General features: G+C 44.7%; 3 protein-coding genes and 1 pseudogene across 12 annotated transcripts; all 4 read left to right on the top strand.

The window, feature by feature from the left end:
• The first annotated feature begins 19,119 nt into the window (after window positions 1–19,119).
• Window positions 19,120–59,117, top strand: LOC121291953 (zinc-binding protein A33-like). Of its 3 annotated transcripts, XM_041213638.1 has the most exons (7): window positions 19,120–19,542; window positions 20,769–20,864; window positions 21,501–21,734; window positions 22,702–22,724; window positions 22,818–22,933; window positions 37,626–37,685; window positions 58,066–59,112. In XM_041213638.1, exons 1-7 carry the CDS (start codon window positions 19,132–19,134, stop codon window positions 58,641–58,643), a joined length of 1,518 nt encoding a protein of 505 aa, XP_041069572.1. In that variant the 5' UTR covers window positions 19,120–19,131; the 3' UTR covers window positions 58,644–59,112. The 3 variants fall into 3 exon arrangements, with proteins under 3 accessions (XP_041069572.1, XP_041069574.1, XP_041069573.1); XM_041213640.1 differs by lacking the exon at window positions 21,501–21,734 and having other exon boundaries at window positions 58,066–59,117; XM_041213639.1 differs by lacking the exon at window positions 37,626–37,685 and having other exon boundaries at window positions 58,066–59,109.
• Window positions 59,118–72,797: 13,680 nt separating this feature from the next.
• On the top strand, window positions 72,798–202,741 carry LOC121291814 (zinc-binding protein A33-like). Of its 8 annotated transcripts, none has more exons than XM_041213403.1 (10): window positions 72,798–72,912; window positions 93,268–93,353; window positions 112,831–113,178; window positions 124,163–124,444; window positions 130,163–130,282; window positions 131,680–131,712; window positions 135,500–135,526; window positions 137,628–137,654; window positions 140,290–140,510; window positions 201,998–202,138. In XM_041213403.1, exons 2-10 carry the CDS (start codon window positions 93,296–93,298, stop codon window positions 202,004–202,006), a joined length of 1,125 nt encoding a protein of 374 aa, XP_041069337.1. In that variant the 5' UTR covers window positions 72,798–72,912; window positions 93,268–93,295; the 3' UTR covers window positions 202,007–202,138. The 8 variants fall into 8 exon arrangements, with proteins under 8 accessions (XP_041069337.1, XP_041069334.1, XP_041069339.1 ...); XM_041213400.1 differs by lacking the exon at window positions 201,998–202,138 and adding an exon at window positions 141,663–141,731; XM_041213405.1 differs by lacking the exons at window positions 140,290–140,510; window positions 201,998–202,138 and adding an exon at window positions 177,761–178,989.
• A 17,883-nt stretch (window positions 202,742–220,624) lies between these two features.
• On the top strand, window positions 220,625–234,312 carry LOC121291471 (zinc-binding protein A33-like). Its single transcript, XM_041212698.1, has 6 exons — window positions 220,625–221,194; window positions 221,285–221,380; window positions 221,473–221,706; window positions 223,011–223,033; window positions 223,128–223,243; window positions 233,569–234,312. Exons 1-6 carry the CDS (start codon window positions 220,784–220,786, stop codon window positions 234,135–234,137), a joined length of 1,449 nt encoding a protein of 482 aa, XP_041068632.1. The 5' UTR covers window positions 220,625–220,783; the 3' UTR covers window positions 234,138–234,312.
• Window positions 234,313–252,994: 18,682 nt separating this feature from the next.
• Window positions 252,995–262,037, top strand: LOC121291472 (annotated as a pseudogene).
• The last annotated feature ends 5,052 nt before the right edge of the window (window positions 262,038–267,089 follow it).

Genomic DNA, 267,089 nt, shown 5'->3' with positions numbered 1-267,089 from the left:
ATATTGAAGGGTGACAATTCTGCATTTCCATGGCGTTTGGGAATTTACATTTTTCCCTCTTCAACCCCCTCACTTCAAGCTGACCCTTCCCCAGAGTTCATGCTGAGACTCTTTCCACACTCCATCTCAGTTTAATACTGATACACTCCTTCCTCACCTAAAAGACCAATCCGAGGGACCGCCCCTTTCCCTCTCTGCTTCTCTGCCACTCATTTCCCCACTTTCCCTTCATTTCATTTATGAATATCTCCAGAATATCACACATCTCCAACCCCACCTAGCTCACACCCAGTGCCTTACCCCTGCCGCTATCATCCCCACACTTGATAACTCCAACACCTTCCTAATTGAGCTGCCATGTTCCACCTTCAGACTGACAGGATCACACTGGCAGGCAGAGCAGAGATGCTCAAAGCTGTTCCCTGATCATTATCTCTGCTCAATGTTCCTAAAATAGGATAAAAGTATTGTTGGACAGTTTTCTAATATTCTTCAGGGAATTGTGCATCCAGCAACAGCTTCATCCAAGCCCTTTCTCATTGCTCCCACTGTCACATGTATTTAAAATCAAGTTAATATTGTGTTCTGAAAATGAGAACATTCCTCAGATATTCAACACCTCATATAAGTTGCGACAAATAAAGATGTGATTGCACTAGTGAGGGTTGCAGAGGAGATTTACCAGGATGTTGCCTGGGCTGGAGAGTTTTAGTTACGAGGAGTGATTGGATAGATTGGGGTTATTTTCCTTGGAGCAGAAGAGACTGAGGGGGCACATGATTGAGGTGTATAAAATTATGAGGGGCATAGGGTAGACAGGAAGGAACTTTTCCCCATGGTGGAGGGATCAATAACCAGGGGGCATAGATTTAAAGGAAGGGGCAGGAGGTTTAGAGGGGATGTGAGGAAGAATTTTTTCACCCAGAGGCTGGGGGAATCTGGAACTCACTGCCTGAAAGAGTGGCAGAGGCAGAAAACTTCATAACATTGAAGAAGTATTGGGATGTGCACTTGCGATGCCATGGCATACAAGACTATGGGTTTAGTGCTGGAAAATGGGATTAGAATAGTTAGGTACTTGTTTGACGGGCACAGACTCAATGGGCCGAAGGCCTTTTTCTGTCCTGTAGAATTATATGACGCTATGATGAAATACACAAATTAGGTCAAAGCAAAATACTGTGGATTCTGGAAATCTGAAACAAAAACAGAAAATGCTGGGAAAATTCAGCAGGTCTGAGCATCTGTGGAGGGAGAAGCAGAGTTAACGTTTCGAGTCCGTATGACCCTTCTTCAGAGCGCAAATTAGCTTTACACAAATTAGCTACTTCAAGGATATGGGGTGTTCGGAAATCTTGGTTCTAAAGAGCAGAAATCAGACGTTTACTGCAATGCTGGTGTAGAACACACGGATGATCCGCTAACGCCTGTTTTGTGACCGCTGATGTAAGTGAAAATTCCTCCCAGAGTGTTTAACTTTCCCTTGCAGTTCATTGCAGTGCCAATTGCAGCCAGAAGATGGTGATGTTGAGCTGTACAAAGATCAGTCAAGTTTTACAGCGCAGTATCGCCACCTGCTGCTGGATACCTGGGACTGGCGGCAATACCCAAAACAGAAAATGCTGCAACACTCGGCTGATCAGACAATTCAGGCAGGACCGTTCTTCACAACTGAAAGAGAATTGGATCAAAAAAATAGGAGGGGAAATAAACATGAGCCTGGATTTCCCACTTCCATGTTCCTGTCACACACCGAGTCCCTATTGGGAAATTCCACTCTGCCGGTCTGTACAATGTTCAAAAAGCCCAGGTTGGGAGTGTGAAATTTCCCAGTTTGGGATCTTGATGTGTGTCAGGAGAGACAGATTCAAAAAGCTGGGCCTGTATTCCGAGTACAGAGAGGAGATTCACATTTCCAGCATCCGCAGTATTTTGCTTTTAACAGAGAGGATACGAACTCCCTCATAGTTAAATAACTGGGGAGATTGTTGGATAGTTAGAATGAGGATGAAAGGAAAATTAGACGGTGCAACACCACCACCGCCTGGCCCAGAACGGTATTGCAGGAATAAAATCAGATTGTTAAAAACCGTGCAGCGGCCCCACCCAGTGGCTACTGGTGATACTGCAACATCAAGTTTCCCTGTTCTATTCACCAGCAAATTAAAATAATAATAAAACCAGCCAGTGCCGGAACAATGCCCAGCAGATCCAGTCTGTGGGGAGAGAAACAGAGTTGGCGTTTCTTCTTCAGATGATTTCCAGCATCCGCAGTATTTTGCTTTCATTACAACAGATCAAATTGTTAGATTGTATAAATAGAGTTTAATGGTGCAACAACACTACTTGTCAGCAAAACAATAAACCTAAACCCGCAAACTGTCTACGAATTTATTTCTAACCGACTAATTTTTCAGAATATTTATGTTACGTAGTAAGAACAGGAGGTGGCCATTCAGGCCCTAGAAGTTATTTCCATGCTCAATGAGATCACTCAGCTTCATTTACTGCCTGAAAGACGATATCAGGACTTCAGTCACTGCTGTCTGATGATAGCTCTCCAGGGTTCCTGTGTATCGATGTTGAAGACAGCTGAATAAAAACACTTTTTTAACATCTGAATCCTATTTTGCATGGAGCAACATCGCCGCCTGCAGGCTGCGACCGGGACTCCACAGATTTATTTCCCCTGCATTACCCAATATAATCACCTGGTGGGGGTAGAGCGCCGTCATTTTTTTGTTTTTTGCGAGCCGATTCTGTTGACTGGTTTACGAGCTTTAAATAACTTTAAATAGTTACTGTTTGTGCCAGTGAATGGCTCCATTTGTCTGTGTAGATATTAGAGATGGGCAACAAATATTGGCTTTGCCACTGACACCCACCTGTTCTGAACTGCCACCATGTTCTGAGATTGGGTTTATGTGCCTTGGATACCAGGCGTGGGACTTGGTTCTTTGACAGGCTGCAGACATACTTTAGTATCTGTTTAACAATTGTTTATTAGTACTACTTCTAAACAGATTACAGAGTAGGCATGTAGCTCTTAGTCATGACTCCAATCTCTATTTTGAGGGTAACTCATGACTGACTGATGTAAGTGGTGCGAACATACAAAGGAACAAGGAGCAGGAGGAGGCCATTCAGCCCCTCGAGCCTGCTTCACCATTTAATAAGATCATGGCTGAGCAGATAGTAACCTGAAATCTGCTTCCCAACTACCCCCGATAACTTATCACCCTTTGCCTACCAAGAATCTATCCACCTCTACCTTAAAAATATTCAACGACTCTGCATCCATCACTTTTTCAGGAAGAGAGTTCCAAAAGAGTCATGACCCTCTGAGTGAAAACAATTTGCCTCATCTCTGTTTCAAATGGGAAACCCCTTATTTTTAAACAGTGAGCCAATTTCTAGCCACAAGAGGAAACATCCTTTCCACATTCATCCTATCAAGACCACTCAGGAACTTATATGTTTCAATCAAGTCCCCTCTTACTCATCTAAACTCCTACAAGCCTAGCCTGTCTAACCTTTTCTCATAAGACAACCTGCCCATTCCAGGTATTAATGTAGTAAAACCTTCCCTGAACTGCTTCCAACACATTTACATCCTTCCTTAAATAAGGTGACCAATACTGTACACAGTAAACCAGATGTGGTCTCCCTTGTGCCCTGTAAAGATGAAGCATTACTTCCCTACTTTTGTATTCAATTCCCCTCACAATAATTGATAACATTCCATTAGCTTTCCTGATTACTTGCTGTACTTACAGACTAGCCTTCTGTGATTCAGGCACTAGGACAATCAGATCTCTTTGCGACTCAGAGCTCTGCAATCTCTCACCATTTAGATAATGAATGGTGAGAGATTTAAACCCGGGTCCCCAGAGCATTACCCTGGGTCTCTGCATTATAAATCCAGCAACAAGACCACAACGCCATTGCCTCCCCACTAAGGACAGCTTCTGCCTCAGCTTCAGTGTGGGCAGTCTGAGCTCATGTTTTTAATAGTGTTTTGGTTTGCTGAGCTACAACTAAGGAAGACCTAGTTATTACCTCCTTAGGATCTTCCAGACACCCAAAAAAGTCACAGATAACCAGACCGTCGGCTCATCTGTCTGCAGTGTCACTTCAATCTCCACTGACAGAGCTTGTCTGGCCATAGACCGCATCACCACACAGTCAGGCAAAATGACAGGCACTTTCTCCTGTACCTGTTCTGCCTCCTTTACCTCAGTGGGCTTCTCTGAGACCACTGGGGATGCAGTCACTTTTGATCCCGCCAGGTCATTGCCGAGGAGCAGGTCAAGCCTGTTCACAGGCAGACTGGAGACGCCTCCCATGGTCACTGGTCCTGACACAAGGTCGCAATCCAGATGTACCCGGTATAAGGGGGGAAGGGGATGTTGTTGTTAGAGGTCAGTCAACTCAGTGAGAACAGCTGTGTGTGTGTCTGTGTGTGTGTGTGTGTGTGTGTGTGTGTCTGTCTGTCTGTGTGCGTGCGCGTCTGTCTCTATGTGTGTGTGTGTGTGTCTCTGTCTGCATGCGTCTGTCTACGTGCATCTGTCTGCGTGTGCACGCCAGTCTGTCTCTATGTGTGTGTGTGTGTGTGTGTGTGTCTGTGTGTGTGTCTGTATGTGTCTGTGTGTCTGTCTGTCTGTGTGTGCACACGTGTCTTTCTCTATGTGTCTGTGTCTGTCTGTCTGTCTGTGTGTGTGTCCCAATGCTTCACATCGTGTTTTTATTATTTCTCTCAGATTTAGTAGTTAATAAATTTGCTCTTTCTTGGACTCAAGAAAACCTTGTTTGATTGGTTCCTTATTGCTCAGGGCTTAAATAGTTAAATACATTCTGATTTGGAAAACCTTTGTTGTAATCAACTGAGGGGGTTGGATAGAGGGAAGCCAGTCCACTCCCTCTCACCTGGCTGGAACAAAATTGGGGGCTCATCCAGGAATTTGTTCCCACAGACTGAGGAAAGAATTGGAGTAGCGAAAGTAAACTGTTCCTTCAAAAGCAATTTTAAAACTGAAAAATGTTTTCTTGGGTCTGTCATACTAAAGTGTTAAAATGTCCACATTCAATGTCAATGCTTTCACAGAACAGAATGAAATAACTGGAGAAAAGTCAAGTGCAATGTCCTTGGAAGAATTAAAAGGTGTAATTAGGCACTTAGAGCTGGAGTTCTGCCCAAAAGCTAGAAAAAAAAGGAAATTTTGAAATGGGTGGCAAAACATTTAGAAATGGAAATTGAAGAGACTGAAACAGAAAAATTAGCAGCAGAGAAATTAAGATTGGAACAGTCGAAATTGGAACTGGACTTTCAGGAAAGGGAAAAATAGAGAGGGGGCAGGGATGGAAGGAGGAGAGATAATGCCAGGAAAGAGAAAAGGAAAGGGAGTTTAAATTAATCCAGCTTGGCTGAGAAGAAAGGATTCCATTGTGCCCAGTGAAGACCTGCCTGATAAGGGAACCACGACAAGCTCATAATTAGGAGCTGAGGTTTTCAAGTTTGCCCATTTAATCCCTAGAATTGATGAAGAACAGGTGGAAGCCTTCTCTATCTCTTTCAAAACGTTAACACGGTAGTTAAAGTGGCCAGCCCAACACTGGTCCCTGCTGTTACAGAGTAAGCTGACAGGAAAAGCCCACAAGATTTACTCCCTCGTGCCTAAGGAAAGTGCAACAAGCTGGAAGGCAGCAAAAAAGGGCTATTTTAAGTGTGTACCAGTTAGTGCTAGAGGAATACCATCAGAAAATCCATACCCTCAGGTAACGGTCTGATTAGATGTACCTGGAATTTGAATGGCTTTAGCAGCTTTTGGCTGGTGGGTACAGGAACTTAAAACTGAGGCCACCTATGAAAACCTTCATGAAATAATTCCCCTTGAGGAGTTCAAACCGTCTATGCCCTTCCTGATAAGAACTCACATAGAGAAACAGAGAGTAACAGGGGCCGGACAGGTAGCAACCCTAGCTGATGAGTATGAGCTTGTCCACAAATCCTCATTCCAAAGTAAACCCTTCCCTCATCACTCACAACCATCTGAGAAGGATAGGAGGTGGGAGAGTGATAGGAAATTTTGCGTCAAAGATGGACAGAAGAGCTGACCTCCCGAGGTGAGTTGAGAGTGACTGCCCTTGACATCAACGCCACATTTGACCGAGTGCGACAGCAAGGAGCCCTAGCAAAACTAGAATCAATGGGAATGAGGGGGAAAGCTCTCTGCCAGTTGGAGACATACCAAGTACAAAGGAAGATAGTTGTGGTTGTTGGAGGTCAGTCATTTCAGCTCCAGAACATCATTGCAGGAGTTCTCCAGGGTAGCATCCTAGGTCCCATCATCTTCAGCTGCTTCATCAATGACCTTCCTTTCATCATAAGGTCAAAGGTGGGTATGTTCATTGATGATTGCACAATTTTCAGCACCAATCTCAACTCCTCAGATACTGAAGAGGTCCATGCCCAAATGCAGCAAGACCTGGACAATATCCAAGCACGATCTGATCAGTGGCAAGTAACATTCGCACCACACAAGTGCCAGGCAATGACCATCTCCAACAAGAGAGAATCTTTTCATTGCCCCTTGACATTCAATGGCATTACCATCACTGAATCTCCCACTGTCAACATCCTGGAGGTTACCATTGACCAGAAACTGAACTGGACAAACAATATACACACTGTGGCTACAAGAGCAGGTCAGGGGCTAGGAATCCTGCAGTAACTCAACTCTTGACTCCTCAAAGCCTGTCTACAAATCAGGAGTGTGGTGGAATACTCTCCACTTCCACATGAGTGCAACTCCAACAGCACTCAAGAAGCTGGACACCATCCAGGGCTTAGCAGCTTGCTTGATTGGCACCCCATTCACAAACACTTACTCCATTCAGCACTGATGCACAGTAACAGCAGTGTATGCCCTCTAGAAGATGCACTGCAGGAGCTCACCAAGGCTTCTCAAACAGCACTTTCCAAACCGATGACACTTCCCATCTAGAAGGACAGGGTCAGCAGATAGATGGGAACACCGTCAACTGGAAGTTGCTCTCCAAGCCACTTACCATCCTGACTTGGAAATATATCACCATTGCCCATCCTTTGATTTTCCTTGAGAAGAAGATTTTAAAATGTTGCTGGGATTTGGGTTGGCTAATTTCTTGGTTGTGGTCACATGTAGAAACTGTTGCAATTATTACAAGATCTCAGTTCGGTGGTAGGTGTCTGGTAGAGTTGGACTCTCAAACCAGCCAACACACTTATTCCATAAAGAGCGAGGGAGGGATAGAGAGAGAAGCCCTCAGCCTGTTTTCTCTATCGAAGACTTTCTTGACATTGCCTTTGTCAATTGTAATCTCTCTCTATTGTTTGGGCAGCCTTGGCTTGATATTCTTCACCCATTGTGTATTTCCAGCTGGTTTTATGTGAGTCTGTTTGTGACAGCCATTGTTTCAATATCCAGTACTTTGCATTTTTAATATCTCTTCCTCAGACAGTTATGAGTTTCGATGGGTGTCTAGATTATAGGGAGTGTCTCTCTGTTCACACTTCCCTGAGGGTGATGTGTTTGTTTCTCAACTTCACTTTGTAATGTGGTTTTTCATTTTTAAGCAATTTGCCCTGTCTCTGTTCAAATTGCCAAAATTCCTGTCAGTTGAAAGATGAAAAATCATATTTTCAAAAATACAATACCTCAGTGTAGTTGATCATTTACTCATCTATGACGAGAGATTTCATGAGTTCTAAGACTCTACATACTGCAACATTTGTACCAAGGATATTTGGGCATCACAAAATGTTGAGCCAGAGCAAAACATTTTGTTTGGTGACCAGATTTCTGATGGTCATTGGAGGAGACGATGTCAAGCCATATAACTTGTGCTATTCATCTTCAGGAGACAAGAGAACCATTGATGTCATCTTCCTTTCTATTACAACCATGGGAATATTTTGGGATAAACGTTTTTGAACAGAAGGAAGATGCCTTTGATCATAGTACACTACTACTCCAGGTGGATAGAAGTCAGGCAACTGCAGGGCCACACGCCATTAGCAGTAATTACATCATTGAAGGGGATATTTGAACACATGGAATCCCAGACATTGCAATCTCAGACAATGGACCGCAGTTCACCAATGAATACTTTAAAGAGTTGATGGCATCATATGGATTTGCCCATACTACCAGCTCATTGAGATACCCTCAGGCCTACGGTGAAGCTGAAAGAGTGCATACAGTGAAAGCATTGCTGAAGAAGAATGACAACATCCAACTTGCACTTCTGAGCTATCGTTCAACTATCGTTCAATGGTCTAGCACCATGTGAACTCCTCATGAGAAGAAGACTGAGAACACAACTTCCCAACCTCACACACTCACATACTCGAGCCATGAGTACAAGCTGATGACAAAATGAGAGAGAAAGAAGACGAATAGCATTCCAGCCAGATGTGGAACTGTGACAAGCTCCACAAAGCACACAATCTGTCAGTTTGGATCCGAGACCAAGTTCACTATGACAAGTGGTTGAACAAACATCACATTCACAGTCTAACCCCATCCAAACAGACAACAGTCAGTGATCAGGAAGAGAAATGCACTGGTTGCCATACAGAAGAAGCCTCCTGCTCTGTGGAAGCAGTTATTTACCCAATCGAACAGGCCAGAGATGCTGCATTCATCCACCAATCCAGATGTCAACCTGGCTGGTGAACCTGAGCCATCTACCAATTTCCCACACACCCAGCAAGACTCAAACCCCCAATCCCCTCCAAAGGAGAAGAGGACCCCTTCCAGTAGACTTATGAAGCCATCACAGTGGTTCTCATCAAAAAGGAATGGGGAAAAGCGGACGACCTAAGAGAGCGAAAGAAGGTTAAGGACTGCAACACACCAGGGTTAAAGTCATGGTTTGCTTGATCTTCACAATATAGAAATGGGAATCAGTGACTTGGTGGGAGATGTCATATATGAGGTTAATTCTAACTGTGTAATATGCTAATGAGAGACAGTGTACATCATTGCAGGAAGTGATGCAGTGTCACATGATCTCTCTCATACAACCTTGTGGTAAGATGTGGCCCACCATTAGATGTGTTCCAATAAAGTTAGTGTTTTCCTTATCTCAGCAGACTCTGGGACTATTCTTTATTAGCCTAACAATGCCAAGAATATTATAAAACGGACTGGAAGACCATCAGTTATCCAACTTCCCTTTCCTCCATCCAAAATCTATATGGAGAGCAGCAGGACCAGACAGGGAGAATTTGACACAAGCTAAAGGACTTCTGCAGGAACATGAGAAGAGTGCCTCCTGCTGCTCTGAATTTTCCCAATTTTCACAATAACCACTAATTGGGTGGCAATCTCATTTTTCCTTTTCACTGATACACCAATTAGCCACAGCATAGTCAAATCCCTTCATTCACATTCTGGTCTATGTTAACAGTTTGTTGAACTGTGACACACTCTGCATTCGACCCAGATCTCAATACAGTCAGCATTTGGAGGGATGAAGTGTGTAACAAGTAGATCCCTTAACTGAAAATGGGAAATGGCTGCACTTGGTTACCACACTGTGGGTTATGTACACACTCAATGGATTAGCTAGAATATTCAGCACAAAAACAGGCCATTTGGCCCAACCAATGGTGCCGATGTTTATGCTCCGCTTGGTCCTCTTCCTATCTTCCCTCATCTAAATCTATCATTGTAACTCTCAATTCCGTTCTCCCTCATGTGCTTGTTTAGCTTCCCCTTAAATACATCTTTACTATTTGCTTCAACCATTCCCTGTGAGTCCCACATTCTCACCATCTCTGGGTAAAGAGATTTCTTCTGAATCTTGTATTGGATTTCTTGGTGACTATTTTATATTGCTGCCCTTGAGTTTAGCTTTTCCCAACAAGTGGAAACATTGGGCTGATTTTTTTTCTGAAGGGAGTCACGTTCCGCTGCTGGAGCCTAAAGCTGGAGATGACCTCATTGTGACAGAGAGTGGGACACTGGAGCAAGATTTTACCGGGGGCGGCCAATTAAGAGGCTGCAGTCAGGGCTACTGGACAATTGAGGATTGTAGGCCGCCTCCTGAGCTGCCAGCCCAAACACAAGGTTAGCAGCTCAGCAGCTTCACCAGCACCACCGCTAATGATGGATCCTAACTTTACAGTAGCTGCTGGAGCTCGTCTGCTGGACATCAGGAACTGCCTATCTTTAAGGCAGTTGGGGAAGTCACCTCGATTAGTTTTATAGAACATAAAGGGAAAAATGTTTAATTGCAGAATTGGGCTTATAATTTAAGCATGATGCCTCAGGACGGGCCAGCACTACCTTCTTTATGTTGTCCACCTCCAGCCTTGAGCACAGCAGCACATTTGGCCAATCTCTGAAGCCAATGGAGAGGCAGTGATGGGGAGGAGGAGGAGTAGATGAGGAGCGGGAGGGGCAGTGATGGCGAGGGGGAAGGGGTGGTGATAGGGAGAGGGAGGGGGCAGTGATGGGAAGGGAGAGGCCTGTGATGGGGCGAGGGAAGGGACAGTGATGGGTAGGGGGGGCGGCAGTGTGAAGTGGAGAGGGAGGGTCAGTGATGGGGAGAGGGAGGGGCAGTGATGGGGAGGGGGAGGGAGCAGTCATGGGGTCGGGGCTGTCAGTGATAGTAAGATTGTGCCATTCAGGTTGATGACAAGTGAAGTTGTTCCACTCTGTGCCCTGGAGTTGATGAAACATTGCTGCACTTCTCAACTGCACAATGAGATATTTCTATTGAACATCACTGGGTCAGCAGCTTATAGAGCTGGTTTTGCTCAGGTCAACACTGGCTGTGTTCAAGACAGCCCCATTTTACAAAGCGGCCTCAGTCAGGTATCATGTCTCCCCCATTTTCAAACTTTAAAGACTCTAACATCTGTTTTAGTGATGGATCCAGGACACCTCTTTTACTATATTCACCAATATGACAGGCGGCACACTTCAGGTGTGTAATGACCACACATTCTATACCTGTCCAAGCACACAGCACCAACCTAGTGTTTGTCCCACTTCTTTCCAAATCTTTCTATTACTCTCCTTCTGTATCAACAATTGGTGAACGTTTGTTGCTGAACACAATGCAGTAGATTTTACTCTTTATCCTGGATATTTCCTAATGCTGGATGGGAAAGACTAAAATCTGTCCAGTTTTGGATATGATGACAGAAATGGCATGATTCACAACATCATATTGTTTACAGGGTTTCTGCATCAGAACAATTTCGTTCATGGTGATCATTAACACAATTTACATTAGCTTGCACAGTGTTTCACCAGGGGGTTTGTACACGTTAGCAAGTTCAGTCTGGAGCCTAGCACAATGGGATACCGATCCCCCTGGACTCTGACCCCACTCAAAGTGACCCCTGCCTGTCTTTCTGAGTTTCCTGACCATTATCCAACCATCCCCATTCCCATCCCTTCTCCCTCCCCTCACTCTGAGTAAAACTCCAGCCCACTGTGTCTCTCATTGGGATTGAGGTTGATTCATTATCAGACAAACCAATCAGATTTTCCTTCTCCCTCCTATTTCTATCAGATATATTTAAGAATCAGTAGTAATTTCTGCTGTCTGATTTTCAAATCTCTCCCACATGGAATTTTACAGCAGTGAAACAGGCCAGGAGCTTATGTTCCACACGAGACTCTTCCTTCCCACTCTACATCACCTCATCCCATCAACATATCCCTCTATTCCTTTCTCCCTCATGGACTTATCCTGATTCCCCTTCAATGCGTCAATACTATTCACTTCAACCTCTCCCTGTGACAGTGAGTTCCACATTCTAACCTTTCTCTGGGTAAAGAAGTTATTCTAAATTTCCTACTGAATTCCTTAGTGACCATCTTATGATTGAGAGACGAATGTTGATGCCCCCCCCCCCCCGCCCCCACCACGTGCTTCAACCCTATTTAACCTTTTCATACCTTTATAAAAGCAAAATACTGTGGATGCTGGAAATCTGAAAAAAAAACAATGGAAAATGCTGGAAAACCTCAACGGGTCTGACAGCGTCTGTGGAGAGTGAAAAACAAAGTTAATGTTTCAACTCCGTATGACCCTCCTTCAGAGAGCCCTCTACCCCTCTGCAGAAGGATCATATGGACTCGAAACATTAACTTTGTTTTTCTCTCTCCTCAGATGCTGTCAGACCTGCTGAGCTTTTCCTTTCACACCTTTCCCAGGTCATATCTCAGCCAGTCTATTCATTCTCCTGGGAGCTGTAACCTATTCATTCTGGTAATTATTGTGTTTTTTTTGCAATTCACCAGTTCTCCTCTCCTTTTTGTGAAACCATCTTTCTATCTGTGCGTCCACAGCAATGAGAATTGGCAATTATCAGCAGTTTATAACAAAGTGAGTGTAATTTCTGCTTTCTGGATGTAGACAGTCGGTCTCTGTCAACTCAGATTTATGGTTTGTTTATTTTATTTATTTCTGCAACACTTTGCGGAATTCAGCCAGAGATTAATCTACCTCCTTCTCCTCCCCCATCCCAACACATTACCTTTCCTTCCCAGTGGAACCTTTCCTTTTCCACAATGCAGCATTCTCCACTTACCCTAGACCAATGTCTTTTCCCCATGCAGGTTAGTGGTTTGACAATGGGCCATCACATTGAGTAGCTGCTGCTGTTATTCCTCCGCAGACCTGTTCATGTTTCCATTCACTCGACCGAGTTTCTTAAAATTTAGATTCTCTCCCCTCTCTTGTGGTTCTCTTTTCCTTCCTGTAATAGTTCCCCTAATCACTTCTTGTATTTTTTTAACTCTACTCTTTCCCTTATCTCCCTCCCTCTGGCTTCTGTATCTTTCCCCCCTCCCCTTATCGGTCACACTGATTGGTGATGTGGGATATCAGGTCTGACATTGTGTCTCTTCGCCATGTCACAGCCTCTTGACATCGGTTCCTGGTGTATTTCTAAAGGTCTGGGTCTCAGTCTACCAACATGGAGACCCACAGGGGGCTGAGGGCCACAGGATTCCTTGGATCAGGTCAGGATTGAAGCAGGAAGCCAGGGGGCTGGAAAAGGGGAAAATCAAGCAGAATGTGGACCCGGGTCCCACTCACCTCTCACCAGGTTGGACAGTCAGAGTGATCCCAGGAGGGTAAAACCCCAGATGGGAGCAGATTCCAATAACCCAACCTGGAGTCATTTAAGTACTCCGGAATTCCTGGGAATTCCTTCGAGCGGGATTTTCTTAAAGAAAAGGGTTTGAATAAAACACAGTGAGCAACTGTGTGATTTTAACTTTCCCCCAGCTCCAGCCTCTCTGACTCTGCATCCGAACAGAGAGAATCCCCGGCTCATCCTGTCTGAGGACCCGACCAGTCTGCTTCTCCCACTGCAATGTAGGAATTGCACAGCCCCCTGTGTCCTGGAATCAGAGGGATTCACATCAGGGAGACATTACTGGGAGCTGGAGGTGGGGGACAGGAGTCGTTGGACTCTGGGAGTGATCCGAGTGTCTGCCGAGAGGGAAGACAGAATCGAGCCGAGATCTGAGGTGGGATATCATGGATGTGTCGCTAAATCCTCTTGAACCTGTAAGAACCTCCCCAACAAACCCCGCCCACCGCGGCCCGCCCCGCCCCCGCGCCTCCGCACCTCCCCCCCCGCCCCCCCCCCGCCCCCAACCCGCCTCACTTCGAGTGGGAAACCCCAGAAGATCGGGTCGTCCCTGGACTATGAGGGTGGACAGGTGTCATTTTACAACATGGACAACATGTCCCCTCTCCACACTTTCACTGAGAGAATCTTTCCCATCTTCACTTCACCACCAGATGAAGAACCACTGACAATGTTACTAACAGATCCATCCCATAATTTCACACCCTCTCCCTGCCTCCTGTCAGCTGTAAACTGCCGGTTGTCGCTCTCAGTTACAGGTCGTGCAGAAAGTCCTATATCTTGTATAACCCAGCGACAATGTCTTGTTGGTTATGTTGCTTTGGCTGATCAGTGCGGAGGAACAAACTGGTGGCAAATATTCCAGAGACTTCTGTAAAATTAAATCAAACCTCAATAAGCTCGAGAATCATCGGGGAGCAGAGACAGCTGAGAATTAAAACACGGACAATGTTCCCTCAGTACTGCACTGAAGTTGTGATCTGGAATGCACTGTCTGAAAGACTGATGGAAGCAGATTCAATAATAACATTCAAAGGTGATTGTGTCAATAGAGGAAGGGAAGAATTGCAGATTTACATGAAAAAATACAGGGAAACGGGATTAATGAGATTGCTCTTTCAAAGGTACAATGGGCCGAATGGTCGAGGTCCCAGCGTTGGTTATTTCTCGAAAGAGAGAGGGAAAGGAAGTGATCGGTGGGAAATCTCATGTGTGATAAGACGAATGGGCGGTTTCCGGGAGCAGTATGGAGCCCAGAGGAATGGACGGGCGGGTCGGGAATGTCCTCGGGACGGAACACGGTAGAAATCTGTTTCTCTATTCCTCTCTCCGTCTCTATATCGGAAAAAGCTTGTGTCATGTCTGGACGGTTTACTGTGAGAATGGTGTTTCTGAAGAGATGCACAAGGTTAGTTGATGATATTCTGTCAAATTTATGTGCAGATTGCATGAATATTCTTTTCAGGAGGGGATTAGGTGGGATATGGAATTCCCCTCGCACCTCTGAGAACTGGCTAATTTCAGAAACATATTTTCTGGTTATAAGGCGATAAGAATCCGAAGAATAGGATTAGTTTTAGTTACTGTAGTACAGCCAGCTCACATAATGGACTCCTCGATTGTTCTAAAGTTTCACATGGGTCTGTGGAGTGGGAGTAGAGTCAATACGATCCACAGCACCAACCTTCTGGTAACAATACATTACTGGGAAAAGCTGGTGAGGTGAATGGCGGAATTCACACTGGGCAGTCATGGTGTCGTGCACTGATGCTGGATCTATGGTACATTGTGGAGATCCTGTCTGATCACTGATCTAGAATTCATTGATGCTGACACTGGATCCTCTTTCAGTTTGTGACTTCAATTGAACGGCGAAGTGAAGGACACTGGGTCTCATGCATAACTCATGTCACCTTAACCCCGAACCCTCGCCCTCCCCGGGGAAGAAATATACAATCTGGGGGAAAATTGTTATAGTCTGTAGAGTTTGATTAAAACCTTGAGGTTGAATTTCAATGGGTGGATTCTCTGGACTGTCCACTGTATTTACTGGGAACCTGCAGCACCTCTCGGAGAAATAGTGTAAACGGCATCACAGGATTTCTATAGAAACACTGGGTGAAGAAATTTCTCCTCATCTCAGTCCTAAATGGTCTACCCTATATCCTCAAACTGTGACCCCTATTTCTGGACTCCTTCATTATCGGGAACATCCTGCATCTACCCATCTAGTCCTGTTAGAATTTTATAGGTTTCTATGAGATCCCCCCTGGTTCTTCTGAACTCCAGCCAATTTAATCCTCCTCAATCTCTCCTCATACATCAGTCCCGCCATCCCAGGAATCGGCCTGATGGACCTTCACTACAGCCCCTCTTTAGCAAGAACATCCTTCCTCAGATAAGGAGACCAAAACTGCACACAATATTCCAGGTGTGGTCTCACCAAGGCCCTGTATAATGCAGCAAGACATGCCTGCTCCTGTATTTGAATCCCGTCGCTATGAAGGCCAACATACCATTTGCTTCCTTTACCACCTGCTAAACCTGCATGCTTACCTTCAGTGACTGGTGTATGAGGACCCCAGGTTTCGTTGAATATTCCCCTCTCTCAATTTATAGCCATGCAGATAATTTGCCTTCCTGTTTTTGCTATCAAAGTGGATAACCTCACATTTATCCACATTATACTGCATCTGCCGTGCATTTGCCCACTCACTCAGCTTGTCCAAATCACACTGAAGCAGCTCTGCATCCTCCTCACAGCTCATCCTCCCACCCATTTTGTATCATCCGCAGATTTGGAGATATTACATTTAGTTCCCTCATCTAAATCATTAATATATATTGTGAATGGCTGGGGCCCCAGCACTGATCCCCGTAGTACCACTAGTCACTGCCTGCCATTCAGAAAAAGGCCTATTTATTCCTACTCTTTGTTTCCTGTCTACCAACCAGTTTTGTATCCATCTCAATACACTACCCACAATCCCATGCACTTTAATTTTACATGTTAAACTCTGATGTGGGACTTTGTTGAAAGCCTTCTGAAAGTCCAAGTAAACCACATCCATTGGTTCCCCTCATCAACTCTACTGGTTACATCCTCGAAAAATTCCAGTAGATTTGTCAAACATGGTTTCCCTTTTGTAAATCCATGCTGACTCTGTCCGATTCTGCCACTGTTTTCCAAGTGCTCAGCTATTAACTCTTTTATAATGTACTCTAGAATTTTCCCAACGACCAATGTCATGCTGACTGGTCTATAATTCCCTGTTTTCTCTCTACCTCCCTTTTTATATAGTGGGGTTACACTAGCTACCTTCCAATCTGTAAGAACTGTTCCAGAGTCTATAGAATCTCAGAAGATGACCACCAATGAATCCAATATTTCTTTGGCCATGTCCTTAAATACTCTGGGATGTAGATTATCAGGCCCTGGAGATTTATCAGCCTTAAATCCCATCAATTTCCCCAATACCATTTCCCTGCTGATATTGATTTCTTTCAGTTCCTCCCTCTCACTAAACCCTGGGTTCTCCAACATTTCTGGTATGTCATTTGTGTCCTCCTTTGTGAAGACAGAACCAAAGTATGTATTTAGTTGGTCAGCCGTTTCTTTGTTCTCCGTTATAAATTCCTCTGATGCTGACTGTAAGGGATCTACATTTGTCTTCACCAATCTTTTTCTCTTCACATGCCTATAGAGACTTTTACAGTCAGATTTTATGTTCCGCGCAAGCTTACTCTCGCACTCTATTTTCCCCTTCTTAATCAATCCCTTCATCCTCCTCTGCTGAGTTCTAAACTGCTCCCTGTTGTTTTTTTTAACCAATTTGTATGCCCCTTCCTTGGATCTAATACCATCTCTAATTTTCTGTGTAATGCATGGTTTGCCCACCTTTCCTGTTTTACTTTTTGCGCCAGACAGGAATGAACCCATGCGCTCTTTGAATGTTTACCATTGCCTATCCACCATCATCTCTTTAAGTAAGGTTTCCCAATCCATCATAGCCAACTCGCACCTCATACCATCATAGTTTGGTTTATTGAAATTCGGGACCCTAGTCTCAGAATCAACAATGTCATTCTCCATCTTAATGAAGAATTCTATCATATTATGGTTGCTCATCTGCAAGGGGCCTCGCAGAACTAGTTTGCCAATTATTCCTTTCTCATTACACAATACCCAGTCTAGCATGGCCTTTTCTCTAGTTGGTTCCACAATGTATTGGTCCAGAAAAACCCACATATGCTCCAGGAATTCCCCCTCTATGGTATTGTTACTAATTTGCCCAATTTATATGCAGATGAAAGTCACCTTTAAGTACAGATGTTCCTTTATTGTATGCATCTCTAATTTCCTGTTTAATGCCATTCTCAACATCACCACTACAGTTTGGGGGTCTATATGCAAACCCCACTAACATTATTTTCCCCTTAATGTTTCTCAGTTCTACCCATACAGATTCCACATCGTCGGAGCTAATATCTTTTCTCACTATTGCGTTAATTTCCTCTTCAGCCAGCAATGCAGCTCCACTGAGTTTTCCTTTTTGTCTGTCCTTCCCAAATACTGAATACCCCTGGATGTTCAGCTCCCATTGATGGTCACCCTGCAGCCATGTCTCCATAATCCTGAGTATATCACACATGTTTACATTTATTTGCCTGGTTAAGTCATCCACTTTATTGTGAATTCTCCTCGCGTAAAGACATCCACTCTAGCAAATATTCCCCCGAGGACACCAGCCCCAGTCCTGTCCAGATTGTATTGGGCCCACCTCCCCCAGAACCAGTGCCAATGTCCTAGGGATCTGAAACCCTCCCCCTCACACCATCTCTTCAGCCAAGTATTCATCTGATATATCCTGCTATTTCTACTCTGACTAGTATATGGCACTGGCAGTAATTCTGAGATCACTACCTTTGAAGTCCTACTTTTCAGTTTACTTCCTAACTCCCTATATTCTGCTTTTATGACCTCATGACATTTTTTAACGTATGTTGTTTGTACCAATGTATACCATGACCACTGGCTGTTCACCCTCCCCCTTCAGAACGTCCTGTAGCCGCTCTGAGACATCCTTGAACCTTGCACCAGGGAGGCAACCATCCTGGAGCAGTTTCCACTGCTCATCCACCGAAATTACAGCCAATTCTGGGCACCGCACTTTGGGAAGAATATCAAGGCCGAAGTGATGGTGCAAGGGGAGAGTTACCAGAGTGGGACCAAGGATGAGGGACTTCAGTTAAATGGAGTGACCAGCAAAGTGACGATTGAGAGAATCATCGTGGATTAAAAGAGGCAGGTCAGGAGGAGCTGGACAATATGTTTCAGTTTGTAACAAAAACCTGGAAAAACTCAGCAAGTCTGACAGCATCTGCAAAGAGGAATACACTTAACATTTCGAATCCGTATGGCTCTTCATCAGAACTGAGGGAATACAAGAAATGAGGTTAAATATAAGCTGGTTGAGGAGGGGTGGGACAGGTAGAGCTGGGTAGAGGACCAATGATAGGTAGAGGCAAAGGAGAGATTGCCAAAGATGCCATAGGCAAAAGGACAAAGGGGTGTTAACGGTGGTGCAAACACCAGGAGAGAAATGGAAAGCAATGAAGGTGATCAAGGCAAAAGAGACAGGCGGAAATCCTGTCAGAGAGAAGTGCAATACTTCTTCAAGGTAGGCATTCCTTGAAGAGAAGTGGCAGTCAATTAAACACTAAGATAAAAGCAAAATACTGCGGAAACTGGAAATCTGAAACAAAAACAAAAATACCTGGAAAAACTCAGCTATTTTTCTTTTTGTTTCAGGCTTCCAGCATCCGCAGTGTTTTGCTTTTATCTTAATAGTTCCTGTGTATTGCAGTGAAAGTCCTGAGGGAATTACCGAAATGAATGTGTTCAGCAGCAGCGCAGGAACATTGAAACTGAAAGTGGTTTGAATCAGGAAGTGCTGAGTGTGAACATGGCTTCCAGACAGCAGGAGGAGAGTTTGGCCGAGGAGGCAATTTGTCCCATTTGTCTTGATTTCTTCACCGAACCGGTTCTACTGGAGTGTGGACACAACTTCTGCCGCTCCTGTATCACCCAGTGTTGGGAAGAGAAGGAGACAAACTCCTGTCCGGAATGTAGAGAAGATTTTCCAGAAAGAAACATCAGGATAAATCGGGCCTTAGCGAATTTGGCTGAGAAAGCTCGAAAAATGAAGGTGAACCTGAGAGCGAAGGAAAGTAAACTTCACTGTGAGGAACATGAGGAAGAACTGAAGCTGTTTTGTGAAACTGACAAGGAATTGATCTGTCTGATTTGTAGAGATTCGCGGGAACACAGAGAGCACCGCTTCATGCCGATTAAAGAAGCTGTTGGAATGTACAAGGTAAGAGGGAACAGAAATGAGATAAATAAATAGATTCTTGAAAGGGAAAAACAACAGAGGTAACGGGCGTCGCTGTTTTAGGATTTTATAAAGTTATTACACAATGTTTTATTACAGATGCAAACTTTAAAATCTAGGTGTTTTTTGCGGGAGCCAATGTAGGTCAGCGAGAACCGGGGTGATGGGTGAATGGGGCGTAGTATAAGAAGATGGGCAGCAGGGTTTTGGATGGCCTCAAGTTTCTGGGGGGTAGAATGTGGGAGAGCAGCCAGGAACGCTTGGAACATTCTGGAGGTAACAAAGGCATGAATGAACTTTTGTTCAAAATTCAAACCAGGTCGACTGTGATTGGTCAAGGCTTTGCCCTGGGGAGTGAACCAGGGAATGGCTGTTCCCCAAGCTTTTGTTTAGTTGTAAAAGGTGCAGCATGTGGGCAGGCTCCTTCTGCCTGCTAAGGACAGGGCCTGTGTGTGAATATTTGTGGCTTCTAGCATGCATAAGTGAGCCACACTGAAAGACCGACTGATAATCTTCAATTGATGTTCAGTGTTATTCTTCGCACAATCAGGATTGGACAACACTTGCTAAATGTTGTGTTCTCAATACCCATTTGCTGGGACTAAAGAATACGGGTTGCACGCATGATTCAGGATGGCCGAGTTGGTACAGAAGAAAGAACAGATCAGCAACCCAATATTAGATGAAGCACATACTGTTTATTTACACAAGAGAGACAGCTGTTACACTCGTGTGCTTCTAACACAAAAGCTAACTCAAGACGACTAACTACAGAGGTAGCCCGAGCTACACGGCTATTGGATGACAAGATCATGTGATCATCCTGTATAACATTCTTCTTAAAGGTATATTAGACGTCAAATCATCACACTAAACAATCAGAAATTCGCATCTGGACAGTTAACTGTTCCATGCTGAATTCCCCATGGCAACACCTCCACCAATCAGAGTCCACTTTCCAAACAATCAGCACTATCTTCCCAGCAGTATAAATTGTTGTCCCCTTAATGTCGGCAATTTCTTGCGAATTGTCCTGATGAGGGCAAGATGAAAACATTTGATAACATTTTTCAACCAAACTGCTGAATGTGAAGCAATAGGTACCCCACAATAAGAGCCTTCAGATTTTTAATTTTAACTGTATGATATTTAATTTTTGGGTGTTTATTTTTGAAAAATGTACAAATTAATTGTTGTTCTTTCACCAGGAGGAACTGCAAAACTTACTGAAGCTGATCCTGGACAAGAAGAAGGAATGTGATGCTGTAAAAAGTGATAATGAGAAAACATTAACCCACATTCAGGTAATTCTGATTTTATTTTGTTTGACATTCTGGACAGAATTATAGATGTCCAGAATTGTACTGTGCAGAATTCTGGTCTCCATATTATAAAAAGGATAAAGAGGCAGTGGAGAAGGCACAAAACTATAATTACAAAGATGATACCAGAACTGAGAGGTTATACCTTTAGGGAAAGATTCAACCAGCTGGAAAAGAGAATCTGTGAGGTGAACTGAGAGAGTCCTTTAAAATTATGAAAGTTTTTGATTGTGTAGATGTTAAGAAGATGTTTCTGTTTGACAGGGAGTCCAGTACTTGGGGTTTTAAGTACAAGATAATCGCCAATAAACCAAATAGAGAAATTAGCAACTTGATCCACAGTTAGAGCTCCCTCTTCTAAATAAATTAACATTTGATCATCTATCATCTATTATATCTAATGTATAATCAAGTAACTAGATTTCAGAGCATTAGAGAATAACTTTCTCTGTTTAAAATAAATCATACATACATCTCAATAAATTATCTGGATGTGGATCAACTAGATTGGGAATGTTTTTTCTGGATAATATTCTGATATGAACAGAACTGCTCAGGCTGAATAACGTTTTTAAAATCCTCATGTGATTTTTTCAACCTCACTGATAATTTCCAAAGGACCAAAGTGTAAAGACAGAGAAACAGATTACAGCCGAATTTGAAAAACTGCACCAGTTTCTCCATGAGGAAGAGAGAATTGTGTTGGAAGATCTGAACCTGGAGAAAAAGAAAAAGAGTCAGGAGATGAAGGAGAGGATTGAGAAGATAACAGAGGAAATCTCATCGCTTTCAGTCACTGTTCAGGATATTGAACAAGAGCTGAGTGAACAGGACAACATCAAGTTTTTATCGGTGCCTGTTTATTTATTTCTCTCTCCTTCACCTCTTTTCTTTAAGACTGTCGTGAAGAATGAACAGGTTGTGTCATCAATATCTAGAATATAAAATTCACTGAGCAAAATAATACCAATCATCTGTGACATTTGGTTTCCTCTGTCTCACACCCAAGGTCACTAATGGCTGCCTTTAACTTGGAAATTACTACAACTGGAGCTTGTTTATATTCTGTATGGTTCAGGTTTTTAGGTTACACAGAGTGGCCTGAAGCGCTATCTGTAGTATAACTGCAGACAAAGATTCAAATACAAGTTTAATGAGCCCCAAGGCTGAATGTAAAATAACATTGCAGATTTACCCATCTTTCTGGGATAGTCCGTGATTTCTATTGGACAACACTGGTACTGATTCACAGAAACATTTGTCTCCAGGAAACATACAAATTATTAAACAAAATCATTAAAGTAATTCTCTTTAAACAATTAATTATTGCTGAAAAGAGAAAATAATCTTTTCATCTGAAATTTTTTCACAAGTAACGTCTCTTTTCCTCAATATTCAAGTTCTGTTCTACCAAGCAACTGTTTTTTTTATTCCTTCATGGGAAGTGGGCATTGCTGGCGAGGCCAGCATTTGTTGCCCATCCCTATTTGCCCTTGAAGAGCTGGTGGTGAGCTGCTTTCTTGAACAGCTGCAGTCCCTGTGGTGTGTGTATACCCACAGTGCTATTAAATTAATTCCAATAATTGGACATCCATCGGGTTTTACAATTGGATTATATCTCTGTGAGTTGTGTTGTGCAGTAAGATCCAGTCATTTGTAATATTGCAGAGTAACTCACAGTCCAGTGAGGACAGGGAGAGGCAGTCCAATAACTTGCTATATTTATAATGTACTTTTCTGTGGAATCCGGTTTGTTTCTTTACTTTTGTGATAAAATGCTCTCCAAACACAAACATAAATAATTGTTCTTGTTCCACAGAAAATTCAAGATCTACAGAAAAGGTAAAATTCACACCCTTGATTTGATTTTTATTTGTAACATATTTCTCCCTCACCCTGGAATGATCCAACACTGACCTTTATCTCCTGTTTCAGAGTGAAGGGAACTCTCCCAGAGCCACAGAAGGTTTATCCTTTAATAAATATGGGGAAGTACATTGGGCCACTGCAGTACAGAGTGTGGAAAAAGATGCTTACTGTGATTAATACAGGTGGGTGTGAGCTTCCTGACACCAGCTATTAAACAGCTCTCTCTGTTATTAGTAGAAGGGACCAGACTCTTTATAATAAATATCTCATTGTATTTGTAACGGATTAGATTTTACTTCAGTCAGTTTTCTGTTAAAATATATAATTATCTGATCTGTTTCCATTTGAAACTTTTTTGCTGAACACTTAGCCTGGCCCAGAATTCCCAATGGAGGTATTTTCAGGACAGATCTGGGATCTGCTGAAATTCCATCTGTCCTGTTCCCGACGCTGTACCAAATCCAGGAGTCTTGGGGATTTCCATATTGTCTGTCGGTGCCAATTCTATTTCCCACTCGATCAGTAGACTGGTCAGAAATGTAAGGGACAGGAGGGAGCTACATTTGAAAACTGAAAAATGCTGCTGCTTTTACTGGAGGCTGGTTTTCTGAAAGCCCACGATCAATCAGTGATCGATTACATTTGGGTATCAAAGCTTTCAAATGTTCAATGTCCCCCATGTCTTCAGTAATACTGGACATAAAATAAACATATTAAATGATAGGGGGAGTGAGTGGGCCAGTGAAATTTGTTTGTCTGGATTGTCCTATGATTTCCCTCTCACTGTGGGTACTAAATGGAGTTAAATAGGCAGGAACTGTGACTGCCTTAACTCTGTTGGTTTATAGTTCCCCTCAACAAAGTGTCTTTTCCCTAATGTCCACACAGAGTCTACTCCACCACAGTGTGGGTGGTCAGCCCGCCCACACAATTTTTTAATTATTATTCGTTCATGGGACGTGGGCATTGCTGGCTGGGCCAGCGTTTGTTGCCCTTGTTCAGAGAGTGTTTTAAGAGTCAACCACATTGCTGTGGGTCTGGAGTCACATATAGGCCAGACCAGCTAAAATGTCCTTCCCTGTAGGACATTAGTGAACCAGATGGGCTTTCATAACAATCAACAACATCATTAGACTTTTTTTAATTCTACATTTTTTTATTGAGCTCAAATTCCACCATCTGTTGTGGTGGGTTTGGAACCCAGGTCACCAGAACTTTACACTGGGTCTCTGGATTTCCAGTCCAGTGACAATACCACTATTCCACCCCCAATTTAATCCTCAATCTCAACCCAGAAGTATATGGGGGATCCCCACTCATCAGGATTGATGATCAAGAAGATGACACTTAGATTTCTCAGTGCCTCACCTCCGAGGAAGGTGCAGCCTCTCCCCCAGTGGATTTTAGGGAGATTTGTGCACTGAAAGCTGGACTTTCACCTGCACAATATTGGCTGAACTTTACGGACCACTCATGGACGGACAAACAGGCAAGTGAACCTGTAAATTAGGGTGCCATGTCCTTGGTGACATACCCGCCACTGGTTCACCCATTCCCACAGAAACATAGAAACTAGGAGCAGGAGTAGGCCATTCGGCCCTTCGAGTCTGCTTCAGCATTTATTATGATCATGGCTGATCATCCAACTCAATAGCCTCCTCCTGCTTTCTCCCCATACCCTTTGATTCCTTTCGTCCCTAGAGCTTTATCTAACTCCTTCTTGAAAGCATATAATGTTTTGGTCTCAACTACTTACCGTGGTAACGAATTCTACAGGCTCACCACTCTCTAGGTGAAGAAATTTCTCCTCATCTCAGTCCTAAATAGTCTACCCCATATTCTCAGACTGTGACCCCTGGTTCTGGACTCCCCCACCATTGGGAGCATCCTTCCTGCATCTACCCTGTTTAGTCCTGTTAGAATTTTATAGGTTTCTATGAGATCTCCCCTCATTCTTCTGAACTCCAGCGAATATAATCCTAATCAACTCAATCTCTCCTCATATGTCAGTCCCGCCATCCCAGGAATCAGTCAGGTAAACCTTCGCTGCACTCCATCTAGAGCAAGTATATCCTTCCTCAGATAAGGAGACCAAAACTGCACACAATATTTCAGGTGTGGTCTCACCAAGGCCCTGTACAATTGCAGCAAGACATCCCTGCTCCTGTACTCAAATCCTCTGGCTATGAAGACCAACATACCATTTGCCTTATTTACTGCCTGCTGCATCTGCATGCTTACCTTCAGCGACTGGTGTACAAGGACACCCAGGTCTCGTTGCACATTCGGTTCTCTCAATTTATAGCCATTCACATAATCATCTGTCTTCCTGTTTTTGCTACCAAAATGGATAACCTCACATTTATCCACATTATACTGCATCTACCATGCATTTGCCCAATCACTCAGCTTGTCCAAATCACACTGAAGCATCTCTGCATCCTCCTCACAGCTCACCCTCCCACCCAGCTTTGTGTCATCCGCAAATTTGGAGATATTACATTTAATTCTCTCCTCTAAATCATTAATACATATTGTGAATAACTGGAGTCCCAACACTGATCCCTGCGGTACCTCACTAGTCACTGCCTGCCATTTGGAAAAAGACCCGTTTATTCCTACTCTTTGTTTCCTGTCTGCCAACCAGTTTTCTATCCATCTCAATACACTACTCCCGAATCCCATGTGCTTTAATTTTACATACCAATCTATGTGGAACTTTGTGGAAAGCCTTCTGAAAATCTAAATAAACCACATCCCCTGGCTCCCCCTCATCAACTCTACTAGTTACATCCTCGAATAATTCTAGTAGATTTGTCAAGCATGAGTTCCCTTTCATAAATCTGTCTGATTCTGCCACTGTTTTCCACATTCCAGCTATTAAATCTTTTGCAATGGACTCTAGAATTTTTGCCGCTACCAACGTCAGGCTGACTGCTCTATAATTCCCTGTTTTCTCTCTGCCTCCCTTTTTAAATAGTGGGGTTACATTAGCTACCCTCCAACCTGTAGTAACTGTTCCAGAGTCTATAGAATCTCGGAAGATGACCAGCAATGCATCCAATATTTCTAGGGCTACTTCCTTAAGTACTCTGGGATGTTGATTATCAGGCCCCGCCGATTTATCGGCCTTCAATCCCATCAATTTGCCCAACACCATTTCCTTACTAATACTGATTTCTTTCAGTTCCTCCCTCTCACTAAACCCTGTGTTCCCCAACATTTCTGGTATGTTATTTGTGTTCTTCTTTGTGAAGATAGAACCAAAGTATGTATTTAACTGGTCAGCCATTTCTTTGTTCCCATTGTAAATTCCCCTGTTTCTGACTGCAAAGGACCTACATTTGTCTTCACCAATCTTTTTCTCTTCACATACCTATAGAAACTTTTACAGTCAGTTTTTATGTTCCCTGCAAGCTTACTCTTGTACTCTATTTTCCCCTTCTTAATCAATCCGTTGGTCCTCCTTTGCTGAATTCTAAAGTGCTCCCAATCCTCAGGTCTGTTGTTTTTTTCTGGCCAATTTGTATGCCTCTTCCTTGCATCTAATACTATCTCTAATTTCCCTTGTAAGCCATGGTTTGGCCACCTTTCCTGTTTTACTTTTGCGCCAGACAGGAAGAAACAGTTGTTGCAGTTCACCCATGCGCTCTTTGAATGTTTGCCATTACCTATCCACCGTCATCCCTTTAAGTAACATTTCCCAATCCATCATAGCCAACTCACGCCTCATACCATCATAGTTTCCTTTATTAAGATTCAGGACCCTAGTCTCAGAATCAACTATGTCATTCTCCATCTTAATAAAGAATTCTGTCATCTAATGGTCGCTCAACCCCAAGGGGCTTCACACAACTAGATTGCCAATTATTCCTTTCTGATTACACAATACCCAGTTTCACCCCACCTCATAATTTCAAGGCTAGCAGGGGAGGTGTCAGGTGGTCACCTGACTTTGGCTGAATTGAGGCTGGTTGACTCAGCAGCAGTGTGATTGCCCCTGAAATTTATATGAGGGTGTGTGGATCCCACCCTCAGCATAAAATCCAGCCCTATTACTGTTTGTGGCAGTCACATTACTGCTGTCCTGAATTTCTCTGCACCTGGATCCTTCCAGGCAACAGGGAAGCAGTGGCATTGTCATTGGACTAGTATACCAGAGGCCCAGGGTAATGCTCCAGGGGCCTGGGTCCAAATCCTACCAAAGCAGATGGTGAAATTTGAATTCAATTAAAATCTGGAATTATAAGTCTAATGTTGACCATGAAACCATTGTCGATTGTTGTAAAAACCCATCTGGTTTACGAATGTCCATTACGGAAAGAAATCTGTCGTCCTCACCTGTCCTGCCCTACATGTGACTCCAGACCCACAGCAATCTGGTTGCCACTTACAATGTCCTCTGAAATAGTCTAGCAAGCCACTCAGTTGTATCAAATCATTAAAAACAAGTCAATAAGGAATGAAACTGGATGGACTACCTGGCATTGACCTAGGCACCGGAAACGACAAAGGCAAACTCAGCCCTGTCAACCCTACAAAGTCCTCCTTTCTAAAAATTGCCAACTTTTGGTGAGCTGTCTCACGGACTAGTCAAGCAACAGCCTGACATAGTCATACTGACGGAATCATAGCCTACAGCCAATGTCCCAGACAGCACCATCACCATCCCTGGATATGTCCCCTCCCACCAGCAGCAGAGGTGGTGGCACAGTGGTATACAGTCAGGAGGGAGTTGCCCTGGGAGTCCTCAACATTGACTATGGATCCCATGAAATCTCATGGAACTATGTCAAATATGGGCAAGGAAACCTCCTGCTGATGCCACTTACCATGCCCCTGTCAGCTGATGAATCAGTACTGCTCTATGTTAAACATCACTTGGAGGAAGCTCTGAGCATGACAAAGGCTCAGAACGCACTCGGGGTGGGGGACTTCAATGTCCATCACCAAGACTGTATTGGGAGCACCACCACTGACCGAGCTGGCCGAGTCCTAAAGGACGTAGCTGATAGATTGGGTCTGCGGCAGGTGGTGAGGGAACCAACAAGAGGGAAAAACATGCTTGACTTTATCCTCACCAACATGCTTGCTGCAGATGCATCTGTCCATGACAGTAATGGTAGCAGTGACCACTACACAGTCATTGTGGAGGCAAAGGCCCTCCTTCACTTTGGGGATAGCCTCCATCATGATGTGTGGTGTTTCAAACAGATCTAGCAACTCAAGACTGGGAAACCATGAGGCACATGATCAGCAGCAGAATTGTACTCAACCACAATTTGTAACCTCATGGTTCAGCATATCCCCCTCTCTCCAATTACCACCAAGTCATGGGATCAACTCTGGTTCAATGAAGAGTGCAGGAGGGCATGTCAGGAGCAGCACCCGGCATACCTAAAAATGGGGTGCCAACCTGCTGAAGCTACAACACAGGACTACTTGCATACCAAACAGCATAAGCAGCTAGTGATAGACAGAGCTAAGCGATTCCACAACTAATGGATCAGATCTAAGCTCTGCAGTCCTGCAACATCCGGCTGTGAATGATGGTGGACAATTAAACAACCCACTGGAGGAGGAGGCTCCACAAAATTTGCATCCTCAATGATGGGGGACCCCAGCACATCAGTGAAAAAGATAAGGCTGTAGCATTTGCAACAATCTTCAGCCAGAAGTGTCATGTGGATGATCCATCTCAGCCTTCTCTGGAGGAACCCAACATCACAGATGCCAGTCTTCAGCCAATTTGGTTCACTCCACGTGATATCAAGAAATGGCTGAAGACACTGGACAGTGCAAAGGCTATGGGCCCTGACAATATTCTGGCAATAATACTGACTGGTGCTTCAGAACTTGCTGCCCGCCTTGCTAAGCTGTTCAAGTACAGCTAAGACACTGGCATCTGCCCGGCAATATGGAAAATTACCCAGGTATGTCCTGCACATAAAAAGCAGGACAAATCCAATCCGCCCAATCACCACCCCATTAGTCTACTCTTGATCATCAGTAAAGTAATAGAAGGGGGTATCAACAGTGCTATCACTCAGGACTTGCTTAGCAATAACCTGCTCACTGATGCTCAGCTTGCGTTCCGCCATGTTCACTCAGCTCTTGACCTCATTTCAGCCTTGGTTCAAACATGGACAAAAGAGCTGAACTCCCGAGGTGAGGTGAGAGTGACTGCCCTTGACACCAAGGCAGCATTTCACTGAGAGTGGCATCAAGGAGCCCTGGTAGAACTGGAGTCACTGGGAATCAGGAGGAAAGCTCTACACTGGTTTGAGTCATACCTAGCACAAAGGAAGATGGTCGTGGTTGTTGGAGGTCACTCATTTCTGCTCCAGGACATCACTGCAGGAGTTCCTCAGAGCAGTGTCCTAGGTCCAACCATCTTCCACTGCTTCATTAATGACCTCCCGTCTGTCATAACATCAGAAGTGGGGATGTTCACTAATCATTGCATAATGTTCATCTTCTTAGGCTGTCCCCGGGGTCGAGGATGAATTGTTTCCTCACTAAAAATGAGTTCTCAGGTGACTGAAGAGTCCAATGTGTGATCTACAGTCTCTGTCACAGGTGGGGCAGAAGGTGGCAGGGGGAAGGGTGGGTGGGGTGGTAGGGGTACAGTGGGTGGGGTGCCCGGGTTGCTGCGCACTCCTTTTGCTGTCAATGTTGGGCTTCAGATAGCCCTTCGCGATGAAGTTCAACGTGTTCAGCACCTTCCTGGATGCTTACCCTCCACCTCAGGCAGTCTTGATCTGGGGACTCACAGATGCTGGTGGAGTGTTGCATTTTTTCAAAGAGCCTTTGAAGGTTTCCTTGAAGCATTTCCTCTGCCCTCCTGGGGTTCACTTACCCTATTGAAGCTCCCAGTTGAGCGCTTGTTTCGGGAGTCAAGTATCAGCCATGCGGACGATGTGGCCCATATAGCGGAGCCTCGACAAGGTGGACATCGAAAGGATGGTTCCTCTTGAGAATGAATCCAGAACTAGGGGGCACTGTTTTAAAATTAGGTGTTGCTCTTTTAGGACAGAGATGAGAAGAAATTTTTTTCTCTCTGAAGGTTGTAGGAATTTGGAACTCTGCCTCAGAAGGTGGTGGAGGCGGGGTCACTGAATATTTTGAAGGCAGAGGTAGAGAGATTCTTGTTAGGCAAGGGAACCAGAGGTTCTCGGGGGGTAGACGGGAATGTGGAATTTGAAGCACAAGCAGATCAGCCATGATCGTATTGAATGGCGGAGCAGCCTCAAGGGGCTGAATGGTCTACTCCTGTTCCCATTTCTTATGCTGTTATGTCTGTCATGATCCTACTCCCTATGTTGTGCCCCTTCTTCCGCTCTGCTTGTCGTGGCCACCTGTCACTCTCTCTAACTCCCTCTCTCTCTCTGCTTGTCACTCTCTGTCTCTCTCTGTCTCTCACTGCCATTCACGTGCTCTCTCTGCCTGGCAAATTCTCTCTCTCCGTCATTCTCTCTGTTTTTCTCACCCTCTCCCTCTCACTGCCTATGATGCCCCCTCTTTCTCTCTCTCTCCCTCTCTGTGCACGTCACACACGCTCTCACTCTATCAGTCACGATCTCACCTCTCTCTGCCTGTCAATTTGCCTCTCTCTCTCACTCACTGTAAGTTGTGCTCACTGCGCTTTGTTTGAATGTCACCTTCCCCTCTTTCAAAGAAGTATAACTATTTACAATACATGCTCATGTTTAGTCCCCATTACACAAGTGCATAGAACTGATGAATCTGTGAGTCTCTAAAGCGTAAAGATAATCTGCTGGTACTCCCAGATCTTGCAATGGTAACTTCGTCTGGAGATTTCTTTAATTGCTCACAGTGATCTGTGGGATTGTCATTCTTGGATATTGTTCCTGGTTGTATTTGGGATCTTGTCCTGGATGCAATAGGACTGTACGGTGGTCGAAGAGCTGGAATGGATCTGATTTGTCTCCGGTTATGTTTCACCGTTGCACCTTTGTGTGTAATGACTTCACAGGACCTTGATTCCGAATAAATCCTTGTCACCTCAGCTGGTTGCTTGTGGGATCTTGGACGCAAAGTCATTGCCCCAACTGTAAATTTCCCAATTCTGTACCTGAATTTTTATTGTGCACATTAGTCACCTTATCTTGTAGTTTTAAAATTTGCTCTCTAGTTTCTGAGGAACTCGAGTGGGTAAGAGTTGGTAAGTTGGTATGCACTGGTCTGCCAAGCATGTGCCCTGCCGGTGATGGAATAGTTGCATTTAAGGTGTTGTTCTGAGATGTAACATTGCAATGTGTAGATTTTGCTTGGTCTGTCTACATTTGAGAATTAAGGATTTCACTGCATGAATCATTTGTTCAGCTAGGCTGTTCGATCTAGAGTAATGAGGAGAAGAAGTAGTGTGATTGATATTCCATTTCTCATACATATCTCAAAATGGTTTACCAATAAATTATAGACTGTTATCCATAATGATCTCTCTAGGCACACCAAATAAACTGAAAATAGCCCTTAAGAGAGCACATGGCAGTTATGCTTAACATATTGTGCAATTGTCGAATAATTGGGTATTTGTAAAGTAGTCGACAATGACGATGAAGAACGTGCCATGGACATGAAAGAGGTACAATCTGACTTTGGGCCAAGGATGCGTAGGAACTTTATGTGGAATCAATGGTGCTTTATGTTGATTGGCATGTGCTCTTGACATGCCTTGTACTTCTTGATGATGACTTCAATGTCATTGTTCATACCCGGCCAATAGACTGACCCTCTTACGAGTCTTCTCGTCTGATCTATGCCCATGTGTGAGTGATGAAGTTGTTGAAGAGTATCAAAATCGTCAGAGAGCCGCTGCTCAGGAATCTGCACCTCCACCATTTTCAGTGGCTGCCGGGGTGACCAGGACAGGGGATGTGTCGGGTGGTGGAGGAGTGGGCTGGATGCTTCTGCAGGATTTGGCACATAGTGAATCGGTAGGTATCTGGCTCGCAGCCAATGCCATTCAAGACCTTAGGACGGTCATGCCCAGCCCTGATGTCATTTTGGGTCTCGGGATGGTGCAGGTGTGCAGTGACCTTCCTTCAGAGCGTACCCCTGTTTGGACGGAATTCCACATTCGCCCCAAATCCCAAACCCTCAATGGAGCTGGAGCCCTGCAACCTGAGTCACCTCGCGGAAATGCCCTCTGTGTCCTTTAGCATGGTGCGAAGGGGGTTCCAGTATGGGCTGCTGCTGCACACCCTTCACTCCCTTTCCCTCAGCCACCGCCCGGACACGCCCTGGCATAACTTGTTGCCCTTCAGTGGCGGAAGTCCGCAGTAGGGAGGTTCTCTACATGGAAATCCTACTCCTTTCCATCAGGGACCAGGGGTGGATGGTGTTGCAGGCAGCAGTCCCATACAACCGTAGCATGTGTCGGTTCACAGACTCCCAAGATGTCTGTGTCTTGTGCCTTTTGGAGTCCGTGGACCACAATTATATAGGTTGTTGTAGGCTGCACCCGCTTTTTAGTTACTTGAAGAACATTTTGCTTCTGTTTTGCTTGAACTTCAGTCCCAAGCTCCTGATCTGCGGGCACCCAATGAGGAGGGAGATGGGGAGGGAGGAGGATCTCCTCGTGAACCTGCTCCTGGACCCGGCCAAGTTGGCCATTATCAGGCCCAGGCAGTGGATGATCAAGGGGGTCATCAGGCCCGACTGTCTCCCCGTCTTCTGTGCCTATGCTTGCGGCTGGGATTCCCTGGAGACGGAGCACGCAGTCCCTGCCGGCACCGTCGAGGCCTTCCGTTCTCGGTGGGCACTGGGTTGTTTCATTCATCCCTTTGATCACATTTTGGTTTAATGTTTGTAAGTTTGCTTCAAATTTTGTCTTTTGTTTTTGCAGTTTCCCTTTTAAGGGGCTGCCTTTTCATTTGTCCCTTGGTTTGTTAATTTAGTTTATGCATACATCCAGAAATTGCCCAGCTTTTAATGCTGTATTCAATTTATGTGGCACTAGAGGACATTGGAAGTGGGGGTGCTGAAAGCAAAGGCCAAAAGAAGTGGTTCAATGTCATGAGAAACCACAACCAGAGGCCGGACAGATACAGCATTCCAACAAACCAAGGATGTGCACTAAACAGCATCAAGAGAAGATCCACGACATGTCTGGCCGAGCTACACGGTCAGGTGAGAATGACCAGACCACCAACAGTGAAAGTGAACTGACAATCAGCCTGGTGAACATCAAAGAATATATTGGCACAGTGATGCCAACAGAAACCTTTGCCAACATCCAGATTAATATGCCCATAGCTGAAGGGGCACAATAACCCATGTGCAAAACTGGATACCAGTACAAGTGTAAACATCATTCCATTTCACACACTGAAATGTAGGTACCTACAGAAATGGCAAGTGATGTTTCAACCAACCAACGCCAAACTCACTGCGTACAATGACTGGGAGATTCCATCCCTGGGATCTATTACACTCAAATGTCACTTCAACAACTCACTCTGATTACCCCAGATATTTTACATTTTGGACACCACGGGTCCAGTGATTGCAGGCCAACCGGTGGGCAAGGACCTGTCCTTGGTCACCATCCATAGTAACATCAAGACAAAGATGAGGAAGACAGAGCCCAAGGAGAACCGTTGAAAACCCAGTGCTTACGTTGGGAGAATATCACCAAACTCTGCAGTGCACATCATCGGCCAGCAGGCTGAGCGGCACAATGTGAGCTGAATTTATTTTTCTATTATTCATTCATGGATATCTTCTCAAATGAAATAAAGAATGCTTCAACATCTCTTTCCTCAAACTTTGGAAGAACTTGTACAAATTTGAACATCTCCCCACTGGGTTTTAAATTAAATGTTTTTCCATCATCAGAACTTTCCTCAGAATATGAGGTCTCTTTTTTAACTTCCAGCCTTTGCAGTTGGTTTGCCCGTTCTCTTTCCTTCTCACTTTCCCTTGCCTCTCTTTCTTTATCCTTCTCTCTGGCCTGGAATTCCAGTTCTAGCTTCCTTTCTTTCTCTTGTCTTTCTGCTTTCCCACTTTGAAATGCCCTTTCCTTTTCTGCTGCCTCTCCCTCAATTTTTCTAGTTCCTTTGTTCAAGTTCAAACCTCTTCATTTCCAACTGAAGTCTCACTACCTCCAGCTGTGACTCACTAGTGCCAGGTATCACTTCCAACTTCAAATGTTGTGTTATACCTTCAATTATATCTGCTTTATTAATCCCTGCAGGTAACCCCAATTGTAATGTATCCACCAATTCCAGTAACTTAACTTTAGTTACCTTTTGTAAGCAGGCCAAAGTTATTATTTTAACTCCCAAACTAGTCTGAGCAACTGCTAAAGTCGCACTACAGTCTCACCACTACAAAAAGCCTCACCCCAACTTCTCAATTCAAATTGCTTCTCCAACTCGTAACCTTAAGATTCACCAACTCCAAACAAATCAAGGTATTTCAAACCTATCCCACAAAGAGCCCCCAAGAATGTTATGACACTGCCGACGGTAAATGCTGAGCTGTTCAAATCCCAGAGGGGAACTTGAAACAACTGTCACAATTAATTTTCAATTTGTATAAATTTTGAGATGCCTGCCTTGAATTCAGTAGGAATAAGACCACCAAATCTAATAGGTTTTTTTTTTACAAATGTAGAGTGAACACATATTAATAGTGAAATGATTTTTAATACATACATAGATCGACAAATTACTACTATGATAACTTCAAATCCCCTACTCAATCTAACTCCCAGTTATACTTTCCTCAATGCAACAGAAAGACACATAGATTTTAAAAGACCCAGGCAAAGAATCATGATACCCCGAACAAGTAGCATTTGGAGCGCATTCTCTTTACTTTAGTCCCTGAAGACAGCAGCTTGAGGCGTAGCTGCTGAAGGCTTTTTCACATCCTTATGAAATTTTAAAAATGCCTTCCCTTACAAAACAGTATTTTCTTCTTTATACATATCTTCCTCTTTGAATGCAAACACCCATTGTTTCACTCTGTCTTTGGACTTTATCTCCCCAATAATAAAATCCTGTCATAGCAGTAAGATTTTCCAGTAATCTTCAGCAAAAATAAACACACTGTTTCTAAACTTCACCTAACGATGTGACACATTTCACCCCTCCTTTGAAAACAATCTAATCTGGTTTATTTCAAAATGCAAAGGTTCCGCTGATACCTATCTTTCTAAACTTCCCCATGGTTATCCAACTAACATTTCAAAGCTGACCTCCCTTCTGAGGTCAAAGCACCCAGGATAATTCAATTAAGTTTCATACATACACTGACACATATAGGCACACAGACACATCCCACTATTAGTCTATTTTACAATAAAATCCAAGAACATTATAAGAATTATTACATCTTCTTAACAGTTATTCGCTACAGGATTCCTAGCCTCTGACCTGCTCTTGTAGCCACTGTATTTATATGGCAAGTCCAATTCAGTTTCTGAATCCTAGGATGTTAGACGTGGGGGATTCAGTGATAGTAATGACATTGAATGTCAAGGATCACTGGTTTGATTCCCTCCTGTTTGAGATGGTCATTGCCTGACACTTGTGTGGTGTGAATGTTACTTGCCACTTGTCAGCCCAAGCCTGTATGTTGTCCAGGTCTTACTGCATTTGAACATGAACTGCTTCAGTATCTGAGGAGTCGCGAATGGTGCTGAACATTGTGAAATCATGTATACCTATTCCAACCGTGCACACTTCATCATACTGCAGAACCAATACAGAGTTACTATTCAGTGAACAAGCAGACAAATCTCCCCAGTCATCACTCGTGAGTACTCCCAAGAGATGTGACGTATTACACAAAAAACAAGGGAATGGGCACTACACAAAGGAAAACCAATTTTAGTGGATTTCTGCAATGTTTGTGCACAGAGGCTTTTAAATATGTTGATAGTATCTTATTGAAACTTATATAATCCTGAAGATCTTATTGAAACATATAAGTTTCTTAGGGTACTTGATAGGATGGATACCAGCAGGATATTTCCTCCTGTCGGGGAGACAAGAACTAGGGTACAAGGTTTAAAAATAAGAGGTCTCCCATTGAAAACTGAGACAAGGGGATTTTATTTCTCTCTCAGATGGTCATTAGTCTGTATTCTCCTCACTAGAGAGCAGTGGAGGCTGGGTCATTGAACTTACTCAATGCTGAGTTTGATAAATTTTTGACACACAAGTGAGTCTCGAGTTATGGGGCTGCAGACAGGAAAGTAGTGTTGAGGCCACAATCGGTTCAGCTATGATGTTATCAAATGGGAAAGCAGGCTCGAGGAGCTGTATGGCGTACTCCTGCTCCTTGATCCTGTGTTCCTAAGTCAACTCAATCCAAATTATGGCCCTTCTATAGCCTTATACCTAGTGTACACTATGTACAGAATTAATGAGCCATATGGTAACAATGACTTGTGTGGAAGTGCTATAAAAACACCCATTCACAAATTGTCTTTTGAAAAAAGCACTGTTGTTCCTACAACCCTGTAAAAGTGTCAGACAGACCATTAAAGTATCAAATACAGCAGCTTCAACACCCCTTAATGTTGTGAAAATAAACACTGAGACATCAACAAAGCTGATCACAGACAGAAAATGTAATATAACTACTGAAAGATGTCAATCAAGCAAAGGCAAGGCTTTTCTCCAGGTGTCAAAACAGAACCTCACTGAGATAATCCTTTAATGAGTCTGGACTCTCAGCCACTTCGGCTGTAAAAACAGTGATACGTTTTCAAAAGATGATTTGTGAATATGTTTTTATTTCTGAGCAGTTCCATGAGTGCCATTGTTACTTTCTGGCTCACTGGGTCTATACATCATGTACACTGGGTTAATGGGCATGGAAGGGCCATGAGTTCACATGGAGTCTATAAGGAGTGATGGGATGGATGGAGGGAATGGGTTGGCACTGGGTTGGAATGGAGGGGGGTAATGGTAGGTACATGAAAAGGACATGTGGGGCATAAGTAAGACCTTTTGACCTTAGCTTTCAAAAGGCTCCTAAATCCGTACTATGAGTCACAACTCCTCTGTGGGGCCATGATCCATGAGTCAAGGAGAAGCTGGCCCGACTCGGCAAAAATTGGGGAGGGCTATGATTCACCTGACCCCACAATGGAGCTGGCAAGGTCGAGAGTGCAGAGTGTGGGCTTTCTCGTCACAACTTTATCCTGTGTCAGCAAAATTTGCGGTGTGGGGGGTGCGGTGGGGGGGCGTGAGGTGGGGATTGAGGGTGCTGCGGTGGGGGGTTGGTGGGGATGGGGGGCGTGCAGTGGGGGTGGGCGTTGGGGTTGGGTGAGGAGGGTGGGGGAGGGGGGGCTGTGGTGGGGGGCTGGTGGGGGTGGGGATGACCTGAATTGGGGGCGGAATCCCTGAATCAGATCCCACGTGCCATTTTTAAATGGAGTTGTTACGATTGTGTGAAAATCCATGCCAACATTTCAGGTCAATCACCTTTTATCAGAACTGGGAAAGTTTAATGTTATTATTGTGATACCCAGAATTTGAAATAATCAGACTTGTAGTCACAGATACGAGAGATTTTCATCAAGTTTATTCTTCCAGATCTCCATGTGCTGTGGAATAATACATTGTGCTTTTCGGTACATTGACCAGAGTGTAATAGTGAGTAATGGGGCATTCTAGATATACATGTATACATGCACATCACAACCCTTTTTGAATAATATAAAAATATAACAACCCTCTTTCTTTAAACTATAATGCCTCTACTTATCAATATAACTGTTCCAACCATTAACTTTTTTATATTCTGTCTAAACTAAGGACAATTAACTATCAAATTTTGTAATTAAATTGACACCTTAAGAGTCTTTTATAGCTTATTTTCTTTTCTCAGAAACATCATTGACGGTATCGCTAAGGTGGTGGGATGTTGTGCCTCCATCTCGTGACTTTGGTAGTTATCGTTCTCAGTGATGAGTTGGTGATGTTGTGTGTGCTGCTCTTGATGTTTTCGGAGTTGTGCTTAATGTTGCTGCTGTTGTGTCACTTGCTGGTGATGTTGTTGATGTTGCGCTGCTTGTTGGTGATGTTGTCTCACTGCTTAGTGATGTTGCTGTTATTGAAGACCTTTTCTGCTTTTCCAGCCTAGATGTAGGTCGATTATGGAACCTTTCCCTCTTCATCTGATTACTGGTTTCAGTCTCGGTGATGTAAGACTTTGGAGTCTCAGCTTCACCAACAACTTTTGCTGGTTACAGGTTTTCAGCTTTGTATCCTGTACATGTACAGATTATCCTCTCAGTAACTCAGGCAAGGATTTAGCATCCTGTTGGAAGTGTTGACCTCCTCCTACCTCTTCATCAGTGAATTGTTGTCTACTTCCTCCTGGTCATTTGCTTGGTAAAGTTCCCTTGAATTTTCTGCCATTGAATAGCTCTGCGGTGTAGGTCAGAGTGACAATAAGATAAGGTTTGGGTCCTCCTCTGTCTCTTGGCATTTCATGAGGGTTCTCTTGACCGCCTGGACGTGTCCTTCTGTAAACCCATGTTCCCCTTAGGTAATGTGGTGATGAGGTGAATTGGGTTCACTTATGACAGATTATTCTTTCAGGAATCCCTTGCTTAGTAAACAGAAGCCATACTGCTGAGGTGGTTGTTGTTGCTGTCAAATCTTTCCCCTTTCAGAGAAAAGCAACTTTGAATAATAGCCTGGTACCATGAGGCACCATTAGGAACATAGGAGCAGGAGTAGGCCATTCGGCCCCTTGAGCCTGCTCTGCCATTTAACACGATCATGGCTGATCTTTTGCCTCAAGGCCATCTCCCGGCACTATCCCCATATCCCCTAATGTTATTGGTTTCTAGAAATCTATCAACCTCTGCTTTGAACAGAATGATTGAGCCTCCACAGCCTTCTGGGATAGAGAATTCATTCTTGATTGTGTGTGAATAAATTAACCCCCCCTCAACATGCCATGGTCTGAATGGTATTTCAGTCATTCTGCTGTGCATTTCTATACCTCTGGCATTCACTGCATGTAGAACCTTTCTTTTGATGTCTTTGTAGATGTATATCTAGTACACAGCTGAACTGCTTCTGAGCTTACACTTCACCATTCCCATGGGGCCTTCCTCTATCTTTCTGCATCGTTTTGGATACGATGATTCTGGATCTGGCCTCCAGAACACTATCTTCTCGTGAGATGTTATCTCTAATAGTCTAATACTGCTGTATTGCTGACTGAGATTGCTGAACCCATTAGGCCATCCGCTGGATTGCTAGCTGAGAGAGCATACATAACAATTCATCTTTGTTGGGTTCATCTCTAAGTGATGGGTTTTTACACCTCAAAATTTTATTTCATGTTTCGCATGTAGTGACAAATGAATTAATGCATCTCCAAGCACCATTTCACTTGCTGGCTTGTATATCAAAGTGAAATGATTACTCTGAATCATCAAGAGTAACCTCTGCAGCCTTGCCGCTGCTGTACACAAATTTTTCTTGCAGATCTGCTCAAGTGAACAATGATCATTCTCCACAATGAACTTTCTCCCAGAAAGCTGTGGATTGAACTTCTCAATCAATACATGACTGCCAAAAGCATATCTGGTCCCAGCCCTGTTAATGCAAATGCTATCACTTTTCCCTCTTGTACCCGGGATGCTCCCAGTCCTTATGCATCTACTTGCAGAGTGACAGGTTGTCGTATGACAGACTTGTCTCCTTGAATCACATTACTTCTTTGAGCTTGTTGAAGCTCCTCTCATGTGACTCTTGTCACGGGTGCTCAGCATCTTCTCTAGTCAGGTTTGCTGTGTGTTTTGTGTGTGAGGTATGAAAGAGCTCAAGACCTGAATCAAGCCAAGGAAACATCTCAACTCTTTGTTGTTCCATCTCAGAGATGGCTGTGACTTTCTCAGGACACGGTTTGACTTTAAGATAAAAGCAAATACTCCGGAAGCTGGAAATCTGAAACAAAAACAAAAATTGCTGGAAAAACTCAGCAGGTCTAACAGCATCTGTGGAGAGGAAGACAGAGTTAACGTTTCGAGTCCGCATGATTCTTCTTCTGAACGAAAGAGAAGTAGAAATGTGGTGAAATATACACTGTTTAAGGGGGTTAAACTGGATAGAAGGCCAGTGATGGATGGAGGCAAAGGAAAGATTGCAAAAGATGTCATAAACAAAAGGCTGAAGGGATGTTGATGGTGGTGGTAATGGCTGAAGGAGGTGCTAATGGTGTCATAAAGGGTAGAAAGCAGGATGAGCCAGTGACAGATGGCCCTAGTGGAGGTAGGGGGAGGGGACAGTGTGGGAGAAAAGATCAAAATAGCTTAAAAGGTGGGGATAAAACAATGAATGGAAATAAATTTAAAAACTAATAATGGAAATTGGTGAGAAAAAAATTAATATTTATGTTTTAATTTTAATATACTTTTTCTCACCTATATTTCTCATATTTCTCACCTACATTTCTCATATCCTGGCTCACTTCAAGGCCAAAAGGCAGGAATTTGTACTGTCTAAAACATGTGCTGAATGTTGTCAACAGTGAAGATTTTTTGTCAAGCTTTAAGTCCAGTAGCCATTTCTGGCAACAAACCTGGTGAAAACCTTTGCCCCTGTTGGTGCTGGTGTGATCTCTTCCAGTGTTGGAATGGGGGCAGTGATCTCTCTTAATTGCTTGATTACGATCTTTGGGATCCAGGCAAATTCGTAGACATTCATTTGGCTTCTCTCTCACATTGATGAAACTCACCCAATCTGTAGGCTCTGGGACTCTGACAATCACTTTCTTTTCTTCCATTTCCTGGAGTTCGTTCTCAATGTTTCCTTTTAATTCTATCGGTAATTTATGTGATTGGTGAATCATCAGTTTCTTCTCTGGATCAATGGCAATGTGATAAATCATTGACTCTATACTTAAGATCGGGTTAGACGGATTTTTGGTTTCTCAGTGAATTAAGGGAAATGGGGAACAGGCAAGAAAATGGAGTTGAAGCCCCAAGATCAGCCATGATCATAGTAATGGTGGAGCAGGCTCGACAGGCCATATGGTCTACTCCTGCTCCTATTTCTTGTGTTTTTGTACTCAAAACCCTCAAAGCATCCAACCGTCTCAACAAAATACTCTGGATACATTAGGAGCAGATCTTTCTTGCATCTGGTTGGAGGACATTTTCCAGTGGATGTACTACCTTCAACCCTCAGTGCCGCCTCCATCATCTCATGGTTTACTGAGTAAGCTGCAACTCTTCACATCTGCTCAACCCAGGAAAGCAGGGCCACCTGTTTCAGCAACACAGAACACGCAGTTAACAGCTTTCCCTTTGTGTGTCCCTCTGATTTGGGACATTCTGAGCTGTCGAATCTCAGTTCCACCAGATGCTGTTAGTTTGACATTGCTGAATTTCAGGGCATCTTTCTTTAGGTAACCATTTTCTTTCAAGTTTTCAGGAAAGATCTTCTGATATAGTCTGAGCAGGATGATGTTACTCTGTGCTTGAGTGTTAAGCTTCAGCTAATGATTTATGTTTACTTCATGTCAATTTACACTCTTGTTTAAACTTATCAAATGCTTCCACAACATCATCGGCCTCCCATTTCATCCTGAGTTAGAGCTGTGTATTCATGGTTGTGGCAGCAATCATTTCGTTTTCATGCAGTTCACTCAGTTTTTTTTCTCTTTCTATACTAATTTGAGTTGATTTTTCTCAAACTAATTCAGCATTTATATGGTTTGGGTTTTACTCACAAACAGCTGCTGCCACCATGTTATGATTTATGGTTCCCAGAAGTCCAAAGTAATTAGAATTTTAGATACAAATATCGGAGCTGAGATGCTGTGCATTTCTCCAGATCTCTCCATGAGCTGTGGAATGATACATTATTACTTTGGTACACTAACCATCATGCAATAGTCAGTGATGTGGCATTCTGGATATACATGTCTACCTACATGTCAAAAATATAGCTCCTAAATCATTTTCGAATATATATAACAACCATGTAGTCTATAACATGGAATAAGGGGAAGAATTTCCAATATCTCCTTTATTTATCCTTCCTCTCCCTTAAACTAATTTTCAATTTCTGATGTTTACCACTTAGCCTCATTTGGAAAAATATTCAGTAAGACATGTCTTTAATTTGATGTCTACCAAAAGCAATAGTAGTTGCCTTTTAAAGAAAAGTTCCTCTAATACAATTTCAGCAATGTTTTTAAAAGATCAAATTGAATTTCTGCCAGACACCTTCAAAGCTTCAAGGCTGAAGCTTAACTCATAAATAAACTCTCTGGTCCCGTTGCCTTTCCATTCAAAACAGAAAATGTTTCCTATTCACAGAGATAAAAACAAAAAAACTGCGGATGCTGGAAATCCAAAAAAAAAACAGAATTACCTGGAAAAACTCAGCAGGTCTGGCAGCATTGACGGAGAAGAAAAGAGTTGACGTTTCGAGTCCTCATGATCCTTCAACAGAACTAGGTGAATCCAAGGAGAGGGGTGAAACATGAGCTGGTTTAAGGTGGTGGGGGGGAGAGAAGTGGAGGCGGGGGGTGTGGTTGTAGGGACAAGCAAGCAGTGATAGGAGCAGATAATCAAAAGATGTCACAGACAAAAGAACAAAAGAACACAGAGGTGTTGAAGTTGGTGATATTATCTAAACGAATGTGCTAATTAAGAATGGATGGTAGGGCACTCAAGGTATAGCTCTAGTGGGGGTGGGGGGGCATAAAAGATTCAAAAATAATGGAAAGAGGAGGGAAAAGAAAAATCTATATAAATTATTGGAAAAAAAAAGGAAGGGGGAAGAAACAGAAAGGGGGTGGGGATGGTGCTCAAGACCTAAAGTTGTTGAATTCAATATTCAGTCCGGAAGGCTGTAAAGTGCCTAGTCGGAAGATGAGGTGCTGTTCCTCCAGTTTGCGTTGGGCTTCACTGGAACAATGCAGCAGGCCAAGGACAGACATGTGGGCAAGGGAGCAGGGTGGAGTGTTAAAATGGCAAGCGACAGGGAGGTTTGGGTCATTCTTGCGGACAGACCACAGGTCTTCTGCAAAGCGGTCGCCCAGTTATGTTTGGTCTCTCCAATGTAAAGGAGACCGAATTGGGAGCAACGAATGCAGTAGACTAAGTTGGGGGAAATGCAAGTGAAATGCTGCTTCACTTGAAAGCAGTTTTTGGGCCCTTGGACGGTGAGGAGAGAGGAAGTGAAGGGGCAGGTGTTACATCTTTTGCGTGGGCATGGGGAGGTGCCATAGGTGGGGGTTGAGGAGTAGGGGGTGATGGAGGAGTGGACGAGGGTGTCCCGGAGGGAATGATCCCTATGGAATGCTGCCGGGGCGGGGGTGAAGGGAAGATGTGTTTGGTGGTGGCATCATGCTGGAGTTGGCGGAAATGGCGGAGGATGATCCTTTGAATGCGGAGGCTGGTGGGGTGATAAGTGAGGACAAGGGGGATCCTATCATGTTTCTGGGAGGGAGGAGAAGGCGTGAGGGCGGGTGCGCAGAAGATGGGCCAGACACGGTTGAGGGCCCTGTCAATGACCGTGGGTCAAAAACCTCGATTAAGGAAGAAGGAGGACATGTCAGAGGAACTGTTTTTGAAGGTAGCATTATCAAAACAGATGCAACGCAGGCGAAGGAACTGAGAGAATGGGATGGAGTCCTTACAGGAAGCAGGGTGTGAGGAGCTGTAGTCGAGGTAGCTGTGGGAGTCGGTTGGCTTGTAATGGATATTGGTGGACAGTCTATCACCAGAGATTGAGACAGAGAGGTCAAGGAAGGGAAGGGAAGTGTCAGAGATGGACCACGTGAAAATGATGGAGGGGTGGAGATTGGAAGCAAAATTAATAAATTTTTCCAAGTCCCGGCTAGAGCATGAAGCAGCACCAAAGTAATCATCGATGTACCAGAGAAAGAGTTGTGGAAGGGGGCCGGAGTAGGACTGGAACAAGGAATGTTCCACATACCCCATAAAGAGAGAGGCATAGCTGGCGCTCATGTGGGTACCCATAGCCACACCTTTTATTTGGAGGAAGTGAGAGGAGTTGAAGGAGAAATTGTTCAGTGTGAGAACAAGTTCAGCCAGACGGAGGAGAGTAGTGGTGGATGGGGATTGTTCGGGCCTCTGTTCGAGGAAGAAGCTAAGGGCCCTCAGAACATCCTGGTGGGGGATGGAGGTGTAGAGGGATTGGACGTCCATGGTGAAGAGGAATCGGTTGGGGCCAGGGAACTGGAAATTGTTGATGTGACGTAAGGTGTCAGAGGAATCACGGATGTAGTTGGGGAGGGACTGGACAAGGGGAGAGAGAAGGGAGTCAAGATAACGAGAAATGAGTTCCGTGGGGCAGGAGCAAGCTGACACGATCGGTCTAACGGGACAGTTCTGTTTGTGGATTTTGGGTAGGAGGTAGAAGCGGGCCGTCCGAGGTTGGGCGACTATCAGGTTTGAAGCTGTGGGAGGAAGATCTCCAGAGGAGATGAGGTCAGTGACAGTCCTGGAAACAATGGCTTGATGTTCAGTGATGGGTTCATGGTCCAGGGAGAGGTAGGAGGAAGTGTCTGCGAGTTGATGCTCAGCCTCTGCAAGGTAGAGGTCAGTGCGCCAGACAACAACAGCATCACCCTTGTCAGCGGGTTTGATGACAATGCCAGGGCTGGACCTGAGAGAACGGAGTGCAATAAGTTCAGAGAGAGAGAGTTTAGAATGGGTGAGAGGAGCAGAGTAATTGAGACGACTAATGTCATGCCGACAGTTCTCAATGAAAAGATCAAGAGAAGGTAAGAATCCAGAGGGAGGGGTCCATGTGGAGGGAGAATATTGGAGGTGGGTAAAAGGATCCGTTGAACGGGGAGAGGACTCCTGCCCAAAGAAGTGAGCCCTTCAACAACTCATCGACACCAACACCCAGCTAGCACCCTCCACCCCTGCCTGTCCCTCCAACCCACCCCATCTTCCAATCCCAGCCCCAGCCGTGTATTCACTATACCCCCTGACCTTCCCCTCTCCGACGCTGAACGTTTAGTGCTTAGCAAAGGACATAGTTTATACCCTTACGCCCTCATCTCAATGAATTTCGGGCTCGGCACGATGCTGAACTCTTCTTCCACCGTCTTCGTCTCCGGGCTCACTTCTTTGGGCAGGAGTCCTCTCCCTGTTCAATGGATCCTTTTACCCACCTCCAATATTCTCCCTCCACCTGGACCCCTCCCTCTGGATTCTTACCTTCTCTTGATCTTTTCATTGAGAACTGTCGGCGCGACATTAGTCGTCTCAATTTCTCTGCTCCTCTCACCCATTCTAATCTGTCTCTCTGAACTTACTACGCTCCGTTCTCACAGGTCCAACTCTGACATTGTCATCAAACCCGCTGACAAGGGTGGTGCCGTTGTTGTCTGGCGCACTGACCTCTACCTCGCGGAGGCTGAGCGTCAACTCGCAGACACTTCCTCCTACCTCTCCCTGGACCATGACCCCACCACTGAACATCAAGCCATTGTTTCCAGGACTGTCACTGACCTCATCTCCTCTGGGGATCTTCCTCCCACAGCTTCCGACCTGATAGTCGCCCAACCTCGGACGGCCCGCTTCTACCTCCTACCCAAAATCCACAAACAAAACTGTCCCGGTAGACCGATCGTGTCAGCTTGCTCCTGCCCCACGAAACTCATTTCATGTTAACTTGACTCCCTTCTCTCTCCCCTTGTCCAGTCCCTTCCCACCTACATCCGTGATTCCTCTAACACCATACGTCACATCAACAATTTCCAGTTCCCTGGCCCCAACCGATTCCTCTTCACCATGGACGTCCAATCCCTCTACACCTCCATCCCCCACCAGGATGGTCTGAGGGCCCTATGCTTCTTCCTCGAACAGAGGCCCGAACAATCCCCATCCACCTCTACTCTCCTCCGTCTGGCTGAACTTGTTCTCACACTGAACAATTTCTCCTTCAACTCCTCTCACTTCCTCCAAATAAAAGGTGTGGCTATGGGTACCCGCATAGGCTCCAGCAATGCCTGTCTCTTTATGGGGTATTTGGAACATTCCTTGTTGCAGTCCTACTCCGACCCCCTTCCGCAACTCTTTCTCTGGTACATCGATGATTACTTTGGTGCTGCTTCATGCTCTCGTCGGGACTTGGAAAAATTTATTAATTTTGCTTCCTATCTCCACCCCTCCATCATTTTCACGTGGTCCATCTCTGACACTTCCCTTCACTTCCTTGACCTCTCTGTCTCAATCTCTGGTGATAGACTGTCCACCAATATCCATTACAAGCCAACCGACTCCCACAGCTACCTCGACTACAGCTCCTCACACCCTGCTTCCTGTAAGGACTCCATCCCATTCTCTCAGTTCCTTCGCCTGCGTTGCATCTGTTTTGATGATGCTACCTTCAAAAACAGTTCCTCTGACATGTCCTCCTTCTTCCTTAATCGAGATTTTCGACCCACGGTCATTGACAGGGCCCTCAACCATGTCTGGCCCATCTTCCGCGCATCCGCCCTCACGCCTTCTCCTCCCTCCCAGAAACATGATAGGGTCCCCCTTGTCCTCACTTATCACCCCACCAGCCTCCGCATTCAAAGGATCATCCTCCGCCCTTTCCGCCAACTCCAGCATGATGCCACCACCAAACACATCTTCCCTTCACCCCCGCCCCGGCAGCATTCCATAGGGATCTTTCCCTCCGGGACACCCTCGTCCACTCCTCCATCACCCCCTACTCCTCAACCCCCACCTATGGCACCTCCCCATGCCCACGCAAAAGATGTAACACCTGCCCCTTCACTTCCTCTCTCCTCACCGTCCAAGGGCCCAAACACTGCTTTCAAGTGAAGCAGCATTTCACTTGCATTTCCCCCAACTTAGTCTACTGAATTCGTTGCTCCCAATGCGGTCTCCTCTACATTGGAGAGACCAAACGTAAACTGGACGACCGCTTTGCAGAACACCTGCGATCTGTCCACAAGAATGACCCAAACCTCCCTGTCGCTTGAAATTTTAACACTCCACCCTGCTCCCTTGCCCATATGTCTGTCCTTGGCTTGCTTCATTGTTCCAGTGAAGCCCAACGCAAACTGGAGGAACAGCACCTCATCTTCCGACTAGGCACTTTACAGCCTTCCGGACTGAATATTGAATTCAACAACTTTAGGTCCTGAGCTCCCTCCTCCATCCCCACCACCTTTCTGTTTCTTCCCCCTTCCTTTTGTTTTTTCCAATAATTTATATAGATTTTTCTTTTCCCACCTATTTCCATTATTTTTAAGTCATTTATGCCCCCCCACCCCCACTAGAGCTATACCTTGAGTGCCCTACCATCCATTCTTAATTAGCACATTTGTTTAGATAATAACACCAATTTCAACACCTCTGTGTTCTTTTGTCTGTGACATCTTTTGATTATCTGCTCCTATCACTGCTTGCTTGTCCCTACAACCACACTCCCCCTCCACTTCTCCCCCCCCACCTTAAACCAGCTTATATTTCACCCCTCTCCTTGGATTCACCTAGTTCTGTTGAAGGGTCATGAGGACTCGAAACGTCAACTCGTTTCTTCTCCGCCGATGCTGCCAGACTTGCTACCTTTTTCCAGGTAATTCTGTTTTTGTAATGTTTCCTATTCATTTGTTTGAGCAGTTTTAACCTCTGTTGTGGGACTTTTAAACGTATTTTTTCTTAGGTGGGGGTTTCAGGTTGGGTTCAGCTATTGCCAGGCAGACCCCTTTCTGACCCTTTATCTGACTCTCCTTCACTCAGATGTGACCAATAGTCACAGTGACTACCTCCACCTACTGGGCACTTATAGTATTGGAAAGAAATATTGCTCATTCAACCTCCCTTTGTGGAAACAGCATTCTGTTTCTCTTTTCATTTTTTCCCCCTTTTTTCATGCCAAAGACTACAAGGTCATTGTTATATATATATTCCAAAATTATTTGGGGGTTATATTTGACATGTAGGTATACACAAATATCCAGAATGCCACATCACTGACGATTGCATGACAGTTAATGTACCAAAGTAATAATGTGTCATTCCACAAACAAAAACTAGAGCCGTCAACATAAATATCTCTCCCTCAGGGTGGATTCCTGCTTTGAATCCTCCCTCAGTTTCCCAAACCCCCTGTATGGTACAAGTATGGGGTTCTCCCAGAGAGTTGAGATGAGCTGTGAGTTTAGGGTCATCCATTCTGTTTACCTTAATGTTTTTCCCACTTCGCAAGAAAGCCCATCTGGTTATTCTTGCACTAGATCCTGTTCCTTCTTTCATTTTCTGTCCAACAATAGTCGGATTGGGTTGTGCTGGGTCAGTAATGGGTGCTGGTGAAAACAGTAAAATGTTTCACTGCCCAACAGGTCACTAACAGATGTCACTCACAGAGGGAAAACCCCTTTTCCACGTCTGCTAGGACTCTGGGCACATCGGCTACTGGTCACAAGTGACCGTTTGTTTCCTGCAGAAGGACGTCACTGAAACTGACGTTGGTGGCTGCAGCTTCCAGATAAAAGTCCTTGTCAGGGTCCACAGCTCCCACAGTTAGGCCAGTCTGCAAGCCCATTTTCTGTTTAATGAAAGCTTTTTCACATTTGTCATCCTAGACCCAATACTCCCTGTTCCATTCGGGAGGCTACAGCCCTTTCCAGGTCTTTCCCACTTCCTTAGGGAAAGTGTAGTGTTTTTTGGTTGGGACATGGGGTCTCCCTCTATCCTGACTTCTCCCCCAGTCACTCATCCACAATCATGTTTGTGAACAATGGAGACTTCCCTATTTTATTCTACTACAGTCCTATACATTTCCTATTTCTGAGTTCTCAGAGTTTTTAAATAATAGGATCCTATTGATGTCATAACCCATGTCTCACCATGATGTGGAGGAATAACCAACACCTCGTCCGCTATCCATTCCACCCCACAAACAATTATTTAGCATGAGAGGCAACTTCCAATCGGAACCTAAAATTCCCATCCCAGGCTGGTCCCATCTCACTAAAACACACGTCCACTTTGTTTGCGGGGGGTCCCACCTTAAAACTTAAGGGTTTGGATATCGCTCCAGCAACTTTGTCACCTGTAAGTCTTCCCAATACAATGGATTCTCCTGTAGATCACAGGAGAGGGTGAATCGACCACCGTGCTGGACACTCCTGTGTCTACGACCTTTCTTTCCCTCCATTATAATATCTACACATTGTCTATCATACTCATCATACCTGAGTGGACAAGGATAATCAGGCTGGGTGCAGCCCCTTACTGATGAATTTCCCAGGACACCCTCTCCCTGGGTGACATGGGCCTGACCCTGGGGAGTGTTTTCGTGCTGACACCATTTCATTGATGGTTGGAATTTCTGTAAACTAGGGGTGTGTGGGTCGAGTCTGTCTTGACTCTGAGTCCCCTGACTCTAGCGCGTGCCCAACGGATGAAAAATTCAGACCCATGGTCCAAGTGTCCATCTCGTGTGGCTGCTTGTTCCTGTACCACCCTGATGTTACGCTCTCGCTGCTCCTTCTCACTCTACCTCATTCTGCCAGTTGAGCTCCCTCCCTCTCTCTCTCTCTCTCTCTCCTATCGCAACCTCGTTTTACAAATTGCATTCACTCTCTCATTCTCTCTGTTCTTCCCCTACTCTCTCTCAAGAAATAAGGAGGGAGAAGATTAAATATGAGGGTAAACTAGTCAGTAATATAAAAGAAGATTGCAAGAGTTTTTTTAGATATATAAAGGGTAAGAGAAAGGCAAAAGTGGACATTGGGCCGCTGGAAAATGACGCTGGAGAAGTAGTAGTGGGGAACAAAGAAATGGCGGAGGAACTGAATGGGTACTTTGCGTCAGTCTTCACAGTGGAAGACACGAGTAACATCCCCAATGTTCAAGAGAGTCAGGGGGCAGAGGTGAGTATGGTGGCCATTACCAAGGAGAAGGTGCTAGGAAAACTGAAAAGTCTGAAGGTGGATAAATCACCTGGACCAGATGGATTACACCCCAGAGTTCTGAAGGAGATAGCGGAAGAGATAGTGGAGGCGTTAGTGGTGATCTTTCAGGAATCATTGGAGTCAGGGAGGGTCCCAGAAGGCTGGAAAATCGCTAATGTAACCCCCCTGTTTAAGAAGCGAGTGAGGCAAAAGACGGGAAATTACAGGCCGATTAGCCTGACCTCGATCGTTGGTAAGATTTTAGAGTCCATTATTAAGGATGAGATTTCAGGATACTTGGAAGTGCATGGTAAAATAGGGCAAAGTCAGCATGGTTTCATCAAGGGGAGGTCATGCCTGACAAATCTGTTAAAATTCTTTGAGGAGGTAACGAGTCATTTAGACAATGGAGAGCCAATGGACGTTATCTACTTGGACTTCCAGAAGGCCTTTGACAAGATGCCGCACAGGAGGCTGCTTAGTAAGATAAGAGTCCATGGTGTTAGAGGCAAGGTACTAGCATGGATAGAAGATTGGCTGTCTGGCAGGAGGCAGAGAGTGGGGATAAGGGGGTCCTTCTCAGGATGGCAGCCGGTGACTAGTGGAGTTCCACAGGGGTCAGTGTTGAGACCACAACTTTTCACTTTATACATTAATGATCTCGATGAAGGAACTGAGGGCATCCTGGCTAAGTTGGCAGATGATACAAAGATAGGTGGAGGGACAGGTAGTATTGAGGAGGTGGGGAGGCTGCAGAAGGATTTGGACAGGTTAGGAGAATGGGCAAAGAAGTGGCAGATGGAATACAACGTGGGCAAGTGTGAGGTCATGCAGTTTGTTAGGAAGAATAGAGGCATAGACTATTTTCTAAATGGGGAGAGAATTCCGAAATATGGAGTGCAAAGGGACTTGGGAGTCCTAGTCCAGGATTCTCTTAAGGTTAACTTGCAGTTTGAGTCGGTAGTTAGGAAGGCAAATGCAATGTTGGCATTCATTTCAAGAGGACTAGAATATAAAAGCAGGGATGTGCTGCTGAGGCTTTATAAGGCTTTGATCAGACCACATTTAGAATATTGTGAGCAATTTTGGGCCCCGTACCTCAGGAAGGATGTGCTGGCCCTGGAAAGGGTCCAGAGGAGGTTCATGAGAATGATCCCAGGAATGAAAGTCTTAACATATGAGGAATGTTTGAGGACTCTGGGTCTATACTCGATGGAGTTTAGAAGGATGAGGGGGGGTCTGATTGAAACTTACAGAAAACTGAAAGGCCTGGATAGAGTGGACGTGGGGAAGATGTTTCCATTAGTTGGAGAGACTAGGACCTGAGGGCACAGCCTCAGAGTAAAGGGAAGACCTTTTAGAACAGAGATGAGGAGAAACTTCGTTAGCCAGAGAGTGGTGAATCTATGGAAATCATTGCCACAGAAGGCTTTGGAGGCCAGGTCATTGAGTGTATTTAAGACCGAGATAGATATGATCTTGACTGGTAAGGGGATCAAAGGCTTTGGGGAGAAGTGGGGAGAATGGGGTTGAGAAACTTATCAGCCATGATTGAATGGCGGAGCAGACTCGATGGGCTGATTGGCCTCATTTCTGCTCCTATGTCTTAAGATCCTATTGTCTCTCTGCCTGTTGTGATTTTGTTCTGTCAGTCGTACGTTCTCTTTCTCTGCCTATCGTATGCTTTCCTGCTGCCTGTTGCACACACTCGCGCTCTCTCTCTCTCAGCCTTGGAGGTGGTTCAAAGGAGGTTTACTAGGTTTTTACCTGGAATGAGCAGGTTGTCTTAAGAGGAAAGTTTGGACAGTCTGGGCTTGTTTCCACTGGAGTTTAGAAGGGTGAGGGGTGATTTGATTGAAGTTTACAAGATCCTGAACAGTCTTGGCAATGTGGACGTGAAAAGGATATTTTCCCTTGTGGGTGAGTCCAAAACTAGGGACCACTGTTTTAAAATTAGCGATCGCCATTTTAGGACAGAGATGAGGAGGATTTTTTTCTGTCAAAGGATTGTGCGCATTTGTAACTCTCTGCCTCAGATGGCGGTGGATGCAGGGTCATTGAATATTTTTAAGGTAGAGGTAGATGGATCCTTGTTAGGCAAGGGAATCAAAGGTTACCAGGGGTAGATGGGAATGTGGAATTCGAAACACAAGCAGATCAGCCATGATCTTATTGAATGGTGGAGCGGGCACGAGGGGCCGAATGGTCTACTACTGTTCCTATTTCTTATGTTCTTATGTCTGTCATGCTCTCACTGTCTCAGTTGTGCCCCTTCTCTCGCTCTGCCTGTCGTGACTTTGTTGCACCTGTCATTCTCTCTATCTCCCTCTCTCTTTATTTGTCTCTCTCCCTCACTGTCAGTCATACCCTCTCTCTGGCATATTTCTCTCCTTTCTTTTTCTCACCCTCTCCCTCTCTCTCTCATTGCCTATTATGCCCTTTCTCTCTCTCTCTCTCTCTCTCTGCCTTCATGAACTAATTCTGCCCTTCCCACCCTTAATCTCTCTGCCAGTCACTCTATATCTCTCTCCCTCTCTCTCTGTGCATGTCATACACACTCTATCCCTGTCAGTCATGATCTCACCCCCCCTCTCTCTCTCTGCCCACCACAAGTTCTCTCAATCTCTGCCTGTAACACTCTCTCTCTCTACCTGTCACGTTGTCTCTCCCTCTCTCTGCCTGTCACATTATCTCTCTCACTCATTTTAAGTCACAGTCTCTGCTCTCTGTTTGTTTGTCACCTACCCCCCTTCCAAAGAAGTATAACTATTTACAATACATTCTCTCCTGTTTAGTCCCCATTACACAAGTGCATAGAACTGATGAATCTGTGAGTTTCTAAAGCGTAAAGATAATCTGCTGGCACTCCCAGATCTTGTAATGGTAAACTTGTCTGGAGGTTTCTTTAATTGTTCACGGTGATCTGTGGGATTGTCATTCTTGGATGTTGTTCCTGGTTGTATTTGGGTTCTTGTCCTGGATGCAATAGGACTGTATGGTGGTTGAGGAACTGGAATGGATCTGATTTGTTTCCAGTTATGCTTCACCGTTGCACCTTTGTGTGTAATGACTTCATAGGACCTTGATTCTGAACAAATCCTTGTCACCTCAGCTGGTTGCCTGTAGGATCCTGGATGCAAACTCATTGTCCCAACTGTAAATTTCACAATTCTGTACCTGCATTTTTATTGTGCACATTAGCCATCTTCTATTGTAGTTTTAAAAGTTGCTCTCTAGGTTCTGAGGAACTCGAGTGGGTAAGAGTTGGTAAGTTGGTATGCATTGGTCCGTCAAGCATGTGCCCTGCCGTTGATGGAATAGTTGCACTTAAAGTTGTTGCTCTGAGATGTAACATTGCAATGTGTAGACCTTGCTTGGTCTGTCTACATTTGGGAATTAGGGATTTCACTGTGTGAATCATTTATTCAGATAGGCTGTTCAATCTAGATGAATGAGGAGAAGAAGTAGTGTGATTGATACTCTATTTCTCATCTATCATTCTGTCACGAAATGTTTTACCAATAAATTGCAGACCATTATCCATAATGATCTCTCTAGGCCCAGCGAACTGAAAATAGCACTTAAGAGCTCTGTGTGCAGCAGTTATGCTCAATAATTGTGCAATTGTCGAATAATGGGGTATTTGGTAAAGTCGTCAACCATGACGATGAAGAATGTGCCATAGACATGAAAGAGGTAGAATCTGACTTTGGACCAAGGATGGGTAGGAACTTTATGTGGAATCAGTGGTGCTTTGTGTTGATTGACATGTGCTGATTGTGTTGATTGACATCTGTTGCTCCGTCTCTCTCTCTCACACCATCAGTCATGCCCTCTTGCTCTCTCTCTCAGTTGCGTCTTCCCTCTCTGCCTGTCTCTGTCTCTTTCCGGTCCTCTTTCTGTCTCACTTCCCTTCTCCCACACTTCTCTCCCTCTTTCTCTACCCCTCTCTCTCCCTCCTTTGCCTTGCTCTCTCTTCTGCTTCTCCCTCTCCCCTTCTCCTTTCCTCTCTCCTATGCCTGTGTGTCTCTCTCTTCCTCTTTCTCTCCCCCTCTCACACGCTGCCTGTCCCTCTCTTCCCTCCTTTCTCCCAGTCTCACTCTCCCTGCTTGTCTCTCTCTCTCACTCTCTCCCCCCTCTCCACCTGTTTCTCTCCCCATCTCTTTCTGCCTTTCTGCCTCTCTCTCTTCCTCCCTCTCTGCCTCTCTCTCTCTCCCACTCTCTGCCCCTCTCACCCTCTCTCTGCTCTTTTTTCCTCTCATTCTCTTTCTTCCTATCTTTCTGCCTGCCTTTCTCTCACTCTGCCTCTCTCAATCTGTCTCCCCATTTCTTCCTCTGTCCCCTTCTGTCTTTCTGCCTGCTTGTCTTTCTCTCTCTGCCTGTCTCTCTTCCCCTCTCTCTCTCTGCCTGTCTCTCTTCCCCTCTCTCTCTCCCTGCCTGCCTGTCTTTCTCTCTCTCTCTCTGCCTGTCTCTCTTCACCTCTCTCTCTCTGCCTGCCTGCCTGTCTTTCTCTCTCTCTCTCTCTGCCTATCTCTCTTCCCGTCTCTCTCTCCCTGCCTGGCTGTCTTTCTCCCCATCTCGCTCTGTCTCTCTCCCTCTTTCTCTGCCTCTTTCTCTCTGCCTTTATCTCCCCACTTTCTCTCTTTCTCTGCCCGTCTTTCCCTCTCTCTCTCACTCTGCCTGTCTCCCACTCTCTCCCTTTTTTCCATGTGTCCTTGTTGTCTTTTGGTTTCCAGTGTTGTTAATAATCACACTTTATGTTTGTAAAGATAAAAAAACTCTGTGTTTAATTTTGCCACCCTGTCTGATTCAAAAGAAGAAGCAAATTGAACTGGTTACATACATAATCGCTTCAGTCTCTGGTGCAGCTGTGAAATGTGGCCTCCTGGAACACTTGCAAATTACATATTAGTTTGAGATAAGTAGTTCCCTGAAGCTATTTACAGGTATATACAGATAATACAACAACATATGACGTCTGTCTCTCTATCTCCCTCTTCCCCCTTTCTCTCTCCCCTCCTCTCCCTCTCCATCTCTCCCCTCCTCTCTCTGCCTTTCTCTCTCTCTCTGTCACATCCTTTCCCTCCCTATCTGGTATGACCTCACTCCATCTGTCATGCACACTCTCACTCTCTGCCTGTCATGCCCCCTCTCACTCTCTCAGCCTGTGCCTCTATCTCCGTTGCATTTTCTCTCAGCCCATCACACCCCATCGCTCTCTGCCTGTTGCGCTCAATCTCTCTCTTCCTGTCCCACCCCTCTTTCTCTGCCTGTCACCCTCACTATCTCACTGCCTATCAAGCCCTCTCCTTTTCTCACTGCCTGTTGCACCACCCTCTCTCTCTCTCTCTCTTCCCCCTGCCTACCTGTCACGCCCTCTCTCTCTCTCTCTACCTGTCACACCAACTCTCCCTTTGCCTGTCACACTCTCTCTCTCATTGTCTGTCACCCCTCTCTCCCTTTCTGACTGCCTATCAGGTTCTCTCTTCCTCTCTGCCTGTCATGACCTCATGATGAATATTGCACTCTCCCTCTGTGCCTGTTGCTCTCTCCCTCTCTCTATCATACCCTCTCTTGCTTGCTGCCTGTTGTGAGATCATTCTGCTTGTCGCATTCTCGTCCTCTCTGCCTGTCACTGCCTCTCACTCTTTCTTTGTCTGATGCAATCTCACTCTGCCTGTCATGGCCTTGTTATACCCTCTCCCTCACTCTCTTTCTCTCCCTGCCTGTCACACTCTCTCACTGTCAGATACTATCTCTTCCTCTCTCTCTGCTTGTCTCTCTCTCTCCACTTGTTTGTCTACGTAATCTCTCTGCCTCCCTGTCTCTAACTACCACACCCCCTCTCTACCATTCTGTCTCTCGCTCACCCTTTCTTTCTCGCTCACCCACTCTCTCAATCACCTTCTATCTCACACTCCCTCCCTCTTGCTCATCCTCTCCCTCACCCTCCCTCTCTCACTTGCCCTCTCACTCTTTCTCATCCCCTCTATCTTGCACTCTCTCTCTTGCTCTCCATCTCTGTCTCACTCATCCTCTCTCTCTCGCTCACTCTCTCTCCCGCTCACCTTCTCTTTCGCTCACCCTCGCTCATCTTCTCTCTCACTCACCCTTTCTCACTCACCTCTCTTGCTCACCTTCCCTCGCTCACCCTTCTCTCTCGCTCTCCCTTTCTCTCTGCCCCTCTCCCTCCCTCTTTCTCTGTGCCTCTTTCTTTATCTCTGCCTGTCTCATGCTCTCATCTTGTCTCTCCTTGTCTCTTGCTCTCCCTCACTCTATTTTTTCTCTGCCTGTCTCCCTCTCTCTCTCTGCCTGCCTCTCTCTCTCTGCCAGCCCCTCTCTCTCTAACTATCTCCCTCTCTGCCAGTCTCTCTCTTTCTCTCTGCCAGTCTCTCTCTTTCTCTCTGCCTGTCTCTCTCTCCCTGCCAGCCCCTCTCTCTCTGCCTGTCTCTCTCTCTCTGCCTGTCTCTCTCTCTGCCAGCCTCTTTCTCTCTCTCTCTCTCTGCCATTCTCCCTCATTCTGCAAACGTCTCTCTCTCCATTGCTCTCCCTGTGACGCTCTCTCATTGTCTGTCACCCCTCTCTCCCTCTCTGACTGCCTATCAGGTTCTCTCTTCCTCTCTGCCTGTCATGACCTCATTCTGAATGTTGCATTCTCCCTCTGTGCCTGTTGCTGTCTCCCTCTCTCTATCACGCCCTCTCTTGCTCGCCGCCTGTTGTGAGATCATTCTGTCTGTCGCACTCTCGTCCTCTCTGCCTGTCACTGCCTCTCACTCTTTCTCTGTCTGATGCACTCTCACTCTACCTGTTGTGGACTTGTTATACCCTCTCCCTCACTCTCTTTCTCTCCCTGCTTGTCACACTCTCTCACTGTCAGATACTATCTCTTCCTCTCTCTCTGCTTGTCTCTTTCTCTCTCTCTGCTTGTCTGTCTCCGTAATCTCTCTGCTTCTCTGTCTCTGACTACCACACCCCCTCTCCACCATTCTCTCTCTCGCTCACCCTTTCTTTCTCACTCACCCACTCTCTCACTCACCTCTCTCACACCCTCTCGCTTGTTCTCCTCTCTCTCGCTCTTCCACTCTTGCCCTCCCTCTCTCTCTATCTCACTCTCCCTCTCTCACTCACATTCTTTCTCACACTCCCTCCCTCTCGCTCACCCTCCCTCTCGCTCACCCTCTCTCTCGCTCAATCTCTCTAGATCTCCCTCACCATCCCTTGCCCTCCCTCTCTCTTGCCCTATCACTCTCGATCACCCCCTCTCTTGCCCTCCCTCTCTCTCTCTTGCCCTCCCTCTCTCTCTCTTGTTCTCCATCTCTATGTCACTCATCCTCTCTCTCTCGCTCTCTTTCTCTCACTCACCTCTCTCGCTCACTCTCTCTCTCACTCACCTTCTCTCTCACTCAGCCTCTCTCTCGTTCATCTCTCTTGCTCACCTCTCACTCACCCTTCTCTCTCGCTCTACCTTTCTCTCTGCCCCTCTCCGTCCCTCTTTCTCTGTGCCTCTTTCTTTATCTCTGCCTGTCTCATGCTCTCATCTTGTCTCTCGCTCTCCCTCACTTTTTTTTCTCTGCCTGTCTCCCTCTCTCTCTCTCTCTCTGCCTGCTTCTCTCTCTACCTATCTCTCTCTCTGCCAGTCTCTCTCTTTCTCTCTGCCTGTCTGTCTTTCTCTGCCAGCCCCCCTCTCTCTCTGCCTGTCTCTCTCTCTCTCTCTCTGGCAGCCTCTTTCTCTCTCTCTCTGCCATTCTCCCTCTCTTTCTGCAAGCACCTCTCTCTCTCTCTCCATCGCTCTCCATGTCTCTCTCTCTCTCTCTTTCTCTCTCTGATTCTCTCCTCTCTCCCTCATTCCCTCTCCATCTCTCTGTTTCTCTCAATCTCTCTCTCCTCCAGTCTCTCTCTCTCTCTGTCTGTCTCTCTCTCTCTAACGTTCTCCCCGTCTGTCTCTCTCTCTTTAACGTTCTCCCTGTCTGTCTCTCTCTCTCTCTCTCTAACGTTCTCCCTGTCTGTCTCTCTCTCTCTTTCCATCTCATCTCTCTCTCCTCCAGTCTCTCTCTCTTTCTCTCTGCCTGTCTGTCTCTCTTTTCTCTCTCTCCATTCCAGAAACTGCAGATCCCTGATTCAGTGCAGTCCTGGGGCCTTGTCACCCTCCCCCTCCCCCTCCCCCTCCCCCTCCCCCAGCCCCTCTCTGTAACAGGGTTTCCTCAGCCTCACTGCAGGATGTGCGCACCAGGTAAAACCTTCCCCCGGGCAGCGTCTTCCCGTTTCCCCTGTGCTCTGTTTAAACTCTTCCCCGGGGGTGAATTTCTAATTCTGGTTCATTGCTGATTTTCCCAATCACTAACCGGCTGTGAAAGTTACAGTGAGTGTGACTAACATTTTATTTGTGTCCATCTGTTCCCAGCTCCAGTGACCTTCGACCCTAATACAGCCCATCCTGAACTTCTCCTGTCTGAGGACCTGAGGAACGTGAGAGACACCGGGAAACGGCAGCAGCTTCCCGACAATCCGGAGAGATTCGATCCCTATCTCGATGTCCTGGGATCAGAGGGATTCACATCAGGGAAACATTCCTGGGAGGTGGAGGTGGGGAACAAGACTGAATGGACTGTGGGTGTGGCCAAGGAATCCATCAATAGGAAGGGGGAAACCTACCTGAATCCAGGTGACGGATACTGGACAACGTTCCTGAGAGAGGGGAATAAATACTGGGCTGGTGAGGAATCATGGAAACTCTTAGAGCTGAGTGTGAAACCGAGGAAGATTCGAGTCTGTCTGGATTATGAGGGAGGGAAGGTGTCCTTTTATAACTCAGATAACAAGTCCCATATCTACACTTTCACTGCTACATTCACTGAGAAACTCTATCCTTACTTCAGTCCAGAAAACACTGATGGGGGTGAAAACACAGAACCACTGAAAATCTGTCCCCGGACAGTAACAATCCAGGAGGATGAGGGTTTTATCCCTTCATCCAAATAAAGACTGTTTCTTGTATGTGGGTGGGGGAGGGGGGTTTGTTCCTCTGTAGATGAGGGGTTGGTGTCCTTCACGGATCCTGCCTCCCTCCCATTATCACACACTGTCAGCGGGGGACGTCCATTCCTCAGGAGCCACGGGCTGATATCCCCAGGACCTGCTCGACCTGGTCGAGGATTCAATTAAAAAGGCCCCACACACTGGGTCACTGTGTGAGGGAGGGGAAGGCCCCACTCACTGGGTCACTGGGCGGTGGTGGGGGAGGGGAAGGCCCCACATGCTGGGTCACTGGGTGTAGGAGGGGAAGGTCCCACTCACTGGGTCACTGTGTGGGGGAGGGGAAGGTCCCACTCACTGGGTCACTTTGTGGGGGAGGGGAAAGTCCCACTCACTGGGTCACTGGGCAGTGGTGGGGGAGGAGAAGGCCCCACACACTGTGTCACTGGGCATTGGGGGGAGAAGGCCCCACACACTGGGTCACTGAAGGGTGGTGGGGTGGGGAGGGCCCCACATGCTGGGTCACTGAGCACTGCGGAGGTGGGGGAAGGGGAAAGTCTCACAGGCTGGGTCACTGGATGGTGGTTGGGGAGGGGAAGGCTCCCCATCCTCCGTCTCTGATTTTGACCCCGGGTTCACCGGTACTCAGTCAGGCCGATGAGGACCCGGCCCTGTGGAAGGTGTATGAGGTGAAGAAGGATGCGCTGAGGGACCTGCAGCTTATCCAGTCCTGAGGTGTGTTCGTGAGGTCACAGATCCGGCTCCTTCAGGGCCTGGACTGTGGCTCCCCCTTCTTCTACTCACTGGAAAAAAGGCAGGGGGTCCGTAAGCAGCTCTTGGGGCTGCTGGCCGATGACGGATCCCTGGTCTCAGATCCACAGGGTGTCAGTTTCCAGCCCAAGCCTATAACAATTCTCTGTTCAGTCCGGATCCGGCCAGTAAGAATGCTCACAGGGTTTTGTGGGATGGCCTTTCAAAGGTTGGTACAGAGGGTGCTGAGCGACTCGACGCTCCCCTTAGCCTGTGGAGCCCCTGACCGGCTCATGTGAGGCAAGTCCCCGGGGCTGGATAAGCTGACTGGAGTTCCACAGGGTGCCTGGGACGTCCTGGGGGGGGTGCGTGGGGGCGGGGTGTGGTGGAGTTGCGTTGTTACTAAATGAAATCTGGCAAGTGGGGAGATGCTTCTCTCCATTGTTATCCTGCAGCCCAACAGCGGTGATCTCTCCCTGCCTAGGAATTGGCATCCAGTCTCCCTCCTCAGGACCACAAGACCTTTGCCAGGACCAAGTCTGCCCATTTTGGCACTGTGCTGGCCCACAGACTCGAACGTTGGCCTACATTTTACGTTCTGTGAATGGGAACGTTTCCTTGTGGACATGATGACAGGCGGTGTTTCCGAAGTTGTCACGCTCGTTTTAGATAATGCCATGAGCGGGCAGGCCAAAAGGTCAGGAACCCGTCCACCATTTTAATTGACCATTTAAATGTCTATTGAGACAATTAACAAGCAGGCAGAGTGCAATAATCCAGGCTGAAGGCAAGAAAACGTCTCCAAGGTCTAAATCACGTCAGGTGTGAAACTTTTTTAAGGGCAGGCTTGTTTATATTTTTCAAAATATACTTTATTCATAAAATATCTGAACATTACAAAACATTTCTAAATGGCCATCACACAAAGTACAATCAGATTCAACTTTTACACATGGATCACGAGGTGCTTCAATGCAATCAATGGATATTACAGTCATTTCAATATGGTCATTACAGACAGTCAGACAGTGCAATGGAATTGGAGTTATCAACACACATCATGTTGCACTCTGAGGTGCTTCAATACAATTATAATACAATTGGTATTCAATGCATACGTTCATTGCAAGCCGTACAGCCCGAGGGGCTCTACCCAGTTCCCAGTCCCTTGGTGCACTGTGGCAGAAAGGTCTTAGACAGCGACCTTTCCCCATTGCGCCTTTGTGGTGGCTGCTTTAGTGCGTCCCTCAGCACGTAGTGCTGGACCTTGGAATGTGCCAGTCTGCAACACTTAGTCAGGGACAACTCTTTGTACTGGAAGACCAACAAGTTTTGGGCAGACCAAAGAGCGTCTTTCACCAAGTTGACGATCCTCCAGCTGCAGTTGATGTTTGTCTCGGTGTGTGTCCCTGGGAACAGCCTGTAGAGCACGGAGTCCTGTGTCACAGCACTGCTCGGGATGAACATAGACAGAAACCACTGCATCTCTCTCCAGACCTTCTTTGCAAAGGCACATTCCACAAGAAGGTGAACAACAGTATCTTCCCCCCCACAGCCACCTCAAAGGCAACGTGCAGAGGGGGTGAGACTCCTGGCATGTAGGAGGAATCTGTCAGGGAGGCGCTTTCTCACCACCAGCCAAGCTATACCTTGGTGCTTGTTGGAAAGTTCTGGCGATGAGGCATTCTGCTAAATGACTTTGACAGTCTGCTCGGGGAACCATCTGACAGGATCCACCATTCTCCTTTTCCCACAGGTCCTCTAAAACATTATGTGCAGACCACTGCCTGATGTACTTGTGGTCAAAGGTGTTTCTCTGCATGAATTTTTCCATGAGGAACAGGTGGTACAGCTTGTTAGGATAGGTTTTTAAACTGCAGCTGAGAGCAGAGTCTCAGCCTTGCAGCGCAGAAGGCTCTGGTTGCAGGGAGTGCTCATTGAAGTGGGTCTCGCAGAACTTTGTGTTGCCTTTCTTTAGAAGGAGTGTTCTCTCATTGGGACGGGTCTTTGGAAACCTCCATTCTCTTCTTCAGCCCGGGGTGAGTGTTGTAATTTCTCCAAATCGGATGATTGTGGTGTCAGTAGGAGGTGCATCCTCCAGTGAGGAGGAGAGAGGATTAGGAGGAACAGAAGGAGGAGACGGGTGAGAAGAGCGAGGGATCAGAGGGAGGCACTGGAGGCAGCAGCTCCTCTGGATGGGGACAGATTAGCATAAGGTCCAGATGGTCAGGCGGAGCCTGGAGAGGCTCCTCACAGGGAACAAAGACATTACGCAGCACCGAGAGTGTACAGGCAGTGTTCCAGCTACCTTGAGATGACAGAAACCGGATGCTGAAGAAGGCTGAGGCTCCCTCGGGTAACTGCCACGTCCCTTTGTGAGCTGCTTTCTGGAGCGATTGGGCCAAACTGCCTTGGGGGCCAACTGCTGCCTGTCACCCTGAAGGTGACAGTATCGCTCAATCTTTTTGCTACAGGATCTTTTCAAGCAGCATCCGGGGAGCTGGCAGGGATAACCCAGCCAGCTGCACACCACTGCATCAAGGCCTTCACTGTTGCAATGTTCCAGAGGCCAGAAATTACACAGCTTTCACCACCGATGTGCGAAGCCAGATGGAGAGGGCCCGAGGCTTTGCAGCAATTGTTGGTTTCCCCAGGGTGCAGGGGGCCATTGCTTGTACCCATGTAGCCATCAAGGCTCCTGCTGGGCAGCCCTGTGCATTCATCAATAGAAAGGGCTTCCACTCAGTCAATGTTCAGCTTGTGTGTGACCACAAACAGCGAGTCATGCAGGTGTGCGCCAGCTTTCCTAGCAGCAGCCATGATGTGAATATCCTTATGAATTCACAAATACCAGTGCTTTTCACTGGACCCAGTGCGTTGGAGGGTTGGCTTCTGGGAGATAAGGTTTATCCTTTGAAAGAGATGGCTCATGACACCTGTGAGCAGTGCAGGAACTGAGGGAGACGGTTTAATGACAGTCACACCAGCACCAGGACCTTGTGGGGCAGACCACTGGCCTTCTGAAAATGCACTTCAGATGCTTTGGCAGATCAGGAAATACGTTACAGACCCTCCCCATCACTCCTCTCCCTGATGGTTGTGGTCTGCTGTGTCCTCCACAACATAGCTATTCCAGGAGGAGACACGTTTGATGATAATGAGAGGCTAGAATGGGAGCAGTCACCTGAGGACAAAGGCGAGGATGAGGCAGGGCCACATGGTGATGCTGCGATGAATGTGCCTGGGCGAGAGCTGGCAGATGGCCGTGACTCCGGGGAAGCTTTATTACAGCAGCGGTTTGTGTAGAGCCCTGCCAAACACCAACATATTGAGGAGACAGACCCCCCTCCATCTCACAATTACAATGAGAAACTCCGGAGGCCCTCACAAGCCACACTTTTTAATAACCCACAGGAATGTTCTTCAGCTCTCCCTCAAATTTGGAAATCCTAGCTTCACCCACACAGACCAGTCACACATCTCCCAGCTACGAGAAATCAGACCCAGATGGGGAAGTGTGACTTTGCAGTTTAATGAGAAAGATTAGCAAACAAAACACATTGTCAATGGCAGATCTCACCCACCTGCCCCTCATTTTGAACACAGCGAATGATCACAAAAACTTTTACCCGTGCTCCAGCGCAGTGCCCCTCCCTGGAGCTGCACTGGAGAAAGACATCTGATCTTCCACCTCCCTTGCCCTGGATGACTTTGGCGGGCATCTTCTGTGTGTTCTAGGCCTTGAGATGCCAACCACTTCAGGAGACTCTTGTGCAGGTGCATGTGAATCTCCAGTCGCTGTGGCACAGGTCGCTGACTGTGTCAATGACTGCTGGACGGAGATGTTGCCTCCGTCACAAATGCCAGGAGAGGAACTCACAGATGGAGGTTGCAGCTGCTCATCCCCACCCTCAGGACCGGTTGGTCCTCCCTCCCACCAGTAAGGGTCCTGGAGTTGGGTGACAACCAAGCTCCCTGTTCCCCTGTTACTCCTGAGCTTCGAGCCAGGGTGATGGTGTGCAGGTCAGAGCGCATCCTGACAATCACATCTAAAACTTCTTTTTATTTGTTCAAGGGATGTGTGCATTGCTGGCTAGGCCAGCATTTATTGCCCATCCCTAACTGCCTTTGTTTAGAGGGCATTTAAGTGTAAACCACATGCTGTGAGCCTGATGTCACATGTAGGCCAAACCAGATACATACAGCAGATTCCTCCCCTTAAGGGCATTAGTGAACCAGGTGGCTTCTTCCAAAAATTAACAATGTTTTCATGATCACCATTGAACTTTTAATTCCAGGTTTTTATTGAATTCAAAGTCCACCATCTGTCGTGATGGGATTTGAACCCGGGTCCCCAGAGCATTACTCTGGGTCTCTGGATTACCAGTCCAGTAACAATAACACTAAGCTGCCGCTTTCCCTAAATGAGCTCAGTTTGTCTCTCCTGAACAGTCACCAGTCTGCCCATGGTGAATACTTAGCGTTATGAGGAGTGGATTATCACTGCACTTATAGCCTGGATGGACACCTCCACTGTCCGGGCCAGAGCACACAACCCCTCTGGTATACCAGCCATATTTCCCAGGGCCTCATGCAGCACATTCAGCATCTACCACCTAACTGATGACTCCAGAGACTCATCATCCAACTTGGAATCAGTGTCTGGCTTACCCCGAGGCACTCCTCCGACTGCCCAGGGCCTACTCCACCAACCTCGCCAGCACCGGCACTTGCGACTGTGATGTGTCCTGACCATTGCATACAGTACCCGTGCCCAACACACTGCACCCTGCCAAAGTGCTTGTATCAGTGATGGTGCTGGGTAGCAAGAGAGGATATGACAGTGCACCCTCTGAGGGTTGCTCCTCAGAGGAGGGTGGAGCTCATTGACTATTCTCTGATGGAGGCAGTGCTGAAGATGCTTCTCCTCTCAGGAACATAATTGATTCATCAGTATCACATGACTAAAAGCTCCACACCTAAATCTTGATTCAGATACACTTTTACCCAGACAGACATGCATTCATTAGCTCCATGGAAACAATAAATCCATGAACGAAGACTGGAAGCCTCTGATGATGATGCTTGTCAAAGGTCCCGAGTGTGCAATCCCAGAACCAAACAGCAGCATTTTCCCCATTACACCTTCAAACCATGGTGACCATTTCACCCTATCGCCCAATATGATACTCTTGCCATCTCATCAGAACCAGGCCACCCTCCGATCTCACCACTGCCTTTACTCCTTGACTCCTGAGGGGTCAACGAGGGACAGGATTTGTTCCTCAAATGGGGTGAGGATCCTGAGCCTTGCAATTCTGCCATCAGTGTGGCAGCATCGCTGGCATTCTTGGCTGGCTTCTCTTGAGAAGATTAGGCACAGAGTTGGCAATAACATTCTCAAATTCTGTCCTGTCATGTCTCAGTCACATTATCAGATGAGTGCATGGCCAGCTGGAGCCTATGATCAACTGTCAGGATGTCAGGATGGCATGCCATCATGCCAACTGGCATCCAAAATTACAACTGCATTAAACAGAGAGAACTTGGTAGAAGTCAGCATGTCGGGCATCATCTGTGGAGAGAGAAGCCGAGTTAAACTTTCAATTACGTGTGGCTCTTCTTCTGAGCTTTGAGGCAGGCATCAGCACTGAAAATGGGTCCCTCTACTTCCCTCTCCACAGATGATGCCAGACCCGTTGACTCCCACCAGCATTCTCTGCTTTTTGTTTTCAGATTTACAGCTTCCACAGTTTTTTGGGTTCATAATTCATAAGTGGTTGGAATGCTCCATGGCAGGGTTGAGGAAAGCTGTGCAACTGTGCAGATGTGCAACTGTGGATAAGCTGGTAATCTGGTACACCTCCTGTAGCTGCTTTTCACATATGCCCACACTGGGCACATCTTGCTCATACTGATGCTATGCTCACCCTTGCCAACCACACAAGGACATTGAATCTTTTCTGACAGTGACTCCAGCTCCTCCTGACCACATCCACACTCGAGACCTCCTCAGCCACCTCCTCCTGTGCAGAACATCTGCCCATGGTCCCTCCTCTGCCACCTCTTGGAATGAGATGCTCACTTCTAGCCTCCATTGCATGGAGGAGCGCACCGAGCACCACCTCTGTGAACATGGGGACAGATTTGTTCTTTCTGAAGCTACTCTCCCCATGCTCCGATGGTGCAGACCTCTATGAACGGAAAGATAACATAAATGCACAAATCTTCAATATCTACAGCTGGTATATTTGCAGAATGATTCAATATGACTTATTGAGAGTTTGCCAGTGGCTGTCAGACATAAACAATCATTATCACTTTCTTACCTAGATACACTGCAAAGGACAAGAACCCTCTCTGGCCAACAGTCCCTTTCTCTCCAGAACGCTTTCAGGGCTCACCTGACACTGAACATTGACTGGGGGCCCTCTAAGTGGCTGGTTTGACTTGGTTCCTGGTCACATCAGTGAGTTTCAGTGCCTAACTCCTGCCTCCCAGAATGCATTGGGCAGGAAAACTATCTGTCGCCTGCCCTTGCTGCTAATTGGTGGCAATTAGTGTATTATTGCACGTTTGAACACGGCGAACCTGAAAGTCAGAACGGGGTGCGAGACCCACCATCGGCGTGCCATCCAAAATTCCAGCCCGTTAACTCTGTTTCTTACTCTCCACAGATGCTGCCAGACCTGCTGAGTTTTTCCAGCATCCACAGTATTTTGCTATTATTTTTGCATACTCTAGGGTTGGACAAATGTTTGCTAAGCTATAACTCTGAAGCTTTTGTTGCAAAACCAAAGATTCCTCCTCTTAAATCCAAGAACCTGCTTTACTTTGGATATTATTTGCTGAATGTGATGGGTTAACTCAACAGAGTTGGATTGGACCCTCTTGACTGATACACCTCAATATTCCCAAGACTTGGTGCAACTAAAGACAATCTCAGTACATCCAATGTCTTAGTTTTTCCTCATCCTACCCTCACTGCTCTGTATTATTTTACCAGGAGCTTCGTCCCTGTGACCTTTCAAGAGATTCTTGGCTGTCTGAGCACAGACGACATTCCCATTTTGTATATTTTCAGTGACATGCTAAAGGAGTGCTACATTGTCATAGGTGGTATTTTCAAATGGAATGTTAATTGTGCAAGAACTTTAAAAAATAAAGGATTTTGGAATCTCCTGAGTTATCAATGCAAGTTTCTGACTTTCTTTCTAATAATGGTTAACTAAAGGAGCATTGAGCATCAAACTTAAGGAAAAACCATCCAACTGCACAAAGATGAGTGGCAGGACAGATGATTGGTCAGAATATAAAGAATGGCAGTGAATGACGAAAAGGTTAATCAAGAGAAATAAATTGGAGTATGAGAGGAAGTTAGTTAGAAATGTAAACACAGATAGCAAGTGATTCTACAGGTATTTAAAAAGCAAAAGAATAAGTAAAATGAGTATTGGCCCTCTAGAGAGTCACAGTGGGGAGTTAATAGTAGATAATAAGGAAATGGCAGAAGAAATTAGCATTTTTTTTTCATTCAGGGATGTGGGCTTCACTGGCTGGGCCACCATTTATTGTCCATCCCTAATTGCCTTGAGAATGTGGTGGTGAGCTGCCTTCTTGAACCGCTGCAGTCTATGTGGTGTAGGTACACCCACAGTGCTGTTTGGAAGGGAGCTTCTATGTTGCTTCTGCATCCACTACAGAGGACGCAAAAAGCATTCTAGTAACAGCTATACATCAGGAGGCGAAAGGGAGAGAGGAACTTGGTGAAATTGTAATCATGAGGGAAGCCGGACTGAGCAACCTGATGGAACTATGGGCTGACAAGTCTCCAGGTCCTGATGGACTACATTCTAGAGTCTTAAAAGAGGTGGCTCATGAGGTAGTAGATGTGTTGGTGTTAACTTTCCAAAATTTACTAGATTCTGGAAAGGTTCCATCAGACTGGAAGGTAGCAAATATAGCCCCTCTATTCAAGAAGGGAGAGAGGCAGAAAACGGAACCATTGGCCAGTTAGCTTGATGTCTGTCATGGGTAAACTGTTAGAACCGATCATTAAGGAGGTTATAGCTGGGCACTTAGAAAAGCCCAGGGTAATCGAGAAATGTCAGCATGGTTTTGTGAAAGGGAAATCATGTTTAACTAGTTTATTGGAGTTTTTTGAAGGAGTAACATGCGCTGTGGATAAAGGGGATCCTGCAGAGACGCTGTACTTGGATTTCCTGAAGGCTTTTGATTAGGTGTCACATCAAAGGTTATGACAGAAAATAAAATCTCATTTGCAGGAGGTAACATACTGGCCTGGATTGAAGATTGGCTGGCTGAAAGAAAACAGAGAGTATACATAAATGGGTCTTTTCCTGGTTGGCAGGATGTGATGAGTGGAGTCCTGCAGGGATCTATGCTGGGATCCCAACTTTTTACAATTTACATCAATGACATAGACGAGGAGAGCGATGGCATGATAGCTAAATTTGCAGATGGCACAAAGATAGCTTGGAAAGTAAGTTGCGAAGAGGACATAAGGAGGCTGCAGATATAAGTAAAATTCTACAGCCCACCTACATCTGCGATTCCTCTGATGCCCTATGTCACATCAACAATTTCCAGTTCCCTTGCACTAACCACCTCCTCTTCACCAAGGACGTCCAATCCCTCTACACCTCCATTCCCCACCAGGATGGTCTGAGGGCTCTCCGCTTCTTCCTTGAACAGAGCCCGAACAATCCCCATCCACCTCCGTCTGGCTGAACTTGTTCTCTCCCTGAACAATTTCTCCTTAAACTTATCTCACTTCCACCAAATTAAAGCTGTGGGTAGCCACATGGGCCACAGTTATGCCTGTGTCTTTAGGGAGTATATGGAACATTCATTGTTCCAGTCCAACTCAGGCCCCCTCCCACAACTCTTTTTCAGAGCATCAATGACTGTTTCAGTGCCACTTCATGCTCTCATCTGGACCTTGAAAAACTCATCAATTTTGCTTCCAATTTCCACCCTCCATCACCTTCACATGATCCATCACCGACACTTCCCTTCCCTTCCTTGACCTCTCCGTCACCTTTTCTGGTGATAGACTGTCCACCAATATTCATTACGAGCCCACTGACTCCCACAGCTATCTTGACTACAGTTCCTCACACCCTGCTTCCTGTAAGGTCTCCATCCCATTCTCTCAGTTCCTTCGCCTCCATTGCATCTGTTCTGATGATGCCACTTTCCAAAACTCTGCTTCTCACATGTCTTCTTTCTTCCCTAACTGAGGTTTCTCATCCATTGTGGTTGACAGGGCCCTCAACCGTGTCTGACCCATCTCCCATGCCTCTGCCCTCACACCTTCCTCTCCCTCCCAGAACCATGATATGGCTCCCTCTTGTCCTCACCTTTCATCCCATCAGCCTCCACATTCAAAGGATCATCTCCACCATTTCCACCAACTCCAGCATGATGCCACCACCAAACGCATCTTCCCCTCAATCCCCTGCCGGCATTCCATAGGGAACATTCCCTCTGGGACACCCTGGTCCACTCCTCCATTACCCCCGATACCTCATCCCCCTCCCATGGCAATCGCAGAAGGTGCAACACCTGCCCCTTTACCTCCACCCTCCTCACTGTCCAAGGGCCCAAACACTCTTTCAGGTGAAGCAGCGCTTTACTTGCACCTTCTTCAATTTGGTCTACTGCATTCGCTGCTCCTAATGCGGTCTCCTCTACATTGGAGGGACCAAATGCAGACTGGGTGATTGTTGTGGAACACCTTCAGTCTGTCCACAAGCATGACCCAGACTTTCTTGTCGCTTGACGTTTCAACACAGCAACCTGCTCTCATGCCCACATGTCCATCCTTGGCCTACTGCAATGTTTCCACTGAAGCCCAACACAGACTGGAGGAATAGCACCTCATCTTCCGATTCGGCACTTTACAGCCTCTGGGCTTAACATTGAGTTCAACAACTTCAGACCATGAACTGTTTCCTCTATCCTCACCCACTTTTTTAATCCCCTTTTTTCAATACTTCTTTTTATTTTTATTTTTAATTTTTTGTTCACTTACTTTTATTTTTATTTAGTTTCATTTTTATTTGTTTATTCATTGTTTTATCCCCACCATTTATCCTATTTTAGATCTTTTTCCCCATCACTAGCCCCTCCCCCCACCCCACCCCCACAAGGGCTATCTGTCACTTGTTCATGTTGTCCTTTTCAGAGTACTTATCCTTGCCCTGTTATTATCACATTTGTTTTTTTAACTTAATGCTACTATCAGCACCTCCTTTAGCCCTTACCACTGCCACTACCCCCTTTGTTCTTTTGTTCATGACATCTTTGTCAATCTCTCCTTTGCCCCGACCTATCGCTAGCCTTCTATCCAGTTTCACCTGCTCCAACCATCTTAAACAGTGTAAATTTCATCACATTTTTACTTCTCTTTTGCTCTGAATAAGAGTCATTCAGACTCAAAACATTAACTCTGTTTTTCTCTCCACATATGCTGTTAGACCTGCTGAGTTTTTCCAGCTTTTTCTGTTTTTGTTTCAGATTTCCAGCATCCACAGTATTTTGCTTTTATCTTAGTGTTTAACTCACTGCCATTTCTCTTCTAGGAATGCCTACCTTGAAGAAATACCGCTCTTCTCTCTGACAGGATTTCCATTTGTTTCTTTTGCCCTGTTCACCTTCATTGCTTTCCCTTCCCCTCCTGATGTTTGACATGGTGTTTACCAAAACTTGCTTTCAAGGCAGGCATTCCTAGAAGAGAAGTGGCAGTGAGTTAAACATTAAGATAAAAGCAAAATACTGTGGATGCTGGAAATCTGAAACAAAAACAGAAAAAGCTGTTTCCATCCTCAGTGACTGTCTCCATCTCCAACTTACCTCACGTGGATTCCAACTGAAGTTCCATCCCTCATATTTTGAATCTACCCAGGATTACAAGTATCTCTGGGACATACAACGTTCCTCGGACTGCTGTTCTCGCCGCATCCTGAGATCCACACTCAGTGCCATTCACTGCCATATGTACACACGACCTCTCCCCCCAACAGCACTGACTCACCCTATCTCAAAGTTGTCCTTATCCCCAGTTTCATTTTATTCTTTGTCTCATCTGATGCCTTAACAAGAAATTTTGTCTCTTCCTTTCAGCTGCTAAGGATCGCAAGCTCCAACAACTTATTGATACCAATACCCACCCGGCACTCTCCATCGCTTTCCATCTCTCTGACCCCACCCTGTCTTCCAATCCCAGCCCTTGCCATGTATTCACCATACCCTCTGACCTTCCCCACTCTGATGCTGAATGTTCAGTACTCAGCAAAGAACTCAGTTTCATACCCTATGCCCTCATCTCAATGAACCTCGGGCTCAGCATGATGCTAAACTCACTTTCCACTTCTCGGTCCATTCAACGGTTCCTTTCTCCCGCCTCCTGTATTCTCCCTCCATCTGTACCCCTCCCTCTGACCTCTTACCTGTTCTTGATCTTTTCATTGAGAACTGTCGGCGTGACATCGGCCATCTCAATTTCTCTGCTCCTCTCACCCACTCTAACCTGCCTCCTTCTGCACTTGCTGCACTCCGTTCTCTCAGGTCCAACCCTGACTGTGTTATCAAACCTGCTGACAAGGTTGTGCTGTTGTTGCCTGGCATACTGACCTCTACCTAGTAGAAGCTGAGCACCAACGCTCAGACACTTCTGCTACCTCTTGCTCTACCATGACCCCAACACCAAACATCAAGCCATTGTTTCCAGGACTGTCACTGACCTCATCTCCCCAGGAGATCTTCCCTCCACAACTTCCAACCTCATAGTCTCCCAACCCAAGACAGCCTGCTTCTACCTCCTCCCCAAAATCCACAAACAGGACTGTCCCGGTAGACCGATTGTGTCAGCCTCCTCCTGCCCCATGGAACTCATTTCTTCCTTGACTCCATCCCCCCTCTTGTTCAGTCGCTTCCCACCAACATATGCGATTCCCCTGATGCCCCACATCATATCAACAATTCCCTGTTCCCTGGCCCTAACCGCCTCATCTTCACCATGGACGTCCAATCCCTCTACACTTCCACCCCCCACCAGGATGGTCTGAAGGCTCTCTGCTTCTTTCTTGGACAGAGAGCGGAACAGTCCCCATCCACCACTACACTCCTCTGTCTGGCTAAGCTTGTTCTCTCACTGAACAATTTCTCCTTTAACTGACTCATTTCCTCCAAATAAAAGGTGTGGCTATGGGTACCCGCATGGGCCCCAGTTATGCCTGCCTCTTTATGGGCTATGTGGAACATTCCTTGTTCTAGTCCTACTCAGGACTCCTCCCACAACTCTTTTTTTGATACATCGATGACTGTTTCGGTGCCACTTCCTGCTCTCGTCTGGGCCTGGAAAAATGTTTAATGGTGGCACCCTGCTGGAGTTAGTGGAAATGGCGGAGGATAATCCTTTGAATGCAGAGGCTGGTGGGGTGAAAAGTGAGGGCAAAGGAGGCTCTATCATGGTCCTGGGAGGTGGGGAAGGGGTGAGGGCAGAGGCGCAGGAGATAAGTCGGACATGGTTGAGGGCCCTGTCGATCATAGTGGGTGGGAAACCTCAGTTATGGAAGAAGGAAGACATGTCAGAAGCGCCGTTTTGGAAGATGGCATCATCAGAACACATGACAGGGGCGAAGGAACTGAGAGAATGGGATGGAGTCCTTACGGGAAGCGGGTTGTGAGGAGCTGTAGTCTAGGTAGCTTTGGGAGTCGGTGGGCTTGTAATGAATATTGGTGAACAGTCTATCACCAGAAATGGAGACAGAGAGGTCAAGAAAGTGAAGGGAAGTATCAGAGATGGAGCATGTGAAGGTAATGGAGGGGTGGAAATTTATAACTTTTTCCTAGTCCAGATTAGAGCATGAAGCTTTTATCTTGGCCCTAGCTAATTAATTGGGGACAGCAGCTGACAGAGTTTAAATTAAATTAATAAAATCTGGAATATGAAGCTAATCTCAGTAATGATGACCATGACTTTTTGTAAAAAATGTCCTTCACAAATGTCCTTTTGGAAGGGAATCTGCATCCTTACCTGGCCTGGCCTATATGTGACCCCAGATCCACAGCAATGTGGTTGACTCTTCAATCATCTGAAGTAGTAAACCACTCAGTTGTCTCACTGCCAACTTCTCAGGGGCAATTAGGGATGGGCACATGATGCCCATATTCCATGAAAGGATAAAAAAGTTAAAACTCTAAATAATTTTATGATTTAATTTACTGTTCCCTTTATTTTGTATGAGTTTGAGTTTATTAACTATTCCTCTAAAATGAATTTTTCAGGTTTTTTTTACCTTGATGATACCAGCGTGACAGTGCCTCCTTAAGAGTTACTTCAAACAGACCATGAGACCTGCTAAGCACCTTATTAGGAATGAGTGATTCATTCGAAAGTGAAAGCTTCCAGGGGATCGCCGTTATGACTTCTCTCTCTCCTTACAGATCTGGTGAAAAGATGTAAAAAATCTTCGATTAGATAGTCTGAAAGTAAGAGGTAAGTCCTCAATATTCTTTATTTGCTGGGGGAGGGATCTATCTGTATAAGGGAAGAGGGGGAGAGGGAATTTTACACAGAAAACAGAGTCAAACAGAGTGACGGGAAAGAGAGAAAAGGAGGAAGTCGCCTTGTGCGGCCTGTGAATAAACTTTACATCTAAGGTCCAAAAAGTCAGCCCTGCAGATAGTGGCGCGACAATCTCCTGCTTAAGAAAAATAATTTTTTATACGATAGTTTCATGTTGCGGAATTTCTATTCTCAATGAACTCTCAGTAAACTTTTCAGAGAGTGATCCTGACTTTACCCTCTGAAGGTGAATCCGAGCAGCTCCCCTCTGACACTCAGCCGATATCAATAAAAACACACAGTACTACAGATGGTGCAAATCGGACACAAAAACGGAATAAATAAATCCAGGAATATGCAGCAGCTGAATCAACATTCACATCAGGAAGAGAGTTTGTCCCCTTAACTGCAGAAGGGAATTAGTTTAAAGTGCCGGAACCTGAAGGGAGATCAGGCAGTTTTTGGAAACAATTGTCCAATCTATTGGGAATCTTTGTGAGTCTGAAGGGAAAATGAACCACAAGTAAAACTGAAATCAAATCATCTGTGGGCACAAACTAAAATCTTCCCGGGAGTGACCTTGTTTGGTGCCAGATGTGGCTGATCCACGAGATGTGGCCCTGTTTCCCATTCCACACGGGAAAGCTGTGATTTAAAAACTCTAACTTTGGATTTGGATGTTTTCATAGTTCCCGTCAGTGTGAGATTGGGCACTGAAATTTCACCGACAGGCAGGGTACTTTTCAATAGAAAAATCTATCAGCTCAGGGATGACAGACAGGCGCTAATAAAAGCACATTGAACTGTCTAACGAGGCTCTCTGCAACTCTGTGCCTTTAATACAAACAACTTTTTTTTTGCAAAAATATACTTTATTCATAAAAAATCTTCAACAACATTTCAAACCATTTCAAAATCACCATCACAAAAATACAATCAGGTTCAACTTTTACAACATGAATCACAAGGTGCATCAGTACAAACAATGAATATTACAACCATTTGCAGACATTCATTTTGAGCTGTACAGCCCAAGGGGCTCTACACAGTTCTCAGTCCCTCAGTGCACTATGACAGAAAGGTCTTAGGCAGCGATCCTTCACCATTGCGCCTTTGCGGCAGCTGCCCCAAGCTTTAGTGTGTCCCTCAGCACGTAGTCCTGGACTTTGGAATGTGCCAGTCTGCAACACTCGCTCGGGGACAACTCTTTGTGCTGGAAGACCCACAAGTTTCGGGCAACTTCAGACATTAACTTTGGCTGTCATTTCCCCTCTGGCTGTAATTGCTCCCTGTGTGATGGATGCCTTGGTATTTACAGGATCCCCTGTCAGGTCAGTCTTATCAGATAATCTGTAAACTTGGTGTCAAACTGCATTTCTTTTCCACTAGTCTCCCAAAGTCACTGGAGTTTCATCTGCTTTGCTGATTTTTCATGTTTCCCTTTCCATCCGTATTCACATTGTTCACGCTCTCTTTCTGTCTTATATTTCTTATATCTTTTATTTATTTGATCTTTCTCATTCCCCATTTTGTCCCAGTAGACGCGCCTGACGCCAGAGAGCATGTACAATCCTGTTACATAAATTCAGAAAGATAAAACAATTCAAAATATCTATCTTTTCCTCCTGAGGGTAACTATGAGGTACATGTGAATTAACAGGCGAGCTGTGGTCAGACACATCACACTCCAAAGTAAATGATAGATGTGACCCAAGCAAATTCAATGGATTCCTCAACAACCCACCCAGATACTTGTCACAACGTGAGCCAACCAGTCTCACTGAAACTCGGTCTTTCTCACAAGGGCTTCCAATTCCCATGTTCAAAGAACTTGCCTTGGAATTCCCTTCAAACATCACCTCCAGTTGGGCGTCTGCAACCAGGATCCACCTCCATTGTTTTAATCTTGCCTTCCAAGATACCTTTCCCTTAGATCTTCGCGTACACTCAAGCTTCACCTTCCAAGTGTAATTTCCGATCTTCGGCTGTGCCAAGCAGACCACCACTGCTGCAAAAGGCCTGCAGTAAGGGGTCACAAATTTGGCTGCCACCTCTCAGGTTTTCAGGGCTGCTGTAAAGCCCTCGGCCCAACTATTTCAGCTGCTTCATCAGTGACCTTCCTTCCATCATAAGGACAGAAGTGGAGATGTCCCCTGATGATTGCACAGTGCTCAGCAGCATTTGCAACTCCTCAGATACTGAAGCAGTCCATGTCCAAATGCAGCACGACCTGGACAATATCCAGGCTTGGGCTGACAAGTGGCAAATAACATTCGGGCCACACAAGTGTCAGGCAATGGCCATCTCCAACAAGAGAGAATCCAACCATCTCCCCTTGCTGTTCAATGGCATTACCATCACTGAATTCCCCACCATCAACATACTGGAGTTTAACATTGCCAGAAACTGAACTGGACTAGCCATATAAATGCTGTGGCTACAAGAGTAGATCAGAGACTAGGAATTCTGCAATGAGTAATTCACCTCCTGACTCCCCAAAGCCTGTCCAGCATCTACAAGGCACAAGTCAGGAGTATGATGGAATACTCACAACTTGCCTGGATGAATGCAGCTCCCACAGAACTCAAGAAGTTTGACACTGTCCAGGACAAAGTACCCCACTTGATTGGCACCACATTCACTCCCTCCACCACTGAAGCACAGTAGCAGCAGTGTGTACCATCTACAAGATGCACTGCAGGAATTTTCCAAGGCTCCTTTGACAGAACCTTCCAAACTCATGACCACTACCTTGTAGAAGGACAAAGGCAGCAGGTAGATGGGAACACCACCACCTGGAAGTTCCCCTCCAAGTAACTCACTATTCTGACTTGGAAGTATATCGCCGTTCCTTCACTGTCGCTGGTTCAAGACCCTGGAACTCCCTTCCTAACAGCACTGTGGGTGTACTTACACCACAGGACTGCAGCGTTTCAAGAAGGCAGCTCACCACCACCTTCTCAAGGGCAGCTGGGGACGGCAATAAATGCTGGCCCAGCCAGCAAAACTCACATCTCATAAATGAATTTAAAAAAAGCTTTGCTTCAAATCTGCTCCCTGAAGCTCTGTCTTTAATTCACAGCCTATTTCTTTGTTCCTTTCTTTCAACTTGAGTTCTGAGACCTCTTTCTGACCCCTGTCTTTGTCTCTGTCTGGGACTGTCTTCTGGGACCTTTCTGTCCCACTCCCTGGGTTAGGACGTTCTTCTTGGTTTAGTACCTTCTCCCTGACCCCCTCCCCATGTCATGCTCCTTGGGACAAACTCTGCAATGGCACCTCGATTCAGGTCACCTGACCTGAAGTTTCGCGCCATTTCACTTCTTTGCTTCGTTTTCTTATGTGCATGTGCACGGGGCTGGTTCTCAGCCTGAAGAACTGTTACGAAAGTATAATAATTTTCATAATATTCTGGTTTATTGTAAAGTCGGTTTATGGGTGTGAGTGTAGCTGGTTCTGTCTAATGAATAGAAATTGTGCTGTCTTAGCATGTAAGGTGTGAAGGAAACTTGCATTTTTAGATAACTGAAGGAGTTGCGTGGATTCCAAAGGAATAATAGGATGTTTACACCTAGGCAGACAAGCAGTGTGTTTATTTTTCCCAAAGGCTACTGATAGTATTGACAACAGGCAAGATTTTTATATTATGGGAAAGGTAAAGTTGCAAAGACATATGGAACAATAGAATTTACAGATTAAAGAGAAAGAAACATGTATAAAGGGGAATGTAAGGCTATGTTGTGGGCGGTGGTGGTGGGGGGTGCATGTGAGATCTAACAGGAGTGTGTGAAACAACCTTTGGGAAGCCTCCAGCCATTTTTACAAAAGTCTGCTGTGTTCAGCAACTGACGTTGGAGACAGGCTTTTGGAATTCCACTGTTAAGTGGGTATTATGGTAACTTGCTGACTTGCTTTTTAAACTTAACATCTATTTTGGACTGTTGCCTTAAAGGGGGTGTGTAATTGGAAGTGAGGTGGATTAGGAATCTTAGGGTTTGTTATAGTATTAACTAATTGTAGTTTTATGTATGTGCTTGAAATATTTTCTTTTGTTAATAAATATTTTAATTTCACTTTTAAAATTTCTAAAGCAGTCAATAGACTCATTACTTCTAAATTCAGTGCACACATCTCATAATAAATACAAATTGCAAAACTGCTCTGTTGGTCTGGCCAAGTTTCCATGTAAGATGTGGTCCACTTGGCATCATCTGCAATGTCATAACAAGAACAAAAAATACTTAACTGCACATGTGTGACTAATATCTCGGCCGGCGCATGCGCAGACCTGTGGCCTGCCGGGAACTGGAGTCCTGAGCTCTGACTCCAGCTTAAGGTAAGTATTTGTGTTTTGTAACACAAGCCATTCACCACTCTGATTTGGAACCACATCACCATTCCTTTACTGTCCTGGAACTCCCTCCCTAACAGCACTGCAGGTGTGCACACAGCACATGGACTGCAGTGGTTCAAGAAGGCAGCTCACCACCACCTTCTCAAGGGCAATTGGATATGGGCACTATATACTGGCCTAGCCAGCGATGCCCACATCCTGCGAAAGAATATTTTTTTAAAAAGTGAAATGCCGGAAATACTCGATGCTACCTGACACATTTAGAGAGAAATAGAATTGGTGTGCTAGATTTTTGCAAAGGAAACAGGAAACAGGAGACTAGATATACTGGCACTGAAAGCAGTTGAGAGAAGGTTCACTAGGCTGATTCCTGGGATGGAGGGGTGATCTTATAAGGAAAGGTTGAGCAGGTTGGGTCTCTACTCAATGAAGTTTAGAAGAGTGAGAGATGATCTTACTGAAACAAAAGATTCTGAGGGGGCTTGACAGAGTAGATACTGAGAGGATGACTCCCCTCGTGAGGGGATCTAGCACCAGGGGGCACAGTTTAAAAGTAAGAGATGTCCTATTTAAGATGGAAATGAGGAGGAATTTCTTCTCTCAGAGTTATCAGTGTTTGGAATTCTCTACCACAGTGGAGGCTGGGTCATTGGGTATATTCAAGGCTGAGTTAGACTGATTTTTGAGAGACAAGAGAGTCAAGGGCTATGGCGGGGGACAGACAGGAAAGGGGAATTATGGTTACAATCAGATCAGCCATGATCTTATTGAATGGCTGTCATGAAGTGATGTCAATGTGCATAATGTTGTTGGAAATTATATATTTTTTAAATTGAATCCTAGTGGGGGTCTATGTCTATGTGTGTGTCTTAACTGTATTAAAGGCAGTTAGTCTGGGTGCTTTGATGTATAGTAGTTTTGAGATGTTGAACAATAAGGAAGTTAAGGTAAAGTTGTTGTAACAAATTGCATTTGTTAAATAGACCATCAAAAAGAACAGGGGAAAATCTTGCACCTAGCTAGAAGAAGTCAAACAATGTGTGTAATTTTCACATTCTGAGATCCACAATCAGTGCCATGCGCCGCCATATGAACACACTCGACCTCTCCCTCCAGCAGCACCGCCGTACCCTTTTTCAAAGCTGCGCGTGCCCCCAGTTTCATTTTATCCTTCGGCTCATCTGGCGCCTCAACAAGAAACTTTTTCTCTTTCTCTCAAGTGCTAAGGAACGCAAGCTCCAACAACTCATCTATACCAACACCCATCTAGGACCCTCCACCCCTGCCTGTCCCTCCGTCCCCACCCTTTCTTCCAATCCCAACCCCAGCCGTGTATTGACTATACCCCCTGACCTTCCCCTCTCCGATGCTGAACGTTCAGTGCTCAGCAAAGGACTTAGTTTCATACCCTTACGCCCTCACCTCAATGAATTTCGGGCTCGGCATGATACTGAACTCTTCTTCCACCGTCTTCGTCTCCGGGCTCACTTCTTTGGGCAGGAGTCCTCTCCCAGTTCAACGGATCCTTTTACCCATCTCCAATATTCACCCTCCACCTGGACCCCTCCCCCTGGATTCTTACCTTCTCTCGATCTTTTCATTGAGAACTGTCGGCGCGACATTAGTTGTCTCAATTTCTCTGCTCCTCTCACCCATTCTAACCTGTCTCTCTCTGAACTTACTGCACTCCATTCTCTCAGGTCCAACCCTGACATTGTCATCAAACCCGCTGACAAGGGTGGTGCTGTTGTTGTCTGGCGCACTGACCTCTACCTCGTGGAGGCTGAGCGTCAACTCGCAGACACTTCCTCCTACCTCTCCCTGGACCATGACCCCACCACTGAACATCAAGCCATTGTTTCCAGGACTGTCACTGACCTCATCTCCTCTGGGGATCTCCCTCCCACAGCTTCCAACCTGATAGTCGCCCAACCTCGGACGGCCCGCTTCTATCTCCTACCCAAAATCCACAAACAGAACTGCCTCGGTAGACCGATCGTCTCAGCTTGCTCCTGCCCCACAGAACTCATTTCTCGTTATCTTGACTCCCTTCTCTCTCCCCTTGTCCAGTCGCTTCCCACCTACATCCGTGATTCCTCTGACACCTTACGTCACATCAACAATTTCCAGTTCCCTGGCCCCAACCGCTTCCTCTTCACCATGGACGTCCAATCCCTCTACACCTCCATCCCCCACCAGGATAGTCTGAGGGCCCTTAGCTTCTTCCTCGAACAGAGGCCCGAACAATCCCCATCCACCACTACTCTCCTCCGTCTGGCTGAACTTGTTCTCACGCTGAACAATTTCTCCTTCAACTCCTCTCACTTCCTCCAAATAAAAGGTGTGGCTATGGGTACCCGCATGGGCCCCAGCTATGCCTGTCTCTTTATGGGGTATGTGGAACATTCCTTGTTGCAGTCCTACTCCGGCCCCCTTCCACAACTCTTTCTGCGGTACATCGATGATTACTTCGGTGCCGCTTCATGCTCTCGTCGGGACTTGGAAAAATTTATTAATTTTGCTTCCAATCTCCACCCCTCCATCATTTTACGTGGTCCATCTCTGACACTTCCCTTCCCTTCCTTGACCTCTCTGTCTCAATCTCTGGTGATAGACTGTCCACCAATATCCATTACAAACCCACCGACTCCCACAGCTATCTCGACTACAGCTCCTCACACCCCGCTTCCTGTAAGGACTCCATCCCATTCTCTCAGTTCCTTCGTCTCCGTCGCATCTGTTCCGATGATGCTACATTCAAAAACAGTTCCTCTGACATGTCCTCCTTCTTCCTTAACCGAGGTTTTCCACCCACGGTCGTTGACAGGGCCCTCAACCTTGTCCGGCCCATCTCCCGCGCATCCGCCCTCACGCCTTCTCCTCCCTCCCAGAAACATGATAGGGTCCCCTTTGTCCTCACTTATCACCCCACCAGCCTCCGCATTCAAAGGATCATCCTCCGCCATTTCCGCCAACTCCAGCATGATGCCACCACCAAACACATCTTCCCTTCACCCCCCCTTATCTGCATTCCGTAGGGATCGCTCCCTCCGGGACACCCTGGTCCACTCCTCCATCACCCCCTACTCCTCAACCCCCTCCTATGGCACCACTCCATGCCCACGCAAAAGATGCAACACCTGCCCCTTCACTTCCTCTCTTCTCATCGTCCAAGGACCCAAACACTCCTTTCAAGTGAAGCAGCATTTCACTTGCATTTCCCCCAACTTAGTCTACTGCATTCGTTGCTCCCAATGTGGTCTCCTCTACATTGGAGAGACCAAACGTAAACTGGGTGACCGCTTCGCAGAACACCTGCGGTCTGTCCGCAAGAATGACCCAAACCTCCCTGTCGCTTGCCATTTTAACACTCCACCCTGCTCTCTTGCCCACATGTCTGTCCTTGGCTTGCTGCATTGTTCCAGTGAAGCCCAACGCAAACTGGAGGAACAACACCTCATCTTCCGACTAGGGACTTTACAGCCTTCTGGACTGAATATTGAATTCAACAACTTTAGGTCGTGAGCTCCCTCCCCCATCCCCACCCCCTTTCTGTTTCCCCCTTCCTTTTCTTTCCAATAAATTATCAAGATTTTCCTTTTCCCACCTATTTCCATTATATAAAAAAAAACCCCCACTAGAGCTATACCTTGAGTGCCCTACCATCCATTCTTAATTAGCACATTCGTTTAGATAATATCACCAACTTTAACTTTAACACCTATGTGTTCTATTGTACTATTGTCGTTGACATCTTTTGATGATCTGCTTCTGTCACTGCTTGTTTGTCCCTACAACCACACCCCCCCCACCTCTCTCTCTCTATCTCTCCGCCCCCCACACACACACCTTAAACCAGCTTATATTTCAACTCTTTCTTGGACTCGAACTCAAGTTCTGTCAAAGGGTCATGAGGACTCGAAACGTCAACTCTTTTCTTCTCCGCCGATGCTGCCAGACCTGCTGAGTTTTTCCAGGTAATTCTGTTTTTGTTTTGGATTTCCAGCATCCGCAGTTTTTTTGTTTTTATCAATGTGTGTAATTTTTCAGCTTACTGATAAAATTAGTGCTATGAAAGGGATTTTATTGTTTGAACGGCTGAAGTTCAAAGACTGAGTGATACAATGAGAATTTACATTCAAAGAGGAAGCTAGGTAGAAACAGAAAGGAGATAGTGTGTGTAAGGCAGAGGCATTTAAAACCTAACCAGCCTGTATGCCTCCAACCACTGTGTCTGCAAAGGAACCTCATTTTGAATTTGAAAGGTCAAATGTGCTTTGTCTAGTGTTTGCTTAAAGTCTATGGCTTACTGTTGCCTTGGTGAAGATTTACCTGGGAGTGATTAATTTGGTGATTTGTTTAAAAGTTATTGTGGTAGTAATTTGTAGATATGTATATGTGTTTAATTTGTTGTTAAATTAGTAAGTGTTTAATTTAATATTAAAAACCATGAGGCTTGGTGATTTTATTCCTGAATTCAGAACTACATCTCAAACATACCAATTGAACAACTGCCATAACCTTTATTTTCAAGTTCCCTCTGGGATTTAAACAACTCAGCCTTTATGAACTGCTGTGTCGTAACCACGGCATAGCAGGCTTGATGATCTGAATGACTTACATTTGCTCCTATTTCTCATGATCCTGTGGTCTCTTCTCATTCTAGAGACCAAATGCATCATCTTTAACTTTTCTGCATTGAATTTCATTTGCCATGTTTCCACCCATTATACTAGCCAGTTTATGTACTCCTTGAAGTCTATTACTATCTTCCTCACTTTTTACTACACTTCCAAGTTTGTGTCCTCTGCAATTTTGAATTTGTGCTGTGTATCCCCAAGGTCAAGTTTTAATGTATATCAAATACAGTAATCATCCTAATCTTGAACAGAAGTAAAATACTGCAGATTCTGGAAATCTGAATTTAAAATTGGAAAATGCTGGAAATATTCAGCAGATCTGAGAGGGAAAAACAGATCTCAGGTTGATGACCTGAAAGATCTGGTGAAAGATCATTGACCTGAGACATCAACCAACGCCAACAGTAGTGAATGTTCAGACAATCACCGCTGTTGTGCTTTGGGACTCTTCAAATCTCCTGACCTGCACTCATTTGTGGTAATTGTATGAGAAATTTAAAGTTCCACTGGGCAGTTTTGACCTGTTTGGGACACTTCAAGAATGTCTTCAACACTGACCTCGATGCCAGAGACTTGGACTAGCTGAGCGATACGCAGTGTAAAGGAACTGGCATATTTTTCCTGATATTACTGTGGGATACATTAAAGCAGGTGTGTCTGTTTGTGTGTGTGTATATGTGTGTGCCTGAGAATTTAAGTAAACTGCAGGCTGTTAGACTGCAAGGTCTGAATCATCAAAGGGGTTAAGTGTAAGAAAAAGGTCTTTGAAATGCTAATGAACAAGCTAAGTGAAATGAAGTTTGCATTTTTTGATAAATGGAAAGGTTGTTTGATTTTCAAAAGGATATGGTAAGGTGTTTACAACTTACAAGATAAATAAGACAAAGTTATTCTTATTTTCCCCAAAAGTGCAGGCCTTAATGACAACATAAAAGATTTTTTATATTCTGGGAAAAGTAACTTCCAAAGACAGGTGAAAAGAATGGGATTTACAGATCAAAAAGGAGGAAATATATTTAAAGAAAGATGGAAAGCTGTATTTGGTGTGACCGTGTGAGATCCTGAAAGGTGTGCTGTGAAACAGATTTATGGGAAAAGCCTCTAGTCACTCTGGAGAAGGTTGCTGTTCCAGCAACCAAGATTGTGTTAAAAGCCTTTGAAGTTTTACTGTCAAGTAAGAGGGAGAGAGAAGCAGTGAAATACCTCACTTTATAGCAACAGTGGGAGCTTGTGGCAATCTTGCTGGATGTTTTATAGATTAATAATCTATTCTGGATTGTTGCCTGAAAGGGGTGTGTAATTAGGAGTCTTAGTGAACTGTTATAAAAATAAATGTAACTATGTAACAGAAATCTTCTGTGTTTAAGTCTTCTTTTCTTCTGTTAATAAACGTTGTGATATAGTTTTAAAAATCTCTAAAAGTGGTCATGGACTCTTTACTTCTGACTTTTGTGCACAAACCTTCTTATAATAAATACAAATTGTAAAATTGTTGTGATAGCCTGGCCAAGTTTCACGGTATTATGACACAGCCGATGGTAAAGGCTGAGTTTTTCAAATCACAGAGGCAAACTTGAAACAACTGTCATAACCGAATTTTGCAACTTGTATATTTCAAGATGCAGGCTTTGAATTCAGTGGTAATAAGATCACTGAGCCTCAAGAGATTTTTTATAAAGCTAAATTCAACATTTATTAACACAAAAATTGTAAGCACATACAGATGTCTACAAAATTACTACTATAATAACGACTAAAATCTCCTAATTAATCTGACTTTCAGTTACACCCCTGTTAAGGCAACAGTAAAACTCATAGATTTACAAGACACATGGCAGAGCACACCCTGGACAGACACATTTAAAATGTGTTTCTTTCAGCCCTGTATCCTTGTAGTCAACAGTTTGAGGCTTCTCACACTAGTTGGATCTTAAAATGCCTCTGCCTTACACACAATTACCTTTCTCCTTTTTACATACCTTTCTCTTTGAATGTAAATTTTCCATTGTATTATTAGGTTTTTAATTTTACTTCTTCGAATAATAACACCCTTTTCCCACCAACTTTATTAGTAAGCTTGAAAAATAAATACATTGCTTGGTGGTTTCCAGCTAGGTGCAAGATTTCACCTATTCTTTTGAATGGTTTAATTAAAAATGCTATTTTCCCGCTTGACACCTATGTTTCTAAATGTCCCCGTGGGTATCTACTTACCATTTCAAACCCACTTTTTTCCTTACATCAAAACCTCTAGACCAGTTGGCTTTAATCCACTTAAGATACACACATACAGACACTACTGAACTCTATTTAAAAATAATTTCCAATAACATTATAGACATTAATCTCTTCAAGACACCCCCTCCTGATCAAAAAATGAATCATCATAATTCTAAAAGACAGCTTCATTTTTTTTATCTCTGATACTTAATTACATACTTACACTCTTACATTACCAGATGCGTGCATTAACATAATATATTTACAAATCCTTGGTATCAGCAGAAATCATTCCAATTCAGTGTCCAGATTTTAAAATGTCCGGTTTATCCTTTAAGCTTCAAGCTCTTCATAACGCGTGTAGAAACAGATTGCCTCATCCAGTGACATGTATTACCTGTAGAGTAAATGGTTGCAGTAATAAACTCCATCTGAATAGCCTTGCACTTTGTCTTAAAATTTGTCCAGTAACTTTAGAGGATTGTGATCTTTATAAACAATTGTTTCTGATGAAATTTTCAAGTATCCCCTCATTATCCAATTTGCCTGTGGGGATAATCCATGCTGCTAACACATTGGTTTACACAGATTATGTGATCTCACCTCACAGGACCATTCTTAAAGCTACAGTCCAACACTTAACAAAACTATAATTATACGTTCCTCCCCCTTTAAATTTGCTGTACATTTTTTATTTACAAGTATATTTATCTCATGACATTACAATATTTACACAAGTCATGAGATTTACAAGTTCAGTCTTTCAGGTGGTTCCCTGACCTGTGTGGAACATCACAGCTCCATGACATCAAACTCTTTGTTTAGGGACCACATTCTCTGGAACTGCATTAACATCAGGTACCTCAGTGGGCACTGGCAGTTCAGTGTCTCCCACTCTGATAGAGACATCAGATATGTCTGTCCTTAGTTGAGCATCTTCAACAGGAAACACTGGTTCAGTGATGGTTACCTTGTTGTGGTATCTCTCTTTTTCTTAAGTGATCCACATGCTTACGGGTGATCCTGCCTTCTACTTCCACGTGGTATGATAATGGTCTGGTCACTGAACTTACTTTACCAGGTAACCATTTTGGTCCACCACCGAAATTCTTTACATATACTGTTTTGACAACAGTAAGTCATGTGTCACTTTTTGGTTTCCTTGACACTTTTCCATCTTCCCCTCCAAATCTGGAAGTATTAGGCTCAGTCTTGTCCTAAGACGGTGCCTCATCAGCAATTCTGCAGGTGTTGCTCTTGTCGTCAGGTGGGGGGCCGTTCTGTAGTGAAAGAGAAAGTGAGCAAGTTTGGTCTCCAACGAATCCCCTGTTAACTTCTTCATGCCCACCTTAAAAGTTTGTTGCCTTTTTGGAACTTTCTTCCTTTTTGTCTCATTCTTTCTAGCACAGATTTCAGTCTCGGCCTTCTTGTTGACTTCACTGTCGGCCAGACTTCTCTCAGATGTAATCTCAACTTGCCTGAGTTCAGTGGCTGAGTCTCCCAAAACTTCATTATCTACTCACCTCTTGGAAAGTTCCCCAGCTTTTGCTCTTTGGCTTCATTTAGCTGATTCTTCAGCTCTTCCTTTATTTTTGATATTTGTTGGCTGCCTCCTGGAAACTTGAGCATTGCTGCGTCTTCTCTGCCAACTGGTTTTTCAGTTTGTTCTGAGAATTCTTTCTGCTTTTCTTTGTTCTTTTGCAGAGGTACAAACTTGGACCTGAGGGAATCTTGTAGTGTGTGAGGATCTTTTAACAGGTTTTCCTTTTCCTTATAAAGGTTGCTCACTTCGTCTTGAACTCTGTCATTAAGCAGGAGCTCCTTGACCTTCTTCTGCTGTTCTTCTATGTTTTGGTTTAAGGTAGTCTGCATTTCTTCAGGTTGTTGAGTCCTTACATACTCCCTTTTTCAAGGCAGGAACACTTCCAGCTTCCTTTTGAAGTCTCAGTGGCCAATCAACTTTGACTTCCCTTAACCAATTTCGCCCTAGAAGGCTTGGTCCTCTGTCTCTCGGCACCAATACTGGTAGCTGTGCCATTTGGTTTCCATAAATGAACAGTTACTCTGCTGGTACCTTTTACCTGGATTTCTTCGTCTGTGTATGTTTTCAACTTGGCAGATATTTATTCCAAATTTAATTGATGTTCACCATGATTTAAATATCTAAAAGTGTGTTCACCAATTACAATGCTAGAAGCTCCATTGTGTCTCTTTCCATTTTTAATGGATTACCATTCATGTGTAACACTGTAACAAATATTGGCTCTATCTTCCCAACTTAAATAATGAATAAATATCAGAATTTGTTGTTTCAGGCTCTTCTACACTGTAAACTTCATTGGACTTCAATTGTTGATTGTAAGTCTGTTTAAATATCACTTTGCACTGTTTCATATTTCTCCACCTCTATGACAAAAATAACATAACATTCTACTTTCTTAAATTGCCAATTGCTCAAAGACTGATTGTTTCCACATTGATGAAAGTTGTTCTTCGATTTAGTTGCTGGGCTATTTCTTCTGAATTTTTGGTTAGCGCATGCTGCTTCCCATTTTTTCGCACCACTTTTGGCTGACTGTTCCCACGCAATTTGGAGTACGGTGCCATTTTGCACCCTTTAAATTGCTTGTGAATCCTTTACAGCGATTTCCAAGGCCAGTGCTTTTGTAATGCCTTCTTAAAATCAAGATTCACATCAGCCAGTATTCTTCACTGAATAATATCTTCCTTCACGCCACACACCAAACTAACTCTGAGCATGTCGTTCAGAGTCTCACCGAAATCGTAATATTCCAACAGTTGTTTTAACTTTACCACATAGCTAGCAATTGTCTCACTCAAGGCTCTATTTCATGAATTGAACCTGAACCTCTGCACCGTGACTGAGGGCTTGGGTTGAAAACATCCCTTAATGAGGTCCACTAGTTCACCAAAATTCTTCAAATGTGTGGGCTGTCAAGCGTCGAATCAAACTATAGGTTTTGCTCCCACAAGTACTCGAGGATCACTCGCCTCTTCTCTTCCCCCATGATTTTGTTTGCTTGAAAGAAGAATGCAAGATGTGCTATATACTGAGACCAATCTCCCGTGGCTGGCTCAAAGGGATTGATTCTACCAAACTTGCAGATGAGCATATCTTCTGTTATTTTAAATGAACTTTGATACTCACAATTGCTGGGCGAGGTACAGTACCGATTCCTGATGTATCCTGATTTATCCTTGTTGCCAGTTTGTTGTAGAGTTGATCTTCTGGTAACTTCCTTAGTGGAAACATTTGATTTATTCACAAGACAGCCAGTAACAACTACACATGTGTATTCAACTCCATAGCTCTACCTCAACTGCCTGTGGGGGTAACCTGTTCTGCTAACACATTGGGTTACACAGATCATGTGACCTTACATCACAGGACTATTCTTAAAGCTACAGTCCAACATTTAACAAAACTACAATTACTATCGGTTTCCAAGGCTGCCTGGAATGTGCTTGTTGTGAAGAAGTAAAGTACTGCTGTTACCTTCAATGTGACAGGCACCAGGTTGTTGGATGAGATCTCCCTTATAAGCATCTCACAAAGTGATGTCACAGTGACTCTTGAAAGCCTGAGTCTTCTCTTGCACTGAGTCTCGCTCAGGTGCAGGTAGCTAAATCTTCGCCTGTGTATTCTTGGGTCAGTATAAGATCACCTGTGCCTCCTGGGTTTGTTAACTCTTCCTGACCATTGGGGTTTGGCGCTGCTCCGTCCCCTTTATAGAGAACCACAGCATCCTGAGTGTCCCTGTTTTCCCTTCTTCATCCCCCCCTCCTTTTCTCCTCCTCCTCCTTCTAATCTCTGCCTCCTCCTCACTGGAGGTTGTGTCTCCAACAGGGACCACAATCCCCATCTGCCTCTGAGAGTTTTCACGCCTCACCTTTGTGTTACGGATAGGAGAATATTCAATGAACGATCAAAAGGGTCCTCTGAATGAGAGGAGATTCCTCCTCATGAAAAAATACACAAAAGCTTCCTCTGTCCACTCAAATGAACAGTCCCTGCAGACAATAGAGTTTGAGCTGCAAAGCTGAGAGTCTGGTCTCAGCTGCAGTTTTAAAGCCCACCCAAACAAGCTTGCCCTTCCCCACCTGTCATAAATCTCACCCTGAAGGCGCACTATTGCCTTCTGACCGTATTATTGCAGTGAGATGGGTCTTAATTAGCTAAATTGCCCTTTAATATTTAAATAACGTGGGTGGGTTCCCGACTTTCTGACCTACCGGTGTTTTGGAAACTGGCATTATGATGTCATAAACCGCGCCCAATGGCATCACTCCCCATATTACACTCCGCGAAGCGAGAAACGCCCCTGATCACGGAGCATATTGTTCTGTCCCATCCGCATCCGCCTTCATGCCTTCTCCTCCCTCCCAGAAACATGATAGGGTCCCTCTTGTCCTCACTTATCACCCCACCAGCCTCCGCATTCAAAGGATCATCCTCTGCCATTTCCGCCAACTCCAGCATGATGCCACCACCAAACACATCTTCCCTTCACTGCCCTCCCCCCCCCACCCCGGCAGCATTCCACAGGGATCGTTCCCTCCGGGACATCCTGGTCCACTCCTCCACCACCCCCTACTCCTCAACTCCCACCTATGGCACCTCCTCATGCATACGCAAAAGATGCCATACCTGCCCCTTCACTTCCTCTCTCCTCACCGTCCAAGCGCCCAAACACTCCTTTCAAGTGAAGCACCATTTCACTTGCATTTCCCCCAACTTAGTCTACTGCATTCATTGCTCCCAATGCGGTCTCCTCTACATTGGAGAGACCAAACGCAGACTGGGCGACCACTTTGCAGAACACCTGCGGTCTGTCCGCAAGAGTGACCCAAACCTCCCTGTCGCTTGCCATTTTAACACTGCACCCTGCTCTCTTGCCCACATGTCTGTCCTTGGCTTGCTGAATTGTTCCAGTGAAGCTCAATGCAAACTGGAGGAACAGCACCTCATCTTCCGACTAGGCATTTTACAGCCTTCCGGACTGAATATTGATTCAACAACTTAAGATCTTGAACTCCCTCCTCCATCCCCACCCCCCCTTTTGTTTTTTCCAATAATTTATATAGATTTTTTCTTTTCCCACCTATTTCCATTATTTTTACATTTATACCTTTCATGCCCTGTTAGTCTTATTTCACCCCACCCCCACTAGAGCTGTACCTTGTGTGTCCTGCCATCCATTCCTAATTGGCACATTCTCTTAGATAATATCACCACCTTCAACAACTCTTTGTTCTTTTGTCTGTGACATCTTTTGGTTATCTGCTCCTATCACTGCTTGCTTGTCCCAACAACCAACCACCGCCCCCCCCCCCACCTTAAACCAGCTTATGTTTCACCCCTCTCCTAATTTTACTCAGTTCTGTTGAAGGGTCATGAGGACTCGAAACGTCACCTTTATTCTTCTCTGCCGATGCTGCCAGACCTGCTGAGTTTTTCCACATAATTCTGTTTTTGTTTTGTTCTGCCCCTTGTTTGGCGCCTGATGTGGGTGATCCATGAGGTGCGGCCCTGTTTCCCATTCCACATGGGAAAGCTGTGATTAAAAACTCTAATTGGATTTGGATGTTCTAATGGTTCCGGTCAGTGTAAGGTTGGGCCTTAAAATTTCACTGACATGATGTGTACTTTTCAACAGAAAAATCTATGAGTTCAGAGATGACAGACTGGCTGTGTGTTGTGAATACAATGAGTAAAGTATTATCTTCCTATGAGGCTCTCTACAGCTCTGTGCCCTTAATATGAACAACATCAGACATTAACGATAGCTGTCATTTTCCGCTCTGGCTGTAAGTGCTCCCTATGTGATGGATGTTCTGGTATTTATAGGATCCCCTGTCAGGACAGTCTTACCAGGTGATCTGTATCCTTAGTGGCAAACTGCATTTCTTTTCCACCAGTCTCCCAAAGTCCCTGGAGTTTCACCTGCTTTGCTGATTTTTCATGTTTCCCTATCCATCCATATTCTCACTATTCACACACCCTCTGTGTCCTAGATTTCTTATTTCTTTTATTTCTTTGACCATTCCCATTCCCCATTTTATCCCATGTGAATATCACTTCTACCATTTCATCATCTCCTGTTCTCCACCCAAGCAGTCTACAGGTCATTCTGTTTCTTTTCCTGTCCCCTTTCCTTTTTCAGTGGTGTTCATCTGTAAGATCTTCCTGTCCTGACAAAGGGTCTGAGACTGAAGTGTTAACTTCTGTTTTCTCCACAGACAGTGTCTGAGCTGCTGAATATTTCCAGTTTTATTTCTGATATGTTGTTTTCTGATTTCCAGCATTTGCAACATTTGTTTTTTGTCCACCATTTTAATCATTTAATTGAATGTGTCGGTTTTGGTCAATCACAAACATTGTGATTGTCACAGTTTGTGCTCTCCATTCAGTATTGATAGAAATGCAGCATTTTGTGGGTGGCTGTTGATCTCATATCATTATGAAAGATACAAAGAATACTGAAAATATTGTGCATGTGTAGCAGCATCTGTGCAGACAGAAACAAAATTAACAATTGAGGTTGATGACCTGAAGGATCTGATGAAAGTTCATTGACCTGAGGTAATGGGCTGGATCTTCTGATGCCAACAACAGCGAATTTTGAGACGATCACTGCTGTTGCACTATGGGAATCTTCTGAAGTCCTGACCTGCGCACATTTGCAGTAATTGTGTGAGAAATTTAAACTTCCAATGGGCAGGTTTGCACTTCAAGAATGTCTCCCACACTGACCTTGGTGTCAGAGATTTGGGCTACTTACCCTGGTATTGTTCAGCTGTTTAATTTAGTTTCTGGTGTAGGTCAGTAATTAACAGCAGAACCCAGCCAAACATCCCCAACCCACATACACCCCTGCCCCAACTTTGCCCCTCCCTATTATTCCCCTGCAACATGACTGCCCATTCCCAGCCACTCATTCAGCCCTCCACCCTCTCGCATGCCCACTCACTCACACTCAACAACTGATCCACCCATGCACCCACCCACCTGTTTACCCACCCACTCTCCCACCAACTCACCCACTCTCCCACCCACCCTCTCACCCACTCTCTCACCCAATCTCCCACCCACTCGCCCCACTGAAACCCTTAGGAATTTAAAAGTTTACCTGAAGATGGCAGTTGAAGTTGTGAAAATGGGCTGTGCCCTCTCCCATTGTCCTCTTTGTCATTCCTCTCCATGGGTGGTTGGGCTGAGTGACGGCTGCTGCAGCCAGGATGAAGGTCCGGCTGGATGAACCCAAACAGTCGTGTTGCAATTATCTTTGCATTCAGCAGCGATCGCTCCGGCATCACCGCTGACCAGAAGATCTGGACCATTAACTCTGTAGCTCTCCTTACAGATGTTGCCAGGTCTGCTGAGTATTTCTAGCATTTTCTGTTTGTAGTCCTAGTACTAAACCTTGGGAAACGCCACCCTATACTTTATTCCAGTCTGTAAAACAGCCAATCACCACAACGCTGTATTCTAACCTTAGCCCAGTTTGTATCTTTGCTGCTTCATATTTTCTAACAAGCCTAATATGTAATTTTTCATTAAACACCATTGAAAGTTCATACACTCAACATCAACCACCAACCCTCATTCACTCCTTCTATTACCTCATCAAAAAAAACAAATCAAGTTAGTCAAACAGAACAACCCCATGCTGGTGGTACTTCATTATTCCATGCTTCTCCACGTGACTGTTATTTTTCTCCCAGATTATTGTTTCGAAAAGCTGCTCCATCACTGGATGACCTGTACTTTTTAGATTCCAGGATCCTTTCTCCTCCCCCCACCTTCTCTTGAACAAGGGTGTAACATTTGCAATCTCCAGTCCTTTGGCACCTTTATCTAAACAGGATCGTAAGATTGTGACCAGCACCTCTACAATTTCTACCCATGCTACTCTCAGCAATCTGGGAAGATAGATAAAAGATAGATAGATTGTTTGGAGAATTTGGGAATGTTCTCTTTGGAGAAGAGAGGAATGAGAGGAGATTTGACAGAGGTATTCAAAATCACGAGGGAAGATTGGGAGAAACTGTTCCCATTGGTGGAAGGAACGAGAACCAGAGAGTGAATATTTAAGGTAATTGGTAAAAGAAGCAATGGTAAGAAGAAGAAAAACTGTTTCACGCAGCAAGTGGTTATGATCTGGAATGCACTATCTGGGAGTGTGGTGGAGGCACATTCAATCAAGACTTTCAAAAGGAAATTGGATAATTATCTAAAAAGGAAAAAAATCACAGGGCTATGTGGGGGAACAGGCGTGGGATAGGCACCAGGTAAATTGCTCCTTCAGAGGGTCAGCATAGACATGATGGGCCAAATGGCCTCCTGCTTCTCAGTAGATGTAAACAATCACATGGCACTATTGATAAGAAGAGCAGAGCAGTTATCATAAAATCATAGCACAGAAAATAATCATCTGCCCTGTCAAGTCTGTGCCAGAACTACTCAACTACCCCCACACCCCTGCCTTTTCCTCGTAGCTGTGCAAATGTTCCTCTCAACTGTTTATCCAAATCCTTTTTAAATTTACCTCCACTACACACCCAGGCAATGCATTTCAGTTTCTAACCACATGGTGTTTTTCTACATGTCTTTGATCCTTTTGCCATTCACCTTAAACTGGTGTTCTCTGGTTCTCATGATGTTCAAGCAGGCAGCTCAGCACCACCTTCTCAAGGGCAATTAGGGATGAGGAATAAGTGCTGACCTTGCAGCGAAGCTCACATCTCGGGAAATGAATAAAAGGAAAGGACTGACTCATCTTCTTGCAGGATCATCTTCAGATGAACACCTGTCATAATCTTTTATGAAAGACTCCAGAGAGAGACACAAAACAACATGCAGAGGTAAAAAAAAATGTGATGCACAAATGTTCATGAGATATGTTCAGGAGCTTCAGGCCCACAGAGTCTCATATTTCACCAAATTCTTGCTATTAGTGGTGCACAGCCTGTTTAACAATGGTATATGAGCACTGTACATTTCAGATTTATGACAAATAATGAACCTATTACATCTTTCTCTCTCTTCCTCAGGTGATGGTTCTTCTGATAAGATCTCAAGATGAAAGAGGTTCACTACGTTGTGCTCTTGCTGCTTGTGACTCTGATCTCAGTATATGGTACGAATCATTATAACTCCTTTAGTTTTTATTACCAGTAGCCATTGTTACGACCTCAGATGATAATACTGGACAAGTCAGATCCCAGAGTAAAAGCTGGCTTGATAGATCCCAACTTTTATTTTTTTTAGAAAACATGGAGGGCAGTTACTGAACAGGTTCGCAGGAGTCTGCTAGTGTACTTTTAACACAAAGAATAAAATATTTATTGAACAAGAAAAATTAGCTCTATTACATTGGCAAAGAAGTTTGGAAGATTTCAATACAAACACCAGTAAATGAATTGAATCACATTGTTCCTTCACCCCAACTATACCTTTACAAATACATACAAATTCATAAAGATAACAGAGTTTACAGAATCTATCTTATCCTCTACTATTCAGAGTAAGTATGTGGTATATGTGAACTAATAGGTGAATCGTGGTCAGACCCACCACATTCCAAAACCAAATGACAGATGCCGCCAGAGCAGTTTCTATGGATTTCTCATCAGCCCCACCCCCAGACGCTTGTTGCATTGGTCTCACTGTAACTCTATCTTTCTCACAAGGGCTTCCAATCTCCACCCTCGAAGAACTTGCCTTGTAATTGTCTCCCAAGTATCACTTCCACTCAGACATCTTCAACAATGATCCATCGCCAGTGTTCCAGTCTCTCCTTCCAGAGTTTCTTTTCCCTGGATATTTGCATACGCTCAAACTTCACTTTCCAAGCACACCTTCAGATATTCGACCATTCCAAGCAGAACACCACTGCTCCAAAGGGTTGCAGTAAAGAATCACCTGCCTCCTCAGTTATTCTGGCTTCTCTCCAGCCCACTTTGTTAGAAGTCTGCTCCTCGCAGCTTTCTCTCTTTAATTCAGACCAATTGCTCTGCTGCTTACTTTTAACTTTAGCATTGCTGGAAAAAAGAGACAGGTTTAAGCTTTTCATCTTGCTCTCATTAGGGCACTCGCAAGAATACCAAGAATACCAGTTAACTGCCAAGCAATATTTGAGATTTAAACCAGGCAGCTTGACCCTGAGGAATGAGGCAGTGAATGGCTGTCACTTATTTTGTTTAGCTGAAACAACAGGTGCAATGCAGGCACATGTTCTTTCTGTCTGCAAAGAACAGGACCTTATACATTAATATATGTAGCTTCCAGTACAGGGAAATGTGCCTCACTGCTTCCATCTCTAGAAAAGTCTCAGCAACTGTATTTTGGACTTGCATGTTGTCTTGTATTGGAATTAGAACTAGCTTTCCTTTTAAAAATACACTAGTCCATCACCACACCCCCCACCCCCACACCAGCACAACAAACAAAGGGAAAACAGACAGAGCCCCTTTGCAGAGATGGGCTTTAGAGCATCGGCGTTATAAATTGAAGGATAAAGTGCACAGGGTCTCAACACTGTCCATCTGGAGCTCCCTCGTGTGAGTAGATGTGTGGAGTTTCTCACCAAACACAGGTTTGACGTGGAGGAGAATATAGAGCTGGACCAATTCTTCCTGTCTCAGCTTTGCTGGTCCAAATTGTGGACAAGTTACACTCAGAGAAGGGTCCTCTGTCTGCAGGTTTATAACCAAATTCAGACCTTCAGCCAAGGCAGAGAGAGAGACAGTCAGTTAGCGTAGTCTTCCTGCTCAGCTCATTCCCCAACAAGACCAAATTCACAGAACAACAGGTTCAAAACATAAAGCTTGTCTCTGCCATGTGATTTCCAGTAAATATCTTGTCTGTCCATTTACCAGTACCCCACCCCCACCATCAATTAAAGTGATTGTAGTTCAAAGCAAATAAACAGCTCTTCCTTGGGTACCATGCTGGTCAGGTGATCTCTTGGGAAAAGGCACGTTTGTTGACAGTTCCAAGGTGAACTTGTGACCCTTTTTTTAAAAAAAACTCCAAGTCAGCATCCATTTGTCCAGATAATGCAATGTCTTTCCATATTTTAAAATAAAAGTCCAGTTCATGAAGATATGGTGTTCTCAACACTAGGGAATAAATTAAAAAGCAGAACCACAAATGTAATAACCTCTGGTTTACTACTGACCACAAGCGAATTGGCATTGAATAAATAAGATCAGAGAGTTGAATGCATATTGCAAAGATTAATGTGGGAGAAATGGGTTTCAATTCATGGGGCACTGGAACCAGTACAGGAGAAAGCAGGAGCTGTACCAGGGTTGGCCTTCGCCTGAACTGCACCAATACCAGTGCCCTGGCGAATCTTATAACTAGAGCTGTAGAGAGGGCTTTACACTAAATAGTGGAGGTCTTGGGGGGGGGGAGGGGAGCGTTCATGTGAAGGGAGAATTGCAAGGCTAAAGAGAAAGGACAGGGCAATAGTGCAGGGTAGTGATATGGGTAATGAGAAGAGAGTGTGACAAGGGACAGAGCATGTAAACATAATGGTGCACAAGCAAATAAGATCTGAGTAGAGAACAATAGCAAGAAAAAAAGACAGATTTAAAGGCTCTTTATCTGCATGTTCACAGCATTCGTGACAAGATGGATTAATTGATAGTGCAAATGGAAATTACTGATCATGATATGATAACCATTACAGAGACATGGGCCAGGATTTTCTGGCCCTGCCATGGTGGGACTCACCACAGGGGATGCAGGAGCCCAGCCAAAAGTCCATTAACTTTCAGCAGGACTGGGCGATCCCAGAGGCAGAAGGGGCTGGAAAATCCCACCCATTGTTGCAAAGAGACCGCAGCTGGGACCCGAATATTCAAGGATAATTGAAATGTTAAATAACAAGAAGAAAGGAAAGGGATGTGAGGTAGCTGTGTTAACAAAGGATGAGATTAGTCGAGTCATGAGAAATGATCTTGATTCAGAAGATCAAGATTGAGAATCAGTTTGGCTGCAGATAAGCAATAGAAGAGGAAAGAAGTCACTGGTGGGAGTAGTTAACAGCCCCCACCGCAAACAGTAGCTATATTTTAGGACAGCGTATAAATCAAAAGGGGTGGATCGGGGGTGCTTGCAAGAAAGGTGCAGCAATAATCATGGGAGATTTTAATCTCCATTTAGATTTGATAAATAACATTTTCAAAGGTAGCTGGCGCTTGATTTCATAAAATGCCTTCAGACAGTTTCTTAGAACACTAAGCACTGGAGCCAACCAGGGAACAGGCTATTTTACTAATTAATGACATGTTACAACCTGGTTAGGGACCAGTAATTTCTTGTTCAAAATAGACAAACTTTTGAAATCCCAGTTACCAACTAGGAGAATAAAGTCACAAGATTCCACAGTTTTAGCCAACTAAATAAACATTATTACACAAAGTCCAAAATGTAAGACAATCTACAATATCTATCTTATACTCTAATGTTCAGAACTAACATGAGGTAAATGTAAATTAACAGGCAAACTGTGGTTAAACACATCACAATGCACATTATATGGCAGATGCAACCAAGACAGGTCCTACAGATTTCTCAGCAACCACCCAGATGTCAGCGACCACTGTGAGTCACAATACCCTGTTAAAGCTCTGTCTCCATAACGAGTGTTATGATCCCAACTGGTGGTACAACAGGACAAGCCTGATCCCAGGGTGGAACCCGGCTTGATAGATCCTGGCTTTTATTTGTTTATTTAGGTGTGTAGAGAGTAGCTTCTGAACAGAGCCACTGGAGTCAGCTGACAAACTTCTAACAAAAGAATAAAACATTTATTTACAAGAAAAGATAAACTATCATACAATACTCCTTCACCCACAACAAACCTTGACAGGTATATAAAGATTTGTAAGGATAACACAAATTACGAAAGCTATCTTATACTCCAATGTTCACAGTAAGTACACAGCCCATGTAAAGCACTGGTCAACCTGTGAATTATACCACACAGAATCACACAGTGCAGAGGAGGCCCTTCGGCCCATCGAGTCTGCACCGACATGTGAGAAACACCTGACCTACCTACATATTTCCATTTACCAGCGCTTGCCCCATAGCTTTGAATGTTATGATGTGCCAAGTGCCCATCCAGGTACTTTTTAAAGGATGTGAGGCAACCCACCTCCACCACCCTCCCAAGCATTCCAGATGGTCACCACCCTCTGGGTAAAAAAGTTTTTTCTCACTCCCCCCTAAACCTTCTGCCCCTCACCTTGAACTTGTGTCCCCTTGTGACTCACCTTCCAACTGAGGGGAACAGCTGTTCCCTATTCACCCTGTCCATGCCCCTCATAATCTTGTACACCTCGATCAGGTCGCCCCTCAGTCTTCTCTGCTCCAACGAAAACAACGCAAGTCTATGCACCTACTCTTCATAACTTAAATCTTTCATCCCAGGCAACATCCTGGTGAATCTCCTCTGCACCCCCTCCAGTCCAATCACATCCTTCCTATAATGTGGTGACCAGAACTGCACACAGTACTCCAGCTGTGGCCTCATCAAGGTTCTATACAACTCCAATATGACTTCCCTACTTTTGTAATCTATGCCTCGAATGATAAAAGCAAGTGTCCCATATGCCTTTTTCACCACCCCACTAACATGACCCTCCGCCTTCAGAGATCTATGGACATACACGCCAAGGGCCCTTTGTTCCTCAGAACTTCCTAGTGTCATGCCATTCATTGAATACTTCCTTGTCAAATTACTCCTTCCAGAGTGTATCACCACACGCTTTTCAGGATTAAATTCCATCTGCCACTTATCTGCCCATTTGACCATCCCGTCTATTTCTTCCTGTAGCCCAAGACATTCAACCTCACTGTTAATCACCCGGCCAATCTTTGTGTCATCCACAAACTTGCTAATCCTACCCTCCACATAGTCATCTATGTTGTTTATATAAATGACAAATAATAGGGGACCGGGCACAGATCCCTGTTGTACGCCACTGGACACTGGCTTCCAGTCACTAAAGCATCCTTCTGTCATCACCCTCTGCCTCCTACAGCTAAGTCTATTTTGAATCCACCTTATCAAATTACCCTGTATCCCATGTGCATTTGCCTTTTTTATAAGTCTCCCATGTGGGACCTTGCCAAAGGCTTTGCTGAAATCCATATAAACTACATCAACTGCACTACCCTCATCTACACACCTGGTCACCTCCTCAAAAAATTCAACAAATTTGTTTGGCATGACCTCCCTCTGACAAAGCCATGCTGACTATCCCTGATCAAACCTTGCCTCTCCAAGTGGAGATAGATTCCCTCCTTCAGAATTTTCTCCAATAGTTTCTCTACCACTGATGTGAGACTCACTGGCTTGTAGTTCCCTGGCTTATCTCTACAACCCTTCTTAAATAGCGGAACAACATTAGCTGTTCTCCAGTCCTCTGGCACCTCCCCCATGGCCAGAGAGGAATTAAAAATTTGGGTCAGAGCCCCTGTGATCTTCTCCCTTGCCTCCCTCAGCAGTCTGGGACACAAATCATCCAGACCTGGAGATTTTTCTACTTTGAGATTTGTCCACTTTTAAGCCTAACAACACCTCCAATACCTTGTCACTCCCTATATCAATTTGCATAAGAGCCTCGCAGTCTCTCTCTCCCCGAGTTCGATACCTTCATCCTCATTCTCCTGGGTGAAGATGGACGTGAAGTATTCATTCAACACTCTAGCGATGTCCTCTGGCTCCACCCATAGATTCCCCCCTAGGTCACTTATGGGCCCTTAAGAATCAACCACATTGCTGTGGGTCTGGAGTCACATGTAGGCCAAACCATGTAAGGACGGTAGATTTCCTTCCCTAAAGGGCATTAGTGAACTGGATGTGTTTTTATGGCAATCAGCAGTGGTTTCATGTTCATCACACTCTGAAACCAAGTGACAAATGCCACCCCGGACAGATGCTATGGATCTTTCGTCAACTCCCCCCAGATGCTTGTCACACTGTGAGCCAACCGGTCTCACTGAACTCCGTCATTTACATGAGGGTTTCCAATCTCCAGTCTCCAAGAACTCATTGGAGAATTTCTCCCAAACTGACTGCTTCCGCAACAGACCACCTCCAGGCGTTTGAGCTCTCCTTCCGATGTTCCCCTCCCTTGGGTCACCACATGCATTCAAGCTTGCTTCCATGCACTCTCTCAGCTGTTAACAGTACACCACTGCTTCACATGCCCATAGCAAAGAGTTACAGACCTTCAGCCATCTCTTTGGACCTTCTGGCTTTTCACAAGCCTCTATATCTCTTAAATCTGCTTCCTGAAGCTTTCAGCTCTTTAAGCTTGAAGCTTTGAGCCTTCGTGTATATGTGTGTGCGTGTGTGTGTGTGTGTGTGTGTGTGTGTGTGTGTGTGTGTGTGTGTTTGTCCTTCAATTGTCCTTCTGCAGTCGTAAAACCCTCATTAAACATGCAGGCATCTCAACACAACTTGATTTTCTGAACCCACAAATACAGAAATGTTAATCAAACTTAAACTTTAAAGCTAAATCTCATTCCTAACACCCACAATTGCAAATGTAACTTATTAAACTATCTATATTTCCGAACATGAGGGATTTCAACTTTTGAAGGTCTAGCCTCTGAATTCCTTCGAAAGCTGCTCTGACTCAGTGCTTCAATCACTGCTCATGTCTTGATGGCCGGGATTTTCCATGCTCACTGGCGTTGGGTGTGTTCGGTGACCTGACCGGATGATATGGCGCAATTGGTTTCACGACGACGTGAAACCAGTTTGTGATCTTCTGCTCCGCCCGCCAATGGCAGGCTGCGTTTCCCACCAGCAGACATCAGAAACCTCATTGCAATACATCAGCACATTAATATAAGGCCAGCCTGCTGGAATTGCCCCCTAGTAGGGGCTGCCCTATGGTTGAGGCCACTTGGGGGCTGGGGGCTAGGGCTGCCTTGTGGTTGATAGTAGCGCACAACCATTTGGGGTGGAGGGTTAGTGTAGGGAAGCGGCCAAAAATGAGAGGAACCTTGTATAAAGTGACCATTCTGAAACTGAGACAGTTCAGGCGCAGCTACATTGATATGATTGAAGTCGGGCCTCTAGCTTATCTGCCCACTCAAGCAACACAGAGGCATCAAAGTGCCACCAAGTGCACCAGAGCTTTTCACCCCTCTGGTACAGACTGCAAGCTGATGAGTGTTTTAATCGAATGCAGGACAGTTGGATGACTGGGCATGTTGCACAATCCCCTTGCTAAAGCTGGCCATGGAGCAGTCACTGCTGGAGTTGCTCACAGCCTCTTCCAATGTCATCATCCCGGTTTGGACCAGTCTCCCCCAGGGTTCAAGCAAATGGCGCAGCCTTGCAGTGTGGGTTAGGACAATGCCTGCGCCTGAGCTGAGAGCACAGCATGCAGTCCAGTGGGCAAAGCTGCCGCCAATTGGTCAGGTGGAGTGAGGCGGAGGTGGGTGGAATTTCAGGCAGTCATGCAGCGCACTAATCTCTAGCCATCCAAGTGGGCTAGCACACTCCACAATGCGCTAAGAGGCCTTCACACTTAACCAGGACAGGTTCTTATTACACTCATACAAACCCTTGTGTCTCCCTCTCTTTCATCCTGCACAACTACATCAGGATCATGGAACTTGGTGACCTGTATGCCTCGTGGCTTACAGAGTGCAAAGACGATGGAGAAGAGAGTGACAGAGGTGCCTGGTTGTGGGGACAGCACTCTCAGGAAGACGGGGCGGCTGGGGCTCTCGCGTGCACCATCAAAGAATCACAGCGAGCCATCGCTGGCCAGTGCCTAGGTAGACCCAGAGTAGAAACGCACCGCCTTTCATTCCTGCAAATAGCCAAGAACCAGTGTCACATCTGTCAGCTACTGCTGGATTTGGCACCATGGGAACATGGGGGGCATCCACCGCCAGTGACTGTGAAATTGACCACAGCGCACAATTTCTACGCTAGTGGCTACTTTCAGGGCTCCACAGGTGACCTCTGTGGGATATCACAAGCCTCCACACACAAATACACCCATGAGGTTACGGATGCCATCTTTGCGAGGGTACACAACTTTGTGCATTTCTCCTGGGACTAGGACAGCCAGGATGCAAGAGTGATTGGATTTGCCCAGATCTCAGGTTTCCTGCAGGTACAGGGTGCCATTGACTGCACTCACGTGGCACTCAGATCTCTGTCGCAATACACGGTCAACTATGTAAACCACAAGGGATTCCATTTTCTGTCGCTGATGTGCAACCACCACAAACGCATCCTGCAGGTCTGCGCATGGTTTCCAGGGAGTGTGCACGAGTCCTACATTCTCAGTCGGTCACAGATCCTTGAAGTCTTCCAGGATCCACAGAAACTGCAGGGATGGCTCCTCAGGGACAAGGGCTACCCGCAGAGGCCGTGGCTGATGACACCCGGGCGGTGGCCTCAGACTGCAGCAGAGCGATAGATAATGAGGCTCACGCTGCAACTTGTAACTTGGTGGAGCAAACCATTGGGATGCTGAAAATGAGGTTCCGGTGCCTGGACCGGTCTGCTGGACCCTGTACTACAGTCCACAGAGGGTGTCACGCATTGTCGACATCTGCTGCGCCCTTTAAAACCTGCACTCCAATGGGGGGACGAGCTGGCTGAGGAGGAGCTAGAGGTCTCCTCCGATGAGGAGGACGTTGATGGTGATGGGGGTGAGGGGGTCCTCGGAGACGGTGATGATGGAGATGAAGCCCTGACATTGGCCAGATGAGGCAGGCGTGCTCGGGGGGCCCTCATAGCTGCTAGATTTGTGGAGGATGATGACGACATGCAGTGAGGACACTCCACAGATCCTCAGATCACATTTATGAATGTTTGTCTCCAGTCTGACTTATGGCAGCACACATACCCTCTGCTCCTATCATTGAGGTGCAGCAGAGGCCCTAATAGTCACTCGATTGCTGGAGGATGATGACGACATGCAGTCATGACACTCCATAGATCTTCACATAGCCCCTGAGAATGTCTGGTCGAGGACAGCTCGCTTGCGTTCTGTGATAGGGTCATGTCATGGAGACACAGCCACGAAAATTTAAAAGCATTTAATACTTTGTCTGCCTTCAGCACCTGAGCCCTTCAGGAGCACAGCGTCACTGGTCACAGATGCTGATGAGATGGGGGCCAGCCCCATCTTAAAGGTGCTGAGGGCACACAGAGAGAATGACGGTACTCTGTGATGCCTGCCCATGACACCCTGGCCGCAATGACTAGCGCCATTGAGTGCAGGCATCAGTAATGTGTTCAGGACCAGACCATTACTTTGGTCTGAAGGTTGCACAGAACACAGGGAAGAGGCCCTGGACTGAGACACTTGCCTTCATCTTTTGCAGAAAGGTTTCACATCTGAGTGACACAAACACTGCTCATCAGAACAAGGAACCATAGGGGAGACGTTCTTGGGAGTTTATTGACAATAGTGAACAGTATGTACAAGTGATTAACACCCGTGCCCAGGCTGTGCAACTAATTCTTCTTAAATTTCCTAACCCTGCCGCTACATCTTGGTGCTCCCCAGACATCCATGGCAGAGGTGGAGGCAGCCTGCTGACTGCTACACCCTGTCTGTGATGACCTTGGCAGGGGTCCTCTGCAGGGCCGAGACCTGGATGGCCTCAGCCTGCTATCGGGGCCCTGCTGTATGGCAGTGGCACCCTCCTCGGCCTGTGAAGCTGGATCTGCGGAAATCACAGGAAGGGGGCATTCGGATGGGCTGGACATACTCGGAGTTACCTGGCCCTAGGGGGTGTACCTGCTGATCCTCCTCCCTATGGATGCCCAAGGGCCTCAGGCTGACTCCTTGAGGAGAAGGGGTAGCTGAAGTGAGATCGAGCTGCCCCACAACCCTCTTGCATATACACTGTTGGAGGCCAACTACAGCAACAGTGAAAAGAGCAGTGCAAACAAATGTGGCTCCTTCTGAGGGTGAGACTGGGGAATTAATAATGAGATCCAAGGACATGGCAGAGACTTTGAACATGTATTTTGTATCTGTCTTGACAGAGAAAACACAAAAAGCGCCCCAATAATACTAGAAAATCAAAAGGCAAAAGGAAGGGAGGAACTTAAAACAATCATGATCACTGGAGAAAAGGTTTTGGGAAAATCAATGCGACCAAAAGCTGACAAGTCCCTGAACCTGATGGCCTGCATCCGAGGGTCTTAAAAGAAGTTGCTGCAGGGTTAAGGATGCATTGGTTGTAACCTTCCAAAATTCCCTAGACTCAGGAAAGATCCCAATGAACAGGAAAACTACCAATGTAACACTGTAATTTAAGAAAAGAGGGAGACAGATGGCAGGAAACTATAGACCAGTTCACCGAACAGCAAGTAATTAGGAAAGCTAATGGAATGTTATCATTTATTGTGAGGGGAATTGAATACAAAAATAGGGAGGTTGTGTTTCAGTTATACAGGGCACTGGCGAGGCCACATCTGGAGTACTGTGTACAGTACTGGTCTCCTTATTTGAGCAAAGATGTAAATGCGTTATAAGGAGTTCAGAGAAGGTCTACTAGACTAATGCCAGGAATGGGCAGATTGTCTCATGAGGAAAGGTTGGACAGGTTAGGCTTGTATCCACTGGAATTTAGAAGAGTAAGAGGCAACTTAATTGAAAACTTTAAGACCCTGAGGCATCTTGACAGGGTGGATGCAAAGAGGATGTTTCCTTTTGTGGGAGAATCTAGATCTAGGGATCACTGTTTAAAAATAAGGGGTCGCTCATTTAAGACACAGATGAGGAGAAATTTTTTTCTCTGAGGGTTGTGAGTTTTTGGAAGTTGGTGGAAACAAAGTTTTTGAATATGTTTAAGGCCGAGCTATATGGATTCTTGATTAACAAGGGGTTAAAGAGTTACTGGGGGAAGGCAGGAATTGGGGTTGAGGTTATATTTAGATCAGCCACGATCTTGTGAATGGCTCGAGGGGCCGAGTGGCCTATTCATGCTCCTAATTCGTATGTTTGTATACAAAATGCTAGAATCCATTAAGAAGATAATACCAGGGTATTTAGAAAATCATAATGCAATCAGGCAGAGTCAAAATGGTTTTCTGAAAGGGAAATTGTGTTTGATAAATTTATTAGAGTTCTTTGAGGATGTAACAAGCAGGGTGGATAAAGGGAACCAATATGTGTAGTGTATTTGGATTTCTAAAAGACATTCAGTAAGGCACTACATAAAAGGTTACTGCACAAGATAAGAGTTCATGGGGGTGATATATTCGAATGGATAGAGGATTGGTTGACTAAAGAAACAGAGATTCGGGATAAATGGGTCATTTTCAGGTTGGCAAACTGCAACTAGTGGAGCATCAAAGGGATCATTGCTGGGGCCTCAAACTATTTACAATCTATATTCATGACATGATTGATGGGACCAAATGCATTGTAGCCAAATTTGCTGACGATACAACGATTGGTAGGAACGCAAGGTGTGTGGAGGATGTAAAGAGTCTGCAAAAGGACATAGGTAGGTTAATTGAGTGGGTAAAAAAATTGGCACATGAAAAATAATGTGGGAAAATGTGAGGTTGACAACATTGACAGGTCCCGCATGGGAGACTGATAACTAAGGTAAGAGCCCATGGGATCCAAGGCAATTTGGCAAATTGGATCCAGAATTGGCTGAGTGGCTGGAAGCAGAGGGTGATGGTCGAGGGGTGTTTTTTTGACTGAATGCCACAGGGATCGGTGTTGGGTCCCTTGCTGTTTGTGGCATAAATAAACGATTTAGACTTGAATGTAGGTGGGTTGATCAGTAAGTTCACGAATGACACGAAAATTGGTGGAGAGTTAATGGTGAGGATAGCCTTAGATTACTGGAGGATATAGATGGGCTGATTAGTGGCAAATTGCATTTAATCCGGATAAGTGTGAGGTGATGCACTTGGGCAGGACAAACAAGGCACTGGAATACACGATGAATAGTAGGACCCTGGGAAGTGCCGAGGATCAGGAGACTTTGGTGTGCATGTCTACCGGTCCCTTAAGGTAGCAGGACAGGTAGATAAGGTTGTCAAGAATGCATATGGAACACTTGCCTTTATTAGCCGAGGGTATAAGATATAGGATATAAGAGCAGGGAGGTTATGCTGGAACTGTATAAAACTGTATAAAATGATTAGGCCACAGCTAGAGTATTGCATGCAGTTCCGGAATCCATATTATAGGAAGGATGTGATTGCACTAGAGAGAATGCAGAGGAGATTTACCAGGATGTTGCCTGGGCTCGAGAGTTTTAGTTTTGAGGAGAGATTGGATAGACTGGGGTTATTTTCCCTGGAGCAGAGGAGATTGAGGGAGGGGCATGATTGAGGTATATAAAATTATGAGGGGCATAGATAGGGTAGAGAGGAAGGAACTTTTCCGCTTGGTGGAGGGATCAATAACCTGGGGGGCATGGATTTAAGATAAGGGGAAGGGGGTTTAGAGGGGATGTGAGGAAGAATTATTTCACCCAGACGGTGGTGGGAATCTGGAACTCACTGCCTGAAAGGGTCGTAGAGGCAGAAACCTTCATAACATTAACAAAGCATTTGGATGTGCAACACCATGGCATTCAAGGCTATGGGCCTAGTGCTGGAAAATGGGATTAGAATAGTTAGCTACTTGCTTGACCAGCGGAGACTCGATGGGCCGAAGGGCCTTTTTCTGTGCTGTCGACCTCTATGACCCTATGACTCTAAGAATAGAAAGCAGAATAATATTTGAATGGAGAGAGACTGCAGAATGCTGCAATACAGAAGGATCTGGATGTCCCTCTGTATGAATCACAAGAAGTCAGCATGCAGGTACAGCCAGTAATTAGGAAGACAAATGGAATTTTGGCCTTTATTGCGAGTGGGTGGAGTATAAAAGTAGGGAAATCTTGCTTCAGCTATACTGGGCATTGGTGAGACTGCTACTAGAGTACTGCGTACAGTTTTAGTCTACTTCATTAAGGAGGCATATACTTACATTGGAAGCAGTTCAGAGAATGTTCACCAGGCTGCTTCCTGGGATGAAAGGGTTGTCTTATGAGGAAAGGTTGAGTATGGTGTGCCTATTCTCATTGGAGGTTAGAATGAGAGGGGATCTTCTTGAAACAGTAAGACTCTAAGGGGACTTGACAGGGTAGATGCTGATCCCTCCCAAGGGTTTCTCGAACCAGGGGACACAATTTAAAAATAAGCATCTCCCTTTTAAGACTGAAATAAGGACCATCTCAGAGGGTCATTAGTCTGTGGAATTCTCTTCTCCAGAGAGTAGTGGAGGCTGGGTCACTGAAGATATTGTGTTAGACAGATCGTTGATCTGAAAGGGAGTCGAGGGGATAGGCAGGAAAGTGGAGTCACGGCCACAATCGGTTCAACCACGATTTTATTGACTGGCGGAGCAGACTTAAGGGGCTGAATGGCCGACTTCTGTTTCTGTTTTTTATGATCTATGTACTGCCTTTGTCATGCGGGAATCCTCCATGCGAACCACACGGCCGACGGAATGAAGCTGAGCTCTGATGGTCACGCTTTCGATGCAAGAAACGCAGCATTTTGCAAGAACCTCGGTGTTATTGATGTCCTGCCATCTGATGTTGTAAATAGATCTCAGACGGTGAGGAAGGAATGTTTCTAGTGCTTTATGAGATGCTGGCATTATCCTGAGACAAACTCCATGCTCTTTCTAAAGTCTATGGGCTGAATTTTCCCATCCTGCCCACGACTGGTTTCGTGGGGAACGGGAACGGAGAATCTAGTGGCAGGCAAAAAGCCACAGGTCTGCCGATGTGAAACAGTTTGCAATTCTCCCAATGGTGTGTTTATGGCAGGTTGGCGATATAATCAACTAGTGGTGTGAACATCATCTTCACCCATTAACATGTCGTGAAAACTCATTAAATCAGCTGCTCAGCCAGTATCTTGTCACACCTTTCAACCTTACATCACACCAGCGGGAAATCACGTCATCCTCAAACCCGTTTGAAAAGGGGTGGCGTGCAAAAGTCGGACTTCAGTTCGCGGGTAACTTTGAGGTGATACGTAGTTTATCTGCCATAGCGCTGCGCCAGACTTATTGCGATGAATGCCACACTGCTGGGCTTGCAGGGTTGCTGTGCTGCTCTTTGCCGACATTGTCCCAAGGAATACCACTGTGCTGTGGTACTGATGCAGGCCTCCAGTTTCAGAGACATTTCAACCGGGGGTGGGCTGTGAGGCAAGGGTGGGGTTGATGAACACGAGGGGGGCAACGGGGAGGGAAGGGGGTGGAATGATAGTTTGACAGTGAGAGGAAAGGGTGAACATGAGTGGGCCTTTCTGGGGTTATCCTCTAACCTTTTGTTTTTTCTTTCTTTTCATTCATGGAATGTGGGTTTCGCTGACCGGGCCAGCATTTATTGCCCGTCCCTAGCTGCCTTTGAGAAGGTGGTGGTGAGCTGCCTTTTTGAACCTCTGCATTCTATGTGGTGTAGGTACACCCACAGTGCTGTTAGGGAGGGAGTTCCAGGATTTTGACCCAGCGACAGTGAAGGAACGGCGATATATTTCCAAGTCAGAATGGTGGGTGGCTTGGAGGGGAACTTGCAGGTGGTCGTGCTCCTATCCATCTGCTGGTCTTGTCCTTCTAGATGGCAGTGGTCATGAGTTTGGAAGGTGCTGTCGAAGGAGGCTTGGTGAATTCTTGCAGTGCACCTTGTGGAGGCTACACACTGCTGTTACTGCATGTCAGTGGTGGAGGGAGTGAATGTTTGTGGATGTGGTGCCAATCAAGCAGGATGCTTTGTCTTGGATATTGTCAAGCTTCTTGAGTCTTGTGGGAGCTGCAGTCATCCAGGCAAATGGAGAGTATTCCATCACACTCCTGACTTGTACCTTGTACATGTAATCCCCAGGATGGTGATAGTGGGGGATTCAGTGATGGTAATGACATTGAATGGCAAGGGGGTGATGGTTAGATTCTCTCTTGTTGGAGATGGTCATTGCCCAGTACTTGTGTGGTGCGAATGTTACTTGCCACTTGTCAGCCCAAGACTGGATATTGTCCAGGTCTTGCTGCATTTGGACATGGACTGCTTCAGGACCTGAGGAAATGCGAATGGTGCTGAGCATTGTGCAATCATCAGCGAACGTCCCCACTTCTGTCCTTATGATGGAAAGAAGGTCATCGATGAAGCAGCTGGATATAGTTGGACCGAGACACTATCCTGAGGAACTCCTGCAGTGATGTCCTGGAGTTGAGATGACTGACCTCCAACAACTACAACCATCTTCCTTTGTGCTAGGTACGACTCCAACCAGTAGGAAGTTTTCCCCCTGATTCCTATTGATTCCAGTTTTGCTGGGGCTCCTTGATGCCACACTCGGTCAAATGCGGCCTTGATATCAAGGGCAGTCACTCTCACCTCACCTTGGGAGTTCAGCTCTTTTGTCCATGTTTTAACCAAGGCTGTAGTGAGTTCAGAAGCTGAGTCGCCCTGGTAGAACCCAAACTGGATGTCAGTGAGCAGGTTATTGCTAAGCAAGTGTCGCTTGATAGCACTGTTGATGACCCCTTCCTTTACTTTACTGATGATCGAGAGTAGACTGATAGAGCTGTAAATGGCTGGATTGGATTTGTCCTGCTTTTTGTGTACAGAGCATACCTGGGCAATTTTCCGCATAGCCGGGTAGATGCCAATGTTGTTGCCGCAGGAATGATCAGGAGGCTGCTCAGAAAGAAAGGATGAAGACCTCCTTGCGATGAAAGCCACTGAAAGCCAATGGCTTTATTTGCACTGTTAAGGGGCTACTCAGAACTCAGTAGATTCACGTCACAGTCGCTGCATCTCAAGAGTAACACATAGGAACGTAGAATTTGGGGATATAGGGAGCAGTGAAGGAGGCACAGCTGTATCATATGTGGTATTCCATCAATTAAGGCCTGTCATGTGTTTACTAGATGTGATGTTCCTAATGGGCAAAAGGGCATCCACTCATTGACCATGAGCAAATGATTGCCCATTATTAGGACACATCAGAGATTGGAGCACAGAGCTATGTTGGGTCACACATCTCAATTAAACCATAGTATCCCATGCAGGGCTCAAGATGTTACATATCTGAAATACCATCTTGGTCACCTTGATGTGTGCGCTAGTGCCTCATGGACAAGGCAGCATCAGCCACCATGCAAGTAGCTCAGGAAAAAATATGGACCCTTATAATCTCCAAACGTGTCATCTACTGAGCTTCACTTTCTTGCCCTTGAATCATTAATATCTTCAATGTTTCCTTAAAGAGAGAAGGCAAAAGCAGATGTGGATCCAGGGCTCAATGCTGCCCTTGTCAGGATCCTAATGCAATGGAGGAGGGGAAGGAGGGAGAGGTCACTTTGCGTGCAGCTCCATCATAGCCAAACGGAGCCAGACCATGAACAGAAAGAGAGACCCAGACAATGGGGGTGACTTGCCAGACCTAGGGTTTATCGTAGAAAAGTCTCCTATTGACAAATGAGTGAGAGGCAATGCCATGCACGTCTGCACTTGTCCCAAGTTCTGGTACATCACATATGCCACATTCTTCGCAAAGACCTGAGGGTATCCCCTGCCAGTGGCTTTGAAGGTGACACTGTGCTCAATTCCTTGGCCTCTGGTTCTTTCCCAGGATTAACAGGGGACCTGTGTGGTGTCTCTCAGACCCTATTGATGCATAAACGAGGTCACAAATGCCCTTCACAGGAAGGCCCATCATTATTCCAGGTTTGCTCTGGAAGAAGATAGCCAGGCTGCAAGATTCACTGGCTTCGCCACCATTTAATGTTGCAAACATTACTGAGACTGAAATGCAGACATGCCTCGGGATCTCCTCCTCCTGTGCATGTCTTTTCTTCTGCCACTACCACTGAGGAGACACAAATGCAGCTAGGTTATCAATGCTGATCAGCTGCCCTCACTCAATGGTGTTCTTTGAGGAAGAATGGTTAGAAATGCTGACAGCACACACTTCCAATAAAGATTTAAACACATCTCGCTCTCATCACACAAGGGATGTGGAGACTAGTTCAACTGAAGTTGACATCACAGGAATGTGAGTCTCACAGTGGCACACTATCACTGACTGGGAGGAACGCTAAACCTCGAAATAAGAGGATTCCAAAGTACTAAATCACAACACCTTCAGTTGATAAGAACATTCACATAAGCATCAAATTTATCAACACAAGTGTAATTTAGTTACATGACAAGCAAACCTGTGACCCGAAAGCGACATCAATTTTTTTTAACTTTCTAAACTCTACCGCTAGGCCTGGGTGCAACCCTGACATCCACAGTGGTGGAGGCAGCCAGCTGAGTGCTATGTCCTGATGCCTGTGATGACCTTGGCAGATGTCCTCTTGTGGCCTGGAGGGCCCCAGCCTGATAAGGGTCACCTGCTTAGGGGCAGAAGTACCCTCAGCGGCCTGAGAAACTGGAGCGGCTGGGGTCACAGGGGGCTGTGAGCAGATGCATACCCTTCGAGTGTCTTGAGAGGAGGCCCCCTCGGGTGTCCGACTGACTCTCACCCTCGCTGTGGGTGCCCGAGGGCCCCGCCCTGACTCCTGCAGAAGATGGTGCACCTGGAGCAGGGTCAAGGTGTCTCATCCCCATGTTACCTACATCTTGATGGTGTCCACCAGGGTGTGTGGCCATGGAGCGCAGGGCCAAGCCCAGATCTGTCAAGAGCTGCTGGACCAAGGTCTCCATGGTGGTTGCCAGCCTTCCCATGGTGAGCTCAAGCTGCTTGCATGTCAGAGCCATGACATCAGACAAACTCGTTCATTGTTCACTCTCATCTGCTGAGTGACTGCTGAATCTCTGCCTGATGTTCCGCTGCCTGTTGTTGCATCCTTGGCATTTGGCAGCCCCTCCCAGAGGCTCATCGTCTGACTTGGGCCGAGGGGGTGGCTGGTCTTCAGCCCTCCAAGGGCCGGGGACCTGGGCTGTCCCTGCCTCTGCCTGCTGTGGGGTGACGGTGAGGTGTTTCCCAGAAAGTAAGCCTGAGCCTATTCTCTATCTGTGCCCCCCTGTCATGTGTGTGTCTCTGAGCTGGTGGAGGGTGTGTGTGAATGCCACAACAGTTCTTCCGGAGCTTCCTGTTCGGATGAAGTCTGGGGTCTTGCACTGGTGCTGGACTGGCCTGGGGGCCTTGATCTGCTGGTGTCTAGAAAATAGAGTTTCAGTCACAGAGCATGAGCTGGATAAGACTGCACGTGACTGACTGTAAATGTCAGGATCTGATGACGTGGAGGAGCTGCGATTTGTACTAGGTTAGTTGGAGAGGCCAATCTCCCCTTCCCCACTGGCATGATCCCTGTCCTCCCCAGCCAACTCAGCTGCAGCCTCCTTAAACTCAGTGAGGGCTCTGATGTCAGCCGTCCCTCTCCGGGTCTGCGCTCTCTCGCGCCTGTTGTGTGCCAGCTTGGCCCTGTATGAAGAAGAAAGAAAGGCATGTGATGAGAAGGGATGGAGAAAGGTTGGGTGAGATGCTTGTCCCCTATGTTAGTGGTGAGCCTTCCCCAGAGAGCCAGAGGATGGAGTGTGAGCAACATGATGGGATGGTGGTGATGTGAAGGTCTCAGTGAGAGAATGAGTGTTGATATGTGTCGCTTGCTAATGGCTGGGTGAGATCCCTAAGGAGAGTGACCGTTTGAGTGTATGATGCCATGATGAGAGTTTGATATTGGAGGGAATTGAAGGATGACTTACCCTGGTAGAGCAGATGAGATCATTCATCCTCTTTCTGCACTGGGTAGCATTTCAGGCGCAGTTGCCAGCTGCACTGACCTGCTCTGCATTGGCCTCCCATGCTGGATAGGTGAGGTTGCTGTGCTTCCTGCAGCCATCCCTGGGATACAGGACTTGCCTGTGCACCTGCACCTCTCTGACCAAGGCCTGGAGGTCCTGATGTGTGAAGCGGTGCTAACTCCCTCCTCAGTCTCTCGGCCTTCCTCTTCTGGCTGCCGGACATCTGGGTTGGGCTGGAGCGAGTGAATTGTGTACTGGATTGGCCTTTAAAATTGGCGCCTGAACCTACGAACCCGCTAACTGACAGCAGGCGGCCGAATCAACTCCTGACTGGCCAGGTAACTTGGACCGATACATGTCTCTGCACAATTATCGAGCCTCCAAGCGCAGAATCGGATGCGAGTTGCCGCAATTCCGGACAGTGGGCTGGGCACTGCCGAAACCACCTGCCACTGCACTTAGGGCAGAATTTTCCCATCATGAAGCTGTGAGTGAGCCTGCCAAATGCTGAGCTTACTGTTGCCAGGCAATGGTTGATTTTGTCAGCCAGCGCCGTGTTATTGGAGGTGTCAACTCTAATTCCTCAGTATTCTCCTATCTGGCAGACATGTTGATGACAGGGTGACCAACTGTCCTGTATTTTAAGGAATTGCCCCTTATTTGGATTCTTTGTCTCACGTCCTTGTAAGAACACTTTTTTCCCATGTTTGCAGGACAGCCTGTGGGTCTGGGAGTCTCAGTTGAGTGATTGCCCACCTTAAAAGTATTTTTCCTTCTGTGGATTACGTGAATAATCAATTTTATTTTTAAATGTTACTGTTCTTTAGGTAAATTCCTCGTACTAGGACCTGATGATCCAGTTGTAGCTACAGCAGGTGAAGATGCTCTATTGGAATGTCAGCTTGTACCAGATATATCCGTCAGGAACATGGTGGTGAAATGGCTTAAATCAGGTCTTGATTCACCAGTACATGTGTACAGGAATGGAAAAGATGACATTGTTGCTCAACACAGGGATTACAGAGGAAGGACGGAACTGTTTAAAGATGAACTGACCAAAGGAAACATTTCTCTTCGAATAAAGAACACAACAGTTTTTGATGAAGGAGGATATACATGTTTCGTTGATGACAAAACCAAATCTGAAACATTTACACTTACGCTGGAAGTTGTAGGTTAGTAAATCTCCACTTGCATATTAATAAATTTGGAGAAGTAATATGTTTGCCTTTTTAAACCATTGTTTAAATTACAAATAGTTCAAAAGTAGGTTTATTTAGCAGTTGGTCTAGATTTTGATTTAATTAATAATTCTACATGCCCAAACTCCAAGTGTGAAGCTACACTCGAAAGCGAGATGTGTGATGGGACAATAACATTCTCGGGATCATGAGATTTGTCCTGTAGTAACAGCTGATCATAAAATAGTAAATTTCATGAGGAATTCATTATCAGCACTGGCTTGTTGAAGAAAATAATCAGAAAAACAGAAACTAAAGGATGTTCAAATGAAGGATGTTTGTTTACTATGGATTAATTAAAAGAACACACTGGTGATAACATTCATTTTCTATTTCTGATTTAATTCCTTTCTTCAAGTAATTTAAATCAGCGCAGAAGAATAATGTTGGATCTGTCTGTTTCAGCCTTAAATATATTCAACGATGGAGCATCCACAACCCTTTGGGTTAGAGAATTCCAAAAATTCACAACCCTTTGAGCGAAGTAATTTCTCCTCACCTCTGCCCCAAATGATTAGCCCCTTACCCTGAGACGGTGCCCCTGCCCCATTTGAGATTCCCTAACCTGGTTTAGCCATAAGGACACTCCCACTGCACCACAAGGCCTTCCCCCTTGGCAATTATAGCACGTGTGTGTGTCAGGGCTTCCACAGAGTCCCAGTGTGCAACACAGGCTTCAGATCGGATTTCATGGTTCCTCACATTGGAAGTTTTGGGCTGTGCTTTTTGGAAACCAATTCACTCTTAGCTCATTTTTTATCTTTTTAATGTCTTTTCATGTGGTGAATTGAGATGACAGTCAGGAGTTTTCACTGTAGTTGAATCCTGGTAGAATGTGTCTTGTGCTGTCTGACTGAACCACTGCTAACCCTGGTGCCATTTCCAATCAAATGTTATTCAGGATCCCTGTCTGTGTCTGGGTGATCACCATGGGGAGTGTAGTTCTGAGAAATGGCAGCTGGTGCTGTAAGAAATGGATGCCCCCAGAATCTTCAGAGACAGGCAGCCCCTGGGAGCTCAACAACATTTTAAAGAAATAAAATAACATTTATTTATAAGAACATTTAAATAATATCAGGCACCAATAAGTTGGCAAAATGTACCAAAACTATACTGCCGATAATTTGTGTCTATATTTCTGTGCCATTCAGTTTCCTTTACAAAATATGTCTCACAAACATACGAACAAGGAGCAGGAGAAGGCCATTCGACCCCTCGAGCCTGGTCCGCCATTTAATAAGATCATGGCTGATCTGATATTAACCTCAAATCTGCATTCCGCCTAACCTCGATAACCTATCACCCCCTTGCTTACCAAGAATCTATCCACCTCCGCCTTAAAAATATTCAAAGATGCTGCTTCCATCACCTTTTGAGGAAGAGGGTTCCAAAGAGTCACAACTCTCTGAGAGAAAAAAATAATTTACCTCATCTCTGTTTTAAATGGGCAACCCCTTATTTTTAAAGAGTTCTCGAATATCCCACAAGAGGAAATATTCTCTCTACATCCACCCTGACAAGTCCCCTCAGGATCTTATATGTTTCAATCAAGTCACCTCTTATCTTCTAAACCCCAGCAGATACAAGCCTAGTTTGTGCAGCCACTCATTACATCTTGCAAACCTGAAAAAGACCCATTTATGCCCATTTCCTGCTTCCTGTTGGCCAGCTAATCTTCTATCCATGCCAATATGTTATCCTCTATACAACCCATCCATTCCAGGTATTAGTCTGGTAAACCTCTGAATTGCTTTCAACGCATTTACATCCTTCCTTAAATAAAGTGACCAATACATATGCAGTGCTCCAGATGCGCCCTGTATAACTGAAGCATTACCTCCCTACTTTTGTATTCAATTCCCCTCTCAATAAATTATAGCATTCTATTAGTTTTCCTAATTACTTGCTGTACCTGCATACTAGCTTTTTGCGATTCATGCACTAAGACACCCAGATCCCTCTGCATCTTGGAGCTCAGCAATCTCTCACCATTTAGATAATATGGTTCTCTTTTATTCTTCCTGCCAAAATGGACCATTTCACATTTTCCCACATTATACTCCATTTGCAAGATCTTTGCCCACTCACTTAACCTTTCTATATCTTTTTGTAGCCTCCTTATGTCCTCTTCACAACTTACTTTCCTACCTAACTTTGTGTCATCAGCAAATTTGGCGGCCGTTCCAACCATCCCTTCATCCAAATCATTTATATAGATTGTAAAGTGTTGAGGTCCTAGCTCTGATCCCTGTGACACTTGTTACATCTTGCAACCTGAAAAAGATCCATTTATGCCTACTCCCTGCTTCCTGTTAGCCAGCTAATCTTCCATGCATGCCAATATGTTACCCCCCTAAAGCATGAGCTTTTATCGTCCACAATAACTTTTGATGTGGCGCTTTATCAAATGCCTTCTGGAAATCTAAGTACAGTACATCCTTCAGTTCCCCTTTATCCACAACACATGTTGCTGCCTCAACGAACTCCAATAATTTGGTGAAACATGATTTCCCTTTCACAAAACCATGTTGACTCTGCCTGATGATCTTGAGCTTATACAAGTGCCCTGCTATAGCTTCTTTAATAATAGCTTCTAACATTTCCCTGTGACAGAAGTTAAGCTACGTGGTCTGTCGTTTCCTGCTTTCTATCTCCTTTCTCTTTTGAATAATGGAGTTACATTTGCTATCTTCCAATCTAATAGGACCTTTCCCGCATCTAGAGAGTTTTGGAAAATTAAAAACAATTTATCAACTATCTTACTAGCCACTTATTTTAAGACCCTAAGATGAAGTCCATCAGGATCTGGGCACTTGTCACCCCACAGCTCCAACAACTTACTTAGTACCACTTCTCTGGTGATTGTAATTTTCCTGAGTTCAATCCCTCCCTTCCATTTCATGATTTATAGCTGCTTCTATGATGTTACTTATATCCTCTAAAGTGAAGACTGAGGCAAAATGCCTCTTCAATTCATCTGCCGTTTCCTTGTTTTCGATAATCAATTTTCCAGGCTCACTTTCTACAGGATAAACGCTCACTTTGTTAATTTGTTTCTTTTTAAAATATTTATAGAAACTCTTACTAACTGTTTTTACATTTCTGGCTCACTTTCTCCCGTACTCTAACTTTTCCTTCCTTATTAATCTTTTAGTCATCCTTTGCTGTTCCTTATATTCTGTCTAAACTTCTGACCTTTGCACAGTTATATACTTTTTCATTAAGTTTGATACCATATTTAACCTTTCCAGTTAACCACAGATGGTGTCCTTCCCTTGGACTTTTTCTTACTTGTTGGAATGTATCTATTCTGAGTATTCCGATGTATCCCCTTAAATGTTTGCCACTGTATCTCTATTGACCCACCCCTTAATCTAATTTTCCAATTCACTTTAGCCAGCTCTGCTTTCATGCCCTCATAATTGCCCTTATTTAAGTTTAAAAACATAGCCTTGGACCCTCTCCTCTCTCTCTCAGACTGAATATAAAATTCAAGCATATTATGGTTGCTGCTACCTAGTGGCACCTTCACTATGAGATCATTAATTAATCCCATCATTGCCAATGCTGGTGAAAAATCAAATTTTGGTGGGATTCCGTCAATGCCACTAATTAGAACATACCCCGTTGATACTTAACTGGCAGGGGAGAGACCTTCATCGCGTTTCTGCCAGGGAAAGAGCAATGGCTATAACCAGTCGAACTCCTTACCATGGGGTACCTAACACCATCCGAATCATGGTGAAGGGCAGTGAGCAAGGAACAGGAATGGATAGGACCTTCTTCACCAAGAGGATCCTATTCAAGCTGTGTGGTTTCGAGGCTATGGAGATCTACTGCCTACAGGATTTCCCTAGCGCTGGTTTCTTTGATGTGACCTTCAAGCAAGTGGCGGCTTGTGTCAAACCCCTGAAGGTATTTGAGGAAAAGAAAGACCTGCCAGAAATGAAGATCCTGACGGTGGAGCCGCTCTTTGCTCTGCCGTTGCAACGAGAACGGGTTGCGACGGTGCATCTGTACAACCCCTACGTCCCTGTCGCTGACGTGCTCACCTTCCTTACCAGGTACTTCGATAAGGTTGGGAGCTGCACTGAGGTTAAAGATAATTTGGGAATCTGGACATGTAAACGCCAGGTTAAGGTAACGCTCAAGACTGACGGTAAGGGAGCCGTCTTCCACCCCCGTTCCAGATTTGCTATCGGGGGAAGCTGTGGCAACCTTGTCTACGCTGGGCAACCCAAACTTTGTCGCTCATGCGGCAAGTCTGGTCATGTGGCGGCCAACTGCAGCGCCGTCCTCTGCAAGAACTGCAAACAGGAAGGGCACCAGACAAAAGACTGTAAACAGGCAAAGTGCTGCAACCTGTGTGGCGAGGCAAGTCACCTCTACAAGACCTGCCCCAAACGTTGCCGTACTTATGCACAGGCAGCCAAATCCAACGAGGGGGAAGCAAAAGAAATGCCTCGTGTCACTCCAACTACCAAGGACCCCAGGGAGAACAACGGGACAAAGGAGGACACAGAGAGAGACAAGGTGGAGGAAAAGATTGGGGCAACAGACGGCCAACCGACAGCACGGCCCCCTGAACCTCCCACTCCTCAGGAGAGCGAATCAACGGAGGAGGAGGAGGCAGCAGTGGGAAAGCAGCAGGGGGAGTGGCAGCTGGTGAAGAGAGACAAAAGGAAGAAGGGGCTAAAAAGAAACCAAGCCACTTCCCAGACAAGAGTCAAGAGGCGTCTCCTATTCGACATGGATAACAAGAGCAGCAGCTTTTCGGACGAAGAAGAGCCAGGGCGGCGCCAACAGAAGAAGCGGCAAAACACTAGGGAGTTGGAGGATGAGACACCCGAGCTCCAGAACATTGCAGACAATGAGGAAACCTGCGCGCTCCAACTTTGCCTACAACCTGAAGAGGCCAGTGCACCACAACCCCAGGAATCTGGGAACAGTGAGGCGCTCAGCGCACCCCAGCTCCGGGAAGCCGGGAGCAGCAACGCCCCAGAGGGGGAGAGGATTGGAGAAGCTTCTCCAACAGAGGACATTTCAAACCCCACTCTCTGCACGGACCCCCAGATGCCACCCGAGCAGAACACGGCCAATGGGGAGGTTCAGGACGCTTTCCTCAGCCCATCCAAAGTGAGGCAATTTGAGCACATTACGGGCATGAAGGAGCAGACCAATGGTCTGGAACTCTCAGAGACAACAGGTTTGGTAAGCGACTAACTGCTTTAAAATGGGTGTAAAGATTGTATCCATAAATGTGCGTAGCATTAAATCTACTACGCGATGTGTTGCGATCTTGGACTACCTTGCCAAGGTCAAAGCTGACCTGTTGTTTCTGCAGGAGTGTGCGATACTGCACCTCAGCTCCTACAGGCAATGGTCACGATGGTGGTCCCATGGGCCATCGATCTGGTAGGGAGGAAACGACTCTCGTTCCTCCGGCCTGGGGATTCTGCTGCGGGGAGGCAGCTTCACCGTCTGCCAGGTTAAGGAGGTGGTGGGCGGGCGCCTCCTCGTAGCAGACGTAATGTACAAGAATGCTCCACTCCGGCTAATTAATGTCTATGCCCCGTCACAAGGGGCTGAGCGGCTGGAGGTTTTTCAGCAGCTCCCACTGCTGCTGGCAACCTCCAGGCCGGTCATTCTGGGCGGTGACAACAACTGCATCATCGATGCGGCTGGACGATCCGGCAGGGCCGAAAGCAGATTGGACGCTACGTCCAGATCCCTGATGGAAACAGTAAAGGATGCCAAGCTGCACGACGTCTTCAGCAACCCTGCAGATGGAGCGCAGCGTAGATACACCTGGTCGCGGCCTGACGGGTCCGTCTGTTCCAGGATAGATTTCCTGTTTGTGTCCCTTGCGTTCACAGTCAGATCCACCGACGTCAAGCCGGTGTTCTTCTCTGACCACTGCCTCCTACTGGCTGACTGTCACTTAGAGAAGGACCAGAGGGTTGGCAGGGGGGCATGGAAGCTAAACGTGAAGCTGCTGACCCCAGAGAACATTGAGGAGCTCAAGAGGGATTACAAAGGTTGGAGAACAATGAAACCCCACTTTGAGTCACTGACACACTGGTGGGAAGTGATCAAGGGAAACATCAAGAGGTTTTTTGTCCTCAAAGGCACACAGAAAGCTAGAAAGGAACAGAGGGAAATGTCCCGACTCCAGAAAAACATGCAGAATCTGCTCTGGCTGCGGTCGATGGGGGTCGATGTCAAGGAGGAACTGCAAGAGGTGAAGAGCCAGCAAGCCTCGCTCTTTGCCTCGGAGGCCTCCAAGATCATTTTGCGTTCCAGAGTCCGCTCCGTGGAGCAGGACGAGAAATGCTCACGTTTCTTCTTCCAAAAGATACACAGAGAGAGCTCTGTGATCAGCAGCCTGAAGGAAGAAGATGGCTCAGTAAAGTCATCACAGTCTGACATTTTGAGGATCAGCAAATCCTTCTATGCCGGATTATATGACGTGAAGCCCACAGACAGCACGGCCTCCCTGTCCTTCCTGTCCTCTATCACGGAGGTCTTAGACGACAGTACGCGGGAGAGTCTGGACAAAGTGCTAACTCCTGGCGAACTGACTGAGGCCCTTGAGTCCTTCGAGAAGAGTAAAACTTCTGGAAGCGATGGCTTGCCGGCGGAGTTGCATTCGGCTCTGTGGGACTGGATCGGCCCAGACCTGCTAGAAGTGTACGAGAGTATGCTCCTGGCCGGCAGTATGTCAGAATCCATGAGGAAAGGCATTATCACCCTCATCTACAAGCACAAAGGGGAAAGGGAGGAAATTAGAAATTGGCGACCCATTTCACTGTTGAATGTGGACTATAAAATTCTGTCCAAGGTCATCGCCAATCAGGTCAAATCCGCTCTGGAATTGGTGATTCACCCTGACCAGACCTGTACTTTGCCGGGCAGGAAGATCTCTGACAGCCTCGCGCTGCTCAGGGATACGATTGCCTATGTACTGGACAGGGGTATGGATACCTGCCTCATCAGCCTGGATCAGGAGAAGGCCTTTGACAGAATATCGCACATATACATGGTGGATGTGCTCTCCAAAATGGGGTTTGGGGAGGGAATTCGCAATTGGATCCAACTGCTCTACACTAACATCAGTAGTGCAGTCTCAATCAATGGGTGGGAATCAGATAGCTTTCCTATTAAATCTGGAGTCAGGCAGGGCTGGCCTCTCTCGCCTGTTCTTTTCGTGTGTTGCATAGAACCCTTTGCTGAGTCCATCAGGAAGGATCCGGGCATAAGAGGAGTGATGATCCCAGGTAGTGGAGGCACTCAGATCAAAGTCTCCCTGTACATGGACGATGTCGCCGTCTTCTGCTCGGATCCGCTGTCGGTGCACAGACTTATCCACATCTGCGACCAGTTCGAACTGGCCTCGGGAGCCAAGGTAAATCGTGGGAAGAGCGAGGCCATGTTCTGTGGGAAATGGGCTGACCGATCCTTTGTACCCTTCACTGTCAGGGCTGATGGCCTGAAGGTGCTGGGGATATGGTTCGGAGGGACCAGGGCACGCGTTAGAAACTGGAAGGAGCGAGTGTCTATGGTGAAAAGGAAACTAGGCATGTGGGAGCGACGCTCCCTCTCCATTGCGGGTAAGAACCTGGTCATCAGGTGTAAGGCACTCTCGCTGTTGCTGTACGTGGCGCAGGTCTGGCTCATTCCACACTCCTGTGTGGTGGCGATCACCCGAGCCATCTTCTGCTTTATCTGGAGGTGGAAAATGGATCGTGTCCGCAGGGACACGATGTACAAGCCTCTAGATAAAGGGGGAGAAAACGTGCCCAACATCGCCCTCATACTGATGGCCACTTTTGTGTGTGGCTGCATCAAGTGGTGCGTAGACCCTCAGTATGCAAACACCAAGTGTCACTACATGCTGAGGTTCTACCTGTCCCCGGTGTTGCGAAGGATGGGTCTGGCCACGCTGCCACGGAACGCTCCAAGTAGTTGGACCGTGCCGTACCACCTGTCCCTCGTGGGAAAATTTATGCAGAGAAACACCTTCAACCACAAGTCCATCAGGCAGTGGTCGGCACGTAACGTCTTAGACGCCCTGAGAGAAAAGGAGAGGGTGGATCCTGTGGGATGGTTCCCTGAGCAGACTGACAAAGTCATTTGGCAGAACGCCTCATCGCCAGAACTTTCCAACAAACACCAAGATGTAGCTTGGCTGGTGGTGAGAAAGGCCCTCCCTGTAAGATCCTTCCTACATGCCAGGAGTCTCACCTCCTCTGCACGTTGCCCTCGAGGTGGCTGTGGTGGGGAAGAGACCGTTGTTCACCTCCTTGTAGATTGTGTCTTTGCGAAGAACCTGGTCATCAGGTGTGAGGCACTCTCGCTGTTGCTGTACATGGCGCAGGTCTGGCCCATTCCACACTCCTGTGTGGTGGCGATCACCTGAGCCATCTTCTGCTTTATCTGGAGGTCGAAAATGGATCGTGTCCACAGGGACACGATGTACAAGCCTCTAGATAAAGGGGGAAAAAACTTGTCCAACATCGCCCTCATACTGATGGCCACTTTTGTGTGCGGCTGCATCAAGCGGTGCGTAGACCCTCAGTATGCAAACACCAAGTGCCACTACATGCTGAGGTTCTACCTGTCCCCGGTGTTGCGAAGGATGGGTCTGGCCACGCTGCCGTGGAACACTCCAAGTAGTTGGACCGTGCCATACCACCTGTCCTTCGTGGGAAAATTTATGCAGAGAAACACCTTTGACCACAAGTCCGTCAGGCAGTGGCCGGTACGTAACGTCTTAAAGGCCCTGAGGGAAAAGGAGAGGGTGGATCCTGTGGGATGGTTCCCTGAGCAGACTGACAAAGTCATTTGGCAGAATGCCTCATCGCCAGAACTTTCCAACAAACACCAAGACGTAGCTTGGCTGGTGGTGAGAAAGGCCCTCCCTGTAAGATCCTTCCTACATGCCAGGAGTCTCACCTCCTCTGCACGTTGCCCTCGAGGTGGCTGTGGTGGGGAAGAGACCGTTGTTCACCTCCTTGTAGATTGTGTCTTTGAGAAGAAGGTCTGGAGAGAGATGCAGTAGTTTCTGTCTATGTTCATCCCGAGCAGTTCTGTGACAGAGGACCCTGTGGCTCTACGAGCTGTTCCCAGGGACACACACCGAGACAAACATCAACTGCAGCTGGAGGATCATCAACTCGGTGAAAGACGCTCTTTGGTCTGCCCGAAACTTGTTGGTTTTCCAGCGCAAAGAGTTGTCCCTGACCGAGTGTTGCAGACTGGCACATTCCAAGGTCCAGGACTACGTGCTGAGGGACACAGTTAAGCTTGGGGCAGCCGCCACAAAGGCGCAATTGGGAAGGGTCGCTGCCTAAGACCTTTCTGCCACAGTGCACTGGGGGGCTGGGAACTGTAAAGAGCCCCTCAGGCTGTACAGCTTAAAATGATTGTCTGCCAATTATTGTAATATTCATTGTTTGTACTGATACACCTTGTGATTCATGTTGTAAAAGTTGAACCTGATTGTATTTTTGTAATGGTGATTTTGAAATGGTTCGAAATGTTTTTCAAGATTTATGAATAAAGTATACTTTTGCAAAAAAAAATACCCGGTTAATACCCCAAGAAGAGAAGTCTGATGAGTGGGCAAGTGCTTGACTCTAATATGTAAGTACCTCATCCTCAGGGATAAAAACAAAAAAATGCAGATGCTGGAAATCCGAAACAAAAACAAAATTACCTGGAAAAATTCAACAGGTCTGGCAGCATCGGCGGAGAAGAAAAGAGTTGACGTTTCGGGTCCTCATGACCCTTCAACAGAACTGATTTTTCTTTACAATGAGAGGGGTGAAATATAAGCTGGTTTAAGGTGGGGTGGGGGGGAGGGTGCGGAGAGAAGTGGAGGGGGTGGGTGTTATTGTAGGGACAAGCAAGCAGTGATAGGAGCAGATCATCAAAAGATGTCACAGACAAAGGAACAAAAGAACACAGAGGTGTTGAAGTTGGTGATATTATCAAAACGAATGTGCTAATTAAGAATGGATGGTAGGGCACTCAAGGTATAGCTCTAGTGGGGATGGGGGGGCATAAAAGACTTAAAAATAATGGAAATAGGTGGGAAGAGAAAAATCTATATAAATTATTGGAAAAAGAAACAAAAGGAAGGGGGAAGAAACAGAAAGGGGGTGGGGATGGAGGAGGGAGCTCAAGACCTAAAGTTGTTGAATTCAATATTCAGAGCGGAAGGCTGTAAAGTGCCTAGTCGGAAGATGAGGTGCTGTTCCTCCAGTTTGCGTTGGGCTTCACTGGAACAATGCAGCAGGCCAAGGACAGACATGTGGGTAAGAGAGCAGGGTGGAGTGTTAAAATGGCAAGCGACACGGAGGTTTGGGTCATTCTTGCGGACAGACCGCAGGTGTTCTGCAAAGGGCTTGGTATGGGATCATAACAGTGTGAGCATGACAGACAGAATTTTGAAAATCCATTGGTATTACCAGAATTTTGCTCAAGTGTCTAAAAGTATCACCTTCCCCCATGCTTCTATGTAATGGGTCAGCAACACATGGATTTTATCATCATTCCAATTTTCTCCCTTCCTCTCCTCTTGAGTTAAGCCTGTCTCAGGTCCAATTCCATGGGGATCAGGTGCCCTCCACTACCTCATATCAGTTGGAGTTAATTAGTCTGAACAACTGATATCTGACTTACATTAATTGTCACTGTCTGTAACAACATATTTTGGGACCAAATTTAGATCATAATCCCATTGAAATCATGTTATCACAATGCTGTATTTAGATATCAATAATATTAAATGAATATTTCACATTGGCCACAGGAAGTGTTCTTGGGATGTACATTAATGGTGCTATATCAATAAAAGTTTGTATTTTTGCTCCTAACAATCGCCATTTCTGAATCTGTTCATTGTTGATTGCAGGCTTTGGGTGTGAGCCCTGGATTCAGATGAAGGGATATGTTAAAAATGGAATCGAGCTTGTGTGTAAATCCAATGGATGGTTCCCTGAACCGGTGATACAGTGGATTAATGAGGATGGACATAATTTAATACAGTCTGAAGCACAATACCAGAAGGATTCTAAAGGTCTTGTCAATGTCCAGAGAAACATTGTAATAACAAGAGAATCAAAAAACAAGCTCACGTGTCGTATACGGAATGGGCAATTAAATACAGAGCAAGATGTAACTGTCAGGATATCAGGTTTGTAAATTAAAACATTTGATCAATAAAGGAAAAGGTGATTTAAACTCCATAAATCAAAGCATAAATTTAACTGTCCCCAAGATGCCTTGCTACGATAGTCCAGGAGGTGTCAATATACAATATCATACTCACATCAAACCTGTTTATGTTGAAATTCTGCTTCCAGTAAAGTCTAAATAAGAAATTTATCATTTATGTTGACACTGACAAACTCTGAACACTTAATTTGATCATTTTTCAGTCTCTCTAACATTATTAAAAGTTTGTGTCGTTTCCCCACTCGTGTTGACACAGACCAGGACTCTCAAACTCCTTCAAACTTTTGATTGATTCTTGCAAATTCAAAGCAACAAAAATTGCATTTGAATGGTCCCCAAAATGTGAACACAAAATGTATAGTATTGTACTGTAATTGATAATTGATTTATATCTACCTATAGTAAACACATTTATTTATGAAAGCATTATGATTCTGGATCACTGTCAGAGGGTAGTGGGGTGAGAATTCTGGCTGCCCCAAATACCGAAGTATAAACATTCAGGCATCATTTGTTTAGTACATGGCACCCTTTGGGTTCTGCCCATACCTGAGCCCATTACTTCTTCCTCTCGTTTGTATCCTCCTGGGCCCTTCGTTTCCGTCTCCTCTCCTTCCTGCACCCAGTCATGCTACCTTTAATATCTCCCCCCTCAGGTACTTCTATCCACCCGCCCAATTTCTGCACCAAACCATTATTCCACCTCTATCTTTCTACTATCTTGCCATCATTCCAGATTTGAAGACTCTTATAGAAGCCTATGACTACGCTCTGAGGTAATCTCAGATGGACTCATGAGGCATTTGCTGCTGCTTCCTTCAAGTTACAACTGGAACTGCCCAATTCCCTCACTTTGATCTTCCCATTATCATGCTCACCAGGGATGAACCTCATTAATGTCCTTCCTGTCCTGCTCAATCTACCCAGCAATGCTGCCTCACACTCTGTCAGCATAACAACATCAACATACGTTTAAATCCCACCATGGCAGCAGATAAATTTAAATGCCATTTGTGAAGTAAAACTGGAATAAAAGGCTAGTATCAGAAATAGTAACTATGATATTACCAGATTGTTGTAAAAACCCATCACTAATATTCTTAGGGAAGGAATCCTGCCCTTGTTACACGGTCTGACCCATATATGACTACAGCTTCACAGGAATATGGGTGACTCTTAGCTGCTCTTAGTTACAACTTAGATAACCAGGTGCTGAAGGATAGAACTGGAGCCTAGTCTTTATACACTCACAAGCTTTTATTTGCAGAGACATGTACAATATATCAAGCACCTCCAATCCAGAAAACACTGTTTAAGCCTGCTCATATATATTTATACATGGTTGAATCACCAGTTAATGTCCTCCATCAAAATATAATTAAGCACCCAATTTATATACAGTTAACACCCTCTGAAAGGGCCAAGCAAGACACTCAGTATTCAACAAAGTGGCTCACCACCATTCACTGTGTCCAAAAAGATTCTTCCTCACAACAACCCCCTGCCATATTGTTTGCCAAAAACTTAAATCATTGTTCCCTTGTACCATCTTGTACCATCAGTTAATGGGAACAGTTTTTCTTTGCCCTGGATTTTCGTCTGTAAGTGCAGGTGCACAGATTCAGGAAAATTCCTGGCTCAGCAAACTCAACTGTTAACAATGGCTGCCCAGACATTCAATTTTCATTCTGGAGTGGCTGGATTCCCTGGGAATGTGGCCCATCAACCAAGGAACAAGTGTGGAGGATGGACTAGCCATATAAAAACTGTGGCTACAAAAGCAGGTCAGAGACTAAGAATTGTGCATTGAGTAATTCATCTCCTGACTCCCTAAAGCCTGTCCCCATCTACAAGGCACAAGTCAGGAGTGAGATGGAATACTCCCCACTTGCCTGGATGAGTGCAGCTCCCACAACACTGAAGAAGCTGGACACCATCCAGGACAAAGCAATCCTGCTTGAATGGCACCACATCCACAAACATTCACTCCCTCCACCACCGACGCACAATACCTGCAGTGTGTACCATCTACAAGATGCACTGCAGGAATTTCCCAAGGGTCCTTAAGCGGCAACCTCCAAACCCACGACCACTACCACCTAGAAGGACAAGGGCAGCAAATGGATGGGAACACCACCACCTGGAAATTCCCCTCCAAGTCACTCACCACCCTGACTTGGAAACATATCACTGTTGCCGAGTTAAAATCCTGGAACTCCCATCCTAACAGCACTGTGGGTGTACCTACACCACATGGAGCAGTTCAAGAAGGCAGCTCCCCACCACCTTCTCAAGGGCAATTAGGCATGGGCAATAAATGCTAGCCCAGCCAGCGAAGCCCACATCCTGGGAATGATTTTTAAAAATGTGCTGGAGTCAGAGGCGAGCTGGGCAGAACCACAGTGCACTGACACTATGCCAATGTTTTTTGAAAAAGAATAAACATAAAACATCCCTCCAATCATCACCCTCACATCCCACACACTCTCCATGCCCAACCCATGTCACCCCATGCCCTGTACCCACTCCTCAATTTACCTCTTACCTCCAGGCCAACGTTCGTCCTTATGCTCATGTCCGGAGCCCTTTATATCCCTATGTCAACTTAGTACCAACTCATGCCAACCCATGACCCCCAGCCACTACCCTTTCCCGTTATAATTATCATGCCAACTCATCCAGTATCAGCTATGGGCAGATCTCAGGATCCAGACAGAGATGAGATAAAATAAAGTTCTAAGTTTTATTGCAGAATTCATGATGTTGGATAAAACTCTCATTCATAATAATGTATTTACTACATTTATATTCTTTCAATTGCATAATACCATATAACAACAAACGTTTCATTCAATTGCACAATTGCTGTTAACAGCAAGCATAGGAATTCATAGTCCCAACTTCAGAGTCAATAACATTTATAGCTGTCAATCAAACTATGAAATGGCAAGTACTCTACAGTGACAATGGAAGGCTGTGAAATCAGTCATGCAGCAGTAATCCAGGCTTATGTGAACAGAGTGAAATAGCAACTCCCTGTTTTCTGACCTTTAGCTACTGTTTTCAAACTGAGACGGATACTCCTATCCCACGAGGGTCAAGTTTGTTAAAAAGCCTTTTTTATGTGGCAGGACATATTGAGAGAGCAGTTCACAAAGAATGTGGGATTTTGGGCTTCACAAACTAAGGTATTGAGGACAAAAGCAGGGAAGTCATTCTGAGTCTGTATGAAGCTCTGATTAGGTCACAACTAAGAATACTGCATCCAGTTCTGGTCACCAAGCTTTAGGAAGGATGTAAGGGTTTTGTGAAACACTTTATTAAAATTGATATAGACAACATGCATTACCTTTCCTTTTTTAAACTTGTCTGGTGCTGCATCAAAAAATTCAATCACCATTAGTCAAACACAATCTTCCTTTTACAAAACCATTCTGGCTTTCTTTAATTAATCTAAACCTTTCCAAGTGTCTGATAATCTTTTCCTGACTATTGTTTCTAAAACCTTACCCACCATGAATGTTAAACTGATCAGCCTCCAGTTCCTAGCACTGACGCTACATCCTTTCTTGAATAAGGATGTCACATTTGTCACTCTCCAGTCCTCTGCCACTTTCCCTGTATCTCGGAAGATTGGAAGTTTAGGCAAACCTTTCCACGATCTCCGACTTCACTTCCTTCAGCAAACTGGGACGCAAGCCATCCGAGCCAGGAAACTTATCCATTCGGAGCAACCTTTCCAGTACATCCTTCCAATCAATTATCACCCCATCCATTCCAACTACCATCACCATTTCTACCGATACTTGTTAGATTCCTCTTCCTTAGTAAACACCAATACAAAGTATTAATTAAGTATTGTAGCCTTGCCATACGCCTCTAAGCATAATCAGCTCAACCCTACTTCTTACTACCTGCTTACTATTAACATGGCAGTCGAAGATTTTGCGTTCCCTTTTATGTTAACAGGTTACAAATTCTGCGGTGAGTAACTCACCTACTGACCCTCCAAAGCCTGTCCACCATCTACAAGGCACAAGTCAGGAGCGTGGTGGAATACTCCCTACTTGCCTGGATGAGTGCAGCTCCAACACTCAAAAAGCTTGACACCATCCAGGGCAAAGCAGCCTGCTTGATTGGCACTCCATCCACAAGCATTCATTCTCGCCACCACCAGCACAGTGGCAGTAGTGTGTATTAACTACTGCAAGAACTTACTAAGGCTCCCTAGACAGCACTTTCCAAACCCATGACCACTACCATCTAGAAGGACAAGCGCAGCAGATATATGGGAACAGCACCCGCTGGAAGTTCCCCTCCCAGCCTCGCACCATCCTGATTTGGAAATATATTGTTGTTCCTTCACTATCACTGGGTCAAAATCCTGGAACTCCCTCCTAACAGCACCGTGGGTGTACCTACACCACATGGACTGCAGCGGTTCAAGAAGGCAGCTCGCCACCACCTTCTCAAGGACAATTAGGGATGGGGATTAAATGCTGGCCTAGCCAGTGGCACCACATCCCATGAATGAATTTAAAAAATACATTTTATTCTCATATTCCCTCTTTGCCAGTCTTATTTTCCTCATCACTTTCTCTCTCAACTTAATATATTTGGCATAGCTCTAAATTAAAGAATTCACCTGACATCATATTTAATTTTGTTTAATCTTCTTTATATCCCTCATCATCCAAGGCTGGCTCTGGTTCCCTTACCTGTCACCCTTGTTGGAATGTACCTGGCTTGTACCTAAAAAATCTCCTTAAAGATCCCCTATTGCTCTGTTAGAGATTTTACTGACAATTTTTGATTCTATTTTATCCTAGCTAGATCCATTCTCATCCCTTTAAATTAACCCTCTTCCTAGAAGTTCCACTTTAGTTTGTTTCGTGCTCTACTCCATTACAAATCTAAACCTTATGTTACAATAATCACTTTTACACAAGGATTCCCCAACAGACGCTTGGTCCATGTGGTCACCTCATCCCCCAGCCCCAGATCCTGCAAGGCCTCCTTTCTGGTTGGACCGAATACACCCTGGACAAGGAAGTTTTCCTGATCACATTTCAGAAATTCCTCCCCCTCCTTTCCCCTTTATGTTAACATTATCCAAATCAATATCTGGGTAATGAAATACCCCAGTATCACCACTCCCATTATTTTGGACAAGGTTTGATCATCCTTCTTAATTATCTTTTTCTTTGGTTTAGCATCCATCAATGTTCGATTACAGCTTGGTGAAATGCCTTTCAAGTTGCTGACAAACATATTTTACAAACTTAGGCCCCAAAGATTCAGAGGGTGCCATGTCCCTGTATGTGTTGTGATGCACCAGCCTTTGATGCCACTAAAATGTGCAGCATTAGGGGAGGTCCCACCGTTTAACAAAGAGCCCCTTTTCTTACAGAGGCTGTAATAATAATAGACATCAGTGGCAGTGATTGAAGTGGGAAGAGGCTCCATCCATGATAAAGTCGAACAAACTTAAGTCTGTTAGTAAATTTCTGCCGGTTCCAGAGGGCTCCTGCTGAAGTTACAGCAGGGGGCTGCCTGGAAAATCATGGGCTTTCCACCTCATGAACTTTTACTACTACTGGATATTCTAAAAGAACAATTTCCATGGTATATGTTGTAAGTAATATCATTATATAATTCACTGGTGTTTACTTCACAGATGATATGTTCCCCGCTGTTCCTGATTGGCTGGTGCCATTACTCATCAGTATTTGTCTTCTAATTGTGGCCATTTCTGCTTTGATTTATTGGAATGTGAAACAAAATCCACGGATTGAAGGTACATTCTCAGTGCAACAGTGACAAACAACAATGTATATAGATATATAGATACAGTCCTGGAAATTTTGTGGGGATTCCCATTGTCCCCTGCGATAAACTCAATGGAAACCTGGAGAAATCCCTGGAGAAATGGCAGAAAAGCCACGTTTCAATGGGGATTATGCCCATCTTCCATCAACGTTAAGGGTGGAACAAGAACCGTCCCGTGGAATTTCAGGATAACAGGACTATACCTGCATCCCATAAAATTGAGGGCAGGTCAAGGGAAGATGACGGAATTACCCAAAAAATTGGGTAATTTTAAACCAACCCCTACCCCTTCAAATGTGCTGGGGGGGGGTGGGGGGGCATTAAATTTTTCCCTGGGTTTATTTCAATATTAAATGTTTGTGCTGGGGGTGGTGATGAGGGAGTGAACATTGAAGTGAAAAACAGAGGAATAGCTCAACTCCCATTGCTGGGTGAGTAGAAATTCAAATAATTTTATTTTAATAGCTCTTTAATACCATTAGTTTGCATATTCAATATTCTGTGAGTATGTTTCTCATGGACCTGTTTCATCTTTCATCTTTCTCTTGTCAACCTTTGCAAGTAAATTTTTACCTGTAAAATAAGATCTATTCTTGTTTCCCATTGATGTGTGCTTTTTGTTACATTTATCTTCATTAAAATCACTCAGATTTTTGACAAAAATAATTGCCTTACACTGTATTCATAACCTGGCATCAAGTAAAGTGCCCTCAGTATAGTTTCATAATAATGTAAAGAACAGGGAAATAAACGTGAACCCTTTACAATTCTCATGAGTATTATTATTGCGGTTACCCATTAATACTTTTTATTCCTGAAACTCCCAAAAATATTAACCAGCTGTTCACCTATTTTGCTACTTATTTCCTTGTTAATTACAAGGTGTATCACATCAGCTCTGTGCATTTGACTCTTTGGATCTGGAATTTATCCACAGTCTTTACCTGTTAGGATTGAAATGGGCAATACATGTGTCACACCGGCCATTTCCTAATACTCCATCATATCTATTTATCCTATAAAGATCTGGTCCTTATATCATTTCACCAAAAGAGAGGTAAAGACATTCTTAAAGCATCTATACTCTGTTAATTCTCATCAGTTATTCTCATTTAAATGTTGTTCTTTCCTCCCTCTGCCTTTCCCTGCCTCTCTATTTGCTTACAACCTGTTAAGTCTATTTTTCCAGTTCTGATGAAAGGACATCAACTGTTTCTCTCTCCACAGGCACCATCTGACTTGCTGAGCATTTCCAGCGGTTTTTATTTTTATCTCAGATTTCCAGCATCTGCAATATTTTGCTATTGATGAATGAAGCCAGTGTTTCTGATATTCAAAACAATGTTTCTTCTTGTATTTTTTCAGAGCTAGAACTTTGGAAATCTATCGTAGAACTTGGTAAGAGTTCAATATTGAAATATTCACAAATACCAAAGAACGTTTGTTTTGGAGTAGTTACAAGTTTAATGAATTACTTTACACTTAGCCGTTAGATCAGTTAATTATACACATTGATGACATGACTGTGCTTTAATCCAAAGGCTGTTAAACTGACCTTCTTAAGAATCTTAGTGAACATACACTGTATGAGATTATCTTGGAAAAATGTTTGATGTTTGATTTAAGTACACGGGGCAGAATTTTCCAACACCTTGTGCTGCCACAGAAACCTCAGAAAGAGCAAACAGACAATCAGAAAATTGTGGGTGACTCTGGCCCAACCTCAAAAAAGCTCACTGCTTATTCACACTTGTGTTTCCCAAAGATACAATTCTTTTGACCACTCTGACTTACATTGGTAATATTATACTGTATAGCCTCGTTAACACTAGGTAGGGGTTGGCACAAATTTGTTCCATAGGGGACCATGATAGCCAGTAGAGGATGAAGACTTGCATCCATTAATCTAGCTGCGGATATCACATCCAGATCCCAGATTTAAAAGAAGAATACTGCACTGTGCCACCCACTGTAACAATTGGACAGATCCTATGACAGGCCTTAATACAATTTAATTATTGGATTGAAATTTCCTAACAGCTTTACTTCATATTTACTTCATTCTTAAAATATTTTTTCTGAGTTATAAGTAGAGGATCCACTTCTATTTATTAAGCATCTTATATGTCCCACAGAATATTGCAAAGCACTTCCCATGGATGGAATTATGACAGCCAATTTGTGTACGCCAAGGTCCCACAAATGACCAGTTAATCTGTTTTTAATGGTGTTAATTGAGAGTTTAATAAATATTGTCCAGAACACCAAGTGAGCTCCCTTGCTGTTCTTCAAATAGTGCTATGGAATTTATTATTTTCACTTGAACAGTTGCATGGAACCTTGGCATATCATCTCATCTAAAAGCTGGTATTTCCAAAAATGCAGTGCTTCCTCGCTACTGCAATGAAGTGTCAGCCTAGATTGTGTGCTCAGGTCCCAGAATGGGAATTTATAAACAATCTTTTGATTTGGGTTAGAGTCCTACTGCACAGCCAAGATTACTCTTGGTGTAAACTAAACATGTCCACTCTATGGGAAAGTTTCTCCATTGTGTTGTGAAGCCCTGTGAGAATTGTTTGGAAATGTAGAAATGCTTTATGTATAAACCATAAGAAGAACTAACACCAAAAAGTTTAGAAAGAAACTTGCATCAACTTGTCCCGCTCCACCTCATCAATAAAGGTACACATTAAGCACGACTGGAGAATCCAGATTTCAGGACACTGTGTAATTAGTTGTAAGGATGAGAGAAACAGGCAACTCAGTGTACCCATTCCTATATATGATGGCTAAAATTAACAACCATTGTCACTGTGATTGTGGTTAAGGAACATATTCAAAGCACAGTTAGTTAGTCCAAAATCGGTATCAAAGTTACAAAATAAATGCAATGAATTTGTCAGAGTTCCACCTTTACATATTGGAAAACTATGAAAGTAACTTCTGGAACAATCTGACTGCTAACAGACCCTTTCCATCTTTATTTAAGTTATCTTCCAAAACTTTCCCATAACTTAATATTCAAAAATGATGTAGAGTTTGACATAATTACCATGCCCTATGGTTTTCTTCATATTTTAATAAATATTATAAATACTTAAACAACAAACTTTTGTAAAATTGATCCCTTGCAACTTTAAGAAATAGTTTGGGAGAATATTTCAGGCTGGAATAAAGAAGTCTTGAGTTAGCATGGACCATTTGAAGGTTAAATATATTACAGATTGTAATGAGCAAATCTCCTTCGACACCCATTCCAAGATGTACTGGGGAAATCTCCTTCCACACTTATTACAGATTGTACTGATGAAATCTCCTTCCACACTTATTACAGATTGTACTGAGGAAATCTCCTTCCACACTTATTACAGATTGTACTGAGGAAAGCTCCTTCCACACTTATTACAGATTGTACTGATGAAATCTCCTTCCACACTTATTACAGATTGTACTGATGAAATCTCCTTCCACACTCATTATAGATTGTACTGATGAAATCTCCTTCCACACTTATTACAGATTGTACTAAGGAAATCTCCTTCCACGCTTATTATAGATTGTACTGATGAAATCTCCTTCCACACTTATTACAGATTGTACTGAGGAAATTTCCTTCCACACTTATTATAGATTGCACTGATGAAATCTCCTTCCACACTTATTACAGATTGTACTGATGAAATCTCCTTCCACACTTATTACAGATTGTACTGAGGAAAGCTCCTTCCACACTTATTACAGATTGTACTGAGGAAAGCTCCTTCCACACTTATTACAAATTGAAATAAGGAAAGCTCCTTCCATCCTTATTACAGGTTGAAATAAGGAAAGCTCCTTCCACCCTTATTACAGATTGTACTGAGGAAACCTCCTTCGATACTTAATACAAATGGTCTGAAGAAATCTGCTTCAAGCTCTCATTCCCAAAAGCAGGCCTTCATTTTGAAACTTATGATGTATGAGTGTTAGCAGTTCCACTTCTCTCACCAACCATTCTTGTCAACTCCAAGTTGAAATTTTCATTTGGTGACAATTAATCCTGAAATTCCTCTCATGGCCAAGTGTGCCATTTGGTTTGAGAGGAATCAATACTGTTCTGAGGAGTGCTGCACTGCCTGAGATGCCATGCTTTTGAGATGTTTAACTGAGGCCCCATCCACCCTCTTGAGTGAATATTAAATATTCATGGCATTATTTTGGAAAGGAGCAGAGGGTTTCTCCCCAGTGTCCTGGATTTCTCAAACAACACCACTAAAGTATATTCTCTTCATAACAAAAATTAAAATACCTGGAAAAACTCAGCAGGTCTGGTAACATCTGTGGAGAGGAACACAGTTAACGTTTCGAGTCTGTATGACTTTTCAACAGAACCAATTCTTTTTTTTTCTTTTTTATTTTTATTTTTGTTTTGGATTTCCAGCATCCGCAGTTTTTTGCTTTTATATTCTCTTCATTATTGATTGCTACTTGTGGAACCTTGCTGTGCACAAATTGGCAGTAAAATGCTTTGGAACATCTTGAGGTTGTGAAAAGTGCTAAATGAAGTAATTTTTTTTCTATATATATTCACACCAGAGGGTGGGGGATTCACTGTAATGTTTGCAATGAATTCAATATTTCTTCCTGTTTCTTGGCTTATGTTGGGGGAAAACATTCCACAAATGTTCTGATTCTCCAAAGAGACTCAGCAGAAAGTGAATAGTATGGACATTAGGTTTGACGACTACACACGATATGAAACATTCTATGATGGATTTACCTACCACATCTTAATGTCTAGGCTCACACAGGAGAAATGGTCATGAGTCTAATGCTGGCTGCTCATATAAATACACGCCAGCAAAATTCAGCACCTTCAGGCAGGAGAGGAAAATGAGGAAGGAAATAGGGAGATAAGAGTGTTGATTATAGACAGAGGGAGAATTGGTTTGAGGACTAGTCCTTATTATTTTCCTGGGACCATCCCAGTCACATGACAACCAAGCAATTACTTTTGAAATGTGATCAGCGTATTTAAGCAACTTTTATAACTGTTCAGAAATGATTATAATGCTGATTGGTTTTAAATTGTTTGAAAAGAGAGCTCAGTGTTCAAACCATTGTAAACCTGAGGAATGCAACAATATGTGATGTATGATATTCAGACAAATAAAATGTTTTTCCAAAATCCTTTTTTATTTTGTAGGTCAGTGGAAGCCTCTTGTTGGATCAGGAATGATATTCTTTTACATAAACTCTTGTTATCTATTCATTAATAAATCTAGGGTTTTGCTCATTGTTATTCAGAGCTATTATAGGATCAAGGCTTCAGCCAAGTAATACCAGGGACATTGACTTAGTGGCATTGAGGGTATCACTGGGTTTGGTGGGCACTAAAGAGAGTGTCTGGGACAGCACTGGGATGCAGTCTTTGGATGCTGTACTTGGAAGGGGTTCCAGGGAGGATTCTTTGAGCATAGTGACAGGTCCTGGGTGGTTCAAGGATTTTGGGGAACTGGGGAAAGAAGTCTCTGAGCCTTGTTGCACTTGGGGATGAGGGATCTGCGAGCAATTAGAGACTGTCCCAGGATCTAGGAGTTAGTGGGGAGAGGAAAGGGGAGCTACAGAAAAGGTGCTATGGCATCCAATAGGATTGAGAAGGAGGTTCCAATGCTTGCAGTAGTCATTGTTTGGTAGTATTAGAGATTGCTAGGATCTGTGAATATCTTAGGAAGCTGCATCTGTCTTGTATGGAGGAGGCTCAGAGGAATGATACCCACACTGCCTCACCCACCATGTTCCTACCGATTGACCTCTCCCAACGTATCCACAACCTTGTGGCATTCTCGGAGAGTTCCCTCCCATCCCATCATTAGTGGTTCTTGTCTTTACACAACAGCCTTAAAGCATTTAGGAGTAAATGTTCAGCTTCATACAATTCAAGACCAGGCTACAATAATATGGCATTGATTCTTCAGCTGATCTGCCCTTCAAGCATTTATCCCAATGGGAGGGTGGGGTTGGTGAATTTTCCCTTAGCGCAGTGTTGGTTAGACAGATTTCCTGAGGGTATTTATTGTACATCACATCGACTTACAGATTCTCTGGATGGTGAACACTGCACTGACTCTAGCAGCCAAGCTCAGGCATTCCTTCATACAAACAGCTATCGTGATTTATCAGGAAGCCTCCTCTGGTACAGAAACTACAATCGAATATCTAACAAAGCATTAGAAAAGTGAGCAGCCCTGTGCCTTGTTCCAACCATGTTTTAGGAGCTGCATTGCTGTGAACGCCTGTCAGTAAGTTTCCAATGACAGGTCAAATCGAAACTGCAGAACTATTCAGGCCGATCTTACAAATTCTTTAATATTGGGTCAGCTGGACTCTGACAAGACCCTTCTGCACAATACAGACACATCTTAGCAACCCCTAATTCTACCAGGCACTGACTGCTCCCAACATCTGAAACCTCTTCTGTCCGACAAATGGACCATTTCCTCTTACAAGGTTTCGAGATTGTAATTTTCATAGTCTAGCTCTCCTGTCATTCTAAACAGTATGTTTTAGATTCTCACCTTCAGTGCTCAGACAAAAACTTCTCCAACTGGATGAACCAATGGCTAAATTTGGGTACAAACTGCCCACAATTTTCTGCCATTGAAGCTTAATGGATGGAAAATCATGGACACTGAACCTATGCCAGGCACTCCTGTCAGGCAAAACTCATGTGCTTGGTCCCTGATGATAAAAATCTTGGCTACACAGAAAACTTAGCTTCCAATTTACAGTGAGTAATGCCACAGGAAGTCCATTAGGAGGTAGGAGGACCTACAAAATTCTGAAGGGGCTTGATGAGGTAGACACTGAGAGATTGTTTCCACTGGTTGGGGCATCAAAAACATGGGTGCGCAGTCTCAGGATAAAGGGCCGATTGTTTAGGACTGAGATGAGGAGAAATTACTTCATTCAAAGGATTTTGAATCTTTGGAATTCTCTACACCAGAGGCCACAAATGCTCTGTTGTTGAATACTTTTTAGGCTGGGATAAACAGGTTTTTGCTTTCTCAGGGAATTAAGGGATATGGGGAGCAGGCTGGAAAATGGAGTTGAAGCCCAAGATCAGCCATGATCGTATTGACTGGTGGAGCAGGCTCGATGGGCCGAATCGTCCACTCCTGCTCCCATTTCTTGTGTTCTTGTATCTATTAAATTTAAAATACCTGGAACATTCTTACTGTGAAGTTATTAAGTCATGGAGAAAGACTTGGATAAATAAACTTTATGACACAGAATGAAGCCATTCCAGGCTAATTTGTTGTTTCTGTTTTCAGAGTGGAAGAGAATTTGTGAATGTGAAGGTAAGACCTTATTATTGTAACACACAATAAGAAAGAATGAATAAATTCAAAAACTTATGAGCAGCTTCAAAAAAGCTGGAAACTCAAAAAATAAACCAGACAACTGAAAAATAGTCTCAATAAAGATCTATCACAAAGGTCATTGTTTCAGTGCAACCAAACAAGTTAAATCCTTTTTGCATTGAGTTTCAGGATTTTTAATTGCTGTTTTGAGATCTGATTCCACATTTTAGTTTGTTTTCATTCCCTCCCATGTGCCATTTAAAAAGAATTAGTTACAATGGGAGAGCAGTGGGACATTAACTTGTTCCGACTGATGCAGCTTCTATGCCCAATGTTGTTTAACGGAAACAGGGTGGATGCTGAAAGAATGTTTTCCGTTGCAGGAGAGACAAGAATTTGGGGGCACAGTTCAAAAATAGAGGGTTCCCCACTTAAAACTGGGATGGAGGTTTTTTCTTCTTTGAGGGTCGTGAGCCTTTGGAACTCTCTTTCCCAGAGAGACGTGGAGACAGGGTCAGTGAATATTTTCAAGGCAGAGGTGGATAGATTCTTCACAAACAATGGGGTGAATGGTTATTGGGGGTAGGCAGTAAGGTGGAGTTGAGGCTACAATCAGATCAGCCACGATCTTATTAAATGGCAGAGCAGGCTTGAGGGGCCGAATGGCCCACTTCTGCTTCTAATTCATATGTTTGTAACACCATTCTGCTGCATTTGCCAACATTTTAAAGCATATTGTGGTTCTTGGTTTTTCTCTGTTCTTTTCGATATCATGTTTTTATTTTGTTGTCCTGCTTTTGAAAATAAGCTCAGTGGTGTAACTTTACCACTTTCCGGGCTGAATAATATGGCCGTGCACCAATGACGAATTCTGCACGTGACTTCCAGGCCCGCTGTCAAGACGCGCCTGATAATACCGTATAATGTATTTTCCAACCTCAATTTAAATTTTATCTCATCTGTCCCAACCATGTCAATTTTCATAGGTGGCAGAAATTTTAAAAACACAGTAAGTCTCCTAACTTCTGGCTTCAGGAGTTGTATATTTATGACAAATTTCCATGTATAGACATCTACGCCCTCGGAGTGAGAGGAGAGGCACCCCAGAAGGGGCAAAGCCGTCCCCAGATTCAGTGAGGCTGCCTCTGGTCCCCTCCTGCGTGCTACATATGATCTACGTAACCAACTCATGCCAAGCCCTGGGAAAAGGAGGGCCAAGGTTTCACCAAATCCTTTCTGTAACCGTGGCAAGACATACTTTAGGAACCTTTCCCTTATTAAGGCATCCTGTTGTCATGGCCATCTATTCAATCACGACCAGGGCCATCAGCAAACGCATTACCCTGATCCCTCAACTCATCATTGCCCTCGTCCTCAGAGAATTGGCCCCCATTTTGCATGTCATCATTCTCCAGAGCACCTCTTTCTTTGACTGGCAATGTTATGGAGGGCACAGCAAATCACGACAGTCAGACAAACACGTGAGGGTGAGTCCTATAGTGCACTCCCAAATCTGTCCAGGCATTAGAATCGCATCTTTAGGAAACCGTTAGTCTGCTCCAGTTATGACACGGTAGATAATGTGTGCCAGGCAGTTCAAATCTACGAGTGAAACTTGATCGCGCTACCACAATGGTTTTGCAATTTGTATTTATTTTGAGATGCGTGCCCTGAATTCAGAAATAATAAGTCCGTCAAGAGTTTAGAGATTTTTTTAAAAACTAAATTAAAATAGTTACTAACAAAAGAGATTTCAAGCACATACTACAAATTACTACTATAATAATTCCTGAAACCCCTCATTAACTTGGCTCCCAGTTACACACCCATTAAGACAATGATCCAGAAATAGATTTTAGATTTGAAACAGATCCAGCAAATTAGCACAATACCGGGGACGGTGGAATTCAAAATGGCTCTCTCTAGCTTCAGTTTTTGGAGACAGCAGGCTTATGCACAAACACTAGAGGCTTCACACACTTCTGTTAGATCATACAATGCCTTCCCCTGACACAAAGCCTCACTCTCCCTTATATATGTTTCTCCCCTTTTGTTATATAAATCCCACTGTTCCCATATGTCTCTGGAACTTTACCTTTCTCATAATATAAATCTTTTCATTTTGCCAGTGTATATTTTCAGTAACCCTTGAGAAAAATAAACATATTTCCTACCTTGCTTGTCTGGCTATTTCCAAACAGACTGAGATCCCTTTGAAAACCAAATCCCCCTTCATTTATCTAAAAATTCAAATTCCCTTTACACCTTACATGCTAAGACCCCAACCATGTTTACTCATTAGCATATTAAAGGTACTTCTACACCTTACTTCTTTTGATAACTTGCAGTCTGCTTAGCTAGCAAGAGTAGTCTACGGCGCTAGACTTAAGGAGTGAGGTTCCTTGCCTTGCAGTGGCTTGGTGAATTCTGGTCTCTTTCTAGGGGTGTGGGTTCAAATCCCACTCCTGACATTGCCTCTGTGATACCTTTACATTGAGATCCCTCCGAGGTGGTTGTCCTGGCGACATAATTTTTCTGCCAGGTGCACGGCCTGAATTATGACATGCGCCTCCTGTTTGTCGACCTGAGGGGCTTTTGTGGCTCTTTACAAGCGTTGCTCATCTTTTACCAGGACCTGATCAAAGTCTGGAACGTGGCTTACAACGCAGCTCTCTGCTGTCAGAAGTAGTGGCTATCGTCAGAGAGCTGCTGCTCAGTAATCTGTACCTCCGCCATTTTCAGTGGCTGGCGGAGAGAAGGGCTGTGGCTGCCGGGGTGACCAGGATCGGGGACACGCTGGGTAGCAGAGGATTGGACTGGACACTTCTGCAGGATATGGCGCATAGTGCATTGGTAGGTATCTGGCTCATAGCCAGTGCCATTCAAGACTTTAGGATGGTCATGCCCAGCTCTGATGTCATTCTGGGTCTCGAGGTGGTGCAAGTGTGTGATGGTCTTCCATCTGAGCATACTGTTGTCTGAACAGAATTCCACATTGGCCCCAAATCCGGAACCCTCCCTCGGGACCAGAGCATTGCAACCTGAGTTGCTTCACGCAAATGCCCTCTGTGTCCTTTAGCATGGCACGGAGGGGCTTCCTGTATGGGCTGCTGCTGCACAGCCTTCACTCCCTTGCCCTCAGCCACCGCCCGGACATGCCCTGGCATACCTTGCTGCCCTTCAGTAGCGGAGGTCCCCAGTGGGGGGGTTCTCTACATGGAAGTCCTCCTCCTTTCCATCAGGGACCAGGGGTGGAGTGTGTTGCACGCAGCAGTCCCATACAACCGTAGCATGTGTCGGTTCACAGACTGCCAAGATGTCTGTGTTTTGTGCCTTGTGGAGTCCGTGGACCACACATATATAGTTTGTTGTAGGCTGCGCCCCCTTTTTAGTTACTTGAAGAACCTTTTGCTTCTGTTTTATTTGAACTTCAGTCCCAAGCTCCTGATCTGCGGGCACCCAATGAGGAGGGAGATGGGGAGGGAGAAGGAACTCCTCATGAACCTGCTCCTGGGTCCGGCCAAGTTGGCCATTATCAGGCCCAGGCAGTGGATGATCGAGGGGGTCATCAGGCCCGACTGTCTCCCCGTCTTCTGTGTCTATGTTTGCGGCCGGGAGTCCCTGGAGACGGAGCACGCAGTCCCTGCCAGCACCGTTGAGGCCTTCCATTCTCCGTGGGCACTGGAGTGTTTTATTGATCCCTTTGATCATATTTTGGTTTAATGTTTGTAAGTTTGCTTCAACTTTTGTCTTTTGTTTTTGCAGTTTCCCTTTAAGGGGCTGCCTTTTCATTTGTCCCTTGGTTTGTTAATTTAGTTTATTTGGTTTTAACTCGAAAGAGTTACAAAATGTAATTAAATCCCACACAGACAGACCTAACTATTTACCCCCATAAACCTACTTCACAATAAACCAGAAAAATATTGTGAAAATTATGACACCTCATGATATCCACTATGGCCCTGGTGCTGCTGTGACTCTCATTGTATCTCCTTTCTGTGTCAGGTCTGGGCACCCTCACAGGCATCATTAGAGATCTTTTCAGTGAATAGCTCTTAATGCCTAGAATCCATCCCTCTAACGTATTCGGGCTGGTGAAGAGGTCTGGAATCTGAGTGTTCCTGAGGATGTATGAGTCGAGTCTGCTGCCCGGGTACCTGGCACACACCTGCATGACCTGCTGAATATGGTCACACACCAGCTGGACATTGATCGAGTGGAAGCCCTTTCTGTTTCTGAAGGTGCATGGCTGTCCAGCAGGAGACTTAGTGGCTACGTGCGTGCAGTCAGTGACTCACTGCACCCGGGGGAAAACTGCGATCGCTGCAAATCCTCAGCCTTATCCATTTGGCCCTGGACATCCTGCGTGAAGGAGATGTAATTCCCAGCCCTTTGGAATATTGTATCTGTGAACACCTTGATGCAGTGGTGTGCAGCAGGCTGTGTTATCCCACTGAGATCTCCACAGACTGCCTGGAATGTGTCTGTTGTGAAGAAGTAAAGCTCCACTGTTACCTTCAATGTGACAGGCACCAGGTGGTTGGATGAGATCTCCCCTGTCAGCATCTGACATAGTGATGTCACAGTGACTCCTGAAAGTCACTGTGTCTCACTCAGTTTCAGGTAACTGAATCTCTGCCTATATATTCTTGGGGAAGAATAAATTCATTTATGCCTCCACTGAGGGTTTCTGTGTTCCTCTTGCCCCTCAGGGTCTGTCACTGCTCTGTTCCCTTCCTGAGTAACCACAGAATCCTGAGCGTCCCTCTGTTCCCTCCTTCCTCTCCCCCTTCTCCTCTTCCATCTCCTCCTAATCTTCTCTCCTCCTAACTGAAGGATGTGTCTCCAATTGAGACCACAATGCCCATCTGTCTCAAAGATATTTCACCTCTGGGTAGTGAACAGGAAAATAATCAATCGAAAGAACCCTCTGACGCAGAGGAGAGTCCTCCTGATGAAACAGTATCCAAATGATTCCTCTGCTCAGTCACATGAGCATTCTCTGCTGTCAATGAAGTGTTAATTGCAAAGCTGAGGCTCTGGTGTCAGCTGCAGTTTTAAAACCCGCCCAAACAAGCTCGCCTATGAAAAAACAAATACCCCACCAGTTGTGATTCTCACCCTGAAGGGGTATTATTGCCTTCTGACTGTATTATTGCAGTGAGATGAGTAGTTAAATAACTCAATTGCCTTTTAAATTGATACTTAAATGTCGCGGGCAGGTTCCTGACTTTTTGACCCGCCCGCGTACTGTATTATCAGCAACTGACGTGATGATGTCATAAACGCGCCCGACATCATCATGTCCCATAATACTCTCCGTGAAGCTGGGAACGCTTCTGATCTCAGAGCAGATTATTCAGCTCTTCATACCTGTTTGCTTTCATAGTCCTGCTCTTTCAATCCATGAGCACTACCTTGCAACGTGAACTAATTAAATTAGACAATTCAATATAATCCAAATGGACGGGCCGGATTTTCAAATTGGAAGCAGGAACTTGACATCTGGATGAATTCTGGGTCCTGATCCTGTGCCTCAACTGTAAAGCTCACGCAGTGCTAATTTTAATGCCCTAATTGGGCAGGAAGCAAGCACCCAATTCGGGGTGCCAAGCATCTCGAGGAGGCAGGAGCTGCCTGTGTGGCGCCAACAGTAAAGGCAGCTGGCAGCCATGATGGGGTCTGCTGTTGCCTTGTCAAATATAGCAGGCAGCTCCTTACAGGGCCAGCAGTGTTAATGTGGAGGAATAAGACCTTGCAGGCAAAATAAATGCACTGCATTTAACCAGGTGCATGAAACATTGATTTTTGACAAATTAAACAAAACTTTCAAACATTCCCAAAGTTAACCTGGCAGCTGGGCAGCAATGTGCACCAAACTGTTCAGGTTTTCCCTTTCAAAATCCTATCCTTGCATTTCTTACCTGTTAACAAGACCCTTAAGGAATATAATGGGGCATCAGTTGATAGTAAGCAGGATCCCCGTGACCTCACTCCAGCCAGCACCTTGAAAATTGTCGCCTATCCCGGAGGTGACAGGATGTAGAGATGACCTCTGAGACTGTGTTTTTCAAATTGTGCCCGCACCAGGTCATGACCCCGCCAGCATTTGAAATTCCTAATGATACATCTGTAATGAAACTAATAAATGTGCAAAATAATTTACCTTCACGGTGAGAAGCAACACAGTCAGGAGCAGATAGATAAAGTCCAAGGAGCAAGGCCAGTAGCACTTATTTTCTGGAAGAGAGGGAGAAAGATGCAGACCTGTGGGAGATAATGGACCAGGAGCAGATAAATAAAGCCTGAGGAGTGAGGCCTATAGCATTTACTTGCTAAGAGAGAGGCAGAGAGAAAGACAGACCTGTGGGCGATACATAGCTGGGAGTGGATAAATAAAGCCCAAGGAGTGAGGCCTAAAGCATTTACCTTCTGGGAGAGAGGTCCAGAAGCACCCTGAGTTTTGCAAAAACAGTGAACAGTGATATCAATGAAAGTCATAAGGTAATTGGCTGCTAAGTATTGCTGCTTAGGGACTGAGTTTAAAAGAAATGTTAAAATATTAACTATTAATAATAAGCAAGTAGCTGGTGAATTTTATTTTCTATTTTTAAGTAAGCCTTATTACCACTAGGAAGGCATATTAAGTATTAGTAGGATTTAATCAATATTAGTAATGTTTATTAATACTAGTAACGTTTATTAGTATCAGTAAAGCTTTGTTAGCAATTTCCGAGTGTGCTATTCTCCACGTGCACAGAACCAAATTGAGATGAGCACGTGGGCAAAATGAACCCAAGACCCTCGACTGGAGATGCAGCCAGAAGTGTGGCCTGGTGAAGCATGTTACTTTGTTGAGTTTTTTTTTATATTCCTTCATGGGATGTGGGCATCACTGGCTAGGCCAGCATTTATTGCCCATGCCTAAAAGTTCAGAGGGCAGTTAAGTGTTAACCACATTGTTGTGGGTCTGGAGTCACATGTAGCCAGGCCAGGTAAGGGTGGCAGATTTCCTCCCCTAAAGGGAGTTAGTGAACCAGATGGGTTTTTACAGCAATGGTATGGTTTTGGGAATTCCAAGTTTTGGTTGAATTCAAATTTCACCAACTGCCATGGTGGGATTAGAGCATTATAATAGAGCACTACCCTGGGTCTCTGGAATACTAGGCCAGCGACAATACCACTATGCCACTGCTGCCCCTCAGTCTGGAGCTTGAAGCAGTGGATTATTTGTGAATATATATGCCTGGGTTTGGAGTGACTTGTTGTGTGGTCCCATATGTGACAGGTAGATAAGATTGTCAAGAAGGTACATGGGATCCTTGCTTTCACTGGCTGAGGTATACAGTATAACAGTTATATTGGAACTGTATAAAACACTAGTTAGGCCACATCTGGAGTAATGCCTGCAGTTCTGCTCACTGCACTCTAGGAAAGATGTGATTGCACTAAAAAGAATACAGAGGAGGTTTTAGTTATGAGGAAAGATTGGCTAAGCTAAGGTTGTTTTCTTTGGAACAAAAGAGGCTGAGGGGAGATCTATTTGAAGTGTATAAAATTAGGAGATAGCTAGATAGAGTGGATAGCTAGGTCCAGTTCCCCTTTGGCTGAGCGGTCCCTAACCAAGGGGCTGTTGGATGTGAGATCCATGTACCTTTAAGGGAGCGTATCTTAAACTGCTGATGATTATTCTGCCTCAACACGGGGTGAACTGTATTAGTCCCATGAATTGTAGGCAGCCTACAAGCAGCAGCAGCGGAAGTCAGACATGTATACTGAGTCTCCTAGTTAACTCTATCTCTATATAGTCTTATCTTCAAATAAAGAACATTCTTTATAGCTTTACCAATCTTTGTCATGTGATTCATACTGTCATAGAAACATAATTTTCATAATATTTTTCCGCTTTATTGTGAAGTAGGTTTATCGGGGTAAGTATAGTTGGACCTGTCTGGGTGATTTAATTAAATTTGGATTCAAGTAGTCTGCAAGGTTGAAATCATCAAAGGAAGCTTGGTGCTTTACATGCTAATGAGTAAACACTGATGCTGGCTTAGCATGTAAGGTGTGAAGGGAATTTGCATTTCTAAATAAATAGAGGGATTTTTTGGATTTCAACTTGTCAGTTAAACAAGGCTAAGGAATGTGTTTATTTTTCACAAAGGTACTGACAATATTGGCAAATGAAAGTTTTTATATTATGAGGAAGATACAGTTTCAAGGACATGTGGGCAATAGAATTTGTTTATTAAAAAGAGAGAAAGATATCTTAAGTAGAATGAAAGGCTATGTGGGAAGGCCATGTAAGATCTAACAACAGTGTGTGAAATAGCCTTAATGAAGCCTCAAGCTATGTGTCCATGAGTCTGCTATGTAACAAAACTGAAGTTGGGGAAAAGCCATTTGGAATTCCACTGTCAAGTGAGTATTGTGTTAACTTGCTGGCTCTGTTTTAAATCTAATATCTAATTTGGACCATTGCCTTAAAGGGGGTGCAACTGGGGGTCAGGTTAATTAAAAATTTTAGGGGTGATTATAGTAAGTAATTGTAGTCTATTGTATGTGGTTGAAATATTTTATTTTGTTAATAATTATTTTAGTTTAATTTTTTAAATTTCTAAATGTCTTGGTGGACTCATTACTTCTGACTTCATTGCACACATCTTCTCGTAATAAATACAAATTGCAAAACCATTGTGATAGTGTGACCAAGTTTCCCTTGTGGATTCAGTCTGCTTAGCACACATCATCTGCCACGTCTTAACAAAATAGGAGCTCCTTGCGGGATATTTGAAATTCCTTGATTTGTTTTGGAGTTGGTGAATCTTAATGTTATGGGTATCAGAAGCACATTGAATTCAAGAGTAGGTGTGAGGGATTTTAAAGTGGGAAGACTGCAAAAAATGGCTGTATTCATGATAAAAAAAATTTGGAAGTAGAAGATATAATGCTGATTGAGTTATAAAAAGTGTCTACGGGTATCTGGCGGAGAATTTGCAGGTGAGGTTACCTGTAGGGGCAAAGCAAGTAGACACAGTTGAAGTGTTAGCACAGCATTTGAAATTGGAAGTGATAGCTGGCACTAGTGAGTCACTAGTGAGGCTTCAGTTAGAATTGAAGCGGCTTGAATTTCAACAAGGAATGGAACTGAAGAAACTTGAACTAGAGGCAACGGAAAAAGAAAAAGAAAGGGCAGAGAAAAAAAAAGGAACAATATTTCAAAGAGAAATGGAACTGTGAAAACTTGAACTCCAGAGGGGTTTGGGAACCAGGACAGAATATTAAAGAGGAATACCAGGGTGCATAAAATACTGGGAGAAACATAGCCTTAGAATAGAGAATAGTAAGTCAATAGGTGAAGTTGGGGTGAGGGAGAAAGTAACAAAATCTAAATCAGGGTTACTATGGGAGTATGTGAATGCGCGGAGTATCATAAATAAGACTGGGGAGTTACAGGTGCAGATTGCCATGTGGAAATGTGATGTTGTGGCGATAACAGGATAACTGGATCAAGGAAGGGCAGAACTGGGTGTTAAATATTCTCGGGTGCAAGGTGTTCAGAAAAGATAGGAAAGGAAGAAAAGGAGAAGGGGAGTCTTCCCTAGAGACAGGGGAGGTGCCAGAGGTCAGGAGAATTGCAAACGTTACACCTTTGTTCAAGAAGGTCTGTAAGGATAAGCCCAGCAAGAGGTGGGCAAGATTCTCGAAACAATTATTCAAGATAGAATTAGTAGTCACATGGAAAAATATGGGCTGATCAGGAAGAGCCGGCATGAATTTCTAATGGGGAAATTGTGTTTAATTAACTTGCTAGAGTGTTTTGAAGAGGTAACAGAGAAGGTCAATGAGGATAATGCTGTTGATGTGGTGTACATGGACTTCCAAAAGGCATTTGATACAGTGCTACATAAAAGACTTGTGAGCAAAGCTATTGCTCATGGAATAAAAGGGACAGTAGCAATGTGAATAGAAAGTTGGCTGAAAAATAGGAAGCAGAGAGTAATGGTCAATGGATATTTTTCAGGCTGCAGGAAGGTTTGTAGTGGAGTTCCCCAGAGGTCACAGCCTCCAGTTGTGACTCACTAGCGTCAGGTATCACTTCCAGTTTCAAATGCTGTGCTATCACTTCAACTATATCTATTTTCTTTGTCCCTACAGGTAACCTCAACAGTAACTTCTCCACCAATTCTGCTAACTAACCCTTATACTTTTTGTAACTCAATCAGCATTATACCTTCTACTTCCAAAAACGTTTTAGCCATGGACACGGCCATTTTTGCAGTCTCACTATTTTAAAATTGCTCACACCAACTCTTGAATTCAATGTGCTTCTCATATTCATAGCCTTAAGATTCACCAACTCCAAAGCAAATCAAGGAATTTCAAATATCCTGCAAGGAGCCCCCATTTTGTTATGATGTGGCAGATGATGTGTGCCAATCATATTAAAGATCGAGATCTTGGTGTACGGGGACAATTTAAAAGTTTGTGGATGCTACGAAGCTTGGGACTGTTGTAACTGCAAGGAAGAAAGTGTAGAACTTCAGAAGGACTTAGACAAGTTAGTGGAGTGGGTAGATAGGTATCAGATGAAGTTCAATGTGGAGAAGTGTGAAGTGGTGCATTTTGATAGGAAGAACATGGACAGACAATATAAAATAAGGGGTGAAATTTTTAAGCGGGTGCAGGAGCAAAAAGACCCGGGTGTATATGTACATAGGTCATTGAAGTTGGCAGGACAGGTGGAGAGAGAAGTTAATAAAGCATATAGTATCCTGAGCTTTATTAATAGGAACAGAGAGTACAAGAGCAAGGAGGTTATGCTGAATTTATATAAGACACTCATTAGGCCTCAGCTGGTCTCTGGTGTACATTTCTGGGCACCACATTATAGGAAGAGGTGAACACATTGGAGAGTGCAGAAGTAGTTTACCAAAGTGATTCCAGGGACGAGAAACTTCAGCTATGAGGATAGACTGGAGAGGTTGGGACTCTTCTCCTTGAAGAGAAGAAGGCCAAGAGGAGATTTGATAGAGCTTTTCAAAATCATGACGGGGGTGGACAGAGTGGATAGGGAGAAGCTGTTCTGCTCATAAAAGCATCAAGAACGAAAGGGCACAGATTTAAAATGATTTTGCCAAAGAAACATCTGAAGGAAAAACTTTTTCACGCAACGAGTGGTTCGGGTCTGGAATGCACTGCCCGGAAGTGTTGTGTTGTATTTTTCATACCAAATGGCATGACTTTAAACTGATATCATAGATCTGGCATCACAAAAGCCGATATCTCTTGCTCTCTCTGATAATGGTACTTGCCAATATCCTTTTAGCAAGTCAATATTTGTGATAAATTTTGATTGTCCCACTTTCTCAATACAATCCTCCAACCCGTAGTATAGGATATGAATCTACTTTTGTCACAGCATTCATCTTTCGATAGTCCACACACAGCCTTTGGTTCCATCTGGTTTCAGTACCAGTACAATAGGTGAAGTCCAGTTACTATAACTAGACTGAATGATATCATTTTGAAGCATGAAATCAATTTATTTCTAGATTTGTGATAACTTAGCCAGATTTAATCTATAAGGATGTTGCCTGATCAAAGATGAAACTGTCATAGAAACATCATGGGCAGAATTTTGCCTTCAGCGAGCAGGGGGCGGGGCCTGCTTGCCGACGTGTAAAATGTCACATGAGGGGGACATGTTAGGGAACTTTTTCCTCTCTTAATATTTTTCAAAGTAGAAGCGGCTTCCCTGAGGCTGCACTTAGCCTCAGGGAGAAGTGCGCTCTTTCGTGCACATGTATGATAAAGCACACTCTTGCTTTTAGGGAATCCCCCCGCCGACATAGGAAGCGCATAGCGCTTCCCGCTGGACATCACGCTGGGTGGGCCTTAACTGGCCCACCCACGTAAAATGGCAGTGCGGCCTGCTTCGTTGCTGGAGATTGGGTCCCGACCCGCCTGCCCGACAGGCAGAAAATTCTGCCCCATGTATAGCCAAATCTGCCTTCCCCAACTTATTTCCATAAATAGCTTTGTGTGACTGCAATAGCTTTTCCAAATCACTTTGGCACTTGTCTGGAAGGTAACTCAATATTACTTTTAAGTTTTCAAGTACCCACTCATTATAGAATTGGGATTAGAGGAAAATCAATTTCAGAGTCCTACATTTCTATCTCTTTCTTATTATTTACCACCACTAATACCTCTTTTTGTTCCTCTTCCTCGTCAAAGTACTTTTTAAGCATATTCATATGACACATCCTCTGCTTCTTTCTTCTTTCTGGAGCATTTATTAATAATTTACTTCACTCAATTTCTTTTCAATTCTGTAAGACCCACTAAACCTTGCTTTTAATGAGCCCCCAGTACTGGTAACAGAACTAGCACTTTCTCCCCAGCAACAAAACTACGAGATTCAGCTTCCTTATCTGCCGTCATTTTCATCGTTTGCTGTGATATCTTTAAATGTTCTGGGACCATCTCACATGTTCTGTTCAATCTTTCCCTGAAATTTGATACATAATCCTTGAGAATATTTTCTGAATTTTGACCCACCTGTTTCTCATAAATCAATTTCAATGGTCCCCTCATCAGTCACTCAGTACTGGTAACAGAACTAACACTTTCTCCACAGCAATAAAATTCCGAGCTGTAGCCTTCCTGTCTGCTTTCACTCTCATCGCTTGCTATGATATGGAGTCATAGAGTTATACAACACAGAAACAGGCCCTTTGGCCCATTGCGTCCGTGCTGGCCATCAAGCACCTATCTATTCTAATCACATTTTTCAGCACTTGGCCCGTAGCCCTGTATTCTACGGCATTTCAAGTGCTCATCTAAATACTTCTTAAATGTTGCATTTAACAGGAGGTTCCTGCCTCTGCCACCTCCTCAGGCAGTGTGTTCCAGTTTCCAACCACTCTCTGGGTGAAAACATTTTTTCTCAAATCCCCTCTAAACCTCCTGCCCCTTACCTTAAATCTATGCCCACTGGTTATTGACACCTCCGCTAAGGGCAAATGTTTCTTCCTCTCTAAGGAAAACAACCCCAGCTTATCCAATTTCTCATCATAGTTGAAATGCTCCAGCCCAGGCATCATCCTGGTGAATCTCGAGTGCAATGACGTTCTTCCTAAAGTGTGGCAACCAGAACTGCACACACTACTCCAGCTGTGGAATAACTAGCATTTTATACAGCTGAACATAACCTCCCTGCCCTTATATTCTATGCCTCGGCTAATAAATGCAAGTATCCCATATGCCTTCTTAACCACCTTATCTATCTGTGCTGCTGCCTTCAGGGATCTATGGACATGTACACCAAGGTCCCTCTGATCCTCTGTACCTCCTATGGTCCTACCGTTCATTGTGTATTCCTTTGCTGTGTTAGTTGTCCCCAAGTTCATTACCTCACACTTCTCAGGATTAAATTCCATTTGCCACTGCTATGCCCAATTTACCAGCCCATCCATATCGTCTTGTAGTCTAAGGGTTTTCTCCTCACTATTTACAATGCCACCAATTTTCGTGTCATCTGCAAACTTACTGATCATACCTCCGATATTCATGAAAAAATCATTAATGTACACTACAAACAGCAAGGGTCCCAGCACCAATCTCTGTGGTACACCACTCGTCACAGGCTTCCAATTGCAAAAACAACCTTCAACCACTTCCCTGTGCCTCCTGCCACTAAGCCAATTTTGGATCCAATTTGACAAATTGCCCTGGGCCCAATGGACTCTTACCTTCTTGACCATTCTCCCATTTGGGAGCTTGTCAAAAGCATTAGTGAAGTCCATGTAGACTACATCAACTGCACTATCCTCATCTACACAACCAGTCACCTCCTTGAAAAATTCAATCAAATTTGTAAGACATGATCTCCCCCTGACAAAACCATTCTGACTATCCCTGATTATCCCTGCCTCTCCAAGTGGAGATTAATCCTGTCCCTCAGAATTTTATCCAATAACTTCCCTTTAAATGTTCTCTAGCCAACTCACATGCTCTGTCTAATCTCTCTCTGAAGTTTGATACATAATCCAAGAGAGCAGTTTCTGGATTTTGACCCACCAATTTCTCATAAATCAATTTTAGTGGTCCCCTTACCTAATGGCCATAAACTAGTTGAAAAGGGCTAAAACCAGTCGATGCATTAGGAGCGTGTCCAATGGCAAAATTCAAGAATGGAATTCCCCTGTCCCAATCCTGTGGGTAATCCTGACATTACGCTTTCATCCTGGTTTTTAAAGCTTGATGCCATTTTTCCAAAGCTTCTTGTGACTCCAGATGATAAGCTGTTGACATAAATTGTTTTTTCCCCAAACTTTTCATTACTTCCTTAACAGCTGTGACATAAAATTTGAAGCCTGACCTGATTGTATTTCCTTAAGTAAACCATATCTTGTAAAAAAATAATTAACTCTTCCACAATCTTCTTAGTTGCAATATTCCTTAAAGGTATCTCTTCAGGAAGCCTGGTAGACACATCCATTATTGTCAGTAAGTACTGATTTCCACTTTTAGTCTTCGGAAGGGGTCCTACGCAATCAATCATGACCTTAGTAAAAGTATCTTCAAATGCCGGTATTGGGATTAAAGTCACTGCTTGTGGTTTCCCTATCATCTGATATATGTAACATGTTCTACAGAACTTTTCTACATCCATATGCAATCTGCCCAATAAAAATGTTTCTGTACTTTTTTGTGTGTCTTTCTAATTCCTAAATGTTTCCCCATTGGAATTTCAATAGCAATCCTCAGAATCTCATTTCCATACCCTAATGGGATAGCAGTCTGATTTACCTCCTCCCAGCTTTCATTTGCTGAAACATGATCCAGCCTCCATTTTCTCATTAAAATATCTCCCTTGAGGTAATAACATTCTAGAACACATTTTGCCTCTGTTTCTGAGTAAGCTGTTTGATATACTTGTTTTAATTGCAAATCCTTTTGCCGCCATTCAATTAATTGCCTTGAGTTAAACACTCAGCTGAATTGTTTCTCCTGTGCCTTTCTGAACAATGTTCTGTTGAAGGGTCATGAGGACTCGAAACGTCAACTCTTTTCTTCTCCGCCGATGCTGCCAGACCTGCTGAGTTTTTCCAGGTAATTCTGTTTTTGTTTTGGATTTCCAGCATCCGCAGTTTTTTGTTTTTATCAAACACAGTGCCTGCTAATTGGATTTTCATATCTTCTTCCTGCCTTTGAACTTCCTGTCCTCCTTGTTTTTCTTGTTTCAACCAATGTGCCTGTGATCTCGTTGTCACACAGTCTGGAAACAATCCAGGAAGCTCCCCTTGTAACACCGCTGTTGAAAACACTTCTACAGGCTGCTCAACTACCATATGCATCACCCATATTTGTGATCCAGCGATATCATTACCCAGAATAAATTGAGTCCCTGCAATGGGCAATTTTTCCACTACCCCAACAGTCACTTTACCAGTTTTCCACTTACTCTTTAAATTTACCTTCCACAATGGAATAGGTTTAGCATCTCCATGAACCCCACTTTTTATCACCTATTCCTGCAATAATCCCTCTAAACAACAAATATCACTATCCCACAATTTTAAGGATTGGCTAGCCCCTATGTCTCTTAAAATGTTAACATCTTTACCTGCTCCACCCTGAACATTTGGAAAGACTTCCCCTTCACACCCAAAATCTTTCAACATTTCTGCAACCTGCTCCTCAGAATTCTGTTGAGTAAACTGTGAACACATTCCCACTTCTTTACCTATCACTGATTCTCCGTTTTACTTACACAAACCACTGTTTTCCCTGTGCCTGAACCTCAGAACCCATGGTACTTTTACTTCCGGAACTGTTCTGCACCCCAATAATTTCAACAGCTTTTCCTTCCAATTTCCAACTGACCTTGTGTGCCCCACTTTATTAAAATGAAAACGCTCAACTTCCAAATGTCGCTTCTACCCCCTGCACCTTTTATATTCTGAGAAAAAACTTCCTGGAAATTTCCAGCTACTCTTTCTCTGCCCTGACTACCCACCTTCCTTTCACCTTCCTACTTTCTATCCATTCTAGATTTAAAAGGGTGACGAAAGAAAAGTTTAGCTCCATGCACTAACTCATAATCATCAGCTATCTCTGCTGCTTGCCTTACAGAATCAACCCTCTGTTCCCCCACATGAGTTCTCACTACCGAGGGAAATGAATCTTTAAATTCTTCCAAAAAGAATTACTTCTCTGAGAGCTGCAAAGGTTGTCTCTATTTTTCGTGTCCATATCCACTGGCCAAAATTACTTTTTTTTCCTCTCTCAAACTCAATATAAGTTTTCCCAGACTGTTTCCTCATATTCCTAAATGTCTGCCTGCATGCCTCAGGAATCAACTCTTATGCACTCAAAGTAGCCTTTTTCACCATATCATAATTCACTGATACCTCTTCACACAGTGAAGTATATACCTCATATGCTCTATCCACCAACCTGGATTGCAACAACAACATCCAGTTCTCATATGGCCATTATATCTGTTTAGCTATCTTCTCAAATGAAATAAAGAATGCTTAAATATCTTTTCCCTCAAACTTTGGAAGAACTTGTACAAATTTAAACATCTCCCCACTGGTTTCTACTCTTGAGTTAAGTCCTTTCACACCTCTTGGCATCTCGTTTTTAACTGCCAACATTTTCTCTCTCATTCTTTCTCTCTTATTCTCATTCCTGCTTCTCTATCTTCACAATTTCTAACTCCCTTTCCTGTTTTCTTTCTGTCTCCTCTCTTTCTGCTTGTTCCATTTGGAATGCCCTTTCACTTTCCTTTTCTTCCAATTCAATCATTTTCATTTGCAACTGAATTTGAGCCCATTCCAATGTACCACCCCTTGAGGAACTCTGTCTCTCAGGTATTATGCCCGATTTCAAATGCTGTGCTATCACTTCAATTATGTCTGATTTCCTAGCCACTCATGTAACCCCAATTGTAATTTATCCGCCAACTCTATTGACTTATTCTTGGATAGCTTTTGTAATCCAATCAGAGATATCTTCTACTCCCAGACAAGTCTTAGCAATTAGCAAGCCATCTTGCAGTCTCACAACTTAAAAAAACCTCACCAACACCTGAATTCAAAGTGCTTCTCGTAACCTTAAGATTCCCCAATCCAAAAAATCAGGGAATTACAAATACCCGCAAAGAGCTCCCAATCATTATGACACTGCCAATGGTAAAGGCTGAGCTATTCAAATCCTGGAGGGAAACTTGAAACCACAGTCATTACCGATTTTTGCAATTTGCATGTTTTGAGATGCAGGCTTTGAATTCTGTAGTAATAAGACCACCGACTTGGTGGCAAGAGGTTTTTTAAAACTAAATTAAACATTTATTAATCCAATAAATATTGTAAGCACATACATATGTCTACAAAATTACTACAAAAATCCCCTAATTAATCTGACTCTCAGTTACACCTCCATTTAAGCAACAGTGAAATACATAGATTTAAACAGACACTTGGCAAGCACATCCTGGACAGTCACATTCAAAATGAGTTTCTTTCAGCGCCGGGTCCTTGCAGACAGACTTGAGACTTACAGGCTAGAGGCTTTAGATCTTAGAATTTCTCCTCTTTTTACCAACAGCCTTCTCTTCCTTTATACATATTTTCCTCTTTGAAAGCACATTCTCATTGCCACTAGGCTTTTTTTAACTTTAACTCTTCCAACAATAAAACCCTTTCATAATACCCACTTTACTAATAAGCTTTGTCACTGGCGGGATCTGCTGTGGGCAAAGCGGTGCCCCAATCAGAAGTCCATTGACTTGCGACGGGACCGGAAGATCCCACCGGCGGGTAGGTGTGGAAAATCCCGCCCTTTGTTTCTGAGCTTCACCTAGTTAGGTGTAATACTTCACATGCTCTTTTTAATGGTGTATTTAAAAATGCAAATTGTCCCCTTTACACTTCACCACCTATTTCCCTGTGATTACCTAATTACCATTTCAAACCTACTTCTCTTCTATACATCAAAGCCTCGACACCAGCTGGCTTTAATCCAATTAAGAGACATACACATACACGCATAGACACAGACACCACTAAACTCTTTTTAAAAATAATTTCCAATAACATTTTAAACATTATCTCTTCTTGACACTAGTGACGGAGTTTCCTCATCTGTCACCACAGCCTGGGTAGCATCTACCTCCTTGGTAAAGGCAGATGAAAAGTATTCATTTAATACTTCAGCCACGATCCCTATGTGCATGTGTAAATTCCTTTTTAGGCCCCTAATCATCCCTACACTCTTTTAATATTTATATACCTATAGAAGCCTTTGGGATTCCCCTTTATGTTGGCTGCCAGTCTTTTCTCATAATCTCTCTTCGCTTCTCTAATATGCATTTTCACCTCCTCTCTGAATCTTCTGTATTTTTTTTAGTTCTCAATTGTACTTTCTACCTGACACCTGCCATAAGCACATTTTTTCTTATTTATCTTAAATTCTGCCTCCTTTTTCTTCCAGGGAGCTCTGGATTTGTTTGCCCTACCTTTCCCTTTCAATGGACTATACCTTGACTGTGCCCAAAATGTATCTTTTTTGAAGGTAGCCTCCTGATCAGCTATAGTTTTTCCCACCAATCTTTTGTTCCAGTCTATCTGACCCAGCTCCGTTCTTGCCCCATCATTGTCGGCTATCGTCCAGTTAATTATTTTTACCCTGGATTGCCTAATATCCTTTTCTATTATCCTAAAACATGCAATACAATGATCACTGTCCCCTAAATGTTCCTCCACTGACATTTGATCTACTTGGCTTCATTTCCAAGAACCAGGTCCAACAGTGCATCTTTTTTTAAGATAAAAGCAAAAAACTGCAGATGCTGGAAATCCAAAATAAAAATAAAAATACCTGGAAAAACTCAGCAGGTCTGGCAGCATCTACGGAGAGGGACACAGTTAACGTTTCGAGTCCGTATGGCTCTTCAACAGAACTAAGTAAAAATAGAAAAGAGGTGAAATATAAGCTGGTTTAAGGTGGGGGGATGGTGGGACAGGTAGAGCTGGATAGAGGGCCAATGATAGGTGGAGATAGCCAAAAGATGTCACAGACAAAAGGACAAAGAGGTGTTGAAGGTGGTGATATTATCTAAGGAATGTGCTAATCAAGGGTAGAAAGCAGGGCAAGCAAGGTACAGATATCCCTAGTGGGGGTGGGGTGGGGTGGGGTGAAGGGAAGGGAAGGGATCGATATAGGCTATAAGGTAGAGATAAAACAAAGGATGGAAATACATTTAAAAATAATGGAAATAGGTGGGAAAAGAAAAATCTATATAAATTATTGGGAAAAAAGGGGGGGATCGGAAAGGGGATGGGGATGGAGGAGAGAGTTCATGATCTAAAGTTGTTGAACTCAATATTCAGTCCGGACGGCTGTAAAGTGCCTAGTCGGAAGATGAGGTGCTGTTCCTCCAGTTTGCAATGAGCTTCACTAGAACAATGCAGCAGGCCAAGGATGGACATGTGGGCATGAGAGGAGGGTGGAGTGTTGAAATGGCAAGCAACAGGGAGGTCTGGGTCATGCTTGCATACAGACCGAAGGTGTTCTGCAAAGCGGTCTTTTCTTGTTGGGTTGGACACACACTGCTCCAGAAAATTTTCCTGAACACAACCTAGGAACTTTTGCCTCTCTCCACCCTTTACACTATCACTGTGTAATTAAAGTCCCCCATTATACTACTCTATGATGTTTGCACCCCCCTGTAATTTTGCTGCAGATTTGTTCCTCTACATCCTTCCCACTAGTTGTAGGCAATACCGAGCAATATAATTGCACCTATTTTGTTCCTTAGCTCTAGCCAAATCGATTCTGTCCTTGAGCCCTCTGGGACATGTACTTTCTCCAGTGCTGCAATGCTCTCCTTAACCAATACCACCATCCCTGCTCCTTTCCTTCTTTTCCTATCCTTTCTGAACACCTTGTGCCCAGGAATATTTAACACCAGGTTCTGCCCATTCTTAAGCCAGGTCCCTGTTATTGCCACAACATCATATTTCCATATGGCAATCTACACATATAAGTCCCCAATCTTATTCATTGTACTCCCTGCATTCACATGCATAGTAACCCTGATTTAGATTTTGTTACTTTCTCCCTAACCCCGACTTCACATATTAACTTACCATTCTCTAATCTAGTGTTATCTCTCTCTCCCAGTATTTTGTGCACCCTGGCATTCGTCTCTAACATTTTCTCCTGGTTCCCACACACCTGCTGAGTTAGTTTAAAGCCCTCACAACAGCACTAGTAAAACGCCCCATAAAGAACTCAGTCCCAGCTCTGTTCAGGTGCAACCCATCTGGCTTGTACAAGTGCCTTCTCCCCCAGAGACAATCCCATGCCCCAGGAATCTAAAGCCCTCCCTCCTGCACCATCTTTCCAGCCATGCATTCATCAGCCTTATCCTCCTAATTCTGTACTCACTGGCACGTGGTGCTGGGAGTAATCCAGGGATTACAATATTTGAGGTCCTGCTTGCTAATTTTCTACCTAGCTCCCTAAATTCTGATTGCAGGACCACATTCCCCTTCCTACCTAAACCAGTGGTACCAATGTCGACCACGACCTTTGACTGTTCATTCCCCCCCCCCCCCACAAAAGAATGTCCTGTAGCTGCTCTGTGACATCCTTGACATTGGCACCAGGCAGGCAACATACCATCCTGGAGTAACATCTACAGCCACAGAAACGCCTGTCTGTTCCCCAAACCATTAAATCCCCTATCACTATAGCTCTTCCTTTCTTCTTCCTCCCCTCCTGTACAGCCAAGCCTACCGTGGTGCCACAAACCTGGCTCTGACTGCACTCCTCTGAGGAACCAGCATCCTCACCAGCTTCATAACGGAAAGTCGATTTGTAAGCAGGACCCTAGGGGACTCCTGCGCTACCTGCCTACTTCTCTTGGACTGCCTTGCGGTCACCCATTCCCTCTCTGTCTCCAGGCCCTTAATCTGTGGTGTGACCCCCTCTCTGAACGTGCTATCCACATAGCTCTCAGCCTCGCAAATGCACTACAGTGCCTCCAGCCGCCGCTCGAGCCCTGAAACCCGGAGCTCAAGTTTCTGCAGATGGCAATACTTCCTGCACGTGTGGTCATCTAGGACACCAGTAGCATCCATGACTTTGCACATATTACAGGACATGCATTCCACTTGAACAAACTGCCCTACCATGTCTTAACTCTACTTCCCTTATGTTAACTTCATTCTACTTTGGGCTATTTATGTTTCTTTATTATATTAGCCCTAAATTTCCCTTATTCCTGGCTCTTCTCAGTTAAATCCAAATATAGCTACTTATTTAAAAATATTACACTTTTCTAATTTACTTACCAGATCCTACTTACCAAGGAAGCCATCGCTCTTCTTTCTGAAGAAAGGTAGAAAAGGAAAGAAACACCACCTCCCTCATCACCGAACTCCCTGTCACCTCTGCTGTCAAACTCGCGTTGCTTCTCATGTGGTTTTTATGCTCCTGTGTTCCCATACTCTGATGCTCACTCTCTCCTTCTCCTGCTGATTTATACTGCAAAGTCTCTCCTCTAGATGCTGCTGACTGCCTGTCCCAGGGTCCTCCTCTCACACTTTCCTCTAGGTGCTGCTGACTGCCTGGATTGGGATCCTCCTCTCAATCTCTTCTGTGTCATTAAAATTATGGATTCTGTGAAGTTAGCAATGGAGGAGAGAGAGAGAGAGAATGAAAGAGGAAGACAATATTTGCTTAAAAAGCTGCACTTTAAGAAATAGATCTCAGATGCTGAGAAAGGTTCTGATGATGAAACAAAATCTTCAACATAAAATGCAATGGGGAGATGTTGAATTTGAGCAAGTTCTTCTGAAGTTTGAAGAAAGGAATGTAGAGGCATTCTTTATATTATCTGAGAAGAAAGCGAAGCAGATTAAATGGCACAAGAAATCCGGACATTGCTTTTACATTCTAGGTTAGTAGGTAGAGACCATGAAGTTTATGCCTCGCCGTCAGGAAAAGTATTGGTAGATTTTGATGCAGTAAAAAAGGCTATTTTGAGTGCATGTGAGTTGGTTCCTGAGGCATACATGCAGAAATTTAGGAATATAAGGAAACAGCCTGGGCAAAATTATATTGAGTTTGAGAAAGTAAAACAAAGTAATTTGACCAGTGGATATGGGCATTAAAGGTAGAGACAACATATGCAGCTCCTCGAGAAGTAAAGCTTTTGGAAGAATTTAAAGATTCAATTTCTTTGGTAGCGTGAACACATGTGGAGGAACTGAAGGTTCAAGTGGTAAGACAAGCAGCAGAGCTATCTGATGATTATGTGTTAGTGCATACATCTAAGCCATTTTTGTCACCTTTTTAAATCAGAGAAAGATAGAAAGCCATAAGGTGAAAGGAAGGTAGGTAGTCAGGGAAGAGAAGGAGTAGTTGGAAATTCTCAGTAAGTTTTTTCTTAGAATAAAAAAGGTGCTGAGGGTAGAAGTGACATTCGAAAATTGAGGTGTTTTCATTGTATTAAAGCTGGGCACATGAAGTCAATGTGTTGGGGGGTTTACAGGGGAAATCTGTTGCAATATTTGGAATGCAGAAAAGTTCTGGAAGTAAACGTACTGTGGGATCTGAGGTCCAGGCACATGAAAAACCAGTGGTTTGTGTACAGGTGAAGCAGAAAGAATCAGTGATGGATAAAGAAGTGGGAATGTGTTCACAATTTACCTAAGGATTTCTGAAGAGCAGGTTGTAGTGTTGTTTAAAGATTTTGTATGTGAAGTGGAGGTCTTTCCATATGTACAGGGTGGAGCAAATAAATATATTAAAATTTTAAGAGACACAGGGGCTTGTCAATCCTTAATTTTATGGAATCGTGATATTTGTTGTTCAGAGGAAGTATTGCAGGAACATTTGATATTAAGTGGGTTTCATGGAGACGCTAAATCTGATCCATTGTGGGGGGGTTAATTTAAAGAGTAAGTGGAAAACAGGTCAGGTGATTGTTGGAGTAGTGGAAAAAATGCCCATTGCAAGGGTTCAATTTATTTTTTGTGATGATATAGCTGGGTCACAGATATGGGTGATGCCTATGGTAGTTGAGCAGCCTGTAGGGCTGCATTCGACAGAAGTGTTGCAGAAAGAGCATCCTGGATTGTTTCCAGACTGTGTAGTAATGTGATCACAAGCTCAGAGGTTGAAACAGGAAGGAGAGGAAGTTAAAAGTCAGGGGAACGGTGTTGAAGTTCAATTTGATGATACTATCTTTGATAAGATTGTTCAGGAAAAATGAATGAAAGAGAATGAAGCTGAGTTGTTCAGCTTAAGGAGGTTGGTAGAGCTACAACAAAAGTGTCCATGAATAAAGCAGTTATATCAAAGATCTTACTCAGAAACAGAGGCAGAATGTATCCCAGAATATTATTCCTTAAAGGTACTGTGTTAATGAAGAAGTGGAGACTGTTTCAGCGGATGAAAAATGGATGGAAGTGCATCAGATTGTTATACCATTTTGGTATAGAAATGAGATACTGATAGTAGCTCATGAAATTCCAATAGGGGGGGCATTTCAGAATTAGGAAGACACAGGTGAAAATACAAAAACATTTTACTGGCTTGGACTACATAGAGGTGTAGTCAATTTCTGTAAAACATGACACACATGTCAGGTGATAAGGAAACCACAAACTGTGATTACGCTGGCACCTTTAATTCCAATTCTATCATTTGAGGACCCTTTTACTAGGGTCATGATTGATTATGTGGGACGCCTCCCTAAGACCAAAAGTGAAAATCAGCACTTGATGACAATGATGGGTGTGTTTACAAGGTTTCCTGAAGCAAAACCTTTGCAAAAAGAATTGTGAAAGAGTTGAGTAAATATTTTGCAAGTATTGTTCTCCAAAAGAAATACAATCATATCAGGGTTAAAGTTTCATGTCACAGCTGTTTAAGGAATTAATGAACAGTTTGGGTTTAAGCAGCTTTGGAAAATGGCATCAAACTTTAAAAACCATGATGAGGGCTTATAGTCAAGACTATCCACAGGATTGGGATAGGGGAATTCCATTCTTGTGATTTGCCTTTAGCGTTGGTCCTAATGCATCAACTGGATTTCATCCTTTTGAATTAATCTATGGTCATGAGGTAAGGGAGCAACTGAAGTTGAGTCGTGAGAAATTAGTGGGTCAAAATATGGAAAATATTCTTCTGGATTATGTGACAAATTTCAGAGCAAGATTGAACAGAGCATCTGATTTAGCTAGGGAACATTTAAAGATATCACAGCAGGTGATGGAAGCGAAGGCAGATGGGAGAGCAGCAGCTCAGTTTTTTGTGGGGCAAAGGTGTTAGTTTTGTTACCAGAACTGGGTGAGTTATTAAAGGCAAGGTTTAGTGAACCTTACAGAATTGAAAAGAAACTGAGTGAGTTAAATTATTTAATAAATACTCCAGATAGAAAAAAGAAACAGAGGGTGTGACAAAAATATGCTTAAACAGTAATTTGACCAGGAGAGGACCTAAATGAGGCATTAGTATTGATAGATAAGGAGAAAGAGCTAGAAATGAAGGATTCTGAAATTGATTTTCCTCTAATCAAATTGGATAATGAGGGGGGTACATGAATATTTAAATGTATTATTGAGTTAACTATCAGACAAGTGTCAAAGTGATTTGGAGAAGCTCCTGCAGTCACACAAAGCTATTTGTGGGAATAAACTGGGGGGGACAGATTTAGCTACACATCATGTAATTGCAGGGGATTCATTTTCAATACGGCAACACCCTTACAGATTAAGCCCAGCAAAGTTATCACAAGTACAGAAAGAAATTGAATTCATGCTTCAAAATTACATCATTGAGTCTAGTTGCAGTAACTGGAGTCCGTCTGTTGTGATGGTACTAAAACCAGATGGAACACAAAGACAGTGTGTGGATTATCAAAAGATGAATGTAGTAACAAAAGTGGATTCATATCCTAGACCACAGTTATAAAGTTGCTTTAAGAAAGTGGGAGAATCAGAGTTTATCACAAAGGTTGATTTACTGAGAGGATATTGACAAGTACCATTAACGGAGAGAGCAAAAGAGATTTCTGCTTTTGTGGTGCCAGATGGACTATATCAGTTTAAAGTCATGCCATTTGGTATGAAAAATGCACCAGCAACATTTCAAAGACTAACAAAGTAAATGCAGGACTGAGCAAATGTGTTGTTTATATTGATGACTTGATAGTTTTCAGTCAAAAATGGGAGGAGCATTTACAGTATGTGGAAGAATTATTTAATCGACTGCAAGAAGCGAATTTGGTGATGGACTTGCCTAAAAGTGTGTTTGAAAAAGTGCAAGTTACGTATCTAGGCCAAAAAATATTATGTGGTAAGGTGGCTCCGAGAGGTGTGAAAGTCAAAGCCATTGTGAATTTCCCAGTGCCGACAACAAAACGAGATTTCAGATTTCTGGGCAGCAGTCGGTTTTACTGGAAATTTGTACCAAATTTTAGCAGTCTGGTTGCTCTATTGAAAAAGAACAAGAAGCTTCAATGGACACAGAAGTGTCAGAAGGTATTTGACAGTTTAAAAAAATGTATTGACTGCGACACCAGTTTTTGCAGTGCCTAATTATACCAAGCAATGTAAGTTGGTGGTTGACGCAAATGATGTTGGCATTGGTGCTGTCCCTTTGCAAGAAGATGAAACTGGAATGGAGAAACCTGTAGGGTATTTTTTACAAAAGCTGAATGTACAACAGAGAAGATATTCAATGATTGAAAAGGAGACCCTGGGTCTGGTGTTAGCATTGCAGCATTTTGACCATTTCTTCACTGTCGCTGGGTCAAAATCCTGAAATCCCCTTCCTAACAGCACTGTGGGTGTACCTACACCACATGAACTACAGCAGCTCAAGAGGCAGCTCATCACCATCTTCTCAAGGGCAACTACAGATGGGCAATAAATGATGGCCCAGCCGGCGAAGCCCACATCTCGTGAATGAATTTTAAAAAACACGCCCCTTTAAGGCAACAGTCAAAATAGGTTTTAGATTTAAAACAAAACCAGCAAGTTAACACAATACACACTTGGCAGTGGAATTCCAAATGGATTTTCCCCAACTTCAGTTACTTTACATATCAGACTTATGCACAAATGGCTGGAGACTGCTTGAAGGCTGTTTCACACATTCCTGTTAGATCTTACATGGCCCTCTCCTCATATAGCCTTTCATTCTCATTTATATATGCTTCTTTCTCTTTAATATGTGAATTCTATTGTTCCATATGTATCAACAGAGGTCATTTCAGTCCAGTGTCCAGGTTTTAAATGTCTAATTTCCCTTTGAACTTTAAACTCCTGACAATACATCTGCAGTTAGATATTCTTGTCCAACCACATGATAATCTGTAAATTGAATGGTTGCAGTAATAAACTCCATCTGAACAGCCTTGCACTTCGGTCTTGAAATTAGACCAGAAATTTTAAGGGACTATGGTCTGTATAAACAATTGTTTCTGATGAATTGTTTGCAACATAACCCTCAAAATGCTGTAACGCTAACACCACACCCAGGGTCTGCTTTTTGATCGTTGAATATCTTCTCTGTTGTACATTCAGCTTTCATGAAAAATACCCTGTAGGTTTCTCAATTCTAGTTTCATCTTCTTGCAACTGTACAGCACCAATTCCTGCATCACTTGCATCAACAGCCAGCTTAAACTGCTTGACATAATTAGATACTGCCAAAACTGGTGTCGTAGTCAATACAGTTTTTACACTGTCAAATGACTTCTGACACTCATTTGTCCATTGACACTTCTTGTTCTTTTTTAACGACAATGGTCACCTCTGAGGCTGGCCAGCACTTGCCCCCAGATGCCACACCCCCCACCCTCTCATTAGTCGCCTCTGAGACCAGGCATCAGTTGCCCCCACTCCCCTGACGCCCTTGAGGCCTGTAAACAATGGGCGAGCTGTGGAGAACACTGCTGCTCACTCACCTCAGTTTCCTCAAAGTGAAGGCCACCAACAGTGCGTGCTGTTGTGAAATATGTCAGCGTGCTTTCCCGCTGACGTGGACAGACGATACTGCGAGGTTCCAAGAGCCTGGCAGGATGGCCTTTTAATTACATGCCAATGTATTACAATTAGCTCCCCGCTAAATGTAATACATTAGCCCATCGGCGGGCTGAGCGGACAATCGCGGCCTGCCTTCACACTGTTGTGAAGCAGGTTATGCCAAATTTTCCGCACACAACACCTAACACGCCTGGTGCCAGTGCACTCAGAAAATTCTGCCCATAGCCCCAAATACAGCGGAAACTCCTGCTCCAGGCTACCATTGCCAGTTTGATTTGTCCAATGTATTTGAAGATGAAAATCTTTATTACAGTTAATCCTTACAAGCCCCCATTTTTCTTAATGATACTCAATCCTACAGTGTAGCTACTTTCAGAAGGCCGAGAAGCAGTGTAGAATCTCCACCCAAATTAATGCTACATTTTGGTTCTCTGAATGAAGGTCATTTCTCACCACTGCACTGATCTCATCCTTTATTATCAGAGCTAACCCACCTCCTTTCCTTACTCCCTGCCCTTCCAAAATGTCAAATACCCTTAAATATTCAGGTTCCAGCTGCAGCCACTTTGCAGCCATATCTCTGTAAGGGAGATCATACCACACTCATTTATTTGTATTTATGTTATCAGTTGATCCATTTCCTTATGAAAGCTGTGTGCATTCTGAAAGAAAGCCTTTAATTTTGTATTTTTATGATTTTCCTTACACTGACCTTTTTTTGCTGTTGCACTCTTGTTTGTATTCTCTGTCCCTTCCTGCCACAATCTTGTTATCATTACTCTGCACTATTGTCTTGTCCTTCCTTTTAACGTTTTGTGAACACTTGCAGCTGACAGTATTTAGTTTAAAGCTCTCAGTTTTCTTCAGTTCTCTGCCCTAAGGCAGGTCTGACCCCCAGCACCGCAACCTCCACCACACGTAGGGCAAGGATACAGGTCCCAAATCCATCCCAGTGGAACGACGATTGATTACTGTGCTGTTCACACCAATCTGACCCACATTGGTCGTCTAGCCAACTGGGCTCCAAGGAGGCTGAGTCGCTATGGCAACATGCACTTCACCATTCATGTTATAGTCTGGAACTATAAATAGTGATGGTCAAGGCTCCAATTTTATTCTATCACATAGAATCTCTCCCATTCTTACCACCTGCCATTCGCAGGATTTACAAGTTGATCCTCAACCTCTTTGGTCATGTTATGAACACACATTCCTTGGCTATCAAGTCCTGGAGTGGGACTTGTACCTGCAGTTTCTGGCTCAGAGGTAGGGACACTGCGCACTGCACCACAAGACTTTCAAAGCTCTCACTGCAGCACTATTTGTACAGTTCACCAGGATTCTGGTCCCAGTGCAGTTCAGGTGAAGGCTGTCCCAATGGTACAGCTCCATCTGTCCCCAGTACTGGTGTCAGTGTCCCATCCATCAAAACACTTTCCCATCTGTCCTGTAAAATATTTCCATGCATGTGGAGGAATTTGTGAGTAATTTTCATCCCATATTCACACACACAGACATTCACACTCAGGCAACTAAGCCTATACACATTAACATAGTCCCACACTCACACTCAAACACCTGTCCATATACACACACAGACCCTTACACACACATCCACATACGCTCACACACACACACCCATATGCAGAAATATTTGTCCACACATATGCAAATACATCTGTCCATACACAGACACCAATCCATACCCACACAGACACACTCATGCCCCCAATCCGACAGAGTGAGTTTCCTCAATCAGTAATCTGCTCAGCAGTGTGGTGGGTGTTTGAATCCCAGATATTGTAAATCCCTTTTATGCTGCATTAATCTGGGAACAGGATTTATTTTTACATTGAGGCTCCAGTCCCAGCTTTTGCTCATTTTCTTATTTCTATCCCCACACAGTCCCACAGAGCTGAGGAGGGTGGGTGTAATGTCTGATATTTCCAGAAGCTGTGACTTCCCTCTGTGGAAGTCCCAGTGTTTTCTGCAGTTGTCAGATTCTCATTTCCTCCCCTCAGGGCGGCTGTTTTTCATGTTGAGCCACAGGAAAACAAATCAACAACGGTCAGATCGATTAAAGTCTCTCCCCCGATCCCCAGTGAGTCTCTCCCCCGATCCCCAGCGAGTCTCTCCCCCGATCCCCAGTGAGTCTCTCCCCCGATCCCCAGTGAGTCTCTCCCCCGATCCCCAGTGAGTCTCTCCCCCGATCCCCAGTGAGTCTCTCCCCCGATCCCCAGTGAGTCTCTCCCCCGATCCCCAGTGAGTCTCTCCCCCGATCCCCGGCGAGTCTCTCCCCCGATCCCCAGTGAGTCTCTCCCCCGATCCCCAGTGAGTCTCTCCCCCGATCCCCAGCGAGTCTCTCCCCCGATCCCCAGTGAGTCTCTCCCCCGATCCCCAGTGAGTCTCTCCCCCGATCCCCAGTGAGTCTCTCCCCCGATCCCCAGTGAGTCTCTCCCCCGATCCCCAGTGAGTCTCTCCCCCGATCCCCAGTGAGTCTCTCCCCCGATCCCCAGTGAGTCTCTCCCCCGATCCCCAGTGAGTCTCTCCCCCGATCCCCAGTGAGTCTCTCCCCCGATCCCCAGCGAGTCTCTCCCCCGATCCCCAGCGAGTCTCTCCCCCGATCCCCGGCGAGTCTCTAATTCTCTGCTTTTCTCTCCCAGTCTCTGTGACCCTGGATGTGGAAACAGCGAGTCCCTGGCTCGAGGTGTCTGAGGATCTGAAGAGTTTGAGACGGACCTGGACCTGGAGGAGTCTCCCTGACACCGGGAAGAGGTTTACACACAGGTTCTGGTCTTGTGTCCTGGGATCAGAGGGATTCACATCGGGGAGACATTACTGGGAGGTGGAGGTGGAGGGGAATCGGTGCTGGAGTCTGGGAGTAGCCGCAGAGTCTGTGGAGAGGAAGGACGGGGTCAGTCTGAATCCGGAGACTGGATTCTGGACCATTGAGCGGGATGAGGATCAGTTTTATATAAACTCCTCTCCTGGATCCCGTCTCCCTGTCGGTCAGATCCCCGGGAAGGTGGGAGTTTATCTCAGTTATGAGTCTGGGACAGTTTCATTTTACAGCGCGGACACCAAGTCCCATCTCCACAGCTTCACTGGGAATAAATTCACTGAGAAACTTTATCCTTTCTTCAGCACTTGGGATGAAAACCAGTTTCTGAGAATCTGCCCCAGGTTCTGATTCGGTTCTGGGAAAGGGGCGGGGTCTCGGGGTGTTACATCATCCCTGACGTCACCATGACTTGACCCCGTGATTAGGGTCGGGGGTTGAGGGTTAGAAATCACCATTGACAACAGGTTGTCACTAAATGTGTCATTTAATCTCCAAATTGTAAAATCCCAGTCAGACTGTAAATAAAACCAATACAATTATAAATGTCAGAGGATTAAAATAAAATGTAAATAAATATCTTATGTGTCTCCTTCCTTCATTTACTCCCTGCTTCAGTCAGTCAAACCACCCAGTCCCATCCTCCATCTCTTCACCTGTTTCCCAGTCTGTAGCTGGGATTTCTTGTGTTTCCATTTCTCACTCTGCACCCAGAACATGAAAACCTGAGAGAGAAATCCAGATATTGAAGGGTGACAATTCTGCATTTCCATGGCGTTTGGGAATTTGCATTTTTCCCTCTTCAACCCCCTCACTTCAAGCTGACCCTTCCCCAGAGTTCATGCTGAGACTCTCTTTCCACACTCCCTCTCAGTTTAATACTGATACACTCCTTCCTCACACCCTAAAGGACTAATCCGAGGATCTGCCCCTTTCCCTCTCTGCTCCTCTGCCACCCATTTCCCTTCATTTCACTTATGACTCTCTAGAACATCACCCATCTCCACCCCCACCTAGCTTACACCCAGTGCCTTATCCCTGCCACTATCATCTCCACACTTGATGGCTCCAACACTTTCCTTATTGTGCTGCCATGTTCCACCTTCAGACTGTGAGGATCACACTGGCAGGCAGAGCAGAGACGCTCAAAGCTGTTCCCTAATCATTATCTCTGCTCACTGGTCCTGAAATAAAATAGTTGGATAGTTTTCTAATATTCTTCAGGAAAATGTGTGCATCCAACAACAGCTCCATCAGCCTTTTCTCATCACTCCCACTGTCACATGTATTAAAAAAATCAGGTTAATATATTCTGAAAATGAGAAGATTCCTCAGGTATTCAGCACCTCATATCAAATACACAAAGTAGCTTCTTCAATAGGATGGGAATAGAGGGATACGGACCCTGGAAGTGCAAAATGTTTTAGTTGACTGACAAGATGATTGGCGCAGGCTTGGAGGGCCGAAGGGCCTGTTCCTGTACTGTACTTTTCTGTATAAAACAAAAAAACTGCGGATGCTGGAAATCCAAAAAAAACAGAATTACCTGGAAAAACTCAGCAGGTCTGGCAGCATCCGCGGAGAAGAAGAGTTGACGTTTCGAGTCCTCATGACCCTTCCACAGAACTGAGTGATTATATGGAGAGGGGTGAAATATAAGCTGGTTTAAGGTGGGGGTGGGGGTGGTGGGGTTGGGGGGAGAGAAGTGGGGGTTGGTGTGGTTGTAGGGACAAGCAAGCAGTGATAGGAGCAGATAATTAAAAGATGTCACAGACAAAAGAACAAAAGAACATAGGTGTTGAAGGTGGTGATATTATCTAAACAAATGTGCTAATTAAGAATGGATGCTTGGGCACTTAAGATACAGCTCTAGTGGGGGTGAGGTGGAAAGACTAGCAGGGCATAAAGGATTTAAAAATAATGGAAATATGTGGGAAAAGAAAAATCTATATAAATTATTGGAATAAAACAAAAGGAAGGGGGAAGAAACAGAAAGGGGGTGGGGTTGGAGGAGGGAGTTCAAGATCTAAAGTTGTTGAATTCAATATTCAGTCCAGAAGGCTGTAAAGCGCCTAGTCGGAAGATGAGGTGCTGTTCCTCCAGTTTGCGTCGGGCTTCACTGGAACAATGCAGCAAGCCAAGGACTGACATGTGGGTAAGAGAGTAGGGTGGAGTGTTAAAACGGCAAGTGACAGGGAGGTTTGGGTCATTCTTGCGGACAGACCACAGGTGTTCTGCATAGCGGTCGCCCAGTTTACGTTTGGTCTCTCCAATGTAGAGGACACCACATTGGGAGCAACGAATGCAGGAGACTAAGTTGGGGGAAATGCAAGTGAAATGCTGCTTCACTTGAAAGCAGTGTTTGGGCCCTTGGACAGTGAGGAGAGAGGAAGTGAAGGGGCAGGTGTTGCATCTTTTACGTGGGCATGGGGAGGTGCCATAGGTAGGGGTTGAGGAGTAGGGGGTGATGGAGGAGTGGACCAGGGTGTCCCGGAGGGAACGATCCCTATGGAATGCCGACAGGGGGGATGAAGGGAAGATGTGCTTGGTGGTGGCATCATGCTGGAGTTGGCGAAAATGGCGGAGGATGATCCTTTGAATGCGGAGGCTGGTGGGGTGATAAGTGAGGACAAGGTGGATCCTATCATGTTTCTAGGAGGGAGGAGAAGGCGTGAGGGCGGATGCGCGGGAGATGGGCCGGACACGGTTGAGGGCCCTGTCAACGACCGTGAGTGGAAAACCTTGGTTAAGGAAGAAGGAGGACATGTCAGAGGAACTGTTTTTGAAGGTAGCATCATCGGAACAGATGCGATGGAGGCGAAGGAACTGAGAGAATGGGATGGAGTCCTTACAGGAAGCGGGGTGTGAGGAGCTGTAGTCGAGATAGCTGTGGGAGTCGGTGGGTTTGTAATGGATATTGGTGGACAGTCTATCCCAGAGGTTGGGACAGAGAGGTCAAGGAAGGGAAGGGAAGTGTCAGAGATGGACCATGTGAAAATGATGGAGGGGTGGAGATTGGAAGCAAAATTAATACATTTTTCCATGTCCCGACGAGAGCATGAAGCAGCACCGAAGTAATCATCGATGTACCGGTGAAAGAGTTGTGGTAGGGGGCCGGAGTAGGACTGGAACAAGGAATGTTCCACATACCCCATAAAGAGACAGGCATAGCTGGGGCCCATGCGGGTACCCATAGCCACACCTTTTATTTGGAGAAAGTGAGAGGAGTTGAAGGAGAAATTGTTCAGTGTGAGAACAAGTTCAGCCAGACGGAGGAGAGTAGTGGTGGATGGGGATTGTTCGAGGAAGTAGCTAAGGGCCCTCAGACCATCCTGGTGGGGGATGGAGGTGTAGAGGGATTGGACGTCCATGGTGAAGAGGAAGCGGTTGGGGCCAGGGAACTGGAAATTGTTGATGTGACGTAAGGTGTCAGAGGAATCACGGATGTAGGTGGGAAGGGACTGGTCAAGGGGAGAGAGAAGGGAGTCAAGATAACGAGAAATGAGTTCCGTGGGGCAGGAGCAAGCTGAGACGATCGGTCTACCGAGGCAGTTCTGTTTGTGGATTTTGGGTAGGAGGTAGGAACTATCAGGTTGGAAGCTGTGGGAGGAAGATCTCCAGAGGAGATGAGGTCAGTGACAGTCCTGGAAACAATGGCTTGATGTTCAGTGGTGGGGTCATGGTTCAGGGAGAGGTAGGAGGAAGTGTCTGCGAGTTGACGCTCAGCCTCCACGAGGTAGAGGTCAGTGATGTTGAGCTGCACAAAGATCAGTCGCGTTTTACAGCGCAGTATCGCCACCTGCTGCTGGATACCTGGGACTGGCGGCAATACCCAAAACAGAAAATGCTGCAACACTCGGCTGATCAGACAATTCAGTCAGGACCTTTCTTCACAACTGAAAGAGAATTGGATCAGAAAAATAGGAGGGAAAATAAACATGAGCCTGGACTTGCCACTTCCATGTTCCTGTCACACACCGAGTCCCTATTGGGAAATTCCACTCTGCCGGTCTGTACAATGTTCAAAAAAGCCCAGGTTGAGAGTGTGAAATTTCCCAGTTTGGGATCTTGATGTGTGTCAGGAGAGACAGATTCAAAAAGCTGGGTCTGTATTCCGAGTACAGAGAGGAGATTCACATTTCCAGCATCCGCAGTATTTTGCTTTTAACAGAAAGGATACGAACTCCCTCATAGTTAAATAACTGGGGACATTGGTGGATAGTTAGAATGTGAGGATGAAAGGAAAATTAGACAGCGGTGCAACACCACCACCGCCTGGCCCGGAACGGTATTGCAGGAATAAAATCAGATTGTTAAAAACCGTGCAGCGGCCCCACCCAGTGGCTACTGGTGATACTGCAACATCAAGTTTCCCTGTTCTATTCACCAGCAAATTAAAATAATAATAAAACCAGCCAGTGCCGGAACAATGCCCAGCAGATCCAGTCTGTGGGGAGAGAAACAGAGTTGGCGTTTCTTCTTCAGATGATTTCCAGCATCCGCAATATTTTGCTTTCATTACAACAGGTCAAATTGTTAGATTGTATAGAGTTTAATGGTGCAACAACACTACTTGTCAGCAAAACAATAAACCTAAACCCGCAAACTGTCTACGAATTTATTTCTAACCGTCTAATTTTTCAGAATATTTATGTTACGCAGCAAGAACAGGAAGTGGCTATTCAGGCCCTGGAATTTATTTCCATGCTCAATGAGATCACTCAGCTTCATTTACTGTCTGAATGATGATATCAGGACTTCAGTCACAACTGTCTGATGATAGCTCTCCAGGGTTCCTGTGTATCGATATTTATGAAAGTAGCTGAATAAAAACACTTTTTAAACATCAAAATCCTATTTTGCATGGAGCAATACCGCCACCTGCGGGCTGTGATCGGGACTCCACAGATTTAAAACAAAAACAGAATTACCTGGAAAAACTCAGCAGGTCTGGCAGCATCGGCGGAGAAGAAAAGAGTTGACGTTTCGAGTCCTCATGACCCTTCGACAGAACTTGAGTTCGAGAGCTGCCAGAGCTGCTGAGTTTTTCCAGGTAATTCTGTTTTTGTTTTGGATTTGCAGCATCCGCAGTTTTTTTGTTTTTATCGCCACAGATTTATTTTCTCCTGCATTACCGAATGTTGTCACCTGGTGGTGGTAGAGCACCGTCATTTTTTTTTTGTTTTTTGCGAGCCGATTCTATTGACTGGTTTACGAGCTTTAAATAACTTTAAATAATTACTGCTTGTGCCAGTGAATGGCTCCATTTGTCTGTGTAGATATTAGAGATGGGCAACAAATATTGGCTTTGCCACTGACACCCATCTGTTCTGAACTGCCACCATGTTCTGAGATTGGGTTTTATCTGTCTTGGTCACCAGGCGTATGACTTGGTTTTTTGACAGGCTGTAGACATACTTTAGTATCTGTTAACAATTGTTTATTAATACTACTTCTAAACAGATTACAGGGTAGGCATGTAGCTTTTAGTCATGACTCCAATCTCTATTTTGAGGGTAACTCATGACTGACTGATGTAAGTGGTGCGAACATACAAAGGAACAAGGAGTAGGAGTAGGCCATTCAGCCCCTCGAGCCTGCTTCACCATTTAATAAGATCATGGCTGATCTGATAGTAACCTGAAATCTGCTTTCCAACTACCCCTGATAACTTGTCACCCCTTGCCAACCAAGAATATATCCACCTCTACCTTAAAAATATTCAAAGACTCTGAATCTGTCACCTTTTCAGGAAGAGAGTTCCAAAAGAGTCATGACCCTCTGAATGAAAAAAAATTGCATCATCTCTGTTTTAAATGGGAGACCCCTTATTTTTAAACAGTGAGCCAATTTCTAGATTTTACCACAAGAGGAAATATCATTTCCACATCCATTCCATCAAGACCCCTCAGGAACTTATACGTTTCAATCAAGTCGCCTCTTACTCATCTAAAATCCTACAAGCCTAGCCTGTCTAACCTTTCCTCATAAGACAACCTGCCCATTCCAGGTATTAATGTAGTAAAACTTTCCCTGGACTGCTTCCAACGCATTTACATCCTTCCTTAAATAAGATGACCAATACTGTACACAGTACTCCAGATGTGGTCTCCCTTGTGCCCTGTAAAGATGAAGCATTACTTCCCTACTTTTGTATTCAATTCCCCTCACAATAAATGATAATATTCCATTAGCTTTCCTGATTACTTGCTGTACTTGCAGACTAGCCTTCTGTGATTCAGGCACTAGGACAATCAGATCTCTTTGCAACGCAGAGCTCTGCAATCTCTCACCATTTAGATAATGAATGGTCAGAGATTTAAACCCGGGTCCCCAGAGCATTACCCTGGGTCTCTGCATTATAAATCCAGCAACAAGACCACAACGCCATTGCCTCCCCACTCAGGGACAGCTTCTGCCTCAGCTTCAGTGTGGGCAGTCTGAGCTCATGTTTTTAATAGTGTTTTGGTTTGCTGAGCTACAACTAAGGAAGACCTAGTTATTACCTCCTTAGGATCTTCCAGACACCCAAAAAAGTCAGAGATAACCAGACCGTCAGCTCATCTGTCTGCAGTGCCACTTCAATCTCCACTGACAGAGCTTGTCTGGCCGTAGACCGCATTACCACACAATCAGGCAAAATGACAGGCACTTTCTCCTGTACGTGTTCTGCCTCCTTTACCTCAGTGGGCTTCTCTGAGACCACTGGGGATGCAGTCACTTTTGATCCCGCCAGGTCATTGCCGAGGAGCAGGTCAAGCCTGTTCACAGGCAGACTGGAGACGCCTCCCATGGTCACTGGTCCTGACACAAGGTCGCAATCCAGACGTACCCGGTATAAGGGGGGATGGGGGTGTTGTTGTTAGAGGTCAGTCAACTCAGTGTGAACAGCTGTGTGTGTGTGTCTGTGTTTGTGTGTCTGTGTGTGTGTCTGTCTGTGTGTGTGTGTGTGCGCGCACGTGTCTGTCTCTATGTGTCTGTGTCTGTCGGTCTGTCTGTCTGTGTGTTAATCTGTCTGTGTGTGTGTCCCTATGCTTCACATCGTGTTTTTATTATTTCTCTCGATTTAGCAGTTAATAAATTTGCTCTTTCTTGGACTCAAGAAAACCTTGTTTGATTGGTTCCTTATTGCTCACAGCTTAAATAGTTAAATACATTCTGATTTGGAAAACCTTTGTTGTAATCAACTGAGGGGGTTGGATAGAGGGAAGTCAATCCACTCCCTCTCACCTGGCTGGAACAAAATTGGGGGCTCATCCAGAAATTTGTTCCCACAGACTGAGGAAAGAATTGGAGTGGGGAAAGTAAACTGTTCCTTCAAAAGCAATTTTAAAACTGAAAAATGTTTTCTTGGGTCTGTCATACTAACGTGTTAAAATGTCCACATTCAATGTCAATGCTTTCACAGAACAGGATGAAATAACTGGAGAAAAGTCAAGTGCAATGTCCTTGGAAGAATTAAAAGGTGTAGTTAGGCACTTAGAGCTGGAGTTCTGCCCAAAAGCTAGAAAAAAAGGAAATTTTGAAATGGGTGGCAAAAGATTTAGAGATGGAAATTGAAGAGACTGAAACAGAAAAATTAGCAGCAGAGAAATTAAGATTGGAACAGTCGAAATTGGAACTGGACTTTCAGGAAAGGGAAAAATAGAGAGGGGGCAGGGATGGAAGGAGGAGAGATAATGCCAGGAAAGAGAAAAGGAAAGGGAGTTTAAATTAATCCAGCTTGGCTGAGAAGAAAGGATTCCACTGTGCCCAGTGAAGACCTGCCTGATAAGGGAACCACGACAAGCTCATAATTAGGAGCTGAGGTTTTCAAGTTTGCCCATTTAATCCCTAGAATTGATGAAGAAGAGGTGGAAGCCTTCTCTATCTCTTTCAAAAGGTTAGCACGGTAGTTAAAGTGGCCAGCCCAACACTGGTCCCTGCTGTTACAGAGTAAGCTGACAGGAAAAGCCCACAAGATTTACTCCCTCGTGCCTAAGGAAAGTGCAACAAGCTGGAAGGCAGCAAAAAAGGGCTATTTTAAGTGTGTACCAGTTAGTGCTAGAGGAATACCGTCAGAAAATTCAGACCCTCAGGTAACGGTCTGATTAGATGTACCTGGAATTTGAATGGCTTTAGCAGCTTTTGACCGGTGGGTACGGGAACTTAAAACTGAGGCCACCTATGAAAACCTTCATGAAATAATTCCCCTTGAGGAGTTCAAACCGTCTATGCCCTTCCTGATAAGAACTCACATAGAGAAACAGAGAGTAACAGGGGCCGGACAGGTAGCAACCCTAGCTGATGAGTATGAGCTTGTCCACAAATCCTCATTCCAAAGTAAACCCTTCCCTCATCACTCACAACCATCTGAGAAGGATAGGAGGTGGGAGAGTGATAGGAAAATTTTGGTCAAAGATGGACAGAAGAGCTGACCTCCCGAGGTGAGGTGAGAGTGACTGCCCTTGACATCAACGCCACATTTGACCGAGTGCGGCAGCAAGGAGCCCTAGCAAAACTAGAATCAATGGGAATGAGGGGGAAAGCTCTCTGCCAGTTGGAGACATACCAAGTACAAAGGAAGATGGTTGTGGTTGTTGGAGGTCAGTCATTTCAGCTCCAGAACATAGGTAGCATTCAAGGTCCCATCATCTTCAGCTGCTTCATCAATGACCTTCCTTTCATCATAAGGTCAGAGGTGGGGATGTTCACTGATGATTGCACAATGTTCAGCACCAATCGCAACTCCTCAGATACTGAAGCGGTCCATGCTCAAATGCAGCAATACCTGGACAATATTCAAGGTTGGTCTGATAAGTGGCAAGTAACATTCGCACCACACAAGTGCCAGGCAATGACCATGTCCAACAAGAGAGAATCTAATCATTGCCCCTTGGCATTCAATGGAATTACCATCACTGAATCTCGCACTGTCAACATCCTGGAAGTGACCATTGATCAGAAACTGAACTGGACAAACAATATAAACACTGTGGCTACAAGAGCAGGTCAGGGGCTAGGAATCCTGCAGTAACTCAACTCTTGACTCCTCAAAGCCTGTCCACAAGTCAGGAGTGTGGTGGAATACTCTCCACTTGCCTGGATGAGTGCACCTCCAACAGCATTCAAGAAGCTTGACACCATCCAGGGCAAAGCAGCCCGCTTGATTGGCACCCCATTCACAAACACTTACTCCCTTCATCACCCATGCACAGTAGCAGCAGTGTATGCCCTCTAGAAGATGCACTGCAGGAACTCACCAAGGCTCCTTAGACAGCACTTTCCAACCCCACGACACTTCCCATCTAGAAGGACAGGGTCAGCAGATAGATGGGAACACCCTCAACTGGAAGTTGCTCTCCAAGCCACTTACCATCCCAACTTGGAAATATATCACTATTGCCCATCCTTTGATTGTCCTTGAGAAGAAGATTAAAATGTTGCTGGGATTTGGGTTGGCTAAGTTCTTGGTTGTGGTCACATGTAGAAACTGTTGCAATTATTACAAGATCTCAGTTCGGTGGTAGGTGTCTGGTAGAGTTGGGCTCTCAAACCAGCCAACACACTTATTCCATAAAGAGCGAGGGAGGGAGAGAGAGAGAAGCCCTCAGCCCATTTTCTCTATCAAAGACTTTTTTGACATTGCCTTTGTCACTTGTAATCTCTCTCTATTGGTTGGGCAGCCTTGGCTTGAAATTCTTCACCCATTGTGTATTTCCAATTGGTTTTGTGTGGGTCTGTTTGTGACAGCCATTGTTTCAATATCCAGTACTTTGCATTTTTAATATCTCTTCCTCAGACAGTTATGAGTTTCGATGGGTGTCTAGATTATAGGGAGTGTCTCCCTGTTCACACTTCCCTGAGGGTGATGTGTTTGTTTCTCACCTTCACTTTGTAATGTGGTTTTGCATTTTTAAGCAATTTGCCCTGTCTCTGTTCAAATTGCCAAATTTCCTGTCAGTTGAAAGATGAAAAATCATATTTTCAAAAATACAATACCTCAGTGTAGTTGATCATTTACTCATCTATGACGAGAGATTTCATGAGTTCTAAGACTCTACATACTGCAACATTTGTACCAAGGATATTTGGGCATCACAAAATGTTGAGCCAGAGCAAAACATTTTGTTTGGTGACCAGATTTCTGATGGTCATTGGAGGAGACGATGTCAAGCCATATAACTTGTGCTATTCATCTTCAGGAGACAAGAGAACCATTGATGTCATCTTCCTTTCTATTACAACCATGGGAATATTTTGGGATAGACGTTTTTGAACAGAAGGAAGATGCCCTTAATCATAGTACACTACTACTCCAGGTGGATAGAAGTCAGGCAACTGCAGGGCCACAAGCCATTAGCAGTAATTACATCATTGAAGGGGATATTTGAACACATGGAATCCCAGACATTGCAATCTCAGACAATGGACCGCAGTTCACCAATGAATACTTTAAAGAGTTGATGGCATCATATGGATTTGCCCATACTACCAGCTCATTGAGATACCCTCAGGCCAACGGTGAAGCTGAAAGAGTGCATACAGTGAAAGCATTGCTGAAGAAGAATGAAAACATCCAACTTGCACTTCTGAGCTATCGTTCAACTATTGTTCAATGGTCAAGCACCATGTGAACTCCTCATGAGAAGAAGACTGAGAATTCAACTCCCCAACCTCACACACACATACACACTCAAGCCATGAGTACAAGCTGATGACAAAATGAGAGATAAAGAAGATGAATATCATTCCAGCCAGATGTGGAACTGTGACAAGCTCCACAAAGCACACAATCTGCCAGTTTGGATCTGAGACCAAGTTCACTATGAAAAGTGGTTGAACAAACAGCACATTCACAGTCTAATCCCATCCAAACAGATAACAGTACAGCGATCAGGAAGAGAAATGCACTCGTTGCCATACAGAAGAAGCCTCCTACTCTGTGGAAGCAGTTATCTAACCAATCGAACAGGCCAGAGATGCTGCATTCATCCACCAATCCAGATGTCAACCTGGCTGGTGAACCTGAGCCATCTACCAATTTCCCACCCACCCAGCAAGACTCAAACCCCCAATCCCCTCCAAAGGAGAAGAGGACCGCTTCCAGTAGACTTATGAAACCATCACAGTGGTTCTCATCAAAAATGAATGGGGAAAAGCGGAGGACCTAAGAGAGTGAAAGAAGGTTAAGGACTGCAACACACCAGGGTTAAAGTCATGGTTTGTTTGATCTTCACAATAAAGAAATGGGAATCAGTGACTTGATGGGAGATGTTGTATTTGGGGTTAATTCTAACTGTAATATGCTAATGAGAGACAGTGTACATCATTGTAGGAAGTGATGCGATGTCACATGATCTCTCTTGTACAACCTCATGGTAAGATGTGGCCCACCATTAGATGTGTTCCAATAAAGTTAGTATTTTCCTTATCTCAGCAGACTCTGGAACTATTCTTTATTATCCTAACAATACCAAGAACATTATAAAAAGGACTGGAAGACCATCAGTTATCCAACTTCCCTTTCCTCCATCCAAAATCCAAATGGAGAGCAGCAGGACCAGACAGGGAGAATTTGACACAAGCTAGAGGGCTTCTGCAGGAACATGAGAAGAGTGCCTCCTGCTGCTCTGAATTTTCCCAATTCTCACAATAACCAATAATTGGGTGGCAATCTCATTTTTCCTTTTCACTGATACACCAATTATCCACAGCATAGTCAAATCCCTTCATTCGCATTCTGGTCTATGTTAACAGTGTGTTGAACTGTGACACTCTGCATTTGACCCAGATTTCAATACAGTCAGCATTTCGAGGGATGAGCTGTGTAACAGGTAGATCCCTTAACTGAAAATGGGAAATGGCTGCACTTGGTTACCACACTGTGGGTCATGTACACGCTCAATGGATTAGGTCGAATATTCAGCACAAAAACAGGCCATTTGGCCCAACCAACCGGTGCCGATGTTTATGCTCCGCTTGGTCCTCTTCCTGTCTTCCCTCATCTAAATCTATCATTGTAACTCTCAATTCCATTCTCCCTCATGTGTTTGTCTAGCTTCCCCTTAAATACATCTTTACTACTTGCTTCAACCATTCCCTGTGAGTCCCACATTCTCACCATCTCTGGGTAAAGAGATTTCTTCTGAATCTCGTATTGGATTTCTTGGTGACTATTTTATATTGCTGCCCTCGAGTTTAGCTTTTCCCCCCAAGTGGAAACATTGGGCTGATTTTTTTTCTGAAGGGAGTCACGTTCCGCTGCTGGAGCCTAAAGCTGGAGATGACCTCATTGTGACAGAGAGTGGGACCCTGGAGCAAGATTTTACCGGGGGCGGCCAATTAAGAGGCTGCAGTCAGGGCTACTGGACAATTGAGGATTGTAGGCCGCCTCCTGAGCTGCCAGCCCAAACACAAGGTTAGCAGCTCAGCAGCTTCACCAGCACCACTGCTAATGATGGTGAGGGTGCCTCAATGCCAAGGCACCCTTGAAAACCGGGGAAATTAATATTGAAGAATTGGTGGGTGTGGAGGGGGAATGGTGAATATTGCGGCCATGACACTATTGATGCAGGTCAACTTTCTTCTGGGGTCCATCCTTTGCTACAGAGCAGCAACAAAGGAAGGCCAACCCCAAGAACCTGCTGGGAGGCTGCGACATGGCAGCGGCCCTGTCAACGCTGGGAAAGTGGCTGCAGGACAGGGTGGCCCTCAATTAGCCACCTGTCAGGCAGCAGTGCCACTGCGGTTCTCACCATTGGTAATAAGCTGTGACATTGCCAGCGAAGCCCACACCCGGTAAATAGATTTAAAAAACAACGTTGGGATCCCCTTGTGATGCCTCCCACCGCCATATTGTCAGAGCTTCCTTCCTCTCAGCCCATCACAACAGGGCTGAGAAAATTCAGCCCATTCTCTCTGTATCCACTCCAGCAAAACATTTCAGAGTTTTAAAAACCTCTATTCCCTTTTTCCAAACTGAGAGATCCAGCCTGTTGCTCTTTTCCTAAGAGGTAGAACATCGCAGTTTAAAATGTTACATTGAAACACTGAAGTACATTCCCCACCCCCGCCCCTGCCCACGTCTCTCCCTCTGCTCCGTGTCTAAACCTTCTCCTTAAATGCAAACATACATTTTTTTGGTTGTTGGTTGAATTCCTGCCATTTGATTTCTGTAGAAGTTCACTTTCACCCCCAATCCACTCTCAGTTCCGGATGTAGATCCGGATTTTGAACAGGAATCACAGGAGCTCCCCTGCACTGGGTGAGATGCTCAGTGGCTGGAATGTGAACACACGGTGAACTCAGAACTCCACTGGTCACCCTGCAGTCAGAGATAGGATCCCAAGTTCACAGTAGCTGCTGGAGCTTGTCTGCTGGACATCGGGAACCGACTATCTTTAAGGCAATCGGGGAAGTCACCGCGATTAGTTTTACAGAACAAAATTCCAGAATTGGGCTAATAATTTAAGCGGAGGGAGGGGGCAGTGATGGGGAGAGGGAGGGTCAGTGATGGGGAGGGGGAGGGGCAGTTTTGGGGAGAGGGAGGGTCAGTGATGGGGAGGGGGAGGGGCAGTTTTGGGGAGAGGGAGGGGCAGTGATGGAGATGGAGGGAGCAGTAATGGGGTCGGGGCTGTCAGTGATAGTAAGATTGTGCCATTCAGATTGATGACAAGTGAAGCTGTTCCACTCTGTGCCCTGGAGTTGATGAAACATTGCTGCTCTTTTCAACTGCACATTGAGTTATTTCTATTGAACATCACTGGGTCAGCAGCTTATAGAGCCCGTTTTGCTCAACTCAACACTGACTGTGTTCAAGACAGTCCCATTTTACAAAGCGGCCTCAGTCAGGTATCAGGTCTCCCCCAATTACACACTGTAAAGACTCTAACATCTGTTTTAGTGATGGATCCAGGACACCTCTTTTACTATATTCACCAATATGACAGGTGGCACACTTCAGGTGTGTAATGACCACACGTTCTATACCTGCCCAAGCACACAGCACCAACCTATTGTTTGTCCCACATCTTTCCAAATCTTTCCATTCCTCTCCATCTGTATCAACAATTGGTGAACGTTTGTTGCTGAACACAATGCAGTAGATTTTACTCTTTATCTTGGATATTTCCTAATGCTGGATGGGAAAGACTAAAATCTGTCCAATTTTGGATATGATGACAGAAATGGCATGATTCACAACACCATATTGTTTACAGGATTTCTGCATCAGAACAGTTTCATTCATGGTGATCACTTACACAATTTACATTATCTTACACAGTGTTTCACCAGGGGGTTTGCACACGTTAGCAAGTTCAGTCTGGAGCCTAGCACAATGGGATACCGATTCCCCTGGCCTCTGACCCCACTCAAAGTGACCTCTACCTGTCTTTCTGGGTTTCCTGACCATTATCCAACCATCCCCATTCCCATCCCTTCTCCCTCCCCTCACTCTGAGTAAAACTCCAGCCCATTGTGTCTCTCATTGGGATTGAGGTTGATTTCCATTATCAGACAAACCAATCAGATTTTCCTTCTCCCTCCTGTTTCTATCAGATATATTTAAGAATCAGTGGTAATTTCTGCTGTCTGATTTTCAAATCTCTCCCACATGGAATTTTACAGCAGTGAAACAGGCCAGGAGCTTATGTTCCACACGAGACTCCTCCCACTCTACATCACCTCATCCCATCACTATGTCCCTCTATTCCTTTCTCACTCATGGATTTATCCTGATTCCCCTTCAATGCATCAATACTATTCACTTCAACCACTCCCTGTGACAGTAAGTTCCACATTCTAACCTTTCTCTGGGTAAAGAAGTTATTCTAAATTTCCTACTGAATTCCTTAGTAACCATCTTATGATTAAGAGACGAATGTTGATGCCCCCCCCCCCCACAACGTGCTTCTACCCTATTGAACCCTTTCATACCTTTATAAAAGCAAAATACTGTGGATGCTGGAAATCTGAAACACAAACAGAAAATGCTGGAAAACCTCAGCAGGTCTGACAGCATCTGTGGAGAGTGAAAAACAAAGTTAATGTTTCAACTCTGTATGACCCTCCTTCAGAGAGCCCTCTACCCCTCTGCAGAAGGATCATATGGACTCGAAACATTAACTTTGTTTTTCTCTCTCCACAGATGCTGTCAGACCTGCTGAGCTTTTCCTTTCACACCTTTCCCAGGTCACATCTCAGCCAGTCTATTCATTCTCCTGGGAGCTGTAACCTGTGCGTTCTGGTAATTATTGTGTTTTTTTGCATTTCACCAGTTCTCTCCTTTTTGTGAAAACATCTTTCTATCTGTGTATCCACAGCAATGAGAATTGGCAATTATCAGCAGTTTATAATAAAGTGAGTGTAATTTCTGCTTTCTGGATGTAGACAGTCGGTCTCTGTCAACTCCGATTTGTGGTTTGTTTATTTTATTTATTTATTTCTGCAACACTTTGCGGAATTTAGCCAGAGATTAATGCATCTCCTTCTTCTCCCCCATCCCAACACATTACCTTTCCTTCCCAGTGGAACCTTTCCTTTTCCACAATGCAGCATTCTCCACTCACCCTAGACCAATGTCTTTTCCCCATCCAGGTTAGTGGTTTGACAATGGGCCATCACATTGAGTAGCTGCTGCTGTTATTCCTCCGCAGACCTGTTCATGTTTCCATTCACTCGACTGAGTTTCTTAAAATTTAGATTCTCTTCGTTCTCTTCTGGTTCCCTTTTCCTTCCTGTAATAGTTCCCCTAATCACTTCTTGTATTTTTTTAACTCTACTCTTTCCCTTCTCTCCCTCCCTCTGGCTTCTGTATCTTTCCCCTCCCCTTATCGGTCACACTGACTGGGGATGTGGGATATCAGAGTTGACATTGTGTCTCTTCACCATGTCACAGCCTCTTGAAACCAGTTCCTGGTGTATTTGTAAAGGTCTGGGTCTCAGTCTACCAACATGGAGACCCGCAGGGGGCTGAGGGCCACAGGATTCCTTGGATCAGGTCAGGATTGAAGCAGGAGGCCAGGGGGCTGGAAAAGGGGAAAATCAAGCAGAATGTGGACCTGGGTTCCACTCACCTCTCACCAGGTTGGACAGTCAGAGTGATCCCAGGAGGGTAAACCCTCAGGTGGGAGCAGATTCCAATAACCCAACCTGGGGTCATTTAAGTACACCGGAATTCCCAGGAATTCCTCCGAGTGGGATTTTCTTAAAGAAAAGGGTTTGAATAAAACACAGTGAGAAACTGTGTGATTTTAACTTTCCCCCAGCTCCAGCCTCTCTGACTCTGCATCCGAACACACAGAATCCCCGGCTCATCCTGTCTGAGGACCCGACCAGTCTGCTTCTCCCACTGCAATGTAGGAATTGCACAGCCCCCTGTGTCCTGGAATCAGAGGGATTCACATCAGGGAGACATTACTGGGAGCTGGAGGTGGGGGACAGGAGTCGTTGGACTCTGGGAGTGATCCGAGTGTCTGCCGAGAGGGAAGACAGAATCGAGCCGAGATCTGAGGTGGGATATCATGGATGTGTCGCTAAATCCTCTTGAACCTGTAAGAACCTCCCCAACAAACCCCGCCCACCGCGGCCCGCCCCGCCCCCGCGCCTCCGCACCTCCCCCCCCGCCCCCCCCCGCCCCCAACCCGCCTCACTTCGAGTGGGAAATCCCAGAAGATCGGGTCGTCCCTGGACTATGAGGGTGGACAGGTGTCATTTTACAACATGGACAACATGTCCCCTCTCCACACTTTCACTGAGAGAATCTTTCCCATCTTCACTTCACCACCAGATGAAGAACCACTGACAATGTTACTAACAGATCCATCCCATAATTTCACACCCTCTCCCTGCCTCCTGTCAGCTGTAAACTGCCGGTTGTCGCTCTCAGTTACAGGTCGTGCAGAAAGTCCTATATCTAGTATAACCCAGCGACAATGTCTTGTTGGTTATGTTGCTTTGGCTAATCAGTGCGGAGGAACAAACTGGTGGCAAATGTTCCAGAGACTTCTGTAAAATTAAATCAAACCTCAATAACCTCGAGAATCATCGGGGAGCAGAGACAGCTGAGAATTAAAATACAGACAATGTTCCCTCAGTACTGCACTGAAGTTGTGATCTGGAATGCACTGTCTGAAAGACTGATGGAAGCAGATTCAATAATAATATTCAAAGGTGATTCTGTCAATAGAGGAAGGGAAGAATTGCAGGTTTACATGAAAAAATACAGGGAAACGGGATTAATGAGATTTCTCTTTCAAAGCTAACACAGGCACAGTGGGCCGAATGGTCGATGTCCCAGCGTTGTTTATTTCTCGAAAGAGAGAGGGAAAGGAGGTGATCGGTGGGAAATCTCATGTGTGATAAGACGAATGGGCGGTCGGAAGAAGGTTTCCGGGAACAGGATGGAGCCCCGAGGAATGGACGGGCGGGTCGGGAATGTCCTCGGGACGGAACACGGTAGAAATCTGTTTCTCTATTCCTCTCTCCGTCTCTATATCGGAAAAAGCTTGTGTCATGACTGGACGGTTTACTGTGAGAATGGTGAGCTGTTTCTGAAGAGATGCACAAGGTTAGTTGATATTCTGCCAAATTTATGTGCAGATTGCAGGAATATTATTTTCAGGAGGGGATTAGGTGGGATATGGAATTCTCCTCGCACCTCTGAGAACTGGCTAATTTCAGTCCAGGCTAATGGTAGAAACATATTTTCTGGTTATAAGTCGATAAGAATCCGATGAGTAGGATTAGTTTTGGTTGCTGTAGTACAGCCAGCCCACATAATGGACTCCTCGATTGTTCTAAAGTTTCACATGGGTCTGTGGAGTGGGAGTAGAGTCAATAGGATCCACAGCACCCACCTTCTGGTAACTTAATACATTAGGAAAAGCTGGTGAGGTGAATGGAGGAATTCACACTGGGCAGGCATGGTGTCGTGCACTGATGCTGGATCTATGGTACATTGTGGAGATCCTTTCTGATCACTGATCTAGAATTCATTGATGCTGACACTGGATCCTCTTTCAGTTTGTGATTTCAGTTGAACGGCGAAGTGAAAATGCGTTGCACATTGAAGTGAAGGACACTGGATCTCATGGATAACTCATGTCACCTTAATCCCGAACCACCCCCTCCCCCCGCTCCCCACCTCCCCGGGGAAGAAATATACAATCTGAGGGAGAATTGTTATAGTCTGTAGAGTTTGATTAAAACCTTGAGGTTGAATTTCCATGGGTGGATTCTCTGGACTGTTCACTGTATTTACTGGGAACCTGCAGCGCCCCCCGGAAAAATCGTGTAAACGGCACCACAGGATTTCCATAGAAACACTCTGGGTGAAGAAATTTCTCCTCATCTCAGTCCTAAATGGCCTACCCCGTATCCTCAGACAGTGATCCCTATTTCTGGACTCCCCCACTATCGGGAACATCCTTCCTGCATCTACCCTGTCTAGTCCTGTTAGAATTTTATAGGTTTCTATGAGATCCCCCCTCATTCTTCTGAACTCCAGCTGATATAATCCTAACTGACTCAATTTCTCCTCATATGTCAGTCCTGCCATTCCAGGAATCAGCCTGATAGACCTTCGCTACAGCCCCTTTATAGCAAGAACATTCTTCCTCAGATAAGGAGACCAAAACTGCACACTATATTTCAGGTGTGGTCTCACCAAGGCCCTGTATAATGCAGCAAGACATCCCTGCTGCTGTATTTGAATCCCCTCGCTATGAAGGCCAACATACCATTTGCTTTCTTTACCAGCTGTTACACCTGCATGCTTACCTTCAGGGACTGATGTATGAGGACACCCAGGTCTCGTTGAATATTCCCCTCTCTCAATTTATATCCATGCAGGTAATAATCTGCCTTCCTGTTTTTGCTATCAAAGTGGATAACCTCACATTTATCCACATTAAACTGCATCTGCCATGCATTTGCACACTCGCTCAGCTTGTCCAAATCACACTGAACCAGCTCTGCATCCTCCTCAAAGTTCACCCTCCCACCCAGCTTTGTATCATCTGCATCTTTGGAGATATTACGTTTAGTTCCCTCATCTAAATCAATAATTTATATTGTGAATGGCTGGGACCCCAGCACCGATCCCTGCAGTACCATTAGTCACTGCCTGCCATTCAGAAAAAGGCCCATTTATTCCTACTCTTTGTATCCTGTCTGCCATCTAGTTTTCTATCCATCTTAATACACTACCCGCAATCCCATGCACTTTAATTTTACACGTTAAACTCTTATGTGGGACTTTGTTGAAAGCCTTCTGAAAGTCCAGATAAACCACATCCACTGGTTCCCCTCATCAACTCTACTGGTTACATCCTTGAAAAATTCCAGTAGATTTGTCAAACATGGTTTCACTTTTGTAAATCAATGGTGACTCTGTCTGATTCTGCCACTGTTTTCCAAGTGCTCAGCTATTAACTCTTTTATAATATACTCTAGAATTTTCCCCACAACCAACATCAGGCTGACTAGTCTATTAATCCCTGTTTTCTCTCTACCTCCCTTTTTAAATAGTGGGGTTACACCAGCTACCCTCCAATCTGTAGGAACTATTCCAGAGTCTATAGAGTCTCAGAAGATGACCACCAATGCATCCACTATTTCTTTGGCCACTTCCTTAAATACTCTGGGATGTGGATCATCAGGCCCTGGAGATTTATCAGTCTTAAATCCCATCAATTTCCCCAACACCATTTCCCTGCTGATATTGATTTCTTTCAATTCTACCCTCTCACTAAACCCTGTATTCCCCAACATTTCTGGCATGTTATTTGTGTCCTACTTTGTGAAGACAGAACCAAAGTATTTATTTAGTTGGTCAGCCGTTTCTTTGTTCTCCATTATAAATTCCCCTGTTTCTGACTGTAAGAGACCTACATTTGTCTTTACCAATCTTTTTCTCTTCACATACCTATAGAAACTTTTACAGTCAGATTTTATGTTCCTCGCAAGCTTACTCTCGCACTCTATTTTCCCCTTCTTAATCAATTCCTTGGTCCTCCTTTGCTGAATTCTAATCTGCTCCCAATCCTCAGGCCTCTTTTTTTTAGCCAGTGTTTATGCTCCTCCATCTCTAATTTCCCGTGTAATGCATGGTTTGGCCACCTTTCCTGTTTTATATTTGCGCCCGACAGGAATGAACAATTGTTGCAGTTCACCCATGCGCTCTTTGAATGTTTACCATTGTCTATCCACCGTCATCCCTTTAAGTAAGGTTTCCCAATCCATCATAGCCAACTCGCACCTCATACCATCGTAGTTTTGTTTATTGAAATTCAGGACCCTAGTCTCAGAATCAACTATGTCATTCTCCATCTTAATAAAGAATTCTATCATATTATGGTTGTTCATCTGCACGGGGCCTCGCAGAACTAGTTTGTCAATTATTCCTTTCTCATTACACAATACCCAGTCTAGGATGTCCTTTTCTCTAGTTGGTTCCTCAATGTATTAGTCTAGAAAAACATCCCACATACACTCCAGGAATTCCCCCTCTACGGTATTGTTACTAATTTGCCCAATTTCTATGCAGATGAAAGTCACCTTTAATTACAGATGTTCCTTTATTGCATGCATCTCTAATTTCCTGTTTAATGCCATTCCCAAAATCACCACTACAGTTTGGGGGTCTATATGCAACGCCCACTAACATTTTTTCCCCTTAAAGTTTCTCAGCTCTACCCATACAAATTCCACATCATCGGAGCTAATATCTTTCCTCACTATTGCGTTAATTTCCTCTTCAGCCAGCAATGCAGCTCCACTGGCTTTTCCTTTTTGTCTGTCCTTCCTAAATGCTGAATACCCCAGGATGTTCAGCTCCCATCCGTTGTCACCCTGCAGTCATGTCTCCATAATCCCGACTATGTCACACCTGTTTACATTTATTTGCACAGTTAATTCATCCACTTTATTGTGAATGCTCCTCGTGTTAAGGCATTAAGCCTTAAGGCTTGCCTTTTTAATATTACTTGTCCCATTCCTACTATTTTTTACTGAGACCCTGTTTAATTCTTGCCTTTGGTTTCTCTGTCTATCACTTTTCTTATTCCCCTTTCTGTCTTTTGTTCTTGTCCTTTATTCCCCCTCCTCTGACTCCTTTCAAAGGTTCCCATCCCCCTGCCATTTTAGTTTAAACCCTCCCCGACCACTCTAGCAAATATTCCCCCGAGGACATTAATCCCAGTCCTGACCAGGTGTAACCTGTCCAGATTGTATTGGGCCCACCTCCCCTAGAACCAGTGCCAATGTCCCAGGGATCTGAAACCCTCCCAGTCACAATATCTCTTCAGCCAAGTATTCATCTGATATATCCTGCTATTTCTACTCTGACTAGTTTGTGGCACTGGCAGTAATTCTGAGATCACTACCTTTGAGGTCCTACTTTTTAGTTTACTTCCTAACTCCCTATATTCTGCTTTTACGACCTCATAACATTTTTTAACCTATGTCATTTGTACCAATGTGTACCACAACCACTGGCTGTTCACCCTCCCTCTCCAGAATGTCCTGTAGCCGCTCTGAGACATCCTTGACCCTAGCACCAGGGAGGCAACAATCCTGGAGCAGTTTCCACTGCTCATCCAACAAAGTTACAGCTAATTCTGGGCACCGCACTTTGGGAAGAATATCAAGGCCAAAGGGATGGTGCAAGGGGAGATTTACCAAAATGGGACCAGGGATGAGGGATTTCAGTTAAATGGAGTGACTAGCAAAGTGACGATTGAGAGGATCATCGTGGATTAAAAGAGGCCGTTCAGGAGGAGCTGCACAATATGTTTCACTTTGTAACAAGAACCTGGAAAAACTCAGCAGGTCTGACAACATCTGCAGAGAGGAAACCACTTAACATTTCGAGTCTGTATGACTCTTCATCAGAACTGAGGGAATACAAGAAATGAGGTTAAGTATAAGCTGGTTGAGGAGGGGTGGGACAGGTAGAGCTGAGTAGAGGACCAATGATAGGTAGAGGCAAAGGAGAGATTGCCAAAGAAGTCATAGACAAAAGGACAAATAGGTGTTAACGGTAGTGCAAACACCAGGAAAGAAATAGAAAGCAATGAAGGTGATCAGGGCAAAAGAGATAGGCAGAAATCCTGTCGGAGAGAAGAACTATACTTTTTCAAGGTAGGCATTCCTTGAGGAGAAGTGGCAGTGAATTAAACATTAAGATAAAAGTAAAATACTGCGGAAACTGGAAACCTGAAACAAAAACAAAAATACCTGGAAAAACTCAGTTATTTTTGTTTTTGTTTCAGATTTCCAGCATCCGCAGTGTTTTGCTTTTACCTTAATAATTCCTGTGTATTGCAGTGAAAGTCCTGAGGGATTTACCGAACTGAATGTGTTCAGCAGCAGCTCAGGAACATCGAAACTGAAAGTGGTTTGAATCAGGAAGTGCTGAGTGTGAACATGACTTCCAGACAGCAGGGGGAGAGTTGGACTGAGGTGGCAATTTGTCCCATTTGTCTTGATTTCTTCACCGAACCGGTTTTACTGGAGTGTGGACACAACTTCTGCCGCTCCTGTATCACCCAGTGTTGGGAAGAGAAGGAGATGAACTCCTGCCCGGAATGTAGAGAAGAGTTTCAGGAAAGAAACCTCAGAATAAATCGGGCCTTAGCGAATTTGGCTGAGAAAGCTCGAAAAATGAAGGTGTACCTGAGAGAGAAGGAAAGTAAACTTCACTGTGAGGAACATGACGAAGAACTGAAGCTGTTTTGTGAAACTGACAAGAAATTGATCTGTGTGAATTGTGTGGCTTCGCGGGAACACAGAGAGCACCGCTTCATCCTGATTAAAGAAGCTGTTGGAATGTACACGGTAAAAGGGAACAGATTTGATCACCAGATTATTTGATCACATTTTCATGGTCTCACGCTTTTATTTTCTGATTTTCTCTCCCAATCCCAGGATCGGGTGAAATCCTCCTTCGATTCTCTCACACAGAAGAAATCGGCGGTTCTCGAAATGGAGCAGCAGCAGAAACAGAAAATTTCCCAAATTAGAGTAAAGCCTCCCTGTGCTGAACTTCCAAATTTAATTCATTATTTTGTTGTTTGTATTACATAAAAATATTATTTTTAGCGTTTCTTCTAGAAACAGTCGAACAGTCTGCAGACCCACATCACATCCGAATTCACTAAAATGCACCAGATTCTCGCTGAGAAGGAACAGCGTTTAATCCGGGATCTCAGGGAAGAAGAGGGAAAAATTGTAAAAACAATGGAGGGAAATCTTCGTGAAATTCAGGAGAATTTAAATTCTATTCAGGAGAAACTCTCACAGTTGGAAAAACTGTTGGAACAAAAAGACGGAGTTATATTTCTGAAGGTGAGGAATTGTATTTCAGTTTAGTTCAGTGAAAGTGCACAGTCACAACATGATCCACACGAGGCTCCTCCCATCCTACTTCATTCCCCCTGTCAATATATTCTTCTGCTCCTTTCCCCCTCATGTGCTTATCGAGCTTCCCCTTGAAAAAAACCTGTAACGATTGCCTCAGTGGGCGGAATATAATGTGCTCCCACTGAGGCGAGTTTGGTGGTGGGAGGGAGTGGGGGGTGGTGGATGATGGCTGGGCACCCTGCCCCCGTTCAGCCTCTGACTTCCTTAAGTCCATACCAGGGAGGCTGGTGAACTGCCTTCCCACTGCCTGTTGAGCCTCTGAAGTGGACAGTTAGTGTTCACTTAAAGGTCTGGTCTCACTGGTGTTCATCCTGCAGCAGGCAGGGAACTCGACATGAGGGAAAATCGTCATGAGGGAAACTCAATAAATAAATCATGTCCGGGTTGCTCCTGTGTTTCTCAGGGGAATCCCACGTTCAAAAGCACTCAGTGCCTGATTGAGGGTCCCAGCATCGTGAAATGGGTAGGGTTCACTGAGAGCTATCCCACTGCACATGCAGCCAAGCTCCCCCACTCTGCTCTTGCCGGCGACTCCAAACCCGTGACCCCATTCCATCCATCGCTCCGCTGTGGATCAGGTCCCTCCCCAGTGGTGCTTCTGAGCAATGAAGAGGTGCCAGCCTCTGATTGGCCGGCAGCTCTCAGTAGGCGGGACGTTTATCCCAAGGTTTCTTCATCCCAGGGAAGGCCCACCGCTACCCAATGAAGACCCTGATTGCCATTTAATGTGACAGGTCTTCCCAAAAACAGGTGTCATGGGGTCCTTGCCAGCTCAGCAGCCGGTGGACGAGACCATCAGTACCCACATTAAATTCCACCCGATGGCTCGATGTGAGTGAGTTCCACATTCTCAACAGTTTCTTAAAAAGAAATTTCTCCTGAACTCCTCATTGGATTTATTTGTAACTATATTATATGTTTACCCCCTATTTTTGGACTCCCATCTCATGGAAACATCTTCACTGAATCGATCGAATGACCCATTTCATAATTTTAAAGATCTCTTTCAGGTCTTCCATTTTCTAGAGTAAAGTGGATCAATCTTTGCTGTTACTTGAACCCTATCAGTTCATGTAAACCTTTTTTTATAAATTCTCCTATGCTCTGATATTCTTTGTGTAGCATCCTCCTTCTCTTCCATGTCTGCAGCAATGAGAATTGACAATTCTCAGCAGCTTGTAACAATGTGTGTGTAATTCCTGCTTTCTAGTTATAGACAGTCAATCTCGATCAATTCAGATTTGTGTTTTGTTTATTTCAGGAGGAAGCATCTCAGAAGAGGAGGTAGGACATGAACTGTAGCGAAACTCAGTGCAAGTTGGTAAGATTACTCAGGCAATTGTTTATGGTCAATTTGTAATCAACTGTTTAATACCGACAGGATTTGCAATGAATATAAAGAGCTGTTACCTGCAGGTGATGTTCTGTCCATCGAAAAATTCAACGGACCTTTCCCATGTCCAATGTGGGGAGAAATGCTGGATGCCATTAACCATGGTAAAACTCAGATAATTTCCTTTATCTTGGTTTATATCCTATAATTTGAATCATTATGTATACAAATATCATAGATAGTGGGTGGTATTTAATGGAGGTGATGGGGTCTCAGCCGCTGGGTGGAATGTCAGGGAGAGCCTCGTGCTGCCTCTTTTAGGGAAGACCAGTCACGTCAAAAGCCACTCAGATACTTGACAGGACAGCAGCGGGCCTTCCCCCAGATCAAGGCCCATGGGGGCAGAATCACGCTGTTGCAATTCGTGGATATCATTTTGTTGATGATCTGTAAACATGGTGATGTCGGTTTGCTGTGTGCAGGTTTTTTTTTTGCTTTTGGAGGGAGTGGGCTGTCTAAATGGAGTACTGCTATCTTGAATGCTGCTTTGAAAATTATTGTTCTGGAAATTTGCCCTCTGCACAAATCTGACCATGATCCCTGATCAGAATAATGAACCTGGTACATGTTTGAGGAGGCCCTTCAAATTGAGCTCACTTTTATAGATGAACCGGCACTGATAGGCAGGTTTAAAACCTCCAAATATTTAGAATATTTAGAATATTTACTTTGCTAAGGAAGTGATGAATGTAAACCAGTGAAACTAATCAATGTTTTAGTTCATTTTTATGATATTTTCAGGCATTTCAAACCAGATTAATCACAGATACAGGATGAGACAGTCTTAATAAAAATGTTTATTTTTTGTGATCATAAAAAGTTGTCACGCAGAAGGAGGAGATCATTCGGTCCATTGTTCCTGTGCTGTCTCTTTGGTAGAGCTATCCAATTATCCACTTCCCTGCTCTTTCCCTTAGAACCATAGAATAGTTTCAGTGCAAAAAGAGGCCATTCAGCTCATCCTGTCTGTGCCAACCAAAAAGAGAAAAAAAAACTAGCCGCTCATTATAATCCCACCTTCCAGCATCTGGTCTGTAACCTTGCAGGTTACAGCACTTCAGATGCAGATCCACATACATTTTAAATGAGTTGAGCATTTCAGCCTCAACCACCAACTTAGGCAGTGAATTCCAGATGCCCATCACCCTCTGGGTGAATAAGTTTTTCCTCATGTCCCTTCTAATCTTTCTGCTAATCACCTTAAATCTATGCCCCCTGGTAATTGATCCCTCAGCTCTATTCTTTCCTGTCTACACTATTTAGGCCCCTCATAATTTTGTACACCTCAAATTAGGTCACCCCTTATCCTCCTCTATTCTAAGGAAAGCAATCCTAACTTATCCAATCTCTCATCGTAGCTGCAATTTTCAAGCCCTGGCAACATCTTTGTAAATCTCCTCTGCGCTCTCTCCAGAGTAATTATGTCCTTCCTGTAACATGGCGACCAGAACTGTGCACAAAATTTCAGCTGTGGCCTAACCAGTGTTTTATACAGTTCCATCATCCCCATAGTCCTATAAACTTTTCCCTGCAAGTATTTAATCCAATTCTTTTTGCAATGTTCCTGTTGAATCCGTTTCCACTACATTTTCAAACAGTGAATTCCAGGTCACAACTCACTGCGTAAAAGTAAAATATTTCGTCATATCACCTCTGCTTCTTCTGTCAATCACCTTAAATCAGGTCCTCTGGTTACCAAACCTTCTCCCCCCAGAAACAGTTTCTCCTCATTTACTCTATCAAAAGCATTCATGATTTTGATCACTTCTATCAAATCTCCACTTAACTTTCTCTGGAAATGGAGAACAATCTCAGTTTCTCCATCTGTCCATATAACTGAAGGCCCTCATTATTGGAACATTCTCGTCAGTCTCCTCTGCACCCTCTCCAATGCCTTGACATCATTCCTAAAGAACGATGTCCAGAACGGAACACAGTGCTTCAGCTGAGGCCTAACCAGTGGCTCATTAAATTTTAAAACAATCTGCTTGTTTTTCACTCTATTCCTTGAAGAATAAAGCCAAGTTTTTATTAACAGTCATCTCAACGTTCCCCAGTCCCCTTAAAGATTTGAGTATATACACCCAGGTCTCTTAGTTCCTGCACCTCCTTTAAAATTGTACTAATTTGTTCATATTGTCTGATCTCATTTTTACGACGAAAATGTATCACCTAACATGTCCCTGTGTTAACTTTCATTTGCCCTGTGCCTTCCCATTTCACTGTCTATCCCTGTCTTCCTGAAGCCTGTTTCTATCCTTCTCAATGTTTCCGACATTTGTGACTTTTCAATAATCTTCAAACTTTTAAATTGGACCCTGAATACCCCAGGTTCAGATAATTAGCATATATAGCAAAAAGATCAATGATCCTAATACCGAACCTGGAGAACACAACACTCCTGTCTGAAAAACATCTGTTCACTGCTATTTTCTGCTTTCTGTCTCTTAGTCAAATTTACATCCATTCCTTTTAATTCCATGAGTTTTAATATTGCTGACAAGTCTCATGTGGGACATTGTGAAATGCCTTCTGTAAGTCGTTAAACACATCGATTGCACTCCCCTCATCAAACCTCTTCACTACTTCATCAAGATGTTTGCTTTTATCAAATCCATACTGACTTTATTATTTGTGTTTATGTATTTTATTTTTAATCACATACTTTTACAAAGGCCAAACCATTCTCTCTCAGATATTTGTCTCTACAAGTTTCCCTGCATCCGATGATGCATTGACTGGCCTGTAATTATCGGGTTTACCCCTCCTCCCTTTCTTAAAACAATGCATAACATTTGCAATCCTGCAGTCCTCTGGTACCTCCTGTAGATCCAAGGAGGATTGGAAGATTGTGGGCAGAGGATCCACAATTTCCACCTTTTCTTCCATCAGTTACCTGGGATGCATCCGATCCAGAAGAAATTCCTCCTCATCTCCATTTTAAATGGGAGACCCCTTATTTTTAAACTCTGCGAGCTGGTTCTAGATTTCCCCATAAGGGGAAACATCCTCTCAGCATTGACCCTTTCAAATCCCCTGAGAATGTGATACTTTGCAAGACTCCAACTCGGACTTTTTTAAACTCCAAAGATATTGACCCAACCTGCTCAAGGGTTCCTCATAAGACAACCCCTTCATCCCGGGAATCAGCTTAGTAAACGTTTCTGAACTGCTTCCAATACAAATATATTCTTTATTAAGTAATGAGACCAAAACTTTACACAGTACTTCAGGTGCAGTGTCACCAATGTCCTGTAGAATTGTAGCAAGATTTCCATATTTTTATACTCCAATCCCCTTTACTAAAGACCAACATTCCACTTGCCTTCTTAATTTCTTGCTGTAATCACATGCTAACTTTTTCTGATTCATGTACAAGGACACTCAGATCCTTCTGTGTTGCAACATTGTGCAGTGCCTCTCCATGTAAATAATATTTTACTTTTCTGTTCTTCCTGTCAAAGAGGATGACCTCATATTTTCCACATTGTACTCCATCTGCCATATTTTTACACTCAATCTCTCCATATGTCAATTTGCATACTTTGTATCCTCCTCACAAATTGTTTTCCTACTTATCCTTGTAGCATCAGCAATTTTGGCGACAATGCAGTCAGTCACTGCATACAAGTAAATAAAGTAGATCATAAATATTTGAGGCCCTAACACTGATCCCTGTGATTCTCCATTAGTTACAGTTTGCCAACCTTAAAGTGACCCATTCATCCCAGCCAACTGTATTATGTTGGTGAGCTAATCCTCTATCCATTCTAATATATCATGCGCAATACCATGTGCTCTAATTTTGTGCACCTTGTCAAATATTTTTTGGAAATCCAAATGTACTACTTCTACTGGTTTCCCTTGTTACACCTCCAGTAGATTTGTTTAACACATTTTCCTTTTCACAAAACCATGTTGACTCTGCCTGATTGTGTGATCATTTTCTAAATGTCCTGCATCTACCTCCTTCATAATGGATTCTGGCATTTTCCTAATGAGAGACGTTGGACTAACTGACCTACAGTCTCTTGCTTTCTGTCACCTTCCTTCCTTGAATGGTGATGTTGACATTTGTAGTTTTCCAATCCACTGGGACCTTTCCACAATCTTGGAAATTTTGGAAGAATACAGGCAACGCATCAACTATTTCTGCAGCTACTTCCTTTAAAATGATAGGGTGCAGGCCTTAGGTCCAGTGGAACTGTCAACCTTTTAGTCCCAATAGTTTTCCTAGTACCTTGTCTCTAATTATTGTGATTGTTTTAAGTCCCTAGCTCTCTCCTCCCCACCCCCACCCCCTCCCCCACCACCCGCCCTGTGTTTCCTGCTATTCTTGGGATGCTTTTTTGTCTTCTACTGTGAAGACTGATACAAAATACTTGTTCACAGTCTCTGCTATTTCCTTGTTTCCCAGTCTCTCCCTCTAAGGGAACAACCTTCACCTTAGCTACTCTCTCCCTTTTTATATCATTGTAGAAGCTTTCACTGTTTGTTTTCATATTCCTTGCTGGTTTTCTCTCACACTCTAATTTGTCCCTTTTTATTACCATTATTGTCATCCTTTTCATGTTTCTAAAAAAAAATCCCAATATTCTGGGCTACCACTAAGCTTTGCAGCATTGTACATCTTTTCTTTCAATTTGATATCATCCTGAACTTCCATTGTTATCCACGAACAGTGTATCCTTTCCATGTACTCTTTCTTTCTCAATAGAATAATAGCTTCTTGAGAGTTATGAAATATATCCTTAAATATTTGCCACTGCTTTTCTACTGTCTAACCTTTTAACCTATTTTCCCATTCCACCTTAGCCAACTCTGTCTTCATAACCTTGTAATTGTCTTTAATTGTCTTCTCACCTTGAATGTGAAATTCTCTCATGTTACAATCACTCTTACCAAATTGATCCTTTACTATCAGGTCATTAATTAACCCTGTATAAATACTTATTACCATGTCTAAAATAGCCTGTACCCTAGTTGGGACCAGAGCATATTGATCAAAGAAATATTCTCAAATACAGCAGAAACTCATGCCCCAGTCTACCATTGCCAGTTTAATTTGTTGAATATATTTGAAGATGAAAATTTCCCATGTTTATTGCCGTTCCTTTCTTACAGGTCTCCATTATTTATTGATTGATACTCTATCTTACAGTGTAGCTACTTTCAGGAGGCCAACAAGCATTCCACCAGTGACTTCTTTCCTTTACTATTTCTAATCTCCACCCAAACTAATGCTACATTTTGATTCTCTAAATGAAGGTCATTTCTCACGACTGCACTGATCTCATCCTTTATTATCAGAGCTACCCAGCTCCTTTCCTTACTTCCTGTTCTTCCAAAATGTCAAACATCCTTGCATATTTAGGTCCCAGCCAGAGTCACTTTGCAGCCATGTCTCTGTAATGGAGATCATATCACACTCATTAATTCCTAATTATGTTATCAATTGATCCATCTCATTATGAAAGCTGTGCACATTCTGATAAAGAGCCTTTCATTTTGTAGTTTTTATGATTTTCCCTACTCTGACCTTATTTGCTGATGCACTGTTATGTTTGTAGATGACATCAAAATAGGTGGGAAAGTAAGTTGCAATAAAGAAATAAGAAATTTACAAATGGATATGGACAGGTTAGGTGAATGTGCCAAAATTTGGCAGATGGTGTTTAACATGGATAAGTGTGAGGTTATCCATTTTTGTCAGAAGAATAAAAATGTGACTTATTATTTAAATGGAGAGAAACTTCAGAATGCTGAAAGTTAGTATGCAGGTACAGCAGGTAATAGGGAAGGCAAGTGGAATTTTGGCATTTATTGCTAAAGGAATAGAGTATAAAAATAGGGAAATATTGTTGCAACTGTACAAGGCATTGGTGAGACCGCACCTGGAGTGCTGTGCAGTTTTGGTCCCCTTACTTGAGGAAGTTTGTAGATGCTCTGAAGCGGTTCAGAGGATGTTCACTAGATTGATTCCAGAGATGTGGGGCTTGTCTTATGAGGAGAGATTGAGTAGTTTAGACCTACACTCGCTAGAGTTTAGAAGGATGAGAGGAGGTATAGCAGATCCTAAAGGGGATAGACAAAGTAGAAATGGAGCAGATGTTTCCCCTTGTGGGGCATTCTAGAATGAGAGGCCATAGTTTTAGGCTAAGTGGTGGTAGATTTAAATCAGAGATGAGGAGGAATTACTTTTCTCTAGGGTTGTGAATCTGTGGAAGTCACTACATCAGAGTGCAGTGGATGCCGGGACGCTGAATAAATTTAAGGAGAAGATAGACAGATTTTTAATTAGTAATCAGTTGAAAGGTTATGGGGAGAGGGCAGGAAATTGGGGTTGAGGCCGAAATGTGATCAACCATGATCTAATGAATGGCAGGGCAGGCTGGAGGGGCTGAATTGCCCACTCCTCCTAGTTCTTATGTTCGTACACTCTATCGCTTCCTGTTAGAATCTTATCATTACTCGGTGGAATTTGATGAGCGGCTAGGATTTTTTCTCTTTTTTGGTTGGCACAGACAGGATGGGCTGAATGGCCTCTTTTTGCACTGAAACTATTCTATGGTTCTAAGGGAAAGAGCAGGGAAGTGAATAATTGGATAGCTCTACCAAAGAGACAGCACAGGAACAATGGGCCGAATGATCTCCTCCTTCTGCGTGACAACTTTTTATGATCACAAAAAATAAACATTTTTATTAAGACTGTCTCATCCTGTATCTGTGATTAATTTGATTTGAAATGCCTGAAAATATCATAAAAATGAACTAAAACATTGATTAGTTTCACTGGTTTACATTCATCACTTCCTTAGCAAGTTAAATATTTTTAATATTTGGAGGTTTTAAACCTGCCTATCATTGCTGGTTCACCTATAAAAGTGAGCTCAATTTGAAGGGCCTCCTCAAACATGTACCAGGCTCATTATTCTGATCAGGGATCATGGTCAGATTTGTGCAGAGGGCAAATTTCCAGAACAATAATTTTCAAAGCAGCATTCAAGATAGCAGTACTCCATTTAGACAGCCCACTCCCTCCAAAAGCAAAAAAAAACACCTGCACACAGCAAACCGACATCACCATGTTTACAGATCATCAACAAAATGATATCCATGAATTGCAACAAATATATTCTTAGTAACCTTTAACAGCACCTTCCAAACCCATGGCCACTACCATTTAGAAGGACAAGGGCAGCAGATACATGGGAACACCACCGCCTGGATGTTCCCCTCCAAGCCATTCACCATCCTGACTTGGAAATATATCATTGTTCCTTCACTGTCACTGGATCAAAATCCTGGAACTTCCTTCCTAACAGCTTTGTACGTGTACCTACGCCACATGGACCTCACTGGTTCAAGAAGGCAGCTCACCACCGCCTTCTCAAGGGCAATTAGGGATAGGCAATATATGCTGGCCTAGCCAGCGACACCCACATCCCCATGAATGAATGAACTAAAACATTTCTGAGGCTAGCTTTATGTTCCCAATTGGTTAATTGAACTTAAATTCCACCAGCGGCATGGTAGGATTTGAACCCATGTCCCCACAGCATTAGAATGGGCTTGAGGATTATTGTCTCACGACATGGACCACGACACTAACATCTCCCACTGCTGCTGCTGTTGTACTTAGATTTCCAGAATGCATTTGACAAGACGAGACTACACGTTGTCAAGAGTAACATACTGGACCAGAACTGAGGCATGCAGTTTAAAAATAAAGGGTCTCCCATTTACGACAGATATCTCATCTAAAGAGAGCAGTGGAGGCAGGGTCATTGAGTATTGTTAAAGCAGAGGTAGATAGATTCTTGACTAACAAGGGATTCAAAGGGGATATACAGGAATGTAGAGTTGAGGCCATAAGGACTGAAATCAGATCAGCCAGTATCTTATTGAATGGCAAAGCAAGTTCAATGGGCCAAATGGCCTACTCATGCTCCTAATTCGTATGTTAGTATATATGTAATTTCCAGCCTCATTTTACATTCCTGGTCCATCGCTAACTCTTCCCTTCTCTCCCTTGACTTTTCTGTCTCCATTTCTGGGAATAAGATATCCACTAATATTCACGACAAGCTCATTGACTCCCACAGCTAACTTGATTACACGCCCTCAAAGCCTGTTTGCTGTACGACTCTACTCCAGTCTCCCATTTACTCCATCTCCATCGCATCTGTTTGGACATTGAGTGCTAGGACTCCCGATTTGTCTGCCTTTTTCCTCAGCCAAGGACTCTCCCCGCCGTGGTTGACATGATCCTCCACCATGTCCGATCTACTTCACACACTTCTGCTCTCACTCCTTTTCCTCCCACTCAGAGCTATGATAGGGTTCCCATTGTCCTCACCTTCCATCCACGAACATCTGTATTCAGTAGATCATCTTCTGCCATTTCCCCCACTTTCAGCCTGATTCAATCACCATACTAAACCTCCCCTGCACTCCCCTTTCAGGATTCTGAAGACACCGCTCCCTCTGTGATACACCGATCCACTCCTCGGTCACCCCCAATGACCCCTCCCTTTCCGGCAGCATCTTTCCATCCAAGCACAGGAGATGCAACACCTGCCATTTCACCTCCTCTATTCTCATCATCCAAGGCTCCAGACAGTCCTTCCAAGTGAAAGTGATTTACGTATTCAGCCCACAAACATGATCCTGAGCTTCCTGCCACTTGCCATTTTGCTCCCACCCTGACCTTTCCATCTGTGACCTCCTGCAGTGTTGTAATTTATCTCAAGAGAAGTTTGAGGAACAGCAGCTTATCATTCGACTCAGCACTCTGCAGCCTTCTCGCCTCAACACTGAATTCAACACTTTTAGATTAGATCCTCTGCCTACATTTTGTTTTAGGTTCTCTTTCTCTGGTGTGTTTTTTTCATTTCCTTCTTTATTCCATTACTTTTCATTCAGAGCGCTGCTACCCAGCCATTCACACATCATCCAGCCAAAAATTTTGATCCTTTACTTTACCCACTACCACTCCCTTTGGCTTTTGTACTTTGAAACTTTTCATCATTTCATCTCTGCTGTCCTCCACCCAATCACAAACCTTGCCTTTTGACATTGTTAAGCCCCAAACCGCCCCTTTTTGGCTTTCTTTACATTCCTAATTTTCTTCAGCTCTGAATCATTGATCTGAAATGTTAACACTGCTCTTTTCTCCAAAGATGCCAGGGGGACTGAAAGCCCTGCCATTGCTATCAAACTCCCTGTCCCACGAAGCCCCTCCAGCCATCACTGACTTGTCCACCGGGATCCATCCAATTCACAAATCCCCAGAGCTGAGGAGGGTGGGTGTAATGTTTGATATTTCCAGAAGCTGTGACCTCACTCTGTGGAAGTCCCAGTGTTTTCTGTGGTTGTCAGCTTCTCGTTTCCTTCCCTCAGGGCGGCTCTTTTTCATGTTGAGCAAAAGGAAAACAAATCAAAAACGGTCAAATCGATCCCCAGTGAGTCTCTCCCCCCGATCCCTGGCGAGTCTCTCCCCCCCGATCCCCGGCGAGTCTCTCCCCCCGATCCCCAGCGAGTTTCCCCCCCGTCCCCGATCCCCAGCGAGTCTCTCCCCCGATCCCCAGTGAGTCTCTAATTCTCTGCTTTTCTCTCGCAGTCTCTGTGAACCTGGATGTGGAAACAGCGAATCCCTGGCTCGAGGTGTCTGAGGATCTGAAGAGTTTGAGACGGACCCGGACCCGGAGGAGTCTCCCTGACACCGGGAAGAGGTTTACAGTCTGTCCCTGTGCCCTGGGATCAGAGGGATTCACATCGGGGAGACATTACTGGGAGGTGGAGGTGGAGGGGAATCGGTGCTGGAGTCTGGGAGTAGCCGCAGAGTCTGTGGAGAGGGACAAGGTCAGTTTGATCCCGGAGACTGGATTCTGGACCATTGAGCGGGTTGAGGATCAGTTTTATATAAACTCCTCTCCCAAATCCCGTCTCCCTGTCGGTCAGATCCCCGGGAAGGTGGGAGTTTATCTCAGTTTTGAGTCTGGGACAGTTTCATTTTACAGCGCGGACACCAAGTCCCATCTCCACAGCTTCACTGGGAATAAATTCACTGAGAAACTTTATCCTTTCTTCTGGACTCAGGATGAAAACCAATTTCTGAGAATCTGCTCCCGGTTCTGTTCCGGATCCGAAAAATGGGCGGGGTCGGGGTGTTACATCTTCCATGACGTCACAATGATATGACCCCCGTGATTAGGGTCAGGGGTTGGAGGTCAGAAACCACCAATGACAACAGGTTGTCACTAAATGTGTCATTTAATCTCCAAATTGTAAAATCCCAATCAGACTGTAAATAAAACCAATACAAATATCAATGTCAGAGGATTAAAATAATAAGTAAATTAAATATCTTGTGTGTCTCCTTCCTTCATTTACTACCTGCTTCAGTCAGTCAAACCACCCAGTCCCATCCTCCATCTCTTCACCTGTTTCCCAGTCTGTAGCTGGGATTTCTTCTGTGTTTCCATTTCTCACTCTGCACCCACACTTGGTTCCAACAAAAACAAAAAATGCTGGAAAAACTCAGCAGTCCTCACCGGACTGAAAACGTTATCTCTGTCTCTCTGTCTCCACGGATGCTGTCAGACCTGCTGAGTTTTTCCATCATTTTTTGTTTTCGTTTCAGATTTCCAGCATCCGCAGTATTTTGCCTTGAAACCAACGCCTGTTTTGTATCCTGTGAAAATTCCCCCCGAAGTGTTAAACTTTCCCTTGTAGTTCATTGTAGTGCCGATTGTAGCCAGAAGATGGTGGTGTTGAGCTGTACAAAGACCAGTCAAGTTTTACAGCGCAGTATCGCCACCTGCTGCTGGATACATGGGACTGGCGGAAATATGATTGATACTCACCTGCTCTGAACCTCAGCCATGTCCTGTGATTGAATTCATCTGTCTCCGACACCTGGGGTGGGACTTGGTTCTTAGAAAGACTGTTACATACTCTAGTATTTGCTTAACAATTGCTTTTCAGCGCTACTTCAAAAAAGGTTACGGAGTAGGTACATAGCTCTTAATCACAATTCCAACTTCTCGCTTCAGAGTCTAATTCATGACTGACTGGTGTCAGTGGTACATCATCATCTACATCATATATTAGCATATTCCACCTGTTAACCCACGTTAACCCTTAATACCACACCGCCCCACGCCAACAAGTACGTTATCCTACTTTTTAACAACAACGTGAAACTATGCCTTTAACTTATTTACATTGCATTTCTGCAACTCCCTTTTTACAATTACAGATTCTACTCAACTCCAGCTCCCACTCTTCCCCTCCCCAGGTCACAGTGCTGGGGGATTCAATCTCCCACCGTATTCCCGACCCTTAAGGAAGAAAGCTTGGAGACATAAGAGCTTTCTCCTGCATCAGGTAGGAAGGACATCACCATCTTCAGAATAGGATACCACTATCATCATTGCTATCAGCAATGCTGGGAAGCTGAGTGTTGGTTTGGGAATAACTGAACGGCAAGGATAATAAAGACTTTGCAACAAAAGACTGTTTCAAATGAGTAAACTGAAGAGAATTGTGCTTCAGACCCTCTGGGAATAGAGGAGAAGAACTCAAGACATTGAGGAACTGGCTGCTCCCTCGAAGAACTCTAGGAAGGACCTTCAGAAGAGGAATAACCTTCAACTCCAGGGAAGATTATCACAGCTGGATCATTGACTGCTGGATCGAAGACTGAAAAGGCTTTGAAGATCTGAGATTTCAATGAATTTAGACAATGAAGGAAACAGCAACCAAGTCTGTCAGGAAAAGAAGAGATGATATCCCAGTGATTTTCCAGGAGGGGCACCTACTTTCTGTCGGCAGTGGGAAGAGAGCTACACTTCTCTCTGTACGGGGCTGGTCCACTATGAGCAATGGGAAGAGCTACTCAGAATATGGAGACAAGACAGTCTCATCTTCTGTAATGAGAGGAATTCCTTGTAGATAATCATCTCTGGGATAAGATTGCTGTACAGGGTTCTGCAGCTTCAGAAGTGTAAAGATTCTGCTGCAGCTTCTGACCTCCAGCTCTGAAGAGAAGAAGTCTCAGCTGAGACTGAAGTTTGGGTGGCAATTGACTTTCACCCTGGGAAGGCACCAGCTCTCTAACAGTGTGATCCTCTATGGACCTGAGCTGGACTCTGTGGACGACTCTTCATGAACAGTGGGAGATAAAGTGGGTAATACATCGATAGATTTAGTGGAACTAAGATCTGAATGCTGCTCAGCCACCAAAAACACAGCCAATACTTCTGAAAAGACATGGAGACATCATAAGGTGCATCCAACAGCTAGAAAGATGAATCATCCTTTAGGATCTCAACCTCCAGGAGATCACATAATACTGCAAGGGATTCTTCCTCATCCCTCTCGAGGAAGAGCCAATTCAGGTCCAGTGGGTCTTCACCACTGGTCACCATCTGCTGCAGTGTCTCCTGTATCTGCCACCTCTGACCTTACTTCATGAAGACCTGAGCGATTCATAACTTCAATCTCTACCCTGGGCCAAGTGGATGGTGTCTCTCTGAAAGAAAGGATCTTATTGCTGAGTGTCCAAACTTCCTCAGCTTCTGAAGGCTAAATTTCCACAGCTTCAAAATAAAAGGTTGAGGATTGTTGCCTGAAGGACAGTGAGTTATTCAAATGATGATCATCATCTGGTTTTTCCAGGATTCCTAGAAATATGACAACATCGCCATTCAATAAGGACGTACGCTGATTGTGAAGATGGAGAGAATCAATGATTTGACACCTCTTGTAGCTAAGAGGAGCAATGATCCTGCCTTTGATTGGAAGGTCAATGCTGCCAGGACCTTGTAACTTGATGTCCAATGGGTGAAGGGTAATTGGCTGAAGCCAGTCGAGGTCATTTGCTAACATGTTTACAGCCATTCCAGTACCAAATTTAAAGTAGCTGTATACAGTCGTAAAGTGGTATTGAAGTTTATAAACTTTAAGCCTTGGACTTGGACTATAACTGACCAGTAGTCTGTATTACTATCTACGTCCCCTAGGAAATGTGTAGGATCGTCGGTTCCTCGACTTTCCATTCTTAAAGGGAATGTGTTTTGTAAATATTCGCTGGTTTGTGACTTCGATTTGTTAAGAAAATTCTTTTTATTTTTCTTTGACTGTGACTTTAAAGTTGGACTGCGACTTTAAGGTTGGACTGTGACTTCAAAAACATACAGTGGCTGCTATTTAAAAGAAATATGTTCCCTGAAGCAGGAAGAGAAAATCTACAATCTGCTTCCTGGAACAGCATGTGGCAGGTTGGATGATGGTGCCGGACAGGTCACGGTTTAAGAGAGAACTGCGTAGCAACAACATTTGACTGGCTGCTGACCAGGTGACCAGGGGTTTGTGACAGCAGTAGCCAGGAGGAAGATCCCAACCTGCTAAGAGGGAAGACCGAAAAACCTCTCTCCTGTGTATTTGGCAAAACTCCAGTAATTCTGCCAGAGTAATTAGCTGACTATTCCTCACATCTCCGTATCCTGTTTTTTGAGAAACCCCTGTCAAGAGAAAAGGGGAGAAATCACGAGTAGAGACAGTAAGTAGGTTTTCAACCAGTAAACTACAGACTGGAAGTGCTGAAAGATCACCTCGTGTTAGCAATACAAGTCTGCAAGGAACTGGGAAGACTTCAAGAAAAATTAACACATATAATCCTGTACTCTGGATTAGTGTTATTGAACAGTTTTTACCACATCCTTAAAATGCTTGTTCTGTGTGTCTTATGTGTTTGTGTGTGTTTGTGTAGGGGGGTTAAAAAGGGGTAGAGCAAGTTACAGCATAAAGATTTAGCCATTCATATCTCTTCCTTTTGTCTTGGTTAAAAATAATATTTTCATATACAGTTACTGTTAAGTTTACAAAACTGGCGCGTGTATTCTGTTAATCTAAATTAAATTAAATTACACTGTTCGGTAAAATTGGGGCAATTTGGTGGTCTGATTAAACTTTCTCACACTTGTCACGCCTCGGGCAGCAGTGAGGCTTGACACTACAGCGCACTATCCCCAGTGAGTCGTGACAGATCAAAATTGCCGGATCAGCAGAAACACTTGAAATGTCCAGTTTTGCTACACTGAAACATTCCATGCCCCCTGCTGGGCAGTCTTGCTGTCTATTCTGGGTTTTCACACCACAATGCAAGCATCTCAAAATGGCCGACAGCGTGGCGGTTCCTGTCTTTTTGGTTTGACTGGTGGCCTTTCATATTGGAGGTGGGCGGGGGTGGGGGGGGGCGGGGGGAGCTGGGGGCGTGCGTGCAGCGGGGGAGGTGGGAGATGGGGCTGCTGCCCATGGGCCTACCCAATCTATGGAGTCATATGAAGCCTTGATGTTGCCATGAATTATAGCCCGATTAAATGCTCCAAGCTTGGCCTGTCTCACATTCTGAATCACTTGATCCAATGTAATATCATCTTTGCTTCTCATTCCCAACACCCCTGATGATGTGATCACGGATTAGCTCGTCCTTCAGTGCCCCATGTCTGCAAAAACTAATAAGGCAATCTGGGTTGTTAGGAATAATTCAATCGATTCTCCAGGTCATTGTGAGTGCTGGGTAGAACATGCTCTTCCAATTACTAAATTTTTGCTTTGGTTTCGAAGACTTTAATGTTGCAATTAAGATCTGTGGTGGACTTCTGTACACTCTGCTTTAGGAGTGCATCTTCTGCTATTGGACCTACCACATAAAGAAAGGAACTAACTTGGAGTTTTGCCTCTTTTTCATGAAGCCCTGATGCTGCTTGGTACCAGAGAAATTGGTGTTTCCATAACTTCCCCTGCTGGCCCCTCTGCGATCCCTCGAGGCAATCAAGCGGGTGGGGCAAGGGCAGGGATTGCTCATCCCGTTCGATCATTGTTACCTCTCTCCACGATGCTTCCTTCTACCACCAAAATTTCTCTAGCTGTTTTCAAAGGTTTCTTCACTCTGAGGTTCCTTCAATAACACTAAAGTGTGTTTTTACATCGACATCTCCATCACTGTTCAGAGTTTGGGTCCTTTCTAGGCATGGGATTTGGTTCTTAGATAGACAGTAGACATACTCTGGTAACTGATTAACACTTGTTTATTAGTACTGCATCTAACACATTACAGAATAGGCAGGTTGCTCCTAGGCATGATTCCAAGCTCTCTCTTGAGAGTCTAACACATCTGCTGAGTGTCAGTGCTCCATTATCATCTATGTCATATATTAGCATATCTTATCTGTTAACCCTTTCTAGCACACCACCCACTCACTCCCCATCCACTCGCGCACCCACCCACCCATTCACTCACTTACTCGCTCATCCACCCACCCATCAACCCACACAACCGCCTGCTCACCCACGCACCCACCATCCCCTTGACTCATTCACTCACTCACTTGCCCATTCACCCACTGACCCACCCACCCATTAGCTACCCAGCCACTTCCTTACTCATCCACTCACTCACCCACTGACCACCGACCCACGGACCCACCCACATGTTCACACACCTAGCCATTCACTCACCCACCTACTGAAAACCTTTCAGACATTTGTAAACTTACTTGAGGACAACAGCTGATGGAGTAACAGGGGGAGTATCCTCTTTGCCAGTGTTTCCTGTCGGTGTCTGTGCTCATCAATTGCTGCTGCAACCGGGATTGGAAGTCCCAGCTGGATGTGCCTCAAACAGGATAAGTGTGCAGAGATCTTCGCGGACAGCAACGATGTGCACAGTATCACCACTGATCGGAAAATGAGGCCCATTGAGTCTTCTTGCCCTCAGTGAAGTGAGTCTCCATCTCATCATCCCCTTTAACCAGCTGCTGCTGGAGAAGGAAACAGAGTGTGGTTTGTACAATCCACCCCAGGGGACCACATCCCATTTCTGCTGGAAGTTGAATGGTTTGCACTGCCTTCCCTGTGACGAGGAAGGGCATGTCCATAGTAACTTTCCTGGTGCCCAGCTGGCAAAAAAGCTGAAGTGGCAGGGGCTGGTGCCATCCCTGTGTCAGGAGGGAAGGCAGTTTGATCAATGGCAGAGGCATTCATCGGAAAGGAGGGATCGTCCTTATGGGAGAAGGATGTGTCCGAATAAAAGCACCTGGAGGTGGTAACCTGGATGTTCCAGTACAAATCCGGCTCCTTATACAGAAGAAGAATGTGGAGGTGGAGACCTCTAGAGGCAGGGAGGTCTCCGCTACCTGCACACACCCAGAAGGGAAAGGAGGTACCACACCTGAGAAAAGGAGGATCATTGTGCATTAGAGGGAGAGGGGCCAGTGCTAATGATGAACCAAGATTCCCACATTCCTTCACAACAGCAGCAGGGACTGTGCTGCCCTCCAAAATGCTGGATTAACCCCACTGCCCAGGCTGTGTATCACTGGCGAGAGGGTTTAAGCCTTTTGGGGAGTCACGTATTATGAGAATTTACCACCACTTGTAATCATCAAGGTTGCTCATTCTGAGTGTTTGAGTGGACAAGGCCAACAAGGCTGAGTCTGCCCTGTTGGCACCAGACATCAACCAGGAACGTCTTGACCTAATCGATGATGTTGATCATGATTGGTCATTTGCTGGTGGTAGTGGTGAAGGGTGTCAGATAAGTGACTTGGAGGGGAAGTGTCTTAACAGTGTGTACCACGTACAAGATGCACTGCAGCAACTCACCAAGACTCCCTCGACTATAGGGGTCCCCCTTTTCCTTCAGAGACCCTCCCCACACCCAAATTCACCAACACTCCTTCGACAGCACCTTCCAAACCCATGACAACTACCATTTAGAAGGACAAGGGCAGCAGATAGATGGGAACACCACTAGCTGAAAGATCCCCTCCAAGTCACTCACCACCCTGACTTGGAAATATATCACCGTTCCTTCGCTGTCGTTGGGTCAAAATCCTGTAACTCCCTCCCTAACTGCACCGTGGGTGTACCTACACCACATGGACTGCCTCGGCTCAAAAAGGCAGCTCACCTTCTCAAGAGCAATTAGGGATGGAAATAAATGCTGGCCCAGCCAACGAACCCCATATTCCATGAATGTATTTAGAAAATGTTCATGAAACCAGATTCACAATCTCATAGTACAAAACCCAAAATTTTAAACAACCAGGCAACACATTTATTCCATCCTTTCACCAATAGATTTGTACACATCAGCAAGTTCAGTCTGGTGCCTAGCCAAATGGGATATCGATCCCTCTGGCCTCTGACCCCACTCAAAGTGACCCCTACCTTTACTCTGCAATGCACCACTCACCCACCCCACCTAGCAATGGTATCTAACACCATGCCGCCATGCCCTCTGATCCCGCCAATCTCTCTCTCCGCCCCCTCCTCCCAAGCTTCGGATCCATCAGACTCAGATCTCCCCCTCCATGCCAACTTCCCATTCCTGAACAGCCCCCACCCCCAGCCTCTGATCTCTCTCTGACTGCTGATTGCCCTCTCACCCCTGGCCTCTGATTTCTGACCTAAACTCCAACCCCTCCACCCGCCCCCCTCTCCCCCCACCACCCTCCCATCCTCTTCCCAGCTGTGACCTGGGGCTGAAAATCTACCCACCCAGCAGCCAGCCAGCCTCTCAATGTGTCTGGCAGGGCCAAGAAATGGAGGCTGAGAATGTTAGTCTACTCCTTCTGTTAAACTCAGCAGGCTCTGAAATAAACCTGTCTTTCTGGGTTTCCTGACCGTTATCCAACCATCCCCATTCCCATCTCCTCTCTCTCCCCTCACTCTGAGTAAAACTCCAGCCCACTGTGTCTCTCACTGTGATTGAGGTTGATTTCCATTATCAGACAAACCATTCAGAATTTCCTTCTCCCTCCTGTTTCTATCAGATATATTTAAGAATCAGTGGTAATTTCTGCTGTCTGATTTTCAAATCTCTCCCACATGGAATTTTACAGCAGTGAAACAGGCCAGGAGCTTATGTTCCACATGAAACTCCTCCCACTCTACATCACCTCATCCCATCACTACATCCCTCTATTCCTTTCTCCCTCATGGACTTATCCTGTTTCCCCTTCAATGAATCAATACTATTCACTTCAACCACTCCCTGTGACAGTGAGTTCTACATTCTAACCTTTCTCTGGGTAAAGAAGGTATCCTAAATTTCCTACTGAATTCCTTAATGACCATTTTATGATTTAGAGTCGAATTTTGATACCACACTGCACCCCCCCTCCCCCCTCCCAACCCTGCCCCTCATGTGCTTCTATCCTATTTACCCCGTTCATACGCTTATAAAAGCAAAATACTGTGGAAACTGGAAATCTGAAACACAAACAGAAAATGCTGGAAAACCTCAGCAGGTCTGTGGAGAGTGAAAAACAAAGATAATGTTTCAACTCCGTATGACCCTCCTTCAGAGAACCCTCTACGCCTCTGCAGAAGCATCATACAGACTGGATACATTAACTTTGTTTTTCTCTCTCCCCAGATGCTGTCAGACCTGCTGAGCTTTTCCTTTCACACCTTTCCCAGGTCACATCTCAGCCAGTCAATTCATTCTCCTGGGAGCTGTAACCTGTTCGTTCTGGTAATTATTGTGTTTTTTTTTTGCATTTCACCAGTTCTCTCCTTTTTGTAAAACCATCTTTCTATCTGTGTGTCCACAGCAATGAGAATTGGCAATTATCAGCAGTTTATAACAATGTGAGTGTAATTTTGGCTTTCCTGATATAGACAGTCAGTTTCTGTCAACTCAGATTTATGTTTTGTTTATTTTATTTATTTTATTCTGCAATGCATGGCGGAATTCAGCAAGAGATTACTCCATCCCTTTCTCCTCCTCCATCCCAACACATTGCCTTTCCATCCCAGTGGAACCTTTCCTTTTCCACAATGCAGCATTCTCCACTCACCCTAGACCAATGTCTTTTCCCCATCCAGGGTAGTGGTTTGACAATGGGCCATCACATTGAGTAGCTGCTGTTGTTATTCCTCCGCAGACCTGTTCATGTTTCCATTCACTCGACCGAGTTTCTTAAAATTTAGATTCTCTCCGCTCACTTGTAGTTCTCTTTTCCTTCCTGTAATATTTCTCTTAATCACAATTTGTATTTTTTTTCACTCTACTCTTTCCCTTCTCTCCCTCCCTCTGGCTTCTGTATCTTTCCCCCTCCCCTTATCGGTCACACTGATTGGTGATATGGGATATCAGGGCTGATACCTCCAGGGTTGACATTGTGTCTCTTCACCATGTCACAGCCTCTTGACACTGTTTCCTGCTGTATTTGTAAAGGTCTGGGTCTCAGTCTACCAACATGGAGACCCGCAGGGTGCTGAGGGCCACAGGATTCCTTGTATCATGTCAGGATTGAAGCAGGAAGCCAGGGGGCTGGAAAAGGGAAAAATCAAGCAGAATGTGGACCCGGGTCCCACTCACCTCTCACCAGGTTGGACAGTCAAAGTGATCTCAGGAGGGTAAAACCCCAGATGGGAGCAGATTCCAATAACCCAACCTTGAGTCATTTAAGTACACTGGAATTCCCAGGAATTCCCCCGAGTGGGCTTTTCGTAAAGGAAAGGGTTTGAATAAAGCACAGTGAGAAACTGTGATCACAGTGTGATTTTAACTTTCCCCCAGCTCCAGCCTCTCTGACTCTGGATTCGAACACACAGAATCCCTGGCTCATTCGTCTGAGGATCCGACCAGTTTGCTTCTCCCACTGCAATGTAGGAATTGCACAGCCCACTGTGTCCTGGAATCAGAGGGATTCACATCAGGGAGACATTGCTGGGAGCTGGAGGTGGGGGGCAGGAGTCGTTGGGTTCTGGGAGTGACCTGAGAGTGTACCGAGAGGGAAGACAGAATCGAGCCAAGATCTGAGGCAGGATACTAGGCTAAATCCTCTTGATCACTTTATTGTCAGCACCTCCCCAACAACCCCGACCCCACCTCACCTCGAGTGGGAAACTCAGGAAGATCGGGTTGATCCTGGACTATGAGGGTGGACTGGTGTCATTTTACAATATGAACAATTTTCCCCTCTCCACACTTTCATTGAGAGAATCTTTCCCATCTTCACTTCACCACCGGCTGATGGACCACTGACAATGTGGGAACTGATACATCCCATAATTTCAACCCTCCTGTCATCTGTAAACTGCCGGGTGTCGCTCTCAGTTACAGGTCGTGCAGATGGTCCTATATCTAGTATAACACAGTGAAAATGTGTTGTTTGGTTGTGTTTGGCTAATCAGTGCAGTGGAACAAACGGGTGGCAACTGTTCCAGAGACTTCTGTAAAATTATACCAAACCTCAATAATCTCGTGAATCATTGGGGGGCAGAGACAGTGGAGAATTAAAACACGGACACTGTTCCCTCAGTACTGAGCTGAAGTTGTGATCTGGAATGCACTGTCTGAAAGACTAATGAAAGCAGATTCAATAATAACATTCAACGGTGATTGGGTCAATAGGGGAAGTGGAACAATTGGAGACTTAATGCAAACACAGGGAAACGTGACTAATGAGATTTCTTTTTAAAAACCAACACAGGGACAATGGACCGAATGGCCTCCTATGCTGAATGATTGTTTTTGACCCTGATTTGTATTTCAAATGGGCTGACTACCTGACTCAGGGCTGCACCGGACACCCAGGAAATATCACCACGGCCACAGCAATGATTTGGTCTGTCACTGCCCAACACTCAGTCCCTATCACCTTGTCTCCACCAGCTGGAGGCCCGAAACTGTGTCCTACTGGATTTTCATCATGTAGAGTGATGTCCCAGATAGTGTAATGGAGACAGAAAACCTGGAATCATTGAAGAAACAATTTGCAGTCACATTGGGGAGATATTAAGATCTTTCTAGACGGATGGATGGATCAAGATGGGCAGAATGACCTTCCTCGTCTGTTATACCTTGGAATTCTGTTTTTGTTCCTGTGTAAGTTTCCAAGTTGTAATTTTTAATGTTCGGGCGTCACAGTTATCCAAAATAGCTGGTTGAGAACTCAGAAGTGAATTTTAGGGAGTTTATTAATTTATTGAGAAGCAATGGTTTAGAGAAGATGCATCAGCTAAATAGACAGGAAAAGCATGTGACCATGACAGGTGAGAGCTGTTTATCGATCACTGATTCCAGAGGATGAACAAACGGCTGGTACAGAGTGTGTTGATCTCAATAGCTTACGGGAGCAGCATTCTGCTCTCTCACTGAAGTATTCAGGAATTCTTCTCCAGCCTCCCTCCATCTTTCCTGGTCCATCTTCGATCTGAAGAAGGCAACTGCCTGACGAGGACTGCCCCCTGCACCAAGCAGCTGTTAATAAAATTATTACCAGAGGCTGGTAGTTTACTCTATGTGCAGCACTTGTTTGTAACCTCCTAAGCAATGAATATAGGACAGGTACCCAAAATGTCAGGATGGTTACTGCCCCAACTCCACCACCCCTGTCCATCACTTTATCTCGAGGTTATCTGTTAGTTTAACTCTTCCTGAAGGTTATTTATTAGTTTTTACGAGCCACTTGTATAAATAAGAGGGTATAAGACATGTCCAATTGATGTAGGAATGTCAACATGAATCCTGAATCAGGAGACCCCAATATTTTTAGGGACTGTTTATGTGTCTTTCTACCAAGGTGACCTTATGCTCTGCTGACCAATTCCATAAGAATTCTATTCTCATTCAGAAATGTACCATTTCTTACAGTGGGACTAACTTCATGTAAATGTCCGTAAATGTACGTATATTGACCTAACAGATGTATTTCATTTCTGGCATTGTCTCAATGAGAATATCGGGGAGATTGTGTTTTTGAATTCACTTTAATGATTGATCTGGCAACTACTAACTTGATACTTTATTCATCACAGAAGAGCCAGAGTGTGAATGAGGCTCTGTGATTATTACATTAGAATGCAGCTTATCAGAACAGTATGCAATATATGCTCTTTACATAGATGTTATATCATTGAATAACGTAGAGAAAGGGTTATTTTCCCTATTTTATTACGACAACTCAGTTATATTAATAAATTTCAAGGCCATCATGTTACGTTGTCATTGAACTGGATTTTGTAAGAGGTCAGGAAATAAAATTTTAAATCCTACATGTTAAAAAAGTCTACATTTCTCCACCAGGGCCACCAGTGGGGCTTTATTGAAACCTCCTGAATACCATGGGTGAAGTAACATTTGGGGCATTGCAATTGTTTCACATCTTGAAAATTGCAATATCCATTCTATCTCCAGACTGTTTGCAGGGAGGGGACATGTTCAGGATGTTCAAACAGCCCAGAAATTTCTATGTTATGATTAGTGTCTGTGACCACTCCTTCTTTGGAAAGAATATGCATCTTGATAGAAAACAGAAAGAACCATTCAGGACTGGTAGGCTCTCTAACTTGATCAGAGGAATCCAATTCATTGGGCTTGGGCTTCTCGTTATTCACTGTGAGGTACAACAACAATTTCTATTTGCATCGCACCTTTGATGTAACGAAACTTCCCACAGCATGTCGCAGGATCATTATGAAACAAAGTATGACACTGAGACAAGTAAGGAGATATAAGGTCAGATAACGAAAAGTTGGTGAAAGAGGTATATTTTCAGGAGTGTCTTGAAGGAGGTAAATGAAGTAGAGAGGTGGAGAGGTGTAAGGAGGGAAGTCCAGAACTTGGGGCCAAGGCAACTAAAAACACAGCCACCAATGGTGGAGTGATTAAAATTGGGGATGTAAAAGAGGCCAGAATTAGATGAGTGCAGATAGCTCAGAGTGTTTGGGACTGAAGATTACAGAGGTAGTGAGAGCTGAGCCCATAGAGGGATTTGAAAACAAGAATAATAGTCTTAGGAAACACAGGAAATATGAGCAGCAGTAGGCCATTCGATCCCAAGAGCCTGCTTCACCATTCAAAATGATCATGGTTGATCCTCTATCTCAAAGCCATATTCCCGCGCTCTCCCCATTACCTTTGATGCCTTGATACCAATGAAAGAGTTGTGGGAGGGGGCCGGAGTAGGACTGGAACAAGGAATGCCCACAACTCTTTCTCCGGTACATCAATGATTACTTTGGTGCTGCTTCATGCTCTCGTTGGGACCTGGAAAAATTTTATTAATTTTGCTTCCAATCTCCACCCCTCCATCATTTTCACATGGTCCATCTCTGACACTTCCCTTCCCTTCCTTGATCTCTCTGTCTCAATTTCTGGTGATAGACTGTCCACCAATATCCATAACAAGCCTACCGACTCCCACAGCTACCTCGAATACAGCTCCTCACACCCCGCTTCCTGTAAGGACGCCATCCCATTCTCTCAGTTCCTTGGCCTCCGTTGCATTTGTTCCGATGATGCTACCTTCAAAAACAGTTCCTCTGACATGTCCTCCTTCTTCCTTAACCGAGATTTTCTACCCACGGTCGTTGACAGGGCCCTCAACTGTGTCTGGCCCATCTCCCACGCATCCGCCCTCACGCCTTCTCCTCCCTCCCAGAAACATGATAGGGTCCCCCTTGTCCTCACTTATCACCCCACCAGCCTCCGCATTCAAAGGAACGTCCTCCGCCATTTCCGCCAACTCCAGCATGACGCCACCACCAAACAGATCTTCCCTTCACCCCCCTGCGGCATTCCATTGGGATTGTTCCCTCCGGGACACCCTGGTCCACTCCTCCATCACCCCCTACTGCTTAACCCTCACCTCCAGCACCTCCTCATGCAAACGCAAAAGATGCAACACCTGCCCTTTCACTTCCTCTCTCCTCACCATCCAAGGGCCCAAACACTCCTTTCAAGTGAAGCAGGCTTTCACTTGCATTTCCCCCAACTTAGCCTACTGCATTCGTTGCTCCCAATGTGGTCTCCCCTACATTGGAGAGACCAAATGCAAACTGGGCAACTGCTTTGCAGAGCACCTGCGGTCTGTCCGCAAGAATGACCCAAACCTCCCTGTCGCTTGCCCACATGTCTGTCCTTGGCTTGCTGCATTGTTCCAGTGAAGCCCAACACAAACTGGAGGAACAGCACCTCATCTTCCGACTAAGCACTTTACAGACTTCTGGACTGAATATTGAATTCAACAACTTTAGATCTTGAACTCCCTCCTCCATCCCCACCCCCTTTCCATTTCTTCCCCTTCCTTTTGTTTTTTCCAATGATTTATATAGGTTTTTCTTTTCCCACCTATTTCCATTATTTTTAAATCTATACATTTTATGCCCTGTTAGTCTTTCCACCCCACCCCCACTAGAGCTGTACCTTGTGTGTCCTGCCATCCATTCTTAATTAGCACATTCGTTTAGATAATATCACCACCTTCAACACCTCTGTGTTCTTTTGTCTGTGACATCTTTTGATTATCTGCTCCTATCACTGCTTGCATGTCACACCCACCCCCTCTTCTCTCCCCCCACCCACCCCCACCACCCCCACCCCACACCCCCTCCACCCCACGTTAAACCAGCTTATATTTAACCCCTCTCCTAATATTACTCAGTTCTGTTGAAGGGTCATGAGGACTTGAAATGTCAACTTTTTTCTTCTCTGCCGATGCTGCCAGACCTGCTGAGTTTTTCCAGGTAATTCTGTTTTTGTTTTGGATTTCCAGCATCCGCAGTTTTTTGTTTTTATCTCTGTGTTTAATTGACTGCCAATTCTCTTCAAGAAATGCCTACCTTGAAGAAGTACTCCTCCTCTCTCCGACAGGATTTCTGTATCTCTCTTTTGCCTTGTTCACCTTCATTGCTTTCCATTTCTCTCCTGGTGTTTGACAAGGTGTTTACTAAAACCCGCTTTCACAGCCATATCTCCTTTCTCAGTGACTGTCTCCATCTCCGACTTATCCCACGTGGATTTCAACTGAAATTCCATCCCTCGTGTTTCGAACCCACCCAGGGTTACAGCTATCTCTGGAACATAAAACGTTTCTCGGACTGCTGTTCCCATCGCATTCTGAGATTCACACTCAGTGCCATGCGCCGCCCTATGAATACACATGACCACTCCCTCCAGCAGCACCGCCGCACCCTTTTTCAAAGCTGCGTGTGCCCCCAGTTTCATTTTATGCTTTGTCTCATCCGATGCCTCAACAACAAACTTTTTCTCTTTCTCTCAAGTGCTAAGGAACACAAGCTCCAACAACTCATCGACACCAACACCCATCTCGGAGCCTCCACCCCTGCCTGTCCCTCTGTCCCCACCCCATCTTCCAATCCTAGTCCCGGCCGTGTATTCACTATACCCACTGACCTTCCATTCTCTAACGCTGAACGTTCGGTGCTCAGCAAAGGACTTAGTTTCATACCCTTACGCCCTCATCTCAATGAATTTTGGGCTCAGCACGATGCTGAACTCTTCTTCCGCCGTCTTTGTCTCTGTGCTCAATTCTTTGGGCAGGAGTCCTCTCCCTGTTCAACGGATCCTTTTACCCACCTCCAATATTCTCCCTCCACCTGAACCCCTCCATCTGGATTCTTATCTTCTCTTGATCTTTTCATTGAGAACTGTCGGCGTGACATTAGTCCTCTCAATCTCTCTGCTCCTCTCACCCATTCTAATCTGTCTCTCTCTGAACTTACTGCACTCCGTTGTCTCAGGTCCAACCCCAACATTGTCATCAAACCCGCTGACAGGGTGGTGCTGTTGTTGTCTAGCGCACTGACCTCTACCTCGCGGAGGCTGAGCATCAACTCACAGACAATTCCTCCTACCTCTCCCTGGACCATGACCCCACCACTGAACATCAAGCCTTTGTTTCCAGGACTGTCACTGACCTCATCTCCTCTGGAGATCTTCCTCCCACAGCTTCCAACTTGATAGTCGCCCAACCTCAGACGGCCCACTTCTACCTCTTACCCAAAATCCACAAACAGGACTGTCCTGGAAGACCGATCATGTCAGCCTGTTCCTGCCCCACGGAACTCATTTCTCGTTATCTTGACTCCCTTCTCTCTCCCCTTGTCCAGTCCCTTCCCACCTACATCCATGATTCCTCTGACACCTTATGTCATATTAACAGTTCCCTGGCCTCAACCGCCTCCTCTTCACCATGGACATCCAATCCCTCTACACCTCCATCCCCCACCAGTATGGTCTGAGGGCCCTTAGCTTCTTCCTTAAACAGAGGCCCGAACAATCCCCATCCGCAACTACTCTCCTCCATCTGGCTGAACTTGTTCACACAATGAACAATTTCTCCTTTAACTCCTTTCACTTCCTCTAAATAAAAGTTGTGGCTATGAGTACCCACATGGGCCCCAGCTATGCCTATCTCTTTATGGGGTATGTGGAACATTCCTTGTTCCAGTCCTACTCCGGCCCCCTCCCACAACTCTTTCTCCGGTGCATCGATGATTACTTCAGTGCTGCTTCATGCTGTCGTCGGGACCTGGAAAAATTTATTAATTTTGCTTCCAATCTCCACCCCTCCATCATTTTCACATGGTCCATCTCTGACACCTCCCTTCCCTTCCTTGACCTCTCTGTCTCAATTTCTGGTGATAGACTGTCCACCAATATCCATTACAAGCCTACCGACTCCCACAGCTACCTCGAATACAGCTCCTCACACCCCGCTTCCTGTAAGGTCTCCATCCCAATCTCTCCATTCCTTGGCCTCTGTCGCATCTATTCTGATGATGCTATCTTCAAAAGCAGTTCCTCTGACATGTCCTCCTTCTTCCTTAACCAAGGTTTTCCACCCACAGTCGTTGACAGGGCCCTCAACCGTGTCCGGCCCATGTCCCGCACATCCGCCCTCATGCCTTCTCCTCCCACCCAGAAACATGATAGGGTCCCCCTTATCCTCACTTATCACCCCACCAGCCTCCGTATTCAAAGGATCATCCTCCGCCATTTCCGCCAACTCCAGCATGATGCCACCACCAAACACATCTTCCCTTCACACCGCCAGCAGCATTCTGTAGGGATCGTTCCCTCCGGGACACCCTGGTCCACTCCTCCATCACCCCCTACTCCTCAACCCCCACCTACGCACCTCCCCATGCAAAAGCAAAGGATGCAACACATACCCCTTCAATTCCTCTCTCCTCACCGTGCAAGGGCCCAAACACTCCTTTCAAGTGAAGCAGCCTTTCACTTGCATTTCCCCCAACTTAGTCTACTGCATTAGTTGCTCGCAATGCGTTCTCCTCTACATTGGAGGGACCAAACGCAAACTGGGCGATCGCTTTGCAGAACACCTGTGGTCTGTCCACAAGAAAGACTCAAACCTCCCTGTCGCTTGCCATTTTAAAACCACCCTGCTCTCTTGCCCACATGTCTGTCCTTGGCTTGCTGCATTTCTCCAGTGAAGTCCAACGCAAACTGGATGAACAGCACCTCATCTTCTGACTAGGCACTTTACAGAATATTTGGACACTTGGACAGAATATTGAATTCAACAACTTTGGATCTTGAACTCCCTCCTCCATCCCCACCTCCCTTCCATTTCTTCCCCCTTCCTTTTGTTTTTTCCAATAATTTATATGGATTTTTCTTTTCCCACCTATTCCCATTATTTTTAAATCTATACGTTTTATGCCCTGTTAGTCTTTCCACCCCACCCCCACTAGAGCTGTACCTTGTGTGTCTTGCCATCCATTCTTAATTAGCACATTCGTTTAGATAATATCACCACCTTCAACACCTCTGTGTTCTTTTGTCTGTGACATCTTTTGATTATCTGCTCCTATCACTGCTTGCTTGTCCCTACAACCACACTCCCCCATCCCTCCCCCCACCCCCACGTTAAACCAGTTTATATTTAAGCCCTCTCCTAGTATTATTCAGTTCTGTTGAAGGGTCATGAGTACTCGAAACGTCAACTTTTTTCTTCTCCGGTGATGCTGCCTTAACTGCTAAGTTTTCCCAGGAAATTCTGTTCTTGTTTTCAATTATTCCCTGTTTATTCTTCCTTCTGCTCTGTGTTTTGACTTTAGGTCTTAGAGTGGGCGGGACCTGAAGCAGCAAATAACAATAACTCCTTGAGATTAAAAACAAAAATTGCTGGAAAAACTCAGCAGTTCTGGCAGCATGTGTGGAAAGAAAGACTGAGTTACCGTTTCGAGTCCAGTCTCGAGTCATCTGGACTCAAGAAACGTTAATAAAAACAAAAAAAACTGCAGAAGCTGGAAATCCAAAACAAAAACAGAATTACCTGGAAAAACTCAGCAGGTCTGGCAGCGACGGCGGAGAAGAAAAGTGTTCGAAACGTCAACTTTGTCTTCCTCAGATGCTGTCAGACCTGCTGATTTTTCCAGCGATTTTTATTTTTACTTCAGATTTCCAGCATCCGCAGTATTTTGTTTTTATCTTAATAATTCCTGTGTATTGCAGTGAAAGTCCTGAGGGAATTACCGAACTGAATGTGTTCAGGAGCAGCGCAGGAACATTGAAACTGAAAGTGGTTGGAATCAGGAAGTGCTGAGTTTGAACATGGCTTCCAGACAGCAGGAGGAGAGTTGGACTGAGGAGGCAATTTGTCCCATTTGTCTTGATTTCTTCACCGATCCGGTTTCACTGGAGTGTGGACACAACTTCTGCCGCTCCTGTATCACCCAGTGTTGGGAAAAGAAGGAGATAAATTCCTGCCCGGAATGTAGAGAGGAGTTTCCGGAAAGAAACCTCAGAATAAGTCGGGCCTTAGCGAATTTGGCTGAAAAAGCTCGAAAATTAAAGGTGAATCCGAAAGAGAAGGAAAGTAAATTTCACTGTGAGGAACATGAGGAAGAGCTGAAGCTGTTTTGTGAAACTGATAAGAAATTGATCTGTGTGATTTGTAGAGATTCGCGGGAACACAGAAAGCACCGCTTCATGCCGATTAAAGAAGCTGTTGAAATCTACAAGGTAAAAGGGAACAGATTTGATCACTTGATGATTTGATCACATTTTCATGGTCTCACGCTTTTATTTTCTGATTTTCTCTCCCAATCCCAGGATCGGGTGAAATCTTCCTTCGATTCTCTCACAGAGAAGAAATCGGCGGTTCTAGAAATGGAGCAGCAGCAGAAACAGAAAATTTCCCAAATTAGAGTAAAGCCTCCCTGTGCTGACCTTCCAATTTAATTCATTATTTTGTTGTTTTTATTACATAAAAATATTATTTTTAACGTTTCTTCTTCTAGAAACAGTCGAGCAGTCTGCAGACCCACATCACATCCGAGTTCACTAAAATGCACCAGATTCTCACTGAGAAGGAGCAGCATTTAATCCGAGATCTCAGGGAAGAAGAGGGAAAAATTCTAAAAATAATGGAGGGAAATCTTCGTGAAATTCAGGAGAATTTAAATTCTATTCAGGAGAAACTCTCACAGTTAGAAAAACTGTTGGAACAAAAAGACGGAGTTATATTTCTGAAGGTGAGGAATTGTATTTCAGTTTAGTTCAGTGAAAGTGCACAGTCACAACATGATCCACACGAGGCTCCTCCCATCTTACTTCATTCCCCCTGTCAATATATCCTTCTGCTCCTTTCCCCTCATGTGCTTATCGAGCTTCCGCTTAAATATATCTGCAATGTTCGCCTCAGTGGGCAGAATATAATGTGCTCCCACTGAGGCGAGTTTGGTGGAGGGAGGGATAGGTAGGTGGTGGAAGATGGCTGGGCACCCTGCCCCCGTTCAGCCTCTGAATTCCTTCAGTCCATACCAGGAAGGCTGGTGAACTGCCTTCCCACTGCCTGTTGAGCCCCTGAAGTGGACAATTAGTGTTCACTTAAAGGTCTGGTGTCGCTGCCGCTGGTATTCACCAAGCAGCAGGCAGGGAACTCACCATGAGGGAAGTTCAATGAATAAATCCTGTCCTGGTTGCTGCTGTGTTTCTCAGTGGGGTCCAACGTTCAAAAGCACTCAGTGCCTGATTGAGGGTCCCAGCATCGTGAAGTGGGTAGGGGTCACTGAGAGCTATCCCACTGCACTTGCAGCCAAGCTCCCCACTCTGCTCTTGCCGGCGACTCTGAACCTGTGACCCCATTCCATCCATTGCTCGCCTGTGGATCAGGTCCCTCCCCAGTGGTGCTTCTGAGCAATGAAGAGGTGCCAGCCTCTCAGTAGGCGGGACGTTGATCCCTATGTTTCTTCATCCCAGGGAAGGCCCACCGCTGCCCAATGAAGAGTCTGATTGCCATTTAATGTGACAGGTCTTCCCAAAAACAGGTGGCGTGGGGTCCTTGCCAGCTCAGCAGCCGGCGGACGAGACCATCAGTACCCACATTAAATTCCACTCAATGGCTCAATTTGACAGTGAGTTCCACATTCTCGTCACTTTCTTGGTAAAGAAGTTTCTCCTGAACTCCTCATTGGATTTATATGTAACATTATTATCTTTATTGCCCCTATTTTTGGACTCCCATCTCATGGAAACATCTTCACTGAATCGATCGAATCGACCCCTTTCATAATTTTAAAGATCTCTATCAGGTCTTCCCTTTTGTAAAGTGGATCAATCTTTGCTGTTACTTGAATCCTATCAGTTCTTGTAAACCTTTTTTATACTTTCTCCTGTGCTCCGATATTCTTTGTGTAGCATCCTCCTTCTGTTCCATGTCTGCAGCAATGGGAATTGACAATTCTCAGCAGCTTGTAACAATGTGAGTGTAATTCCTGCTTTCTGGATATAGACGGTCAATCTTGGTCAACTCAGATTTGTGTTTTGTTTATTTCAGGAGGAAGCATCTCAGAAGAGGAGGTAGGACATGAAATGTAGCAAAACTCAGTGCATGTTGGTAAAATTACTCAGGCAAGTGTAGGACAATTTGTAATCAACTGTTTAATACCGACAGGATTTGCTATGAATATAAAGAGCTGTCACTAGCAGATGATGTTCTGTCTATTGAAAAATTCAACGGACCTTTCCCGTGTCCAATGTGGGGAGAAATGCTGGATGCCATTAACCCTGGTAAAACTCAGATAATTTCCTTTATCCTGATTTATATTCTATAATTTGAATCATTATGTATACAAATATCTTAGATAGTGGGTGGTATTTAATGGAGGTGACGGGGGTCTCAGCCACTGGGTGGAATGTCAGGGAGAGCCTCGTGCTGCCTCTTTTAGGGAAGGCCAGTCACATCAAAAGCCACTCAGATACTTGACAGGAGAGCTGCGGGCCTTCCCCCAGATCAAGAACCATAGGGGCAGAATCACAGCTGCCAGTACGACACCAGCCTGATGCCTAGGATCAAGGATGGATCCCGGTGGACAAGTCAGTGATGGCTGGAGGGGCTTCGTGGGACAGGGAGTTTGATAGCAATGGCAGGGTTTTCAGTCCCCCTGGCATCTTTGGAGAAAAGAGCAGTGTTAACATTTCAGATCAATGATTCAGAGCTGAAGAAAATTAGGAATGTAAAGAAAGCCAAAAGGGGCAGTTTGGGGCTTAACAATGTCAAAAGGCAAGGTTTGTGATTGGGTGGAGGACAGCAGAGATGAAATGATGAAAAGTTTCAAAGTACAAAAGCCAAAGGGAGTGGTAGTGGGTAAAGGATCAAAATTTTTGGCTGGATGATGTGTGAATGGCTGGGTAGCAGCACTCTGAATGAAAAGTAATGGAATAAAGAAGGAAATGAAAAAAACACACCAGAGAAAGAGAACCTAAAACAAAATGTAGGCAGAGGATCTAAACTAAAAGTGTTGAATTCAGTGTTGAGGCGAGAAGGCTGCAGAGTGCTGAGTTGAATGATAAGCTGCTGTTCCTCAAGCTTCTTTTGAGATAATTACAATACTGCAGGAGGCCACAGATGGAAAGGTCAGGGAGCAAAATGGCAAGTGGCAGGAAGCTCAGGATCATGTTTGTGGGCTGAATTCTGTATTGTAAGAAGCACACGTAAATCACTTTCACTTGGAAGGAGTGTCTGGAGCCTTGGATGATGAGAATAGAGGAGGTGAAATGGCAGGTGTTGCATCTCCTGTGCTTGGATGGAAAGATGCTGCCGGAAAGGGAGGGGTTATTGGGGGTGACCGAGGAGTGGATCAGTGTATCACAGAGGGAGCGGTTTCTTCAGAATCCTGAAAGGGGAGGGCAGGGGATATTGTGTTTGGTGATGGAATCAGGCTGAAAATGGGGGAAATGGCAGAGGATGATCTACTGAATACAGATGTTCGTGGATGGAAGGTGAGGACAATGGGAACCCTATCATAGCTCTGAGTGGGAGGGAAAGGGGTGAGAGCAGAAGTGTGTGAAGTAGATCGGACACGGTGGAGGATCATGTCAACCACGGTGGGGAGAGTCCTTGGCTGAGGAAAAAGGCAGACAAATCGGGAGTGCTAGCACTCAAGGTCCAAACAGATGTGATGGAGATGGAGTAAATGGGAGACTGGAGTAGAGTCGTACAGCAAACAGGCTTAGAGGGCATGTAATCAAGTTAGCTGTGGGAGTCAATGAGCTTGTCGTGAATATTAGTGAATATCTTATTCCCAGAAATGGAGACAGAGAAGTCAAGGGAGAGAAGGGAAGAGTTAGTGATGGACCAGGAATGTAAAATGAGGCTGGAAATTACATATATACTAACATACGAATTAGGAGCATGAGTAGGCCATTTGGCCCATTGAACCTGCTTTGCCATTCAAGAAGATACTGGCTGATCTGATTTCAGTCCTTATGGCCTCAACTCTACATTCCTGTCTATCCCCTTTGAATCCCTTGTTAGTCAAGAATCTATCTACCTCTGCTTTAAAAATACTCAATGACCCTGCCTCCACTGCTCTCTTTAGATGAGATGTCTGTCGTAAATGGGAGACCCCTTATTTTTAAACTGCATGCCTCAGTTCTGGTCTAGTATGTTACTCTTGACAACATGTAGTCTCATCTTGTCAAATGCATTCTGGAAATCTAGGTACAACAGCAGCAGCAGTGGGAGATGTTATTGTCGTGGTCCATTTCGTGAGACAATAATCCTCAAGCCCATTCTAATGCTGTGGGGACATGGGTTCAAATCCTACCATGCCGCTGGTGGAATTTAAGTTCAATTAACAAATTGGGAACATAAAGCTAGCCTCAGAAATGTTTTAGTTCATTCATTCATGGGGATGTGGGTGTCACTGGCTAGACCAGCATATATTGCCTTTCCCTAATTGCCCTTGAGAAGGCGGTGGTGAGCTGCCTTCTTGAACCAGTGAGGTCCATGTGGCGTAGGTACATGTACAAAGCTGTTAGGAAGGAAGTTCCAGGATTTTGATCCAGTGACAGTGAAGGAACGATGATATATTTCCAAGTCAGGATGGTGAATGGCTTGGAGGGGAACATCCAGGTGGTGGTGTTCCCACGTATCTGCTGCCCTTGTCCTTCTAAATGGTAGCGGCCATGGGTTTGGAAGGTGCTGCCTAAGGTGCTGTTAAAGGTTACTAAGAATATATTTGTTGCAATTCATGGATATCATTTTGTTGATGATCTGTAAACATGGTGATGTCGGTTTGCTGTGTGCAGGTGTTTTTTTTGCTTTTGGAGGGAGTGGGCTGTCTAAATGGAGTACTGCTATCTTGAATGCTGCTTTGAAAATTATTGTTCTGGAAATTTGCCCTCTGCACAAATCTGACCATGATCCCTGATCAGAATAATGAGCCTGGTACATGTTTGAGGAGGCCCTTCAAATTGAGCTCACTTTTATAGGTGAACCAGCAATGATAGGCAGGTTTAAAACCTCCAAATATTAAAAATATTTAACTTGTTAAGGAAGTGATGAATGTAAACCAGTGAAACTAATCAATGTTTTAGTTCATTTTTATGATATTTTCAGGGATTTCAAATCAGATTAATCAAAGATACAGGATGAGACAGTCTTAATAAAAATGTTTATTTTTTGTGATCATAAAAAGTTGTCACGCAGAAGGAGGAGATCATTCGGCCCATTGTTCCTGTGCTGTCTCTTTGGTAGAGCTATCCAATTATTCACTTCCCTGCTCTTTCCCTTAGAACCATAGAATAGTTTCAGTGCAAAAAGAGGCCATTCAACCCATCCTGTCTGTGCCAACCAAAAAATAGAAAAAATCCTAGCCGCTCATCAAATTCCACTTTCCAGCATCTGGTCCGTAGCCTTGCAGGTTACAGCACTTCAGATGCAGATCCAGATACATTTTAAATGAGCTGAGCATTTCAGCCTCAACCACCAACTTAGGCAGTGAATTCCAGGTGCCCATCACCCTCTGGGTGAAAAAGTTTTTCCTCATGTCCCTTCTAATCTTTCTGCTAATCACCTTAAATCTATGCCCCCTGGTAATTGATCCCTCAGCTCTAGTCTTTCAAGTCTTTCCTGTCTACACTATCTAGGCCCCTCATAATTTTGTACACCTCAAATTAGGTCACCCCTTATCCTCTTCTATTCTAAGGAAAGCAATCCTAAACTATTCAATCTCTCATCGTAGCTGCAATTTTCAAGCCCTGGCAGCACTCTTGTAAATCTCCTCTGCACTCTCTCCAGAGTAATTATGTCCTTCCTGTAACATGGTGACCAGAACTGTGCACAAAAATTCAGCTGTGGCCTAACGAGCGTTTTATACAGTTCCATCATCCCCATTGTCCTATAAACCTTTCCCTGCAAGGATTTAATCCAACTCTTTTTGCAATGTTCCTGTTGAATCTGTTTGCATTATATTTTCAAACAGTGCATTCCAGGTCACAACTTGCTGCGTAAAAGTAAAATATTTCCTCATATCACCTCTGCTTCTTCTGTCAATCACCTTAAATCAGGTCCTCTGGTTACCAAACCTTCTCCCCCAAGAAACAGTTTCTCCTCATTTATTCTTTCAAAAGCACTCATGATTTTGATCACTTCTATCAAATCTCCACTTAACCTTCTATGGAAAAGGAGAACAACCTCAGTTTTTCCATCTGTCCATATAACTGAAGGCCCTCATTGTTGGAACATTCTCATCAGTCTCCTCTGCACTCTCTCCAATGCCCTGAAATCCTTCCTAAAGAGTGATATCCAAAACGGAACACAGTGCTTCAGCTGAGGCCTAACCAGTGGCTCATTAAATTTTAAAACAATCTGCTTGTTTTTCACTCTATTCCTCAAATAATAAAGCCAAGTTTTTATTAGCAGTCATCTCAACGTTCCCCAGTACCTTTAAAGATTTGAGTATATACACCCAGGTCTCTTAGTTCCTGCACCTCCTTTAAAATTGTACTACTTTGTTCGCATTGTCTGATCTCATTTTTCCGACTAAAATGTATCACCAAACATGTCCCTGTGTTAAATTTCATTTGCCCTGTGGCTGCACATTTCACTGTCTATCCCAGTCTTCCTGAAGCCTGTTACTATCCTTCTCATTGTTTCCTACATTTGTGAGTTTTCAATCATCTTCAAACTTTTAAATTGGACCCTGAATACCCCAAGTTCAGATAATTAGCATATATAGCAAAAAGATCAATGATCCTAATACCGACTCCTGGAGAACACAACACTCCTGTCTGAAAAACAACTGTTCACTGCTATTTTCTGCTTTCCGTCTCTTAGTCAAATTTACATCCATTCCTTTTAATTCCATGAATTTTAATATTGCTGACAAGTCTCATGTGGGACATTGTGAAATGCCTTCTGTAAGTCGCTAAACACATCGATCGCAGTTCCCTCATCAAATCTCTTCACCACTTCATCAAGAACACAATCAAGATGTTTGCCTTTATCAAATCCATACTGACTTTATTATTTATTTGTGTGTTTATGTATTTTATTTTTAATTGCATACTTTTACAAAGGCCAAATCATTCTCCCTCAGATATTTGTCTCTACAAGTTTCCCCGCATCCGGTGATGGATTGACTGGCCTGTAATTATCGGGTTTACCCCTCCTCCCTTTTTTATTAGTATGTAACATTTGCAATCCTGCAGTCCTCTGGTACCTCCTGTAGATCCAAGGAAGATTGGAAGATTGTGGGCAGAGGATCCACAATTTCCAACTTTTCTTCCATCAGTAACCTGGGATGCATCTGATCCAGAAGATATTCCTTCTCTTCTCCATTTACATGGGAGACCCCTTATTTTTAAACTCTGCGAGCTGATTCTAGATTTCCCCATGAGGGGAAACATCCTCTCAGCATCGACCATTTCAAATCCCCTTAGAATTTGATACTTTCCAATAACTTCAACTCAGATTTTTCTAAACTCCAAAGGTATTGACCCAACCTGCTCATGGTTTCTTCATAAGACAACCCCTTTATCCCAGGAATCAGCTTAGTAAACATTTCCAAACTGCTTCCAAAATAAATATATTCTTTATTAAGTAATGAGACCAAAACTTTATGCAGCACTTCAGGTACAGTGTCACCAATGTCCTGTAGAATTGTAGCATGATTTCCATATTTTTATACTCCAATCCCCTATACTAAAGACCAACATTCCATTTGCCTTCTTAATTTCTTGCTGTACTTGCATGCTAACTTTTTCTGATTCATGTACAAGGACACTCAGATCCCTCTGTGCTGCAACATTGTGCATTGCTTCTCCGTGTAAATAATATTTTACTTTTTTATTCTTCCTGTCTAAGAGATTGACCTCATATTTTCTGCATTGTACTCCATCTGCCATATTTTTACATTCAATCTCTCCATATGTCAATTTGCATACTTTGTATCTTCCTCACAACTTGTTTTCCTACTTATCATTGTAGCATCAGCAAATTTGGCGACAATGCAGTCACTTCATACAAGTCATTAAATTAGATCATAAATATTTGAGGCCCTATTATGGATCCCTGTGATTCTCCATTAGTTACAGTTTGCCAACCTGAAAGTGACCGATTCATCCCAGCTCTCTGTTTTGTGTTAGTGAGCTAATCCTCTATCCATTTTAATACATCATGTGCAATACCATGTGCTCTAATTTTGTGCACCTTGTCAAATATTTTTTGGAAATCCAAATGTATTATTTCTACTGGTTTCCCTTGTTACATCTCCAAAGTACTCCCATAGATTTGTTTAACACATTTTCCTTTTCACAAAACCTCCTTGACTGTGCCTGATTGTGTGATCATTTTCTAAGTGTCCTGCATCTACCTCCGTAATAATGGATTCTGGCATTTTCCCAATGAGAGACATTGGACTAACTGACCTACAGTCTCTTGCTTTCTGTCATCCTCCTTCCTTGAATGGTGATGTGACATTTGTAGTTTTCCAATCCACTGGGACCTTTCCACAATCATGGAAATTTTGGTAGATTACAGTCAATGCATCCACCATCTCTGCAGCTACTTGCTTTAAAATGCTAGGGTGCAGGCCTTAGGCCCAGGGGAACTGTCAACCTTTTAGTCCCAATAGTTTTCCTAGTACCTTGTCTCTAGTAATTGTGATTGTTTTAAGTTCCTAGCTCCCTCCCTCCCACTGCCCACCCTGGGTTTTCTGTTATTCTTGGGATGCTTTTTTGTTTTCTACTGTGAAGGCCGATACAAAATACATGTTCAAAGTCTCTGCTATTTCCTTCTTTCCCAGTTTCACCCTCTAAGGGAACAACCCTCACCTTAGCTACTCTCTCCCTTTTTATATCATTGTAGAAGCTTTCACTGTTTTCATAGTCCTTGCTTGTTTTCTCTCACACTCTAATTTGTCCCTTTTTCTTACCATTGTTGGTAAGAAACTTTGCTGGTTTCTTTAAAAATCCCAATATTCTGGGCTACCACTAAGCTTTGCAGCATTGTACATCTTTTCTTTCAATTTGATATCATCCTGAACTTACATTGTTATCCACGAACAGTGTATCCTTTCCATGTAGTCTTTCTCTCTCAATAGAATAATAGTTTTTTGAGAGTTATGAAATATATTCTTAAATATCTGCCACTGCTTCTCTACTGTCTAACCTTTTAACCTATTTTCCCATTCCACCTTAGCCAACTCTGTCTTCATAACCTTGTAATTGTCTTTAATTGTCTTCTCACCTTCAATGTGAAATTCTATCATGTTACGATCACTCTTACCAAATTGATCCTTTACTATCAGGTCATTAATTAACCCTGTATAAATACTTATTACCACGTCTAAAATAGCCTGTGCCCTACTTGGGTCCAGAATGCATTGTTCAAAGAAACATTCTCAAATACAGCAGAAACTCATGCACCAGTCTACCATTGCCAGTTTGATTTGTTCAATATATTTGAAGATGAAAATTTCCCACGTTTATTGCCATTCCTTTCTTACAGGTCTCCAGTATTTATTGATTGATACTCTATCTTACAGTGTAGCTACTTTCAGGAGGCCAACAAGCATTCCACCAGTGACTTCTTTCCTTTACTATTTCTAATCTCCACCCAAACCAATGCTACATTTTGATTCTCTAAACGAAGGTCATTTCTCACGACTGCACTGACCTCCTCCTTTATTATCAGAGCTACCCACCTCCTTTCTTTACTTCCTGTTCTTCCAAAATGTCGAACATCCTTGTATATTTAGGTCCCAGCCAGAGTCACTTTGCAGCCATGTCTCTGTAATGGAGATCATATCACATTCATTTATTCCTATTTATGTTATCAATTGATCCATCTCCTTATGAAAGCTGTGTGCATTCTGATAAAGAGCCTTTCATTTTATACTTTTTACGATTTTCCTTGCTCTGATCTTATTTGCTGTTGCACTGTTATGTTTGCAGATGACACCAAAATAAGTGGGAAAGTAAGTTGCAATGAAGAAATAAGAAATTAACAAATGGATATGGACAGGTTAGGTGAATGTGCCAAAATTTGGCAGATGGAGTTTAACGTGGATAAGTGTGAGGTTATCCATTTTTGTCAGAAGAATAAAAATGCGAATTATTATTTAAATGGAGAGAAACGTCAGAATGCTTCAGTGCAGAGGGATCTGGAGGTCCTTGTGCATGAATTGCTGAAAGCTAGTATGCAAATACAGCAGGTAATAGGGAAGGCAAATGGAATTTTGGCAATTATTGCGAAAGGAATAGAGTATTAAAATAGGGAAGTGTTGTTGCAACTGTACCAGGCATTGGTGAGACCACACCTGGAGTGCTGTGCACAGTTTTGGTCCCCTGACTTGAGGAATGATGTAGTTGCACTGGAGGCGGTTCAGAGTGGGTTCAGTAGATTGATTCCAGAGATGTGGGGCTTGTCTTATGTGGAGAGATTGAGCCGTTTTGGCCTATACTTACTAGAGTTTAGAAAGATGAGAGGAGATCTAATTGAGCGATATAAGATGCTAAAGGTGATAGACAAAGTAGACATGGAATGGATGTTTCCCCTTGCGGGGCTTTCTAGAATGAGAGGCCATAGTTTTAGGCTAAGGAGTGGTAGATTTAAATCAGAGATGAAGAGGAAGTACTTTTCTCAAAGGGTCGTGAATCTGTGGAAGTCACTGCCTCAGAGTGCAGTGGATGCCGGGACACTGATTAAATTTAAGGATGAGATAGTAATTGGTTGAAAGGTTATGGGGAGAGGGCAGGAAATTGGAGTTGAGGCCGAAATGAGATCAGCCATGATCGTAACAAATGGCAGGGCAGGCTCGAGGGGCTGAATTGCCCACTCCTCCTTGTTCTTATATTCATACACCCTGTCCCTTCCAGTCACAATCTTGTTATCATTACTCAGCACTATTGCCTTGTCCTTCCTTTTAAACTTTTGTGAACATGCCACCAACACTATTTAGTTTAAAGCTCTCAGTCGCCTTATTCAGTTCTCTGACCCATAGCACCGCAATCTCCACCACATGTAGGGTAAGGAGACAGGTCCCAAATCCATCCCACGGGAATGACAATTGATCACCGTGCTGTTCACACCAATCTGACACATATCGTCCGTCCAGCCAATGAGGCTGAGTCACTATGGCAACATGCACTTCTCCATTCATGTTATAGCCTGGAACCAAAAATAGTGATGGTCAAGGATCCAATTTTAGTTCTATCACATAAAATCTTTCCTACTTTTACCACCTGCCATTTGCAGGATTTACAAGTTGATCCTCAACCTCTTCACTGGTGTTACAAACACACATTCCTTGGCTATCAAGTCTTGGAGTGGGGCTTGAACCTGGAGCTTCTGGCTCAGAGGCAGAGGCAGGGGCACTGCCCGCTGTGTCACAAGATCTCCAAAGCTCTCACTGCAGCACTATTTGTACAATTCAGCAGGAGCCTGGTCCCAGTGCAGTTCAGGTGAAGGCTGTCCCAATGGTACCGCTCCCTCTGTCCCCAGTACTGGTGTCAGTGTCCCATCCATCAAAACACTTTCCCATCTGTCCTGTAAAATATTTCCATGCCTGTGGGAAATTTGCTGGAGTAATTTGTGGTTAATTTTCACACCATAATCACACACACAGGCAACCATTCTTATACACACATAAAAATCGTCCCATACTCAGACGCCTGCCCATTCACACACACATACACACACACGCACACCGATCTGAAGAAATATTTGTCGACGCACACAGACACACTCATGCCCCCAATCCGACAGACTGAGTTTCCTCAATCAGTAATCTGCTCAGCAGTGTGGTGGGTTTGAATCCCAGATATTGTAAGTCCCTTTTATGCTGCATTAATCTGGGAACAGGATTTATTTTTACATTGAGGCTCCAGTCTCAGCTTTTGTTCATTTTCTTATTTCTATCCCCACACAGTCCCACAGAGCTGAGGAGGGTGGGTGTAATGTTTGACATTTCCAGAAGCTGTGACCTCCCTCTGTGGAAGTCCCAGTGTTTTCTGCAGTTGTCAGATTCTCATTTCCTCCCTTCAGGGCGGCTGTTTTTCATGTTGAGCAAAAGGAAAACAAATCAAAAATGGTCAAATCGATCCCCCGATCCCCAGCGAGTCTCTCCCCCGATCCCCAGTGAGTCTCTCCCCCGATCCCCAGCGAGTCTCTCCCCCGATCCCCAGTGAGTCTCTCCCCCGATCCCCAGTGAGTCTCTCCCCCGATCCCCAGCGAGTCTCTCCCCCGATCCCCAGTGAGTCTCTCCCCCGATCCCCAGCGAGTCTCTCCCCCGATCCCCAGCGAGTCTCTCCCCCGATCCCCAGTGAGTCTATCCCCCGATCCCCAGTGAGTCTCTCCCCCGATCCCCAGTGAGTCTCTCCCCGATCCCCAGTGAGTCTTTCCCCCGATCCCCAGCGAGTCTCTCCCCCGATCCCCAGTGAGTCTCTCCCCCGATCCCCAGTGAGTCTCTCCCCCGATCCCCAGTGAGTCTCTCCCCCGATCCCCAGTGAGTCTCTCCCCCGATCCCCAGCGAGTCTCTCCCCCGATCCCCAGCGAGTCTCTCCCCCGATTCCCAGCGAGTCTCTAATTCTCTGCTTTTCTCTCCCAGTCTCTGTGAACCTGGATGTGGAAACAGCGAATCCCGAGCTCGAGGTGTCTGAGGATCTGAAGAGTTTGAGATGGACCCGGACCCGGAGGAGTCTCCCTGACACCGGGAAGAGGTTTACAGTCTGGCCCTGTGCCCTGGGATCAGAGGGATTCACATCGGGGAGACATTACTGGGAGGTGGAGGTGGAGGGGAATCGGTGCTGGAGTCTGGGAGTAGCCGCAGAGTCTGTGGAGAGGGACAAGGTCAGTTTGATCCCGGAGACTGGATTCTGGACCATTGAGCGGTTTGAGGATCAGTTTTATATAAACTCCTCTCCTGAATCCCGTCTCCCTGTCGGTCAGATCCCCGGGAAGGTGGGAGTTTATCTCAGTTTTGAGTCTGGGACAGTTTCATTTTACAGCGCGGACACCAAGTCCCATCTCCACAGCTTCACTGGGAATAAATTCACTGAGAAACTTTATCCTTTCTTCAGCACTTGGGATGAAAACCAATTTCTGAGAATCTGCTCCGGATCCGGAAAGAGGCGGGGCCTCTGGGGTCACATCATGCCTGACATCACAATGTCTTGACCCCGTGATTAGGGTGAGGAGAAGAGGTCAGGGGTTGGAGGTCAGAAACCAACTTTGACACCAGGTTGTCACTAAATGTGTCATTTAATCTTCAAATTGTAAAATCCCAATCAGACTGTAAATAAAACCAATACAAATATCAGTGTCAGAGGATTAAAATAAAATGTAAATTTAATATCTTGTGTGTCTCCTTCCTTCATTAACTCCCTGCTTCAGTCAGTCAAACCACCCAGTCCCATCCTCCATCTCTTCACCTGTTTCCCAGTCTGTAGCTGGGATTTCTTCTGTGTTTCCATTTCTCACTCTGCACCCACACTTGATTCCAACAAAAAACAAAAATTGCTAGAAAAACTCAGCAGTCCTCAGCTGACTGGAAACGTTATCTCTGTCTCTCTCTCTCTCTCTCCACGGATGCTGTCAGACCTGCTGAGTTTTTCCAGCATTTTTTGTTTTCGTTTCAGATTTCCAGCAACCGCAGTATTTTGCCTTGATACCAAACACCTGTTTTGTGTCCGGTGAAAATTCTCCCCGGAGAGTTTAATTTTCCCTTGCAATTCATTGTAGTGCCGATTTCAGCCGGAAGTTGGTGATGCTGAGCTGTACAAAAATCAGTCAAGTTTTACAGCGCAGTATCGCCACCTGCTGCTGGATACATGGGACTGGCGGAAATACCATTGACGCCCACCTGTTCTGAACCTCCGCCATGTCCTGAGATTGAGTTAATCTGTCTCAGACACCTGAGGTGGGACTTGGTTCTTAGAAAGACTGTTACATACTCTAGTTCTGTTGAAGGGTCACGAGGACTCGAAACGTCAACTCTTTTCTTCTCCGCCGATGCTGCCAGACCTGCTGAGTTTTTCCAGGTAATTCTGTTTTTGATTTGCTTAACAATTTCTTTTCAGCGCTACTTCTAAAAAGGTTACGGAGTAGGCACATAGCTCTTAAGCACGATTCCAACTTCTCGCTTCAGAGTCTAATTCATGACTGACTGGTATCAGTAGTACATCATCATCTACATCATATACTAGCATATTCCATCTGTTAACCCACGTTAACCCCCCTTAATACCACACCGCCCCACGCCACCAAGTACGTTATCCAACAACATGAAACTATGCCTTTAACTTATTTACATTGCATTTCTGCAACTCCCTTTTTACAATTACAGATTCTACTCAACTCCAGCTCCCACTCTTCCCCTCCCCAGGTCATAGTGCTGGGGGATTCAATCTCCCACAGTATTCCCGACCCTTAAGGAAGAAAGCTTGGAGACATAAGAGCTTTCTCCTGCATCAGGTAGGAAGGACATCACCATCTTCAGAATAGGATACCACTATCATCATTGCTATCAGCAATGCTGGGAAGCTGAGTGTTGGTTTGGGAATAACTGAACGGCAAGGATAATAAAGACTTTGCAACAAAAGACTGTTTCAAATGAGTAAACTGAAGAGAATTGTGCTTCAGACCCTCTGGGAATAGAGGAGAAGAACTCAAGACATTGAGGAACTGGCTGCTCCCTCGAAGAACTCTAGGAAGGACCTTCAGAAGAGGAATAACCTTCAACTCCAGGGAAGATTATCACAGCTGGATCATTGACTGCTGGATCGAAGACTGAAAAGGCTTTGAAGATCTGAGATTTCAATGAATTTAGACAATGAAGGAAACAGCAACCAAGTCTGTCAGGAAAAGAAGAGATGATATCCCAGTGATTTTCCAGGAGGGGCACCTACTTTCTGTCGGCAGTGGGAAGAGAGCTACACTTCTCTCTGTACGGGGCTGGTCCACTATGAGCAATGGGAAGAGCTACTCAGAATATGGAGACAAGACAGTCTCATCTTCTGTAATGAGAGGAATTCCTTGTAGATAATCATCTCTGGGATAAGATTGCTGTACAGGGTTCTGCAGCTTCAGAAGTGTAAAGATTCTGCTGCAGCTTCTGACCTCCAGCTCTGAAGAGAAGAAGTCTCAGCTGAGACTGAAGTTTGGGTGGCAATTGACTTTCACCCTGGGAAGGCACCAGCTCTCTAACAGTGTGATCCTCTATGGACCTGAGCTGGACTCTGTGGACGACTCTTCATGAACAGTGGGAGATAAAGTGGGTAATACATCGATAGATTCAGTGGAACTAAGATCTGAATGCTGCTCAGCCACCAAAAACACAGCCAATACTTCTGAAAAGACATGGAGACATCATAAGGTGCATCCAACAGCTAGAAAGATGAATCATCCTTTAGGATCTCAACCTCCAGGAGATCACATAATACTGCAAGGGATTCTTTCTCATCCCTCTCGAGGAAGAGCCAATTCAGGTCCAGTGGGTCTTCACCACTGGTCACCATCTGCTGCAGTGTCTCCTGTATCTGCCACCTCTGACCTTACTTCATGAAGACCTGAGCGATTCATAACTTCAATCTCTACCCTGGGCCAAGTGGATGGTGTCTCTCTGAAAGAAAGGATCTTATTGCTGAGTGTCCAAACTTCCTCAGCTTCTGAAGGCTAAATTTCCACAGCTTCAAAATAAAAGGTTGAGGATTGTTGCCTGAAGGACAGTGAGTTATTCAAATGATGAGCATCATCTGGTTTTTCCAGGATTCCTAGAAATATGACAACATCGCCATTCAATAAGGACGTACGCTGATTGTGAAGATGGAGAGAATCAATGATTTGACACCTCTTGTAGCTAAGAGGAGCAATGATCCTGCCTTTGATTGGAAGGTCAATGCTGCCAGGACCTTGTAACTTGATGTCCAATGGGTGAAGGGTAATTGGCTGAAGCCAGTCGAGGTCATTTGCTAACATGTTTACAGCCATTCCAGTACCAAATTTAAAGTAGCTGTATACAGTCGTAAAGTGGTATTGAAGTTTATAAACTTTAAGCCTTGGACTTGGACTATAGCTGACCAGTAGTCTGTATTACTATCTACGTCCCCTAGGAAATGTGTAGGATCGTCGGTTCCTCGACTTTCCATTCTTAAAGGGAATGTGTTTTGTAAATATTCGCTGGTTTGTGACTTCGATTTGTTAAGAAAATTCTTTTTATTTTTCTTTGACTGTGACTTTAAAGTTGGACTGCGACTTTAAGGTTGGACTGTGACTTCAAAAACATACAGTGGCTGCTATTTAAAAGAAATATGTTCCCTGAAGCAGGAAGAGAAAATCTACAATCTGCTTCTTGGAACAGCATGTGGCAGGTTGGATGATGGTGCCGGACAGGTCACGGTTTAAGAGAGAACTGCGTAGCAACAGCGTTTGACTGGCTGCTGACCAGGTGACCAGGGGTTTGTGACAGCAGTAGCCAGGAGGAAGATCCCAACCTGCTAAGAGGGAAGACCGAAAAACCTCTCTCCTGTGTATTTGGCAAAACTCCAGTAATTCTGCCAGAGTAATTAGCTGACTATTCCTCACATCTCCGTATCCTGTTTTTTGAGAAACCCCTGTCAAGAGAAAAGGGGAGAAATCACGAGTAGAGACAGTAAGTAGGTTTTCAACCAGTAAACTACAGACTGGAAGTGCTGAAAGATCACCTCGTGTTAGCAATACAAGTCTGCAAGGAACTGGGAAGACTTCAAGAAAAATTAACACATATAATCCTGTACTCCGGATTGGTGTTATTGAACAGATTTTACCACATCCTTAAAATGCTTGTTCTGTGTCTTATGTGTGTGTGTGTGTGTGTGTGTGTTTGTGTAGGGGAGTTAAAAAGGGGTAGAGCAAGTTACAGAGTTAAGAGTTAGCTGTTCATATCTCTTCCTTTTGTCTTGGTTAAAAACAATATTTTTCATACACAGTTATTTACTTGTTAAATTTACAAAACTGGCGCGCATATTCTGTTAATCTAAATTAAATTAAATTACACTGTTCGGTAAAATTGGGGCAATTTGGTGGTCTGATTAAACTTTCTCACACTTGTCACGCCTCGGGCAGCAGTGAGGCTTGACACTACAGCGCACTATCCCCAGTGAGTCGTGACAGATCAAAATTGCCGGATTAGCAGAAACATTTGAAATGTCCAGTTTTGCTACACTGAAACATTCCACGCCCCCTGCTGGGCAGTCTTGCTGTCTATGCTTGGTTTTCACACCACAACGCAAGCATCTCAAAATGGCCGACAGCGAGGCGGTTCCTGTTCTTTTGGTTTGATTGGTGGCCTTTAATATTTGGGGGGGGGGGGAGGCGGTGGGAGATGGGGCCGCTGCCCATGGGCCTACCCAATCTATGAAGTCATGTGAAGCCTTGGTGTTGCCATGAATTATAGTCCGATTAAATGCTCCAAGCTTGGCCTGTCTCACATTCCGAATCACTTGATCCAATGTAAGAGCATCATTGCTCTGCAGGAAGTCAGAGAGCTTCTCATTCCCAACACCCCTGATTATGTGATCACGGATTAGCTCGTCCTTCGGTGCCCCATGTCTGCAAAAACTACCAAGGCGATCTCGGTTGTTAGGAATAATTCAATCGATTATCCAGGTCATTGTGAGTGCTGGGTAGAACGTGCTCTTCCAATTACTAAATTTTTGCTTTGGTTTCGAAGACTTTAATATTGCAATTAAAATCTATGGTGGACTTCTGTATGCTCTGCTTTAGGAGGGCATCTTCTGCTATTGGACCTACCACATAAAGAAAGGAACTAACCTGGAGTTTTGCCTCTTTTTCATGAAGCCCTGATGCTGCTTGGTACCAGAGAAATTGGTGTTTCCATAACTTCACCTGCTGGCCCCTCCGCAATCCCTCGAGACAGTCAAACGGGCAGGGCAAGGGCAGGGATTGCTCATTCAGTTCGGTCATTGTTACCTCTCTCCACGATGCTTCCTTCTACCACCAAAATTTCTCTAGCTGTTTTCAAAGGTTTCTTCACTCTGAGGTTCCTTCAATAACACTAAAGTGTGTTTTCACATCGACATCTCCATCACTGTTCTGAGTTTGGGTCCTTCTGTCTTGGACTCTAGGCATGGGATTTGGTTCTAAGATAGACAGTAGACATACTCTGGTAACTGATTAACACTTGTTTATTAGTACTGCATCTAAACAGGTTACAGAATAGGCAGGTTGCTCCTAGGCATGATTCCAACCTCTCTCTTGAGAGTCTAACACATGTCTGCTGAGTGTCAGTGCTCCATCATCATCTATGTCATACATTAGCATATCCTATCTGTTAACCCTTTCTACTACACCATCCACTCAATCCCCACCCGCTCATGCACCCACCCAGCCATTCACTTACTCGCTCATCCACCCACCCATCAACCCACACAACCGCCTGCTCACCCATGCACCCACCAGCCCCTTGACTCATTCACTCACTCACTTGCCCACTCACCCACTGACCCACCCACCCACTTAGCTATCCAGCTACTTGCTCACTCACCCACTCACTCACCCACTGACCATCAACCCACGGACCCACCCACATGTTCACACACCTAGCCATTCACTCACCCACCTACTGAAAAACTTTCAGACATTTGAAAACTTACTTGAGGACAACAGCTGATGGAGTAACAGGGGGAGTATCCTCTTTGCCGGTGTTTCCTGTCGGTGTCTGTGCTCATCAATTGCTGCTGCAACCAGGATTGGAAGTCCCAGCTGGAAGTGCCTCAAACAGGATAAGTGTGCAGAGATCTTCGTGGACAGCAACGATGTGCACAGTATCACCACTGATCGGAAAATGAGGCCCATTGAGTCTTCTTGCCTTCAGTGAAGTGAGTCTCCATCTCATCATCCCCTTTAAGCAGCTGCTGCTGGAGAGGGAAACAGAGTGTGGTTTGTACAATCCACCCCAGGGGACCACATCCCATTTCTGCTGGAAGTTGAATGGTTTGCACTGCTTTCCCTGTAAGGAGGAAGGGCATGTCCATAGTAACTTTCCTGGTGCCCAGCTGGCAAAAAAAGCTGAGCTGGCAGGGGGTGGTGCCAATCCTATGGCAGGAGGGAAGGCTGCATGATCAATGGCAGAGGCATTCATCAGAAAGGAGGGATGGTCCTTATGGAAGAAGGATGTGTCCGAATAAAAGCACCTGGAGGTGGTTTTCCTGGATGTTCCAGTACAAATCCGGCTCCTTATACAGAAGAAGAATGTGGAGGTGGAGATCTCTAGAGGCAGGGAGGTCTCCGCCACCTGCAGCCACCCAGAAGGGAAAGGAGGTATCACACCTGAAAAAAGGAGGATCATTGTGCGTTAGAGGGAGAGGGGCCAGTGCCAATGATGAACCAAGATTCCCACATTCCTTCACAACAGCAACAGGGACTGCGCTGCCCTCCAAAATGCAGGATTAACCCCACTGCCCAGGCTGTATATCACTGGCGAGAGGGTTTAAGCCTTTTGGGGAGTCATGTATTATGAGAATTTACCACCACTTGTAATCATCAAGGATGCTCATTCTGAGTGTTTGAGTGGACAAGGCCAACAAGGCTGAGCCTGCCCTGTTGGCACCAGACATCACCCAGGAACGTCTTGACCTAATCAATGATGTTGATCATGATTGGTCATTCGCTGGTGGTAGTGGTGAAGGGGAGGGGTCATGGTGTCAGATAAGTGACTTGGAGGGGAAGTGTCTTCACAGTGTGTACCATGTACAAGATGCACTGCAGCAACTCACCAAGACCCCCTCGACTATAGGGGTCCCCCTTTTCCTTCAGAGACCCTCCCCACACCCAAATTCACCAACACTCCTTCGACAGCACCTTCCAAACCCATGACGACTACCATTTAGAAGGGCAAGGGCAGCAGATAGATGGGAACAGCACTACCTGAAAAATCCCCTCCAAGTCACTCACCACCCTGAGTTGGAAATATATCACCGTTCCTTCGCTGTCGCTGGGTCAAAATCCTGTAACTCCCTCCCTAACTGCACCGTAGGTGTACCTACACCACATGGACTGCAGCGGCTCAAAAATGCAGCTCACCTTCTCAAGAGCAATTAGGGATGGGCAATACATGCTGGCCCAGCCAGCGAAGCCCACATTCCATGAATGAATTTAAAAAATGTTTGTGAAACCAGATTCACAATCCCACAGTACAAAACCCAAAATTTTAAACAACCAGGCAACACATTTATTCCATCCTTTCACCATTAGATTTGTACATGTCAGCAAGTTCAGTCTGGAGCCTAGCCAAATGGGATTTCGATCCCTCTGGCCTCTGACCCCACTCAAAGTGACCCGTACCTTAACTCCGCGATGCACCACTTACCCACCCCACCTAGCAATGGTCTCTAACACCATGCCGCCATGCCCTCTGATCCCTCCAGTCTCTCCCCCACTCCCAAGCTTCGGATCCATCAGACTCAGATCTCCCCCTCCATGCCAACTTCCCATTCTTGAACAGCCCCCACCCCCAGCCTCTGATCTCACTCTGACTGCTGATTTCCCTCTCACCCCTGGCCTCTGATCTCTGACCTAAACTCCAACCCCTCCACCTGCACCCCCCCCTCTCCCCCCACCACCCTCCCATCCTCTTCCCAGCTGTGACCTGGTGCTGAAAATCTACCCACCCAGCAGCCAGCCAGTCTCTCGATGTGTCTGGCAGTGCCAAGAAATGGAGGCTGAGAATGTTAGTCTGCTCCTTCTGTTAAACTCAGCAAGCTCTGAAATAAACCTGTCTTTCTGAGTTTCCTGACCATTATCCAACCAGCCCCATTCCCATCCCTTCTCCCTCCCCTCACTCTGAGTAAAACTCCAGCCCACTGTGTCTCTCATTGGGATTGAGGTTGATTCATTATCAGACAAACCATTCAGAATTTCCTTCTCCCTCCTGTTTCTATCAGATATATTTAAGAATCAGTGGTAATTTCTGCTGTCTGATTTTCAAATCTCTCCCACATGGAATTTTACAGCAGTGAAACAGGCCAGGAGCTTATGTTCCACACGAGCCTCCTCCCACTCTACATCACCTCATCCCATCACCATATCCCTCTATTCCTTTCTCCCTTTGGACTTATCCTGTTTCCCCTTCAATGTATCAATACTATTCACTTCAACCACTCCCTGTGACAGTGAGTTCCACATTTTAACTTTTCTCTGGGTAAAGAAGTTATATTAAATTTCCTACTGAATTCCTTAATGACCATTTTATGATTTAGAGTCAAATTTTGATACCACACCGCCACCACTGCCTCCCCCCCCTCCCACCGCTCCCCCCGCGCACCTCATGTGCTTCTATCCTATTGAACCCTTTCATACGCTTATAAAAGCAAAATACTGTGGATGCTGGAAATCTGAAACACAAAAGAAAATGCTGGAAAACCTCAGCAGGTCTGTGGAGAGTGAAAAACAAAGATAATGTTTCAACTCCGTATGACCCTCCTTCAGAGAACCCTCTACACCTCTGCAGAAGCATCATACAGACTGGATACATTAACTTTGTTTTTCTCTCTCCACAGATGCTGTCAGACCTGCTGAGCTTTTCCTTTCACACCTTTCCCAGGTCGCATCTCAGCCAGTCTATTCATTCTCCTGGGAGCTGTAACCTGTTCGTTCTGGTAATTATTGTGTTTTTTTTTTGCATTTCGCCAGTTCTCTCCTTTTTGTAAAACCATCTTTCTATCTGTGTGTCCACAGCAATGAGAATTGGCAATTATCAGCAGTTTATAATAATGTGAGTGTTATTTTGGCTTTCCTGATATAGACAGTCAGTTTCTGTCAACTCAGATTTATGTTTTGTTTATTTTATTTATTTTATTCTGCAATGCATGGCGGAATTCAGCAAGAGATTACTCCATCCCTTTCTCCTCCCTCATCCCAACACATTGCCTTTCCGTCCCAGTGGAACCTTTCCTTTTCCACAATGCAGCATTCTCCACTCACCCTAGACCAATGTCTTTTCCCCATCCAGGGTAGTGGTTTGACAATGGGCCATCACATTGAGTAGCTGCTGCTGTTATTCCTCCACAGACCTGTTCATGTTTCCATTCACTCGACCAAGTTTCTTAAAATGTAGATTCTTTCCCTCTCTTGTGGTTCTCTTTTCCTTCCTGTAATAGTTCCCCTAATCACAATTTGTATGTTTTTTCACTCTACTCTTTCCCTTCTCTCCGTCCCTCTGGCCTCTGTATTTTTCGCCCTTCCCTTATCGGTCACACTGATTGGTGATATGGGATGTCAGGGCTGATACCTCCAGGGTTGACATTGTGTCTCTTCACCATGTCACAGCCTCTTGACACTGTTTCCTGCTGTATTTGTAAAGGTCTGGGTCTCAGTCTACCAACATGGAGACCCGCAGGGGGCTGAGGGCCACAGGATTCCTTGTATCATGTCAGAATTGAAGCAGGAGGCCAGGGGGCTGGAAAAGGGGAAAATCAAGCAGAATGTGGACCCGGGTCCCACTCACCTCTCACCAGGTTGGACAGTCAGAGTGATCTCAGGAGGGTAAAACCCCAGATGGGAGCAGATTCCCATCCTGGAGTCATTTAAGTACACTGGAATTCCTGGGGATTGCCCCGAGTGGGATTTTCTTAAAGAAAAGTGTTTGAATAAAACACAGTGAGAAACTGTGTGATTTTAACTTTTCCCCAGCTCCAGCCTCTCTGACTCGGCATCCGAACAGAGAGAATCCCCTCATCCTGTCTGAGGACCCGACCAGTTTGCTTCTCCCACTGCAATGTAGGAATTGCATAGCCCCCTGTGTCCTCAGATCAGAGGGATTCACATCAGGGAGACATTGCTGGGAGCTGGAGGTGGTGGGCAGGAGTCGTTGGGTTCTGGGAGTGACCTAAGAGTGTACCAAGAGGGAAGACAGAATCGAGCCGAGATCGGAGGCAGGATACTAGGCTAAATCCGCTTGATCACTTTATTGTCAGCAACTCCCCAACAACCCCGACCCCACCCTCACCTCGAGTGGGAAACTCAGGAAGATCAGGTTGATCCTGGACTATGAGAGTGGACTGGTGTCATTTTACAATGTGAACAATTTGCCCCTCTCCACACTTTAATTGAGAGAATCTTTCCCATCTTCACTTCATCACCGGCTGATGGACCACTGACAATGTGGGAACTGATACATCCCATAATTTCAACCCTCCTGTCAGGTGTAAACTGCCGGTTGTCGCTCTCAGTTACAGGTCGTGCAGATGGTCCTATATCTAATATAACCCAGTGACAATGTCTTGTTTGGTTATGTTTGGCTAATCAGTGCAGTGGACAAAACGGGTGGCAACTGTTCCAGAGACTCCTGTAAAATTATATCAAACCTCAATAACCTCGTGAATCATTGGGGGGCAGAGACAGCGGAGAATTAAAACACGGACACTGTTCCCTCAGTACTGAGCTGAAGTTGTGATCTGGAATTCACTGACTGAAATACTGATGGAAGCAGATTCAATAATAACATTCAAAGGTGATTGGGTCAATAGGGGAAGTGGAACAATTGGAGACTTAATGCAAACACAGGGAAACGTGACTAATGAGATTTCTCTTTAAAAACCAACACAGGGAAAATGGACCGAATGGCCTCCTGTGCTGAATGATTGTTTTTGACCCTGATTTGTATTTCAAATGAGCTGACTACCTGACTCAGGGCTGCACCGGACACCCAGGAAATATCACCACGGCCACAGCAATGATTTGGTCTGTCACTGCCCAACACTCAGTCCCTATCACCTTGTCTCCACCAGCTGGAGGCCCGAAACTGTGTCCTACTGGATTTTCAACATGTAGAGTGATGTCCCAGATAGAGTAATGGAGACAGAAAACCTGGAATTATTGAAGAAACAATTTGCAGTCACATTGGGGAGATATTAAGATCTTTCTAGACAGATGGATGGATCAATATGGGCAGAATGACCTTCCTCGTCTGTTATTATCTTGGAATTTTGTTTTTGTTCCTGTGTAAGTTTCCAAGTTGTAAATTTTAATGTTCGGGAGTCTCAGGTTATCCAAAATAGCTGGTTGAGAACTCAGAAGTGAATTTTAGGGAGTTTATTAATTTATTGAGAAGCAATGGTTTAGAGAAGATGCATCAGCTAAATAGACAGGAAAAGCATGTGACCATGACAGGTGAGAGCTGTTTATCGATCACTGATTCCAGAGGATGAACAAACAGCTGGTACAGAGTGTGTTGATCTCAATAGCTTACGGGAGCAGCATTCTTCTCTCTCACTGAAGTATTCGGGAATTCTTCTCCAGCCTCCCTCCATCTTTCCTGGTCCATCTTCGATCTAAAGAACGCAACTACCAGACGATGACTGCCCCCTGCCCCCAAGCAGCTGTTAATATACTTTATTACCAGGGGCTGGTAAACACTCTATGTGCAGCACTTGTTTGCAACCTCCTAAGCAATGAATATAGGACAGGTACCCAGAATGTCAGGGTGATTACTGCCCCAACTCCACCACCACCCTGCCCATCACTTTATCTCGAGGTTATCTGTTAGTTTCACTCTTCCTGAAGGTCATTTATTAGTTTTTACGAGCCACTTGTATAAATAAGAGGGTATAAGACACATCCAATTGATGTAGGAATGTCAACATGAATCCTGAATCAGGAGACCTCAATATTTTTAGGGACTGTTTATGTGTCTTGCTACCAAGGTGACCTTATGCTCTGCTGACCAATTCCAAAAGAATTCTATTCTCATTCAGAAATGTACCATTTCTTACAGTGGGACTAACTTCATGTAAATGTCCATAAATGTACGGATATTGACTTTACAGATGTATTTCATTTTTGTCACTGTCTCAATGAGAATATCGGAACGATGGTGTTTTTGAACTCACTTTGATGATTGATCTGGCCACTACGAACTTGATACTTTATTCAGCACAGAAGAGCCAGAGTGTGAATGAGGCTCTGTGATTATTACATTAGAATGCAGCTTAGCAGAACATGATGCAATATATGCTCTTTACATAGATGTTATATCATTGAGTAATGTAGAGAAAGGGTTATTTTCCTTACTTTATTACGACAACTCAGTTATATTAATAAATTTCAAGGCCATCATGTTATTCTGTCATTGACCTGGATTTTGTAAGAGGTAGGGAAATAAAATTTTAAATCCTACATATTAAAAATGTCTACATTTCTCCACAAGGGCCACCAGTGGGGCTTTATTGAAACCTCCTGAATACCATGGGTGAAGTAACATTTGGGGCATTGCAAACACCTGTATGCTCTTGAAAATTGCAATGTCCTTTCTGTCTCCAGAGTGGTTGCAGAGAGAGGACATGTTCAGGCTGTTCAAACAGCCCAGAAATTTCTATGTTGTGATTAATGTCTGTTACCACTCCTTCTTTGGAAAGAATGTGCATCTTGATAGAAAACAGAAAGAACCATTCAGGACTGGTCAGCTCTGTAATTTGATCAGAGGAATCCCATTCATTGGGCTTGGGCTTCTCGTTATTCACTGTGATGTACAACAACAATTTCTATTTGCATTGCACCTTTGATGTAACGAAACATTCCACAGCATGTCGCAGGATCATTATGAAACAAAGTATGACACTGAGACATGTAAGGATTGGTCAGATAACAAAAAGCTGGTGAAAGAGTTAAATTTCCAGCATTGTCTTGAAGGAGGTAAATGAAGTAGAGAGGTGGAGAGGTGTAAGGAGGGAAGTCCAGAACTTGGGGCCAAGGCAACTAAAGACACAGCTACCAATGGTGGAGTGATTAAAATTGGGGATGTAAAAGAGGCCAGAATTAGCTGAGTACAGATAGCTCAGAGGGTTTGGGACTGAAGAATACAGAGGTAGTGAGAGCTGAGCCCATGGTGGGATTTGAAAACAAGAATATCAGTCTTAGGAAACACAGGAAATAGGAGCAGCAGTAGGCCATTCGGTCTCAAGACCCTGCTTCACCATGCAAAATGATCATGCTTGATCCTCTATCTCAATGCCATATTCGCGCACTCTCCCTATTACCCTTGATGCCTTAGTATATAGAAATCTAACTATCACCTTCTTAAATATATTGAGTGACGTGGCTCCACAGCCCTCTGTGGTAGAGAATTCCAGAGGTTAAACACCCTCAAGATGGAATTTCTTCTCATCTCAGTCCTAAAACCTACCCCATATCCTGAGACTGTGGCCTGTTGTTCTAGACCCCCCGCCAGTGGAAATATCATCCCTGCATCTAGCCTGTTCAACCATGTCAGAATTTTATCCATTTCAGTGATACAACCTCTCGTTCTTCTTAGCTCCAGCGAATGCAGGCCACGCTGACCCAATATCTCCTCATACAACAATCTTGCCAACCCAAAAATCAGTCTGCTGAACTTTTACTGCAATCCCTGTATGGCAATTATATCGTTTCTTAGGTAAGGAGACCAAAGCAGCACACATTACCCCAGACATAGTCTCACCAAGGCCCTGTACAGCTACAGTAAGATATCCTTGCTGCTGTACTCAAGTCCTCTTGCATACCATTTCCCTTCTTAACTGCTTGCTTGTGTTCAGTGATTGGTTTACAAGGGCAAGCGGGTCTTTCGACATGAACATTTCCCCATCTATCACCATTTAAATAATACTCTGCCATTCTGTTTTTCCTCCCAAAATGAATAATTTCACTTATCCATATGATACTGCATTTGTCATGCATTAGCCCACTCACTCAATCTGACTAAGTTGCCTTGAAGCCTCTTAACGCCCTCCTCACTGCTTATAACACAACCAAGGTTCATGTCATCAGAGAACATGGAAATATTACATTATGTTTCCTCATTCAATTCATTGTTATATATTGTGAATAGCTGGGGCCCAAGCACTGATCCCTGCGGTATCCACTAGTCACCACCTGCCACTCCAAAAAAGACCCATTTATTCTTACTCTCTGCTTCCCGTCTGCTAACCAATTCTCAATCTATGCCAATATATTACCCCAGTCCTATGTGCTTTAATTTTGCACACTAACCTCTTATGTGGTACATTAGCAAAAGCTTTCTGAAAATCCAAATGCACCACATCCACTGTTCTCCCCTAACTATTCTGCTAGTTACACTCTTAAAAAAATTCCAGTAGGTTTGATAAACATGATTTCCCTTTCATAAATCCATCTCGACTTTGTCTAATCCAATTGACATTGTCTAAGTGTCCTGTTATCACATTCTTTATAATAGTCTCTAGCATCCTCCCTACTACAGATGCTGGATAAAATTTTAAAATCAAGATGTTGCTTGACAGGGAAAGAATATAAGTCAGTGAGCACATGGTTAGTGGGTGAATGCGACTTGGTGTGAGTTAAGACATGGGCAGCAGAGCTTTGGATAACCTCAAGTTTATGGAGGGTAGAAGGTGGGAGGTCAGTCAGGAATGTGTTGGAATAGTCGAGTCTAGAGGTAATGAGGAATGTTGTTTTCAGCAGTAGATGAGGTGAGATGGGCGAAGTCAGGTGACATTGCAGAGGTGGAAATAGGCACTCTATTGATGGCATGAATATAAGGCCAGAAACTCATCTCTCCCAAGATCAAATGTGACACCAGCATTTCCAACAAACTGACTTAATCTGAGAGGGTTGCCAGGGAGAGGGATGGAATCAGTGTCAAGGGAATGGAGTTTGAAGCGGGGATTGAAAACATTGGCTTCTGTCTGCCTATATTTAATTGGAGGAAATTTATGCTCATCCATTACTGGACGTCACATAAGTACTGTGATAACTTAGTATCAGTGGAGGAGCTGAGAGGGGTGGCGGTGAGGTAGAGCTGGGTATCATGAGTGTACATCTGAAAACTAACACTGTGCCTTCAGATGATGTCACTGAGAAACAGCATGTAGATGAGAAATAAGAGAGAGGTGATGATGACAGCTTTAAAGAAGAGAGGGACAAGACCTGAAGAATAGAGAGCAGTGATGAAGATGTGAATAGACTAGTAAACAGGGCTTGGACCGCTTTGGACTGGCAAGAATGTTTATTCAGTTTCATTTACATTCTTTCAATTATTAGATTAATGAAAATAACCAGGTGACAAGACAGCTCTAAAACCACAGTGACCTTGGTTTGGATGTAAATGCATTTGTTTTGGGCAGTAATGGAAAATTCAGTTCAATGGGTCAGGGACTTGGGAGGATGTATGGTAACAATATCAGCTTGAGGTGAAACTTCTGGAGGACCCTTTCACTAGTGGGATCTCACATGCAGCACAGGACATTGTTGGAGAACGGTGCTCGATTATCCTCCCACTCACATTATTTGATAAAAACATCACGGGCAATGAGAGTCCAATGTTTCAATAAACTGCCCACGCCATGTGAGGCTCCGACAGTTACATTCAGGATCATCAATTCTATCCTGTATCTTCACACTACTGGTGGAATCCATCACATCCAGCACAGACGCACCTGATCATGTAACAAAATTACATGGGACATCTACACCACACAAATATAGCACATTGAAATAAAAACAAGAAAATGCTGGAAATGCTCAGCCTGTCTGGCAGCCTCTGTGGACAGAGAAACAGCGTAAAATGATCTCTCGTCAGACTTTTCAACTCATCGAGCTGAAACATTAACTGTGTTTCTCTGTGTACAGATGGTGCCCAAGTATTTCAATTTTTTTCTGTGTTTTTTTTCTCAGATTCCCAGCATCTGCAGTATTTTACTTTCACAATTCTGGGGAAAGTTCCAACTGGGAAAATTTGCCTCCAGGTTAGTCACTCTCTGCACTTTAGTTGCTTCACTGAAAAAAAGTTTTCCTGTTTATTTTGGATAAGTTTGTTATTGCTGGTGAACTAGATGGCAGGAAAGATAAAATTAATTAACATTTCCCCGAAATGTAAAAATAAGCAACATTTTAAAATGCTGTAATTCTGGTAAACAAGTTCTGGAAATCCACAGGTCATCAGCTGTGGAGAGAGAAGCCAGGTTAACATTCCGGGTATAAACCCTGGATCTGAACTGGGAGCTGAAAGGTCAGCAAGGATCTATGTAGAGCTGGGGGAAAGAAGGAGGGGGAGTGAGGAGAGAAATAGATGGTGAATTGTGGAGAGGGAGTTAGTGTGTAGAGTGAGATGTGAACTGCAGGAACTCGGGCGGCCGGGCAGGGAGATGCTGCCTGTAACATTCCACAGGCGGAAGGTGAAGCGACATCGCCGGATTTCAGATGGCTTCCAGCTTGTAGTTTCTTCCTCCCAGGTGTGGGGGGACCGTGACCTTCACTCATTCTGAGACCTGTGGATGTCCAACACCCAGTTTCACCGCCATCTGATCCTCCAAGGTATTTCCCCTCATAAGCTGACTTTCCCCTTCACTCGAGCTGCTTTCCCACCCTGGCCTCTGGCCTCAGTTCCCCAAGGGGCCGCCAGCTTCACTCACTCTGAGATGGAACCCGAAGAAATTTCCTTAAATGCACAATTCCTGAGTCTGTCTGTGATCAGCCTGAGTGAGATGAAGGAACTTAAATAGGAACGGACGCGTCCAGTGACAATGATGTTGTCAATAAGAGTTTCTAACCCTCACCCTATCAGATGTCTCAGTTTAAACGGTGTGGAACTGTTGAGCAGAGGAACTCGGCCCCACTGCGGAGTGAGTGAAGGCGCTGAAGAGCGGCTGAGGTGGGATGGGGAGACCGGAAAACAGCCCAGAGCCCGGGGAAGACCGGAATTAGAAAGTTCCAGTGTCCAAATTCATCAGTGGAGATACTAAGGGAGACACGGGGACATTGCTGGATAGTCAGTCCCTCTCTCCCTATATGTAAAATCAGACGCTACCGAGAAGAGCGAATAACAGCAATTCACTGAGAAGGGCAGTAAATTTAGTCGGGGAATCACTTAACTGAATGTTGAACACAGCGCATTGCTCCGTTGAAGTGGGGGATTTGTTTGGTGAATGTTTTTCCGATTGACAGCGAATTTCGGTTATCTGTGAGAAAATGAGTTGGAATCAAACTGAGATTGAATAAAATGAGTAAATGCAACAGCGTGTTTTTAAACTGATTTCTCTCAGACTCCGGGTTAGTGCCCCAGCAGGATAAGCCGTTGTTATCTGGGTGGACAAGGAAATCCATTTGACATTTAAATTGGAAGCATGGTTTTGTGGGCACACACTGGACACGTGGTTATCTCATTAAAATCAAACAAAAGCTAAACAACTGAGTGTGAGAGCAGGTATTGGAAACTCGATTATTGACCCATTCCATATCTATTGGGGGTCCCAGTCTCACAGCAGATGGTCGAGGTCCCAGCGTTGTTTACTTCTCGAGATAGAGAGGAGGTGATCCGGGAGGCAGGATGAAGTCCAGAGGAATGGACAGGAGCGTCGGCAATTTCCTCGGGACGGAACACAGCAGAAATCTGTTTCTCTATTCCTCACTCCGTCTCAATTCCAGAAAAAGCCCGTGTGATGTCTGGACGGTTTACTGTGTGAATGGTGAGCTGTTTCTGAAGAGATGCAAAAGGTTGGTTGATGATGTTCTGTCAAACTAATGTGCAGATTACAGGAATATTATATTCAGGAGGGGATTAGGTGGGATTTGGAATTCTCCTCACACCTCTGAGAACTGCAATTAATTTCAGTCCAGGCTAATGGCAGAAACACGTTTTCTGGTTACAAGGCGATAAGAATCTGATGAGTCGGATTAGTTTTGGTTGCTGTAGTACAGCCAGCTCACATAATGGATTCCTCGATTGTTCTAAACTTTCACATGGGTCTGTGGAGTGGGAGTACAGTCAATAGCACCCACAGCACCAACCTTCTGGTAACTTAATACATTACTGGGAAAAGCTGGTGAGATGAATGGAGGAATTCACACTGGGCAGTCATGATGATCTATGGTATATTGTGGAGACCCTGCCTGATCACTGATCTAGAATTCCTTAATGTTGATGCTGGATCCTCTTTCAGTTTGTGAATTCAATTGAACGGGGAAGTGAAAATGCGTTGCACATTGAAGTGAAGGACACTGGGTCTCATGGATAACTCATATCACCTTAACCCCTACCTCTCCCCGTCACCGGGGGAGGAAGATACAATCTAAGAGAGAATTGCGATAGTCTTTATAGTTTGATTAAAAAACTTGAGGTTGAATTTCCATGGGTGGATTCTCTAGACTGCCCACTGTATTTACTGGGAACCTGCAGCGTCCCCGAAGAAATGTTGTAAACGGCACCGACAGGATTTCCACTGCTCTTCCGCCGAAGTTACAGCCAATTCTGGGCACCGCACTTTGGGAAGGTTGTCAAGGCCGAAGGGATGTTGCAAGAGCAGATTTACCAGAATGGAACCAGGGATGAGGGACTTCAGTTAAATGGTGTGACTACCAAAGTGACGATTGAGAGGATCATCGTGGATTTAAAGGGAGAATTCAGGAGGAGCAGGGCAATATGTTTCAGTTTGTGTTTCGCATAAAGTAAAACACAACTTGGTCATCCATGCCTGGTGCTGCTTTGAGACAGAAGTATATGAAGGAGAGCAGCAGGCTGCCAGTCATTCACAGGACAAAATCACCACCTCCTCCCATCATCTCTCCACCCATCCCCACTACCATCCGTCCTTCGCTGTTATCGCCTGGGTTCAATTATTCCCTGTTTATTCTTCATTCTGCTCTGGGTTTTGTCTTTAGGTCTCAGAGTGGGCTGGACCTGGAGCAGCAAATAACAATAATTCCTTGAGATTCAAAACAAAATTGCTGGGAAAACTCAGCAGTTCTGGCAGCATGTATGGAGAGAAAGACAGAGTTAACGTTTCGAGTCCAGACTCGAGTAATCTGGACTCGAGAAATGTTAACTCTGTCTTCCTCTCCACAGATGCTGTCAGACCTGCTAAGTTTTTCCAGTGATTTTTGTTTTTGCTTCAGATCTCCAGCATCCGCAGTATTTTGCTTTTATCTTAATAATTCCTGTGTATTGCTGTGAAAGTCCTGAGGGAACTACCTTACTAAATGTGTTCAGAAGCAGCGCAGGAACATTGAAACTGAAAGTGGTTGGAATCAGGAAGTGCTGAGTGTGAACATGGCTTCCAGACAGCAGGAGGAGAGTTGGACTGAGGAGGCAATTTGTCCCATTTGTCTTGATTTCTTCACCGATCCGGTTTCACTGGAGTGTGGACACAACTTCTGCCGCTCCTGTATCACCCAGTGTTGGGTAAAGGAGGAGATAAATTCCTGCCCGGAATGTAGAGAAGAGTTTCCGGAAAGAAACCTCAGAATAAGTCGGGCCTTAGCGAATTTGGCTGAAAAAGCTCGAAAATTAAAGGCGAACCCGAAAGAGAAGGAAAGTAAATTTCACTGTGAGGAACATGAGGAAGAGCTGAAGCTGTTTTGTGAAACTGACAAGAAATTGATCTGTGTGAATTGTGTGGCTTCTCGGGAACACAGAGAGCACCGCTTCATCCTGATTAAAGAAGCTGTTGGAATGTACAAGGTAAAAGGGAACATCTTCGATCACCTGATTATTTGATCATATTTTCATGATCTCACGCTTTTATTTTCTGATTTTCTCTCCCAATCCCAGGATCGTGTGAAATCTTCCTTCGATTCTCTCACACAGAAGAAATCGGCGGTTCTAGAAATGGAGCAGCGGCAGAAACAGAAAATTTCCCAAATTAGAGTAAAGTCTCCCTGTGCTGACCTTCCAAATTTAATTCATTATTTTGTTGTTTGTATTACATAAAAATATTATTTTTAACGTTTCTTCTTCTAGAAACAGTCGAGCAGTCTGCAGACCCACATCATATCCGAGTTCACTAAAATGCACCAGATTCTCACTGAGAAAGAGCAGCGTTTAATCCGAGATCTCAGGGAAGAAGAGGGAAAAATTGTAAAAACAATGGAGGGAAACCTTCGTGAAATTCAGGAGAATTAAAATTCTATTCAGGAGAAACTCTCACAGTTAGAAAAACTGTTGGAACAAAAAGACGGAGTTATATTTCTGAAGGTGAGGGATTATATTTCAGTTTAGTTCAGTGAAAGTAGTATTCACCCAGCAGCAGGCAGGGAATTCACCATGAGGGAAGTTCAATGAATAAATCCTGTCCGGGTTGCTGCTGTTTCTCAGGGGGGGTCCCACGTTCAAAAGCACTCAGTGCCTGATTGAGGGTCCCAACATCGTGAAGTGGGTACGGGTCACTGAGAGGTATCCCACTGCATATGCAGCCAAGTTCCCCCACTCCGCTCTGCCGGCGACTCCGAGCCCGTGACCCCATTCCATTCATCCCTCGCCTGTGGATCACGTCCCTCCCCAGTGGTGCTTCTGAGCTTTGAAGAGGTGCCAGCCTCTGATTGGCCGACAGCTCTTAGTAGGCGGGACGTTTATCTCGACGTTTCTTCATCCCAGCGAAGGCCCACCGCTACCCAATGAAGAACCTGATTGCCATTTAATATGACAGGTCTTCCCAAAAACAGGTGGCGTGGGGTTCTTGCTAGCTCAGCAGCCGGTGGACGAGACCATCAGTACCCACATTAACTTCCACTCGATGGCTCGATGTGACAGTGAGTTCCATATTCTCATCACTTTCTTGGTAAAGAAGTTTCTCCTGAACTCCTCATTGGATTTATTTGTAACTATATTATATTTATAGCCCCTATCTTTGGACTCCCATCTCATGGAAACATCTTCACTGAATCGATCGATTCGACCCCTTTCATAATTTTAAAGATCTCTATCAGGTCTTCCCTTTTCTAGAGTAAAGTGGATCAATCTTTGCTGTTACTTGAACCCTATCAGTTCTTGTAAACCTTTTTTATACTTTCTCCTGTGCTCCGATATTCTTTGTGTAGCATCTTCCTTCTCTTCCATGTCTGCAGCAATGGGAATTGACAATTCTCAGCAGCTTGTAACAATGTCAGTGTAATTCCTGCTTTCTGGATATAGACAGTCAATCTCGGTCAACTCAGATTTGTGTTTTGTTTATTTCAGGAGGAAGCATCTCAGAAGAGGAGGTAGGACATGAACTTTAGTGAAACTCAGTGCAGTTGGTAAAATTATTCAGGCAAGTGTTTATGGACAATGTGTAATCAACTGTTTAATACTGACAGGATTTGCAATGAATATAAAGAGCTGTCACTGGCAGATGATGTCCTGTCCATTGAAATATTCAACGGACCTTTCCCGTGTCCAATGTGGGGAGAAATGCTGGATGCCATTAACCCTGGTAAAACTCAGATAATTTCCTATATCCTGATTTATATTCTACAATTTGAATCGTTATGTACACAAATATCATAGATAGTGGGTGGTATTTAATGGAGGTGACGAAGTCTCAGCTGCTGGGTGGAATGTCAGGGAGAGCCTCGTGCTGCCTCTTTTAGGGAAGACCAGTCACATCAAAAGCCACTCAGACACTTGACAGGACAGCAGCAGGCCTTCCCCCAGATCAAGGACCATGGGGGCAGAATCACACCCGCTGAGTGCTGACGGTCAATCAGAGGGGTGATGGCTGCTGTCAGTACGACACCAGCCTGAGGCCTAGGATCAAGGATGGACCCCGGCAGAAGCACACATAAATCACTTTCACTTGCAAGGAGTGTTTGGACCCTTGGATGATGAGAATAGAGGAGGTGAAATGGCAGATGTTGCATCTCCCGTGCTTGGATGGAAAGATGCTGTAGGAAAAGGAGGGGGTAGTGGAGGTGACCGAGGAGCGGATCAGTGTATCACAGAGGGAGCGGTGTCTTCAGAATCCTGAAAGGGGAGTGCAGGGGACGTTTAGTATGGTGATGGAATCAGGCTGAAAGTGGGGGAAGTGGTGGAGGATGATCTACTGAATACAGATGTTTGTGGATGGAAGGTGAGGACAATGGGAACCCTGTCATAGCTCTGAGTGGGAGGGAAAGGGGTGAGAGCAGAAGTGTGTGAAGTAGATCGGACATGGTGGAGGATCATGTCAACCAAGATGGGGAGAGTCCTCGGCTGAGGAAAAAGGCAGACAAATCGGGAGTCCTAGCACTCAAGGTCCAAACAGATGCGATGGAGGTGGAGTAACTAGGAGACTGGAGTAGAGTCATAGAGCAAACAGGGTTTGACGGAGTGTAATCAAGTTAGCTGTGGGAGTCAATGAGCTTGTCGTGAATATTAGTGGATATCTTATTCCCAGCAATGGAGTCAGAGAAGTAAAGAGTGAGAAGGTAAGAGTTAGAGATGGACCAGGAATGTAAAATGAGGCTGGAAATTACAAAAATATTAACATACGAATTAGGAGCAAGAGTAGGCCATTTGGCCCATCGAACCTGCTTTGCCATTCAATAAGATCATGGCTGATCTGATTTCGGTCCTTATGGCCTCAACTCTACATTCCTGTCTACCCCCTTTGAATCCCTTGTTAGTCAAGAATCTATCTACCTCTGCCTTAAAAATATTCAATGACCCTGCCTCCACTGCTCTCTTTAGATGAGATGTCTGTCGTAAATGGGAGACCCCTTATTTTTAAAGTGCATGCCTCAGTTCTAGTCCAGTATGTTACCCTCGACACCATGTAGTCTCATCTTGTACAGTTACCTTTGAAACACCTTGTCAAATGCCTTCTGAATCTAAGTATAACAGCAGCAGCAGTGGGAGATGTTAGTGTCATAGTCCATTTCGTGAGAATAGTAATCCCCAACCCCATTCTAATGCTGTGGGGACATGGGTTCAAATCCCACTGTGCCCGCTGGTGAAATTTAAGTTCAAGTCACAGATTGGGAACATAAAGCTAGTCTCAGGCATATTTTAGTTCATTCATTCATGGGGATGTGGGTGTCACTGGCTAGGCCAGCATATATTGCCTATCCCTAATTGCCCTTGAGAGGGCGGTGGTGAGCTGCCTTCTTGAACCACTGAGGTCCAAGTGGCGTAGGTACACGCACAAAGCTGTTAGGAAGGAAGTTCCAGGATTTTGATCCAGCGACAGTGAAGGAACAATCTTGGGATGCTTTTTTGTTTTCTACTGTGAAGACCGATACAAAATACATGTTCAAAGTCTCTGCTATTTCCTTGTTTCCCAGTTTCACCCTCTAAGGGAACAACCCTCACCTTAGCTACTCTCTCCCTTTTTATATCATTGTAGAAGCTTTCACTGTTTTCATAGTCCTTGCTAGTTTTCTCTAATTTGTCCCTTTTTATTACCATTGTTGTCATCCTTTGCTGGTTTCTTTAAAAATCCCAATATTCTGGGCTACCACTAATCTTTGCAGCATTGTACATCTTTTCTTTCAATTTGATATCATCCTGAACTTACATTGTTATCCACGAACTGTGTATCCTTTCCATGTAGTCTTTCTTTCTCAATAGAATAGCTTCTTGAGAGTTATGAAAAATATCTTTAAATATCTGCCACTGCTTCTCTACTGTCTAACCTTTTAACCTATTTTCCCATTCCACCTTAGCCAACTCTGTCTTGATAACCTTGTAATTGTCTTTATTTGTCTTCTCACCTTGAATGTGAAATTCTATCATGTTACGATCACTCTTACCAAATTGATCTTTTATTATAAGGTCATTAATTAACCCTGTATAATTACTTATTAGCACGTCTAAAATAGCCTGTGCCCTAGTTGGGTCCAGAACATATTGTTCAAAGAAACATTCTTAAATACAGCAGAAACTCATGCACCAGTCTACCATTCCAGTTTAATTTGTTCGATATATTTGAAGATGAAAATTTCCCAAGTTTATTGCTGTTCCTTTCTTACAGGTCTCCAGTATTTATTGATTGATACTCTATCTTACAGTGTAGCTACTTTCAGGAGGCCAAGAAGCATTCCACCAGTGACTTCTTTCCTTTACTATTTCTAATCTCCACCCAAACTAATGCCACATTTTGATTCTCTAAACGACTGTCATTTCTCATGACTGCACTGATCTCATCCTTTATTATCAGAGCTACCCACCTCCTTTCCTTACTTCCTGTCCTTCCAAAATATCAAGCATCCTTGCATATTTAGGTCCCAGCCAGAGTCACTTTGCAGCCATGTCTCTGTAATGGAGATCATATCATACTCATTAATTCCTAATTATGTTATCAATTGATCCATCTCCTTATGACAGCTGTGTGCATTCTGATAAAGAGCCTTTCATTTTGTACTTTTTACGATTTTCCCTACTCTGACCTTATTTGCTGTTGCACTGTTATGTTTGCAGATGACACCAAAATAGGTGGGAAAGTAAGTTGCAATGAAGAAATAAGAAATTTACAAATGGATATGGACAGGTTAGGTGAATGTGCCAAATTTTGGCAGATCAGTTTAACGTGGATAAGTGTGAGGTTATCCATTTTTGTCAGAGGGATCAAAATGTGACTTATTATTTAAATGGAGAGAAACTTCAGAATGCTGAAAGCTAGTATGCAGGTACTGCAGATAATCGGGAAGGCAAGTGGAATTTTGGCATTCATTGCTAAAGGAATAGAGTATAAAATAGGGAAGTCTTGTTGCAACTGTACAAGGCATTGGTGAGACCGCACCTGGAGTGCTGTGCACAGTTTTGGTCCCCTTACTTGAGGAAGTTTGTAGATGCCCTGGAGGTGGTTCAGAGGATGTTCACTAGATTGATTCCAGAGATGTGGGTCTTGTCTTATGAGGAGAGATTGAGCAGTTTAGGACTTCACTTTACTTGCTAGAGTTTAGAAGGATGAGAGGAGATCTAATTGAGGTATATTAGATGCTAAAGGGAATAGACAAAGTAGACATGGTGCGTATGTTTCCCCTTGTGGGGCATTCTAGAATGAGAGGCCATAGTTTTAGGCTAAGGGGTGGTGGATTTAAATCAGAGATGAGGAGGAATTGCTTTTCTCAAAGGGTCATGAATCTGTGGAATTCACTACATCAGAGTGCAGTGGATGCCGGGATGCTGATTAAATTTAAGGAGGAGATAGAGAGATTTTTAATTAGTAATCAGCTGAAATGTTATGGGGACAGGGCAGAAAATTGGAGTTGAGGCTGAAATATAATCATCCATGATCTAATGAATGGCAGGGCAGGCTCGATGGACTGAATTACCCACTCCTCCTAGTTCTTATGTTTGTACACTCTGTCCCTTCCTGTCACAATCTTGTTATCATTACTCAGCACTATTACCTTGTCCTTCCTTTTAAACTTTTGTGAACACGGCCACCGACACTATTTAGTTTAAAGCTCTCAGTCTCCTTCTTCTTCAGTTCTCTGCCCGAAGGCAGGTCTGACCCACAGCACTGCAATCGCCACCACACGTAGGGAAAGGGGACAGGTCCCAAATCCATCCCACCGGAATGACGATTGGTCACCGTGCTGTTCACACTAATCTGACCCACATCAGTCGTCCAGCCAACTGGGCCCCAAGGAGGCTGAGTTGCTATGGCAACATGCACTTCTCCATTCATTTTATAGCCTGGAACTATAAATAGTGATGTCACGGCTCCAATTCTAATTCTATCGCATAGAATCTTTCCCACTTTTACCACCTGCTATTCGCAGGATTTACAAGTTGATCCTCAACCTCTTCAGTGGTGTTACAAACACACATTCCTTGGCTATCAAGTCTTGGAGTGGGGCTTGAACCTGGAGCTTCTGGCTCAGAGGCAGAGGCAGGGGCACTGCCCGCTGTGTCACAAGATCTCCAAAGCTCTCACTGCAGCACTATTTGTACAATTCACCAGGAGCCTGGTCCCAGTGCAGTTCAGGTGAAGGCTGTCCCAATGGTACCGCTCCCTCTGTCCCCAGTACTGGTGTCAGTGTCCCATCCATCAAAACACTTTCCCATCTGTTCTGTAAAATATTTCCACGCCTGTGGGAAATTTGCTGGAGTAATTGGGGGTAATTTTCAAACCATAATCACACACACAGGCAACCATTCTTATACGCACATAAAAATAGTTCCATACTCAGTCAGACGCCTACCCATTCACACACACATACACACACACGCACACCGATCTGAAGAAATATTTGTCGACGCACAGACACACTCATACTCCCAATCCGACAGAGTGAGTTTCCTCAATCAGTAATCTGCTCAGCAGTGTGGTGTGTTTGAATCCCAGATATTGTAAATCCCTTTTATGCTGCATTAATCTGGGAACAGGATTTATTTTTACATTGAGGCTCCAGTCCCAGCTTTTGCTCATTTTCTTATTTCTATCCCCACACAGTCCCACAGAGCTGAGGAGGGTGGGTGTAATGTTTGATATTTCCAGAAGCTGTGACTTCCCTCTGTGGAAGTCCCAGTGTTTTCTGCAGTTGTCAGATTCTCGTTTCCTCCCCTCAGGGCGGCTGTTTTTCAGGTTGAACAAGAGGAACACAAATCAAAAATTGTCAAATCGATGAAAGTCTCTCCCCCGATCCCCAACGAGTCATTTCCCTGATCCCCAGTCACTCTCTCTCCCGATCCCCAGTCACTCTCTCCCCCGATCCCCAGCGATTCCCTGCCCCGATCCCGTGAGTCTCACCCCGATCCCCAGCGAGTCTCTCCCCCGATCCCCAGCGACTTGCTGCCCCGATCCCGTGAGTCTCACCCCGATCCCCAGCGAGTCTCTCCCCCGATCCCCAGCGACTTGCTGCCCCGATCCCCAGTGAGTCTCTCCCCGATCCCCAGTGAGTCTCTCCCCGATCCCCAGCGAGTCTCTCCCCCGATCCCCAGCGACTTGCTGCCCCGATCCCCAGTGAGTCTCTCCCCGATCCCCAGTGAGTCTCTCCCCCGATCCACAGCGAGTCTCTCCCCCGATCCCCAGTGAGTCTCTCCCCCGATCCCCAGTGAGTCTCTCCCCCGATCCCCAGTGAGTCTCTCCCCCGATCCCCAGTGAGTCTCTCCCCCGATCCCCAGTGAGTCTCTCCCCCGATCCACAGCGAGTCTCTCCCCCGATCCCCAGCGAGTCTCTCCCCCGATCCCCAGCGAGTCTCTCCCCCGATCCCCAGCGACTTGCTGCCCCGATCCCCAGTGAGTCTCTCCCCGATCCCCAGTGAGTCTCTCCCCGATCCCCAGCGAGTCTCTCCCCCGATCCCCAGCGACTTGCTGCCCCGATCCCCAGTGAGTCTCTCCCCGATCCCCAGTGAGTCTCTCCCCCGATCCACAGCGAGTCTCTCCCCCGATCCCCAGTGAGTCTCTCCCCCGATCCCCAGTGAGTCTCTCCCCCGATCCCCAGTGAGTCTCTCCCCCGATCCCCAGTGAGTCTCTCCCCCGATCCCCAGTGAGTCTCTCCCCCGATCCCCAGTGAGTCTCTCCCCCGATCCCCAGTGAGTCTCTCCCCCGATCCCCAGTGAGTCTCTCCCCCGATCCCCAGTGAGTCTCTCCCCCGATCCCCAGCGAGTCTCTAATTCTCTGCTTTTCTCTCCCAGTCTCTGTGAACCTGGATGTGGAAACAGCGAGTCCCTGGCTCGAGGTGTCTGAGGATCTGAAGAGTTTGAGACGGACCCGGACCCGGAGGAGTCTCCCTGACACCGGGAAGAGGTTTACAGTCTGGTCCTCTGTCCTGGGATCAGAGGGATTCACATCGGGGAGACATTACTGGGAGGTGGAGGTGGATGGGAATCGGGGCTGGAGTCTGGGAGTAGCCGCAGAGTCTGTGGAGAGGAAGGACGGGGTCAGTCTGAGCCCGGAGACTGGATTCTGGACCATTGCGCGGTTTGAGGATCAGTTTTATATAAACTCCTCTCCTGGATCCCGTCTCCCTGTCGGTCAGATCCCCGGGAAGGTGGGAGTTTATCTCAGTTTTGAGTCTGGGACAGTTTCATTTTACAGCGCGGACACCAAGTCCCATCTCCACAGCTTCACTGGGAATAAATTCACTGAGAAAGGTTATCCTTTCTTCTGGAGTTTGGATGTAAACGAGCTTCTGAGCATCTGCTCCGGTTCTGAACAGGATCCGGAAAAGGGGCGGGACCTAAGGGGTCACATCATCCCTGACGTCACAAGGAATTGACCCCGTGATTAGGGTCAGGAACAGAGGTCAGGGGTTGAAGGTTAGAAACCACCATTGACAACAGGTTGTCACTAAATGTGTCATTTAATTTCCAAATTGTAAAATCCCAATCAGACTGTAAATAAAACCAATACAAATATCAATGTCAGGGGATTAAAATAAAATGTAAATTTAATATCTTGTGTGTCTCCTTCCTTCATTAACTCCCTGCTTCAGTCAGTCAAACCACCCAGTCCCATCCTCCATCTCTTCACCTGTTTCCCAGTCTGTAGCTGGGATTTCTTCTGTGTTTCCATTTCTCACTCTGCACCCACACTTGATTCCAACAAAAAACAAAAAATGCTGGAAAAACTCAGCAGTCCTCACCGGACTGAAAACATTATCTCTGTCTCTCTCTCCACGGATGCTGTCAGACCTGCTGAGTTTTGCAGCATTTTTTGATTTCGTTTCAGATTTCCAGCATCAGCAGTATTTTGCCTTGATACCAACGCCTGTTTTGTGTCCGGTGAAAATTCCTCCGAAAGTGTTTAACTTTCCCTTGCAGTTCATTGTAATGCCGATCGTAGCCAGAAGATGGTGGTGTTGAGCTGTACAACGAACAGTCAAGTTTTACAGCGCAGTATCGCCACCTGCTGCTGGATACATGGGACTGGCGGAAATATGATTGATACTCAAAACAAAAACAGAATTACCTGGAAAAACTCAGCAGGTCTGGCAGCATCGGCGGAGAAGAAAAGAGTTGACGTTTCGAGTCCTCATGACCCTTCGACAGAACTGGACCATGAGGACTCGAAACGTCAACTCTTTTCTTCTCCGCCGATGCTGCCAGACCTGCTGAGTTTTTCCAGGTAATTCTGTTTTTGTTTTGGATTTCCAGCATCCGCAGTTTTTTTGTTTTTATCTCTGTGATTGATACTCACCTGCTCTGAACCTCAGCCATGTCCTGTGATTGAATTCATCTGTCTCCGACACCAGAGGTGGGACTTGGTTCTTAGAAAGACTGTTACATACTCTAGTATTTGCTTAACAATTGCTTATCAGTGCTACTTCTGAAAAGGTTACGGAGTAGGTACATAGCTCTTAAGCACGATTCCAACATCTCGCTTCAGAGTCTAATTCATGACTGACTGGTATCAGTAGCACATCATCATCTACATCATATATTAGCATATTCCACCTGTTAACCCACGTTAATCCTTAATACCACACCGCCCCATGCCACCAAGTGCGTTATCCTACTTTTTAACAACAACATGAAACTATGCCGTTAATTTATTTACATTACATTTCTGCAACTCCCTTTTTATAATTACAGATTCTACTCAACTCCAGCTCCCACTCTTCCCCTCCCCAGGTCACAGTGCTGGGGGATTCAATCTCCCATAGTATTCCCGACCCTTATGAAAGACAGCTTGGAGACATAAGAGCTTTCTCCTGCATCAGGTAGGAAGGACATCACCATCTGCAGAATAGGATACCACTATCATCATTGCTATCAGCAATGCTGGGAAGCTGAGTGTTGGTTTGGGAATAACTGAACGGCAAGGATAATAAAGACTTTGCAACAAAAGACTGTTTCAAATGAGTAAACTGAAGAGAATTGAGCTTCTGGGTTGTTAGGAATAATTTAATCAATTCTCCAGGTCATTGTGAGTTCTGGGTGAAACGTGCTCTTCCAATTACTAAAATTTTGTTTTGTTTTCGAAGACTTTAATATTGCAATTAAGATCTGTGGTGGACTTCCGTACACTCTGCTTTGGGAGGGCATCGCCTACTATTGGACTTACCACATAAAGAAAGGAACTAACTTGGAGTTTTGCCTCTTTTTCATGAAGCCCTGATGCTGCTTGGTACCAGAGAAATTGGTGTTTCCATAACTTCCCCTGCTGGCCCCTCTGCGGTCCCTCGAGGCAGTCAAACGGGCGGGGCAAGGGCAGAGAATGATTATCACGTCCGGTCATTGTTACCTCTCTCCACGATGCTTCCTTCTACCACCAAAATTCAAAATTTCTCTAGCTGCTTTTAAAGGTTTCTTCACTCTGAGGTTCCTTCAATAACACTAAAGTGTGTTTTTACATCGACATCTCCATCACTGCCCCCATGTTCTGAGATTGCGTCCTTCTGTTTTGGACTCTAGGCATGGGACTTGGTTCTTAAACAGACAGTTGACATACTCTGGTAACTGATTAACACTTGTTTATTAGTACTACATCTAAACAGGTTACAGAATAGGCAGGTTGCTCCTAGGCATGATTCCAACTTCTCTCTTGAGAGTCTAACACATGCCTGATGAATGTCAGTGCTCCATCATCATCTAGTCATACATTAGCATACCCCATCAGTAAATCCTTTCTTCTGCACCACCCACTCACTCCCCACCAACTCGCACACCCACCCACCCATTCACTCACTTAATCACTCATCCACCCATCCATCAACCCACACACCCGCTTGCTCACCCACACACCCATCAGCCCCTTGACTCACTCACCCACTTGCTCGCTCACCCACTGACCCACCCACCCACTCAGCTACCCAGCCACTTGCTTACTCATCCACTCACTCACCCACTGACCACCAACCCACAGACCCACCCACGTGTTCACCCACCAGACATTCACTCACCCACCTACTGAAAACCTTTCAGACATTTGAAAACTTACTTGAGGACAACAGCTGATGGAGTAACAGGGGGAGTATCCTCTTTGCCGATGTTTCCTGTCGGTGTCTGTGCTCATCCATTGCTGCTGCAGCCGGGATCAGAAGTCCCAGCTGGAAGTGCCTCAAACAGGATGAGTGTGCAGAGATCTTCGCGGACAGCAACGATGTGCACAGTATCACCACTGATCAGAAAATGAGGCCCATTGAGTCTTCTTGCCCTCAGTGAAGTGAGTCTCCATCTCATCATCCCCTTTAACCAGCTGCTGCTGGAGAAGGAAACAGAGTGTGGTTTGTACAATCCATCCCAGGGGACCACATCCCATTTCTGCTGGAAGTTGAATGGTTTGCACTGCCTTCCCTGTAAGGAGGAAGGGCATGTCCATAGTAACTTTCCTGGTGCCCAGCTGCAAAAAAGCTGAGGTGGCAGGGGCTGGTGCCATTCCTGTGTCAGGAGGGAAGGCTGTTTGATCAATGGCAGAGGCATTCATCGGAAAGGAGGGATGGTCCTTATGGAAGAAGGATGTGTCCGAATAAAAGCACCTGGAGGTGGTTTTCCTGGATGTTCCAGTACAAATCCGGCTCCGTTTCCAGAAGAATAATGTGCAGGTGGAGACCTCTAGAGGCAGTTGGAGTGTATTGTATTGATGATATGTCCTTTGTGCCGTTGTTTTGGGTAATCAGACTTCTTGATGGAAGCTAATGACATTTCCGTGGTACCATTGTTCCCTGATTGACTGACTGCTACGTCCAAATCCTTTTGATGAGTCCCTGTTTTTTCACTAAATGTCCGAATTAACTCTTTGCTGCTTGTTCAGCTCCAATAGCTGTTTGGCAATAAAGACCAAGACCAAAAACAGAAATTTCTGGAAAAACTCAGCAGGTCTGACAGCATCTGCGGAGGGAGATACAGTTAATGTTTCGAGTCCGAATGACTCTTCCTCAGAAACCAAGACAGGTTCCTTCAGATAGAGTTTAATTAAAACTCTCTGCAGAGCAAACTTGCCTCACATGTTTTCCCTTTTATTCTTTTGGGCAACCAATTAAACTGAATGAAGTAAATGAGGGGCAAATTAAAAGAGCAGCCCCTTAATGGGTTATTGCAAAAAGAGAAACTAATCTTAAAGGAAACTTAAAAACATTAAATAAAAATGTGATTCAAGGGGTTAATAAAGCACCCGTGTCCCTGTGATGCTCACCGGGCAGGGATGGCCTCAATTGTGCCGGTGGACACCATGTGCTCCCTCTCCAGGGACACCCGGCCGTGAACGTAGCTCCGGAAGAGGGGCAGACAGTCGGGTCGGTGTGACCCTCTTGGTCACCCGCTGCCTGGACCTGTTGATGGCCAACTTGGCCAGGCCCAGGAGCAGGTTCCCTCCCGGCCCCCACTCCGCACTGGGTGCCTGTAGGTCAGGAGCGTGGGGCTGAAGTGCAAACTAAACAAAAGTAAAAGGATTTTTAAGAAACTGAAAAGGGGGCACAGCCGAGTACAACTTACGTGGCCCATGGACTTCACAAGACTGCAGGCATCTTCGGAGTCTGTGATCCAAGGCAACCTATGGTTGTACAGGACTGCCACGTGCAACACCCTCCACCCCAGGTCCCCGATGGTAAGGGGGAGGACTCCCATGTAGCGAGTCCCCCACTGGGGACCTTCACTGCTGGACAGCAACGTGGCATGCCAGGGCATGTCCAGGCAGCAGTGAGGGCAAAGAGATGGAGGTTGTGCAGCAGCAGACAGTACAGGACACACCTCCGCACCGAACAAAATGGCACGGAGGGCATTTCCATGAGGCAGCTTGGGCTGTGGGTCTCCAGCTTCCGAGGGAGGGTTTGGGATCTGGGGCCAATGTGGAATTCCCTCTAAGTAGGGGTACGCTAAGACGGGAGTCCACCACGTATCTGCGCCTCCTGGAGCCCACGGGTGGCGTCGGAGGCTGGGCACCGACCTTCCTGGGGTCTTGGATGGCATCGGCCACAAGCCGGATGTCCAGCGCTGCACGAAGCACCAACTCCTGCAGGATCAACCAGCCCACCCCTTCGCCAGCCAGCACGTTCCCGACCCTGGTCACCCTGGCTGCCTCAGCCCTCTCCTCCGCCAGCCTCCTGAAATCATAGCGGTGGAAGCGAGGATTCCTGAGCAGCAGCTCCCTGATGACAGCCGCTATTCCTGACGGTGGAGAGCTGCAGTGAGGCCACCGCGCTCCAGACTCTGATCAGGCCATGGTAAAAGACGGACAACACCTGCACGGAGCTCCCCAGGCCCCTCAGGTCGATGAACAGGAGCCGCACGTCATAATTCAGGCCGTGCACCTGGTGGAAGAAATACAGCGCCAGGGTACGCCATCTCGGAGGGGGCTCAACGTAAAGGTATCGCTGCAGGGCCCGAAGGCGGAAAGTCACCACCTGGGTGCGTAGGCACACCAGCACCTGACCGACCTCCCTTAACGGGAGACTCAGAACCTCAGCAGGGACCCGGGGCAGTCTTTTGTCCCAGAATAAATTTATAAGCTTTTCTGGATTTTCTTCGTCAAAGTCCAGGCGAGGGGTCAAAGTGATCAGCTGG

The sequence above is a fragment of the Carcharodon carcharias genome, chromosome 19 (genome assembly GCF_017639515.1).
Source record: "Carcharodon carcharias isolate sCarCar2 chromosome 19, sCarCar2.pri, whole genome shotgun sequence".
Lineage (NCBI taxonomy): Eukaryota > Metazoa > Chordata > Chondrichthyes > Lamniformes > Lamnidae > Carcharodon > Carcharodon carcharias.
Note: the sequence above shows the minus strand (reverse complement) of the source record. Positions and strands in the feature narration are given on the sequence as shown.

Bases quoted from the DNA above. Each gene is read 5' to 3' on its own strand.
- LOC121291953 (XM_041213638.1), top strand. From the start codon at position 19,132: ATGGCTTCCAGACAGCAGGAGGAGAGTTTGGCCGAGGAGGCAATTTGT. The intron at 20,865-21,500 runs GTAATTCTGATT...TAATTTCCAAAG, and splicing joins AAACATTAACCCACATTCAG to GACCAAAGTGTAAAGACAGA. The intron at 22,725-22,817 runs GTAAAATTCACA...CTCCTGTTTCAG, and splicing joins ATTCAAGATCTACAGAAAAG to AGTGAAGGGAACTCTCCCAG.
- LOC121291814 (XM_041213398.1), top strand. From the start codon at position 189,987: ATGACTTCCAGACAGCAGGGGGAGAGTTGGACTGAGGTGGCAATTTGT. The intron at 190,398-190,487 runs GTAAAAGGGAAC...TCCCAATCCCAG, and splicing joins AAGCTGTTGGAATGTACACG to GATCGGGTGAAATCCTCCTT. The intron at 190,584-190,673 runs GTAAAGCCTCCC...CGTTTCTTCTAG, and splicing joins AGAAAATTTCCCAAATTAGA to AAACAGTCGAACAGTCTGCA.
- LOC121291471 (XM_041212698.1), top strand. From the start codon at position 220,784: ATGGCTTCCAGACAGCAGGAGGAGAGTTGGACTGAGGAGGCAATTTGT. The intron at 221,195-221,284 runs GTAAAAGGGAAC...TCCCAATCCCAG, and splicing joins AAGCTGTTGAAATCTACAAG to GATCGGGTGAAATCTTCCTT. The intron at 223,034-223,127 runs GTAGGACATGAA...TAATACCGACAG, and splicing joins GAAGCATCTCAGAAGAGGAG to GATTTGCTATGAATATAAAG.